At 46.5% G+C, this 283,963-nt stretch overlaps 7 protein-coding genes, 2 long non-coding RNA genes, 2 other non-coding genes and 1 pseudogene across 34 annotated transcripts; 8 read left to right on the forward strand and 4 right to left on the reverse strand.

Annotated features, from left to right (window-relative positions):
* The first annotated feature begins 8,144 nt into the window (after positions 1-8,144).
* Positions 8,145-31,392, forward strand: IFNLR1 (interferon lambda receptor 1). 7 transcript variants are annotated; one of them, XM_027109726.1, is made up of 8 exons: positions 8,145-8,241; positions 11,881-12,004; positions 19,997-20,181; positions 24,508-24,650; positions 26,373-26,532; positions 26,835-26,968; positions 27,967-28,674; positions 28,720-31,392. In XM_027109726.1, exons 1-8 carry the CDS (start codon positions 8,184-8,186, stop codon positions 28,756-28,758), a joined length of 1,551 nt encoding a protein of 516 aa, XP_026965527.1. In that variant the 5' UTR covers positions 8,145-8,183; the 3' UTR covers positions 28,759-31,392. The 7 variants fall into 7 exon arrangements, with proteins under 7 accessions (XP_026965527.1, XP_026965534.1, XP_026965529.1 ...); XM_027109728.1 differs by lacking the exon at positions 8,145-8,241 and adding an exon at positions 10,343-10,812; XM_027109727.1 differs by lacking the exons at positions 8,145-8,241; positions 11,881-12,004 and adding an exon at positions 10,343-10,812.
* LOC113622046 (uncharacterized) lies at positions 29,957-36,144 on the reverse strand. The gene is made up of 2 exons (XR_003433394.1): positions 35,242-36,144; positions 29,957-31,981 (listed from the first exon to the last, which is right to left on the reverse strand). It is a non-coding gene; the product is annotated as an uncharacterized LOC113622046 (long non-coding RNA).
* Positions 36,145-38,242: 2,098 nt separating this feature from the next.
* IL22RA1 (interleukin 22 receptor subunit alpha 1) lies at positions 38,243-57,558 on the forward strand. 6 transcript variants are annotated; one of them, XM_027109736.1, is made up of 9 exons: positions 38,295-38,362; positions 39,664-39,803; positions 42,470-42,602; positions 43,493-43,671; positions 45,363-45,538; positions 50,494-50,632; positions 54,515-54,636; positions 54,730-54,849; positions 55,578-57,558. In XM_027109736.1, exons 4-9 carry the CDS (start codon positions 43,563-43,565, stop codon positions 56,529-56,531), a joined length of 1,620 nt encoding a protein of 539 aa, XP_026965537.1. In that variant the 5' UTR covers positions 38,295-38,362; positions 39,664-39,803; positions 42,470-42,602; positions 43,493-43,562; the 3' UTR covers positions 56,532-57,558. The 6 variants fall into 6 exon arrangements, with proteins under 6 accessions (XP_026965535.1, XP_026965536.1, XP_026965537.1 ...); XM_027109737.1 differs by having other exon boundaries at positions 38,306-38,362; positions 39,676-39,803; XM_027109734.1 differs by lacking the exon at positions 39,664-39,803 and having other exon boundaries at positions 38,243-38,362.
* An 8,662-nt stretch (positions 57,559-66,220) lies between these two features.
* Positions 66,221-111,139, forward strand: MYOM3 (myomesin 3). The gene is made up of 36 exons (XM_027109740.1): positions 66,221-66,393; positions 66,677-66,757; positions 67,480-67,639; positions 68,349-68,506; positions 72,134-72,229; positions 73,853-73,941; positions 75,594-75,638; positions 76,120-76,260; positions 77,753-77,914; positions 78,540-78,681; positions 79,655-79,854; positions 80,513-80,566; positions 80,953-81,080; positions 83,847-84,030; positions 86,744-86,918; positions 89,084-89,205; positions 89,603-89,790; positions 90,025-90,151; positions 91,295-91,473; positions 94,537-94,651; positions 95,565-95,721; positions 96,424-96,533; positions 98,038-98,082; positions 98,790-98,926; positions 100,270-100,414; positions 100,554-100,613; positions 101,003-101,070; positions 102,132-102,242; positions 103,992-104,079; positions 104,587-104,625; positions 104,874-104,982; positions 106,122-106,285; positions 106,510-106,546; positions 106,724-106,746; positions 108,354-108,409; positions 109,651-111,139. Exons 1-36 carry the CDS (start codon positions 66,233-66,235, stop codon positions 109,909-109,911), a joined length of 4,317 nt encoding a protein of 1,438 aa, XP_026965541.1. The 5' UTR covers positions 66,221-66,232; the 3' UTR covers positions 109,912-111,139.
* A 17,390-nt stretch (positions 111,140-128,529) lies between these two features.
* On the reverse strand, positions 128,530-128,639 carry LOC113622490 (U6 spliceosomal RNA). Its single transcript, XR_003433536.1, has one exon. It is a non-coding gene; the product is annotated as a U6 spliceosomal RNA (small nuclear RNA).
* A 4,499-nt stretch (positions 128,640-133,138) lies between these two features.
* On the reverse strand, positions 133,139-141,280 carry LOC113622049 (uncharacterized). The gene is made up of 4 exons (XR_003433396.1): positions 140,742-141,280; positions 139,701-139,755; positions 138,305-138,504; positions 133,139-135,831 (listed from the first exon to the last, which is right to left on the reverse strand). It is a non-coding gene; the product is annotated as an uncharacterized LOC113622049 (long non-coding RNA).
* Positions 141,281-154,147: 12,867 nt separating this feature from the next.
* LOC113622480 (U6 spliceosomal RNA) lies at positions 154,148-154,249 on the forward strand. The gene has a single exon (XR_003433526.1). It is a non-coding gene; the product is annotated as a U6 spliceosomal RNA (small nuclear RNA).
* A 412-nt stretch (positions 154,250-154,661) lies between these two features.
* LOC113621454 (RNA transcription, translation and transport factor protein pseudogene) lies at positions 154,662-156,155 on the forward strand (annotated as a pseudogene).
* A 17,636-nt stretch (positions 156,156-173,791) lies between these two features.
* SRSF10 (serine and arginine rich splicing factor 10) lies at positions 173,792-186,452 on the forward strand. Of its 6 annotated transcripts, XM_027109743.1 has the most exons (7): positions 173,796-173,973; positions 175,429-175,533; positions 179,099-179,202; positions 181,193-181,355; positions 181,568-181,621; positions 181,752-181,853; positions 185,155-186,452. In XM_027109743.1, exons 1-7 carry the CDS (start codon positions 173,909-173,911, stop codon positions 185,213-185,215), a joined length of 654 nt encoding a protein of 217 aa, XP_026965544.1. In that variant the 5' UTR covers positions 173,796-173,908; the 3' UTR covers positions 185,216-186,452. The 6 variants fall into 6 exon arrangements, with proteins under 6 accessions (XP_026965543.1, XP_026965546.1, XP_026965547.1 ...); XM_027109742.1 differs by lacking the exon at positions 185,155-186,452 and having other exon boundaries at positions 173,792-173,973; positions 181,571-181,621; positions 181,752-183,820; XM_027109745.1 differs by lacking the exon at positions 181,752-181,853 and having other exon boundaries at positions 173,795-173,973; positions 181,571-181,621.
* A 2,341-nt stretch (positions 186,453-188,793) lies between these two features.
* Positions 188,794-195,475, reverse strand: PNRC2 (proline rich nuclear receptor coactivator 2). 5 transcript variants are annotated; one of them, XR_003433397.1, is made up of 4 exons: positions 192,948-192,962; positions 192,275-192,435; positions 191,176-191,381; positions 188,794-190,877 (listed from the first exon to the last, which is right to left on the reverse strand). XR_003433397.1 is itself a non-coding variant. In XM_027109750.1 (3 exons), the coding sequence occupies exon 3, from the start codon at positions 190,857-190,859 to the stop codon at positions 190,440-190,442; it is 420 nt and encodes a 139-aa protein (XP_026965551.1). In that variant the 5' UTR covers positions 190,860-190,877; positions 191,176-191,381; positions 195,456-195,475; the 3' UTR covers positions 188,794-190,439. The 5 variants fall into 5 exon arrangements, 4 of the variants coding, with proteins under 4 accessions (XP_026965551.1, XP_026965549.1, XP_026965548.1 ...); XM_027109750.1 differs by lacking the exons at positions 192,275-192,435; positions 192,948-192,962 and adding an exon at positions 195,456-195,475; XM_027109748.1 differs by lacking the exon at positions 192,275-192,435 and having other exon boundaries at positions 192,948-193,079.
* Positions 195,476-227,545: 32,070 nt separating this feature from the next.
* CNR2 (cannabinoid receptor 2) lies at positions 227,546-252,551 on the forward strand. Of its 3 annotated transcripts, none has more exons than XM_027109751.1 (2): positions 227,546-227,750; positions 250,268-252,551. In XM_027109751.1, exon 2 carries the CDS (start codon positions 250,313-250,315, stop codon positions 251,393-251,395), a length of 1,083 nt encoding a protein of 360 aa, XP_026965552.1. In that variant the 5' UTR covers positions 227,546-227,750; positions 250,268-250,312; the 3' UTR covers positions 251,396-252,551. The 3 variants fall into 3 exon arrangements, with proteins under 3 accessions (XP_026965552.1, XP_026965553.1, XP_026965554.1); XM_027109752.1 differs by lacking the exon at positions 227,546-227,750 and adding an exon at positions 240,603-242,539; XM_027109753.1 differs by lacking the exon at positions 227,546-227,750 and adding an exon at positions 245,522-246,047.
* A 4,740-nt stretch (positions 252,552-257,291) lies between these two features.
* On the forward strand, positions 257,292-279,174 carry FUCA1 (alpha-L-fucosidase 1). 2 transcript variants are annotated; one of them, XM_027109754.1, is made up of 8 exons: positions 257,292-257,713; positions 262,488-262,622; positions 269,737-269,874; positions 271,566-271,671; positions 275,102-275,302; positions 276,591-276,781; positions 278,078-278,177; positions 278,402-279,168. In XM_027109754.1, the coding sequence occupies exons 1-8, from the start codon at positions 257,325-257,327 to the stop codon at positions 278,540-278,542; spliced, it is 1,401 nt and encodes a 466-aa protein (XP_026965555.1). In that variant the 5' UTR covers positions 257,292-257,324; the 3' UTR covers positions 278,543-279,168. The 2 variants fall into 2 exon arrangements, with proteins under 2 accessions (XP_026965555.1, XP_026965556.1); XM_027109755.1 differs by lacking the exon at positions 269,737-269,874 and having other exon boundaries at positions 257,296-257,713; positions 278,402-279,174.
* Positions 279,175-283,963: the final 4,789 nt, after the last annotated feature.

The following is a 283,963-nucleotide window of genomic DNA, read 5'->3' on the forward strand; positions in this document are numbered from 1 at the left end:
GTCAAGGAAGTTGGGAGAAATGGCCTTCTCTCTACCTTGGAGTGCTTCCAGAAAGCTCTCCGTCCAACACAACTTCTCACAGTCAGGGTCACTTTCTTTTAGTGTGTGGTTCCCCCTGGTGCTCACGCTTGTGAAATGCAGTTGATTTTCTAAGAAAGCTTTTGGGGGATCCAGTGCGCTTGAAGGGTGGAGGTCCTACCTGGGGCTCTTCTGACTGCCCTCTCAGAGGAGTTCCCTCCCAGATAGCCTTCTGTTCCTTAGAGACCAGAGTGTGTGTCCAAGTGGGTGAGGGCCATGCTGCTCCTTTCAAAGCTTACCCGTCCATACCTTCTCATGGGAGTCCAAATTGGTACAACTTTTCTGAAAGCAGTCGTAAAAAAAAATAAATAAATAAAATAAGATTTAAAAACAGGTTTTAAATGACATGCTCATTATATAATGCTAAGTGAAAAACTAGTACCAAAATGTGTATAAAAATACCTATCTATGTACACATAAATCAAAGATAGACACACAAATGACAGCAGTGAGTCTCTTTAGGGAATGAGATTGTGTTTTTAAAATTTTCTTTATAATTTTCTACACCTAGCGCATTTTACTTTTCTACAGTAAAATTTTACAAAAGAAAAAATAATAATAAAGCCCTTTCTGCCTGGTGTCCTGCCCCTGTTGCCTGCTGCAAGCTGGTCAGAATTCGGTGAAGAATGGGCAAGTTGAAGATTTGTCCACTGGTGGGCACATATGTGTATTCTAATGGGAACTTCTGGACACCATGCCTTATCCATGCATTTCAGAGTCCTGGCAGCGAGCAGAGAGGGAGGAAGGGGTTCCTTGGGGACCCAGAAACCTTAGGTCCCAGAAACAAAGAAACAGGGAACCCAAAAGAAAGACTATAACCAAGATTCTCAGGCAGCAAGAGAAATACAGGTTGCAGAGAGATCGTGTATACGAACATGCCCTGGATCAGAGAGGTAACTTGTATGCTCAAGGTCACACAGCAGACGTTGACAGAGTGGGTTTAGTGTTCAGGCCACCTAATTCCAATTCCTGGGTTCTTTCCCCACACCAGCAAGCCGGAACTTTCAGAAAACTCCCGTACAAATGCAAATTAGCACAACAGTAAGAAAACACTATTGGCAAAAAAAATTTAAGTTTGACGAGATCAAAGGTTGAGAAGAATGTTGGGGAGAGGAGAATCTCATGTATACTACAGATAGGAAATAGATTGGTTCAGTCCTGTGAAGAGCAATTTGCAATATCTGTTAAATTATGAAATGTACACACCCTGTGACCCAGTAGATCTACATCTCTGTTATCTACCCCAGGGAACATCTGCCCAAGCATGCATGGTGTACAAAGGTGAACGTGGAGGCTGTTTGTCATCGTGAAAAAGTAAAAACGTTCTAAATATCCATCAAATGGAGATCAGTTAAATAAAATATGGCATATCCAGACTGTGAAATACTTTGAGCAATGAAGAAAAAAAAAGGTTTCTATGTACCAATGTGGAAAGTTCTCTACGAAGTTTTGTTGAGTGAAAAATGCCAGAAGCAGGTTGTAAAATGATAGAGTAGGACAATTTATAGAAAACAATGTATATAAAAACGACGCACAAAGACACACATATATTTTCTATGGGTTCAGGAAAAATCACCCCCAAACTGATCATAGCAGTTACCTTGGGTGTGTATGGCAGGTGGGGAGCGGAGGAGAAAGGACAGAGGGTTATGTGTTAAAAGGAAAACGTATTCATCTATTGCGTGTGTAATTAAAAATTCATTATTAAAAATAAACAGATACGAGAGAAAGAAAGAATAAAAGGGAGGAAGGAGACCCCAGGAGGAGATAGCACACAGTAGGTCGGCAAGGGGGCGGATGGAAGAAGCGGGTGGGAGCCGAGGCTCCGGTGCAGAGATGTGCGGATCTGGGGCCTCAGGTGCCCACCTGGCCGCCTCCACTTTCCCAGAAGGAGGGGCGGGCCGCTGGGTCTCTGCATGCGCAGCCTCGGTCCCTGCACGCCCGCCGGCCTGCACACCTGAGAACCGCTGCTGAGTGCCTGGGGGCTTTCCCAGGCCTGTAAGGAGCGATAAAGGCAGGTTTGGAATGAGCCTGGCTGTTCTTACAGGAAAGGGACAGGGTGTTCTCGGATGAAAGCGATCCTGCCCCTTCTCCCCCACTCCCTCTGCGCCCCCGCCCGGGCCCATCGAATGGGGCAGCGCCAGACTTGGAGTCCTCTCACCTCAGGGCCAGAATGTTCCAGGGCCCCTCAGCCCGAAGCAGGAGAGGTTGAGGCCAGAAGGGAAGGAGGAGGGGCTTAGACAAAGATTAAGGGTTGAGCCAAGATGGGTAACCACGGCCTCTTTCCAGGCTGCCATGAGCTCCTTGGTTCAAATGCCAGCCCCACCTCCCTCTACCTGTGTACCCTTAGGAACGCTTACCCCCTCTTTATTTGAGATATAATCCACCTACTATGAAATTCACCCTTTTAAAGTGTACAATGTTTAATATATTCAGAAAGTCATTGCAACCATCACCAATTCCAGAACATTTTAATCACCTGAAGAAAAAACACCCATAGCCACGAGCAGCCACTCCCCCATTCTCCTGCCTCCCCCCAGCCCCTGGCAACCACTAATATACTTAATGTCTCTATAGATTTGCCTGTTCTGGACATTTCATATAAATGGGATACACAGGGACTTCCCTGGAGGCCCAGTGGTTAAAGACTTAGCCTTCCAATGCAGGGGGTGTGGGTTCAATCCCTGGTTGGGGAGCTAAGATCCCACATGCCTTGTGGCCAAAAAAACAAAAAAAACATAAAATGGAAGCAATATTGTAACAAATTCAATAAAGACTTTAAAAATGGTCCACATTTAAAAAAAACGGGATATACATGTGGAATACAACATGTGGCCTTTTGTGTCTGGCTTCTTTCACTTAGCATAATGTTTTCAAAGTTCACCCATGTTGTAGTATGTATCAATACATACTTCCTTTTATTACTGGGTAGCATTCCGTTGTATGAATATACCACATTTTGTTCATCCTTTCATCAGTTGATGGAAAGTTGGGCTGCTTCCAGTTTTGGGGCTACTATGAAGAATGCTGTTCTGAACATTCATGTACAGTTTTTGAGTGGACATGTTTTCAGTTCTCTTGGGTATGTACCTAAGAGTGGAATTGCTGAGTCATATCATAACTGTATAAGTAACCTTTTGAGAAACCACCAGAATGTGTTCTACAGCAGCTGTACCTTATTATATTCCCATTAGCTCAGTCTCTTAACCTTTCTGACCCTCAGTTTCCCATTGGCAAAGCATCAGTATTGATACTTACCTTATAGACTGTTTGTAAGAGTTAGCTGAGATAAAGTAATGAAAGTAGCACACAGCAGGTGCTCAATAAGTGGAATTATTATAATTAGAAATCCTATAGGATTCTGAGCCTGTTCCTTTTGATTCCCTTCAAATCTGACTGGCCATCTACTCCACATTATCCCCATTTATTTACCTACTTCTTGAATTTCCCTTCAATTAACTTTACTGTGGAGCAAAGTTCCTGCTGCCTGCGCTCTCTGTTTCTCTCTCTCTCTCTCTCTCTCTCTCTCTCTCTCTCTCTCTCTCTCTCTCCCTCTCTCTCTCATACACACACACACACACACACACACACACACACACACACCATTTAATAAAGGACTAAGCCAAGCTAAGTGGAAAAGTAAAAATTCTCCCACCCTGCAACTTGTATGTTAGAGCTGGAATCAATTACTATGGTGGTTCTCAAAGTGTGGAACCCAGACTGGCAGCACCTGGGAACTTGTTAAAATGCAAATCCTCAGGCCCCACCTCAGAAACACTGAATCAGGGACTCTAGGGATGAGCCCCAGCAATCTGTGGTTTAACAAACCCTCCAGGTGATTCTAATGCACACTGAAGTTCCCAAATTACAGATGAGAAAACTGAGACCCAGAGAAAGGATGTAACTTGCTTAAGGCCATAGAGTGATAAAGACTGGAAGCTTTGGAATCATGTGGTCCTGGCTGCAAATTCCAGCTTTCCCATTTCCAATTGTGTGACCTTGGGCATGTCCTTTAGCCTCCCTTTACTTCAGTATCTGTCTTAGTCACTTCAGGCTGCTATAACAAAATACCATAGATTGGATGGCTTAAACAACATTTATTTCTCACAGCTCTGGAGGCTGGGAAATCCAAGATCAAGTGTCAGCCAATTCTATTCCTGCTGAGAGCGCTTTTCGTGGTTTGCAGATGGCAGAAGTCTTCTCCTCATATCCCCATATGGCCGAGAGAAAAATGATCTCTCTTGTATCTTTTCTTCTTAGGGTGCTAATCCCATTCATGAGGGCTCCACCTTCATGACCTTATTACCTCCCAAAGGCACCATCTCAAAATTCCACCACTTTGGGGGTTAGGATTTCAAATATGAATTTTGGGTATAATCATCTGTAAAATGGGAACAGCATACACCTGCTCCCAGGGTGGCCACTATTCTGCATGAAAGGTAGAATGAGGGCTGGAGCTCAGGCCTCCAGATTTCCAGGCTGCTGCTTTTACCCCAAGGAAACTGGCTGTCAGCCCGGCACCATCCAATAAGAATGTTCCAGAGACCTTAACATTTGAAATGTTGCCATGGAAAGGAAGGCTTTGTTTTATTTTGGGAGGCCTCAAAAGGAAGAGTCAGATGACTGGCGAAAATTACAAGGAGCTAGATCAATTTAAGGGAGAATTTCCCAACTGGAACTGTTCAGAAACAGAATTGACAGCCCCGAAAGGTAGTGAGGGTCCATCACTGGAGGATTCCAAGCAGCGTCTGGATGCCTGTCTTTCCAGGGTAGGAAGTTGGTGTGGGTGATCTCTGAGGTCTCCTCATATGTAACCCTCTGTAGTGGCTATGGCCTGTTTGTCTCCTCTGCATCCATTCTTTGGGGAGTTGCCCATCTTCCACTCCACATGGTTGGAGGTGCTGTAAGTCAGGGTATTCCATTCATCCCTCGCACCCCAGGGCACAATACCTAGACTAGCCAGTTAGACTAGTCTATCCTCCCCGACCGCATTGATTGGTTCAGGGAATGGCATGTGACCCAAGCCAAGCCAATCAGAATCTTTTTCTGCGAGAGCCATCCCAAAGCCACATCCATTCTTGAATTTCCCAATCTGGTGAGCCTGCAGAATTCCTTTTTGGTTTAAGCCATTTTGGGGTTTTTGTCCCTACCACGGATAAAGTCTTCAGTAATACTACCATATAAAAATGGGCTTTCCTGTTCTCGTTTTGAGGCCTGCCTCCCCCCAACCCCCGACAGCATTGCGTTAAAACAAGAGCAAGGAAAACAGCAGTCAAAACAACAGTAGTTTCAACCCATTTAAAATCTTTAGTCTCTTAAAAAAAAAAATGCCAAAACATATTCCAGTCCTAACACAGAACAAAAAGTTTTAAACATTTTCTCCATCTCTCTCTTCATCTCATAGTCATGGTAGCTGTCTACTAAACTTGCTTCCTTCTTCTCCAAACACCTAAGCCCCAGTCGGCTCTTAGCTTTTTCCCCCTCACCTACCTTTTCCAATGTCCACTGATCCAACATTCCTGGACCCTTTGCTGGCCCAGGAAGGAAAGAGGGAAGCTGTAACTCATCATACAGTAATGTTTTACACATTTTTCTCGGGGTCAATGGAAGAGATGTGATTGTAAATTCCCATCTATGGAGGGAGGTATGACTGTGAAATCATACTTTCAGAAGAGATACTGATGTCTTTCAATTATCAGTCATATGCCAAGTTCAGCTTAGTAAATACTTACAGAGTGATTACCATATGCCAGCTAAGAGCCAGGAGTGGGGCTGAGTTGTCTTGGGCATCTGGAAATGTGTTAACTAAGCCCCAGACATTAAAAGTCTATTACTCACTCGTCATTGAATACCTACTATGTGCCAGGCCTTGAGGATATATCCAGGAGGAGAGATATTAAAGGCAGAAAAATGATTTCTATGAAATGGTGATTAAGTACTGCCAAAGGAGACATATATAGGGATTGGGAACAAATCAGTGTCAGGGGTTAAGGAAGGTTCCCTGAGAAAGTGACTCATGAGCTGAGACAGGAAGCAAGAATAGGAGTTGGCTAAACGTCTAGAAGACTAGGGGAAAGATAAGCCTGGGAAGGGAATCCCGGAAACCGTGTTTGAAAGATGAGAGAGAGAGAGAGAGAGAACGAGAGTGAGACAGAGAGAGAGTGAGAGTGAGAGAGAGAGCGAGAGTGAGACAGAGAGAGACGCCAGGAGGACTCTCTGTGTGGGTGCAGCACAGAGAACTGGAGGGAGGTTCAAAAGGTAGGTGGAGGCCCCGTTGTAAAAACCTTTGACTGCCACGTAAGAGATTATGAGTCTCACGCTATGGACCAGAGACTTCAATACGAGCCCCATGTGCCACTCAGGGCTTGGGATGTGGTTTGTTCTAAACATGGAAGAGCTCAGGTCTGGTTCTTCCACTCTGTGCTGTGTTGAAGCAGGCTCCTGCAGACTCAGGAGAGCCCATTGTGTGCACTTCTTCCCAACTTTGTGTTTAGGGCCTCAAATTGAAATTGACCTTGGTGGAGATATCTATACCACAGAAACTGGCAAACGCTACCAAGCAGGGCCTCCCCCTGCCCCACAAGACCCAGGCATTAAACATTTACCAGCACCACTGCTTCCACCAAAGAGGAAGCTGGCACTGCAGCACTGGTGAGAGTTTAATGCTATGATCTTTGCAAATCAGGAAGGGATCAAGACTGGGACATTTTATTTTTGTCTGCCCTTAACCATCAGAAGGCTGAGTAGCAGAAGTTTTATACCCACAGGCTTTGAGGACAGCCAGACTGAGGACCAAATCCCAGCCCTGTCACTAACTAGCTGGGTGACCTTGGGCAAGCAATGTTACCTCTCAGAGTTTCACCTGTTAAAAAAGATATTAATAGCCGGGCTGGGTCACAACTGACCAACGGTCACCAGGCCCGTCACTGAGACCCAGAGAATGAACAGAGCATTTACCCAGAGGCAGTGTGGCCTTGGAGTCAGACGGGCCTGGGTCTGAATCCAGAATCCACCACCTGCATGAGCTCTCTGGGGTCTCAGAATGGCAGTTTCCTCATCTGAAACGAGGAAGCAATACCTCCTTTGAGAGTTGTGGAAGAACAGAAAATAACATATTTAATAAAGAAGAGCTATGATGATTTATAGAATAAAGTGACTTTTCTTATTGGAAAAGCAAGACATATTAATTAGAAACTAACTTGACTAATTTAGTTTAGGATTACTTACTTAAATTTGAAATTAAACATGAACAAAAAGAAGAAATCCTTTTAAAAATACCCTCATCACCGAGAGATAACAACCACTGACATATTGATGTATATCCTTCCAAAACGATCCACACCTATAGGCACACATTTCTTTAATGGGCCCATATTTCGGTACTTGCTTTTCTGCTGCTGAGTGTATTATAAACATCCCTGAGTCACTACATATGCCTTGGCAACATCGTTTTTAATGGCTGTAGACTATCCTGTGGGGCGGCTGGTTCCACTATTTGAAAGCGATTACTGTTCAGGTGACTGGTAACAAACACACCACAGGCTTTGGCACCAGAGGGACCAGCTTTCCCGGGAGCAAGCCCGTGAAGCTCTGGAGGCTGTCACTCCCTGCGTGAAGGATGTAGAGAATAACACGACAGACCCACCAGATTCTCGCGGGGGTTAAAGTAGATAATACGGGAAAGTGCTTGGCCTAGAACCTGGAACTTAGAACGTTCTCGGATACAGCCAATGGTGCCTGAGACTACGTTCTTAAACTGGCCCTGAACTCGACTGTCCTGTTAAAAGTCTCGTATTGGAATTCCTAACTGTGATTATTAATAATAAACAGTTTCCCTCTTCTCCCCTCCCTCCACACACGGATTTACTGATACCCCCTCACCTCCCACCCCCGGGATCGGGCAGAACAAAATGAAGTAGAGGCCCTGGGAGCTACCGGAGGGTTTGAGCCCGGCAGCCGCAAGGGAAGCCCCGGGAGCTTCCCAGTCCTGGCCCCGAAGGGGCGGGCCCGCGGCCCGGCCTCTCATTGGCTGTCAGTCGCGTCACCTGCCTTGGATGGGCCTGGAGGAGGGACCTGGTCCTACCCTGGGCCACAGGAAGACCGGCATGACCGGGGCCCCGCGGTGGGCCTCGTTGCTCCTGTGCCTGCTGCAGTCCACTTCAGGTAAGGGCACGGGGCCGCGGGGTGGGCGTGGGGCCGCGGGGTGCCCCATCCGGTCCGCACCCACCTTCCGACCCAGAGCTCCGGGGAGGGAGTGCCTTGGGCATCAGTCTGTGCGCCGCAACCCGTGCGAATTAGCAGAGCCCACCCAGCACCAGTTTTCTTTTTCCGAGGACTAAACAGACCCGGGTCTTTGAAATTCCTTTCCGGGAAGGAACTGATCCAGCTTCCTAATGCCAGTTCAGCCTTAGACGAACAGAAAAAAAGATAGTGGCCGTTCAAAAGTCAGCTGCATTTGTTTATAAAGTGGTTTTTAAGGTTTCCTAAAAGCCCTATCCGCTGCATTAATATCACAGACCCTGACTAGTAGGGGAAATTAAGCAGAAGAGCCCTGCCGTCGCCAGGGGTCCCCTCCCCTTCCTCCCGACTCGGGGTGTCAGAAGTTCCACCCAGGCCTGAGGGGAAGGAGTGCCAGCTTAGCCCGTGCTGTGCTGTCATTCTAACAAGCCACCTTTTTTTCTGAGCTCTCACTGGTAAATAAGGTGACAGGATACAAAATACCTTGGGATAGGAACCAACCACCAAACCCCAACCAATCCAGGGAGAAGGACACCAAAATGCCCCCAGGATATGTCCCTAGTCTTAGACTAATAATTTAAGAGCTAGAAGGGCCCTTGGACATCATCTAATGCTAAGGTTAAACACCAGCATTTGTTTGAGCAACTTCTTGGGCTTCTAGTTTAGCATCACAACCCAACTGTCCTAGAAGATAGGTATTATTTCCTCCCGTTTCAGAGGGGGAAACTGAGGCTCAGAGCAATTAAGGGGAATTACCCAAGAAGGAAGGCATTGGTGAGACACACAGAACAGAGAAGACAAGCTGAAGTGAGCATGGCCAACTTTGGCCGTGGGATGGGCAGCTGGCACAGGGCGGTCCACCCACCCAGGTCAGCTCAGGGATGCCCCAGCCCCTGGAGCCTCCGCAGCAGTGTTACTGCAGCTGATGAGGGACAGTGGACTTATGCAGGGAGGAGAGGAGGGGTTCCTCTGTACCCCTTTTTCACCCTCAAACTCAATAGTTTTGCTGTCTAGACCTAGCTATCCTTACACCCGAGGAATATTTAGTGTACACAACACAAACTATGGTGTGAAGGTTTGGGGTGAAGCGCAGCGGGATCCAGGTTCTAATCCTGGCTCGCACACATACTGGCTGTGTAGTCTCAGGCAAATTACTCACCATCTGTATCCGAGCCTAGTGCCTTCCGTGGAAGGGAAGGACACCTACCCCACAGGGTGGTTTGTCCTGAGGATTGAATGAGGTTTTGTGTATAAAGTTTCACACCGATGCCCGGCACCCTTCGAAGGCTCATTAGGAGGTAACTACTCTAGCTGCTATTTCTCCACTGTGGCCAAGCTCAGAATTGAGGCCTGTCCTCAAATAAGACGATTGTAGACAGATTTTGGCCTCATGCCAGCCACCTGCTAGGAAGTCCAGAAGCTGGGGCAATGTCAGCATTGGCATCCTGGTGACGCAGTTCCAGCTAGAGGACACGGGGTGGGGTGGTCTGAAAGGCCAGGGGTGTGGAGCCGAGCTGAGCGCCACCAGCAGAAAGGGCCCTCCCTCCCTGAGGCCATTCTATGACCTGTATGGATTTCCATCATGACCCATGTGACACTTCAAGGCGCTGCCTTCTCCATGGGACCATGAGCTCCTAAAGGGGAGGAGTGGAGCTGTAGTCCTCTCTGAACCCTCTGGCACGCAGTGATCAATAGATGTCTTTGACCAATAATGATCCATAGATGTTGGAAGAAAAGGCTGAACAGGCCCCACGAGAACCCAGGGGAGGAAGTGTGATCAAGAACTCAGACTTTGCAGACGTAGAGAATGGACTTGAGGGCACGGGGAGGGGGAAGGGTAAGCTGGGACAAAGTGAGAGAGTGGCGTGGAATATATACACTACCAAACGTAAAATAGATAGCTAGTGGGAAGCAGCCGCATAGCACAGGGAGATGAGCTCGGCGCTTTGTGTCCGCCTAGGGGATGGGAGGGAGACGCAAGAGGGAGGAGATGTGGGGATATAGGTATATGTATAGCTGATTCACTTTGTTATAAAGCAGAAACTAACACACCACTGTAAAGCAATTATACTCCAATAAAGATGTTAAAAAAAACCCAAAAAACTCAGACTTTGGGGGTGGCTAGGCCTGGATTTGAATTCTGTTTCTACAACTTATTAGCTAAGGGGGCCTCAGTTTCCTCATCTGTAATGTGATGATCCTAATTAGTACCTACCTCCTAGGGATGTGGGGCAGATTGAAGGAGGAAGTGCAGGTAATGTGCTTTGCGTGGTGCCTGGCACGTAGTTAGGGCACATTAGCTGCTGTTATTATCATCTGCAGCATCACCACCACTTCTGAAAGATGTCAGGAGGTGACGTTTGAATCAAGTCTTTAAAAGATTCGATGGTGAATACCACGCTGTCAAAGACACCTGGGTTCAAAGACACACAGAAGAATGAGGTGGTTTGAGAAGGGCGAGAAAGAAGACTGGCTGCAGCCTGGTGACGTATGTAGGTGAGCTGTCAGGAAGAGGTCAACGAGATGGCCCAGCCAGGCCAAGCTGGGCAGGGCTTCACGTATCCTGATAAGGAGCATAGACTTTATTCTGAGGACAAGGGAAGGGCAGAAACGGGGCAGCTGTGTAATCAGATGCATATTTCAGAAGATGAGGGTTAGCAGGGAGGAGGTGCCAAGGAGGGAAGTAGGGGCCAGTGAGAGGTGGTCAGGGAAAGAATCACTGAGACAATGACATCTGAGTAAAGATGGGAAGGAAGCAGAGGAGTGAGCCAGATGGACAGCCGTGGGGAGAACAGTCTAGGCGGAGGGAACAGCTCGTGAAAAGGCCTAGAGGTGGGAGTGTGCCGGCATGCTCTAGGAACAGGAAAGGGCCAGAATGGCTGGAGAGGAGCCAGCAAGGGGAGTCATGGGTTGGATAGGGTAGGGTCTTGAGGGTGATTGTAAAGACTTTGGATTTTACCTTGAATGAAACAGAAGCCACTGGAGGTTTAAAGCAAAAGAGTGACGTGATGTGACTTTCATTTTAACCCTTGCTGCTATATGGAGAATGGATTGTGGGCACAAGGTTGGAAGCAGGGAGACCAGTTAGGAGACCTTAGGAATAATCCAAGTCATCACAGTATTCATTCATTCACTCAACAGATTTTTATTGTGTACCTACTATGTGCCAGGGACCATTGCAGGCAGGCTCTGGGGACATGGCTGAGAACAAGACAGAGCCTCTGCTCCTTGAGACCCTCAGGGCCGTTCCCTCCTGGAGTCCAGGAATCTATTAGATGGTCCTGTACTGTGCTGTTTTGCCGGAACCCTCAGGTGCCAGGGTGGGCTTCCCATCATGTCACAGATGGGCTGCTGAGGTCTAAGGAGGGGAAGGGGCTGCAGTACAGCCAGTCGGTGGCATGGATGTGACTGGAATCCCACACCCCAGGTTCCCAGCCTACATCACATCCCCTGTACTTAAGCCACCCGAGATAACTCCTGGTTCTTAAACTCGGTGAGCACCCGACTGCCCGCCCGCACTGCTCTGAATGGCTCCAGACTTCATGGCCTCTTTCTCCACCACAGGGAGGCCCCTTCTGGCCCCTCCCCAGAACGTGACGCTGCTCTCCTGGGACTTCAGTGTGTACCTGACGTGGCTCCCAGGACCTGGCAACCCCCAGAACATGACCTATTTTGTGGCCTATCAAAGGTGGAGGGGCGCCTCCGGGCTGGTGGGATGATAGGGGGAGACCGAGGAGGTGGGCAGGGGCTGGACGGGCTTGGTTCTCTGTGTCCACGGGTGACGGCCTGCAGCAGGTATTGGGAGAGGGCGTTTGATAAAGCTCTGGAGGTGGGGATGATGCTTAATGGAGAACAGCGCCCAGGTGAAAGACCTGCCGGGGGTGGGGGAGGTCTTTGAGAAAAGTCAGAGCAGAGCTTGGATGGAGCTGTGAGGACCCAGTGAGGGAATTCTTGAGGGCCTGGATGAGGTGCTTGGCATTCCAGCAGATAAGGGAGGCAGGTGTATCTCTTGCAGAGCCGTGTTAGGCATCGCTAGATGATTACCCTTTTCCCCACGGAGCCTGCACGGAGTCTTGGAGTCCTTCTCAACTTGGCAGCCCAGGCAGCCACTGCTGATGCAGAGGAGTTTGCAGATGAAAGCTGATTTGCCATCTTTGCACATAGATGGAAATCATCTGAAGTTCTTTAGTAAGAGAGTAAGCTAATGAAAGCAGATACTCAGGAGGATTAATCTAGAATTGGTGAGAAGGAGGAAGCAGAAAGGAGAAGAAACTGCCACGTACTCAGGACCCACCCTGTGCCAGGCTGAGTGCTAGGAGCCTTGCATGAGCATTTCCCTTCTTCCTCCCAGCATCACCAGGCAGACCCTGCATTTCCCCTGTTCTAGAGGCGAGGAAACAACTCAGGTGCTGTGACCTGCCCAAGGAAGCCAGTGATGGAACCAGAAGAAAAACTCAAGTCTGTCTGACCCCAAAGCTTGTGCTCTTCCTGTTCTATTACTGTCCCTCCATCTGTAGCATCCAGATGTGAGTGATGGGGGCCTGGCTTGGGAAAGGACAGGCTGTGAGAGAGCTTTAAAAAGAAAGAATGGTATAGAACTGTATCAGGAGGCAGAAAATACCAATACCTAACATGGCCTGTGTGTTTGCTCTGTGTCTGCACTGTGTCCATACATGAAATGTATTTAATCTCACACCGCCCTACGAGGAAGGATTCAGTGACTCTGCTCTACAGTGGAGGTAACTGAAGCACTGAGAGTGTATTTTGCTCAAAGCCACACAGCTGGGCATAGCGGAGGTGGGATAAATTGATGAAAGAATTGAAAGCCTAACCTCTGGACCTATATGATATTTTCCTTTCCTTTTACGCTTTTGAAACACCTGCGAGGATTCCAAAACCATGATATTCTAATGGTATTTTTTCATTTATTAGCTGGAAGGAATTTTACAAAGAGATGCTTCCTCTCATGTAGTGTTTGATATTCAGTGGTACTATTCGTGTAGGCAAGACAGAATAAATGCTTGAATTGTTTTCCTTTAATTTACCAGTTTTCAAGATAACGAACTGGTTCCCTATCATGTCCCAAAGGTGATTGCCTTGTTTTTTTATTATCATTACGAACTCAAGTAGTTAAACATATGTGATGGTTTCAATTCGTTGCAATTTATTCTACTCATTGAAGCTTGAATGGTCTCATCTTTAGTCCATGAATGTCTCTTCAGGTTGGCTCCTGAGTCCTTTGAATTTGACCCTAGTAATTCATGATATCTTTATTGCTATCTGTTGCGAAAAGATGTTCCAGACTCACTTGCACAATTCCTGACCTAAAACCTGAAATCAGCCACGTCTCCATTTGGTAAGAAATGGTTTTAAAGAACACAGTCTGTGTAGCCGTCTGATCACTACTGAACTATTGCTCTGAGATCTTTTCAGTGAACAGAATTAGGGTGATTCACGTAATAATCCCATCCCTATCCCTGGCTTCTACTGAGGTGGCTGATTAAATCCGTGAGTTGCACCCACGATCTCCTTATCAAATGATTTTCCAGCCACCACGTTGGTGTTCTCTCCAGAACACGCTTTCTCCTTTTTTGCAATATGCATAGGCTGAGAATTTTCCAAATCTTCAATTTCTGGTTCCTTTTTGCTTAACAATTCCTTCTATCTCTCTCTCTCTCCTCTCTCATTTTACTATAAGCAGTAAGGAGAAACCAGGTCACATCTTCAACACTTTGCTTAGAAATCTCCTCAGCTAAGTATCCAAGTTCATCACTTTCCACTTCTGATTTTCCATAAAACACTAGGACGTAATTCAGTCAAGTTCTTTGCCACTTAATAACAAGGATGAATTTTCTTCCAGTTTCCAGTAAGACATTCCTCCTTTCCAACTGGGATGACCCCAGAATCACCTTTAACATCTATATTCTGATGAACAGTCTTTTCAAGGCAATTTAGGCTTTTTCTCACATGAACCTCAAAACTCTTTCAGCCTCTGTTACCCAGCTGCAAAGCTACTAACACAATTTTAGATATTGGTTACATTGGCACCTCACTTATGGTACCAAAATCTGTGTTCATTAACTAGGGCTGCCATAACAAAATATCACAGACTGGGGACTTAAACAAGAGAAGTTTTTCTCTCACAGTTCTGAAGGCTGGAAGTCCAAGATCAAGGTGTCAGCAGGTTTGCTCTCTCCTGAGGCCTCTCTCAGGAGATGGTCACCTTCTGTGTCCTCACCTGGCCTTTTCTCTGTGGGAGAACAGCCCTGGTGTCCCTTCCTCTTCTCATAAAGGCACTAGTCCTATTGGATAAGGGCCTCACCCTTAGGACCACATTTAATCTTAATTACCTCTTTAAAGGGCCCATCTCCAAATACAGTCACATGGGTGTTAGGGCTTCAACATATGAATTGGGTGGGGGATGTGTGTGCACAATTTAGTCAATAATGCTGATTAGCTGGATTTCACCAAATTTAAAATTTTGTTCTTTAAAAGAAAAAAAAAAGCCCAAAGAAAATGAAAAAGCCAGCCACTGAGAAAAATATATTCATAGTATAAACGCTGACAAAGAACTTATATCCAAAATAAAGAACTCCTACATCTCAAAAATAAGAAGACAAATCACCCCCCAAATATTTGAATAGTCACTTCACAAAAGAAGATATATAAGTGGCCAATAAGCACATGAAAAGATGTTCAACATCATTAGTCATTAGAGAAGTACAGATTAAAGCTACAAGGAAATACTACTTCACACTCACTAGAATGGTTAAAGTTAAAAGGTCTGATGACGCTAAGCATAGACAAACATGTGGAGTAACTCATGGAGATGGCCCTCCATGTTCTGGGGTTTTGCAGCCACAGATTCAACCAACCATGGATCAAAAATATTTTTTAAAAAAATCCAGGGGCTTCCCTGGTGGCGCAGTGGTTGAGAGTCCACCTGCCGATGCAGGGGACACGGGTTCGTGCCCCGGTCCGGGAAGATCCCACGTGCCGCGGAGCGGCTGGGCCCGTGAGCCATGGCCGCTGGGCCTGCGCGTCCGGAGCCTGTGCTCCGCAACGGGAGAGGCCACAACAGTGAGAGGCCCGCGTACCGCAAAAAAAAAAAAAAAAAAAAAATCCAGAAAGAAAAATAAATCCGTAAAGTGCCAAAAGCTAAACTTGAATTTGCCATACACTAGCAGCTATTTACATAGCATTTGCATTGTATTTACAACTATTTACATATCATTTACATTGTATTAAGTATCATAAGTAATCTAGAGATGATTTAAAGTACATGGGAGGATGTGCATACATTATATGCACATACGAGACCATTTTATATAAGGGACCTTAACATCCACAGGTTTCTGTATCTCCCAGGGGGCCTAGAACCAATCCCCTGTGGACACTGACTGTATATTGTTGATGGGAAATACAGTGGTACGATCACTTTGGAAGAAAGCTTGACAGTCTCTTGTAAAGTTACACATTCAGTAACCGAGTTTCCCAGATTCTACTCCTAGATCTTTATCCATGAGACATGAAAACATATGTCCAAACAAAGACTTGTATACAAACTTTCATAGCAGCTTAATTCATAATTCCCTGTTATGGACTGAATTGTGTTCCCCCCCTTAGTCACTCATATGTTAAAGCCCTAACACCCATGTGACTGTATTTGGAGATGGGGCCTTTAAAGAGGTAATTAAGATTAAATGTGGTCCTAAGGGTGAGGCCCTAATCCAATAGAACTAGTGCCTTTATGAGAAGAGGGACAGCAGGGCTGCTCACACACAGAGAAAAGGCCAGGTGAGGACACAGAGAGAAGGTAACCATCTCCTGAGAGAGGTCTCAGGAGAGAGCAAACCTGCAGACACCTTGATCTTGGACTTCCAGCCTCCAGAACTGTGAGAGAGACATTTCTGTGGTTTAAGCCCCCAAGCCTGGCATTTTGTCACTGCAGCCCTGGCAGACTAACACATCAGGTTTCTTTTCTCCCAGTGTCCTAAGAAATGTTTGCTTGACTCAAGGTCACAAAGATCCTCTTCTGTGCTTTCTTCTAGAAGTTTTCAAACTTTAGCATTTACACTTCAGTTCTCTTTTATTTTTATTTATTTATTTATTTGCGGTACGCGGGCCTCTCACTGTTGTGGCCTCTCCCGTTGCAGAGCACAGGCTCCGGACGTGCAGGCTCAGCGGCCATGGCTCACGGGCCTAGCTGCTCCACGGCATGTGGGATCTTCCCAGACCGGGGCACAAACTCGTGTCCCCTGCATCGGCAGGGGGACTCTCAACCACTGCGCCACCAGGGAAGCCCCCAGTTCTCTTTTATTTTTTGAAACTTCCTCTCTTTTCACTTTCTGTTTCTTTTAAGGCATTATCTGCTGTATTAATTTGCTCTTATTGTTCTTCTAATTTATTCTTCGTTTATGAAATGTGGTTGTTATTGTTTCTTATCTGACTCCTGTGTTCTGTTATCTCCTTTCTGAGTTTCTCTGATTCTGTTTTGTGTTGTTCTTCCATATCTTATATCATTTTAAAATGTCTTTTATAATCCATTTTGAAGTAGTAGTTTACAGTTTCAATCTGTTCATAGATATGTTCTTAGCCTGCGTTTTCTGACTCATTCAGTTGATCGCTTAGCTTATTAATTTCTATCGTTCCTTATTTTCTGTTATAAATATTTAAAGCTATATGCTTAACTACATCTCATAAATTTTTATTTGTGTTATATTTTTGATCATTCAGTTTTAGAGATTTACTAACTTCCATCATAATTCTTTCTTTGATCCATGAGTCATTTTATTTTATTTTCCAATATGTGATTTTTGAGTCTCCTGTCTTTTTGTTTGAAGTATAGTTGATTTACAATGATGTGTTAGTTTCAAGTGTACAGCACAGTGGTTCAGTTATATATATATATATTCCTTTTCAGATTCTTTTCCATTATAGGTTATTACAAGATATTGAATATAGTTCTCTATGCTATACAGTAGGACCTTACTGTTTATCTATTTTATATATGGTAGTGTGTATGTATTAATCCCAGACTCCTAATTTATCCCTCCCCAGTCCCCTTTCCCCTTTGGTAACCATAAATTTATTTTCTGTGCCTGTGAGTCTATTTCTGTTTTGTAAATAAGTTTGTATCATTTTTTTAAGATTCCACATATAAATGATATCATATGATATTTGTCTTTGTCTGACTTAATTCACTTAGTATGATAATCTCTAGGTCCATCCATGTTGCTGCAGATGGCATTATTTCATTCTTTTTTATGGCTGAGTAGTATTCCCGTATATATGTATACACACACGTACATACATACATACGATTCATCTGTTGATGGACATCAGGTTGCTTCCATGTCTTGGCTATTGTCAGTAGTTCTGCTATGAACACTGGGGTGCATGTATCTTTTCAAATTAGAGTTTTGGGCTTTTTCAGATATATGCCCAGGAGTGGGCTTACTGGATCATATGGAACTCTATTTTTAGTTTTTTAAGGAACCTCCATACTGTTCTCCATAGTGATTGTACCAATTTACATTCCTACCAACAGTATAGGAGGGTCCCCTTTTCTCCACACCCTCTCCAGCATTTATTATTTGTAGACTTTTTGATGATGGCCATTCTGACTGGTGTGAGATGATACCTTGTTGTAGTTTTGATTTGCATCTCTCAATAATTAGAGATGTTGAGCGTCTTTTCATGTGCCTGTTGACCATCTGTATGTCTTCTTTGGAGAAATGTCTATTTTGGTCTTCTGCCCATTTTTGATTGTGTCATTTGTCTTTTTGATTGAGTTGTATAAGCTGTTTGTATATTTTGGAAATTAATCCCTTGTTGGTTGCATCATTTGCAAATATTTGATCCATGAGTCATTTTAAAACATTTTAAAATATTCAAACTTCCTTTAGTTCTCTTTTTGTTAATGATTTTTAACTGGATTATTTGCAGTCAGAGGAAATAGTTTGAGAGATACCTATTCTTTGAAATTTGAGAGTTGCTTTATTTTTGTTAATATTTTTGATAATATTTTGTTTAGGGTTCGTATGTGGCTCAACCAGTTTCTTGTTTGTTCTGTGTATGTTCATTAGACGAACTTTGATAATTATGTTGTTCATTTTTTTAACATATGTACTAATAATTTTTCTTTATTCAACTGTTGATTACTGAGTGAGATATATTAAAAATTTCCCATCGTAATTGTGGATTTTCTTTTTCTTCCTGTAGTTTTATCTATTTGTGCTGAATATAGTTTGAAGCTATTTAATAGGCACATATAAGTTAGAATTTGTATATCTTCCTGGCAAGTGGAATCATTCACTACTGTGTAGTGGTCCTTTTCACCTTTACTAACGCTTTGGACTTTGAAGTTTCTGTTTTGTCTCATATTAATATGCCTACACCAGTTCCTTTTTTCGTTGATGTTTACCTAGTATAACTTCACCAAAAAACGAAACAGGGGAATTCTTCCCCCAGATCTGTTCTCTTTGCCTACCTGTATCTCAGCCTTTTCTGGTCACCTGTTGCTCAGTCTCCAAACCCAGGAAGAGTCCTCAATTCTCCTTTCCCTCACATTCCACATCCAATCCATGAGCAAGTCTCATCGGCTTTACCTCCAAAACGCATCCTACATCCAACCTTTTCTTGCCATCTCACCCATCATTCTCTCTTGGACCACTGCTGCAGCCTCCTAGCTAGTTTATCAGAGTGATATTTTAAAAACATAAATTAGATGACCTCAGTTCCTCTCTTCAGAACCTTCTGATAGCTTCCTCTGACACTTGGAATAAAATCCGAGCCCCTTGCCAAGATGGCAAGACCCTGCCTGCTCTGCCCACCCCCCTCCACCCACGTCCAGTCTGTCCGCCCTCTCCCGGCCTTGTCCACTGGGCTTTGGCTGCCCTGGCCTTGTTTTTGTCTGGACAGATCAAGTCCCTTCCCGTTGCAAGGCTTTTGCTTTTGCGTTTCCTTCCTCCAGGCCTTCTCTTGGCTCCCTTCTCAGCATCCCGGCCTCAGCTTCAGCACTGTCTTCCTGGCCTTTCCTGAGCCGCCTTCAGAGAGCAGTCACCCCCGCACTACCCTATGACCACTGCATTTACCAGCTCCTGGATTTCTCTTGTTGATGTGATGGTCTCTCATCCCCTCCCTCCACAGTGTAAGTTCCTGAGAGCAGGACCTATCTGTCATGAATTGCCGATTGCCCAAGAATAATGTCCAGCACGCAGGTCCCTCCTTTGGACCTCAGCGTTCTCAGGAGGTCATAGTCATGGACCTGTGTGTTCTCCTCTGACATCCGCATAGCGCCTGGCACCGGGCCTGGTACACGGCAGGGGGTCCATAAATGCCTGAATGAATAAACGCGGGGAAAATGGTTACTAGCACGACGACCCTGTGGGGGAGCCATGACAGATGGGGACACTGAGGCTTAGGGACAGTGACCTGCGTTAAGGTCCCAGAGCTAGTGAGGGGCAGAGCCAGGGTTCCCCCCCTTGTCTATCATTCCAGAGCCCAAGCTCTTGACTAGACTGTTCTCATTCTGTCTCAGCCGATGGCTGGCTGGCTGGACAGATGGATGGATGGATGATCAGGTGGGATGGAGGGACGAGTGATCGCATGTTCTCTAAGTTTTCTCACCCCCAAGAGGCTGAATCCATGACCCACACCCTCCTGTCTCCTCCCTCAGCTCTGCAACCCCCAAACAGTGGCGGAGAGTAAAAATGTGTGCAGGAACCAAAGAGCTACAGTGTTCTCTGATGTGCCTGGAGAAACAAGACCTGTGCAATAAGTTCAAGGGGCGTGTGCGAGCGGTTTCTCCCAGAGCCAGGTCACCCTGGGTGGAGTCCAAGTCCATGGATTACTTTTTTGAAGGTAAGTGAAGGACCTGTGGGAGGCCGTCTGCTCAGGAGCCTGGCTCAGAGGCACTGCTATCCTGGCCATCTGTCTCCCACTTCCCCAAAGCAGTGGGCAGCTCTCTGGGGCCACCTGCCACGGGCCCTGGCCCATGTCCAAGTAGCCTGACTTCGTGGCAGGGAGTTAGGGGAGTTCACCAGCCCCAGCAGTTCAGTTTGTACCTCCTCCTAATGAGGTTCATGATCTTCTTTTGAGCACAACCTTGGTCATGAACTACACAAGGCACTTTATATATTTATTCCTACTTTTTTAATGTTCAATCTCTCTCTTTAAGAAACAATTTTTTAAAATTCTGGTTGCAATAGTAATTTCTGTACACGGTAGAAATTTGGGGGGGAAAGGAGATGAAAATAGAGAGGAAAACATTCCCCATGCTTACAGCCTTCATAAATCACCAGTGTTAACGTTGAGTGAGGAGAGTGCTTTTCTTCCCCCAATGTATTTTATTTCTAATCCTCATAACAGACCTGTGGGGTTCATTTTCATCACCCCATTTTTTAAAAATAAATAAAGCAAGACTCACAGAAGTTAAGGAACTTGCCAGCTAGTAAGTGATGGACACGGGATGTGAAATGGCTCTTTCTGATCTGGGACAAGGTGCTCGATCAGGTCAGGAGTAAGGAGGGGAGGATAAATACTCAGACAATAGCCTCATGGAGCTGAGATCTGTAACTTATCACCCAGGCTTCTCAAAATGTTTGAGGACAAAATAGGGCTTGAAGGGGGATGAGGAAGGGATTTAATGAAGGATGGCAGGAGAAAATGGCAGAGAAGGAAGAAGAGATGATTTGGATGGGAGGAAGCTGGCTGGTTGGATGGACGAAAGGAGGAAAAGGATGGATGGGTAAGAAGAAAAGAAGTGTGGAGAGGATGGGGAAGAAGTGACGGATGAGTGGGAAGGAGGAGGCTAGATGGATGAGTAAATGCTTACCATGAAGAAGCCAGTATGGATGGAGAAGTGGAGGATAGGAACGAAAGGCAGACAGATGGATCAGTGGGTAGTGAGTACAGAAGGAAGCTGGCTGCCTGGGAAGGGAAGGAAGGGTAAAAGGGAAGGAGAGGCAAAGGAGAAAGGAAAAACAGGAAGGAAAGATGTATGGAAAGAAAAGAATGGATGGATAGGAAGGATGGAGGAGTAGAAAAGTAGGCTGATTGGCTAGATACAAGGAAGGAAGAAAGTATAAATGAACAGGAAGACAGGGTGGATAGGAAGGAAGAAATGTCAATTGGAAAGAAAGGAAGACAGGATGCTTAGGAAGAAGGAAGGATGGTTGAGAAGGACGCGTGGATGGGAAGGAAAAGAAGCATAGTTGGGAAGGATGGATAGAAAGGAAAAGAAAGATGGGAAGGCAGGCAGAAAGGCTGTCTGGCTAGAAGAATGATGGATGAACCACTGCAGAGGCTGGATGAATAGGAATAAGAATTAGAACAACAGAGGGAAAGATGCAGAAAGGAGGCTACTTTTTTTTGCCTCCTCCCCCCTGAAGAATATTCTGATTCTCCTGCAACACACCTCAAGCTTGAGTGACCCTTCCTTCCTATTTCTGCCCTCAGCTGTGGTGACCCTGGTCACTCTCACTCTTGAGTTTTGGTAGTTTATGTATTTCATTTCCCCCTAAATTCTTCCAACTCCTTGAGGTCAAGATTTATGGAGGCCTCATCTCCCCACTCCCCTCAGCTCCCTGCCCAGGGCTTAATACATATCAGTGTCCCGTGGATATTTCCTGAACACATAAGTAGTGGCACCTTGTGGAAGCCACACATTTTCCCTGAGCACAAACACAGGACAGGGATGACCAGTGTGGCCAGAGCTCCTGCTGGCTGGTACTCAGGGAGGGCTGCATGGAAGAAGTGGCATTTCAGCTGGATCTTGAACAATGGTGTATTAATTTTCTCTTGCCACTTTATTTCAACTCACTGCCCCCACCATCTTCAAACCATCAGTCAAACCTAGATGACCTTGAACAGACTGTCATTAGAAATGGACATTAAAGACTCTGCCAGTGAGAGCTCAGAAGCAAGCGAGGAGCATCATAGAGAAAATCTAAATCTCCTTCAAGAGTTCTTAAATCATCACGAACAGACTGTTAGTAGAAGTCTGGATGCTAAAAGCACTGCCTCACAGAAGGAAGTGAGGAATATGTTATTGAAAATTTCAGGAAGGGGGAATGCCTCTTATATACTGGCAAAAAGATTAGCAAAATTGTGTCCTGTCGGTATGTGGAAAGCAGAACTTGTAAATGATGAATCTGGACATTTATCAAGGAGATTTGATAAATGTTGTGTTGAAGGCATGGCCTGGTTTATTCCTGGTAATCATAGCAAAATGCAAGGAGGAGAGAGAGAAATTGAGGAAAGAGCATAAATGAAAAGGAACCAGGACTTGAAGATTTGGGAAATTCTTAACCTATACAGATGGCAAAAGATACTAAAGAAATTGCTTCCAAGAGTGTGACATAGAGAAACAGCCAAGTGTGCGGCTGTGCGATCATTTCCTAAAACCTCAGAAAGATCAAAGTGTTTAATCAAGAAAAAGACTCTTTGAAGAGATTTAAGGGTCTGACACACAGTTCAGTTCCCCTCAGTCAAATCAAAGGGCCTCTAGAAAGCTGAAGTGTTATCCCTCAGCCAGCTCCACTAAAGCCAAAAATAGAGAAGGGCTTATCTCAAAAAGATTTGTGGAACTGACTTCTGTCTAATGGAGTGGGTCCCCATGACATCCACAGGAGACCCATAAAATTCTTGAGAATTTTATATCAGCAGAAACACTGCCAGCTTGAACGGAAAGGGACAGAGAGGACAAGAAAAGAAAGAAGGCTACTGGTCCCCCAATTTCTACTGGAAGGAAGCAGACTGGTAAAACTACTTAGCTGCAAATACCTGCTACCTTTCATGAAAAGGAAGGATGATTCAGAGGGTGGAACCAAGAGCCCAGAGAGCAGTGCTGAAAGCCAAGGAGAAGTAGTTCCCAAGCCTTAAAACCTAGTACAGTTTGTGTAGCTGGATTTCAAAACTGCTTCAGCCCAGTGACTCCTTTTTACCTCCTATTTCTCCCTGTTTGAACCAAAATGTCTATAACTATTATCCAGTGCCTATCCTACCACCTTATATCGGGAGCAGATAACTTGTACTTTATTTTCACTGGTCCACAAATGGACAGGAATTGTGTCCCAGGAGTTGTACTGAATGGATTGTACCCAAAGTCTCACCTGAACCTGATTTAGATACTTTAGATGATGAGATTTTAGAACTTGAGTTGATGCTGTAATGGGATGAGACCCTGGGGTACCTTGGGATGGGGAGAATGTATGTTGCATTGGAGAGGGACATGATTTTCAAGGAGTCAGAGGGAGGACCATGATAGACATAATGACTCCCCCAAAGATATTCATGCTCTAATCCCTGAACTTCTGAATATGTTAGATGTTACTATTAAATGGCAAAAGGGATTTTAATTAAGTTTATGGGTGTTAAAGTAGTGAGATTATCTTGGATTATCCAAATGGGCTCAATCTAATCCCATGAACTCTTAAAAGCAGAGAACTTTCTCCAGCTGGAGGCAGAAGAGGTGTAGAAGAAGGGAAAATCAGAGAGAGTTGAGGTGTGAGAAGGATTCAACATGGTGTTTCTGCTTTGAAGATGAAGGGGCAACGTGGTTAGAAATGCAGGTGGCAGGACTTCCCTGGCAGTCCAATAAAGACTCTGTGCTTCAACTGCAGGGGGTTCGGGTTCAATCCCTGGTCAGGGAACTAAGATCCCACATGCTGTGCAGCGCGGCCAAAATTTAAAAAAAAAAAAAAAATGCAGGTGCCCTCAGGAGCTGAGAGAGGGTCCCAGCTAACAACAGCATAGAAATAAACCTCAGCCTCACAACCACAAGGAACTGAATTCTGCTGACAGCATGAATGAGCATGGAAGTGAATTCTCCCCCAAAATTCCAGATAAGAGCCCAGGCCATCTGACATCTTGATTTCCACCCAGAGTTGAGGACCCCATCAAGCCCACCCAGACTCTGACCTACAGAACTGAGAGATAATAAATCTGTGTTGATTTAAGCCACTAAGTTCATGGTCATATGTTATGGCAGCAGCAAAAACTAATACAAATGCACAGGATGCGACAGACCAGTGACATGTGAAGGGCACCCAAGTGGAAGGGATGACATGAGTAAAGGGAGGTTAACTGTTTCTGGGCTGGGTGAGGAACAGGCCTGCCTGGAGGCTGGGGGATGGATGCCCTGTGGCCCCCAGAAGGTCCTGATGGGTCCTGTTCTGTTTCTGCCAGTGGAGCCAGCCCCACCTGTCCTGGTATTCACCCGGACAGACGAGATCCTGAGTGTCAATGCCACGTACCAGCTGCCCCACTGCATGCCCCAACCAGATCTGAGCTATGAGGTGTATTTCTGGAAAGAGGGGACCGGGAATGAGGTGAGAAACCCCTTTCATGCCCCCAGGCTGGGTCCCCTTCCTCATTCTCCCACCAAACCCCAGTGCTCTTCACCCTCCAAGCCCTGAAAGCCTCCTCCAGGAAGCCTTCCCTGCATACCCCTCACTCCTGGCAGTCACCCCTTGACTCTGCACAGTGTGAGTGGCTGTGGCCCACCTCTGCCCCCCTCCCCCTAAGAGGCCAAGTTCAGGACATCCTTCCCCTGCACATTACAGGTAATAAACAGCAGTTTTCTACCTAATTTTTTTTTAATTATGAAACCTTTTTTTTTTTTTAAATCTGACTGAAGTATGACAGGCTCCAAGAACCTACTTAGCCTACTTGTTAAGCCACCAGATTCATTAGAAAAAAAACCTAGAAAATACAGATAAATTCTAGGAAGAAAACCAACAGTACACAGAGATGATCGCAAATAACTATGTGGTATATATCCAATTTCAGACTTGTTTCTGTGTATGCGTGTGCATATGTCTGTATATATTTATTTATGGCAGGGGTTGGCAAACTTTTTCTGTAATTGGCCAGATAGTAAATACTTTTGGCTTTGCAGGCCTTATCGTCTGTCACCTCTATTCAACTCCATCTGTAACACAAAAGGAGCCATAAGTAAATAGGTACATGAACAGGCATAGCTGTGTTCCAGGAAAACTCTATTTAAAACAAAAGATGGGGGCTTCCCTGGTGGCGCAGTGGTTGGGAGTCCGCCTGCCGGTGCAGGGGACACGGGTTCGTGCCCCGGTCCGGGAAGATCCCACATGCCGCGGAGTGGCTGAGCCCGTGAGCCATGGCTGCTGAGCCTGCGCGTCCGGAGCCTGTGCTGCGCGACGGGAGAGGCCGCGGCGGTGAGAGGCCCGCGTACCACAAAAAAAAAAAAAAAAAGATGGGGCTGTAGTCTACGGACCCCCATTCTTGTCCATTCTGTCTTTTACCGAACCAACGCTCCCACTCCTAACCTCCTGCACACTCTGGATCCCAGAGACACATTGATAGATCTTCATCCGATGTGGTCCTCACCTTCAAGAACCTCACAGATATTCTCAACCAGCACTGTCCAGTAGAAACATAATGCAAGCCACATCGTGTCATTTAAGCGTTCCACATTAAATTAAGTAAAAAGAAACAAGTGAATTTATTTTCATAGTAGGTTTTATTTCATCCAATAGAATGTTATCTTCTCAACATGTAGTTAATATAAAAATTACTGAGATGTTTTATGTTCTTTTTTCGTGAAAGCCAGTGTGTATTTTACACTTAGAGCACATCTCGGTTGGTACCAGCCACACTTCAAGGGCTCAAGCGCCACCTGTGGCCAGTGGCTACTGTGTTAGACAGGCAGCCCTAGAGTTTTCTGTGTCTGTAATGGCTGAGTGACCACCGCCCCCGCCCTAATTGATTGACACGCCCTGAGGGCAGGAAGGCTGAGGCATCTGTCCCTGAAAGTGAGGGCCTGTGGGCCCTGGTGGGGTGTGCATGGGAGTGACCCTGAGTGGCAGGGCTGCTTTTGAACCCAGACCATCTCTACCTCGAAACTCCATGGAAGAGAAACCAGAGAGTGTGGGGACGTGCTCCCTGAATGCTTAAGCCTTAATGCAAGAAAAGGTGTAGGAGTCACCGCTGTGTCCTGCCAACCCCACCCTGTTCTGGCTGCATGGAGCCAGCGCCCCCCAGCAGGTCCACCCGCCTCTGCTTCTCTCTCCAAACAGGCCAGTTTTCCAGCCACTCCCCATGGCCAGCCAGTCCAGATTTCTCTCCAACCAGACACCAGCGGACACCACTGCCTCAGCGCCAGAACTATATACACCTTTGGCTCCCCTAAATACAGCAAGTTCTCTGAGCCCACCTGCTTCTTCCTGGAGGCCCCAGGTGTGTGCAAAGTGGTACAGAAGTGGGAACTTTTCCGCTAGGCGTTAGGATCTTCATAATATGGTGGTTAAGAGCACAAGTCTAGAGACAGACTCACCTCGATTAAAATCCCAGCTCCACCCCACTCACTGTATCTTTGGGCAGCTTACATAACCTCTCTGAACACTGCTTTCCACACCCTGTAGGACGGGTTTACTCTGATGAGGATTAAATAGGATAATGTACGTGAAGCCCACGGCACAGATGCCATTGATAGACAGGAGCCCCTGCTTCTCTAGTTGTTATTATGTTTTTCTTCCTAGGATCCAACTGGGCACTCCTGGTACTGCTACCCCTTCTGCTGCCACTGTTGTTGGTCGTTGCCACGGGGCCTGTGATCTGGAAGAGCTTCAGGGGGAACCCCTGGTTTCATCAGGCAAAGATGCCACAGGCCCTGGTATGGCAAATCTGGGGGTGTGCGACAGAGAGGGAGCGTTGTCGAAGAGCAAGGAAGTGGAGCTAGACTTAGAGATAGTTCAGCTAGAATATCAAGATGGCCCAGACTGCGAAACATCTATCTTCCTGTCTAAATTTTCACCATTAGTAATTCATTCCTTTGGCACTAAATTAAAATAGCAAATATGCTTCAGGAGAGATGCCCAGAGGGGAGGCGGGAGGGTGGCACCTAAAGGGGACATCTTAAAAGGGTCCCAGCACTTCATTCACAATCTAACCAAGGGTCAGTCTTGCCCAGGCAGACGCTGGAATTTCCCCACCTGTCTGCCAGCTCGCTTGCTTAGAACCTGGGGCCAGCTGGGACAGGGGAAACCTGGAGAGGTCAGACTTGTTCAGATGAAGGCCTGGAAAGTGAGGCTGTGGTAGATGAGGCTCAGTGGGCACTCGGGTCCGGTGGGGGCTTTGAGGATGGATTCTGAGAGTCCCTGCCACACGGGAGTGTTTCAACGTTCCTGGATAGGGGACCTGCAGGGAATTCCCACTAACTGAAGGACAACCTCTGTGTTAGATGGGTCTGCACCTTGCCCTATCCCTCTGCCTTCCCATTATGTGGTAAGTTACCCGCTCCACCTCCTGCAGCTGGCACCTGAAACCTGGAGGCTTTCTCTGGCCTCCGGTGTCCGCTCTGCCCGTGCACATCACCAGCTGCATGTGGCAGAGAATTCACACCGCCACCACCCCTCCATGCCTCACCCGATGGTGCTCTGAGGCCTATGTCCCCGGCGGGGCTAAGTTCCAGCTGCCCTCGGGGTAACTTGCCTGATAACACCCCGCTATCGGCTGCTAGGCCTTGCTGACGCTTCCTGGGATCACTTCCCAAAGAAACTACTTACGTTTGAATCCTTGTCTCAGAGTCTATTTCCAGGGGAACCCAAATTAGAACAGTCACTCTTCCAGAAAGGCTGAATCTTCTGTTCTTCTCCCCCTTCCCCCAATCAGGACCTCTCTGGACACAGACACCCCGGGGCAACCTTTCAACCCAGTGGCCCAGAGTGCCTGCATGTCTTGATCCTCTGTCCCCAAAAGGAACGGACCAGAAGGGTCAGGCTGACCCCTAGAGTCAGGGCCCCAGCCACCGTCCAGGCAGGATCAGAGGACAGTGCTGAGGAGGAGGAGGCCGACGAGGAGAGCTCGGACGATGGTGTCAGCTTCCAGCCCTACACCGAACCACCCCCCTTCCTGGGGCAGGAACACCAGAGCCCGGGGCAGGCGGAGGCAGGAGGGCCTTGGACTCCTCTGGTCCGGGTCGAAGGCTCCTCTGCTTGCGATTCTTCAGACAGAAGCTGGGCCAGTACTGCGGGCTCCTCCACCTGGGACGAGGCTGGATCATCTGGCTACTTGGCCAAGAAGAGGCCAGGCCGAGGACCGGGTGGGAAGGAGCTCCAGAAGCCTCTCCCACCACCCGAATTCTCCGAGGACTCGAGTTCCCTGGAAGAGCCCCCAGAAGACAACCCGTCCTCCTGGGTCAGCTGGGGCTTGCCGTCCCCAGGGCTGATTCTGGTTCCCAGGGAGCCCCCAGTTTCTCTTCAGACACTGACCTTCTGCTGGGACAGCAGCCCCGAGGAAGAAGAAGAGGGTGGGGGGGAATCAGAAAGTGAGGACAGCAGTGACGGCAGCTGCGGGGCTAAGAGCCTCCAGAGGATCGAGGTCAGAGGTAGGACACTGGGGCACTACTTGGCCAGGTGAGCTGAGGTCAGAGGTAGGACACTGGGGCACTACTTGGCCAGGTGAGCTGTCCCTCCCAGTCTGGTGCTCCTGAGCTTTCTGGGGACCCAGCATGCCACCAAGACTTGAAATCCTGAGAGCATCATCGCCGGGGCAGCAGCGGGTTCTTACGGCACCTCGGGGAACCCGGCTAGAGGTGTCCGCCAGGTTGAGCAGTCAGAAGCCACCCCGTCCTATGACCTGCGAGCTTTGGGCCGAGAGCCAAGAGGGGTGGAGACAGGGATGGGCGGAGGTCAGAGGTTGGTTGGGTGTCAGACCACACCACTGTCCCTGGGGTGACAGGCCAGTTGGAAAAGTCATCCCTGCACAACATGAAACAGGCGAGGTCAGGTCACAGGGGACATTGAAGGCTGACGGCACAAGGGCTCATCTGGATTTGGAGAGGGAAGAAATCCGGAGGCACACCAAGTGTAGCAGGACTCAACGCCTCTCTCCAGCACCCGCTGGGCTCCCTCCTCCCCGAGGCTCGACATCCTGATTTATGGGTCCCCTAGGGTGGGCCCCAGTGAAGAAAAATCCAGTTGGCTGAGGGTGTTGGAGAGGAAGAGGAAAGGCATGTCCTTCAAATCCCAGTCTCTGGGTCAGGCATTGCACTGTTTCCATTATCAAAGAGGCCTGGGTCCAAATCCCAGCTCTGCCATTTCCCAGTTGTGTGGCCTTAGGGGAGATACCTTCCTTCTCTGTACCCGAGTCTCCTTTCTACAGCTACCACCTGGGGCACGGTGAGGGTTCCGACAGAGACGTGTGATGCCTGCCACACCATTGGCACTCACCACGTGGTGGCTGGTAGGATTCTCCATCCACCCAGGCTCTGAGGGGACCGCTGGGCATCTCCCACCTGTGACCCTAAACTCAGAGTGACTGGAGTTCCCACCTTTAGTCTTTCTCCTGCCTCCTGCCCTCACTGACCCCTGCCTCCTGGTCAGGAAACAGTTCTCAGAAGCTGGAGCCCAGCCAAGGGTCCCTCTCCCTTTTCCCAGCAAAGAAAATACCAAATGGCCCACCTTCTAGGGGGTCTGATTAATTGGTGGTGGGGTAGCAACCCAGCAGGGAGTTGGACCCCTGGGCCCGTGATCCCCAACTTAGCACTTCAGACCCTTTAGGTGACCATTGTGGTTGTAAAGACATCCCATTTCCTCTTCCAGTTTTGAGAAACCACTGTCTTCTGGAAACAGGTGACTGTCCTTACCTGAGGGTAATGATGGATGTTCTCAAACGACCGCTTTATTAACCTACACCCACCAGTATATGGACGAGCAGAGCTGAGTCTTCACCCATTAGACCAAGGTTTTGTCAGTTTTGTGGCCCTGCAGGGACCACAGGAATCAGAACAATCCTTGGCTCTGCCGTTTCACCCGCCAGGACTTAAGTTCCTCCATTTGTGTAAAAAGCATCTTCATAAGCATTTTATCCACGGGGCTGTGTTGTTTTGAAGCCAACGCAAGGGTAGAACATTAATGGAAGATCTGGAAAAGCTTCTCGAAGGCATCTGGTCCAGGGGTTCTCAAATTGTGTTCCCAAAAGGCCTTGGGCTTCACAGGAGGCGTCTCAATCTCAGGGGGAGCCGTGGGCTGTAGGATCCCCGCAACGCAACCAGAGCAGCCTCCCTGGGCCCTGATTTTCTCCAGTGGCCCTCTACGTAAGATTGTGCTTAGGAGTTTCAACTGCTAAAGAAAACGTTAGCAAACCCCTTTTTAAATTGAACACCTGTCTTTTGTTTCAAACGAGGAAGCTAAAATGTTGACTTACTGTGTACGTCTCTGAGGGTGAGAATGTCGGTCTCTGGCCAGCTGGGCCAAGCCCCGTCCCCTTGGCCATGTAAACAGTACTGAGGTCTCGGCAAGGGTTTCCAAGGGGCACGAGGCCGGCAGGAGGCCTTCACCACTGCTGGGACTCACACACATACATGCATTTCTGCAGGGGTTTCCCTGCAATGAGGCTTGTCTACGTCCATGATTGAGCACAGAAGAGGAAGAACAAACTGGAACCATGGAGCTGGGGAAGGCTGTGGCTCACGGCCAGTTCCTAGGAGAACACCCAGACCAAGCCCAGTGTCCTTTCTGGAACCAGCCGAGCTGCTTCATGGAAGTAAATTCCAAATAACTAAAAGCTATCCTCACTATTGTCTTAGGCTTGTGTGAAGAAACCGCTTTCTCTGTTCTGAAAGCTTGTGTGTTTTTTAAGCATTTTTTTAAAGTTTAATTTCTGACAGACGCTGAGCTTTCTATTAATTCTAAACTCCAGCTCCTTTATGGTCATTAAGTCATAAACAAAAAACTGGGCAGCTTTAGGAAAGAGCATGCTATTCAATATTATCATTTGTCAGGTGTGCTCAGCACTGAACTGTTTACAAAGCCCTTTCGTGTCCCCAGCAGGCAGGAACTGCATAGTGGGAACTCCAGGGCCACGCATGAAAGATGTCAGGGGCAGAGCGGGTGATGCCCGGGTGAAAGCAACATTCCCATTCTTTAGGGTAGTGAGGAGATTATATATTGTTCTAAGATATTTGTAGTTATTTCTAATTTTATTTTATGTTTATGTCATATTTAGATAATTTCCTAATGTTTGTTGGGGCCTACCCTAAACTGTTTTAAATAAAGAGCTCTATTTTTAGAGAAAAGGGCAAAATTGAATGGAAAAGCGTGTGCTCTCATTTCTCAAAGTTTCCTCACCACTCTTCTCGCCGTTAAGACTACAGGGTCTTGGGTTGGGTGCCCAGCAGCAGACCCAGAGGCGAAGATTGGGGGGTATAAAGCAGTGTGGCGATTCCAGAAAGCATCAATAAGGGAGTGGGAAGAGAGGGAGGGGAGGTAGCCAGTCCAGATGCATAATCAAACAGGTCATGGCTCTGGGCAACTAGGGTTCAGTCCTCCTAGGGAGCTTTGGGAGTTCAGTGTTGGACCCTCCAGATTTGTTCCCCTGCCAGGGACAGGAGCTGGGAGGCTTATCCACCAACTCCCATCAGTCCTGTGTAGAGAGCCACTCCCTCCCAGGGAGCTGCAGGTACTTGCAGTTGGAATCCATCAAGCTGAGGACATGAGAAGGGTGCTACAACGAAGCCAGAGGTGTACCTACCACCTGGCAGCTCACCCTATTGCAACAATGGTCCATGGAAGGATACAGAAAATCCTATGTGGCAGCCTTGCAACCCAAACTCATTCCAGTAGATCTCTACTGGGGAGGGTCTCCCAGGTCCCACCAATTCTCCCACAAGGTAACAGCTGAAGACCTAAAAAAAATAAAACAGCCTGTTATTTTACCAGCAAAACGGGTTTATTCAGGAACAGCAAAGAATTGCAATTTGGGACACGCAATCTATGGTGAACCACATGCAAGTCCAGAGAACAAGGAGAGGAATGTTCCTTTATAGGGGAAAAGAGGTTAGTTGGGAGGGGCCATTATAAACACAGAGTCTATTGGAGGAAACTGGGAGTTTGAAGTGTACTGCATTTCATTGGCTGAGTTACTACAGTCTCTTATTGGCTAGGCTGTTGCCAGGCAAAGAGAAATTCCTCCTCCTGCTGGGTAGTAAAATAGTAACCCTCCTCCTGTTGGAGATGCAAAGGTATGTCTCTTTCTGTTGAGTCTGCAGTTGACAGCGAGAGCTTGAGAGTTCTCCCTTCAGTCCTCCCAACTCCATCTTAAATGAGGTTTCTGTTCATTTTCACACTGCCCAGAACTGTGCTTGCGGACTGTCATCATTTACTAATGCCAGGGCAGGCTCTAGACCCAAGATGAGCTAATCCAACAAGTCCCTTTCCCTGGCATTCAGATGTCTTCTTGGCTGGCTTGGCCTGGAACAATTAAGTTCCAACCGGCTCTGACACTATTTCCCACTCCAAAGAACAGGAAAGCTCAGGGTACAAAGACGACAATGGGACCTCCACATGAGCCTCCAGGATGAGAAATGGACTGGATCCAGTCCATTCCTGAGGCCCAGCTGCAGCCCTGTCCTCGGCTTCCCTGCATCCTAGTTTTTTGTATTTTGGTTTTTTTGTTTGTTTGTTTGTTTTGGCGGTACGCGGGCCTCTCACTGTTGTGGCCTCTCCCGTTGCGGACCACAGGCTCCGGAAGCGCAGGCTCAGCGGCCATGGCTCACGGGCCCAGCCGCTCCGCGGCATGTGGGATCTTCCTGGACCGGGGCACGAACCCGTGTCCCCTGCATCGGCAGGTGGACTCTCAACCACTGCGCCAGCAGGGAAGCCCCCTGCATCCTAGTTTTAAGCCAACTTTCAGAGCCTTCTATTACTCATAACCAAATATCCTTGCCAATTCACATTTCATGCATATTGCGGCTTGTAGTCAGGTTGGGGCATCTGCCCCCTTGAATGGGTGTGCAGTAGGTCCTTTCCAGAAACCAGGGCAGAACTTCCTCTCCAGGTGATCCCCAAGGGCCTCCACCCTGCCCGCCTCACCTTTTGAGCTCCTCTTTGCCTGTTTGCTGCCACCTTCTGGACAGTGGTGGGATGGCAGGGCTGCCAATTGCACAGGTTCTTACAAGCACGGTGCTCGGAGCCGCTGAGAATGGGCAGCGTTGGGGTAATGGATGCTACATCCTGAGAACTCCTTTAGGGAAGGGACTGTTTTCTTCCCGGTGCCAGCATCTGGCACAGGGTGGAAACTTGATATTAAATAAGTGAACGAAGGAATGAATGAGTGAACTGGTATATGAATTGGAGTCAGTAAGGGGCTGGCTGTGGCTGACTTACATATAAAGCAGCCAGAGACCTTGCATTAGATTCTATCCCAGATCCCAGATCCTGTCACATGTGGATGACTGTCCTCCCTCAACCCAGCGTCTGCTCCAAGGGGGTATCAGTGCTGTTCAGTGAGTGAAATGGTGAGGGAGGGGGCAGAAGTGGGAGACTCATTCCTGTGTGCACAAAATTAGGCTAAAGCGATGGGAGTTTGAGTGGGTTAAAAAAAACACTAGAAGTTATACTTTATCTAAATGAGTGAGTCAGTTCCATGAATCAATTACTCAAGAGATACTGGTTGGCGCCAGGACCCATTCCAGCCCAGGGTACCCCACCCCTTGGCTTATGATGATATAGGATGCAGGCGTGTGACTGCAATTTATAAATTATCAACAGTCTGTTTTTCCCCTTACTGCCTCTTTAAGTGGGTTAGGAGAAGAAGGTGGGGATCCCAAGGCAAGAATACCTCAGAGTACACTCTCCTGGTGGGAAAAACCATCAGCAAGGGGTGGGAGGCCCCTCTCCAGGAGCCGATCCCTCCAGGGTGAGTCCCATCCATTCTTGGGTGCTACTAGACACATCCCACCCCACTCCAAGCCTTGGCTTCTCTGGACACTAAATGGATGTCATGGAAGCCAGATTCCAACAGGGGCTCAGAATCCCCCACTCCAAATCCCATCTTTGAGTTCCAGGCCCTTTCATGGGACATGCCTCCTCTAAATAGCTCTAATCCAGCCTCAAAGCCTAAACTGCAGGATGCAATGCCCTTACTTCCCCCATCCTTGGAATTTGGCCTCAGAAACTACCACCAACTCAAACTTCTAAGGAGACATTTATGACCATAAATGAGGTTATCTAGGGAACATCTACCACTGGTCACAGTTTCTCACTGAATACCCCCCACAACCAAGAGCAGCCTATCCTAAAGGCAGCCACACCTTCGTAGGGAGAGCTATTTCCTTAAATCAAAAGAAATTTGTGGGACTTCCCTGGCGGTCAAGTGGTTAAGACTTCACCTTCCAATGCAGGGGGTGCGGGTTTGATCCTTGGTCAGGGAGTTAGGTTCCCACATGCCTTGCAGCCAAAAAACCAAATCATAAAACAGAACCTGTATTGTAACAAATTCAATAAAGACTTTAAAAATGGTCCACATCAAAAAATCTTTGAAAAAAAGAAAAGAAATTTGCCTCCTTAATATGTCCTCTTACTACCCACCCTGGTTTTCCTGTTTAGGGGTAGCTACACAAAAATGGGCTCGACCCTTCTCCATGCGGCAGCCCCTCCGATACTTGCAGATGGTGCTGGCGCCTCACATCGCCCCCACCCAAGTCTCTTCTTTCCAGTCATAAATGTGAGCATAACTGAAGAAAAATATTGGACGATGCCAAGTGCACAGCAGACCAGAGCTCTAGAAGGATTTTTTAAATATTTTTTATATTGGGATATAGTTAATTTACAATGCTGTGTTATTTTCAGGTGTACAGCAAACTGATTTAGCTATACACATACATATATCTATTCTTTTTCAGATTCCCCTCCCATACAGGTCACTACGGAGTATTGAATAGCATTCCCTGTGCTATACAGTAGGTCCCTGGTGATCATCTATTTTATATATAGTAGGGTGTATATGCCAGTCCCAACCTCCTAATCTATCCCTACCCCAACCTTTCCCCTTTTGTAACCATAAGTTTGTTTTCGAAGTCTGTGAGTCTGTTTTGTAAATAACATTATTTTTTTAGATTCCACATATAAGTGATATCATATATTTGTCTTTGTCTGTCTGACTTACTTCACTTAGTATGATGATGTCTAGATCCATCCGTGTTGCTGCAAATGGCATTATTTCATTCATTTTTATAGCTGAGTAATATTCCATTGTATATATATACCACATCTTCTAGAAGGATATTTTGAGTGAATCTGTGGTGGGCTGGAGTTGTCACGAGCATCTTGCAGGAGGAGAAATCATCCCAGCTGGCTTTGAAGAAGAGGGACTCTGGCTGAGGGAGAAGAAATGGCGTCCCCAGAGACGGGTCCAGCCCAGATAAAGGCACTCCTTCAGTCTACTTGTCTTGTGTAGTCACCTTACTATTCCTTAGTATAAAATAATACATTTCCTGTAAGAACTTTAGAAAATGCAGATGAGCAAAGGAAGGAAAATAAAAATACCTTTAATTCTACTACCACCCAGAGATAATTCCATGAATATTTTCACATATATCCTTCAGACTTTTTTCTCTACGTGTGTATGTGTTTTAACGAGCCTGTACTGTACATAGTTTGTTCCATGCTTCTTAGTTCCCCGACCAGTTCCCTTAGCGGTGAAAGCGCGGGGTCCTAACCACTGCTGGACTGCCAGGGAATTCCCCATGCTTCTTTTCATTTAACAAACTATGGTGACTCTTTACCAGGCCACGAAACAGTTTTCTCCAGGGTTATTTTGAAGGCTGCGTTCGCCTTGCATTGGATGGACTTACCATTATGCATTTAGCCAAACCCCTACTGTCAGACACAGATGCTGTTCTCTTCTACTTTTATTCTTTTTACTATTAGAAATGATGTCTGGATGTTCCCAAGTTCTTTAATAATCCAGGTGTCAGGGGCTTCCCTGGTGGCGCAGTGGTTAAGAATCCGTCTGCCGATGCAGGGGACACAGGTTCAAGCCCTGGTCCAGGAAGATCCCACATGCTGCGGAGCAACTAAGCCCGTGTGCCACAACTACTGAGCCTGCGTGCCACAACTACTGAAGCCCGCGCGCCTAGAGCCCATGCTCCAAAACAAGAGAAGCCACCGCAATGAGAAGCCCGCTCACTGCAACAAAGAGTAGCCCCCACTCGCCACAACTAGAGAAACCCTGCGCGCAGCTACAAAGACCCAATGCAGCCTAAATAAATAAATAAATAAAAATAATCCAGGTGTCTTCCTTGTCATTAATAGTCCCACAATCATAGTTCCTCATGACTATGGGGGGCCTAGTTCTTTCATAGGTTCCTTCCTCCAGGTGCTTCTGAGAGTCCCCAAGGAAGACCTCATGTTCCACAGACCCAGACAAGCTGGCTTGCAGCTTGTCCTCTCGGCCAGCCAGCCCAGCTTGCTCCAGCGAGTGCACCTCTCCCAACGGGCCCTTCTTGGCATTTTGTAACCTCTTTCTCTGGCCATGATCTCCCCACACCCCTTTGTCCCAAAAGTCATCAAAGGCCCCCCATCCATCATAGTCCATTCAGGAACACAGAAACCCACTGAGTCTTTCAAACCAAGAGACTTTCACAAAGGGGAACTGGTTATCCAGGTGATGGTAGAGCTGAGAATCCAATCCTGGATGGGAAGCAGCCCAGAAAGTCACCGCAGCAGGAAGCTGCTCTGTCCTTTGAGCTAAAGGGGAAAATAGGAAGAGATGTTGTTATCAGAGCCCAGGCCTGACGGAGAAGTGGTGGCAGCTGCAGCTCCCGAGGAGACACAGCCATTGTAGGGGATGCCACTCAGAGCTGAGGAAGAAGGGGAGAAATACCCTGACTTCCCTCCTCCAGCTCCCGGCTGTCCTCCAGTGCCTCCCATTGGCTGGACCTAACAGGAAACCATTGACAAAGGAGCCTGGGAAATGTAGTTTCCTGCAATTAATAGGAAAGGACTGGCACAATATCGTACCTTAATTCCCCCAAAGCACAGCTCAAATGTGGCCGTGCTGTCTAACTTTGCCAAAGACTCAGAGATGACAGAAAACAATTACGACACAGAAAAGAAAAACGTAAATACAGATCCCTGGATATCACGGCCTACTACACCCTAAAGCCAAGCCCTCTAGAGCCTCCCTTAGGGTCTGGCTGTCCTGCTATAGGACTCAGCCTGCTGTTGTGTGGCTGGGGCCGGCCAGACTCTCCCCAGAGGCAGAGATCTCTGATCATGTCTACCCTAACCAGAGTCCAGGCCCCTTCAGTCTTCTCTTGAGGCCCAGCAAAAAGAGGAAAATCATTTCCTAAACACCCATCCCAGTGGATTTCATGTTATCCCTGTAGATACACCTTCACATGGTAGAACAGCTTGGGCGAGCAGTTTGAGCCTTCATTGTCACAAACCGAAGGCCCTTTCCTGAATGTTGCCCCCATCTCTAGCACAGTAGAAAGAGTCACTGAAATCTCTGTTCCATTTTTTCCTAACGTTTTGCAGTTCCCAGACCCCAAAGGTTCAGTGTAGGAGTGCCTGGACTTCTCACCCTCAGCAGCCTCTCTAGGAGGAGTGCCATCCCCCTTGACCCTCAAGCATCCAGCATGGCGGACCTGCTTTAATACGCGGCATAAGCAGGGGCAGCAGACACCCTATATCTCCTCCTGCCAGAACGAAGCCGAGGAGTCTAGCTTTTCCTCTGCCACCAGGAACATTCCGGAACATATTTTCTGCTCCTTCATCTGCTCCAGTTGTTTTCCTCGGGGTGAATTCCTGAGGATGGAGTCAGTGAGGCAAAAGGTATTTGTAAGTTGCAGGCTTCTGATACCCAGTGCCAAGCTGCTCTCTGATAAGGCTGTATGTCGTGGATTATTTTTACGTTTTCTGCCTCTCAGTTCTCTAATAAGGACTGAAGAATCTTGGGATGAATCAGCCACCAGACCAGATAAACAAGCCAGTCTGTCACTGTTGCTGTTTTCTGCAACTAAGAAGGCAACTCCCTTGGATCCCGCCCAGAACCTGGAATTCCGAAGCAATGGGCCAGGTACCTTTGTACCCAGCTCTGCGTGGCTCAGGTCCCACCTCCCCCTCCTTCCCCCGCCCTCATGCCTGGGTGGAGCCAGCTGCCAGGGCGCCAAAGCTTCCCAGCCCTCCCTCTGTGCTCAGTCCAGAGTGGAGACCAAAAGAGGGCTGTGTGCCGGGTCCAATGAGGATGCTGCTGGTCATCCTGGCGGCGGGATCCCTAGTCGGTGAGTGCCGGTCACCCTGTGGTCAGACCTGACCCCCATCCAGGAGCCAATGATCAGAGTCGTCTCCCCCAGGACTGCATCCAGCCCCAGCACGACCAGTTTCAATTTCTTCTCTGCTGGGCTGACCTGGGTGCCGAGTTTCCCTGGAGAAGTAGATGCCAGCTCAGGTTACTGGGAAGGGTGAGAGGGTCCCTCAGACCCTGGGTTCTTCAGAGACTCAGCTGACCCTCAAGACTCTGGGGATACAGCCACGTGTCTGAACTGGGGGTGTGGATCACCCCCCCCCCACTCCAGTGGATGGAGAATTAGCTTAAGGGAGTTAGACATCCCTGGATCCCTCAGATCTTTCTGGTAGAAACTGTACCTCTGTTCCTCTGCTTCTGGCTGGCACTGGCCTCACATGGGGAGGTGAGGGGGCGTCAGGAAGGACAAAGCTTGAGTCCAGCCATTGCCTCCTTCCACGCCCCTGAGGGGACCTCTTCCAGCCCCTCACGCCAGACCTGAAAGAGCATTTTCTCCCAGAGGGCCCAGGTCTGCTGCGTTAATAGGTCTTAAAAGACCAGAGCTCTTATGAAAACAGGACGAAAGGGCACAGTTTTCAAATCCAATAAAGTGGATTGTTTTGATGTATCATTATGGAGAACTTCCAGACCAATGCATGAGATCCTAGTTGTCTCTCTGCTCCCTGAGATGTTTAAAAAATTCAGGGAAATTTCTGAGGAAGTGAACGCATAGTCCTGACTGAAGAACGGAGAGGGCTGGCCTCTGCAAGGCCCCTTCTACCTTAAGTGCAGGATGGAGGCCATAAAGGGCCACAGCTGTGCCCTGCAGGTGCTGACCAGGTCCACAGCGCTTCCAGCTGCCACCCGGGCTCTCCAGTCCGTCCTCCCCCTGGCATCAAACGGAACATTCACAGCACACTGGACTCATTGTGACCTAGGGAGACTTGATACATCTCCCAAGAGACCTCAGACATGTCCTTCCAGACCCTCACCCATTCCGGTTGGAAGACTTAGAGGCTCTTGGCCCTTTACGATGGGGGACACAGGGGAAGCAGCCCTTAGGAGGTTGTTAGGAGTCAGTAAGGTCACTCTAGAGCCCCAGGTGCCTTCACCCCCGGCATTCTTAGGCTGATTCCAGAACATGTTTGAACTGATTTTGTTTGTTTGTTTGTCCTTAGCTTCCCACCTAGTTGACATAGACTTGTTTTTTTCAAGCAAATGAGAAAACTTCCTTTGATCACATCTCCCAGGCTGTCAGTTTCTAGACAATACATATCTCCCCACGATTTCACAATGTAGACTTTCACCCAGGAAGTGCAGAACCGACGTGGGCTGAGGAACCGGTGACGGATTTGAGGAGGAAAAGGAATGAGTGGGCGAGAGGAGACAGAAGATCTTGTTAGCCCTCAACGCCTCCTCAAAGAGAGGGGCCAGCCAAGGTCCACCCACACAACTTCAGGAAGCCAACTTGAGTTCCCTCCTGAAACGTGGCGCCCACTTCCACCCAACCTGGGCCCTTCACCACCCGAGCATGTCCCAGCCTCAGCCACTCACGTCCTGCAAACCCACATGCGCCCCCAGGACACTGACCCTAACCAGCAACCCTCCCACTGCAGACCCTAGCCAAGCCCACCCCCAGACACACCCTGGCCTTCTCTCAAATCCCACCCTCTCTCTTGCCTGCCCTTGACCTCACCACCTCGCCCAAAGCCACCATTGAGCTCGGACTTCAAGTGCACTCCCTCCCTCAACTTAAGACCCAGCCCTGAACCCATGCCCCTCCCTCCAGAACAGACCCCAATTCTGCCCGGACTCGGGTCCAAACAAGGTACCAGCCACAACTTGAGTCTCGGCAGCACATCCATCATGTTGGCTAGAGGCAGAAGGAACTCCCTGGTGCCCTAGGCCCCGTTCTGGGGGCTCCAGGAAGCCTGGAACACAAAGAGTTCTGCAGCTGCTGGGCCTGGTCAACCCAGATTGAAAGAGGAATGTGGCCTTAGGTTTAACATGTGGATGCACAGCAGGGTTGGACTGTCCTAATATACTTCCCTTCCCCACAAATGCCTCCCTTACAGAAATACTGTATGTAGACTTGGGGTGGAGGGGTGAATAACCCTCCACTCCCTCACACTCTGGACCTGCTGGTGCACACGGTCACGGGGGAGTGGGGGAAGGGAGGTACACACACATCATACCAAAGACACGTGTACCCTCAGACCTCAAGGCCTTGACTCAACCGGATCTGCACCTGTTTATTTCCCACCCCAGTCAACCTCTGAGCACGCGCAGAGCCAGCTGCCGACTCTGGCCGCCATTTTCGTGCGCTCTCTTCCTTTCCACAGACCGTGCTAGGAGGCCTGAGGGAACAGATCTGTAAATCAAGGGCTCTCGTTTACAGTGAAGATTGCTTCGGGGGCAATGCCCCCTCCCGGCTCCTCTTCTTGGGGCGCTGGCCTTTGCTGCCCCTTCCTTGCCCCACTGTATCCACCCCACAAGCAGCCTAACAGTGTGATGGGCATTGCAGGCCGCCTCTCTGAGCCTCAGTTTTTCTCATCCATTAAATGGGCAGAATGATAGTACCTGCCTCATCAGGTTGTCAGGAGGATTTGTTAAGGAGACTTAGCCCAGTGCCCGGCACTTTACGTGCATTTCAGACATGTCAGCTGCTGCTGTGGTCATTATTGTTTATCTTTAGGTAAGTCCAATTATTCTCATTTTAGAGCTGAAGAAATTGAAGTTCTAGCTGCTTAAACAGCTTCCCCAAGGTCATGCTGCCCATATGTAGCCTCAGTCAGAATCCACCTCCTACGAAATCCGTGTGGCTGGGGAAGGTGCCTTTGCCCTCCTCAGAAGGAATGTGGAGGGTGGACAGGGATTGGTTCAAGCAGCAGAGAGGCAGGAATTCACAGACATCTTCTTCACCGTTGTCTGAAATTACTGACTCTGGGCAAGTTACTTCTTCGACAGTCAACATTTAGTTGAATACCTCTAAAATATTCCATTGGATGGGCTTCCCTGGTGGCGCAGTGGTTGAGAGTCCGCCTGCCGATGCAGGGGACACGGGTTCGTGCCCCGGTCCGGGAAGATCCCACATGCCGCGGAGCGGCTGGGCCTGTGAGCCATGGTCGCTGAGCCTGTGCGTCCGGAGCCTGTGCCCCGCAACGGGAGAGACCACAGCAGCGAGAGGCCCGCGTATCGCAAAAAAAAAAAAAAAAAAAAAAAAAATTCCATTGGTGAGGACGCTAACTTCAGACGGTGTTGAGAAATGAATGAACACAACAGCATGTGTTGGCAAGGCTATGGAATCATTGCACCACTTAAACTTTGCTGGTGGGAATAGGAGATGGTGCAGCTGCCGCTTTGGAAAACAGTTTGGCAGGTCTTCAAAAAGTTCAGCATACGATCACCGTACGACCCAGAAATCCCACTCCTAGCTGTATACCCAAGAGGACTGAAAACATGTGTCCACTTAAAAACTTGTGCACAAACGTTCACAGCAGCATTATTCAAAATAGCCAAAAGGTGGAAACAACCCAAATGTCCATCGACTGATGAGAAGATAAACAGAATGTGGTCTATCCACGCAGTGGAACATGATTCAGCCAGAGAAGGAAATAAGTACCCAATTCATGCTGTAATGTGGATGAACCTTGAAAACATGATGTTCAGTGAAAGAAGCCAGACACACAAGGCCGCATACTGGAGGCCTCTTTACAGGAAATGTCCACACAGGCAAATCCACCGAGGAAGCAGATTATTGGCTGCTGAGGCTGGGAGGAGGGGAGGGGTGGGAGTACTGCTCACGGATACAAGGTTTCTTTGTGGGCGATGAACACATTCTGGGACTAGATTAGCCGCAACAGTTGCACAATTTTGTGAATATATTAGGAAACCACAGAATTGTATGCTCTAAAGTGGTGCATTTCATGGAATGAGAATCATAGCTCAGTACCAAGGAAAAAAGAAGTGAAGGGGAGCGGGGCTGGTCAGTTAGCACATTCTCCGCTGAGTGAGTGCTGGCTCGCCCCTCAGGGCGGGCAGCTTGCTACAGGGCTGGGGCAGAGTCTTTGTGCCCTTCTGCTCACCCTTCTCTCACTTTCTGCAGCTCACTTCGCTGAGGACACCTCAGATCTTCTTCAGCACGTGAAATTCCAGTCCAGCAACTTCGAAAACATCCTGACGTGGGACAGCAGGCCGGAGAGTGCCCCAGACACCGTCTACAGTGTGCAGTATAAGACGTAGGCGTCCCTCCAACACAAGCCCTTTTGACTCTGCTCTGGAACCAACCCCTCCAAGAAAACCCTTCCTTCTTCCTATGTCCCCACGTCCCCCGCCCGGACTGGTGTCACGCAGCGACCCTCCCCCAGACATAGCTTTGCTCCTTTATGTTTCTTCTGCGGGGGGAGGTTAGGATAATGGTTACAAGTACGGGCTCTGAGGACAGACGCCAGCTCTCTCCCTATAACTCCGGGCAGTTGGGTAACCTCACCAAGCCTCCATTGCCTCATCCATGAAGTAAAGTTAGCAATAGTACCTTCCTCATAGGGTTGTTAGGTGGGTTCCATGAGACATTCATCAGCACGTGTGCCTGGCAAACAACAAGCTCCCAATCATTGCTTTATACTGGGTTAGACTGGGTCAACGAAAAGTCGTGCCCACCCCCTCCCGGGCCCCCACCCCGCCCCGTTTCCGCTCATCTCCTCTCCCAGGCAGGAGAGGAGGGTACATGGGCTCAGGAGTCTGCAAACCTGGGTTCCATTCCTGGTCCTGCCACTTCATCCTGTGGCATGGCACTTGCCCTCTCCAAGGCCCAGGTCCCTCATCTGTCGATGGGGCTAACAGTGCGCAGAAGGTGAACTCAGGCTGGCTGGGTTCACATCCTGGTTCCCTGCATGCATGCCTCAAACGCCTGGGCAAATTTTACTTCCTTAACCCCCAGCTCCCCTACTTGAAAAGGAGGGAGAATAATGCATGAACCTCACAGCACCGTAGTGAGGATCACCCGCATAAAGGGCCTGGGTACACGTGCTAAGTGAATATTCAATATCGTTATCATTATTAATAAACGACAGGCTTGGTTCCAAGCCTGTTCACGAAAGGTGTGCTCTGGCCCTTCCCTTGCCCACAGTTATGGAGAGACAGAGTGGCAGGCAAAGGAGGGCTGCCAGCGGATCACCCGGAAATCCTGCAACCTTACCATGGAGACAGGCAACCTTACGGATTTCTACTACGCCCGGGTCACCGCCATCGACGCGGGAGGCCAGTCCGCCACTAAGATGACCGACCGGTTCAGCTCACTGCAGCACAGTGAGTGCCAGCCCCTCATTGCAACGGGTGCGGGACGGGAAAAGGATGGCCTCTTAGGGCCCAGAAGGGCTCTGCCTCCCAGGGCCAGTTAGGGATGTGGCTTTTTAGGGAAGGCGCCCTCAACTGGACAGCATCCCCAGTGTGGTCTTTCATCTTTCTCCATCTCCATCCCCACCTCCCTAGTTCAGACCACCTTAATCTTGCCACTTGAGTGCAACCAAGGCCCCCCTAACTCGGTCCTCCTACTCCTGCCTTGACTCTTTTCCGATCCTTGGTCTTGGTCTCGGCTTCAACATCACCTCCTACGTGAGCATCCCCACCGCCAGCCTCAACAACCCCGTTTCGCTAGGTCATCGTCTGCTATTCTCCGTCGCCATGAACTGTTCGCTGGCTTCAGAGCTCAGATCACAGTCTGCAGTTACTGGGTTTGCTGGCATTTACATCATCTGCCTCCCTTACTGAAAGGGAGCTCCATGAGGGCGTGTGTGGCAGCGGAACCCCCTGTGTTCCCAGCCCTTAGCATAGCACCTGGCACGTAGGAGATGCTCAATACGCAGTTGATGAAGGATTGAGTGGATGGATGGATGAGTTGCCAAACTCCTCACACATGTTAAGTAGGTGATGTTCACTGACTGATTTAAAAGCCACAGGGTTTCTTAAGAAAATAAAAAATAAAGTTAAACAAGTTATTTTATATTGTTTCTTGGCTTGTTCAGTTAATGCATACTTATTGTAGAAAATTTGGAAAATATAGAAATACACAAAGAAAAATAAAAGTAGGCCCAACTAATCTGAACACTTAAACATAACCGCAGCTACTAGCAACTGTATCTACTCTTTTGTGATCTGGTTGGTTGGTTAGTTGTTTTTTATATGATGGTATCGTGAACATTTGCCCATGTCATTAAATATTTCTCCACAACACGATAGTTCACGGCTGCAAACATGATCCATTCTATGGAGGTACTCTAATTGACTTCCCTAATTCCTTTTTGGAGGACCCTTAACTCAGTTTTATAAACAACACTGAAACGAACATTCTTCCAGCTCAGATCTTTTTAATCCTGGAGGTCAATGGACTCTTGGGGACTTTCTATAAATTAGCTTCGGGGGAGTGAGGTTCATGGAACCCTGAAACTGAGTGCAAGATTTTTGTATATGTACACTTTGGGGGAGAAAAGAACCATAGCATTCAAATTCCCAAAGGGGTCTATAAACCAGTCAAGGTCGTTTGGTTATTTGGAAATTCCATCTTGAGAGAGGTTGAAGTTTAGGCCTGGCCTTTGAGGCTGAATCAGTAATATTGGGCACTGCAAACGTTGTTTGGATATGTAGTTGAACCATCAGTCCCCAAAGCTGTCATTGACAGTAGACTAGGGGGCAGGTGCTCCTGGAAGACTCAGGTAGGGATGTGTGGAGGCTGGGACAAGGGTATGGTCAGCCTAGGGGTCCAGGGCCCCTCTCCCTGGGCTCTTCCCACTCACCCTTGGTCACCCCTTCGCCAGCCTTACACCCAAACACCAGTTGCTTCTCTTCTCACCTGTTCATTTCGCTGATGCTTTCAGAAGCATGGCTGGGGTTGGGGTGGGAGGGGGTGGACAGCAGTCATTTCCCAAGGTCCAAGGCAGCCTCTCAGACACCCCTGGCTGATTCTAACTTTTCATTTCTTTTTTCTCTCTCCCTTTTTCCAGCTATCATCAAACCACCTGATGTGACTTGTATCCCCAAGGTGAGATCCATCCAGTTGATTGTCCATCCCACCTACACGCCCATCCACACAGGGAATGGCCACCGGCTAACCCTGGAGGATATCTTCCAGGACCTGTTCTATCACTTAGATCTGCACATCAACCACACCTACCAAATGGTAAATGAAGGGTAAATATATGTGCCACCTTGGTCCTTCCCTGCCTCAGAAACCCATTTTCCTCTCTGCATTGCTTCAAGTAGAAAGGAGATGTGTTCTATAAATCAGCGTTTCCCAAAACACGTCTACAGCCTACCTCTTGTAGATTCACACACACAATAGCACGCTAAAGCCTCTGACAAGTACTGCAAAGTCAAGACTCCAGTTTCAATTCGCTTAATACAACTTCTCTCGCATGTATTTGATCAGAGAAACTCCTTTTATTTTGCATTACATGTATTTTTTTCTTGCCTAATGCCTTCTAACATCCAGGGGAACAACTTCTATTAACATCCTCAGGTGTCCACCTTGGAAAATGCTGGAATCAATTTCTACTGCTGCAGTTCTTTCCGCTGGTTCTCCACCTTCCGTGGGAACTGGATACAGACAGTGTCTTAAGATCAGTAATACTGAAAGGTGGAAGGCAAAGGCATAAATTGTCAAATGTTATACATTTCTTTTTGTATTCAAAAAATAAAATATGTAGTGTTTCCCCTGGCAGTGTGTGCCACTAATTCATAATTACATTGAATGACTATTCCTGCACTCAAGGAGCTTATAATCTAATGGGTGGGGAGAGAGTTAAAACAAGAATTCAAATTCAGCTATAGGTAGAGGGAAATAAGAGTGTTGTGTGGGACAGAATGGAGGCTGGGAGGGGAGAGAGGAGATGTCAGCTCAGAGAGATCTGGAAAGACCTCTAGAACAGAAAACTTTCTGGTGCTGATATCAATTTCTGAGGTGTACCGGGTAATATATGCTTATTGTGTCATTTAATCTTCGTCACAAAACCTATGAGGTAGTTGCTCTTATCTCCATTTTCTGAATGAGAAAACAGAGGTTCAGAGAGGTTAAGTCACTTCCTCAAGATTGTTCAGCAAATAATAGCATAGTCAAGATTCAAATCCAGCTTTGTTCCAAGCCCACATTCCTCCCCTCCCTGCTCCACTGGCCTACACTGTCCCACAGTGATCAGAGAGAGAAGCAGGAACGCTTAGGATATTGTTGGAAAGCACAAAACTGCCCATTTGGGCTGAAGCGTAGGGACATGTAGAATAGTTTCTCAAAACATGGTCCCAAACCAATGGCATCAGAATCTCCTGCAGCCTTTGTTTAAAATGCAGGTTCTTGGGGACTTCCCTGGCGGTCCAGTGGTTAAGACTTCGCCTTCCAATGCAGGGGGTGCGAGTTCGATTCCTGGTTGGGGAGCTAAGATCCCACATGCCTCACGGCCAAAAAACAAACAAACTAAAAAACCCATAAAATTCATGTTCTTAGGCCCCCTTATAATCCGCTTCATCAAATTCTAGCGTTGCACCCCTGGGATCTGAATTTTAGTGAGCAACCCAGTGCTTCTTACTCACTCTGAAGTTTGAGAAACACTGATGGAGAGGAACAATCCTAACCCTAAGAAGACAGGCTGGGACCGTGCCATAGAGGTCGGGAGGGCGGATGGGGGAATCTGTATTTATTTCAGTAGCCGGGGAGCGATTAGAGATTACAGAGCAGGGAGAGTCTTTATCACAACTAATTTTTGGCAAATATTTGAATATTTGAATTATTTGAATATTTGAAATATTTGAATATTTTATTGTTATTGATTTATCACTTAATTCAGTTTGTGATCAGAGAACATATTCCGTATGATTTCAGTCCTTTATGGAGACTTGTTTTATGGCCCAGCATATGGGCTATCGTGGTGAATGTTCCACGTGCACTTGAAAAGAATATGTATTTTGCGGGTGTCTGGTGGAGTACTCTATAAATATCCATGAGATAAAGGCGGCTAATAGTATTATTCATATCTTCTATGTCTTTCCTGATTTGGGGGAGGTCTGTTATTCTCTTAATTGCCGAGAGTATTACAATCTCCAGCTCTGATTGTGGATTTGTCTGTTTTCCCTTTTAATTCTGTGCATATCTGAAGGTTTATTATCAGACACATACACCTTTATGATTGTTATCGCCTCCTGGTGAATTGACCCTTTTATCATTAGGAAATGTCCCTTTTTATCACTACTAATACTTTTTTCTATTGAACTCTACCTTATCTGCTGTTAATATAGTTACTCTAGCCTTCTCATATTTATAATTTTCATTGTATATCTTTTTACATCCATCTATTTTCAACCTACCTGTGCCTTTATATTTAAAGTGTATCTCTTGTAGACAGCATTCTGACAGTCTTTCCCTTTTTAAAATTTGAGATATAATTCACATACCACAAACTTCACCCCTTTAAAGTGTAGGATTCAGTGGTTTTTAGTATATTGAAGAAGTTGTCCAACCGTCACCACCATTTAACTCTCTCTATTCTATTTTCAGGTTCTCTGACTCTTCTGTCATCTCCAATCTGTTGTTAAAACCATTCAGTGGGAATTTTTACTTTAGATATTGTATTTTCAGTTCTAACTTCTCTAATTTTTATAGTTTCTAGTTTTTATAGTCTCTAGTATTTATAGTTTATGCTACTGAAAATTCCTAGTCATTCTGTCATTATGAGCACGTTTTCCTTCACTTCCTGAGCATAGTTATACTAGCCACTTTAACACTGTCTGATAATTCAAACATTTTGGTCATCTTGGGATAGGTCACCATTAACTGTCTTTTCTCCTGAATATGGATTACATTTTCTCTTTCTCTACATGTCTAAAAATTTTGGAACGCATCCTGGACATTGTGAATGATACGTTGAAAGGACTCTGGATTCTGTCATATTCCTCCAAAGAGTATTGATTTTTGTTTGTTTCTTGTCTTAGTAGGCAGTGAATTTGGCTGAACTTCAAACTCCAAAATCTCAGTTCAGTAAAGTTCAGTGGAAACTTTAGCTGGGCTGCTTGGAGTCTACCCTGCTCATGCATACTTCAGGCACCAGCCAGGGATTTGGGCAAAGTTTATACACAGAATTCAGGCTCTCTCTCTATGAACCTCTCCTATCTGTGATTTCTCCCTAACTTTCCAACTTTTGTGATTGCCCTGAACTCTGTCTTCTGGTTACTCAAACCAGTAAGATTACAGGGTTTTTAATCTAGGTGTCACCCACTCCACATGGTATAAATGGGGGCCTGCCTCCAGGCTACAGGACATTAAAAAAGAGAGAGAAACTCATTCAGTGCCATTCCCTTCCTCCTTTCTCTGGTATCTGCCTGCTTTTACTTACTTTCCAATGCCTATAGGTAGTTTTTATTTTGGCCAGAGTTTATAGCTGTTATTTTATGGAAGGTTGGTCCAATAGAAGCTATAAATTACTGGGAGCAGGAAGAGGAGAGATCAAATGTAAAAATGAAAGAGTGATCAGGGTGGGAAGTCAGGGGAGCTATTGCAATGGTACTAGGCTGGAAACGAGAAGGGCCTGAACCAGGCGGGCGGCAGTGAACACCCGGGGAAGGAGGACTCTTGGGGCCTTGACAACTCTACTGGGGTTAATTTCAACCATATGAGTTCCACAAAACAATAAGCTGTTAAATCCATTCATGCACTTCTTCACCCACTTTCACCCCCTTCAAAAGAAAAAACAACAAATAACCCTAAACCTTGGCCGCCACGTGCCCGGAAAAGAGAAGGCATAGCTGAAACGCAAAGGACCAAAAAGAAAATTCTTAGCTTTTAAGCTCCCAAGAACATAGCTCCTGGCCCTTTAAAGAAAAGTTTATGGATTATTTCAGGGTAATCAGATACAAAGGATTTGAGAGAGGTTTGTCAAGAATGGTTTTAAGGTTTGAGCCTTGGACATTAGAACAAGAGAGACATTATGACAGAATTAGGGAATCAAACACAGGTGCGGGTTTGGGGTTGGAGATGGGGCAGGACCCAGAGAGAGGAGATCAGGATGTTTGGACATGTGAAGTTAGAGATGCCCACGGACTGCTGTCCAGCAGGACGCTGGCGGTGTGTGCCAGGAACTCCATAGCTCTTACTGAGGTCAGTTTGGGGGTTATCCGCACGTTGGTGATCACCAGAGCCACGGGTCCAGAAAAGATCACTAAGTGAGAAAATATGTGGAAAGAGAAGAACGAACGGGTGAAGAGTGAAATTTGCAGAACAACACCGAGGGGCTGAAACCAGTAAAAGAACAACTGGAGAGGTAGGAGGAGAACCAGAATGATGGAATGAGGCAGCCGAGGGAAGAGTTCAAGGCCAGAGAGGTTCGAGACATACAAGAGGGCAAGAACTGAGAAGAAGCTCTAGCGGAAGGATGGGCAGATGCAAAGGAGCAAGGGCTTACTTCAGAAGCAGAGTGTTTGCAGGAGCGAAGGGCATTCAACATCACCAGAGCCTAAAGGACCAAGCGGGCTCTAGGGAGGGAAGAGTGTACAAAGGGAGCAAGGACCTGTAATATGACCCGGGCCATCAAAGGATTTTCAACAGAGGAGCTTTGTAGTTATGTTAATTGTTTAGAAAGATCACTGTGGCGCCAGGATAAATTTGGAAGTAGACAGGGACAAAACCAGAGACTGGTGACCAGTAAGGAGGCCACTGCAAGAGTCCAGGCCAAAGATATTGAGGCCCGGTTAAGGCAGAAGCAATGAGGAGACAAGAGAGGGATGGATATTCAAAGCGTTTTTGATATTTTATTTTGAAAAAGGGGGGGAAAGAGGAGAACTGGAAGAAGGAAGAATGGTGGGGTGTTGATGATGGTGGTGATAATAACCGCAGCTAGTATTTAGAGAGCGCATGCTGTGTGCCAGACACTGTCCAAGGGAAAGTGCGCGAAGCTTGCATCTGATTGGATTTAGGGAGAAAGCAGAAGGTAGGGGAATGGAAATGGAGCACTGCAGACTGACCTACCGGTTTATGGTTTGGGCAGCTGGTGGTGCCATTTTACTAAGTGCAGTAACCCAAGCAGAGGTGTAAGCAGGTTCCACATAGAGGTTGGTGTGTAAGAGATGTTGTTCTGTGTTCTCTGTCAAATTCAGCACCTTGGAGGCAAGCAGAGAGAATTTGAGTTCTTTGGCCTGACCCCTGACACGGAGTTCCTTGGGACCATCGTGAGTTTAGTTCCAACCTGGTCCAAGAAGAGCATCCCCTACATGTACCGAGCGAAGACGCTGCCAGGTAAGTTCAGCTGAAGCCAGAGGGAACTGGGACTCCTGAATTCAAACCTTGACTCTGTGCTTTCCCCCCTGTAACCAAGGTGAGGCTTGACAGTGCTCTAGAAAACCACAGAAGGATTACTAGTGTATTATTAAAGTCAATCTTTGTTTATTCGTAAACGAGTTAGCTGTTGGGTTGTCGTAGCAAATGTTTAATCTACACCCTCCAGCCTATGTCTGAATTTCCTGTCTCTGGCAAGCTGCGTGTGTATCCTGGCAAAGCAAATTCACCTTGATGTTAACTCAAGTGAGAGATCCCAGGAAATAATCTGCAGATGGGAGAGCAGAGAAGATAACAAAGATCCCTCAGTACCTTCTAAAGTCAAATAAAAATAACAATGATTATAATAGCATTTCTGCAGTGCCAACCAGGGACCAGACACTACGAAACACAGTTCTCGTGCTTCTGTGAAGCATCTTTGTTCCATTGAGGAAACTGAGGTTCAGAGAGGTTAAGTAACTTGCCCAAGATTGCACAGCTGGTGAGGAATGGAACTAGGCCTAATTCCAGAGAACACGTTCTCACCACTGCACTGCCATAGAAAGAGTTTTGAGTCATTGGCTCAGCGGGATGGTGTCCCATCCCACTCGACTCTAGCATATTGAAACTCGACTCTCGTCGTAAGCATCATGATGTTTTCATTAGTGCTTATTTTCATAGAGATAGAAATGTAATGCTCCAAGTTTAGAGGATGAAAAAAGCGATCGCATTGGACTGGATGGATTTGGAAAACAGTCTCCCCCTTAGTCATCTTGTTTAGATTAATGATGTCAGTAGGTGATTTCTGTTCTGATGAATAGAAGCGAGGCAGCTGCTAGAGGCTGGGCCCGAGGGTATAACTGCAGCTTGGTAGAAACATCATAGGGTAGGTTCTGGTTCTCAGCTTTGATCAGAAACTCAGCTCATCAGTTTCCCCAAAAGCCCACAAGAGACTGAGTTCTCCACCTGAGTCCCAGTGCATTTGTTTTCATGGGAAGATATGCCTGGCGGAAGAACAGCCAGCACTGACCTCTTGCACGGGGCATGCCCTTCCCAGGGAAAGGGCCACATGAAGACCAGAATAGAACTTGGCAATAAGAGAACTAGAAAAAGGAAACCAACTTCACAGGCACTGAGTTGGGAGCGTGTATGTGATTTGTGACTCTCCCCTGGACCTTCTAGATAACTGTCATTCATTCCTGATCCGCCCCTGCCCTCCTGCTTATTGACAACATGTGGGCCACTCCACCCATATCCTTCTGTTGGTTTGTCCTTACGTGATCTAGCTCATGATATATCATTTTTCTCTAAGACTGTAGCTGCTTTTAAATGAATCATACTTCATGGTGGCTATTTCTTGGTGACATATAGAAAGCACCTTATCCTTTATAATCAAGTATATTAATAACAATTCCTACCATTTATTAAGTACCTACTCTATTGCCAAACACTGTGTTAAATTCTTTCCATATATTATCCCATTGAACCCTTATAACAATCCCGCAAGTTGTATAGCATTATCCCCCTTTTACAGAGGAGGAGCTCTGGCTCAGACAGGTTAAGCAACTTGCCGGTGACCACACAGCTGGTCAGTGAACCTAGTTAAGTTCATCTGATCCTGAAGCCTGGGCTCTAATCACCACTTTGCAATTTTGTTTAGAGCCTATGCCCTCTACTGCACATTCATTCCTCTTACTTCCGTATCATAATGAAACGTCCTGCCCTTGACCGTGTATCCAGGGGTCTGTCTTATCCCCAGAGCCCAGAAGCCCTCCTTTATCTACCTCTCAGAATGTGTTGGACCATCATCCCAGCATCTTTTTTTTTTTTTTTTTTTTTTTGGGCGCGCGGGCCTCTCCCTGCTGCGGCCTCTCCCATCGTGGAGCACAGGCTCCGGACGCGCAGGCTCAGCGGCCATGGCTCACGGACCCAGCCGCTCTGCGGCATGTGGGGTCTTCCCGGACCGGGGCACGAACCCATGTCCCCTGCATCGGCAGGCGGACTCCCAACCACTGCGCCACCAAGGAAGCCCCATCCCAGCATCTTGATGCTGGAAAGGGCTCTATGTGTTGGCCCACCCCATATCTTAATTTTACAGAGAGGAAACGGAGTCATCATTGTGTAGTGGCTGTGAGAATGAGCTTTGGAATTATACATGTCAATCCTGGCTTCTCCACTGAGTAGCTGTGTGACCTTGTTCAAGTCATTTAACCTCTCTGAGACTCAGCTTCATTATCTGTAAGGAGTGAGCACCCATGGCCATCTGTTTGGTGGGATAACATCGGTAGAGCACCCCACACAGTGCATGGCATGTAGAAAGAGTTCAATCATCGCTGGCTACTGTTATTAATAAATGGAGGCCAGAGAGGATCGTGCAGAAGATGAGGGTCTCATCAGTGGCTGGGCCAGACCTCTAACGCCCCACATTCCAGTGTTGCTTCCATTATTTCTTCCTACTTCCCTGTGAGTGAAATGGCAGAAATGTTCCAAGTCCCTGTCCTGTCCTGGTACAGGGAGCAACAGTTTTCCAGTTACATTAGGCATGTCATGTAGAGACATTTGGGTCCTGTCTTCTCCCTGGTGGAAGTACATGTGACAGGGGAAGAGGGAAGCTGAAGTGGGAAGCTGACGAGAGAGGCCCAAGCCACAGGGGCTGGGGGAGGAGCGAGGAGTGGGCTAGAAGTAAAGGCTCCAGCAATTCCCAGGGTTCACAGTCATTGCCAAGGTCACTGGCAACTGATGATCAACTCCCCATGCTGAAGCCACACAGGAGCCAGGAACAGAAGGAGGGTGACTTGGAGAGTCAAGACCCCCAGGTAATACAAACCTCCAGTTTTAACAAAAACTCCAGCTACCTCTTCCTTACCAAGCCACTCACCAGTCCCACTTGAATTGGTGACAGGAAGTGTGTCATGCCAAGACCTGGCTGCACACACCCATCCCAAAGATGCAGGGCCATAGGGAAGAGGCTCAGCATAGAGCCCTTAGCCATCCTCTCCTTCCGTTTTCAAAAAGGTGGTGCCTCCCCAGGCTCCCTCCTGAGTGAGGTCTTCCCAGCTCAGATCTTGGTAGACAGGTGGGGAGGACAGACCCCTCCCATTGTCACATCTCCCCTCCCTTTGCCTCTTTCCCCTGCCCCCACCAGGAAGGCAGCACTGTCCTTAGACCCAGGCAAGATGGACCCTTTTCTGAGCCCCGCACTTTACAGGGCCCCGCTCCAGCCCTGCTCTGGCCATGGCCCTCCCTGCAAGATGAAGGGTCCTTAGGTCCACATGGGCATATCCCCATGGAACCTGTGAGCTCCGAAATTCCCTATACAGATGGCCAGAGCCTGTGTCCAGTCTCGGCAGATCTCCTCCTTGGGTCTTTTTTCCAGAGGGCAGACACTCTGTTGATGTTTAGGCCCTCGGCCCAAAGGGTGGCCAGCGGGTGGGTATTTGTAGGCGGCGTGGATGAGCTTGGCCATGAGCCCATATCCTTGGGCGTGAGGCCCCTGGCAGTGTGGGCGGGAGCCAGGCTGGGCCTGCGGGAGCTTCCCCCTGCACCTCCACCTTTCCGCACAGCACCCCGAGGCATCCAAGAATCAAAAGTCAAGCCTTCCGGGTTGTTATGAAAAGTATATCTGTCAAGGTGGGAGCACAGAACGTATTTTATTTAACAATGTAAAAACATGATGAAATTCCGAATATTTAGACGTATGGTGTGTGGCCCTCCATTTGCGCCCTCGCCCCGGGCCCTGTAAGTACTGGGGATAGGAGAGGCCTTCCCAAGCCTGGCCCGAGAGGCAGGGGAGGAAAAGGCCCAAGTTGGCAGTACCCACAATGGCAGCCTCACCCTTCCTGTTCTGACCTCTTACTCACCTAGATCAGACGTGGACCTACTCCTTTTCCGGCGCCTTCCTGTTCTCCATGGGCTTCCTGGTCGCAGGGCTCTGCTACCTGAGCTACAGATACATCACCAAGCCGCCTCCGCCTCCCAACTCCCTGGTGAGCAGGGGCCCCGGGGAGGATGGAGAGGCCGAGGGGAGGGCACGGGCCCCGGGACCCCGGCTCTCCCTCATTTCTCCCTCCAACCTAAAGATGTGGCTGGCAACTCCCCCGGTGTGCGGAAGAGATCTAGGGAGAAGGAAGACAAGGCATGGAATAGAAAACCCACGTGGCTTCAAGGGGGCGCACACCCTGTCTGAACCAGCAGCCCAGGTACTGCCACCTGGGATCGCAGGCCCACTGTTGCCACATCTTCACATTTTCTCCAGCGAAGTCAGAATTTCAGATTGTCATGTGAAATCTCCCATGTTTCAAATCTTGGCAACTAATTTTTTTAAACTAAACCCCTGCAAACCATACACGTCACATCGGCAGCCCAAGTCTGGCCACCAGAGCTGCATCTGCGTTAAAGCAGCATGCCCGCTGCAGAGCCTGCACAGTCTGGGGCTCGCAGAGACGGCTCACGCGCATCCGCCCCTCCAAGTCAAAGACCAGATGAGCCATTTCCTGTAGAACTCTCCGGGCCTCCCCTGTCCCCCATTCTTCCCCACCTTTCTCCCCGCGTGAGGCCCTTAGGGACCCAGAGCTCAGGAGCAGTTGAGCCAGCACCTGGAGAGCATTCCCCAAGGGCACCCCAAACCCGAGCCAGCTGCTTCCAGAGTGCCCGCCTCCTAGAGAAACCACAGCCTACCCGCTCTCCCTAGACAACCAGACTCTGGAAGCAGCCCTCAGCTAACAGGCCGGGAGCCCTGTCCCTTCACAGAGGCTCCAGCACTTAGAGGAATCCCTGGGAAGGGATACAGGGCTCACACATCGTGGAAAAGCCCCCCGGTGGTCTACCCCTTCCCCTCCACTCCCAGCCCTGCGGAGGACCGCGGCACGCACGGCACCCTCGGGGAGCTTGAACACACCCTAATGGGCACACTGTTCTCCCTGCACAGGATGTCCAGCACGTACTGACCTTCCAGCCTCTGCAGTTCATCCAGGAGCACATCTTAAGCCCCGTCTTTGACCTCAGTGGCCCGAGCGGCCTGGCGCAGCCTGTCCAGTATTCCCAAGTCAAGGTCTCCGGGCCCATCGAACCTCCAGGAGCCCCACCGCGACACAGCCTGTCTGAGGTCGCCTACCTTGGGCAGCCGGACCTCTCCATCCTCCGGCCCTCTGGCGGGCCACCTCTCCAGACACTCCCCCCACTGCCCTATGCCCCCCAGGCTGCCCCTGAGGGCGGGCCCCTGTCCTATGCACCTCAGGTAACCCCCCAAACTAAACCCCCCTCCTACACTCCCCAGGCCATCTCGGAGGCCCAGCCTCCTTCCTACACCCCTCAGGCCACTCCGGACAGCTGGCCTCCTTCCTACGGGATATGCGGGGAAGGCTCTGGTAGAGACCCCCCACCTATGACACTCTCTGGTCCCAAACACCTCGGAACCAAAGGTCAGCTCCAGAAAGAGGCACCAGCTGGAAGCTGCAGCCCAGGTGGCCTTTCTCTGCAGCAGGTGACCTCCTTAACTATGGAGGACCCCCAAGAAGTAAAATCCTTCCACCAGCATCTGGGGGTTCACACGGACAGAGAACCTGACTCTGATGTCGTACGCAGAGGAGAGCCAAGGACACGAAGCTATGTAAAGGGCCAGCTGCCCCTCCTCTCCTCTGTCCAGATCGAGGGTCACCCCGTGTCCCTCCCTTTGCAGACTGCTTCCCGCCCATGTTCCCCCACAGACAAGGGTCCGAGTCCCTGGGGCTTGCTGGAGTCCCTCGTGTGTCCCAGTGATGAGGGTCCAACAACCGATACTGAGGCCCAGAGCCCAGGCCCTCGGGCCCCAGACCTGGAGTCGCCCATGGAGCTGGACTCTCTGTTCAGAGGCCTGGCCCTGACGGTGCAGTGGGAGACCTGAGCGGGAACAGGGTGGGCCTGGGGCTTCTTCCTGCCCCCACCCTCACCTCGCATCCTTGGCCGTCACTCCCGCACCCAGCGGCGCTGCGCACTCTGCAGCCCAGCCCCGGGTGAATGCCCTTGAGGAACCAGCAGAAGGAGGGTGCCGGACCCCTGCCGTGGCTGAGCTCCCTTTGGAGAAAAAGGCATGAGAAGGGCTCCAGCCAGAGAAGTTACAGAAGTGCCTCATATACAAACGAGCGAGTGCAAATGAGCATGTGCTCGCCAAGTTCTGCAGGACAGGACGGGCAGTCAGAGTGCAGGAGCTAACATGGGGAACCTCCCGGAGATCCAGGGCCCATGATCCTAATACGCTGGACGCAAAGTTCTCCATGAGCCTACCTCTCTTCATTCCCGGCCACTTTCATAATCTAGTTCAGCAGCGTGAGGCCTCTGCCTCCTCTGTGGTTCCCCAAAGGTGAGAAAAGGAGCCTGAAAAAGGACACCTCATAGCAGACTGGGCAGAACCAGAACAACCTGCACTTCTGCCAAGTCCAGAGGCAGCCTGATGGCAAGATTCCAGGGAGGGGTGCGGCCTGCGGCTCATCCCCAACCGAGGCTGCTGCCTGGAATTGCACCATTTCAGTTTCATTCCTCTGCTAGAGGCTTTATCCCAAGTGAAATGCAGGTCCACCAGGGAGGGAGAACACAGAAGCCTCTTCTGTTGGCAGGAGTTTCAGACCCTATCCTGGCAGCGGGGTTTGAAAGGAACATGGGGCCATGGGGCAACTGAAGGAGACACAACTACAAACTGTACCTACTTCACAACTTTGGAAACTCAGCCTTGGATTCAGCCCACCTGGGTTCAAATTCCGGACTTTGTACTTAAAAGCCATGTGACTTCAAGCAAATGAATCACGCAAAATCTCAGTTTCCTCATCTGTGTCATGGGGATAATAACACTGACCTCACAGGGTTGTGGTGAGGATGAAATTAAATAATGCCGGCAAAGTGTTTCATAGCGCCTGGCTCATGGGCAGTGCCCAATACACCGTAGTATTTCTTGTTGTGATTTTTAAAAGATAGGACAGTACAGGAGTGACCCACTCCCCCAATTCAGCTTGATTTTGAATCAGGCATTTTCTCATGGGCTTAAATTATCCTGATTTCCTCAGGATTGCTCCAGGCCAAGCTGAAGGAGCTGGACTGTCTAGGAGGGGGCGAGGGAAGGGATTGCAGGAAACAGGGTCCAGGGACACATGGAACCTTCTCCTTGAGTTCATAGGTGGAAGCCGTTTTGGGCGTGGCAGCAGCATTCTCAGAGGACCTTCTTCCCCGACACCCCACCAGAGGCAGCACAGGGCTGCCCTGTCCTCCTGCCCTGGCACAGGGTCCTTGTCCGAGCTTTCAGCACGCCGTCACATCCTTTGTATCATTGCATCTCACGTGACCCCTAGGACGAGGAAACTGAGGCCCAGAGAGGAGAAGGGGCTCCCCCGCACAGGCCCCCACTGAGGCCGTGACACAGCTGGAGCTCAAACCTAGCGATTTTTGTCTTCATCAAGAGAAGGAACTTTCCACACCAGTCTGGATTCTTGTAGGATGAGACTCCTGGGGCATCAGGAGGGGAGGCCCCCCATGGGGTCCCCGAGGGGCAAGCGCCCCCAACCCCATCCTGTCCCAAAGCCCTGTCTGAACATTTCTGAGAAACAGCACTAAAGTCCAGTTGCCCCGGTGAGACCCTTTCCGGAGCCTGCAATGCCTCCCTCCTCTGTACCCAGTACGTGCCCCCTCCTCTTCACCCCTCCCCTCCCTGCGACACAGCACCCGGGAGCACTGTCCTTATCTGTTTGTAATTAATATTTAACATCTCTTCAGGGTCACTGGTTTAGACCCAATATCTCCATAGCAGAGGGAGGGACCGCCCTCTCCAACACCCCCAGCCCTTTCTCCTCCCGGCAGCTTCTACGTTGGCCCTAATGACTGCTCCCTTCCCCCAAACTACAAACAAGCCGGCTTCCTGTCACTCAGGGTGAACTTGGCCAAAGGTTGACTGTCTCACCTTGTTTAGTCGTGGAAAACAGCTTAACAGTTGGACTGTTCTCACCAGGTGAGAGGGCCAGGGTGTCAGAGGATTTTTTACTAAAAGTCATAAACACCTCTTCCAACTCACAAGCCACAAAGCTCTCTAAGCTCCTTGGGGTGACAGTCGTTCCTACAGTCCATGACTCTCTGGGTCCTGTGACCCTCCTCAGGCTGGCCCTGTCCCCACCAGGCTGCACACCCGCTCAGGTCTCTGGCCTCCCAGGCAGGCAGCTCAGGCTACCAGCTAGGGGACAGAGTGTCCAAGGCCCCAGAGCTGGGTGGGGACGCTGGCATTCCTGAGTGTCCTAGGCTTTGACTCCACCACCAGGACTCTCCACAGCCTTGCCCCGCGCAGTCCAGAGAAAGGTGAGTCTGTGAGGTATCACCTGCCTCCAAGGCAGGCAGAACCCAGCCCAGGAGCAAACGAATAGCAGTCCAGCAGTGGCTGCACGAGAAGAAGTCAGAGGAGGAGGAACTCGACCCCGCTGCTGGGAGGTTCCTGTCCTCGCTGCCTCGTTCTTCCATTCACCTGCCCTAATAGGCCGAATTACAGATATTTTACAGAGGAGGAAAATGTGGCGCAGAGGGGCTTCTTGCCCAAGATGGTTTCCTAAACTTGCCTCACCATGAGAATCCCCTGAGGAGCTTACTAAAAATTCAGCTTCTTCAGCCCTAGCCCAGACCTGCTGAATCCATAGCGACTGGGGAATCCGGATTCTCAGTAAACTCCTTTGACGATTCCTCTTAGGCAAGTGGAGGGAACCATGCTCTTATACCATAGTTTTCCTATCTTGTGGCCTCAAATCATCCCCCTAGAGCCACCCCCATCTCCTCCCCTGTATGGGAGCTGGGGAGCTGCAACAAGGGGTGGTATTTCACCCTGGGATGGCTACAGATCCCTGGCCTCCCAACCCCCCAGCCCCAAGAACACACAGGGGTTGCCTGAATTTCCACCCAGAGAATAGGGCTGTCGGGGACGAGGGCTCCTCCAGAGTCCTGGAGGGCAAGGCCGGATCCCTCTGTGCCCATCCGCAGTCTGAGTGTCAGCCTGGACAGAGGGACACAGCTCTGAGACCCCATCCCCACACCCTCAGGCCCTCAGCTGATCTTCCCTTCCCACTCTAAGGAGGAAGGGGCATAAGGAATATGCGTTTTGACCTGCTAGTGTGAGAAGAACAGTAACTGGAATTAACTGAAGTGTGAGAACAGCAGAGGGAGGGAAGGGAGACTAAAGCAGGGAGAAAGGAGGTAGTGGGAGAACGCATTGGACCAGACAGTTCTCCACTTGACCACCAGGTGGGGCCATCAGCCAAAAACAGTTTGGTTGCTGTCAGACAATGGTGTGGAGGTTCAGGGTGGTTGGCAGGTGGAATAGGGTTCAAATGATTGTCCGTAATATTCATAAGTCCAGGGAGGGCAACGAAAGGGAAAAGGAGGGGAGAAAGAATGAAATATTTAAGAAGTACTAGCCATGAGTTAAATACTATACCAGGCATTTCACGCATTTTAACCTCATTTGAATATCATAAACATTCTGCAAGATAGGTATTCATTCGTTCATTTTTGACAAGCATACACGGAGAATTCCCTGGCGGCCCAGTGGTTAGGACTCCGCACTTCCACTGCAGGGGGCACACACGGGTTCCATCCCTGGTCGGGGCACTAAGATCCCACATGGCGTGACCAAAAAAAAAGAAAGAAAGAAAGAAAGGAAAAAAGCATATATCAAGGACCCAGTTGTATGCCAGGCACTGTTCCTGGGGCTAGGGATACAGTGAACAAGACAGGCAGGCAAGTTCCCTGTTGTCTTAGAGCTTGCATACAATTTGCAGATAAAGAAACGGCCCAGAAAGGAGGCCAAGATCCCCCCATTAGTACAGGTGCCAGAGGTGGGGATTTTTTTTTTTTTAATATTTATTTATCTGGCTACGCTAGGTCTTAATTGCAGCACGTGGGATCTTCGTTGCAGCATTCAGGCTCTTGGTTGTGACATGCGGGATCTAGTTCTCTGACCAGGGATCGAACCCAGGCCCCCTGCATTGGGTGCGCAGATTCTTAACCACTGGACCACCAGGGAAGTCCTGAGGTTGGGATTTAAACCAAGGTTCCTATACCTCCAAGTCTGACCTCTGCTCAGCCTCATGGCCTGAGGGCTAGCTGTGCTCACATTAAGGCACATCAGGAGGAGGGAGGCCATCATTGGGTTAGGGTACATGGAGTACATGGGAATCCCACACCCAGAAGGAGGGGCAGAGAAAGCTCTCAGCACGCCTAGAGTCGTGCAGTTATTGGTGGAGCTCTCACTTAGCAAATGTTGCTGGGTGCCAGACATTGCACCACAGGCTCCACATTCCCTATTTGAATCTTTGCAATCAGACTGCAAAGCAGGCATCATTGAGCCCACTGCACAGGTGATAAAACCAAAATGGCTAAGTGACTTGCCCAAGGTCATAGAGCTAGTAGGCGGGGGCACCTCCATCAGGCTGCTTTGGGGGGAAGGGGTTATAGAAGCAGTTTAAATGTCTGTCTCGTGCTGGGTTGGAAGCCCACACCTCTTGGCTGTAAAACAGATTCACACTCACTCCTCACGATGAATGTATAAATGTGGGTCTTGGAAATCCCTTCCTATGTTGGGTCAGTATAAAATGGGAGAGAGGGCTTCCCTGGTGGCGCAGTGGTTACGAATCCGCCTGCCAATGCAGGGGACACGGGTTCAAGCCCTGGTCCAGGAAGATCCCACATGCCACGGAACAACTAAGCCCGTGCGCCACAACTACTGAGCCTGCGCTCTAGAGTCCGTGAGCCACAACTACTGAGCCCGTGTGCCACAACTACTGCAGCCCGCGTGCCTAGAGCCCGTGCTCCGCAACAAGAGAAACCACTGCAGTGAGAAGCCTGCGTACCACAACGAAGAGTAGCACCCCACTCGCCGCAACTAGAGAAAAGCCCGCGTGCAACAACGAAGACCCAATGCAGCCAAAAATAAATAAATTTATAAATTAAAAAAAAAAATGGGAGAGAGCCATCAAATGGTCTCCACCCAAAGATGCTCTTAATGCTGCATCCAGGAAGGAAGGGAGATGCGTAGGAAGGGGGTTTCAAATAGGGCAGGAGACTGAGAATTTTTTTTTTAATTATTATTATTATTATTTTTTATTTTTTGCGGTACACGGGCCTCTCACTGTTGTGGCCTCTCCCGTTGCGGAGCACAGGCTCCAGACGCGCAGGCTCAGCGGCCATGGCTCAAGGGCCTAGCCGCTCCGCGGCATGTGGGATCTTCCCGGACCAGGGCACGAACCCGTGTCCCCTGCAACGGCAGGCGGACTCTCAACCACTGCGCCACCAGGGAGGCCCTATTTTAATATTTTTTATTGAAGTATATTTGATGTACAATATTACATAAGTTTCAGGTGTACAATATAGTGATTCACAACTTTAGAGGTTATAGTCCATTTATAGTTATTATAAAATATTGCATATTCCCTGTGTTATACAGGGAATATATCTTTGTAGCTTATTTATTTTATACACAGTATTTTTTACCTCTTAATCCCCTACCTTTATCTTCCCCCTCCCCCCTTCTCTCTCCCCACTGGTAACCACTAGTTTGTTCTCTATATGTGTGAGTCTGTTTCTTTTTTGTTATATTCACTAGTTCGTTTTATTTTTTAGATTCCACATATAAGTGATATCATACATTATTTGTCTTTCTCTGTCTGACTTATTTCACTTAGCATAATGCCCTCCAAGTCCATCCGTGTTGCTGCAAATGGCAACATTTCATTCTTTGTTATGGCTCAGTAGTATTCCATTGTATACATACACCACATCTTCTTTATCCTGTCATCTGTTGATGGACACTTAGGTTGCTCCCATATCTTGGCAATTGTAAATAATGCTGCCATGAACACTGGGGTGCATGTATCTTTTCGAATTAATGTTTTCATTTTTTAAATATATTCCCAGGAGTGGAATTGCTAGATCATATGGTAGTTCTATCGAATTTTTCAAGGAACCTCCATACAGTTTTCCATAGTGGCTGCACCAATTTGCATTCTTACCAGTAGTGCGTGAGGGTTCCCTTTTAGGAGACTGAGATTCTGTCTGAAGAGCTCACTTGTGTATTCTCTCCCCAACACCCTCTCCTGAGGGGTCCCCAAGGCACTAGGAAGAATGACAGGCACAGTGCTGCTGGGCCCCCCCGAGGTCCCAGGAGGAGGCCAGGAGGGAAGCTGTGTCTCTGCACTGGGGCGCAGCCTCCCCCAAACCTGCTCATCCCCCGAGACCTGGCTCAGGTGTATCTTCGTCATCACGTCCTGTTGTAACTGCCTGTGTCCGCGTCTAGATTAGGGCTTATTTCCTAACGTCAGGCATCTTATCTTTTCCCTTCTGCATCCTCAGTGCCCACCAGGCCTAGGTATGAATGAACATGAGGGGAAAAAATTGAGATGGGAGCAGGGCGAGCAAAGGTGGGGAAGAAAGTTCCCACAGTGGCCACTCGGGACGCCTGAGAACTTTGGACAGTGAAGGAGGAAAAGGCTTCCCCTCCTGTCCTGCCTGTGCCACACCCCTGCACACACCCTCGCACATACCCCAGTGTGGCCGGGCGGGGCTGGTCAGCAGCTGCTGGAGGGGGCTGTGTAGAGAGATGAGAAGAAACCCACTTCCATTTTCGCCAGTGATAACTTATGAGCACTGAAGACTCATTTTTAGGTCACATCCCCTCCATGTCTTCACAAAGTCTGGGGGCCCAGCCTCACTATCTCCATTTTCAGAAGGGGAATCAGATGAGAGAAGCTGAGGGTCTTCCCCAAAGCACCTGTCACGGTGGTGGGCAGGGCGGGGGGAGGTGGAATTCAGATCAGAGCTCCCAGCAGCTGAGAAAACCTCCCCTGATCTGTTTTCCATACAACCAGGCCTGAGCTATGAGCTCCTTTCCACTGCAGTGGGGATGGAGCCGAGGGGAGGAGCTGTCTTTGGGTGGGGGTGGGGGTGGGGACAGCTCCACCTGTTGCTGCCGTCTTGGCAATGCTGGACCCAGGGAACGGCCCCTCCCTCTGTCGGCACCCCCCCCCCCCCATAGTTCTCATCCATTATCATCACACTGCTTCAGCGCTGCTATATTTAAGGCCCGTGCAGGCTCCAAGATCACATTCTTCTCCCGGTCCCCGCTGAGTCCAGGGCAAGAAGAAATCAAGGACCCTCTCATCCTCTGGAATCTTCTCCCCAGAGACACTAAGCGGGCACGGCTGCTTCTGTGAGTCACCTCCAGGGATCAGGGGTGGGGAGGGAGACCTCCAGATAATGAGACCCTCAGCTTTCCTTTGGCAAGTGGAGTGTGTGTGTGTGTGTGTGTGTGTGCGTGTGCGTGTGTGTGTGTGTGTGTGTGTGTGTGTTGGGAAAGGATCCTGGGAGATTTGGAAAGCAAAAGTATACATGTGCTTGGGTATCATCCCAAGTGGAAATGAGAGGGGATTCTAGAAAAAATCTCTGCCCCATCACACTGTTCTGTGTGGCCCTGGGTCTTCTGAGCTGAGCCTTCTGTGATGTGAAAGCTACAAAACACACACACACGCGCACACACATCACTTGGGGATGCCCTGAGAAGTGGAGGCTTTCCTGTAGGAAGCAGGCATCAGCAGGGACCGAGGTGGACCGGCAGGTCCAGCAAACCTAGAGCAGTCCTGGCGGAGCCCTGCTTGGCCGGCCCGGCAGGCAGGGGATGAGCGCAAGCCCGGAGGGCCCGCACGGCAAGGCGGGGAGGGCATTCATCCAGCCTGGGCTCACTGGTATGAAACCGAGGCCAGCACTCCAGCCTCGGAAGCTGGTGGGAGCATTAAGAGCACATCCCAGGCTGGGCAGGCTGTGTCTCCGCTCCCGCCCACAGGACCCAGCTTTCTGCCATCAGGGCTCTGAGTCACTGTGGCTTGGTGCGCGTCTCTTCCACTCCTGAGGAATAGGAGAGGCCTCCTTGCCCCCTCTCACTGAGGGATGCTGTCAGGGGACCGGGCGGGGCAGGGCTGGTGGGCAGCAGACAGACCGAGGCTTGGGAGGAAAGTGGAGTGGGTGGGGAAAGTCACACAGCAGGACCCCTGGCCCGCGGCTTTGCACCCTCCGGGGCGGGCATGGGGGACGATTTCCCTTTCTGGCCGACCACACCCTGCTGACCCCTCCGCAGCAGGCACACGGCACTCTGGGGGCAGGACTGGGAAGCTGCGATCTCCTCCTTGCTGCCTAATCCTTAGCCTCAGTCATCGCTTTAAAAAGAATCGATGGCTCATCCACTAAAGCCAGGGGTCTGGTTGCAGGCGGCCCTGGAGTTCAGGGATGAGCGCCAGGCCTGCCCTGCTGCGCCAATCAGGAACAGAGCATCCGGGGAAGGGAGCCAGCAGCCGATGCCAGGGAACGTTAACCCTCAGCTGCTGGGGCCGGGGCCATGTGTCCCAGGAAAGCCGGGGGCCTGCCTCCGCAGGGTGGTACCCAGCGGCTCTCTCCTTGGCTGTGAGGAGGAAGGGACAGAAAGGGCAGGCCAGTCATTCTCTGGGTGCAGGCAGACCCTCCTTCTCAGGAGGAAGCGGATGGGAAGCCCAAGGGGTGCCTGTGCCGTTGTGTTCAGCTGAGGTCGCTGTAGGAGGCCAGAAGCCTCACGGGCAGCCCTTGGTCTCGGCGAACACTCCGCAGCAACCCAGTCTGCCTTGGGTGTCCTTTGTGGATGCCCAAAGTGAGCAAACTTTTAGGAACCGGAAGGATCAAATCCCAATAAAATTGACCCTTGGCAGCCTGAGCCCCCTGACACCTCAGAACAGGCCCTTTTAGGCCAAGGATCTCTGATGAGGTCAGCGGGCCCACCTACCACATCATGGACTTAGAGAAATGGTCCCCCACGGGCAAGTTCACACCCAGGTCAGAACACAGTCCCGCACGCACACTCCGCCATAGCCAGCAGGCCCCGAGGGAGAGGCACGGACAGGGCAGAGCCGGACCTCGTGGAAGCAGACAGGAGAGGGCTGAGGGGGTGGGCCCCCCTTCTTCCTCCGCCTTCACGGCCAGGGTCTACCTCAGGGCCTCCCAGGTCAGAGGCCTGGCCCCAAATTCCCACCTGGAGAAGGACTGGAAGCCACTCCAGGGCGTCCACCAGGCATCCTAGAGCTTCAACGCCAGAGGGCCCTCAGAGGCCTGGTGGTGACACCGCACCCCAGTTCTGGGAAGGAATTTAGTGCAAAGAACCCAGAGCTAGCTAGCTGGGGGTCCCCCACTCTCCTCGCCTGCCTCTCCACGGCCTGGACATCAGAGTGCTCAATCCCTCACTGTCTGGGAAGCTGAGAGCCGGAGAAGGGAGGGCCTTGCCCAGGTCATGTGGCGGGGGGTGGGGGATGGGGGCAGGTGCCGCTGGAAGCCGGGAGCCACTGGGGCAGCACATGGAGTGGTGGACAAGCCAGGCTGAGAGTGCAAAGCCTGCCTCTGTCACCTGGGCGGGTCCCCCCACATCGGGCCTGAGCTCCCCTGTCTGCCCACGGGAGAGAGAACCCCTACCGGCAAACCTCCAGAGATGCTGGCGGACCCCACGGGGAAGGGGCGGGTGGACGCCTGGTGGAGTGACCGTGTACCTTGGCTCGGCAGGTCGTCGCTCTTGCAGCCATGACTCTGCCTCAGAGCCCGGGAGGTACGGGGGAGCCCCGGGCACCCCAGGCCGTGGCGATGCACAGGCTGGAGCACCGCCACGAGGAAGAGCAGAAATCTGAGCAGCAGCACAGCCTGCGGATGGGCTCCTCCACGCGGAAACGCACCTTCCGCAGCAGGTGGGAGCCTCGGGGACCCAGCCCAGCCCCTGCGCTTCCCCCAGGGCCCTTGGCCCGCCGGGGAGGCGCAGCTCTGCTCTCTGGAGGCCCCGGTCTGCGGGGGGAGGCGTAGCCCTGACCTCTGTGTACTTGAGTTTGAGGAGACAGGCACAGCCCTGCTTTCTGAGAGCCCGGTGTGAGGAACGAGGGTGCCTGCTAGTACCCCGAGGTAGGAGGATGGATCCCCCAGCCAGACCCCCAGCCAAACCTGCAGGAGCCATGACCTCTCTTTTCCCGGGGGCAGCGAGGAAGAGTATCAGTTCAGCGCGGCAGACTACGCCCTCGCAGCAGCCCTGGCTCTGACGGCCTCCTCAGAGACGTCGTGGTAAGTCAGGTGACCTTGCCAGAGAGCCCTGGGCCGGGAAGAGGTCGTCCTGTCCAGTCCTCTGCCTCCCCACTGGGCTCCCACACTCAGCTTAAAGAACCTGCCCGAAGTTACACATCTAGAGTAAGCGGCTAGTCAGAGGTTTAAGCCCGGGGCTGACTGACCACAAGGTCCTCTGCACCACCCTCTGGATGAGCCCTCAGGCAGTAGTGAGGGAGCGTCCCCAGGGGAGAGGCTGTTGGGGGTCTGTACTTCACCACCCGGCTTCCGTGGCGGGGAAGGAGGCGGGGATGGGGAGAGGAGGAACAAGGAAAGCAGCCCACGTTTTGGACACGAGGCCCGAGATGGGAAGGCCTCTGAGCCTGAGAGCATCAGGAGGCCTGGGTCCTGGTCCTGGCTGGCCTGGAGCAGGTTACCCAGCCTCAGGTCCCTACCCTGTAGAACGGGGAGACTAAGACCTGTCCACCTGCTTGCAGTGAAAACGAGAGGAACGATGGCTTGTGAAAGAGCCTCGTGACCTGGATCAATCATATTCATTACGCACCTTCTAAAAGCCGGACCCACGCAGGGCATTCTGGAGGCAAGAGAGGATTAAAAGTTGCCCTTGTCCTCAAGAAGCTTTAAGTGTGGCCGGCAGTGCTGGGCGTGGGGAAGGCAGGGCCAGGGCGTCCCCACGTCACCACCCCCAGGGTCTCCACCCCTGATGGCCTCCGTCACCGCAGGGAGGCCCAGCTGAGGCGCCAGACCAGCACCGTGCAGCTGGAGGAGAGAGGGCAGAAGCGGGTGGGCTTCGGCAATGAGTGGGAGAGGACGGAGATCGCCTTCCTACGGACCCAGTGGCTGCTGCGCCAGAGGCGAGACCGGAAGGCGCTGAGATGGCGGGTGAGAGGGATGGGCTGGGGCCTCCAGGGCCCTGAAAACTGAGACCCATCACACGCCAGCCAACTCAACCTACCCCCTTCTCAAGAAGAGCTGGACATCCCAGTGCCCCTACCCTCTAGCTGCGTGACCTTGGTCAAGCAATAATTCTAACTGAGCCTCGGTTTTCTCATTTGTAAAATGGGTGTATGTGGTACCGATGCTTGGTGTCGAGGTGGGAAGTAAATGAGATCAAGCTGGTAAAGTCACTTTCCCAGTGCCTAGAACACAGAAGGCCCTCAGGGAATGCTACTCCTAACAAACGTCAGGGATCTGAAGCCACTTCCATACCCCCTCCCTGGGCAGGACAACAATAGCTGTAATACTTACATGGGTGTTATCAGTGCCTACGTTTTTCACATATTAACTCATTTAATCCTCACTGCAACCCCACAGGAGGGTGGGGGAATATTATTATCATCCCCATTTTACAGATAAGGAAATGGAGGACTGGCCTATGGTCTCACAGCTAGTAAGTAGCAGCGTTTGGCCTTGACCCCACGCCCTGCCCTCTGTGGCACGCTGCCTCTCAGCCGCTGGTTGGGGGGGTGCGCGGCTCCAGCCCACGTGGGCCCGACTCCAGAGCCTGGGTGTCGGGGGAAAGGTAACAGCAAAGACTGGGGAGAGGTGGTACCCCGGCTCATAGAAGTCACAGGCCCCCTCCCACCTCCAGACAGAGAAGAAGGTCCGGGAGGCCAAGGAGCTGAGGGATCTGTGTTCCGGACGCGGGCCCTGGTTCTGGATCCCGCTGCGCTCCCACGCCGTCTGGGAGCACACCACGGTCCTACTGACCTGCACCGTCCAGGCCTCGCCTCCACCCCAGGTCACCTGGTAAGCCCCCGGGGGGCAGGAGAGAAGGGGTCCTTGCCCTGCCCCCATGCTCTGGGCCTCTTGGGGTTCCCTGAGTGTGAGTTCCTTACACCCAACACCTCCCTTCCAGGGACCCGGCCCCTCCCCTAGAAGTTCCTGCCGCCTTAGAAAAGCTGCAGACCCACAGACCCTGAGCTCTGCCCTCCCCAAACAGAGCAGCAGCTGCTGGGGAGGCTCAAGAGGGGTTATTCTTAGCTGCCTCCCAGCCAGCCTGGGGCTAGAAGTCTGGGCTGCCTGGGGAGCCAGCGCTTGTAAAAATATGGTTCTGGTGGCATGTGAAGGCAGCTGCTCTGAGCTGGACATCCCTGGGGCTGCAGGAAGATGGGGGGAGGCAGGGAGGGCGGGGGCCCTGCAGTGAGAAGGAGCTCAGGCCTCGCTCTCTCTCTGCCAATTTGGTGTGTGGTCTCAACTACGGCTCTTAACCTCTCTGGTCCTGCCTCCATTTCTTGTTCTGTAAAATGCGTTGAAGACCTCCTGTCCGGCTTGCACGTGCTGAGGATTTAATGCCACGACAACGTGGAAGCCCTCAGAACTTGAAAGGTGCTGGGAAAGCAGGAGGTGCCGTTCCTGGGAGTGAACCCGTGACAGAACCACAGAGTCGAAGCCTTGCTGGCGGAGGCGGGCAGAGGCAGGAGCCTCCTGAATGGGCCTGGTGGAGGTGGGGGTGGAGAGTAGGAAAGTGATCATTCCAGTTGGCTTTTCTTTTTTTTTTTTTTTCCTTAAAGCATATATAATGCCTCAGAAGTCCGAGAAAGAAAAAGAGCTTAGGCCAAGAGCAATCAAGAAGAGTGTTCTGAGGGAGGTGGCCTTGGGGCTGGTCATTGCCAGGTGGCATTCATTCAAATTCCTTGGGAACCAAGGCAGTCCGATAGGAGGACTGCTCCCAACAGCCAGCCTGGGCTAAGTGGGGGTCAGCTGCTCAGCTGGCCTGGCCTGGCAGCTAAGCCCTGCCCTGCCCTGCCCTGGCACTGAGGCCCACATCTAAGCCATGCCATGGGAACCTCTTGGGAAGGAGTCTTGTTTCCACCCTTGCCAGCAAGGTTGCCACAACAAGGAGCTGAGCATTCTTTGTAAGTGGCAGAGGCCAAGGCCAGGCCCACCTCCAGCCAGAGGGACTCAGGTGGCCCCCGGGGCTCCTGGCTTTGGGATCTGGTTTCCCATCATCAGTTACCTCCGGCAGGGCCACACATCATCCTGGGATTGGCCTCCAGAGCTCTGCCCGGGCCCTGGTAGAGACCCAGCCCCCCGGTCAGCAGGAAGATACTGGCTGCCCAGGCTTGTCAGGCGAGTCCATTCATTCACCAATTATTGAGCACTTCCTGAATGCAGGGGCAACTTCAGGCGAGTTAGGCAAGGCCCAGGCTGGCTATGTTTATACTGCAGAAGTGGGCCCTGGCCACAATTGATTAATGTCAGAATCACTCTCCCAGGCCAAGCCGCCTTCAAAAGTAAAATCTCACACCAAAATATGGGGAATTCCTGGCTGGCCAGTGGTAGGACTCGGCGCTTTCACTGCCAGGGGCATAGGTTCGATCCCTGGTGGGGGAACTAAGATCCCACAAGCCGCATGGCCAAAAACTTAAAAATTAAAAAAATAAAGGGGGGGGGGGGAAACACACCAGAATATGTAGGGGAAAAATAAACCTAGAAAAATAATAGAAATCTCACTCTTTTATGTGGGCCTCTCTGAGCCAGGCTCTGGGCTGGGTGCCTCGCCTTAGCTGTCTCACTTAATGCTGTTTTATGATTGGCTGCCATTCAGCCTCATCCTTCAAAGGCCTGCTGTACAGGCAGGAGACTGAAGCCCAGAGGGGGACAAAATGAGACCTCAGGTCTCTGGCTGCCCAGGTTGTGCCCAGAGCTGCAGCTGCTGCTTTTTCTGGGAAAGGCAGAAAGCTGGCCAGGCTGAGTTGTCTGGAATGTTCCTGACAGCTGGCGGGTGGGGGCGCTGACCTTGGCCCCCAGGCCTGGGAGATGTGGAAAGATTGGGCATGCAGATTAGGCACCATCCTCCCCACAGGAGACTTAGTTGGGTTCCTTTCAGAAGAGGTCACAGCCTGGGGGCTGTGTAGTGGGGCGTGGGCACAGCACTGTTTGGTTGCCATGGAGACAAACGGGGGGGGGGGGTGCTGTCCAAGGAAGGTGATGTACTGAGGTTGGGGCGCCCTCTCTTGGCCAAGGCCTCCTCTTTGAACTCAACCACCACTGGGGCTGATTTTTCATGCAAAGTTCTCATGGACACAGAGGCCCAGAGAGGGGGACTGATTTGCCCAAGGTCACACAGCAAGCTAATTTTCACAGACATTCACTTGCCAACCCCGACTCCTCAGGCTTCCAGAACATACCCCAGTGGGCTGTGGACAGACACAAGGCCACCTCATTGTTCAGTGCCTGTGGCAGATAAAACCAGACCCCAGAGTTCACAGAAAACAAAAGGAAGTATCCAGGGTAGAGCGGGGCAGGGCGATCTGCAGGGCCATGCTCGGGAATCACCTGGGAAATTTAAAAAATTACTGATACCTAGTTCCCATGCCCAGAAACTCTGATTTCATTGATCTGGGCTTGAGACTGGGCATGGAGATTTTTTTAAGGCTTAAATAAGATAGATCTTTTTTTTCTTTCATGTAAATGTCTGATGTAGACAGGGCAGGGCTGCTGTGGCAACTCTACCACAGATTCCTCAGGGACGCAGCCCTGTTCCCTCACACTGCTTCAGGGCACAGGCCTTCCTGGTTCGAGATGCAGCCCTCATGGCCATATTCTTGCCGCAGAATGGAGGGAAAGATGCTGGGAAAAGGGGCAAAGGATGTCATCAGAAGCTTGTACTTACTTTCTGCTGACAAGACTTAGTTTAGTCACATGGCCACACTTAGCAGAAAGAGAGGCTAAGAAACATGTCATATTTAATTTAGAATAAGAGGGCGAATGGCTACGGGAGACCAATGAGCAGTTTCTGGAGCAAATTCTCAAAGGCTTACGTTCAGACTCTGAGCATGGAGATTGTTAAAGCTTCCTCTAGTGATTTTAACAAGAACTGAGATCAAGAACTGCTGTCCTTGGGGTTGACAAGAAGGTAGGGATGGGGAACTTTCCTTGGTACCCCCTTCAGAGAGGAAGGAAAAGCTGGGGCCTGGTCTTTGGGAGATACCATTGGTAGGGGGAGGGGCAGATACCCCTAATGACAGCTCCCTCTTCTCGCCCTCCAGAAGAGAATGAACCCTTGAGCATCTACAGCAGGGATTCCCGACCCCTGAACCATCCCCCTCCCCACCCCTCCCGGTCTGTGGAAAAATTGTCTTCCACGAAACCAGTCCCTGGTGCCAAAAAGGTTGGGGACCAGTGATATGTATAGTCTTCAAGCTTTACATATCTTATCCCATTTAATCATCACAACAACCCTACAAGGTCAGTGCAATTATTATTCCCATTTCACAGATGAGGAAAACTGAGGTTCAGAGCAGCGAAAGTGCTGCCCTGGGTCACACAGGTAAGCAGCACAAAGCCGAGGTTGGAATCCAGGTCTGAGAGGCTCGGGATCCTTCCCACACAGAATCACACTGCCTTCCACACACCACTGTGTCTCTACAGGTACAAAAATGACATGCGAATTGATCTCCGCCTCTTCCCTGCCGGAAAGTACCGAATCACCAATAACTATGGACTGCTGACACTGGAGATTAGGAGGTAGGACCATGAGCCCTAGAGACCCGCGGCCCCCAGTCCTAGCACTACCACGGCCAGAGCGATGAATCCAAACCCTTCCTCGGAGCTATGAACCAAGTCAGCCTCATCTTCAGAAGTATCTGGGGTGCTTGTTAAAATACTGATTTGTGGGATGTACCCTCCTTTTGCCCTCAGAGAGTCAGATTAACTAGTTCTGAAGTGCGGCCCAGGCATTTGTATTTAACAAACACCCCCATATGATTCTAAAGCCTTGGGATACACGGTGAAAAATTTGGACTCAGAGGCTAGCAGCAAGGACTGAATGAATGCTGAGCTAGGCATGCAGGGAGAGCTCCTTGCTGGAGGAGAGAAAACACACGTACACACACACACACACACACACACGTGCAAGGGGGAGCAGCTGGAAGGAGAGAGTTAGGCAGGCGTTTTAGGAGGTGGTGAGTCTTGAGCATGGTTTTAAAAGAAGAGGCAGGACGTATGGAGGGAGAATTGGAGCACAGTCGGCCCCGAAGTGTGCATTATGCGTACGAGCTGCCAGGGGTTGAATTCCTCCGGGTGCTAAGCCCTGCGCTCGCTGCTTTACACATAATGCCCACCACCATTCTCCACAATGCAGGGAAGGGTTGTTCTGTCCGTCTTACAGGTGAGAAAACGGAGGCTCTGAAAGATTAAGTGTCTTGCGCAGCCTGTACAGGGCAGGGCCTGGGTTTGAGTCAGTTCTCTCCATCTGGGTTCTTTCCAATACACCAAACCCTCCACCTCAAGCAACTCGGGCTTCAGAGACACAAATATGAACAGGACCCTCGAGAAGCAAAGTGAGGCTACATGGACATAAATACCTGACCATCCAAGGCTGCAAAGGGAGGCGCCCCGTGGGCTGCACAGTCGGGGAGAGCATGCAGGGCTGGGCAGCCTGGAGGGACACATGGAACCGGCCCTTGAAACGAGAGGGATTCCTGCCCCGAGCAGCGAGGGGAGGGGAGGGGGCACCGAGGGGCCTCTCTGCTTGCTGATGGGGTTGGATATGTGACTTGTGTCCTACCATCTACCCTCTTTGCCACCGTGGTGCCCTGGGGTGGAGCTGGCCCAAGCCTCCACTGGGAACAAGACAAGGCTGGCCTGGCTGGTGGTGAAAACCAGGCCTGCGGTTGAGAACCCCTAGGCATCCAGCCCAGTTCTGGCACAGACTGGCAGTGTACCTGGGGCAGCTCCAGCTCCAGGGTTCTGCTCTGGAGGTGTTGATAGGGCCAGAGGCCGTGCCTGGGGGAGGGCTCGTCCCCTCGAAGCTCGGTTGAATTCCAGTTGCTCTGGGACTCTGGACAAGTCACTTAGCTTAAGTGTTCTGATAACAATCATATTTTCAAAGCACTTTCACCTGAGGTGGTTTAGGCTGCTGTTACATCCCGAGATTTTCAAAGGAGGACCTGGAGGCCTGGAGAGGGACAGTGGCAGCCCAAAGACCCCCAGCTTCTCAGAGGCAGGCCCTGACCTAGAGCCTGAAGTCCTCCCCCAGGCCTTCCTGTTAACCCCCCCCCTTCCCCCCACACCCCACCTGCACGGGGACTTGAGTTTCCCGTGGAGCCCAGCCGTCCCGGGGGGAACATCTCCCTCCCTGCTTTTCAGATGCACCATTGAGGACGCAGGCACCTACACAGTGATGGTCAAGAACGCCTACGGCCAGGCCTCCTCCTTCGCCAAAGTCCTTGTCCGCAGTGAGTCCTGCCATCACCAACAGGCCAGAAAGCCCACAGCAAACCCCAGATGAGCAGATGAGGACATGAGTCTGCGCCAGACTCGGGGAGGGACCCCCAGCCCAGGGGTATTTGGTCTGGGATCAGGTGACCAGGGCAGCCACCGGGATTCCTGCTCCCCAGGGCCTTCAGAGCAAGTGAGATCCTCCGCCCTCAGACTGTACAACCTACATCCCTGTTCAAGGGGACCCCACCTGCCTGTCCCCAAAGAGCATGCTCATCCCATCGAGCTGGGCTTGGGTCCAGATCCAGCTCAGGGCCTCTGGGAGGGCGGCCTGGCTACCAGCGGTCCTCAGGGGCAAAGGTCGATTCCTACCAAGTCCCCTCCTGACCCCCACTGCCCCTTTTGGCTTCTGGTGCATATTCCCCAGTGGGCTCAGGTCCCTCCTGGAGGTTAATCACAGCAGGAGGCAGAGGAGACACTCAGGACTCCTTCAGGCCCCCGTCCACCTGCTGCCTCTGGCGCTGACCGGCCGTGTGAGCCTGGGTGCCGTCTCACTTACCTGACCTCCCCACCTGCAAAGGGGGCATCCTACCGCCTCCCTCAGATACTCCTGTGGATTAAATGAGATGGTTTAGGTAAAACTTGGCTGGATCAGGGCCGAGCCCAGCCCAGAAGGCCACACCTTTGAGCCCAAGGCTTTGCCCTCAGGGCCCTGAGAGAAGCTGCACACACACACAAACACACAAACACACACACACACACACACACACACACACACACACACTGAGCAGCAGACAGTCCCCAGCCTCTCATCGGACCTTCTTAAACTGTCCTTCACAGCCTCTCCACCCCTCTGCCTTGTTCCCCAAATCGCTCTTGGTAGGCAGCTGTCCCCGCTGCCAGGCCAGGCTCTCTGGGTGGAATCTGAGCCGTTCCTATAGGCAGTGCCCAGAGTCGATTGCAAGGTCAGGCATCAGGCCCTTGTGCCCTGCCTTCCTCTGTCCGCCCCTCCATGATTTCATCCACATATCCCCATCCCTCCTCCATCAAGGCCATCCCAGGGACCAGTGTCATGTCCTGGCTTCAGGCTGCTGGGGTGCTCGCTAGGTGATTATGCCTCAGTTTCCTCATTTGTATGAGAGGATAATAATGACAACAACAGACAAGGCTGCTGTGGATTAAACGAGTTAATAAGCGCACATGGTACCCGCTATGTGAATAAAAATGTTCTCACTATCCCCTGGTGGTCCGTGTCCACACCACCTTGGACTTCACCCTGAAGCCTCCAGGAGGCTCTCTTAGCACTGCCCTGGACCCACCAGAAATCCCAGTCTGACCAGGCTCCACCTGTAGGACTGTGATTCTGGCGGTGGACTTGGGTAAAGGAAGGAAACCACCATTTATTGAGCACTGACTGTATGCCAGGTTCCTGCTGAGGGCTTTGTTCATGTGAACTCATGTATTCAGAACCCCCCCCCCCCGCCACCACCATCAGGGAGGAGTCAATAAGGAACTGAGGCACAGAAAGGCTAGGGAACTTTCCCCAAGCTGAAGGGGGGAGCCACTGCCAGATCAGGATTCAAACCCATGACCAAAGGCCATGCCTCCAAAATCCAGTAGGAACGTGGGCTCTGAGCCTTCTCCAACTCCATTTGCTCTGGGTTTTCAGCTTACCTGGGGAAGGATGCTGGCTTCGATTCGGAGATCTTTAAAAGTAAGGAGGCTTGGGGAGGGACGGGCCCTCAGGGAGGAGGGTGTCTGGGGCTCCTCGTCAGGGCCCCCAACAGTCCCCTTTAGAATATCGCCATCCACTGCCCACAAAGGGATGTCCACGTGTGGTTTGCCTATAAACTGTTCATACCTGTAGACTGGTTTCTGGGGTCCCTAGGCACCCCGGAGCCGCCTCCAGCTGCTGCACTCTCAGTGGCCAAGACTGAATGAGAAAAAGGCAAATCCAAAAAGACAAACCAGTATTTGCCGTTTCAGCTCATCTGGTCCCACCCAGAGAAATCTCTCCCCCACCCCCGGCCCCCAGGATCAGGCCCCCTCTTCTCTTTGTTAACACCACCTGCAAAACTGTGAATCCTGACCCAGAGGAGCGGGGACACCCCAGAAGGGTCCTCACTCGCATCTAAGCCCCAGGCTGAGCTGGCAGCCTTAGAAGACTTCTGCCCTAAATCTCTGTTCCCACTCAGGACTGATGTTTGGCTCCAACGTGGAATTCACATCGGTGCTGAAACCAGTCTTCGCCCGTGAGAAGGAACCCTTCTCCCTGTCCTGCCTATTTTCTGAAGATGTATTAGACGCCGAGCAGAACATCCAGTGGTTCCGGGATGGTGAGGACCCCTAGTCCTGGCCCCTTGCCTGCAGAGGCAGAGGTGGAAGCCAGAGAGGGACTAGAGCCCTGGCTCCATTCCCACCCCTGGGACCCCCGGTGGAGAGAGGAACTCAGCTATGCCTGCCCCCTAACTGGTACAAGCTGGGCGATGGGTGCCGATGAGGTAGAGGGAAGCAGAGCACAGCCAGGTGGGTTCAGATCAAGTCACCCTGCAAAGTGTCACCGAGCACCTGTGGTGCCAGGCCCTGTGCTGGGTGCCGGGGCAGGGTTAGGAACAGACATGCGTAAGCTCAAGGGGCTGTCCATCCGGGAGGAAGCAGGAAGCCAGAACACAATTGCACACTGCCCGTTGAGAGCCTGTGGTTGGCCAGGCACCAGCCCAGCCCTTTACATCTATGGGCTCGACATCAGCGCCCTAGGGGTAGGTAATGACATTTGAAGCAACAAGAACAGAGGCTAAGGCCAGGAGCAGGTCAGCCTGAGGAAGGTCAGGGCAGGTTGTGACAATTGCCTCGGGCTTTTCAGAGTCAGGGTTGTAGGTGCAGGTACATAACTGCTACTCGTGAGCTGGAAGGTTCACGGGGGGTCATGGGCCAGGGCTGGGGAAGGCCGGTCAGCCAGGGAGGAGAGGAACAGCTGGGCTTCCTGCCCCATTCGTGACCAGACCTGCAGCCAAAGGGCCAGGAGCACAGCCCCCTGACACCCCAGAGCTTGAGCCTGGGGAAGCTGCCCCTGCTGGGGGCTGGAGTGGAGGAGTGGGAAAGTCACGAGCCCTGAGAAACAGCTGCGACAACAGGCAAAGAGCTTTCCCAAACCCGCAGGTCTTCCAGAACAGAGGTGCTGGCAGGAGGGAGGGGCCTTCACGTGGCACAAAGAGCAGGGTGGGGCAACAGCAGGACCGCGGGGAGAGGCCTAGAGCCCCAGAGCCCCTTCCCCCTCCCCTCACTGAGGTCCCGCCTGCCCAGTCCCCACCCGCCTCACTGGTACCCCGACTCTTTCAGTAAGTCCCCTATCCCTTTCCTGAGTCCCCACCCCCCTCAACAGGCCCCCCTCCCTCCATTAAGCTCACACCCCCTGCCCACCGAGCCCCACCTCCTTTCTCCAGCCCCCAGCGTCCCAATGAGCCCCTGACCCTCACACAGGCCCCATCTCTCTTGGTCCCACTTCTTCACAGGACCTCCGACTCCTTACCGAGCCACTCACCCAGCCGCTGACCACTTCCCTGAACCCTCATTACCTCACTGAAGCCCCAGCCCCTTCCCTGGGCCCGGCCCTGCCACCCCCTGCCCGCCTCAAGCCTTCTGCAGAGGAGAGTTCAGAGACCACGTTGGCAGAGTCCTGGAGGTCACCACCCCCTCCCCAACTGCCCAGCAGAGCCTCAGGCTCTAGCCAGGCCAAACTCCCCTCTGCCTAGACCCCCAGAGCATCTGTGGGTTCCCAGGTGAGGCCCAGATCCCCCACGGGCTCACCCTGGACCCCTCCCTCTGCAGGGAGGCTGCTGAAGTCCTCCAGCTGCCGGCAGATCCTCTACGCAGACCGCCAGGCGTCCCTGAAGGTGTCCTGTGCCTACAAGGAGGACGAGGGTCTCTACACGGTTCAGGTGCCCTCGCCCTTTGGGCTCCGGGAGCAGAGCGCCTATGTGTTTGTGAGAGGTGAGGGGGCGGTGGGGGACCGGGGCTCTGCCTTGACTGATTTGCTGTGGGACATTTGGGCGAGTCCCTGCTCCTTGAGGCCTCGGTTTCCATGCTATATATTGGGGGTGCTAGGGTAGAGTCTCTCTAAGAATCCCTATGCATCCCATGACCCTCCAAAGGGACACAGCCTGAGAGTCTGAGACGCGGAGCCAGCTGGAGAGGGAGGGCTGATCGTGGGCTGGGACCATTCTAGTCCTGGTTGATTTCTGTCTCCTGGCTTTGCCACTTCACTAGCTGGGTGATTTGGGGAAATTCACTTCTCCTCTATGACACTCAGTTTTCCCACCTGCAAGATGGGGGGTTGCGCCGGGACTCAGAGATTAATTATGCCAATTGTGCAGGTGTGTGGCGTAGAATGGGCCCCTAATAAACGGTACTCCTACCCCTACCCCCAGATGCTGTTGTTTGAAAGGAAGAGGCTGTTATTCAGGTCGTTCTCCTCGAGATCCAACTGAGCCCCTGGGGGGTGGTGAATGAGAAGAGGATGAGGGGTGAGAATGGGAGGGGGTCTGTCGCCAAGTGGACATTGACAGGAAGAGCCTCCCCCCACTCTCTTCCCAACCCCGCCCACCCCGGGCTTCAGATGCTGCAGCCGAGAAGCCCGGGGCTCCAGGATCCCCCCTGAATGTCCGATGCCTGAACGTGAACAGGGACTGCCTCATCCTGACGTGGACCCCGCCCAGTGACACACGTGGCAACCCCATCACCAGCTACTCCATTGAGCTGTGAGTCGGTCTCTTCAGTGGCAGAGCCCATGGGGTAGATGGCTCTGTGAGGATAAGCGTGGGGGCCACGGGAAAGAGGGACCCCCGTGCCTGTCCTTGGAATAGGGCAGGAGGTAAATGTGTTATGTAGGGGCAATAGAAGGGTGTCTGCCCCTGGAGTCAGCCGCTGCCCTCTAGACCCTTTACAGCAGGAGCTGCCGCTGGGAGGGGCAAACATCAGTGCTTGAAACCTGAGCACGTGTGGATGCTGTCCTCCCTGAGTGCCGGAGACAGAGTAGCACTGACGCGGGAGGGAGGAGGCACACCAGGAAAGGGGAGGTCTAGAACACCCCACCTCCTTCACCTGCCGCCGGCTCCGGGGCCCTAGCTGGAGGTAAGCTAAACCAGCCACTCGAATCCTTCCAACAATCCCTATCTAAGGGGGCAGGGGGACTCTCTAGTGCCCCATTCTACAGATGAGGAAACTGAGGTACATGGCCCCATCCAGCCAGTACTGAGGACAGTGGCACCCAGGGGGGCACAGAGACCCCAGACTCCGAGGGTCACTCTGGAAGGCTCTCCAACAGGGAGTGGACAGCCCTCTGGGGAAAGGCTAACTCGCCCACTCACAAGCCATGTGACCTCGGGCAAGTCATCTCACTCTCTAAACGCGGATCCCGTTGGTAGAGTGAAGGTAATCACACCTAACCGCGAGGACCGTCAGGATTAAACGCGATAACAGGTGCGGAGGGACACAGCATGGCTCCAGACGCGCAGGAAAGCTCATGGGAGGCACTAGCTATTTTGATTAGCATCGCGCTTGGTGGAGGATGGTGAGAAGGCATCCTGGGGCCCGAGGTTGGAGCCGGGCTTCTAAATGGAGAGAGATGAGCTGGGCCGGCAGCCCAGGGCGGGGGAAGGGCCCTGGAAGAGGCTCACCCTGGGAAGATGTGAGTCACGGGCAGGGGCTGCAGCCGAGGCCTCTCTCCCACAGGTGCCAGGGCGAGTCCGAACAATGGGTGCCCTGCCACCAGGCCCCCGGCGGGACCTGTCGGTGCCCAGTCCAAGGCCTCGTCGAAGGCCAGAGCTATCGGTTCCGGGTGAGAGCCATCAGCAGAGCGGGCAGCAGCATCCCCTCCAAGGCTTCCGAACCGGTTGCCATGGGCGACCCTGAGGAAGCCCGGAGGAAGACAGGTGGGCACAGAGGCCCTGCGGGGACATTCCAGAGCATCCGTCAGGGCATGCTCAGGACTGCCTCACGCAGGAGACAGGCGCACAGCCCCCATGCCAAGCCCTGATCCAGGAGGGGAGACACAGCCCAGCCCTCAGGAACCCCTAATCTGATGGAGGAGACAGTGCTGTCCTTAGCAACCCCTAGCTGGAGGGGGAAGGTACAGCGCGTCTGATGGAAGAAACACAAACCTGTCCACACAAGATGCTAATCTGGGGTAAAACCACAGCACCCTCCTCGGATGCCCTTCATCTGAAGGAGGAAAACCGTCCTGCCTCAGAAGCCCCCAGCCTGCACGGCGGGGGGAACACAGCCCTCTCAGCTCTGAGGAGTCAGCCTGATTTGGGTTTGCCGTGCCCTAGGGATCTGACCCCATCACTTCTCTCTGTCCCGAGAGGACAGAGCATCTTTGGGGTCCAAGAGCAGCAGTGCCGCACTTTGGACACCTGAGATCGCTGCTTGAGGACACACAGTGAGGGGCCGGAAGGCCAGGACCAGGAGCGGGGGAGGAATCAGCACCCAGAGTGGGGCAGGCCCTTCCCTGTGGCCTGCTGAGCCCGCCCACCACACACACCCTGCACCCCTTAGCTCTCCCCTAACATGTTCCCTTCTCCCCACTAGAGATCCCCTTTGATACAGGAAAAACGATCACGGTCAGCACAGATGATTCTGAAGGTACGTGTGAACCTCCTGACACTTTGTCTCAAGACTCCAGCCCCCTTTGCGGTTCTGGAAACTCTGGGCCACAAACTGAACCCAGAGGCAGAAGCTGTCGTGTGCAGGGTGCGGGGAGGCGAGCGCGGGCAGGATCCAGGCTGAGGGGCCAGGCTCTCTGGTGGGCGACTGCGCCCCTCGCGGAGGAAGTAGACGTCAGGGAAAGTCCCGGCAGGACGTGGGGAGACCTGGGTTCTGGCCCTGGCCCTGCCCGGCCTTGCTGGGTGACTGGAGCAAGTTCCTGCCCCTCTCTGGGCCCCAGTTCCCTCCTCAATGAAGTGAGGGGCTGAGATCTGGGGTCTCCGACGGCCCACACATCTCCTCCCCCCCGATGGCTCTGATTCCAGACTTCGTGACCATCCCCTCGCCCCCGACCAATGTCCACGCCAGCGAGATCCACGAGGCCTATGTGGTTCTGGGCTGGGAGAAGCCAAGACCCCGGGGCAAAGCCCCACTGACGTACTTCCTGGAGAAGGTACGGAGACCCCAAGGGCCCCAGCCCCAGGCCGGCCTGAGAAACAGACGCGCTGTGTTACCAGGACGTGGGGGGGTGTTCAGGGAGGCGCTGGGAGACCCCGACAGTGTCCCCTGGGAGGCCTGAAGAGAAGAGAATTTCCTGCCTGGAAGACTTGAGCATAGCCCTGCACAGAGGCAGGCGGGTAGATTAAATGACCTTTCGAGGTTACCTCCAGCCCTGAGAGGTCAGTTACTGATGGCAGTTCCGGAAGCTGTTCACGGAAATGCACAAAATCAAGAGACACAGACAATGGCAACAGTAGGTCCGCCATGTCCTGCGTACACCCGCACCCCAAGTCTGTCCGGCACCTGGTCACACATCGGGTCGAACACCCAACCTCCGCCAGGGCCAGGGTGGGAGGGAAGCCAGGATGGTGCCCACCTGCCAGGGTCATTGGCAGACAGCACATACAGGGCATGGGGGGTGGAGGTGGGTAGCACCAGGAGGCGGTTCTCCCTGGGGGCAGAGTAGGGGCAGGAGACTGGGGAGGGGGGCAGCTCATGTGAAATGGATTTCACAGTGGAGGGGAGGCACTGTGGCAGAGTAAAAAACAGCATGGTGTTAAGATCCATTTCATTCCTGACTTCTGCTGTGTGAGCTCCTTTGCTAAGTTCTCTGAGCCTCAGTTTCCTCCAGCATAGAATGGACACCCTACCCTGTGAGGGTGAAATAAAAGCAGCACATAGCCAGGGCCCGCAGCCCTGGGACTGTAAACCCTTCCCAAGGAGATGCTCTTGCCTCTGATCCCCCTAACGGAAGACACCAGGTTTACCTTCTCATTACTCGCTGGGTCCAGCACGGTGCCTGGCACATGGCAGGTGGACGGTACAGGTTTAGTGAATCAAGGAATAAAAAGGTTCCAGGGAAGAGTCTGTGGCTCTCGTTGTCCAGATGGGCCTCTCTGCACATTCACAGGTGATCCTATTTCTCTGACATGGGAAAGCTATGGATAATGGAGGATTTGTTTTGTGAGGCTATAGCGTATAATGGTTAAGACCTTGGAGTCAGACTGCCTGGGCTCTAATCTTGTCTCTGCTACTTACTAGCTGTGTGACCTTGGGCAAGAAATTTAACCTCTCTGTGCCTCAGTTTCTTCTTCCATGAAATAGACATAATAATTGTACATCTTATAGGGTTGATGTGAGAATCAAATTAACTAAAGCACGTCAAGACTTAGAACAGAACTTGGCACGCAGTGGGTGCTCAGCCGTGTTCCTTGGTTTCTGTAGTGATTTCTCAGCCTACCTGGGTTCTAGGCTACTGACAGCCAGGTGGGCCTTGGGAGGGAAAAGCACAGAGAGGGCAGGGTCAGTGGGTCCCCCCAGGGCTTCTAGGTTTTAACTCTCACACCCAGACTCGGCAGAAGTGGCCTCTGGGTGTCTTTTAACCTGCATCACCCTCGGCTCTTCACCCTCTATCTACCCAGAGACACAGGATTTATGGCTGCCTTTGGGGCCCCTGATGCTGTGTAGAATGAGCAGGTTTGGGGGTACCCACAGCTGAGCTTAAATACCAAATATGCCAGCTATTAGATGCGTGACTTTTGGCCAAGTTACCAAAACTTCCTGAACCTGAATTTCCTCATTGGTGGGGAAATTAACCCTTACTTTGCAGAGTTATTGTGAGAATTCATCCATTTACTCATGTATTCATCCCACAAACATAGACTGAGCACCTCTCATGCGTCAGTACTGTTCTCAGTGGTGGATAAAACAGACAAACTCCTGCCTCCAGAGCTGAGATTGGAGTAGGGGGTGGGGGATGGATGACAAAGAAGATGAATCCGAAAAGTATTTGGCACATTTGCTAATGGTAGGAGCTTAGGAGAAAGACAGACAGCATGGAGGGGATTTGAAGTGTTGAGGGAGGGGCTGCTGACCTTTCATATGGGGGGGCGGTGCTGGGGAGGCCACCCTGAGAAGGTGAGTTTTGAGTAAAGACCCAAAGGAAGTGAGGGGCAAACCAGAGATTTCTGGGGGAAGAACATTCCAAGAAAAGGGACCAGCAAGTGCAAAGGCCCAGAGGCAGGGATTGGGCCTGGCACCATCAAGGAACAGCAGGGGGACACAGAGCCTGGTGAGTGGGCAAAGGGGGGCATGGAATGTGGCCAGACAGGTGGCAGGAGTCAAGCCATGGAGAATTTCACTCTGAGGGAGATGCAGGGCTTGGGAGGGTTCTGGGCAGACACGGATGTGATCTGACTTGTGTTGTAAAAGGATGCCTCTGCCTGTCATTTGGAGAAAAGACTGAAGGTAGTTAAAGGTAGAAACAGGCAGACCAGTTAGGAGGCTATTGAGGTAACTCAGGTGAGAGACGATGGTGGCTTGGATCAAGGCTGTGGAGGGGAGCATGAGGCTGAAAAGCCATGGTTGGACTCTGGATAAATTTCGAAGGTAGAGCCAACTGGGTTTGTTGACAGAGCATCTTCGGGGGATGAGAAATGAGAGAAAGAGTCCAGGATGGCTCCCAGGGTTCTGGCCTGAACAGCTGAAAGGACGGGTGCCACTAACTCGATGTGGGCTGCATTGGCAGGGGGGCAAGTTCCAGGGTCAGTTCTGTTGAATGTGAGATGCTCGATGGGCATCCAGGTAGAGACGTCACGGAGGCAGGTGGATCCAGAGTTCAGGTGTTGAGGGGCAGCCTGGGCCAAGGATAGAAGTTAGTGAGAGCACATGTGGGAAGGCAACCACTTAACCAAAGGCAAGTTTCTCTCCCTTGTCACAGTCGGTCATAGGTAGCGGCACCTGGGAGGCCATCAACTCAGAAACGCCTGTGAAATCCCCGAGATTCGCCCTTTTGGATCTGGAGAAAGGGAAGTCGTACGTCTTCAGAGTGCGAGCGATAAACCAGTACGGCATGAGCGATCCCTCGGAGCCCAGCGAGCCCATCGCCTTGAGGGGGAAGCCAGGTACCTGTGTGATGCAGGAGGTGGGGCCAGGCCAGGCCAGACCAGGCTGTCAGCATCCGGGGCTCGGGACCCCATGGCTGCAGGGACGCAGCCGTGCCCGTTTCTCTGTCCTTGACCACTTCTACCTATCACGAAGCTGAAAAGCAACATGATCACAGGCCTGTAAAACTTTAGACCATCAAGAATTATTGATACATTTCTCTGGGCAAGAGGCTCTTGAAAGTATAGACATTTTTTTCTAGATCAACAATTCACAGGTTGCAGAATCCAGCCAGGTCCAGCACAGAATCTGAGTGTGACCAAGTGGTCCCTCAGTTCTAAACGTCTCCAACCAGGGCCTGAACCCACCTTGTGCAGCCAGGAGTGAGCCCCAGGGCAGGCCTCCGGCCCTCTCCCTGGTCCCCCCCCAATCCGCCTCACCAGGTGGGACCCCTCTCATCTGCAGCACGGCGTGGGCCTGGGCAGGTCATTTCTGAGCTGCGCACCTCGGTGTCCTCACCTGCCAAACCCGCTGTTCTGAAGGCCTGGTTATCGCCCCCACCTGTGGCTCCTTCCCGAGTCTCCCAGCGGCAGCTCCATCCTGGTCCTGACTTCCCGGGGTTCCCTCTCTCCTCTCAGGCCTCTGGATTCTGATAAGATCAGAAGGTTCCCTGCCATCACCAGCTAGTCCTTTAAGGAACCAGCTGTAGCGCTGCCCATCTGAAAAGAGCCTGATACGCTGCAAGGCCTGTTTGGGAAGATTCCAAAGTCCTAGATTTGTACTGTTTCAATAATGTAGAAAAATAGATATAGATATAGATATAGATATAGATATAGATATATATTCATAGTAAGTATAAATAGGTTGGTGGGCAAATGGAGTTTTTCTTTAATTCTGGTCTGGTTAACATTTAGTCTTGACTCAGGGGCCTGGCCAGTGACTGGTTTGTGATTGGATGTGGGCAGTCTCTGGACCACAAGGCAGCCTTAGGGCAAGGTTCTGGTACAGTTCGGAGAAGGAAAGGAGAGGAAAAGAAGAGAGAGGAGGGGAGGAGAGGAAAAAAGAAAAGACATTTACTTGTATTACGAAAGTGAAGTTATTGTACAAAAATGGGAAAATACAAAAGAAGCGAGAGAGAGAGAGAGAGAGAGGGGAAGGGAGGGAGGGAGGGAGGGAGGGAGGGAGGATCCCGCTGACCAAGGGTAACCACTGTGAACATCTAGGCGCTTGGGCCTCTGGTCTCTGACGCATGCACGCCAATGCATCTTTCTGAAAGTCCAATCAAACCACGTGTAGAGCTTTGCATTCTACCTCTTACAATTAACATTATACCACAAACATATCCTCAGGTCTTGAAATCATGATGTTGGTGCGTGAGTACTACTCCCTACATGGATGTCCTCAGCTCAAGTTCTTGCCTACGGGTAGAATCAGGTCTCTTGGACACATGGGGCCCCTGAGTGCCCTCCTTCTACCCTCTCCCACCACCCAGCCTTCATCCACTGTCACCCTGTCTTCAACCTGAGAGGCTGAAGTTGCTGACAGGACCTTCCTGAGCCCAGGACCCCAAGTCTGTTTCTCAGTACTTCCCCTGGGCCAGATGCAGAGCCTGGCTCAGAGCAGGCACTCAGTAGTTACAGGATTTATGTTGGATTGATGCTGAGTTCAGCCTCTGCCTGTTGACTTTGAGGCACCACCAGAACACAAGGAGAGGCGTCCAGGGAAAAATGGAAGATGAGGCTCTAGAATTCAGGAGAGAGAGCAGGCCTGGAGGTAAAGCCTGGGGAGTCGCCTGCAGAGAGGTGAGGGCTGAAGACATGGGAATAGGTGGACACTTGAGATGAGAAAAGAGGAGAAAAATGGAGCAAGTCAAGGAGCAGACACTTGGAGGAGTCGCACATGTGGTGACAAAAGAAAGAGGGGGAGGGCTTCCCTGGGGGTGCAGTGGTTGAGGGTCCGCCTGCCGATGCAGGGGACACGGGTTCGTGCCCCGGTCCGGGAAGATCCCACATGCTGCGGAGCGGCTGGGCCCATGAGCCACGGCCGCTGAGCCTGCGCGTCCGGAGCCTGTGCTCCGCAACAGGAGAGGCCACAGCAGTGAGAGTCCCGCGTACCGCAAAAAAAAAAAACAAGAAAGAGGGGGAGCCACAAAAGGATGTGTAAGGAGTTTGAGAAGGAAAAGGAGAACTAGGAAGGTCCTGTATCTGACATCCATCCATCCATCCGTCTATCCATCTATTCATCCACCTGTCCATCCATTAGTCTATTGATCCATTCATCCATCCATCCGTCCATCCGTCCGTCCATCCAGATCTGTCCATTTAACACATCATGGCAAACCCTACCTCAAGGAGCGTAGTCTCAGGGAGCCATGAAAGTTAAAGTTTCAAGGGAAATAAAAGGAAGCTTCCTAGAGATCAAAGATAAGGCTGAGGAAATTGTCAGATCTGGTGACTTCTAAGAGAGAGCGAGCGATAGTAGGGTTCATGAATGGGGATTTTAGTGAGGAAGCGGAGATGTTTGGAGGTAAGATGAGAGAAGACTTTCAGAACACAAGAGTCTGGAGGACACCTCTGGGACTAGGGAGGAGCTGCCCAAAGCCCCAGGGCATGTCTGCAACGCACGTGCCCCCCTTGATTGCCATGTGCGCACCTCCCCGCCTCTCCCACACACCTCCCCCTCCCCAGCCGTGTAACTCAGCATCTTCACTCAGTCCACACTTCTGATTTTTAGCCACTCTCCCTCCTCCAACTCAAGTTCAAGCTTTCCGAGACACGCAGACCTCTGTCTCCCTGACCTGGGATCCTGTGAAAGACAGCCCAGAGCTCCTGGGTTATTACATCTACTCCCGGGAGGCAGGATCATCTGAGTGGAAAACAGTTAACAACAAACCCATCCAGGGCAGCAGGTGAGTTTGCCCCCACCCCCTTCCTGCCCTAGGGCAGGGCCGGAATAATAATGAAGCCTCTGCCGTTCACTGTACGGTTGGGCATTGGGCACTGTTCTAAGTTCTTTTCATATATTAGGTCATTCAGTTCTAGCTGCAATCCTCTGAACTTAGGACTATTACTTCTATTATCATTGTACAGATGAAGAAACCGAGGCACAGAGCAGTTACGGAGTTTGCCAAAGCTCACCTAGCTAGTAAGTGCACTTGGTCCAGACGGCCTCTTTTGCGGCAACACTCACTAGGAGCGTGCTGTTTGCAGGTAGTGGTGACTGCCGAGGCCTTGTCTTTCCAGGAGCTTAGAGACAGAGAGGCAGAGAGTGCAGCCTGGGCGGCTGGGGTTCAGGCTCCACACCCACCCCTCACTCGCCGGGCACCCCTGCACAGAGACTCGCCCTCTCTGAACCTCGGCCCAGACTCCTGTGCTCTTGCCTATGCCACTCCCACTCCCCTCAGAGTCTCCCTCCTCACTCGGTGGCCCCGGTCCTCGCAGGCAGAACCCTCGAGGCTTCTGGACTCATGACTTCTCTCCGTTTTGAGGCTTTGTGGGGGCAGGGGCTCAGGTGGTGACACCCCCCCCTTCCCTTTCCATCAGACGACCGGCTGGGCCCTGAGCACACCTGTGGGCTCCCCTCACCCTGGGCTGCGAGCCCCAAGATTATCTCACCCAGAAAAGGGGACAGGACCTGGTGCCCCTCTGGCACACGGTGCCTCACGGTCACTCATGCTTTGTCACTGCTAAAGTTCTCCAGTTGGAGAATAATTAATTGGGTTTTGGACAAATGAGCTCGGAGTCCAGGTTATCCCTAGGATGACATCACTCCCCTGACTTGCATTCAGATGTCCGTCCCTGAAGGGGAGGACAGGGGCTGAGGGAGAGTCACGTGTTGAAAGTGGCATGTCGGAAGAACGTGCCACACGTGGGGCGTGGCGTGACCCTCTGGTACATCCAGAGACCTCGTCACACACGTGCATGTCATCGGTTACATGTGTCAGGGCTGGAAAGAGGCTAAACACTGCTGCCCAGCAGTGCTGCCTGGTGTGATGGTGTGAAGGGAGCTCAGCTGGGAGGTAGGGTCTGTTCCACCACTGTTCCATGAGCTCCTCAGAACCTGGCTCACAAGAGATGCTCAAAAAATACCTGAATGAATGAATACTGAACAGGCAGGCGCTGCGCTGGGATTCGGGAGACCGGGCTCGGTCCAGGTTGTTCCTAACTGGCTGTGTGCTCTTGGCTCACCCCATTCCTTCTGGGGAAGCCCTTCCCTACCTGTGAAATGAAGAAACTGAATGGTTTGATCCATAAAGGCCCCTCTGACATTCCAACATTCAACTCCTCGGGGTCAACTGGCCGAGGGAAGCTCCCTGTAGAACAAGATTTGCTACAGGAAAATGTTGATAAGTGAAAAAGGAAAAAAGAGGTTCAGAGTTTGGATCTTATCAAGAAGAGACAGGGGCTTCCCTGGTGGCACAGTGGTTGAGAGTCCGCCTGCCGATGCAGGGGACACGGGTTCGTGCCCCGGTCCGGGAAGATCGCACATGCCGTGGAGCGGCTGGGCCCGTGAGCCATGGCCGCTGAGCCTGCGCGTCCGGAGCCTGTGCTCTGCGACGGGAGAGGCCACAACAGTGAGAGGCCCGCGTACTGCAAAAAAAAAAAAAAGAAGAGACAGGATGGGAGGACATTTTTCTGTAAGCAGAGTGTCCTTGTACGTCTCTGGCTGGTAATTCAGGGGTCTTTAAAAGGACTCTGTGCTGTAGTCACAGCATCCGTACGGATCAGAAGAGCCATTTGTTGTGTTTCCAGGACGAGGCCCAAAGTCCTAGAGATGTACCAGTTGCTCAGTTTAGGGGTTGGCTACCTGGGCCTTCAACTGGTAACTTTCCCAGCGTATTTGCACCTTACTGATGGGCTCTGGAAACTACATCCTTTAAAACCTTAAGGACCTCATCCTCCAGGGGGCAGGCATCACTCTGGGGGCAGGGGCAAGGTCTTTAGGCAAGAACTGAGGCCTCAACTCCTACCACGCTGGTGGCCACTTATCCCCACAAGGTTGTTCTAGAAAGTTCAGGAATGTCTCCCTGCTGCTGGTTTGGCCTTTCCTGAAGGCTGTACATTTCTCTCCCAGGTTTACAGTTCCCGGGCTGAGGACAGGGAAGGAGTATGAGTTTTGTATCAGGTCAGTCAGCGAGGCTGGAGTTGGGGAGAGCTCAGCCGCCACCGAACCCGTCAAGGTCAAGCAGGCTCTGGGTAAGTCCACGGGGCAGGTGCAGCCTGCACACCTCTGGGGACAGACCTGGGCTGAGCAGAGAGCAGGGGGCTTATCCACCACCTCTTGGAGGGTCCAACTCCAGAGGCCATGGGGCAGAAGCCTTCTCAGGGGATCTGGTGCTGACCCCCACCACCCCTTCCTTTGGGGAGGAAGTAGCAACGGCCTGAGGCCATGGGGTGAAGTCTGACCAGCTCGGAGGCCCAGGTGCCCTGCACGCAGCTGAGTCAGCATTACCAGTGGACGCTACTGGCTAAGTCCGTGCCCCAGAGCAGGGTGGGCACCCACTGGGGGAGGCTCACTGCCTCCCTCGGGCCCCACCGCCCAGTCCGGCCGCCCCTCGGGAGCAGTGGCCCTCACCCCCTTGCCTCCCCGTAGCTGCACCATCTGCTCCATATGACTTCGCCCTCCTGAACTGTGGGGAAAATTATATGGTCATTGGGTGGAAACCCCCTAAGCGGCGTGGAGGGGGCAAGATCCTGGGCTACTTCCTGGACCAACACGACTCAGAGCAACTGGACTGGCACTCGGTCAACCAGCAGCCCATCCCCACCCAGATGTGCAAGGTGAGGCTGGAATGCGGCCACTGGCCTGGTGTCCTGATTTGTGTGGGTAGAGAGTGGGGGTCAGGGTTGGAGGTCCTGAGGCTGAGAGAGGCCTCAGGTTTGGTGCCTCGACAATCCAGCTGATTGTCAAGTGCAGACCAGTCTTACGTGAAGCTCCTATAGACCTCCTGCTGTGAACCTCGTCCCCTGCCTCCCCAGCCTCAGCCTTCACGGTCTGTGCTTTTGCTCTTCAAGGTCAGTGACCTTCATGTAGGCCACTTCTATGAGTTCCGTGCCCGGGCAGTAAACTGGGCTGGTGTTGGAGAGCTGTCGGCACCCAGCAGCCTGTTTGAGTGCAAAAAGTGGACGATGCCTCAGCCAGGTGAGCAGCTGGGAGGCGCCAAAGCCCAGCCCCTGCCCTCCCCTCCCCTCTCCCAAACAAGATGACCGCTACCGCCGGGCTCGCTGTGCATTCCAGCTTGCTCTGTTGGTCCCAAACACCAGACCCCTGCCCCCTGTAACCTCTGACACAGTCTTAACTCTGCCAAGTCAAGAGCCCTGACCTTGGCCATTGACTGGCCCTGTACCCCCATCCAAACTATCCTCTAGCTCAACACCCCATCTGAGCTCCGATTCTCAACACAGACCAATCTCAAACCCCAAAGGCACACTGCTAGGTGACCAACTCGTCCCAGTTTGCCCAGGGCTTTCCCAGTGTTACCACCGCAGTATTACCATCCCAGTATTACCAGCTGTGTCCCAATCCTGGACAAACAGGGCAGGTTGGTCCCCCTCTGCACCGCTCCCGCAGCACCATCAGCCTTCTCACAAACTAGCCCTTCATCTCCCCCTTAGGAAGGAAGGATAACAACCTTCCATCATTCTGTTCAGCTCAGTTCTGTTTTCTGCACAAAACCTTTACCTGAATGGCAGATAATCACTACGCGGGATGCTTTAGACAATGACAGTTATAGACAACTGCTATTTGTTGGGTACTTACTATGTACTGACACTTTGCATAAGTTATGTCATTAATGCTCACGACAGCACTATTTTATAAGAACTAGTATTAGCCCCATTTTACCGATGAGGAGACAGGAACATAGAGGCTAAGTAACTTGCCCAGAGTCCCCATAGCCTGAAAAAGGGTGTTCACTGGGACATGAACCCCAGTGATCTGACTCTGGAGTCCACACCCTGAGCTTCTACATTAAACACTGAAATGGCAAAGAGATTAGAAAGATTAAATAATGCTGTCTGGGACAGGGATGGGGAGGGTCAAGGATGTTTCCCAGAGGAAGTGATACTGAGCACAGTTTGAAGAGTTAACTCTAGTTCAGACACAGACCAAGCTTTGCCATGAAGCCAAGGCCGGCCAGGTCCCCACCATGTCCAGAGCAGGCACTTCCAGGCCTGGCTGGGACTGAAAGATTGACAAGCTTGCTGACTCGCCACCCGCCCACTGCCCGACTGGCTGGCCGGCCACTTGGATATCCATCTCCTTCTCTACCCTGTCTTCCCACAGGACCCCCGCATGACGTGCGGGCGTTTGAAGTGCGGGCCACCTCCCTGATGCTGACGTGGGAGCCCCCACTGTACCAAGGGGCCGGACCAGTCACAGGCTACTGCTTGAGCGTCCAGGAGGAAGGCTCTGAGCAATGGAAGCCAGTCACTCCAGACCCCATCTCTGGCACCCACCTGAGGGTGAGTCCCTGCCCCTTCCTCCTCTGATGAAGGATGGGCCCGCCCTAAGCCTTCCCTGCCACAGGATATGGCAGGACTACAGAACACCAAAGCTGGAACGACCCTCAGAGATCACTGCCCTCACTTAATGGCAGCAGAGGACCAGAGAGGGCGAGTGGCTTAGCCAGGGTCACACAGCGAGTTGGTAGTAGGTCTGGCCGGTGGTTGGTCTTAACCTGCTCCATGCTGTGCAGACTCCTCCCTAAAACCTCACTTATAATCAGCAAGGTATATTAGCATTTGGATATGCACATCCCTTGAGCTAGGAATTCTGCTTCTAGGATTGAACTGTAGAGAAATAATTAGTCAAGTGTGCAAAGACCTAAGGACAGTGATGCTTGTTGTAGCGTTGTTTATAAAGGCAAAATTTGGAAACAACTTAAATGTCCATCAGTAGGGGGTTTGCTTAAATAAATCACAGTGTATCCTTAATGTGGACTCAGTGTCAGTGAGTGTAAAGGCTACAGTAGCTGAAGGAGTGGCAATAATATAAAGAATGAGGTAGAGCTAAAAAAATTATAAATTTAAAAATTAAAAAGAAAAGAATGAGGTAGAGCTACGTGTATGTTGTGACATGAAAACATATCCACCATATGTGGCTAAGAAAAAAAAAGCACAATACAGAGCAGGATATTTATATGTTAGATAACATTTAGAACATGTATATCATGCTGTATATTAATGAACATAGAGGCATATATGCGTTTCTTCATTTAAATGAGAAGGAAACTCTAAACTCTTTGGATAAATAAGAAATCTAGCAGAATCATCAGTTTTATTCACCTGTGGTGGTTGTTTTCACTTGCACTCGTGTAGAAGGGAAAGCGCAAACAGTGCTCTCCTGGCATAACAAAGGCAACTCACACATATTTGTTGTGTCAGAAAACAAAGGTGTCCATTGAAGCATTCTTAGCAGACGCAAATTACTAACAGACAATCCATCAGGACCACAGACTTCACAGCATCCATCTCTGAAGCCAGCATGTCTCACAGGCCTTCTTTGTTTAAGGAAAGTTTGTAAGGAAAGTTCTGTGATGTGTATTAGGTTTTATCTTCTGCAGCTCTAGGGAGAGAGGGAGTATTTTCTCCACCTCATTTTCCTGAGGCATCTTTCACCAGCAGGCAGGAGGGTGTGTGGGTTTCAAGACCACACGTTAGCACTCTGTTAGCACCAAGAGGAAAGAAAGCAGGCTTGAGAGGCCCAAAACAACATGGAAAGAAGATACTAACAAGCAGAATACGGCACATGTCACGTTTCTGCATGGTTTACGTGCATTTGCAAGTCTAAATGGATTTTTACAAAATTGTCAATTCTGGTCATCTCTGGGAATGGGGCTGCCAGGAGAGCCTTACCCCTTCATTTTATATTCTTTTCTGTTGCTTTAATATTTCCTCCAACAAACATGAATTTCTTTCATAATCAGAAAAAAATAAAAGTATTTCCTTTTGAAACAATAACATTAAGGCTATCTAAGACCAAATGAAGAAGGGCTTTCCTGGTGGCGCAGTGGTTGAGAGTCCGCCTGGCAATGCAGGGGACACGGGCTCGAGCCCTGGTCCGGGAAGATCCCACATGCCGCAGAGCAACTAGGCCTGTGAGCCACAACTACTGAGCCTGCGCGTCTGGAGCCTGTGCTCCGCAACAAGAGAGGCCACGACAGTGAGAGGCCCGTGCACTGCGATGAAGAGTGGCCCCTGCTCGCTGCAACTAGAGAAAGCCCTCGCACAGAAACGAAGACCCAACACAGCAAAAATAAATAAATAAATTTTAAAAAAGACCAAATGAAGAAGGGCAAGCTTCAGCCCATGGAATGCTCTGAGATGTGCAGTTTCCACCACCACAGGGCTCGGCTCCCTACAGTAGAGTCGGCCAGTGCTGGACAGCTGGCCTGAGAGAGCCACGCAAGATGGATGGTCCCTCTGCTCCCCAGGCAGGCTGGCCCAGGGCTGGGGAGCCTCGGTGACTTGGCACCGTTTCTGCATGTGGGTGGTTGGCCAGCATTCACTCACTCAGTCATTCACTCAACACTTCTGGACACCTACTTAGTGCCAGATCTGGAACTAGATTGTAGATGTAAAAAGCTACAGTCACAGTCCTTAGGGAACAGGCAGTTACAATACTGTGTGCCGTACTATCAAGGAGGGTCCGAGGGATTCTGGGAGCTCCAAGGAGGAAGGTAAGAGGCCCCTCCTGGCCTCATCCCATCTGGCCAAGCTGAGTGGCCAAGGGTGAGCTGTTGTTGCTAGACCAAGAGAAGGGGAGGGCGTTCCAGGCAGAGGGCTCAGCAAGGGCAAAGGCAGGGAGGCGTGAGGCGACGTGATGCGTGGGGGACCCTGAGGAGTCAGGGAGTGAAGGGGGCGCGGAGAAGAGGACAGAAGGCTGAGGATGGACGGATGAGGAAGGCTTTAGGTACCAAGCCTCGAAATCTGAACTTTACCCTGAAGGCCACTGAAAGAGCTAAGTGTACTCAGACTGCCATCTTGGAAACATTGGCAGAGGGAAAGATAAACCGGGAAGAAGGGTCTAGAGGCAGAGGCGCCATTTAGGAAACTGTTGGACTAATCCAGGAGAGAAGAAATAAAGCTGCAGTCAAAGGCGTGGCTGGGACACAGACAGGCCACGTTCAAGAAACGTTAGGGAAATAAAATGGGAACTTCGGTGATTAGATGTGTGGGGCTCAAGAAAAAGATGTCAAAGACGATGATCACCAAGCTCCTTTCTAGGGAGACAGATGGAGGAGAGGCAGGGGCCGCAGGAAGAGAAAGGGTTTTCTTGTTGAGAGGCTGATGATGCGTTAAGTTCCGAGCAGGTGGAGTTCCAGGCATCACAAGCGTGGGAGGTAATCTCAGGGGAGAGGCTCACCTGAAGCTGGAACTCAGGACAGCAATGTGCCCCTAGCCTGCCCCCCACCCCCAGGGCAGCCTGGCCCTCCTGGGGGTCCCCTGCAGCCCGTGGCCAGGGCTACAGGAAGGGTGGGTCTTTGCCATCCTCGGTGCTCACTCTTGCCCCCTCCCTTCCCCCAGGTTTCTGACTTACAGCCAGGGAAGACCTACGTGTTCCATGTACAGGCTGTGAATTCAGCGGGCCCAGGGCAGCCGTCCATGCCCACCGACCCCATACTCCTGGAGGACAAGCCAGGTAGGGGCAGGGGGAGGACGCTTGTCTGCAGCAGGAGGACAGAACCTGCTGGGCCCTCACCCCGCCACACCTTCCTGCCCCTCATTCCTTCCTGCCTGTTTCTCTCCCGTCCACACTCTCGTTTATTTCTGTGGGATCCCAAGATTTGAACATATGGTTTCCTTCCATGTGATGGGTCTTCCATCCTTTACGTGCCACATTCTTAAACTCATACAACTCTCCGTGGATATCTAAAAGAACAGCCAACTTTATTTCAGATATGCCGTGTGGCTTTGCCTGCCTTGCAGTCACGGCTCCCGAGGTCCGCTCCTACCACATACACCAGATGCTGCGCTGGGTCCTTACACTGTCTGGCTCTCCCAATAAGCCCCTGAGGGAGCCGTCACTGTCCCCACTTTAGAACTGATTTCATTGCAGCTCAGAGAAGTTAAATGACCAGGTCACGCAGCTAGTATCCGATGGAATCACTCAGCTCTCCTCACTATAAAGTGTGTTCTTTTCCATTCTTTTAATTATTCATTCATTCAGCAAGTATTTGGTGACACCCACACTGCACTGGGGACGTGGCAGTGATGAGAAAGCAAGGTCCCTGTGCTGGTGGGGGGAGGGGCAGGACGAATGGACAGTAAACAAGTAAATGATGAAAAAGCCAGTGATAAGTGCTATAAAGGAAGGGCAACAGGGTGATAGGGCGGGGTGGGCTTTACGCTAGCCTCAGTGGTCTGAGGAGGTGACGTTTGAGCTGAGAAGGAGCCTGATTATACGAGGCCTTGGAGGCCACAGCAAGGAGTCTGGGGTTTCTTATTTTATTCAAGAGCAATGGGCAGCCACTGGAGGGGTTAAGCAGGGGAGGGCGCTGACCCGGTTTATTGTTTCTCAATGCCTGTTGCCCTCCACTGGATCCCGCCCTCAGATGCTCGGGAGATCGAGGTTGGTGTGGATGATGAGGGCTTTATCTACATGGCTTTCGAAGCCCCCGAGGCCCCCGACTCCTCGGAGTTTCAGTGGTCCAAGGACTACAAGGGCCCGCCGGACCCACAGAGGGTCAAGGTCGAGGAGGAAGTTAACAAGTAAGTGAAGGGAGGGGCAGCACGACTCGTCCACAGGTCCCAGACGTTGTCGGGTGAGTCGGGCAGAAGCTCGTGGGTGAGACCATCCGGCAGGACCCCCAGATAACGAGCTTGAGAGGACTGCTTGGTCTCTCCTGAGGGATGCTGACTGCCACCCGGGGAGAAGTGAGGGAGAGTGCCTTGGAGAGGCTGAAACGGTGCCGTTCATTTGCAGACCCTTTTCTGTAAGGAATGTGTGTGCCTCCGAGGAGACGCTCAGGACTGGGTTTCTAGCCTGAGTGCCAGCGACTCGCTCTTGCAAGTTCTCTGGGTTCAGCTTCCTCATCAGTAAAAGAGGGGTTAGGATGTCAAGGGCCCCCAGGTCTCCCTCCTCCACCCCCAGCAGCTCTGGCCTTGGCCCTGTCCAGCAGGAGACAAAGCTGATGGCTTGAGACCTGTGGAGAGAGGCAGGCCTGGGGGATGTGGCCAGCACGAAGACCGTTCCAGAGAGCCTGGCTAGTGAGGACCACTGAAGGTGGCAGGCCAGACGTGCCCTGGGCGGGGGACCCCAAAGAGGTGTAAGGAGGCTGCCACCCCTGCTTACTGGCTTGGCCGGGGTCTGGGCTGGGGTACAGGGCTTGCAAAGCCGACCGAGACTCCCCAGCTCCCAGGCCTCCAGGGCACACGGCCCCTCTCAGAGCCTCTGCCCTCCTGTCTCTGCAGGTCCAAGATCATCCTGAAAGAACCTGGCCTCGAGGATTTGGGCACCTACTCGGTGGTGGTCACCGATGCTGACGAAGATATCTCAGCAAGCCACACGCTGACGGAGGAAGGTGATGCCCCTGTTCCACAGCCACCTCCCCAGAGAGACGACCCAGACACGGGGTCCCAAGCACAGATACCCCAGAGGCCAGCAAGAAGCAATAAAAATGAGTAAAGCAGAGATTTCCAGGGAAGTAGGCCCTCACCCACCCATTCAGTCAGTCAGCCAGTGAATAAGTATCTGCTGAGCACCGACCATATGCCAGAGACTGTCCTAGGCACTGAATTACATCAGTGAACTCAACAGGCAGAAATCCCTGCCTGATGGAGTTCACGCTCTTCTTGTCTCTCTCTTTACTTTATCTACTTTTGATAAAAAGCAAAGGTACCAGTGAATTATTTCACTTCCTTCCGTAGCCTAAGAAAAACGACAGCATAAGCAGAATGATAAACTGCAAATGGCAGTCAGTCTGAGGAATGAGGATGGCAAAAGGGAGCAGTGGGGACTGTGGTAAACCAGAGAGGGGATGCCGGGCCTCAGCGGTCATCTGTGAGACTCACCCTCTGCTGTCTCCATAGCAACTGGGACAGCCCATTGTCCTCCCTGATGATTGCACTGGAGGCCATTTGATTTTGTTAAGAGGCAGAAGCCAGGCAGGTCCAGAGTGAAATTCCAGTTCCACGATTTCCTAGCTGCTTGACCTTGGATAAGTCATGACACCTCTCTGGGCCTCAGTTTCCTCATCTGTAAAGGGGGATTATAATCCCTGCTGTCCTAAGTGAAACAATGTTGTTATGCAGATATACTTAGATGATTCCATGCAAACTAAAGCCATCCACAAAAGTAATGGGGTTTGCTTTTTTTTTTGGACTGGATGCTTGCCATGTGTCCAGACTCATCATGCTAAGGACTCTGGAGCTTATAAGAGGAAATGAGATATGAGCCCTGCCCCTGCCAATTCATTCATGCAGCACGTATTTATTGAGCACATACTGTGTGCCAGATACCATGCAGGTCCAGAGCTCAGCTTAGCAGAAGAGACAAACCTAACACAAAGAAGCAGTTAGCAGTGAGACAGCACTCTGCTGACCTGCCCTAGACACATGCAGACTGAAATGCTCAGTGGGGAGAGCAGACCCTCAGATACTAGGACAGTATGGCTCAGTGGGGGAGAACAGACCCTCAGATGCTGGGACAGTATGGCTCAGTGGGTTAACAAGGGGCCTCAGGAGACAGACAGTAATGCTCACCCCACAGCATGGTGTGAGGACGGCTGAGATCACGCAGAGCCTGGCACACAGTAGGCGCTTCTCTGGGGAGGTGGCACTTGATCAGGTCTTGAAGGACAGGAGAATAAGCAACCTCAGGGTGGCCTGCGGCAGTCCCCGCAGCCCCCTCAGTGCCCCAGAGCCAAGGCCCACGGTGGTCATCATCAACCCCTCAGTAGCCAAATGACCCCAAGCCGAGTCTCTCGGGACTTTCACCCAGTGTGGACGCTAGGACGGCTTCCATGGGCCCCACTGGCCCGGGTATGTCATTCTCTTTGGTTTCTTCCTTGCTCCTCCCTGTCCCAGAGCTGAACAGGCTGAAGAAGCTGAGCCATGAGATTAGAAACCCAGGTAAGTGGTCCAAGCCAGCAGCCTTGGGCAGTCCCGCCAGGCCCACCGGGGTGTTCTGAGCAGGGCTGAGTCAGCCAAGAGCCAGAAACTAGCCGGGGGAGGGGGGGGGGGGGGGGGGGGGCAAAGGATGGGGACGTCTTGGGGCTGGAAGGTCAGAGACCCAGGGAGTCCTCAGTCCATGAAGGGAACAGAGCGGCCAGCAGAGAGCACATGGGATGCAAGGGAGGGCAGAGTGGCTGGTTTTTTCTTCTTGGATTGTGGGTCATCTAAACCCCTGCTTCCCTCCATTGGCCAGGAGTAGCTTTTGCAGGCCCTGGCGCAGGGGTCGCAAATTTGGGTGCATATTGGAATCACCCTTGGAGCTTTTCAAAATCCCAATGCCCAGGCCACACCCCAAACAAATCAGAACCTCTGGGTCTGGAGCCAGACACTGGTGTTTTTGAAAGCCCTTGGGGATCCAGTGTCCAGCCAGGGTGAGAAGCATGACCTCAAAGCTGTGGGAAGAGGATGAATTCCCTGAGATGAATTCAATCTAGGGGGACTGAATGTGGGAAACCCTCCCCAGCCCCTCATCCCCAGTCGTGTCTGCGTCAGACTCTGAAACATTTTGCACATTAAATGCCCACAGTGTGCTCAAGGTGGGGCTGTCGGGAGGGGGGAGGGGAGAAGGGTTCCCTGCCCACCCTTTCCTGTCCTCTGCCTCCCAGTGATCAAGCTGATCTCCGGCTGGAACGTTGACATCCTCGAGCAAGGAGAGGTGCGGCTTTGGCTGGAAGTAGAAAAGTTGTCTCCAGCAGCTGAGCTGCATCTAATCTTCAACGAGCAGGAAATCTTCAGCTCACCGGTAATTGGGGGCTCAGAATCCCTAAGTGAGGTTCCTGGCCCAGGAGGTGGTCTCACAGGCAGTGGTCTCCACTGGCTGCACCTCCCCCGAGCAGACTTTTCAGAAAGGGCCACCAGCTTTGGCTGTCACAGTGATAGGGTGGGGGGTGAGGACACCTGGATTTTAGTACCTGGGGGGGTGGGTGGTAGGGATGCTAGACACTTGCCAACGCAAGGAACACTCCCACAAAGAACTTCCCATGCCTCCCACAATTGTTCACTGTCCTGTCAAACATTTGTAAGGTGAAAAACCTACATTCATGCTTATAATTATCCAAGCCTAGACCCTAACTCTGAGATATAGACACAAAGAATTTTTTTTGCAGTGTTAACATACACTGAATAGAGAGTTTTTATTCTATTAGCCACATTACCTATGCTCTTTCATTCGTTTTCCTGTTCTTCTTGCACTCATGAAGATGTACATGAGTAAAACCTCTCATGAGAGATTCAATCATGAGAAGATCTTATTTGTGAATTTCATCTCCAAATGACCATCAAAAAATGTGTGTTATAAAGAGGAGCTGGTTCTGACAGAGGAGGAAGAGCTCAGGGCTAGATGTCAGAAGACTCATATTCATCTCCTGTGGGTTGTGTGCCCTTGGGCAGGTCTCTTCACCTCTCTGTGCCTCAGTTTCTGCATCGGTACAATGGGGTTGGTTGCCCCAGAATCAGGAGGAGCAATTGGAAAAAAAATAGATCTGAAAGTTCTGCACAGAGATTAAGCATGACCTTGGCTCATGGTAGAGGCAGGGTAACAAAGTCTGGACTCTTGGTACACAGCGCTGATACTAGCAGGTGCCGCTATAGAGAAATCAAATTAGACGTTTCTCTCAAATCACACATACACCCTAAATGTGGAAAATAAAACGTTTGAAAGCTGTTAGAATGTGACAAAATGTAAATAAGTGCTAATTCTGGGCAGCAGGTTCCCAGGCTTTTTTATATTATCCTTTACAGTTTTATGGGGGATTTTTTTTATATTAAATTGCAAAAGAAGTAGAAAATAACCCAAAAACATGGCACAGTAGGAGGTTGGGGATTATTATTAATTGCAACTGATACAAGCACACAAGACTCTTTCCAGTGTCTGCCGGGCCCAGGGTGTTCTCAGGGGCCGGGTGTGAGAAAAGCCCAGTCTATACACAGGAGAGGGGTACCTTGGGCCCCCTCCCCAGTCTCTGAAGACTTCTAACTCTGCATTTATTACCCCCAAGTCCAACCACACCCCGATTTGCACCCCACAGCACAAATTCCCTGGGATTGGAAAAGGGCAGAAAGACTTTCGGGTTTTGTTCTCCCCAGAACCGCAAAATCAATTTTGACCGAGAGAAGGGCCTGGTGGAAGTTATCATCCAAAACTTGACTGAGGACGACAAAGGGTCGTATACTGCTCAGCTCCAAGACGGAAAAGCCAAGAACCAGATCACCCTGGCTCTGGTGGATGACGGTCAGCTGTGCCCTGACCCCGGCCCTGCCCCACGCACCCGGCCTCAGCTCTCAGCCTGGGCGTCTCTATCCATCCTGACGCCCTCCTCTGGACCTGCGCTATTTCTGGTTCACACCCGTTCCCCCCTCTGTGTTCACAGAGTTCGACAAACTTCTGAGGGAGGCAGATGCTAAGAGAAGAGACTGGAAGAGAAAGCAGGGTAAGAACTGCTGGGGCGAAGTTCAAACACCTCGGCCAGCAGGCCAGCAGACAGCGCAGGGGAACCGCTGGGCAAGTGGATTAATAGATCCCTCCGCCCTGCTGGACCCCCCTGAGGGAGGGCCACTGCCATTTGATCTAGTGCTGTCCCTGTGCCAGAACGAAACAGCACTTGCCCAGCCCCGAGAGCGCGCGCCCTAAACTTTGCACCCTAGATGCCTCCCAGATACCTCACCCCAGTCCCCTCCCTCGTGGGGGCGGAATCCCAAAATCCGAGGGGCCAGTAGTCATTAGGTGCCTCTCCCCAGCTGCCTTCCCCTATCTCGCCACCAGGTGGCGCCCGGGCCGAGCCCGGCGCTCTGACCGCTGGGCGTGCTGTTTTGCCCTCAGGTCCGTATTTCGAGGAGCCTTTGCAGTGGAAGGTCACCGAGGACTGCCAAGTGCTGCTGATGTGCAAGGCAAAGCGCCGCCCCCGCCTCCAGCCCTGCCCCCAGGCCCCGTGGGGCAAGACCTGTGGTTGTCCCCAAGCCCCGTGGCTGTCTTTTGCCCCACTCCCTGCAACTCCACACCCTGTGCTGGTGTGATCCCAAGCAGAGGAAGTAGCCCCAGGGATTTTGCATTTAACTGGAAAACAAAAACCCAGGGAGCAGAGTTAGTGTGAATTAGTGCGCTGAGTCAGCCTTGAGTTAGATCTCCCAGCTGCTCCGGGAGGGGTTCTGGGGGTCACGGGTCTGGGAGCAAGTGAGGGCTCTATACGTTGAGTGGTAGTCCCTGTGTCTGTCAGTAGCCCTGCCAGACACTGTTCTCAGCACTTCAGAGCATTATTTTATTTCATCTGCCTCACAATCATGTGTGAGAGAGGTGTTACAATCCCCACTGTAGGATGAAAAACCAAGTGGGGAACTAGCTGAAGGCTACATGGTAACAGGCCGAGTCCAGAGCCCAGGTTTTAACCGGATGTGCCTGACTGTTTCTCAGCACCCTGCAGCCTTTTAGATACCTGGGGGAGGGCAGGGGAGGGGAGGGCGCACTCCCAGAAGCCTATCCATTCAGCAAACCTAAGTACCTACTCTGTGTAACACACTCTGCAAGCACTGGGCATACAAGGGTGAAGAAGTGGTCTCCTTAGGCCTGTAAGATCCCACAGTCCAAAGCAAGATCGTGGCGAAAACAGCATAGCTCCTGCTGTGATGGAGACATGCAGGAAATTGATCACTCACGATGGGGCACACTCTGGGGTGCATAAAGGAAGGCTTCCTGGAGGAGGTGACACAGGCATTTACAAGAAAAAGTAGGGTAGGAAAGGGATCAAGAAGCAGAGGGAATAGCATTAGCACAAGTCCTGAGTCCAGAAACCATCAGAGGAGACATATGGTGTGAGGAAGGGGTTGGCTGAGATTTAGCCTGGGGGTGGGGGGGGAGTCATGTTTGTAAAAAAAAAAAAAAAGGTTCTGATGATCTGAGTCTTCACTTAAAAGAGAAAGCCTGAAGGAGTCTCCTCACTCCCCACCTTCCTCAGGTGACCAACACCAAGAAAGAAACCCGCTTCCAGTGGTTCTTCCAGAAGAAAGAGTTCCCAGATGGTCAGTATGACCCGCAGACTGGAGCAGGGCTTCTCTGCATGGAAGAGGTAAGTGCAGCTCTGACTCCAGGGCTCACAGCCTCCAGGCAGTGCCAGGAGCACTGGGCAGGGAGTCAGGACCAGGGTGAGGCAAGTGAGGCACTGACCTCACGCACAAACTCTCAGGAAGCACTGAAAGGCCCAGTACTCAAGATAAATAGTATTTCACGCAGTATTTTTAAGGATCAAAATTCATGCCCCCAAAAAAAGACCACGAGGGAAAACAATACCAAAACTTTAAATAAAAACAGGCTCAGTAATACTGACTTTTCCTTTTAGTTGGATTCCAGTCCTGGCCCTGCCGCTGACTGCATGGCCCTGGGCTAGTCACTGTCCCTCTCTGACCTCCGTTTTCACCTGTTACACGAGCAGGTCAGAGGGATGCTCTCTCAGAGATTCCTTCCTGCCCCCGCAGCCTGAGATTCAGGACAGGAAGACGGTCTCCGTGTGAGGCAGGTCTGGGCAGAGCAAAACAGGGCCTGGAGCTCACTTCTCCCACCCACGACCTCCCCATGGCCCTTGGAGGAGTGTGACCTGGTTAAGGTAGAAATGCAAGACTTATTCTTAAATATTCAATGTTTTTCTGCCTTGTCCCTGATTTCTGTGGCCCCACCGTGTGCCAAGGAGGACTGTGACAGATGCAGGTTTGCAGACTAGGAAGGAAATAATGATTTCAGGGTCCTCTCCCAAATCCCGGCCAAGACGATGGCAAGTTGGCCTTTGTCATCACAGTGCAAACTCTTCACACAGGGCTTGGCATCAAGTAGGTGCTTTATAGCTGCTGAGTCTTGTCATAATCATCCAGCCTATTGGTGCAGAACTTTCTGGCTTCCGAAGTTATCTCCCTTGATCTTCACAGCAACTATAGTACGTAGCTAGGGCAAGGATTATGCCACCATTTTACAGATGAGTAAACTGAGGCTCAGAGGGTTTAAATACCAAGATACAAAGCTTGAGAGCGGGGCCGGAAGTTTCTCCAATCACTGTCACTGGAATTTGGCTGGGACTTCGGAGCCTTCACTGAGGGAGGGGGCAGGGGACATGGGAGAAGACTGTTGGGGTTTTCAGCCCTTTGATACCCCAGTTAAGAGATGCTTCTGCCTTGAATCCTGCCTCAAAGCACACTATGTAGAGATGGTTGGGGTGAGAGGGGCCCTTTGAGGGGACAGGGAGGCAGATATCACGCTCCCACCCCCGCAGCCCCTGGAGGAGACGCTGTGTAATGAGAGGGCACAGCGGACTTCTGACCTTGCTTTCAAAGCATGACCCAAGTTCTTGCTTTGCTGAGTGTTGACCCGGGCTTCACTTGGGGTTGACAAGCATGTGCCAGTAAGGACCCCCTCGTCCTGAGCAAAAGAAAGCACACTTCCTTCTGAGAGATGCAGAGAGGTCCCTCTATCCAGGGCCCCTGGGAAGCAGGGCAGCGCTGGTGGAGGGTGCGCCCTGCTCGGCCCAGCTCTGCTAGGAGGGCTCGCTTTGCTCTGCTCAGAGCAGCTGCCTGAGAATCACATGCGGGGCGTCTGTTTCTGCCCTCAGTTCCCCCTCTTGCCCCACCTCCAGGCCCAGACAAGCCCTGGGCTTGGGATCAAAGGGCTCTGGAGCTGGAAGGAGCCTCAGAGATCACCCATTGCAGGGGGGTAAACTGAGGCCCAGGGAGGAGAGTTAGGGGCAGGCCTAGAGCCCAGGCCTCCTGACTTGCTGTCCATCGCTCCTTCTGGAACTCATGCTGACACCGCCTTCTCACATCCTTCTTTCCAGCTTTCCAAAGAGGACAAGGGCATTTACAGAGCAGAGGTTTCCGATGAGCGAGGGGAGGACGACACCATCCTGGACCTCACGGGTGAAGGTAGGAGCCGGCGACATCAGAGACGGGCCAGGAGGGCCTCACACTGAACCAAGAGATGCAGTGTGACCTGTGGGGAAACTGTCTGGGATCCTCACTAGGGACAACTGAGGCCCAGGGGAGTTAAGTGACCTGCCCATGGCTGCACAGCTGGTCAGTGGCAGGGCCTGGTCTGTGTGACGCTGGTGCCCATGTTCACTGCACTATCCCACAGCGAGCCCAGGCTTCCAGACCCGGAGCCTGAGTTCTCTGCTCTGCCCCCCGCCCCCACCCCCAGCGGGCCCCAGGCTCCTCACCAGGCTGGTCGTCTCAGCCTGCAGGAAGACTGTCGTGTCGGCCCATTCGTCCTCCATCTGTGTTGCCCCCCTGCCCCATCAGTCACGCAGTGCCCCAGATCCCCTCCCCACCCCTAAGCCTGTGTTCTGAGAGCTGCTCATAAGGTCCACCAGCCTTTTCCAAGGACGGCCCCACCTGGTGCATCAGCTGACCATTCCCTCTGTCTCCCTCCAGCCCTGGATGCCATCTTCACTGAGCTGGGCAGGATTGGTGGTAAGCAAGCCCCCTCCTTGCTCAGCGCTGCCGTGATGCCACAGAGCCTCCGGGGGACCTCTAGCCATCCTTGGCTGCTGGGGGTGGGGTTAGTTTCCAGCCTCAAAGACTGGGGGGAGATGCTCCTGCCTCTTCACCACACTGTGTTCCCCCCACCATGCCCCAAAGCAGGGGCGAGCTGGCTGCCCCCCAGATGTGCTGCCCAAAGGGCCTTGGGGAAGACTCACCCTGCTCCCATGCCTCCCCAGCCCTCTCTGCGACCCCACTGAAAATCCAGGGGACCGAGGAGGGGATCCGGCTCTTCAGCAGAGTCAAGTACTACAACGCGAGCTACATGAAAACCACCTGGTTCCACAAGTAGGTTGGCCTTACCCTGGAGCCCTAGCCAGGCTGGAGGGGGCCCAGCACCCGCCTCAGAGCCCAGTCCCAAGGGCTTGGCAGAGACAGGGTCTCTCACCGGTCCTGCTGTCCACAGAGGGAGTCTGGGACAGGGAACAGCTGTTAGAGGCACAGAAGGGAGGCTCCCCAGGAAAGGTGGGAACCCTGGCGCTAAGATCACTTTCCCAGAATATCCATGGCAGAGAAGGACCATTGTCTTAGAGCACCATCTGGGAGCTGGGGGAGAGAAGGATGCAGGAACGATGGGGAACCAGATGATCAAGTGCCCTTGTGGGTCTCTGCAGCCTTAGCAAACTCAGGCAGCCAGGCTGAGGGGAGAGGTGCAGGCAGAGGGACCTGGGGGGCTGACGACTAACTGAGGGCCAGGCCCTGAAGGCAGGATCAGGTATCAGAGACTCCGCCAGGAGCTAAGTGACCCCAGAGAGTTTGGGAGCAGAATTTTCCCAGTGCTTCTTACTTGCAAACCTCAGCCTTGTGGAGCAGACATTACTGCACCCATTCTATGGAGAAGGCTAGACGGACTTAGTCAAATTGGTCACGTGAGTGAGACCAAGGCCAGGCTGAATTTCAGAACAGTGAAGCTCCTTCTCTAGAGTTTCTGAGCCCCATGACGAAGCCCAGAGGTGTCACTTCTGTGACAAAACACTGACATGGGCCAGGTGTCTTTAGGAATGAAATTTAAGTAAAGGAAAGGAGTTTATATAGTTTATAAGAATTACGTAAGAGTGATTGTGGGAAGAAATGCTCGGAGGTTTTACGATGAGGAAAAGGATGAAGTGAGGAAGCGGCTCCCACTGGTGGGGTGTGGGGAGGTGGTCACTGACCCTGGAGCACCATTTCCTCAAAGTCCCAGCCTGCAGGACATGTCACAAATATAGACTCAGCGCGGCCACAAGGTTTGATGAATGAATGAATGATGAGGGGATGAGTGGATAGATATATATCAAATATCTCATGCATGGTCACCACTTTCAGCTCACACATCTGGGAACAAAACCCCGGGAGAGGAGTTTGGGGCAGGGGTTCCTGTAGATGGGCGGGCGGACAGCCCGTCCCGGACTGAGCTGTGTTAACCATTTCTTCACCCTCACGTTCAGAGAGAAGCGCCTGGAGAGTGGTGATCGGGTGAGGGCTGGTACCACCCTGGATGACATCTGGCTCCACATCCTGGACCCCAAAGACTCAGACAAGGGCAAATACACCCTAGAGATAGCGGCCGGGAAGGAAGTCCGGCAGCTCTCAGCTGATCTCTCGGGGCAAGGTGAGCGCTCCGCCTGTCTGTCCTCAGTGAAACCTGTTTAGAAAACCCCATGGTCTTTTGGGGGGGCTCCCATCTCCCCACCCAATCCTAGCACTGCCCCCAAGAGAATGCTGGAACAGAGTGAAGGAACAGTCAGTGCTGAGCTCTATACCTGTGGGTTGCAGGAAGGGGGGAGATTGGGGGTAGATGCCCTGACGCACCTTTTCCCCTTTTCCTTCTTGTAGCTTTTGAGGACGCCCTGGCTGAGCACCAGAGACTGAAGTAAGTGTCCTCGACGTTTCTCAGTGTGATCAAGGGCCCTGGGGTGCACGAGCACAGGACCCTTCCTGGGAGGCGGGACAGCTCCACCTTTCCCCCGTCACCCCCTCCCCCCTACCCGGGCAGGACTGTCCTTTAACAAATGAAACACCAAGGCTTTTTCCCATTTCCGTTTTTCAGAGCCTTGGCCATCATCGAGAAGAGTAAGTCCAGCCATATTTCTGTTGTTTCCACTTCTGAGTTTGGGGCGGCTTCCCAGCTGCTCACGCGTCCTGGCAGGTAGCTGGAGTCCCAGTTTCCCATGGGGTCTGTGTGGCTCTGGGCCGTCACAGAGCTGCCGGGAGACCCGGATGGTGGCAGCGTGAAGACAGGTGGATGAGGAGTCCGAGGATACCTGAGACCGTGGATGTGGACGTGCCTGGTGCGGGCCTGGTGGCGAGTAGGCACACGGCCGATGTCGGTGGGACTCCAAAGGCCGGGGCAGACAGGACCGAGGCCCTGTCTTCCAAGCGAGGCCCGGGAGGGGACGACTGCAAAGCTAAAGCTGGTTCTGGCTGTGGGGCCCTAGGGCCTCATCTAATCAGGACACAGCCTCTGAGTTGCCCAGGGGGACCACCAGGTCCACGCACTGGAGCTTCTCCGAGTCCCCGCAACCAGTTCTAAAGCACCCAGTTCAGGAGGCTGGCTTTCTGGTCTCAGTGAGCCAGCCGGTCAGTGTAGGACCTTCCATGAGGGGAAGCCTCCTGGCAGCAGAGCAGAGCAGCCCCGTTCGACCTGACAGTGAGGAGGGAAACTGCCCGTTTGGGGCCATTGGTAGGAGGGGGCATGAGCCCTAAGTGGCGTCTTGTCCCTGAGTGTCCGCACTTGGCGGGAAGTGCAGGCCGTTCATAACTGCTATCTGGGAGGGGGCCATCTGGGGTCCAAGAGCAGTGAGGAGCCCTCGCAGCGGGCGGCCACCTCAGTGGGCGGAGCGCAGCCTGCAGACCCAACTCAGCCCGTCACACCTCCTAATCACCTGCCCCCCCCATCCTGGAATGCCGAGTCTCTGCACAGGACACCCCTCCAGGACCCTAACACAGGGGCCTAAGCTCACCACCTGTGCTTGCTAGGGCTGGCCGAGTTGAGAGTCAGGGGAAGTGGATTGTTTCGCCCGCCACGATGGGCCTGGTGAACGTTCCTCCCACAACAGTGTCCATCTCTGGGGCCGTCCTTCCCCTCCCCCTTCAACCCTGATTCAGGCTCCTCCTCCCCTACCTCTGTTGCACAGACACCAGCCACTTCAGGCTCTTGGCACATCCCTGATCGTGGTCTAGGGTCCGTTCCCACAGCCTCGACTGCAACATGCTGGCTTTCTGCTCAGTGATTTACAACCACAGTCTCTTCCTGCCCAGCCGCCATGGCCACCAGGTCCCCTCCCTTGACCAGAGTCAGTGTCCCGGAAGCTCCCTTCCTATTCACTCCCTGAGCTGGTTCGTCACACCTGTTGTGTGCATTTTGCCAGTTTAAGGCTCAGAGCAACCTTATCACCTTCTCTCCCAGTCCTCAGGGGAGGGGCACCTCACTGTCACCTCCAGGTACTACCAGCCATAATAATAACCTCAGGTCAACGACAGAAACACATTACGTCCCTATCTTGTGTTTATAAAGGCAAGGAAGTAACGTAACACAAGTTTAAGGATGTCCACCCAAAATGATGCAAAAAGAAAAAGAAGCATTGCTTCAAAATAAACCTCAACTTCATGGAACCTGCTGCTGGGAAGCAGCTGGCAGGAAAACATTCATCACTGGGGGTCTCGTTTTTCCCTTCCAGATCGTGCCAAAGTGGTGAGGGGCCTGCCGGACGTGGCCACGATCATGGAAGATAAGGTACTGACTGTTCCCCAGCCCACAGCCGGCAGTCCCACCCTGGGTTCCCTCCTGTATCCATCAAAGAGCACGAAGCAACGCAGCACCGTGGATTCCAGAGCCGAAGGGGCTGGATGCACCAGAGTCTGGCCGAGTGACCACACCTCATTGGTCACATGTAGTATAAAGGAAAGACACTGAGCCTGGTGTCAGGCCCATGGCGGGGGGGGGCGGGGGGCGGTGACAGGCCTGTGCTCACCCCAGTTCTACCCCATCTCTCCAGGTGGCCCTGGGTGTCACGGACTTCTCTGTGTGAACTTCAGTTTCCACAGGAGTTTGACTAGATGATACCTAAAAAGCCCTTTGAGGACTGAAGTTTTTCAAGTCTAATGTTCTAGAAAATGATGGCTAACGTTTTCATGTTGCTTACTTTGTGCCAGGCACTATTCCATTATTTAACCAACAAGGCAACCCCATGAAATAGTGTGTTATTACTAGTCATACTTTATAGCTGAGGAAACTGAGGCCCAGAAAGGTTAAGAGACTTACCTAAGGTCATACAGCTTAAAGGAGCCGAGCTGAGATTCACAGCCTGGCAGCCCAGCTCCAGACGGCCATTACACTAGAGTGCCTCTGCAGTGAGAATTGCTCTGTTGAGAATTTTCAAACTCAATTCTTAAATCTTTATGTTAAAGCAGTCTAGCCGGGCTTCCCTGGAGGCGCAGTGGTTGAGAGTCCACCTGCCGATGCAGGGGACACGGGTTTGTGCCCCGGTCCACGAAGATCCCACATGCCGCGGAGCGGCTGGGCCCGTGAGCCATGGCCGCTGAGCCTGTGCGTCCGGAGCCTGTGCTCCACAACGGGAGAGGCCACAACAGTGAGAGGCCCGCGTATCGCAAAAAAAAAGCAATCTAGCCTTATTTGCATGGTAAAATCATAATGAAATATACAATAAAAGCATTAAAGCAAAGTCCAGGCCATTCTGGGGCAGGTAATTGCTAAAGTAATAATGGCCCAACAGTCTAAATAGTTAAGTGTTCCCGTAGAAATGTTGAGAATGGAGGATGTGGGGTTAGAGTAAAACATCTCCCTTTACTGTTATTACTTTATGGGTCACAATAAAACACACATAATGAACTTACCACAAGGAGCAGCTTATACTGGGAGCTCCCTGGGAGTGTGAAGGTTTATAACCTTCACACTTCACCAAGGGTTATTCCAAGCATGTGGACTGAGCGTTCCCTTCCTGTCCTTTCAAACAGACCCTGTGCCTGACCTGCGTCATCTCAGGAGATCCTATCCCTGAAGTCTCTTGGCTGAAGAATGACCAGCCTGTCACCTTCCTTGACCGCTACCACATGGAGGTGAAGGGGTCGGAGGTCACCATCACCATCGAGAGGGTCAACAGTGAGGACAGTGGGCGCTACGGTGTCTTCGTCAAGAACAAATATGGCTCCGAGAAGGGCCAGGTCACCATCAGCGTGTTCAAGCACGGGGAGGAGGACAAGGTGCTGAAGATGTGACGGTCGGATTCAGGCACAGCCTGAGGTCTGGTCTGCATGGACTACAAGGGTCAACCAGTGGCTCACAGCCTGGCACAAGCCACGGAGGCGGGGCGGGGGGATTGGACATTGTGGGACCCGGGACATGGGAGGGGAGTAGCTACACCAAAGTGGAGAAGCATAGACCTTGCTGGGGTTCTGGGAGGCCTCCAGGCCTCAGCACTGGACTTGGAATGGGAGACCTACGTGCAAAACTATTTCAACTCTAAACTCTCCATGAGCCTTGCCTTTCTCATCTATCAAATGGGGATTCCTACTCCTAGGGATTGTTTATGAAAACCCTTGAAACCGTACACCGGTGATACTCAACAGGAGGCAGTTGCGTCCCCCAGGGCACATTTGGCGGTGTCCAAATTCTGGGTTGTCACAACTGGCGTCTAGTAGGTAGCAGCCAGGGATGCCGCTAAACACAACAGCTCCTCACCGCATAGAATTCAACCCTAAATGACAGTAGTGCCGAGGTCGATGTACCCCCATAAACGGATTTATCACAATACCCCCTTTTGGATACTGTATTTTCAATTCACTTAAGTTCAACGAACATTCATTTGAAGTCTAGCCTGTGCCAGGCTGCGGATGGCATTGGGAGCACCGAGATACATGATATGCAGGCCCCGCCCCCAAGGACACCTCAGCCCAGGAGAGTCAGACCTGGGTGCAAGTGACTCCAGGACAAGTCAGATGATCAGGATTATAAAACAGGTCCACGTAAAGTTCCACGGGTGGTCAGAGGAGGGAGAGAGGTGTTCATCCCAACTAGGGAAGGTGAGCTTTAAAACACCTTCATGGAACTAGCAGAATTGGTTGTTGGGCCCTGAAAAAATAAATTGGATTTGGTGATGGTCATGGGAAGAGATTTCAGGAGCAGGGGATGGTGAGAGCCAAGGTGAGGCGTAGGGGTGATGCTGCCTGGGTGGCCTTGGATGCCAGGCTAGAGAGTTGGATGACCTTCAGTACTTCCAGCTCAGGGCCTCTGCCTGGCGGGACAGATACTGGTTGGCCTTGCTTACTGGACCTCTGTACGGAGCTGGGCATTTCACCACCCTCCAGTTTCCTTCTTTTTTAAAATCAGATTGGGAGGGGTGGGGTTTATAAGGTTAGAGATGTTTGTTGTGAAATTTTGGAAAACCTTAAACATGTTGAAGGAGAAAATAAAACTCATCTGTACTCCCAACATCAAAACATAACACCCACCTCTGATTTCTGAAATGATTTCTGAGTTTAAAGGTAGAATGAATCACTCCTACATTTACCACCTACACGCGCATCAAGGCATGATGGGTAACTTATACCCCCAGCAGCTACAGGTGCAGTCAGGCCAGGTGTTCAGTGAGGGGGGCGAGGGGGCCAGGTGTCCTGCCGCGCCCTGGCTGGGAAGGAGTATGGAGGATTTTGCAGGTCTTGGAGGCAAACACACCCAGGCTTGAAGCCAAGCACTCACTGTGTGATCTTGGGCATTTTTTTTTTTTCTTTGTCTGGGCCTCAATTTCCCATCTATAAAGCAAGAAGTCTAAAAGGTCATTTTTGAGGGTCCTTTCAGCTGACACTACCTCCTACCTAGGAAGACTGTGGACAGGGCAGGTCCAGGGTGGGGCAGTGGGGATGGAGGTCCGCTGTTCTCTGTCTTAGCTCCTCCCATTTAATCCCAAGTAAACCCCAAGTGCCACTCAGGTGGAAGGAAGGACCTTGCTAAAGGACATTGTGATAAAATGAAAAAATTTTATATCTGGTCTTTGCTCTTGGTCTGGGACACACAGCTCCTAAAACCCTTCGGATCTCCAGGGTGAAAAGAGCGTCTTTTGTATACTAATAAGATGGCGTGACTAGGGGCCCTTAGATAGCTTCAGGATGGGAGCTGGTCACCAGAAAGGCCAAGGCAGGACTAGAGGGTTGGAACTTTTTGCCCCCAGCCACCTCCACTTCCCTCTGGAGAGGGGAGAGAGACTAGAGGTTGAGTTAATCACCAATGGCCAATGATTTAAAGAATCATGCCTAAGTACTGAAGGCTCCATTAAAAACTGCTAAGCAACAGGATTCCCAGGGCTTCTGGGTTTGTGGACACATCAAGGTGCTGGGAGCGTGGAGCGCTTAGAGAGGATCTCCCTCCACACTCCCCGACTCCTTGCCCTGTGGACCTATTCATCTGACTGTCCATTTGTACCCTTCATAATAAACCAGAAACTGTAAGTAAAATGTTTCCCTGAGTTTTGTGAGCCATTCCAGCAAATTATCGACTGAGGAGGGAGTCATGGGAACCCTCGACTTATTGCCGGTTGGTCAGAAGTACAGGTGACAGCCTTGTGGAGCCTGACTCTACCTGTGGGTGGTTAGTGTCAAAATTGAATTGAAGGGCTTCCCTGGTGGCGCAGTGGTTGAGAGTCCGCCTGCCGATGCAGGGGACACGGGTTCGTGCCCCGGTCCGGGAAGGTCCCACATGCCGCGGAGCGGCTGGGCCCGTGAGCCATGGCCGCCAAGACTGCGCGTCCGGAGCCTGTGCTCCGCAACGGGAGAGGCCACAGCAGTGAGAGGCCCGCGTACTGCAAAAGAAAAAAAAAAAAAAAATTGAATTGAATTGTAGGACACCCAGTTGGTATCTGGATATTTGGAGAACTGGTTGTTGGTGTTAAAATTACCCACGCATTTGGTGTCCGAAGTGTTGTGAGCCAAACCAGCTAGAGTTATGAATCAACCACCTCCCCAGGGGTCTTTCCCATCTTCATCTATTCTATATTTCCTGAGCCCAGGGTAGGTAGCGGGGGCACACCATCATCCAACAAAGCCAGACTCCACATCTTCACATCTTTCACTGGCCTTGACTTTATTCTCCTCTCCTTAGCCTGTTCCCAGTGGCCTCCACTCCTGCCCCTGGCCTGGGCCACTTCCAGCATCCCCATTTCTGGACCCCTCTGATTCTTCCATATTTACAATTCCCACTTGCTCCTTGTGTTATTCTTTACTGGCTCATCCTGGGAAGCATCTCAGCTGGTCCAGCCTGATCCCTGGTACCCTGCATGGGACTCAGAAAGTCAGAAACTTTGTCTCTTATCTCGTGAAACCCATCAGCGAACACATGGTCCTGGCATTCTCCAGGAACCCTCCGTGGATCTCCTGGCACGCTGGACTTCCAGGGAGCCAGGCAGGGCGTGCAGGCTGAAGGAAGGCCAGCCAGCCAGTGTGTTCCCCCTTTATCATACCTGCCGCCCCTCTCCACACCTGTTCTACCACCTTTCACATACCAACCCCAGTGCCATCCTTGGCCTAAAGAATTGAGAGCCGTAAACAGGAAGAGCATGAGGAATAAGAACCCCGATGGGAAACGCCTGGCCTGTGTAATAATTAACCTCTACCCACTTGGCCTCCGCCACTTCTCATCAGATGCTTTCAATACCTCAAAACTTCCAAATCACTTCCAGCAGCTTGGGGTGACATTTTCATGCCAAAAATAGTTTCAGAAGCATCACTTCCCAGATGTCTCTAGCTAGAGGAAGCCAGATAGTTTATTTTCAGCATTTGAGAAAAGTTTCAATTCTGAGGCAGGAGGAGTTTCAGCCAAGAAGTGCCCTGGGTTGAGAGCAAAACAAATTGCACAGCCCGTGAGGAATGCGCCCCTCCTCTCCTGGGCCTCCCAGAAACCCTTGTGCCCCTGGGCTGACTTTTATATCACCGCTTCCTGTGCTATAGCAGATCTAAAGAAAGAGAAACGCGGGGCCACACAAAAGCCTTTTCATTCCAATTATAGAAATGTTCATGGCGAAATGAGACTTTGGGTTTGCTTGAAAATACTCCAGTTTAAAAAAAGAAGAAAAAAAAAAGTAAGAGGAAGAGAAATAAATGAAATAAAGAGAAATAAATGAAAAAGTTAGCAAAACATTGATGATTCTTGAAGCTGGTGATGGGTACATGGGTACCATGCTCTCTACTTTCGTATATGTTTGGAATTTTTTTCATGATAAAAATACTTAAAGACTCCATTGCCAAGGGAGACAAACCCTTGGCAGTCTTTTCATCTGGAGTCATATGAGTTACTTATCCAGCAATTAGTCAAGGACATTAGTTACAGGCGAGTGAGCACAGGGTTCCTCTCTGGCAGGCAATGTATACAGCCAGCTATTTTTCAATCACACTAATTAAAATTAATGGTACCAGAGATGTTCTACAAGAAATAATTATCAAGTCGCGGCTGTAGTTTAAAAAAAAACGTTATACATCCAATTGATTCGCTGACTGCATTCATTCAGCACAAGTTTCCCGAGCTTACTATGTGGCAGGAATATACAGAATTAAAGCTTGGTGCTATCATCTGAGATCCAGCTTTGCTTTACTTGATATGTGCCTTAATTAAGTAATTTAAAGTTTCTGTGTCTCGTCTGTAAAGGAGGGCTGCTGTGAGAATTAAATGAGGGGACGCTTGCCGAGTAGCTAGCGTGGTGCCTGAGAGGATCGAAATAAATGACAGATTTCCCCACCCACCCATTCCCCGTAGTCTCAGTTGCTGGGGAAGATAGATGGACTAATCCAGCTCCCACAGAATTCAACAGTTCCTTCTGCACTTTTCTGACTGATGACAGTACAGACACTTCCAGAGACAGGAGTCCACAACCTCACAAGGGATTTTTAAAGTAGCATCTGTTGTATTCTTCCAATGATAGAAATGATAAATGGCTGCTGTAGAAAAATTGGACGAGACAGAAGAGAACCAAGAAGAAAAGTAAAAATATTCATAAACTGAACAGACTTGTGGTTGCCAGGGAGGGGAGGGAAGGATTGGGAGTTTGGGATTAGCAGACAGAAACCATTATATATAGGATGGATAAACAACAAGGTCCTGCTGTATAGCACAGGGAACTATATTCAATATCCTGTGATAAACCATCATGGAAAAGAATGTGAAAAATAATGTCTATACGTATAACTGAATCACTTTTCTGTACAGCAGAAATTAACATTGTAAGTCAACTATACTTCAATAAAATTTTTTAAAAATATATCCATAAGCCCTCCAACCAGAAATAAATACAATGGAAGACACCGTTTATTAACTAGCCTAACAGATATTTCCAACCCTTCCCCATTGCCACCTCCACTCTCAAGACTGGAAAACGAGATATTCACTTTCCCGGGCTCCCTTGTAGCTGGGGGCAGCCACAGGACACAGTTCTGGTCAAAGAGACATAAACAGAAATCTGCTGGGGCTCTTTGGTAGGCTTACGTTCTCAATAGAAGGGACAGACACTGCAAGCCCCAGACAACCCCCCTTCCTCCTTCCTGCCTCAAATGTGGACACGGTGCCTGAAGCTGGGCGGCCATCTTGTGATTATAAAAAGCAGATTGCAGAGATGCCAGCCCAACATCACCATGCTGCTGATGCCAGGCCTTCAGACCCCCAGACAACTTATGAGAGAAAAATAAATCCCTCTATGCCTAAGGCACCGTAAGTCAGGTTTTCCCATCCTGTGAGCTAAAAGCATTCCCAATTCACACACCACTTGTTAACATTTTTTTGGATGTATTTCCTACCAGTCTTAACAGAATTGAGAAGTCTTACATATAATTTTACATTCTGAGTTTTTTTCCTGTGATATGATGTCATAAAAATTTTCTCACATCACCAGAAAGCATTCCAGTGTTTATCTATCATGTAACTTGTATCATTTCCATGTTCCCAGAAATAGTTTCCAATTTTTCACTAGTCAATGAGACTGGGATGAACATCCTCATATATAAATCTTTGCTTGCATCTCTGAAAAATTCTCTTGTGTAGATTCTAGAAGAGGAATTACTGAGTCAAAGGACATGAATTACTAGGTCAAAAGCAGACTAGCTACATGGCAGGAGTGGAAGGGAACTAACTGATAGTACCCTGGCCTTCCCCTCAGGGACACAAATCAGAAGTTAGTCAATCATCCAACACATATTTATTGAGTAGCTATTTCACTCCAGGCACTATGCTAGATGCTGGCGATACAATGATGACTGAAACAGACATGGGCCCTGCCCACAGGGGAAATACCATTTCTCAGATGGCCACCCAGAAAGATGGTGACTGGTTTTTATTGAACCATGGCCAACTGATGAAAGGAGCGGCTCATCATAAAGCTAAAAAGCAAAAACCAAATGAGAAAAATATTTGTGATCTCTATGGAAAATATAAGGCTAATATGCTTAATATACAATTACGATCCAATCATATCATGACTGGTATGCTATCATCAAAAATGATGCAAAAAAATATTTAGAGGCATGAAAAGATATTCAGGATAGGTTTTAAAAATCAAAAGGCAGGGCTTCCCTGGTGGCGCAGTGGTTAAGAATCCACCTGCAAACGCAGGGGATGTGGGCTCGAGCCGTGGTCTGGGAAGATCCCACATGCCGCAGAGCAACTAAGCCTGTGTGCTACAACTACTGAGCCTGCACTCTAGAGCCCATGAGCCACAACTACTGAAGCCCATGTGCCACAACTACTGAAGCCCGCCCGCCTACAGCCCGTGCTCTGCAACAAGAGAAGCCACCACAATGAGAAGCCCAAGAACCGCAACAAAGAGAGCCCCCGCTCGCCTCAACTAGAGAAAGCCTGTGGGCAGCAACGAAGACTCAAAGCAGCCAAAAATAAATAAATTAAATTAAATTAATTTTTTTAAAAATCAAAAGGCAGATTTCAAACAGTATATAAAGTGTAAACTTATTTAATGAAAATTAAAATTGTATATATTTTAGAAGACTAGAAGGTAAACATCAAAATATTGACAGTGAATTCTCTAGTGGTGGGATTATAATTGATGTTTATTTTCTCATCTGCATTTTCAAAATCTGTATAAACTTGCATTATATTTTAAACAGAAGAGAGAAAAATTTTTTTTGAATGTTTTAAAAGCTACCACAGATACACACTCTGTCTCTGCCAAACTAGCCTCTCCTTATTCTCTGTTTTCCTGGTTCAAAGATCCTGTTTATTTCGCTTTTGTAATTCACTCATCAATGTTACCTAACACCCTCACTTCATGATCCTTTGAGACTTAAGCCTACCCAATGTCTTTTTAAATTTCAGATATTGAATTTTACAGTTTTGGAATTTCCATTTGGTTCTTTTTTTATAGTTTCTATTTCTCTATCAAGCTTTTCCTATCTTTTCTTTCATTATGAGCATACTTTCCTTTACAGCAAAAAGCACAGCTATAATAGCTACTTTAAAATCATTAACCAGTCACCTCAGGGTCAGTCTCTTTTGACTATCTTTTCTCTTGAAAAAGGATCACATCTTCCTTTTCTTTGTATGTCAAGTAACTCTGGATTTCGTTTTGAATATTATGTTATGAAGACCCTGGATTATGTTATATTTCCACTACAGAGTGTTGATTTTTGTGCTCGTTTTGTCAGGTAATTAACTTGGTTGGACTAAAAATACAAACATTGTCTTTTGGCAAGCTGCTCAAACGTCAGTTCACTTCTTTTATCCTTAGCTGATCTGCTTGTAGTCTGTCCTATGTATGTGTAATTTAGAGGTTGCCCAGAGATTTGTACAGAGTTTATAAAGAAGTCTTCCCTCTGACTCTCACCTTTCCAAGATTTCCGCCTCACTTTCCAGTGGCTATGATTGCCCTCAACTCTGTCCTCTGAGTTTTCAGGCCAGAAATACTGCAGGTGTTCTACTCAACACCTCAAATTGGTGCTGACTGCAGTATAATGAAAGGCATTTAAAAAATGAGAAACTCATCCTGTGCCATTCCCTTCCTCCAGGTGTTGACTCTTCTCTGGAATCTGTCTGCCTTTGTTTATTCTCCAGTGCTTCAGATAAGATCTTTAGGGTTTTTTTGTTTGGTTTTTTTTTTTTGCAGTACGCGGGCCTCTCACTGTTGTGGCCCCTCCCGTTGCGGAGCACAGGCTCCAGACACGCAGGCTCAGCGGACGTGGCTCACGGGCCTAGCCACTCCGCGGCATGTGGGATCTTCCCGGACTGGGGCACAAACCCGTGTCCCCTGCATCGGCAGGTGGACTCTCAACCACTGTGCCACCAGGGAAGCCCTAGTTTATTTTTTATTAAAAAAATTTTTTTTATCTTTTTATTTTTTGTCCAGAGGTTAATAGCTGCAGTCTGCAGGAGGATCAGTCTAGCTGGAGCTTACTTGGGCATACTGTAAGTGGAACTCATTGTGACTTACTCTCCTGGTTTCAATATATTCAGTAGCCCCTTCTAGGTGAGGAGTCCCCATGGCCAAGAGGATGTGCTGCTCAGAGCATCCCTTCCTCCTGGGAAATGCCTCAGCGATTTCTGGCATCTGCCTCTGATCAGATTTTGGATAGGGTTGGGCACCCTTTGCCTTGGCACTCCAGAGGCTGTCCGGCAGGTTTGACCCTTAAGTGGTCGCCCACAACCGGACAGTCAGAACTCAAGTTACATTTTTCTGAATCATCTCAGTGGTAGCAAATCACTGAGCTTTGAGGATGAGTTTACTTTGAAAAGCTGTTAAAAGCCACCTGGAGGGACTTCCCTGGTGGCACAGTAGTTAAGAATCCACCTGCCAATGCAGGGGAATGGGTTCAATCCCTGGTCCAGGAAGATCCCACATGGTATGGAGCAACTAAGCCCGTGTGCCACAACAAGAGAAGCCACTGCAATGAGAAGCCCGAGCACCGCAACGAAGAGTAGCCGCCAATCACCGCAACTAGAGAAAGCCCGAGCACAGCAACAAAGACCCAACACAGCCAAACATAAATAAATAAATAAAATAAAACAAAAACCACTTGGAGAAAACAGTATTGGCCTTAGACCCAGGCCAGAGGGTCTTCTCTGGGCCCCATGTTTTAGGGGGCACTGTGACCCTCTGCTGGCTGCACCACTCTCCATGGGCCAAGGAGTCTTTGGAACCAAGGGAACATGGTAACACAGTCTGTGACATCTCCCCTTTCCAAACTATGCATGCGATACCCAGCACCCAGAACTCTCTGACCAAATGGTCCCAACTCACTTCCAGGACCTGCACGGACCTCTTCCACAGATGTGGAAGGCAAAATAATGGCCCTTCAAACATGCCCATTTAAAATAAACGTTAATAGTTGGACAAGAAAGACGTGGTCAAAGTGTAAAGAAACAGGGCTTCCCTGGTGGCGCAGTGGTTGAGAGTCCACCTGCCGATGCAGGGGGCGCGGGTTCGTGCCCCGGTCCGGGAAGATTCCACATGCCGCGGAGCGGCTGGGCCCGTGAGCCATGGCCACTGAGCCTGCGCGTCTGGAGCCTGTGCTCCGCAGTGGGAGAGGCCACAACAGTGAGAGGCCCGCGTACCGCAAAAAAAAAAAAATTTAAAGAAACAGATCTAAATTAGAACAGGGGAGCAATACACAGAGTGAGTAGGGAGCTAGAATGGATTAGGAATGTGGTGAAGATGACTCACGTCCCTTTTGAGAAGAGTACAGTAGTTAAGCATGTGGACATGGGCACCAGGCAGAGTCTGCATTAAACCCCAGCTCCACCACCTAACCTCTCTGTGGTTCAATTTCCTCGTCCATTAAATGGGGATACTCTTGTACTTTCCTCTTTGGGTAGCTGTAAGGATTAAATTAATTATTATGTGTAAAGCACTCTGTAATGTGCCCAGCGTGTGGCAGTTGCTCAAAAAAGATTAGCAATTTTTATTAGCTTCTCCCAACTTTGAGGCTCAGAAATGTCAGGGGAGGGGGAGGAATTGTATGGGAAAGACATAATCCAAAAATAAAATATGTCATGATTTTAAACAATCAGTGATGTGTATTAAAGAAGAATCCATTTGAAATTGACTCTGTGGACATTTTCCTTGAATGGCATTGAACGAGCAGAGGAGAAAATGCCATCCTAGCACATTACTTGTTTCTATTTACATACTGATAAATATGTAAACTCTGTTTCTTGGAGATCAAAAGATAACTGTGGAAAGTTGACAGAAAAGAAAAGATGTTTATGAAGCTCAAATGCACATAACGTATCCAAACTTTGTTATACAGCAGAAACTAACACAACATTGTAAAGCAATTATACTCCAATAAAGATGTTAAAAAAAAAAATGAGAACAGGAAGAGGTTGGAGGTTGTATAACCCACAATGAGAAGTCAGTAGAAATGTCTAAAATCAATGCATTGAGAAGTAACCACACAAATCTATCTTTAGAGGTGTAGGGTGACCATCAGAAGAACTAAAAACAGAACCACTTCAAGTGGTAGATGCCAGATTGCTTGCCGAAGATGGGAAGGCAATTAACAGCATTTAGTTTACGTGGTATTTTTCCAATAACAATCTCTAGTCCCTAAAGCAGCCTCAGGGGGCAGGCTATGTGGGTTCAAATCTCAGCTCACTTATCTTGGTCCAATCACTTCACCTTTCCAGAATTCAGTTTTTTCATCTGCTAAGCGATGAAAACAAGTGCGCCTACCTACCCGGGTGATTGTGAGCCTCTCCCTTCTCAAAGGATTGGTTTGAGCTGGGTTTTGAGGCAATTCAGCTTCCAGCAGAGCCTTTGCCTATTTAATTCTGAATCCGAAATTGAAGTGAATATGTTAACAGAGCAGATTACAAAAGCATGCAGCTTGCTGGCCAAAGAGCTCAGATCTCTCCAGCGGCTGTCAGCTGGGGTTGGGCCCCATGGGCAAAGGGACTGGCGGCTCAGCAAGATTTGCTCCTCCTGACTTTGACCAGATGAGCTGGCTTTCCCAGCTCTAACATCCTGTGACATCCTTAGTGGCTTCCCACTTGCTTTTGTACCAATCTCACAGGATACTAAACATGCTTAATAAAGTTGTCTCACCCATCTGGTGCTCAGCACATGACAATATTTCCAAATCATTTGTATTCTCAGGAAATAAAAATAATACTTTGAGTACCAGATGCTATACGAGCAAATCATTTTCATACATACATACATGTACATATATACATCCATATATATTTACATATAATTCATAAATATTTTTATATATTCTGCTCAACTGATCTCTACAACTGCCCTTTGGTAGATGTAAACCAAAGGAAGATCAAGGAGGTTAGCTGATTCGCCAGAAACTACACAGTTAGCAAATGGTTGAACCAAGATTCAAAGTCCAGGCTGCCAACTCTAAGACTCTTTTGACTGTAAACCATGATGTCTGTATGACACCTTTAACATTCTTCAAGATTTCCCCTGAAAATCTGGCACATAAATCATTCAATTCAAAGAGCTAGCTGGCCCTGGTCAATACAGCAGCCACCAACCACATGTGACCAGTGAACCCTTGAAATGTGGCCGGTCCAAATTGAAATGTGCTGAAGTATAAAATATACACCAATTTCTAAGACTTAGTACAATGAGAAAAATATGAAATAGCTCATTAATAATTTTTATATTGACTACATGGTGAAGTCATAATATTCCAGATATACGGAGTTGAATGCAATGTTGTTAGAATTAATTTCACCTGTTTCTTTTTGTTTTTTTCAGTGTGACTATTAGAAATATTTTAATTCTATATATGGTTCACGTTACAGAATTTTATCTATTGGACAGAGCCAAGCTAGACTGTTCAATTAACAGAGACATCTGTGGATCAACAGAAAAAACACTGGTGGAGAAGTCAGGAAACCTGAGTTCAGGTCCTAGCTTTGACATCGTCTAGCTGTGTGGTCTTAAGCAAACCCCTCACCCTCTCTGAGCCTCAGTTTCTCCTCTCTAAAATGAGGGACTAGATCAGATTATTTCAATGAGCCCTTCCACCCTGACAGTCTAAGTTTGGACCAGCAAATCTCTCAGCTCTCAGCACTTACTAACATCTTTGTCTTGTGGGAATTTCTCAGCCAGGAGTTCTATCTGTCCCATCTTTGTCATAAACTCCTTGAGGATAGAACAGCAGTAAATTATCACCTCTCTGTCCCCCAGCCCCAGTCTCACTGCACTGTAGCAAGCACACAGTAGGCACTTAATCATAACTTGTTGGTTTGAAACTTATTTAAAGTCTATTATTAACAGTCCCTGCTTCCTTTTCCTTCATCTCTCCATTCCCCCTCCCCCTGCCACCCAGGATTTCCCCAAAGAGTCACATATTACAATTCCAAGGAGCGTGAAATAAGAGCGTAGTTTGGCAAAAGTTTAAGCAACTTCTTGTCACCCTATATGCGTCGGCAAAGTGTAAAGCTGAAGGGTGGGTGTCACCTTCCAGCCCAGGGCTTGGGATCCTACTAGGATCATCAGAGGTTGCAGAATACAAACAGTGGACAACTTTTTGTTCTGAGTCTGTTTTCACCCATGTTGAATAGGCCTCCCAAGTCACACTGTTAATTATGAAACTAATTTGATTAACATTAAAACGCAAGTGAATTCACTTCCTGAGCAGTTCCTCTAGTTTCTGCTTTTAAGACTATGTTCTGAATTTAGTTAGATTGTGAATTGCCTGAGAACAGGTGCAGGGCCTTGAGCATCTTGGTATTTGGTGCCCTCATGGCACTGGGCAAATTGGAGAATGTCAAAAAAAAAAAAAATCTTTTTGGCAACAGAGAGTTAAATAGAAGCCGTCATCAACTTCAGGAACTTGGGCTGAGTGAAGTCTTCATTTAGAGCTAATGTAAACTGAACTGTGACCAAATGCTAGCACCCCGGGCTAGGACATGTGGCATTTAATCCTCTTAACCATGACGCAGGTTACTATTATAATGCCCTGTTCAGTTTACCTGGGAAGTTCGTTCATTTCAAAAAACTGTGTTTTGAGCTCCTACTGTGAGTCAGACACTTCTAGGCATTGGGGTCTGTAGTCTAATGAAAGGGAAATAATAAACAAATGAACAAAAAACCAATATCAATTCCACTCCTAGATATATACCCAGAGCAAGAGAAAACAAGGGCCCAAACAGAAACCGGTACACTTCACGGCAGCACTATTCACAATAGCCAAATGGTAGAAACAACTCTGAAGTGTCCATCAACCAATGAATGGATAAGCAAAACGCAGTACCTACGTACAATGGAATGTTATTTATCCTTTAAAAAGAATGAAATTCTGACACATGCTGCAACCTAAATGCATCCTGAAAGCCAGACACAAAAGGACAAATGTTATATGATTCCACTTATATGAGGAACTTAGAAATAGGCAAATTCATAGAAAGAAAAAGTGAGATAGATGGACTTCCCTGGCGGCCCAGTAGTTAAGACTCTGCGCTCCCACTGCAGAGCCCATGGGTTCAATCCCTGGTAGGGAAACTAAGATCCTGCATGCCGAATGGTGCGACCAGAAAAGAAAAGGTGGGATAGAGGTTACCCAGGGCTGAGAGGAGGAGGGAAGGGGGAGTTATTATTTAATGGGTGTAGAGTTTCTGTGTGGGATGACGAAAAGTTCTGGAAATAGATAGTGGTGACGGTTACACAACACTGTGAATGTACAATGGCACTGCATCCTACACTTAAAAGTGGTTAAAATGGTAAATTTTACATTATGCATATTTTTACCATAATAAAAAAATCAATTAAAAAACTAACAATTTCAGATAGCAGCATGTAAATGGGGTGAGGTGATAGAGATTAAGGGTGAAGATGGAGCTATTTTAGGGGGCATTATCAAGGCAAGTCTCTTTGAGAAGCTGACATTTGAACTGCGACTTGAAACGTGAGAAGGGGCCAGCCATGTAGAGAATGTCCCAGGGGAAGGATGCTGCAGGCAGAGACAACAGCCAGGGAGGGGCTCTCCAGCAGTTGAAGGAGCCCAGTGTAGCAGACTTGTTCAAAAATATTCATATCTACATGGCTCATTATAGCTAAAAACTTTGAACAACTCTGTTGTCCATCACCAGTAAGATGGATACACTAGATGTTATACGTTCACACAATGAAGTGCTATACAGCAATAAGTTAGGACTATACACAATGACATGGATGAATCTCACAAACATAAGTTAGAAAAGAACACATCCGGGGCTTCCCTGGTGGCGCAGTGGTTGGGAGTCCGCCTGCCGATGCGGGGGACGCGGGTTCGTGCCCTGGTCCGGGAGGATCCCAAGTGCCGTGGAGCGGCTGGGCCCGTGAGCCATGGCCTCTGGGGCTGTGCATCCGGAGGCTGTGCTCCCGGCGGGAGAGGCCCACGGCAGTGGGAGGCCCGTGTACAGTAAAAAAAAAAAAAAAAAAAAAAGAACACATCCAGGGAATTCCCTGGAGGTCCAGTGGTTAGGACTTGGCACTTTCACTGCCGAGGGCGCGGGTCCAATCCCCGGTTGGGAAACTAAGATTCTGTAAACCTCGCGGGGGCAGCCAAAAAAAGAACACATCCAGTAAGACTGTATTCATATAGAACTAAAAATAAACATAATTACATTGTTTAAGGATGCATACTGTTGGAGGACAAAGAGAATGAAAAGTGCCCACTGAACTGAGAGTATCTTGAGACTGAAAAACGAAGCAGGCCCTGCATACACAGTGGGTCAGTGTATCATAGGCTGACTTGCTCACAGAGCGGGATCAGGCAGATGACAATGGGAAGCATTGACGGCTGCGCTCTACAGCACAGAGGGGCCACTGGGACAGTTTTATAGTTAACCTAGCGAACGGGGGTACGTGCTTGGAAACACAGAGTGCTCTCCTGGGTCAAGATTTATGAATGAGTCACTAGTCTGCTGAGCACTGGGAGTAAGTCAGCCAAGGTCTTCATCATTGTTTGGGAACTAAGAGCATAGAGGCCACCTGGACCTAACAATCATTAAACATTATCTATTAACTACAAAGCCCTCGACAGAGAAGAGATTTGCTACATAGTGCAGCCCAAGGTAGGGTCAGTGGAAGGACAGGAGGAACCAAATGGGCCCAAGACTGTGTCAGTTATGCTAACATCCAGACACATAGAGATGTACTAAAAGTCTAAAGTAAAGCAAGGATAGTATTATTAGAAAAGCCAGGATAGGGCTTCCCTGGTGGCGCAATGGTTGAGTCCGCCTGCCGATGCAGGGGGCGCGGGTTCATGCCCCGGTCCGGGAAGATCCCACATGCCGCGGAGTGGCTGGGCCCGTGAGCCATGGCCGCTGAGCCTGCGCATCCGGAGCCTGTGCTCCACAATGGGAGAGGCCACAACAGTGAGAGACGCGCGTACCGCAAAAAAAAAAAAAGCCAGGATAGTAGTTATCTGGAGTGGGAGGAGGGGAAATGAAGATGGAATTGTGATTGGCGGTTGGGGGGGTGGGTGGGCTGGGACTTGCAGGGTGTTTACAATGTGCTACTTCTTGACCTTGGGAGGGAGGATACATAAGTGTGCCCTTTATAATTAGTTAAATTATGCATATGTGTACTTTTTAAAATTTATTTATTTAGGCTGCGCCGGGTTTTAGTCACGGCAGGCGGGATCTTTTAGTTGTGGCATGCGGACTCTTAGTTGTTGAATGCATGCAGCATCTAGTTCCCCAACCAGGGATCCAACCCAGCCCCACCCACCCCCACCCCCACCCCGCATTGGGAGCCCGGAGTGTTACCCCCTGGACCACCAAGGAAGTCCCCATATGTGTACTTTTCATATAAGTAAGAGTCTGGGGAAAGATATGTAACAAATACATAACATAGTATTAAGATTCAGATACAAAGAATTACCAAAAATCAATAAGAAAAAGACAAATGTATTAGTCAAGGTCCAGTCAGGTGACAGAAAACACACAGTAATTTGAACTGGGAAAGCATAATGTAAAGTATTGTTATCTAATAATAGAGGACTTTTAGAGTAATTAATGACTAAGGTGTAAAGAGAATGCCCAAGAATGAAGCGATAGCTGATATAGGGAACAGGCCTTACCTATAGGACTGAGGCAGAGCGCCCAAGGAAAGAACAAATCTGGAAGAGATTCAGACCTCATGAGAGAAGATGTTGCTCTACTAGATGGGGAAGAGGTTTGCTGAGATGCCATAGGCCAGGGCTGACAAGCAGAAAACTGCCCACTTGGGTGAGAACAAAACTCACTAGGGAACTACTTAATGCAGAAGAATAGCTGGGAAGCCACCCAGTGGGTGCCAACAGAACTCACCTAGAAGATGCCCACGTGGTGCCCCTGAAACTCACTGGGAAGCTGCCCACAGGGGTGACTCTAAAACTCAGTAGCATGAGCACGACTGTTTGTCCCACATACCACTGGTCACTGAACATTGCTAGCCACTACGCATCACAGAAGCACGAAAAGAACACGGAAATCCTGAAGAGAAGCCCCCTTCCTCCTGCAGTTTCCCCCAAGCATGCTCTACAGACAAGGCTGATTATCGTGCCAGCTGGCAAAGGGGACATATTTACAGGGGTCCATCTTAACTATCAAAAGCAGGGCAATGAATAGTGGCTTTAATGCTGAGACACAATAAATTGTTAACTGACACCACAAACAAATAACCCAGACTATCCTTAGAAGGATAGAAAAGAAACTAGTAAAATATCTATCTCCAGGGAGAAGTCTGACTGACAGCAAGGTAAAGGTGCGTGCTTTCCATGGGCAGACCCCAGGGGAACTGCCAGGAATGAGACACCCACAAAGAAATCTACCCCAGAGAGTCAGATGTCATCTGCCAGAGGTTGGATAAAAGGCTGGATTTCAGAGCATCAAACACAGAACTGAGATGGGGTGGCCAACCAGAGGAGGCATCCCCCACTCTGTGGAACTGCAGGGGGGTGCCCAGAGAGAGGATCGCAAAAGAAATCCACAAAATCACCTCACAGGACAGTCTTCCTTAGATTTCCACTACTTCAGTAGTAATCTGGCACCGTCAGATTAGTAGTGAAGCCACCAAAAACAATCTTTCCCTCCCCCGCCCCAGCCCTAGAGGGACCCAAAACAGGGCCCAGGGAGTGGGGATGGAGGGAAAGGAGAAAAAGAGAAGATGCAACCATGTGTCCTCCCCACTCTGCAGGCTTCTGAGCCTGGGAAAAAGGGAAACTTTAAATTGGATGAAAGTCTGAAGGTTTTACATCAGACTGGACTGGGGCTTTTTATTACCCTGTCTGCCAAACCCAGCAGTTGTTTTTTTTTTTTTTAAGTTTTTTAACTTTTGTTTTATATACAAAGAGGTAATATTGTTTCTGCGTAAGGTAGATTCCTGGATGACCCATTCAAGGAAGTTCACTTAGTCCAACTTATTCCACCATGAGGCCAGCCCATAAACATGGGGAATGATGAGGTCAGCCCTCCTGCACCTCCAAATGATGTTCATTCAGTTTCCCAAGGCTAATTTCTATCAGTCCTCTTTCATAATTAAATAAAGTGTTTTGTGGGGTTTTTTCCTGGAAGAATTAAGGCCTTCCTATGCACAAATATTGTTTCTGCCACTGTTGCTAAAAAACTCCTTTGTGATATTAATCCCCACTGGAGACCAACCCTCTCCATGTCAAACAACAGAGGTGCTCATTTCACTTGAAAGATTGTTTTTAAAAACCTCCAAATTCTTCCCAATTCAAGACAGTTTATATTGTCTCAGTGATCCCCAGAGTTCAGAAGCACTGAAACTTTTTTTCTATCAATAAAAGACAAATTTAGCTAAAATACGTGCCACTACAAACATTAAGCAGCCTGAATCGCTCCCCTTTGGCTAATAAACATTGCAGAAATTCCAACAGGTAAACTCATCTGAGCTCCTACTGTCTTGTCAGGAGAAGATGCATAAAAAAGAATCCTGATTTACCCCTATTATTGAAAAAAGAGAAAGAAAGAAAACAAGCCCGAAAAAGATCTTCAAAAGCACTCATAAAGCTGTAAGTTTCTGCCAAGCTCTTATGGGTTTTGTGAAATCTTATCATTCACAGCACCGCAAAACAAACAATTCTATGTACACTTCCCTGTTTCTGCCATCAATTTGCACCTGGGTTGGTGGATCCACTTTCAAGACCAACAAAGGAAAACTTCTTTAGATTCATGCTAGAAAAGACCTTACCTTGTTCCACTGAGCTCATAAACTGCTGGGAAGCATTGGGGTTTCTCAGTGTAGGTTCACAAGTCAGTCTCTAAGAAGATATCTACCCCATGCAAACACCCAGTGAAGCAGACTCTTTTCTTAAAGGGTTTAGTAGATATGACAGCACTAGTAATATTGATAAAATGAGTGCACCAAACCCCTCTCTATGCAATATCACTATGAGTTAAAGCTTCAGACACACACATTAACAAAGTGACAAAAATTACTCAATGATCCCATTTTCTTCACAAGAAGCCAAAACTTAAAGAAGCAACTCCATGACCCGTGCTGCAGGTAAGTAATATATTTTCAGTCTAAACTGTCCTGGAGGCCTGTGACAATGCTTATAGCTCTGTAAAAATGGACAATAAAATCTTTAAAAGAATTTTCCGAGGTCAAACTAAAAATTTAGCACTATCTAAATGGTGCTTGATGAACTAAAATTCTAGTTAAAAAAAAAAACGTTATTTTAATGAACAGTGACTTTCTGAGTCACTGGTGTCTCCAAGGTACTTTTGTGGGGGGTTTTTTGTTTTGTTTTGTTCTGGGCTTAAAGAACAAACATTCATTTCCCAAAGATCTGGAGGCTGGGAAGTCCAAGGTCAAGATGCCTGCAGATGAGGTGTCTGGTGAGAACCCACTTCCTGAGTCTCAGAGGGCTGTCTTCTGCTGTGTTTGAGTGAGGGAGCTGAAAAATATGGAACACTTCACGAATTTTCATCTCATCCTTGTGCAGGGGCCATGCTAATCTTCTCCGTTTCATTCCAGTTTTAGTACTATATGTGCTGCTGAAGTGATCACTTCAAGACACCTTTGGATCTTAATCACTCACTTGTTCTTTGATCAAATGGAAAACCACTGCATTAATTCCGTTTGGGCAAGTTGTCACTATGACCTTACTTGGTCTTGTTGCTTCTTGCTGGAGAGATTCTTCTCTACTCCTGTCTCTATAAGTCAGGGGCTTTTACCGGTGATCGTGACCTGACTGTAAAATTCTAGTTTCTAAAAAAGCAGAATGCAAGGCTATTAGTTGGTCTAGAATGAGTTTGTCTCAAAACATGTTTTGTTAAATACGTTGATTTCCTGAGCTGACCACTGACCAAAGTAATATTCTGCTGTCTCTGTCATCAGTAGCTTTAACCTGCTTTTCTATCTCCCAATCCAAGGCTGTCCCCAAAACTTCACTAGATGAACCTTAAGTCAAAATACCCAAGTTCTGAGGACTGCATCTATCTCAAAAAAGAACATGACATTCTAATTTATTTAAACCTCACTTTACAGATAATCTTGGCTCAGAATTAAACAAAAACTTAAATAGAAAACTCAATCAAACAAGTTATTCACATGAAGTCATAAACCAGCAACCATCCACCCATGCACCCACCCACTCATTCAGCCCACAAATATTATTGAGCACTTACAAAGTGCCCACGTGCAGTATTAATTGCTTGGAATGGCTCTGTGAGGAAAACAGACAAAATCCCTGCCCTTACGAAGCTCCCATTATAGTGGGGATGGAGGGAGGAGTGGGGGAACAGAGAAGGGTGCTGCTCGGCTGGTGCCAGTACCTCTAAAGGGGGTACAGTGAGGCTGCTTCTGCAGGTGTTAAAAACACTGCAAAGTGGATTCAGCTGCTGCTACAGGAAGGAACTGCCACTGCTGGGGTGAAGATCTGTAGCTGGAGAGATGTTCACCGGAACAGGAAGCAAACTGGGAGGAGCAAGTCCCTTCCTCCTCCTCCATTCTGCAATCTCCCTCAGGCATTGTCTATGCAGAGTCTAACGGGGACCAGCTGGCAAAGCAGAAATGTAGTTTGCAGAGTCCCAGCACCAGCATTGCAAAGAATATAGGAAGGTGAGTTGGAGCTAAAATAGCTTGTAACTGGCACAATAATGAAAAGATAATTTAGGTTAGAAAATGATAAGGGCTTTGGGGGGAAGAAAAGAGCAAGGTAAAGAGGATCAGGAGAGTGTTACATTTTAAATAGGTCAATCAGGGTGGGCCTCATTGAGAAGATGATTTTTGAGTTATAACTTAGAGTGATGAGATGCACCACTAATCTAACAATGGTCCTATCCAAGATGTCTTCCAGTCAGTCACTGCACTGCCAGTAATTGTCCAAGGCCAGCAAAATTCACTCCTTCAGGCCTTTCTTACCCAGATTTATATTTGAGACAGAACTCCTCCTATTTCTCACATTTCCTTTCCCAATCCTATGTAAACAGATGCTTTAAACTGAATCTCAGGAACAAAGCCCTTTCCTAAAACTGAAAAGATACCTGATCTGAGGAGGAATCACCTGGCATGACTCCATATTCCAAGAACATTCTAGAGAAAGCTTCTTCTCCGAAACACTTACCAGTTACACACACACACACACACACACACACACACACACACAGAGGCATTCTTCAGCCTATGAGACTATTGATGCCAAGGCTGGGAATAAGCAAATTTGTGAAAGTTGTCCAATCATCTAAGAAACCATTTTAGGGGGAATTCCCTAGTGGTTCAGTGGTTAGGATTCTGTGCTCTCACTGCCAAGGGCCTGGGTTCAATCCCTGGTCAGGGAACTAAGATCCCATGAGCCGTGTGGTGCAGCCAAAAAAAATTTAATAATAATAAGAGTAATGCTGCAGCTTTGAGCTTTCAGAAACCATTTTAAACATTTGCATATTCCACTATGTAAAATATAAGGGCTTTTCAGATAAAAAGTAAAAGCCTGGGTAGAGTGACCCACAGAACCAAGTAGCCTTGAAATACAGATTAAAACCATGAGGAGACATCACAACACTCCCATCAGAATGGCTGAATTAAAAAGACTGACTAATGTTCACAAGAACTTGGAGCAACTGGAATGCTCATCTCTTGCTGGTAGGAATATAAGGTGGTGCAACCTCTTTGGAAATCTGTTTAGCAGAATTTTCTAAAGCTAAATATATGGCTACCTTCTCATTCAGCAATACCAATCCTAAGTATATACCCAAGAGAAATGGTTGCACAAAAAGACATGTACAGAATGTTCCTAGTAGCTTGACTTGTAATAGCCAATGACTGGGAAAAATTCAAATTAGTCAACAGATGAATGGGTAAATAAACTGCGGCAGAGGCATATAATGGGCTGCTACTCAACAGCAATGACAACAAAACAGCCCTCTGTACACTTGTCCATGCAGGACCCTATGGGGCCTTCCTGGGACAGACCTCCCTATGTCCTGCACCTTCCTCTTGTTTGTAGAAAAATTTTAGCCTCCTAGGCCTTCCCCAAATTCCAAAGAATAAATTTAATCAGAGAAGTGAGAAAATGCAGAAGCAAAGGGAAACAGTCAAGCAAGACAAAATAATAATAGTTTAGCCGTTAAACAGAGTCAGGGACGTTTAGTTCCTCCTCAAGTGCTATAGATAATATTCTGAGCTATATCCGTTGAGCTGTTTTGCAGATACTGAAACCCCCACCAGATGGAAGAAGTTAACTGTATGCTGTCTGCAAGCATGGAGACCCCAGACCCCAGAAGGCTGATGGTGTTGACTCCCAGTTACCTCACTACCAACCAATCAGAAGTATGTCCACAAGCTAGTCATGCACTCCATAATCCCCCTCCCTTACCCTGTCTTTAAAAACCTTTCCCTGAAAGCCATCAAGGAGTTTGGGCCTTTTGAGCATTAGCTGCCTGGACTCCTTGCTTGGTGCCCTGCAATAAATGGTACATATTCCTTCACCACAACCGGTATCAGTAGATCAGCTTTACTACACGCGGGCAAGCAGACTCAAGTTTGGTTCCATAACACACTCAATAACTTCGATGAATCTCAAAAACAAAAATATTGTGCAAAAGGAGCCACACACAAGAGCACATACCGTATGTGCAAGAACAGGCAAAACTGATGATAATAGAAGTCAGAACTGTGGTTACCTCCAGTAGCGGCGTGGTATGGACTGGGAAGTTTTGAGGAAGCTAGCTGGGTTGCTGAAAGCATTCTCCACCTTGATCTGGGTGGTGGTCATGTGGATATGTACATGTGTGAAAATCCATCAAGCATTTAGGATTAGCCTGGCTATGAACTTTGTAATCTGTGTGTTATCCCTCAATAGATAAAAGAAAAAGAGAGGAAGAGAGGGAGGCAAGCATCTTTCCTTAGGGAAGCATGGTAAGAAATCAAATAGTCTATAATCGTCAGCTGACTGCTCAAAGAGAAGTATGTGCTCAAATCTATCAAATATGATGCAGCTTCATCAATCAAGAGAAACACATCAGAACAAGCCAATTATAAACAAAATTCAAGCTGCTGTAAAATCTTTGAAGGTTATTCTAGTCAGCTCCACAAACTGGACAAGTACCCTTAAAAAACCCTTTAAAATACTAAAAAGTTTGTCCTGTGTTTCCTCTTATATGACAAATAGTGATGCCTTAAATCTTCCTATGGACAAATTAAAGCAAGTCCTAATCAAAAAGGCACTTAACCAAATATATACATTAATCAAAAAAGGAAACAAATAGTTCTGATATCATTTGATCAGTATTCTTTAGACTAGTAGAGGAGAGTGTGGAATTTGGCTGGCGCTCAGTGTTTGAACAAACAGTTCAAAAATTATGCTTCTCTGTCTCCACAATAAAATACAAATATCTGAAACCACCTAACCAAGTGGATGTCATAAGCCAGTTCATTAATTGCAAGATATTTTTCAGACAGCTGGTCAGCTACACAAGTCCCCCACCCCTACCCCTACTGAAGGACAGTTCAGGAGATATAAAAAAATATTTGATTAGTAAAGAAACAACACAATGTCCAACATCAAGGGCTATGTAAGTAGTGATAAAGCCATATCGTGTAATATTGTGTAGCACTTAAAAATCATGGAGTAGAAGTCTACTTATTGACATGGCCAATAAACACATAAAAAGATGCTCAGCTTCAATGAAAATCAAAGAAAAGTACATTTAAACCTAAAGAAATGTATTTTACAAGATTATCTGTAGTAAAAAAAAAAAATCTAGGAACAAGCTAAATGTCCATCCACAGGGGGATTTTGTAATAAGTTATAGTGTACCTATACTGTGGAATACTACACAGAGCAAAGAGAATGAAATGCACTGACAAGGAAACACAACTATTGTATATAATGAATTATTTTGAAATTTTATTTTATTGAAGTAGAATTGATTTACAATGTTGTTAATTTCTGCTGTACAGCAAAGTGCCTCAGTTATACATATATATATATACATTCGTTTTCATATTCTTTTCCATTATGGTATCACAGGATATTGAATATAGTTCCATATGCTATACAGTAGGACCTTGTTGTTTATCTGTTCTATATATAATAGTTTGCATCTGCTAATCCCAAACTCCCAATCCATCCCTCCTCCACCCCCCTATAATGAATTACTTTTAAAGCCACAGAAGAATCTGTATAAAGAAGCTTTTCCACTTAAATTTCAATGTCTATAGATGCACAAAAAGAAAAACTCCAGAAAAAAGAATGTCAACACTTCCCTCCACCAACAGATGGCACCGACTATAGTGAAAGGTCATTTGAGACCTGCCATGGTGAACAATACAGTCCATGACTCAACTGTGTTGACATCCTTGTGCCCAAGTAATTGTTCACACGTTGTCAACTCCATAATAACCAATAAGCATAACACCCGTGAGAATCTTGAAAGCACTAATAAGAGGCAAAATTACAAAAGTAACCAATGTAGAAATAACATTTACTTTGAAAGTGGTGAGAAAATGAGGAATGGAAAGTTACAGGTGCATCTGGAAGGAATTGTCACCGTGAGAACAGTTTTAAAGCACAAAAAAATAAAGCATGCAATAAGGAAAAGAGCTGTGTCTATTCAACCCAAACTAAGCAGAAAAGAAAAAAAAGAAAAGTGAGACTGATGAAATGGAAAAAGTTTCAATCTGTGGCTAAATGATCAGGATCAAATCAGCTATTGATCAACTAATTTGTCTGGAAGTAAGAAGTGGAAAGAGTTAAAGGTTAAGCCCAAATTGACATCAGCTCTTATGAACTTAAGGAGAGGGAAGGGGATGAGCCCCAGGGCTGGGAGCACCCCCTACCCCAGTTAACCCCAGGTGACAGAGGATGGCTCCTGGTGCCGGCCTCCCCCCACCAAGCAGCTCCACTGCTCTTGGTTTCCCCTCAACTGCCTAGAGAGAAGCAACCTTGAGAGGCGGCAGTCTCCCTAAATTGATTCCCCAGCCCTGAAGATTGGAGAAAGAGGGAAGAGTAAATCATGTTTCTGTTTGCATCCTAACCCTTTTAGGGCTTTTTGAATGGCCAACATCACCCCACATGAGACAGGAGGGATTCGACAAAAACTGGTTAGAACCTACTAGGCCCAAGATGGCGGAAGATTCGACTTCCAGTAGACCTCGAGCCTCATTATACGCTCATTGTAATACATTAGCATAAGCTAAGTGACACAGGCACAGGTGCCATGACAGTTCTGAGGTTTACCTAAAAGGCCAAAAGGGGGGGGTGGCCCAATTCCTGGAAATCCCTGCCCCTTCTCCAAAATAGTTGGAATAATCCTCCCACTCATCAGCCTATGAAATTACCCAGCCCATAAAAACTAACATATTTCAGGGCGCTATCACTTTCCAAAACGACCCTATGCCCTGGGACCAGTCTCCCTTCTCAGAAGGACAGCATTCTGTCTATGGAATGTGTACCTCTCTAAATAAACTTGCTTTCACTTTACTATGGCTCGGTCTTGAATTCTTACTTGTGCAAAGCCAAGGACCCTCACTTGGCAGCCTATCCCATCCCTATCGGTCACTTGCCCGAGACCTGGGACGTGACCATCCTCTCGTGCCCCATTTTCCTGCAACACATAGACACCTGCCCTGGAGGAAGGTGAAGATTTGTTCTAAGACACTGGAGGGGTGTGGGGGTGGGCAGGGAAGCAAGGCAGACCCATAAACCAAACCAAACGAGCCCTAGTCGAACAGGCAGTTATCCAAGTATATATACAAATCCATAAACGGAAGCAAAATCATTTTTCTCCAGACCCACTCCCACCCCCTCCGCAGGCCTCACTTCGCACGTGCCCCCCTCCACTTAGCTCAGAAAAATACCTGGAACAACAGTGATTCATCTTAACACACAAATATAGAAGGAAACATAATTAACTGCAAATACTATGGCAAATATTAAGCCCACATATAAAAATTGAATATCACTCGAAATTTAGGCTTGAAATTATCACCCTTGGTCACCCATGGGGCAGGCAGGAAGCCTTTGGGTCCTGGGTTTTCGGCTTTGTGCCCTGTTTCCACCTCTCTTCCCCCACCCCGCCTCCGTGGGGCTTCCTTAATTTCCCAAAAGTCTGACCTCATCCTGAGAGCCCATTCACTTACCTATCACATACAAGAGGGCCCTTCCACATCATTTTCCATTTACTAGAATTTTCTTTTCACCATTTTTTCCCCCTCAGGAGGAACTTTTCCCTCCTTCTGGGAAAAAAGGGAAAAATTCCTTTCAATCAAGAGGTCAGTGACCATGACGTCCAGAAATGGTCCCCAATAAAGAGATTCATGGGTGAACAGGAATCTCCAAGAATTGCCACAATAACACACAGGGGTTTCCTTCTAAGGTTTGTGTGCACAAATGTGGTCCCATCAACAGAGAGACTGTGGTCCAACACTGACACGTGTGAAGGAGAAGGATGCCAGCTGCCTCCTTTCTGGGGTTCCTGGCCCCCTCTTGTATCTCTTCCAGGGCTGCCAGGAGGTGGCGTCTCCCATGTTCTCTGCCGACAGCCAACCACTCCGGACTGCACATCTTGTTGCCCCTCTTGGACCAAAGCCCCCCGTCTGCAGCCCCCACCGTGTCCTCAAAGGCCGCCCAAACCAATGCTGTCCAAGGCACTGGTCCATCGGTCCCTGTCACACTGGCCTGGACACCAGCACACCTGTGACTCGCCACTCATCCATCCGTAGCTTTGAGTTTCCCAGGCCATTGCCAATTCCTTAGCAACTGTCAAAGATAAACAAAGCTGGACATGAGTTAAAACGGCAAAAACAGATTTTATTCAGTAACTACCGACAGTAGGAGTATTGCTGAGCTCCACGCACTTTGCGCAGAGGTGACTAGGGCATTTTAAAGGGAGAATGAGGGAGTAGGGAGGGGAGAGACTGGGAGACTGGAGGCCCTATCCTTCCTGATGAGTGCCTTTCAAAGGGATGACTCTCAGGTCCTTGGAAAAGACACTCCTGAGTTGTAGGAGTTACATATACATCTCAAAGGGACAGAAGGAGAATAAGCCTTCAGAGACCTAGGTCAGGCATTGGCTAAAACAAACAGTAAATTCTTTTGACAGCCCTGAGCTTTTCCAGACAGGAAGGAACTCAAAAGCGGGTTCTGAGGTCTCTGGGACACAGCCTTAGGCTGCTAGAAGCCATGCTAGGGTTGGTCGCGTCGCTTAGTGTAGGGGTTTGGATGCAGTCATCGTGTGTCAAGAGTTCTTGCATTTCTCCTTACCTATCACCCAGATCCACACCCTTGGGCTCCTGACCTTGCTGTTGCTACCTGCCCGCCTGCCACCCACCTCAATTCTTGTCCACAAGCTGCCAACAGCACCACCCCAAATGCCACTTGGACATCTGACTCTGCAGCCTGCTTATCAGCTGCTGGCAGGGGAAGGACTCAACTTTCTCTTTGCTTGGGTTTCTGGTGCCGCAACTCTCAGCTTTTACACCAGGAGCTTTTTCCTTCCCCAGTGTAACCATGAGCCACTGGCAAGAGTTCCAGCTACTGCCTCACCCTGTGTGGAGGAGCCACCGCCCACACCTGTCCAAGGCCCCATAGCCGAGCCTGGCATGGCCACATTCCTTCTTCCCTATTGTCGCCTGTCCCGGGGAACACAATTCCACCTACAAGTGAGCTGATGTGATCCATTAACCCCCCCCACCCAGTCTACTCCCACCCCAACACCAAACATGCCCAGGTAAATTCAACCCCCAAGTGAGAGCAAAGTTCAAATTATTTTCCCTGGTGCACCTAGGCCTATGTAAATAAACAGCTCTAACCATGCAGGAGGGTAGAGTTTTACAGTGTTATCCAGTGTGGTTTTTGTTCCTGAATCCTTCCCCTCATCAAGAAGCAGCTAGAGCATTTGAAGCTTACCCTCCAGGAAGTCATGGAGAATGCAGCAAAACAGAAAGTCAATTCTTAGCTTTTTTAGTTTCAAAATAGACCTTTGAAATTTATGGCCAAGGTCATATTTGAAAAAAAGAGGGTGGGGGTGGGGAGGGGAAAAGGCTGTTGAATTTTAAAACCTAAGTCATGAAAGATTCAAAGCACAATATTTATGTCTCAATAAATTCAGAAGAACGTGCAAGAAAGTAAAAGCAGTTTTTCCAGCTGCAGGATTGAGAGGAGAGAGATGAGTTGGGGAGGAGAGCAGGGAAGCTTAAGTGTTAGTGTGTCACTGAGAAGGGGCCCTGCTCCCTGCCATCTTCAATCCCTGGCCCATTCCCAAGAATAGAATTGACAGTGGAATCCCGTAAAGGCTCACAGGGGACCCAAGAGCAGAGAATCACCCTTGCTGAGGCCCCAACCAACGCAACAGTTGACTGCAGTTGTATGAGCAGTCCCAGCCAAGACCAGCAGAAATGCCGCCCAGCGCAGCCCAAATAGCTGACCCACAGAAACCTGAGCAAATAATATGATTGTTGTTATAAGTCACTGAGCTTGAGAATGGTTAATTACACAGAAATAGATAAGTGAATTTGGACAAAATCGCTTTATTTGTTTACATTTGTACTGGGAAAAAGAAATAAGCAACAATCATTTCTATAGCAAGAGGGTTACGTTTTTAAAGATGGGTAAACCTATGTATGCTTTCTATATGCAGAGAAAATGTCTGGAAGGTCACAAAAGAGACTGAATGATGGCTGGGGAGAGGAGCTGTGGGAGAGGGAAGCATACTTTCCACATGTTTGAGAGTTTATAAATGTGCATTACATTTATAATAAAAGGAAATTCATTGAGTACTTGGCTATATACCAGGCACTGTGCTAGGCATTAGGATCAAAAAATTGAGCTAGACATTGTCCCTGCCCTCAGAAAGCTCCCGGCCTAACGGTGACAGCCATGCAAACAGACCACTGACAGCAAAGAGAGGAAAGGCATAAAGAAGCAAATGGACAATTTTATGGGGCAGGGCGGGGAATGAGCACACTGGGACAGACTGAGAAAGTTCACAGAGGAGGCTTAAAAATAAGTCAATGCTGGTGGCATAGATGGGGGAGGACCTGAGAGGAGGGGTGGAGGGGGGAGGCACTTCCCACCTCTGGGCTTCAGACCTTCCCTCATTCTAAAATGAGGGAATCAGGCTAAGTTATCTTGGACACCACTTCCAGTTCCGAAGCCCTAGGCCTTCCTTCACCTTCTCTCCCTCTGTTCAGGTAGCATATTCATCACACAGTGAGAATAAGAAAACTAATACCATATGTAGGCGAAGCTCAACATGCGGACAGAGCTGTAAACTGGGACTCAGGGATGTGAGTTTCTTAATCAGACTTCTGCAGGCAGATACTGTTTTGTCTTCTGTGATTCAAACACCACATGTGTGAATTTCAGAGGTCCAGTGTAGGGGAGGAAAAATATTTCCTCTACCTATCTTAATTAAGTTCCTCAGTTGGGGCTCTGTAACAAAAGACAGATTAACAAGAGAAAACAAACAGAATTTTGTCAACATGTATATTTCATATAAACATGGGAGAAACTCAGAGATGAGTAATTTAAGGAGATAACTTAGAACTCAGGCTTAGGTAGCTTATGTAGCATCTTCAACAAAGAACAATAGATTTGTAGAGCAATGGCAGGTCAAAAGAAAGAAGTTTTAGGCTTCAAAGGGCAACAAACTGTGTGAAAGTAAATACATGGGGGAAAATTAATGGTTGGTTTGTTTGTCTGTTTGTTTACAGTAACGTTTGTCTCTGGGCTGATAAGAGTCCAGAGTCTTATAGTAAAGGAAAATTTATATCCTGCCTTTAAGCAGAAATGGGGAAGGTATAGAGAGCTTTTCCTGCATTTGCTATTTCTTAATTGCCTTCAGCTCAAAATAATTCTTACATTAAAAAGGGATATTTTGACATATTCTCGTTTACTTCACAAGTTATGTAGACCAGCCATCCATCTGTAGATGGAATCACTGAAAAAAAATGGGGAATTACAAAACAGAGGACAGTGTCTTATCTTGGCACCCAAGGCAAGTTCCTAGAACCTCAGCAAACGGTGCAGTGGGTTGGGAAAGAACACTGGAGTCAGGAAACTGAGTTCAAATGTGGATCCAGCTGTGTGACCTCGGGCAAATTACTCACTCAAGGATTCTGTTTCTCCATTTACATGTTATTTACAAGTAACTGAGCCTCTATGAACTCACTCAAGACTTAAAATCAATTTCAAACATAATCACATTAAAACACACACACACCTCTGAAGGCAAAAATAAGTAATGAGTATTTTTCCTGGAATTATAGTACACATCACATAGCAAAACTTCCCCAAAATCTTGACTTTGTAGGGGAGGAAAAATAATTTTCCTTTTACACTTATGAGTTCTTAGCTGAGACCCTTGTAATAAAAAATAGAGAAAAGCATAAAAGAGAAAAGCAAACAGAAGTTTATTAACATGTATAGCTCATGTATACATGGGAGATACCCAGGAAAAATGAGCACCCCAAAGAGGTGGCTTTAGAATTCAGGATTAAATACTATTGTTAATAGGGAAAGAGGTAAGGGGATGTAGGCCTCTTAGGGGAGAGTATGTAATTTTGCGGAAAGATGAATGGGCTCTTAGAAGAATATGTGGGAGATAAGATAGTTTGTGACAAAGTTACCTGGGTGTGGTATTGACGTCCAGTCTCCTCTCCTATGATAAGAATGAATCTTCCCCTGTTAACGAAATTCCCAGGGAGGGGATTTATGACATCTGAGTTCCTCTGGGAGGATTTATCTTTAGGCAGATAGGGGAGTTCAGAGAAAGCCTGTCCATGCATTTGTTGTTTTTCAAATGCCTACAGTTCAAAATAATAGATATATCAAAGCAGCATACTTTGGGGCGTGGCATGGCCTAAACGCCTACAGTCATATTTTGTGGTGGCATACTCTACAGCCTTCAGCTCTTTCTTCAAATTCCTCTCCCTTTAGCAGCTGCCACAGTTGTCCCTCTCTCTGTCTCTCACACTTATATCTTCCAGCCCCTCTTCACCCTCTTAGCTGCTGATGCCCCTCCAGCCTCACCCCCCAGGTCCAGCTATTCCTTTCTTATGAAGAGCAGTGACTCCACCTAGCACCCTCCTTAGATGATTATCTACAACTATTCATTAAAATACTTTTGGTCTCCAAGACTGGATGAAGAACACAGACCTTGCCAAGTGTTTGGGAGGATTAAATAAGAAAAGTATGTCTAGTGCTGAGACAGAGAGAGCAGATACAGCAGATATGTGTTCCTCTTTTTGCCTTCCTTTCTCCTGGACAGTAGTGGATATTCAGAAGTGGAAAATGGGGCAGAAAAGCAAGCTGCCTTAAGGAGAACTGTCAACCACTGAAAACCAGACTTTGTACTGAGATTTTGGGGTGTGTGATTGAGTCCCCTCCCCACTATACACACATCTTTCTAAAGTACCCCCAATCCCCCTTCACCCAGTCACACTACTGCCCTTAAACATTCTTCCTTGTGGCCACTTCACTACCTGACTCTCTCCCCACCTGTTCTTAGCTACCTACCAGTAGGTATCCATGGAAACGTCCCTAAATAGGCAGGCAAGTTACTCACTGATAAAGGACCCTGCTCTCCCTTCTTGCTACCTTGAAATCCTTGCTCTACCCTTCTCACAAGGTATTGGTAGTGTCACCAAACCAAACATGGGTCCACTCACCCAATGTACAGCAAAGTCAATCTACTGACAACAGGTTGCAGTAAAGGAGAGTGCAGCTTTTATTGCAGGACACCAAGCAAGGAGAATGGGCAGCTCATGCTCAAAAGACCTAAACTCCCTGATGGTGTTCAGGGGAGGGTTTTTAAAGGCCACATTTGGGGTGAGGGTTGCAGCTCACAGACTTTCTTCTGATTGGTTTGTGATGAGGTAACAGGATGGTGTTTCAGGAATCTTAATCATCAACCTTCTGGTGGCAACCAGTCTAGGATCTACATGATTGTGGTCAGCAAGTAGTCACCATCCTCCATCTGAGTATGTGTGTGTGTGTGTGGGGGGGGTCTCAGTATCTGAAGAACAACTCAAAAATATGCATCAGATAGTTATGTATATCCCTTGAGGAAGAACTAGGACTCTGTTTTATCCATTGAACTATTGTTTCTAGACTGCTTTTCCTTTTTTTCTGCATTCCCTCACCTCCCTAATTAGTAATTGCTTGATTCTGTTCTTTGGAACTCAGGGAAGTCCTAGGAGACTAAAGCCTTTTTCTACAATCAAGAAACAGGGGACACAGAGGGGCTTTTGCACCTGGGAAGGCCCCACAGAATCCTGCTCAGTTTCAATCCCTGCTTTTCTTTGCTACTCCTCAATCCTGAGGGGAAGGGGGTGGGATAATAAAGGGAATACAGTTTTGAACTGAGAGGTTAATCATGAACCCAGCATGGGAACTCAGTTTTAGGGGAGCTCAGTTTCATTAGTTCTAGTCCCTGTGAGCAAAAACCAGTTGCACCCGGTCAGTGCTACCTCAAAACATGCTCTGTGGTAGTTTCTTCTAAAGTTAAACAGTATTTACCACATGACCCAGCCATTCCACTCCCGGTGTTACCCAGAAGAGGTTAAAGCACATGTTCACACAAGACTTATACACAAACGTACATAACAACTTTATTTGCAATAACTAAACACGGAAAACAACACAGATGTCTATCCGCAAGAGAATGGACGAGCTGTGGTCACGTTACGGAGTCCAAGCTTGTACTGCCCACCACACAACAGGCCAGCAAGTCAAGGGACGAGTTGTTGAACAAGGAAGAGTGAATTTACTCAGAAAGCCAGGAGACCAAGAAGTGTAGTGTCCCGAAGAACCAGCTTACCCAAGTTAGAATTCAGGCTTCTTTTATACTAAAAGGGGAGGGTGGGCTGGGGGGGTGGAGGGGGGAGAAGGAGGTAGCTGGTTGCTGTGAACTTCTTGGTGCTGGAACCCTTTGCTCCTGCAGCTGTCCCTGTAGGTCAGGTCACCGTGTTCCTATAAACCTCCCACAAGACAAATGTTATTCTCTGTTCTGCAACTTTTCATGTCTATACCAATGGAAAAGTGTTACACATTTAAAGGTCAGAGCCTTGAGGATGGGCTATCTTGTATATTTCAGGCTACAGGCAACATTCTTTCACAAAGGTGCAGAGTCAGCATGACTCAGCACAGGCAACAGAGCTCAAGGGTTAGCGCTAAAGGACTAGATCCAATATGGAGTCAGGCTTGTTCTCTGTTACAGTCACTCCATACAATAGCACCAGCAATAAAAAGGCATAAACAGGCAACCACACAGATGAATCTCAAAAACGTTATGCTGAACAAAAGACACATGCCACAAAAGTGCACATACTAGATGGTTCTATTTACATGAACTTCTAGAAAAGGCAAAATGAATCCATGGTGACAGCAGATCAGTGGCTGCCTGGGCCCAGAGGTTGGGGAGGTGGAAGGATAACTGCAAAGCAGCAGGAAGAAACTTTGGGGGGTGGTGGAAAAGTTTTATATCTTAATTGTAGTGGTCATTACCCAAGTGTATATACATTGTCAAATCTCATTGAACTGTGCACTTAAAATGGGTGCATTTTATTGGATGCAGATTCATCAGTAAAGTTGAGCTTTTAAAAAACTGTTCTGTTTCTGCAGGTCTCAGAGGCAGGCTCTGAATACAGCACCTGGTATGTAACAACTGATAGTAGTTATTCCAGTAGCCCAAGGAAAACCATTCCCAATCCCAAATCTGGGGTGCCCTGGAGAACAACCCCCAGAAGTCTTTCTCACCCAGGGTTGGGTTTGTGCACGTTCAAAAGCTGATTGAAAGGGGTTTCCTAACTCAGCTCTTCCTGCTGCGCCGGAGAGCAGGCCTGAACTATTTCAGGCCCAAAGGCAACATCCTTGAGAAGTTCTATCTGGAAGGAGTGGGAGATCGCCATGGCAACCTGTCCCAGGCCCAGCCCTGGCCAGCCTCCAAGGCACACAAATAAAGCCATTGGAATGTGGTGCAGGGCAAAGGGTGGGGTGGGGGGAGAAAGTTGCCAAGTTTCCATGAAAACCAATAATGTGAGGCCTGAGGCCCTGGGAGCTGTCAGGGAAGCTTGGGCCCCCACACGATCAGCTCCAGGGAAATATAACAGGTTCACAGACAGACAGACAGACAGACTTGTACACACACTCTGCTTGGAGAACAGCAGCGCTGCTTTTTGAAAAAAGAGGCCTGATGAAATGAGAGCCCTGGCTTTAGAGCCTGACAAACAGCCCTTCCAGTGCCCAGTGATACTTCCTAGTAACCTCAGGCAAGTTTCTGAGCCAGTTATCTACTTGGCCCACTCCCTCCCCTCTTTGCGCGGAGGTCACCTTCTCCCTGAGACCTTTCCTGGTAACCTTACATCAAACTGCAGCCTCCCCTGCCCCAAACGCCTGCTCTGCTTTATTTCTCTTCAGGGCACTTAGCACCACCTGACATATGAGACATTTCACTTATTCATCTCGTTTGTTGTCTTGTTCATGTCAGTTCCACAAGGGCGGGGATTTTCGTCTGTCCATGCTCTCTCACCAATGCCTAGAACAGTGCCTGGCACATAGTAGAAGTACACAAGGAACATGATGGAGCATGGACTTCTCTGTACATCAGCTTTCTCATCAGCAAAATGGGGATAATTCTACCACTGTGGGGTTAATGGGAGGGTTAAAGGAGTGGGTTTAAGGCTGTGAGGTAGGTGCCCAGCCCTTAGTGGGGTTCCACTACGGCAGCTCACAGTTAGAGTCTTCATTTAGTGAGGCTTAATCGTGAGCAGGTTCCTCATTACTGCCCTTCTGCACTTTGGTCCACATTTAAAAACAACTTTCCTGGGTTCTTACTTGCTACCCTGACCCGAGTCCAAGAACTTACCTGTGTCCATGTTCTGCAAAATCACTAGATATTAAAGACAATGTAATCAGAGATTTGATGCACAGAGGCATTTCTCTCTCTCTAAATATTTGTTAGGAGACTGAGCAAATGAACTAATTAATTCACAGGAAAACAAGGTCTTAAAAATGTACAGACGGGGACTTCCCTGGTGGTGCATTGGTTAAGAATTCATCTGCTAATGCAGGGGACACGGACTCGAGCCCTGGTCTGGGAAGATCCCACATGCTGCAGAGTAACTAAGCCCATATGCCACAACTACTGAGCCTGCACTCTAGGCCCGCAAGCCACAACTACGAGCCCCTGTGTCACAACTACCGAAGCCCGTGCACCTAGAGCCCGTGCTCTGCAACAAGAGAAGCCACCGCAGTGAGAAGCCCGTGAACCGCAACGAATAGTAGCCCCTACTCACCGCAGCTAGAGGAAGCCCTGAACACGCACAGCAACGAACACCCAACGCAGCCAAAAAACTAAAATTAATTAATTAATTAAAAAAAATTTTTTTTTAATGTACAGACGGTTTGTACAGGCAGGAAATGTTTAACCTGTCAAAGGAGAGAACAGGTATTTCTTGCCTTCTTAGACTGTGCCAGGTGGCGTGTTAGGCACCTGACATGTCTTATATTGTTTCATCCTGTGTCAGCCTTACAAGGAATGTATCCAAGAATGAACAAACTGAGGTCAGGACACTGGCCTGAGGCCGCAGAGCATTAAGTAGTGGGACAGGAGTTGAACCCAGAGCTGACAAGCCCCACAGCCTGTGTTCCTCCTGCCGCCCCACCCCACCTCCTTTGAAAATTCATTTGGTAAAAGGCCTCTTTGCCAAGCTAGGGACTTTGGATACATTCTGTTGGCAATTCTTAAAAAAAAAAAAGCAACTGATTATAAATATATGGGAACTACTAAGGAAGGAGGAATTATTTCTGCCTGAGATAAATCAGAAAAGCTACTGAGGGGAGATGGGACTGTTTCGGGACTTGTATTTCTATTTCATTTAACTCGTGTTTGCAGAGGTTATCACAGGCTTTTGGTTCCAACACATGACAATGAACAGCACCTTCTATTCATATGAGTTTTCCATCTTGTCATATTTTCAGCAGGTCATTCCTTTGGGATCCGGTACTTTTATCTATAGCCGTTTACATCACTTCATTGCCAGCATTTATCATGTTCTGGCAACGGCCACTTTCCGAGGGGCTGAAGCCTCCAACTACAAACCTTTAAGAAAGCAGAGAGTGTGGAGTTTGGAGCCTGCTTGAACCAATTCTCCTGTTCAGTGACTTCACAGAGGTGGCTTGAAATTAGCCAAGATGAGAGCATTTACTCAGCAGAAACCGACAAATGCTTTAAACCCAGGCTCTTTTTTGTTTCCCCTAGAGAGTCGGTTGTTAAACATTGCACCAACACACAATTGGCTTAGCTATTGTGAAAGAGCAGAGAGAATCCTGGATACAAGTCAGAAAACTTGAGTCTTAACCTCTTGATGTTACTAACTCACTTCAACCTCAGGCAAGTCATCTCACCTCTGGGGCCTCAGTTCCCTTTTCTATTAAATGGAGGGAGATTGACTAGATTCAAAAACCAGTACTGCGACCCAGCAATCCCACTACTGGGCATATACCCTGAGAAAACCATAATTCAAAAAGAGTCATGTACCAAAATGTTCATTGCAGCTCTATTTACAATAGCCAGGAGATGGAAGCAATCTAAGTGTCCATCAACAGATGAATGGATAAAGAAGATGTGGCACATATATACAAGGGAATATTACTCAGCCATAAAAAGAAACGAAATTGAGTTATTTGTACTGAGGTGGATAGACCTAGAGTCTGTCACAGAGAGTGAAGTAAGTCAGAAAGAGAAAAACAAATACCGTATGTTAACACATATATATGGAATCTAAGAAAAAAAAAAAAAGGTCATGAAGTACCTAAGGGTAAGACGGGGAATAAAGACACAGACCTACTAGAGCATGGACTTGAAGATATGGGGAGGGGGAAGGGTAAGCTGTGACAAAGTGAGAGAGTGGCATGGACATATATACACTACCAAATGTAAAATAGATAGCAAGTGGGAAGCAGCCACATAGCACAGGGAGATCAGCTAGGTGGTTTGTGACCACCTAGAGGGGTGGGATAGGGAGGGTGGGAGGGAGGGAGACGCAAGAGGGAAGAGATATGGGAACATATGTATATGTATAACTGATTCACTTTGTTATAAAGCAGAAACTAACACACCATTGTAAAGCAATTATACTCCAATAAAGATGTTAAAAAAAAAACAGTATTGTTAGGCTCCCAAGTTATTCCTCAAAAAGAAAACAGTTTAGAAGTTCTTCAGGCAATCTTCAATATTAAAAAGAATGAAAGAAAGAAAAGAAAACCATGCATGAATCCCCTGATAAGACCCAATAGGTTAACTTAAGGAATAAATTGTGTTTACTGGTTAAAATCTTTCAAAATCTGAAACTCAGGGGAAAGACAATAAAAGCAGGCAGCCCTCTGCTCCCCTCAATCCAATATATTGAGCACCGGAAATGGAGCAGTCACTGCTGGTCACTGAAGCTATCGTGCTGGGGAAGACACAGTCCCTGCTCCCGGGAGTTTGCAGACTAGGGAGGTAGATAGACAAGCAGGCGAGCATCGTAACAAATGGGATCCACGCTCTGATGCAGGAAGAACCAGGCTTTAAGGGAGCACAGAGCAGGGGCACTATCAGTGTTGGGAGAGTAGAGGATGGCTTCTCGGGAGAAGAGACATCTAATGGGAATTAAAGCCCAGAGGTCAAACAGGGTAGGAACACTGGGGGAATTTTGCAGGCATGGGAAGTAGCTGAAAAGCATGGGACTAGCTGATGATGGAAAGGCACACAGGGCCTTTTGTATCAGGTAAGGGAGTTCAGAATTTATCTTTAGAGTACCGGGAAACCATTGAAACGTGTGTAAACAGGTGAGTAATTTGAACATTACAGAGCTCATTCAGGCTGTTATGTTGGGCAGGAATGGAAAGGAAGCAACACTGGAAGCTGGGGGACCAGTTCCGAGGCTCTTGCAGCAAAACAAGAGTCTGGTGACTTGGTAGAGTGTGAATGCATTAGGGCGTGTGTAAGTACCCTGAGGCTGCTGTAACAAAGTACTGTTACGAACAGGGTTCTTGGCCTTCCCCAAGCAATAGAAATTGACTAGAGGCCAGACCAGAAATTCAGGCATGGTTTTATTGGCTCCTCTGCTGCAGCAGGGAGGAGTGAGAACAAAAACAGGTTCCCTTGCTTGCTCCGTCACCAACCGTCACCGAGGGGGTGGAGAGCTTGTTTCTTACATGGGGTGAGGGTAGGGATGCGTCCAGAGGTCGGGCCAGAGGGGTGCCTTAGGTGGTGGTGTGTGCAGGGGGCATGCACTGCTTTTGCTCCCGACACCCTGTTTTTTCTCCAGGCTCTTCAAAAGTGGCATTTGGGTTTTTCGGTCTCTTTGTATCTTTGGGGTCCAGAATTTGTCCCAACTGCCCACGCAGGCAGTTATTTTTAATCCCATATAGTTTCTTTGTATTTTGTTGCTCAAGGAGAGGTGTGTCAGGTGCAAGCATTGCAGCACAGCAGCAAAAGTATCCCAGGTCCCAGCAAAGGGTCCCAGGTCCCAGCCTGTGTCAGTACCACAAATTTGGCGGCTTAAATAACAGAAATGTATTCTCTCACAGTTCTGGAAGCTAGAAGTCTAAAATCATGGTGTCAGCAGGGATGAGCTCCCTCGGAGACTCTGGGTAGAGTCCTCCTTCCTTCGCCCTAGCGTCTGGTGGGGCCATCAATCCTTGTGTTCCTTGGCTTGCAGCTCTATCTCTCCAATTTCTGCCTCTGTGTTCTCCCTGTGGGTCTTTGTCTCTTCACATCGTATTCTATAGACACCAGTTGTATTGGATTAAGGATCTACCCTGCTTCAGCATGATCTCATCTTAACTAATTGCATATGCAACAACCTTATTTCCAAATAAGGTCCCATTCTGAGGTTCTGGGGACTAGGAGTTTTGTGGGGGGTTTTTTGCGGTACGCAGGCCTCTCACTGCTGTGGCCTCTCCCGTTGCGGAGCACAGGCTCCGGGCGTGCAGGCTCAGCGGCCATGGCTCACAGGCCCAGACGCTTCGTGGCATGTGGGATCTTCCCGGACCGGGGCACGAACCCATGTCCCCTGCATCGGCAGGCAGACTCTCAACCGCTGCGCCACCAGGACTAGGAGTTTAACACAGCTTTTAGGGGGACACAATTCAACTTGTAATAGGGAGAGATTTAAAAATTGAATCAATAAAACTAATAAATTTATTAGGTATTGGGGGAGGGGCAAATAAAGGTTAGAAGTCAAGGGTTGCATGTTGATTTCTGAGTAGATGGTGGTCAAGGGAACCAAGTAGGGAACACAGGAAGGGAAGTGGATTTCAGGGAGAAAGTGATGAGTTTCATTTTGGATGTGTATCAATTTAAAAATGTGTTCCCCAGCAAAAAAACAAAAACCCAAGGCTATGGGGGTTTCCTTTTCCCATATAACAAGACCAGAGGTACGCAGTCCAGAGCTGGTACAGTTGCACCCCATTGCCATCAGGAAGCCATGCTCCTTCTGTCTTTCCAGTTGCCAACATTACCATGTAGGGCTTCACCCTCCTGCCTGTGTGTCCTGGTCACCTACAGGCTATTCCAACTCCAGCAGCTACATTCCAGACAAGCAGAAGACGAAGGAGGTGAAAACACGAGGAAACTGTTAGAAAAGCAAAAACATCCCAGAAACCCTAAGTCTGTGTGTCATCTGGCCACCTCTGCCTGCAACGGAGACTGAAGCAGACAGTACTTTTAGCTGGCACATTGCCACCCTGAACAAAATCAGGGCTCTGTTAAAAAGAGATAAAGAGAGAGTAGATTTGAGGTAGAAAACCAGCAGTTTCTGCCACAGTCCACCCCTTTGGCTAGCCAACATTCAAACACATCCTTCTTCCCATAAATAAAAAGCACTTACCCCTCCCCAAGAAATACAGCTGCAAAGTTCCATCTCGTCACCGACTCCAGTGAGAAGTCCAGGATCCTTAGAGGCTTAGAGTCAAGATGTGGCTTCCCTTGAGCAAGGATCCATAAGCTTAAAGCTGAAAGACTAGTTTCTCTCCCCAACAGTAGTGAGTTATAAATACAGTTACCGATGTAGATATAGATATAAATAGAGATAGGTATAACTTAAGTGATCACTTATACAAGTGATTGATTGATCACATTTTCAAACCTCTTTGGGAAGAGGGGAGCATGGCAAACACCCAGCTGCCACTGGTCCATGGTGCTCATACAGTCCCACTGTGCAGGAACAGTGAGCATTCACTGTCCTGGCAGTGGAACTCCTTGGTTAGCTCCTTAGCAGCCCTCGTTCTGGCCTCTGGAAGGATTTTCCTTGTTTGCTATTCCGTACTGAAACCATATAGCACTTTTCAGATGGCGCTTGAACCCAGTCAAAACTCAGATTGGGACTTGAACCCATGATCCCTGACTTAAGAGGGAGCTTGAACCCACTGTCTTTTTTTTTTTTAATACATTTATTTATTTACTTATCTTTGGCTGTGTTGGGTCTTGGTTGCTGTGCACCGGCTTTCTCTAGTTGCGCAAGCGGAAGCTACTCTTTGTTGCGGTGCGCGGGCTTCTCATCGCGGTGGCTTCTCTTTGTTGCAGAGCACGGGCTCTAGGCGTGTGGGCTTCAGTAGCTGTGTCACGCGGGCTCAGTAGTTGTGGCGCATGGGCTTAGTTGCTCCACGGCACATGGGATCTTCCTGAACCAGGGCTCGAACCTGTGTCCCCTGAATTGGCAGGCGGATTCTTAACCACTGCGCCACCAGGGAAGTCCCCCCACTGTCTTTTACTTGAAACCACTCACCTGGTGTCTGGACTTACTGAAGCTCAGGTTCTTTGTCTCAGAGCAGAAAGAATTCAGCAGAAGGCAAAGCAGCAGGCAAAGAGTAAGTTTATTAGCACGAGACGCTTGTGAGAGATACAAGCGGGCAGGCGAGAAGGCTCTACCCCGAGGACTGAGAGGACTTTATTTATTTATTTATTTTTTTTTTTTACAGGACTTTATTTTTATAAGCAAAAGAAAAGTGGGGAGGGAGAGAAGACCACCTTCCTCCTCATTTGGGTGTAGATATCAAGGCTTATGTCATTAGTTCCTCCTTAAACCCTGTATGTTCTAACCGGGACTGCCATGGCGCCATTTAAATCACATGTATATTAGCGGAAGGGTGGTAACATATACTAAAATCTGGTAATTCATCTCAGGTTTCAGTATAATGTCTCCTTTCACTTAGTTTTTTTCCCCTTTCACCTCTATTCCTATGTTGGCTACAGGCAGAAATGCTACTCTTCAAGGACCATTAACTTCCTGACTTCATGTAACAAGATTCAGACCCCATATCTATTGTCCTGTGTTTCAGGTTTGTGGCTTGAGTGTGCCTGGCGCTTGAATGTGCCTGGTCTTCCTTCGAGGTAGCATAGATTGTTACTAGGTTACTGGATTCTTTTCTTGAGTGGTAATTAGCCTACAACAGTCTCCCAAACTCCCTTAAATTTCCCTCTCTGTCTTTAGTCCCCTAAGTGGAATTTTTTGTTAAAATACATTTATTTATCCTACTCTATCCCTATCCCTGTGACTGCACCTGATTCGGGCACTGGGAAGAATACCCTTCCTGGAGGCTGTCAAGCTTCAGCAGACACTGCTGCTCACATAGATCAGGTCCCATCAATGCCTTAGGGGTTTCACAGGCTGTACTGAACAGCCTGGGGGATTCTTTGATAATCCAAACCTTCAAGATCTTAGCAGGCTTCCTCTATTTGTTTCAGTTCTATGAATAACCCTCATCAAAAAATCTTGCCCAGCTCTTTTCCAGAGCTGAAAATTGGCAGAATATGCCAACCCCAAATATGCTACTTTGCCATAAGGATTATTTTGAGCTAAAGACATTTGAAAAGCAGCAGGTACAGGAAGGACACTCTGACCACCTGTGCCTACCCCCTACCCATTGCACTTTTCTTCCTGAAAGCAGGAGATAAATAACTCCCTAGTGCAAGATGCCAGGAGGAAAGACACATTCTTACCACCAGAGATGGGGGGTGGAAGCAGGAGAAATCTATACAAACAGACCTTTTTAAAACAACTCATCCTACCTTGGTCTCCCCATATGTTTTACTTTTCCACAGTTGTTCCTCTTTGTTCAACTAAGTTTATAAACTTAGATGGGGGGGTCAAGGGGGCGGAGGTCAAGGGGGGGGTGTCTTCATTTTCCTATGGGAAATGTCCACACAAAAATCCATGTGCTTTTCTCCTATTAATCTTAGTCAATTTAATTCTCAGGCCCAGCCAGAGACCCTGCGAGAATAGAGATACAGTTCTGCCTCCCCTACAGATTTAAGTCTGAAGACCTGATTTTTTACCTCTGTATTCTGCCAACCTACTTCTCACTTAAAGGTCTTTGTCTTGAGACAATCCAAAATGAAAGATGGGGGAGGGCTGGAGTGGGGGAGGAAATGCTCGATGCCCTCTTTGCTGGTAGACCTACTCCCTTGAACTGGCACATAATCCTTAATGGAAAATGTCTTTTGGAGGACTTTGCCAAAAGGGGCAGGAAATCAGTACATAGCAACCTTCTAAATGTTTTCTACCATTTCCTCTAGCCCTGATTGGCATGGCTCTGTCCCAACATGTAGCAAAAAACAGTTTGATCGAATGCCACTGTATAACAAAGCTCACCAGCTTTCCAGGCTGCAGCCGTGGGGACCTCATTAACTACCATTCTCCTCCACTCAGTCAATCCCACAGATTAGGGCCTGTGACTTCCAGAAATCACCTTAAAATACGAAAGTCTACATGCATCAGGGTTCTTAATTGTAAGCAACAGAAGCTGATCCTGGCTGATTACAGAGAAAATAAATGTATTCAAAACAATCTCAACAGCCCACAGAATCTGTGTGAAACTGAAGAAACCGGCTCAAGATTAAGCTTCCAAGAAATGGATCGAAAACCGAAAACCTGGCCTGATGAAGAAACTGCTGCTTCTGCTACTGCAGTTGCCGCCATGATGTGCTGATGCCGCCATCTGCATTTCGACCAGAATCTCCATTTTATTATAATCACCGCTACACCGGTAATGCTATCACTTGTGCATCAAGAGCTCAGCTCAACTTGAAAATGCTGTGTCCCTGAAAACAATTCACCTCTGCCACTGCCAGGAAAATGGTTTCCACGCCAAGCCTCCTTCCTCAAATTGTGCCATTCTGAATCAAAGTTTCATATGGGCGAGTCCCATTGGTGGAGAATAGCTCACAGGCCTAAGCCTGACCACAAAAGAGACTGGGAAACACCTTTCTGAGGAAAAGGGACTGATGAGGCTGGAAATTCCCCCAAACAGAGCAAAAAGTACTGAGAATCCAGAAAACATAGCTATGTGGGGCATTCAAGTGGAGCGATCTGGTAGATGATGACTACGCCTATCTGTAGTTTGGGAGAGCTACCTGGGCTTGGGAGCATACAGGTGGTATTACGGTTTGAACTGTGTCTCACCAAAATTTATATGTTGATATCCTCCTCTCCATTACCTCAGAATGTGCCTTTACTTGGAGATAGGGTCTTTCCACAGGTAAACAAGGTAAAAAGAGATCATGAGAATTGGCCCTAATCCAACATGACTGGTGTCCCTCTAAAACGGGGAAATTCGGACACAGAGAGAATGCCATGTAAAGATAAAGGCAGCAAGCCAAGGAACATCAAAGATTGCCAGCAAACCATTAGAAGCTAGGAGAGACGGAGGGAACAGGTTTTTTCCTCACAGGCCTCAGAAGGAACCAACACCACCACACCCTGATCTAGGACTTCCAGACAGCGGGGAGCGGTCCCAAAGAGAGATATTAGTTCCCTGCCCAGGAATTGAACCTGGGTAGCCTGGATGAAAACCAGGAATCTTAACCAGTAGACCACCAGGGGCTAGAGGCTGGAAGTAAAGTGGCCCTGGCTCTTGCCGGGTTTGAAAGCAAGAATGTTTCAAGGAGGCAGAAACTGTACAAAGGAGTACAACGTTTATTATTGGAGACACAGCACAACAAGTGGGAGAGCACACAGAGAAAGTGTTTGACTGAAGCAAGGCTGAAATACACATGCAGAGAGAAAGGGTGTGGGCATCCTTCCTAATGAGGAGCACAGTAAAGAGGTGATTTAAATCACTTGTACAGGGCAGGCCTTCTGGGTCTTTGTTTACCTTTGGCCAATTATCTTGTTTCTTTTTTCACACCTGACTGGGCCTAGGATCCTCCCCAGCATGTGTGCTCAACTTTTCGCTAAGACGGATCCCACAGCAGAGGCCTGTGACGGTATGTCCACCCTTATTATGGGGTGGCGCCCCCTCCTTTTTGACCCCCAAGGAGTCTTTCTGCTCCTCTGCAGTCGGGGAAGTTTCCCTGACCTCAGCAGTGGTCATCTTCCTTCTTTATTCCAGCAGAGCTCAGCTTCTGCCGCTAGCTTTGTCCTTGGAGTGTCTGGGGGAAAACAAAGCTTCAGTTTTAGTTCACTTGACAAACACGAGCTCTCCAGCCCAGGAGCCCGTCTACCTCCTACCTCAGAAGGGCAAGGAAAGGGAGCGAGGGCTAATACCTGGGGACATATTAAAGGGAAGGCATCTCTTCCTCCATGAGAAGAGGAAAAGCCAGATGCAGGTGAGATGAGGATTCCTGGGCAATGACCTACTTGAGGAAGCATTCTCAGGAATGACCTGAAGGGGAGCGGGAAAAGAAAGCAGGAAGGGAAGGGGGCCGAGCACGAATGCCATGACAGCAAAGTGCCATGAAGAGCACCCAGACTTGGGTGCATCCCCCCGGGGAGCTCTCACAGCTCAGTCATCCCAGTCATCGGGCAAGTTTGCGGGGGTATTTATACTCCCGATTCAGGCAGCCTGAGGGCAGTCCTCAGACAAGAGACACAGGTGCTGGCTGTGGGGAGTGAAGGCACATGGGGGTGCTGGTGTGCCCCCAGACAGCGAAGGAATCCAAGGGGACATGGGCAGAGCTCGGGCAGCCTCTGCTATACAGCTGTGGGTTGGCAGGACAAGAGAGTGACACATGAAAAATTCTATATCCCCTTCTATTCTATAGGGAAGACATTTGAGGAGAATGAAGAAGGTTTAAAGTATGAAAGAGGTGCTCAGCAGCACATATACTAAAATTGGAACGATACAGAGAAGATTAGCATGGCCCCTGTGCAAGGATGACACGCAAATTCATGAAGCGTTCCATATTTTTGGGGAAGCAGATTCGTGAAGCATTCCATATTTGGGGGAAGCAGCCGTATAGCACAGGGAGATCAGCTCGGTGCTTAGTGACCACCTAGAGGGGTGGGATAGGGAGGGTGGGATAGGATGGTGGGAGGGAGACGCAAGAGGGAGGAGATATGGGGATATATGTACATGTATAGCTGATTCCCTTTGTTATAAAGCAGAAACTAACACACCCTTGTAAAGCAATTATACTCCAATAAAGATGTTAAAAATAAGTAAATAAAAAATTAAGTATGAAAGAGAAAGCTGATCAGGAAGGTACAGAAAGATTGCCAGGCAACAGTGAAGTCCCAGTTGAGAGAGAGACCAGGACCTTGTTATGGCACAAACACCAACAGTATCCAGGTATAACAGGACGGTGGGGCAAAAGAGGAGTGATGGGCAAAGACGTGGTAAAGGCATTCGGTCTTTCCTGAGCAGGAGAGGAACTTAGAACCTTAGAAATGAATAGAAAGGGAGACAACGGAGAGGCCAGGGGCTTGGCAGTTTTAACAAATTTGAAGAACAGGTATTGTGGGAGCAACTGGGTTAAAAAAATGTGAAAGGTTGAGAGAGTGTGGTCACAGATTTAAGAAACGATGATGCAAGGTCCAGGCCGTGGCCATTACGGTGGGTACCTAAGGTGGAACGGAGGGGAAGGTCACTGGAGTTGAGGAGGTCAAAGAACCAACAGGCTGCTCTCACCACGTTGCTGGTGCCTGAGTCACCCACTCCTCTTCCCCTCTCCTCTCCTGGCTGAAGCCTGGGGGACCACAGCCAGAAGCTGGGACCACCGCAATCCTGCCAACTACAGTGCAAAGATGAAACAGAATTTAGACACAATTGTTTGGCTCGAAGACCAGAAAACCAGACACTATGAGATTAAAGACAGAAATAATTTAAGAAACGTTCACAGCAGTGACTGACCCAAGTTCTCTGAAAGGTATCTCAGCGCCATGAACTGGTTTTTCAAGATCGCCAAGTAGCAATTGGCTGGCTTCTTGATTTACCTGTTGACTATGGAGGTAATGCTGAAAAATACAAAGACTGGGGACCTGATGGTGCAAAACATGCAGACAGTGCAACTAAAAATGCAGAGCCATTGATCAGTTTGGATGTAAATAATCCTGCTAGGAAGGCTGGGGTAAAGGCTTTGCTAACCTCCTTTGGGTTCAGCGTCACAGTGATTACCTGGTAACAAGGTAACAAGGTAAAAAAAGGCAATTCTCATTATGGTCCAGGACCTCCTGAACAGGATGTAGCTGCTGGAGGAAATCGAACAAAAGAAGGCTTGCCTGTTGCTTTAGACAAGCATATTCTTGGTTTGGACGCAGGAAATGCAGTTCTCCATGAAGCTACTCAAGTTCTGTTGCATATAGAAGAGCTCAGAGAGCTGCAGACAAAAGTGAATGCAGCCAGAGTGGCTGTTCGGGCGATTCTTGCTGATCCAAAGACAGACCACAGGCTGGGGAAAGTTGGAGGACGAACCTTGTAGGATTTCAGCTTCTCACCTGCTTAGTACAATTGGGAACCATGTACGCTCTGGCGTATGTTTGGAAATCAAATGTCACATTTTCAAAGGAGAAACCCCAGAAAATGGATGATGGTCTAGAGATTTACCATCATTGCTTTTTCTTTAATAAAGTTCTAGGAAGTGGGGAAAAGAAAAGAGAACTAGCAGGATGGGTGTGGAACGGGTCATGTACATGGACACCGAAAACTCACAGGAAGCCTCAGAGCCAGGCGCTGACTAGAGCAATGCTAACGGTAATACTCATCACTGACACATGCTGAGTGCTTCCACCTGCTTTATCTCATGTCATCCTTCTCTTCCTTCAGGTCTTAGCTTAAATGGCACCTCATTCCCTAACTCCCTTCCCATCATGGTTCTCCTTCATTCTGTCTCAAACTCTTCATAGAACATATATCAATTTATAATTATTTTCTTCTGTTCACTTTTTTTTTTTTTTTTTTTTGCGGTATGCGGGCCTCTCACTGCTGTGGCCTCTCCCGTTGCGGAGCACAGGCTCCGGACGCGCAGGCCCAGCGGCCATGGCTCACGGGCCCAGCCGCTCCGCGGCATGTGGGATCTTCCCGGACCGGGGCACGAACCCGTGTCCCCTGCATCGGCAGGCGGACTCTCAACCGCTGTGCCACCAGGAAAGCCCACATTCTTAATGATAACACCTCCAAAAAATTTTCAGTGACTGAGAGGAGATGAAGGAAGTGGGGAGAGAGCAGGGCAGAGATGGGTGTACTGCCCTGCTCCCAGGTTATACGGTAGTTGTAGGACCAAGGACCTTCATACTAGAAATAGTTCAGAAGTAGCCCTGGGAAGGAAGGAGGGCTCCTAACCTACCTTCTGACCCCAGGTGTTCGAGATGTGGGCAATGCATAGTATCCTTTTGAGAGAGCTGCAGAGAAATCTCTCGGAGGAGCTCTGGGTTTCTATTAGCCAAGAGGTAGAGGGAAATTTCCATGAAGAGCTCACACTCCTTGGTAGGGTTTGCTTAGCATAGAATGAGGCTCCAGGGGGTGCAGTGGGAGGCTTTAGGGGAGCAAAGCAGTAGGAAAAGGCAACACAGAGCAGAATGCAGACGAGGGTGTGAAAGAAGATATATAATGGGGAGGCTTATATTTCGAGCATTAAACCAAGGATCAGAGGGCTGTGGGGAAGGTCAGATTCAGTTGGCCACATATTTGCAAAGAATCATCCTTACCAGTCTTCTGATGGGCAGGAGAAATTCAGAGCATTCTGGAAGAAGTCAGTCTTGTCCTAAGTTGGTTGGGTTTTGAAGACAGTCTCATCTCACTCTCATCTCACTGACCCATGAGAGTTCTATTTAGTTCCCAGGACTCTATCAGCAGTTGAACACAGCAGAGGGAGTGGACATGATTCAGGTCTCCAGGAATGTGTCAGGGATGGCCTGTACTGATTTGCTTCAGACAGAATCAGACAGCACAACAGGGTAAGCCTGCAAGTTCCTGGGCAAAAACCGTTTACTCAGCTCTGTAACTCCAGAATGTAACAGATGCCCACCTCACATACCAGAAAGAGGCTCGCTAAATGCTTGTTGATTGAATGATTGTGGGTTTATACGCTTTGTGATGGAATTCAGCACAGCCATCTAGTAATATGGAGTATTATAGAGACATTTAAGTTCAAGATTAGATTTGAGTAAAGATTGAATCAGTAGGGCTCCCCCACAAAATCCTCGAAATATAGCAAAATGGAGACTATTTTTTTGTGTGTAGTGAAAAAGCCTAACATAAGATTTTCCATCTTAACCATTTTTAAGTGTACGGTTCAGTCGTATTAAGTATATTCACATTGTTGTGAAACAGATCTCCAGAACTTTTTCAGCTTGTAAATCTGAAGCTCTATACTCATTAAACAACCCCCCTTTTCCCCCCGCCCACCAGCCCCTGGTACCCACCATTCCACTTTCTGTCTCTATGAATTGGACTACTTTACATACGTCATGTAAGTGGAATCATACAGTATTTACCTTTTTGTGATTGGCTTATTTTGTTCAGCATAACATTCTCAAGTTTCATCCATGTTGTAGCGTGTGACAGGATTTCTTTTCTTTTTAAGGCTAAATAATATTCCATTGTATGCATGTACTATATTTTGTTTATTCATCTGTTGATAGACATTTGGGTTGCTCCTACCTCTTGGCAGTTGTGAATAATGCTACTCTATATGTGGTTGAACAAATAACTCTTTGAGACCCTCCTTTCAATTCTCTAGGATATATATTCAGAAATAGAATTGCTGGATCACATGGTAGTATTATTCTTAGTTCTTTGAGGATCTTCCATACTGTTTTCCATAGTGGTCGCACCATTGCACAATCTTGACAACAGTACACAAGGGTTCCCATTTTACCACATCCTCACCAACCCTTCTTATTTATTTTTTTTATAGCCTTTCTAATGGGTGTGAGGTGATATGTCATTGTGGTTTTGATTTACGTTTCTCTGATGATTAGTGATGTCGAGCATCTTTTCACATGCTTGTTGGCCACTTGTATTCATCTTTGGAGAAATGTTTATTCAAGTCTTTTGTCTATTTTTTGGTTGGGGTATTTGGGGTTTTTGTTTGTTTGTTTTAGGAATTCTTTATTTATTCTAGATATTAACCCCTTATCAGACATATGATTTGCAAATAATTTCTCCCATTCCATAGGTTGCCTTTTCTCTCTGTTGATTGTGTCCTTTCATGCACAAAAGTTTTTAAGTTTGATGTGGTCAAAATGTAGAAGATTTTTTAACCACAGTGAAGTAGCTAAGAGATCATGGACTAATACTTCTAATGTTGGCAAGAAAATCTTGCTTACATGATTAGGAAGATATTCAAGGTAAACTGACATTTGCACTAAAACATCTCTTTATTTGAAGTGTTGGCTTTGGAACTGAGCCTGCAATTACTCTAGGCTGTATTCCTCAAGGGGCTCAGTGCAACACTGGACCTGCTTAATACAATAAAACTGATGTTATAAAACTTGGTGCGATAAGACGACAACAACAAAAACTAAAAAAACTAAAAAATAAAATGAAATGATCACTAAGGAAAGGTATTAAGCAAAACCAGTAATATTAGTGGTTTAAAAGTTGCCACCTGGATTATGCAGCCATTACTTTTTTTTTTTTTGGCTGTACCACGCAGCATGCAGGATCTTAGCTCCCCCACTGGGGATCAAACCATTGCCACCTGCAGCGGAAGCGTGGAGTCTTAACCACTGGACCGCCAGGGAAGTCCCACAAATGTGAATAAAACCCTTAAAGGACGTGATAGAATGCTTTGAAAGTAATATTAAGAAAAAAAAGTTAGATATAAAATTGTAGAATTCATTTTCATAATTTTAACAAAACACATGCAAGACCATAAGGCTGAAAATTCCAACGGAACATTGCCAAGACAAATTAAAGAAGGCCTAATTAAACAGAGAGGTGTACGCCGTGTTTATAGATTGTAACACTCAATATTGCTGAGATACTTCAGTTATCTTAAAACCACTAATGCCCATCAGCAGTAATTCATTATTTTAAATGGTGGTTTACGTTTTATATTGCTAACATCTGAAAAGTGTAAGTATTTTACTGGGATACTTTATATTGTCGAATTTGATAGATTTCAGGGTGGGCTCAACAAAAAAGTAGTTTCTGAACCTGCAAAGGAGATGACCAGTGCTGGGACTGTGGGTTTTTTACTGGGGACAATCCTATTTTTTACTGAGTGAGCAAATCCCTTTTGACTCCTCTTCAGCTATAATAATCTGGGATTAGCCTCAGCTTCAGAGGTAGAAGCAACATGTGGCATCACCTCTCAAGATGGTATGAATAAAATAGTCCCTAGGGCAAGAAATCTTAAATTTCCCCATCAATAAAAAGAAAGTATTCCCGCGCTCCTGGGTGATGGAGCTGTATTCAGATAAGGTTAAGGCTTTAGATCACTGGAAAATTAACTATTCACGTGGAAGTCATTAACCGTTCTCATGCCCTAGGGCACTCCAATATGAAGAGTCAAGTTGAAGAGGGAGAATCAGCCAGCAAGGGAGATTGAAAGTGTCTACTAGGATTGGGCGGGGAACCCTGTGTGGTGCCGTAGAAACCAAGTGAAGAGAGTATACTACGTACTGTATGAATCAGGCTCCAATCAAAGGAAAGCAAACCAGTTCTAGGTATTTCAGACAGAAGAATTTAATAAAGGAACTGGCTACAAGAGTATTAGAAAAGATGGAGGAGCAGAAGAGGAGAGGGGCGATTACTCAAAGATTATTAACTTCAGGAAACCATCACCACTCTGGGCTAGAAGTGCAAAAATGTTACCTGAAGCCCGGGGCACAGTATCCCTAAGGTTCCTGTTGGTTGTTGGAGCCCAGTTATCTGAGCAGGAGCCCGGGAGCCTGCACTTACAGGTTGTTGCTCCTGTGTCCACAGGCACCACCCAGATCCACTGCTGCCATTGTCACTAGAGCCAATGCTGTCACCACCACCAACGCCGTACTACTCAGTGGTACTGCTGTCACTGATGCCAAAGACACCACAAGAAACCAGAGTCAGAAAGGGAGGCAATTCTCTCTTCCTTTCATCTTCCAGTGCCTTTCGTTGACAAAACCTAAACAGAAACCGGCTAGCTCGGGAGTCTGGAAAGTATCATTTGTCTCTCTCTGATACATACCAGAGCACAGAAAGGCAGATAAGGGCCGAGAGCAATAGGCAAATGACCAGCATAATCTACCCTTTTGGTCATTCAGCATCCCTTCTTATTCTTCTACCTATATTTAGGTCAAAGACTCAAAGACTAAATTGAAGTTACTTACCAATGCTGCCTACATCTTAGAAACCTTTCATAGCTCTCCATTACCTTCAGAGTAAAGTCAAAACGCCACAGCTTGGAGGTTAAGAACCTACCAAGCTAGACCAAGCTTCCTTTCGTAACTTCTCACTATTCCAACTAGATTGATCCATATTTCGTTTCCCAAACACATCTGGTATATTTCTCCCTCTAAGCCTTTGAGCTTGTCATTTCTCCCACCTAAAATGCATTCCCCTTCTCATCTTTTCTACCTCCTCTGCTCCAAACCTACCCAATGATCACAGCATGGCTCAGGTTCAATTCCTCCACACAGTCCCCTCCCAAAGGCGTCAGCCCTCAGCACTCTTCCACTCTCTGAATTCCTCAAGTCTATGCCACTGATAGAGACCAACTAGCCTTCCTGGCAACCCCATGGCACCTAGTGGCATATTGCCTCCAACCTATCCATTTACTGGCTGATTTCTGGCGGTGGAGGATAGGGAAAATGAATTGGCAATACATAGCCGACTATTAATTGGAAGCCCAAGGCACTTACTGCCCGATATCAGCTTCCTGCTGTCTCCCATAGGCCCCACTAAGGCTCTGCCTGTTTAATTCTGAATTATAATTTGGAGCAGTTCATCAATTCTCCATAGCAACCTTCAGAGGAGCTCAGCAGGCCTCCAGAGACATTGTTCTCAGATTACTACCAAGCTAGCAACCTGGTTGAGGGTATTACTAAACCACACAGCTTGCCAGCTAATATCAAGTCAAAGCAGAAGCAAACAAAATGTTTTCAAGGGTGTTGCTCAACAGGAATCCTGTGACCTGAGAAAACTTGCAAAGACTCAGAGCTAAACAAATTTCTGCTTAGCTATCCTGAGTCTGCTCCTGACAAAGATTAAAAGAAGCAAAGCAGCTATAAATCCTCCTTCTCTACGGAAGTTTAAGATGTGGTTCAGGGCTTCCCTGGTGGCGCAGGGGTTAAGAATCCACCTGCCAATGCAGGAGGCACGGGTTCAAGCCCCAGTCTGGGAAGATCCCACATGCTGTGGAGCAACTAAGCCCATGCGCCACAGCTACTGAGCCTATGCTCTAGAGCCCGCGAGCCAAAACTACTGAGCCCGTGTGCCAAAACTACCAAAGCCCGCGCACCTAGAGCCCGTGCTCCACAACAAGAGAAGCCACCGCAATGAGAAGCCCGTGCACCTCAATCAACAGTAGCCCCCGCTCGCTGCAACTAGAGAAAGCCTGTGCGCAGCAACGAAGACCCAACACAGCCAAAAATAAATATATTTTTAAAAAAGATGTAGTTCAGAATACTAACTCCTACCAACAAAGAAAGTTGTTCATCAACACGAACGGCAATCAGCAAAGAACCAAAGACGTGGTTCTTGTCCCAGTTCTGCCCTGCATGAGGCATGTCCCTTTCCCTCTCTGGAGCTCAGTTTCCTCACCTGAAAAATTAGGAATTTGAGCTAGATAATCCCCAAGGGCCCTTGCAACCACCAAATCCAAAGACATCTTTAATTGCTTTCTGGTCTCCTTTTACAAAACATCCAATTATTCATTGAAGACTATTAATCATCTATTATCTTGAAAGCCACCACATATGACTGTTCAGATTGTACTGAACAAATCCAGAGGGCACCATCTACATTGGGTTTGTGTGAACTGTACCCCTGTGTTGAGTGGTAAACAACCTGAACATCCAAACATAGCAGCCTTGATTACGCTCTTCAATTTGGACAATATTTAAGTTTTCACCTTTTATTTTCTTAATACCCATTGTTTCCTGACCTTGGGTCCCTACCAGCAGAGATGAAACTACATTAATATCTGGTACTGAGTTAAGTACTCTCTTATTGATTAACTTTTAATCATGGACAAGAAATGAGAATAATAACATTAATACACTATTGACCACATATGTGCAAGATACTTTACATATATTAACATTTAATCCTTATGAAATCCTAGCAGGGATAAATATTTCATCCTTATCTTTGGATGGGAAAGTCGAGGCTCAGGGGGACTAAGTAAACTACCCCAGGGTTCCTAGCCAGAGCTAGAAAGTGGCTGAGATGAGGATTCAAAGCCACGTCTGACTCCAAAGCTCATCCTCTTTCCACTCCACCACCCACGACACCTTCTGTACGCTCCATACTCTGCCAACAAGCTTGACATTTTTCTGATATCAGTGAACACGTACAAGTAATTGGAACATTCAGTTAACCAGAAACAGCAGTCACGTTGCATAATCACACCAGAGAGAAGTCAACACTCACCCATTTCCATCCTGATGTTGCTGCTAACTAGAGATGTGCTTACCTCTCTGTGGGCCTGTGCTCTCACTTCAAATAGGAGTGCTGTCTTGGGACCTTTTTAGGTAAGTTAAGTACCAGCAATTCCTATAGCAACGAGCATTTAATTATTTGCATTCTCTGAGTTTTTGTTAGTCTTTTTGGCTCCAGCTAAACAGTTGGGCCACTCTTGTGACCACTTCAGCCACCAAGGAGAGTTCTTCGTGGTCCTTGCTTCTTTATGCCTCCCTCGGGGCACTCCTGTACTTCTTCCCCCTCAGCCTCAAGATCCCAGGTCTGAGAACTTATTCCATGTAGATTTGCAGGCTTTGAGACACTAGCCTGTTATCAGCAGCCCTTGTTTCCTTCCCTCTCGTGTCTCCAGCTCTTTCAGAATTTCCCAGGGAATCGAGCATTGCATTCCTAAAGAGGGCTGATGTCAGAGTTGTGGTCAAATAGGAGGTGAAATGGAAGGACAGATGCTGGCTGCTCCTTCACAGACCCTGTCTTTCAACTCAGCATCAGTCAACAGAACTAGAGGATGTCCTAATGAGCAGCCACAACATTTTCAGATCCAGACCAGGTTTTCCTTCTCAGTATGAATAGTCAATCATCATGCCTACGATTATGAGGGTAGGGGAAAAAGGAGATCTAAATAAAATTAAAACGTGAATTATTTCCCAAGTGCAGCTGTTTTCTGCTCCATAACACCTGGATACAAGATATAATATTTTCTTTATTTGTCTACGTCATACTATATCTGGCTCTGAACGCTTATCTATGTGTATGGGAAAAAAATATAATCTTCGTTATATGTAGAGGCCCACAACCTTCCCCTTCTCCCAGAATTGTACTTGGGTATCAGGGCACTTAGGCAATGCCGAAATTTGTGGGAAAGTTCTCTGATCCTCAGCGTGTCGAGGTTGACACTAAGAGGCTCATTACCCAAAACTATATGGCCCATTAAAAGATGACAGTTCAGGGCTTCCCTGGTGGCGCAGTGGTTGAGGGTCCGCCTGCCGATGCAGGGGATACGGGTTCGTGCCCCGGTCCGGGAAGATCCCACATGCCGCGGAGCGGCTGGGCCCGTGAGCCATGGCCGCTGAGCCTGCGCGTCCGGAGCCTGTGCTCCGCAACAGGAGACGCCACAACGGTGAGAGGCCTGCGTACTGCAACAACAACAACAAAAAGGATGACAGTTCATAGCCCAGTTCATAGTGAGTGGGGACCTCACTCACTCCCAAGATTCCCATGATGCTGAGGGTTTAAACCCCAGGTTCCACGCATCACTTCCAACAGAGGAGCAGCCCCTCTTGGAATGCTGCGTGGTGGCTGGGCACTGGTCTCCGCCACTCTTGTGACCACCACTGCCACCAGGGAGAGTTCTCTGTGGTCCCTGCTCCTGTGTGGCTCCAGCCTGCTGTCTAACTCTGGACAAGGGGCGTGTGATTGGTGAAGCTTAGATCACAGGTCCATACCTTTGCTACAAGGGAGGCTGGGAAAACAAGCATCTATACTGTGAGGCAGGCTCTGCCTCTTACCAAGACATGGAAAGCAAGGGATTCCCCAAACAAGTCATGGGCAGGAACAAAGAAGGACAATGTCTGTACTGCTTTAACCTGTGGATCTTGGCAAAACCCCTTGTCTTCTCTTGGGCTCAGCTTCCTCAACTGAAAATAGAGATAATGACACTGACTTCACAGCATAAAAGCCCAGGAGACAAAGGCATACCTGGGCGACCCAGCCTCCCTGTCTTCGGGGTGTGGCAGGATGGGGCAAAGGGAGATGAAATCCCAGGAGAGGGATGAGATGTAGGGAGCATGCCTGGAGGTGATATGTTCTGACCGTCAAGTCAAGGACCTGAGCTGAAGTGCCCTCTAAAAGTGGGAATCATCTAGAAGTCATTCCTCTCCAACAGGTAACACTGAGCCAAGAGCATTCTAGAAGGAGTCAGACTTCAGGAAAGGAAAAAGAGAAAGAAGAAGGTGCTTTAAAATGGGACACTGTGTGCACGTGGAGCCAGGAGAGGGAGGAAAGTCAAAACGTAGGGCAGTGCTAGAACAGAGGTCATCTTGCCCTAAATCAGGATTGGGTAACTGAGGCAGCTTCTCACAGAGGGCTCCAAGTCTTCTGATCTTCCCACATGCCTGCGGGCTGCCTGTTAACCAAGTCACATAGTTTCCAGTACAGCAGCAGTGAGGCTAAACAATTAAATCTCTGCCTCTTTGCTTTTCGTGCGGAAGGTCTCTCCATGTGAAAAAATCTAATGTGATTTTTTTCCCCCATAACTGTGTGCCTCCTCTGATGTTCCAGACAGGAAAACAAATAACAATTGATTATGAAATATGGTTCCAAAAAGAATGTTGAAGACTTGTTTACTGGTGTTTTTAATGTCTACAGTAGTTTGAGCTCAAAAATAATAATAAAAACACTATGACTACATATAGTGAAAGATATATACATATTTTTAGAACACCCTGCACAATTCTATAGTTACTCTATATTTATACACCATATATATGTGTGTGCATACGTATAGAGAGAATTTGTCTATATATGTATACACATATGATCACTGAATTGTACACTTCAAATTTTACTGAAAGCTTTACTAAAAATTATTGAATTGTACACTTACAGTGGGCATATTTTATGGTATGTAAATTATACCTCAATAAAGCTGTCTTTAAAAACCACCCTACACAAGATTTGAAAACAAACTACAAACTAGCAGAATATATTTGCCATGAAAATAACTGTAACAGAGGTATCCTTACTGTATAAAGAACTCTTCAACATCCTGAGAAAAATGTTTACATCCAAATTGAAAAATGGGCTGAGGGAGAAACAGAAATGGTCAGTAAACATGAAAAAAATCTTTATTTCACCAACAATCAAATAAACGTAGTTTTAAGAAGTAAAAGTTTTAATCTATAAAATTCTTAAAAATTGCAACTTCTTTTTTAAGATGATGTCCAGAATTGGTGAGAGTAGCTGACCCAGGCTGGGAAAACTCCTAGATATCATCTCCCTTCTTAACCCAGAGGGAATTAAGTCCTCCTTCTTTGTTTCAGTGTCACCCTAAACTTCCATCTCTTATCCCTTATTGTTACTGGCTACTTACATGACTCTATCACCCAGTTAAATTTCAACCCCCTGAGAACTGTGGCTTATTCTTCAGTGTACTCCCAGTTCTAGCTGAGAATATAAACTCTACACGTTTATTCTATGTTTATTGAATGAATAAGAAGAGTGAAATTGGTACAGATTTCCAAAGGGCATTTTGATCATGTCTATCAAGTCCTTAAATTCTTTAATATTCTTTGACTCAGTGATTCAAAACTGAGAAGTCTGTCCTAACCAAAATGTACAAAGATATTTATCTCGGGGTTAGTTTTAAATGTGGAAACAATGCAAATGTCAAACATTCAGTGATAGATTTAATTTTTTTTATTTTTATGTCCTTTTTCACTGTGGTAAAATGCACATAACATACTATTTATTATTTTAACCGTTTTAAAATGTGAAATTCAGTGACATTTAATACATTCACAATGTTGTGCAACCATCACTACTACCTTGTTCCAGCACATTTTCTTCACCCCAAAAGGGAACCTCATACCCATTGAGCAGGCTCTCCCCATTCCCCCTTCCCCCAGAAGGGGGAACCACAATCTGCTTTCTGTCTCTATAGATTTACCTATTCTGCATATCTCTTATAAATGGAATCATGCAGTACTGTATGTGGTCTTTTGTGTCTGGCTTGTTTCATCTAGCATAATGTTTCCAAGATTCAAACATGTGGTAGTAATTCATTCCTTTTTATGGCTGAATACTATACCATTGTATGAATATACCATATTTTATTTATCCATTAATCAGCTAATGAACATTTGGGTTGTTTCCACCTTTGGCTGTTGTGAATAGTACCGCTATAAACATTCATGTCCAAATTTTTGTTCAAACACTGTTTTCAGTTCTTTGGAGTATATACACCAGGAGTGGAATTGCTGGGTATTTCTATGTTTATGTTCTATAATAATTCTATGTTAAATTTATTGAGGAAGGGCCAAACTGTTTTCCACAGTGGCTGCACCATTTTACATTCCCACCAACAATGCACAAGGGTTCCATAGATTCACATTTTATTATGTGCTTTTGCGATGTGAGATGGTTCTGGCATGAATAAAACAGACAAGTCCCTGCTTTTAAGAAGCTGACATTCAGGGACTTCCCTGGTGGTCCAGTGGTTAAGACTCCATCCTCCCAATGCAGGGGACGTGGGTTCAATCCCTGGTGGGGGAACTAGATCCCACATGCATGCCGCAACTAAAGATCCCGCATGCCACAACTAAGACACGGTGCAGCCAAAATAAATAAATAATAAAATAAATAGGTAAATATAAATAAAAATAAACACATTCAGCAGAGGGAGTCAGGTAATAAACAAGTAAATAAACATAAACCTTCTTTTGATTTTTTTTCAACTATTTGAAAACGTTAACACCCATTCTTAGTACGTGGGCCGTGCAAAAACAAGCTGCAAGCCAGACTTGGCCCGAGGGCTGTAGTTTTCTGACGCCTGATGTACATTCCCACTTACCAAGACTGACCTACCTAGCTGCTGCCAACCTGCCGCCAACCTGCCAGGTACAAAGATCAATGCTGAGCCCGGGATACGATGCCTCACGACTGCCAACCAACCCCTTCAGCAGGAAGAGATAGTGTTACTGTGATACCACAGGGGTTGAGAGGAATGCGTGTAGAACCCAGGTGGTCCTGGGACTTCCCTGGTGGTCCAGTGGTTAAGACTCCAAGCTCCCAATGCAGGGGGCATGGGTTCAATCCCTGGTTGGGCAACTAAGATCCTGTATGCCGCATGGCACAGCCAAGAAAGAAGAACCAGGTGATCTAGTCAGGTCTCTCTTCATATCACTTACTTGACAATTGTACTGCAGATGGACAAGTGCTGCAACCCTGACCTGAGAAGGACATGGTGACAAGGGGCTCAGACCACTACGGGTGAGCCATCAAGATTTGAAGAAGTGACATGAGCGTGAGGATAGCGGAGGTGGGACAAGATGGGTGTCAGCTGTGGCCCAAGAGCAGCTGCAGCTACGGAGCTGTAGTTCATCCCAAGAGCCTCCCTCTTCCAATTTTTCCCCTTAGTAGGAAAGACCCATGGGACCCATGAAGGAGATGCTCCCCAATAATGTCAGAATAAGGGGATCTGCATGAAGCAAGGCATGGACTTTAGCCATCATGTAAGTGTAACTGAGCAGGACCCTATGGGGCCTTCCTGGGACAGACCCCTCCCCCATATCCTCTGCTGTAGCTCCTCTCTGAAGTACCCAGGTAATAGTATCTCATGCATATTTCCTGAGTTTTTCAGATGCTAAAAACCACCACCAAATGCAAGAAATTAACAACCTGATGATCATGTGCATGTAGGCCTATCTAAGGATCAATCACCATCAACCAATCAGAGAATTGTGCATGAGCTGATGACGTACCCTGTGACCACCCTCTCCCTCACGTGGCCTTTAGAAATGATTTGCTGAAGCCCTTCGGGGAGTTCAGGTTTTGAGGGACACAAGCCACACATTCTCCTTTCATGGCTCAGCAATAAACCTTTCTCTTCTGCAAAGTCCAACGTTTCGGTTTGTTTGGCCTCACTGTGTGTCAGGCACATGAACTCGGAACGTGAGTTCAGTAACAGAAGTGTGCCCGCTTAGGTCTCCCTTTCAAGAGTGACCTTCCCCCACCACGTGTGTTGTTAGCTAATAGCCTCAGCCACAGCGCCTTCAGGATCCAGTCCGAGAGCAGAAGACCAACGTCCCAGTTCAATCAGCTAGGCAGGTGAAGCTCCCTCTTACACAGCCTCTTTCAGACGTCCCATTCAGGTCTTGCATTGATTGGATGAAGGCTGCCCACGTTAGGGAGGACAACCTGCTTTACTCAGTCTACCTGTTCAAACGTTAATCTCATCCCAAAACATCTCCACAGACACACACAGAATGATGTTTGACTGAATGTCTGGCACCCCAAAGCTTAGTCAAGTTAACTATGTTTGTCTATTTGTGTGTTGTGCTTCAAACAGTCTCTGACTATAGGCTCAGTGACACTCATAAAAGGTATAGATACCTGTAAGCAAGTTTTTTTACTTGGCCTATTGTTACTCTCTGGGACTGGATAGTAATTGATGGGCATCTTGGATGATATAAAACTAATCTGATTAAAATTAAGATAACTCAATTATGAACCATGTAAAACTAACCTAAAACTCAATTTTACAAATACTGTGTACCTCACTAGCTTAAGAGCTCCTTGAAAACACAGGAACTGTCTTAAATTACCTTTTATTCCCTCAGCCTTATATACTGTCAGAAAGCCTTATAATGTCTCAAAGGTTCAGTCTCTTCATCTGTAGAATGGGGATTAAATGATTAAATGAGATAGTGCAGATAAGATGATAAATACAGTATCTGGCATGTAGTTAGTTCTTATTCAGTGTTAGCTTTTATCATCATCATCATCATCATCATCACTGTTTCTACATAAATCAATTATGCTACAACCATGTAATGAAATGTACCCTTTTAATGTATCCACAACATCTTTCCTTTCCCTCTTCTTCCTTACAAACAGAATTCTACTTTTGTTGAGAATAAGAGTGGTTAGCCTCCCTTGATGATAGAGTTGGCTACAAGACTCAGTTCTGGCTAATTAAGTATAAGTGGGTATTGCTGTCTCCAACTTAATAAGTTCCTTGAGTGTGGGGGGTGGGTGGTGATTCAGCTAGCATATGCCTTTTGAACTTTGTCCTACTCTTTTTTTTTTTGGACTGTAGACATGATGCCTGCAGCTCCAGCAGCCATCTTGTGACCATGAGGCAATTTGAGTCTAGAAGCCAGCACTAGGGATAACAGAGAAGAAAGAATGAAGGAGGAGCCTGGATATCCTGAAGCTGCCATACCAGTCCTGGACTCCCTATTCCTGACTTCTCATTATACAAAAAATAAATAAATAAGTAAGTAAATAAAATAAATAAATAAATAAAATAAATAAGAAACTCTAAATTGTTTTGACCACTCTGTATACCTGTTTCCTCATCTATAAAATGGAAAGAATAATAGTAACCTAGCTCATAGGTTTGGAGTGAGAATTAAATGGGTTAATATATGTGACTTAAAATAACTGAAAACTATGAGCAGAATGACCTCTGAAAGTTGTAACATTCTGCTACTTCTTGAGCCATTTCCCTTGCTCTTTTGTGAGAAAAATGCCTGGCATTTAAGTGCTCAGTAATAAGTGTAAGCTAACATGATCAACATTATTATTATTTCAAGTTTTTGTTACAGGCAGTTGAACCCAATTCATAACTGATACAGCAGTGATTAAAAACTATACCTATTGGGCTTCCCTGGTGGCGCAGTGGTTGAGAGTCCGCCTGCCGATGCAGGGGACACGGGTTCGTGCCCTGGTCCGCGAAGATCCCACATGCTGCGGAGCGGCTGGGCCCGTGAGCCATGGCCGCTGAGCCTGCGCGTCCGGAGCCTGTGCTCCGCAACGGGAGAGGCCACAACCGTGAGAGGCCCGCGTACCGCAAAAAACAAACAAAAACTCTACCTATTAAAACTATCTAATGGCCAGGGAAGATAATTCTTTTTTTTTAATTTATTATTTATTTTATTTATTTAGTTTTGGCTGCATTGGGTCTTTGTAGCTGCACGCAGGCTTTCTCTAGTTGCGGTGAGCAGGGGCTACTCTTCCTTGCAGTGCGCGGGCTTCCCCTTGCAGTCGCTTCTCTTGCTGCCAAGCAGGGGCTCTAGGCACGCAGGCTCAGTAGTTGTGGCATGTGGGCTCTAGAGTGCAGGCTCAGTAGTTGTGGCACATGGGCTTAGTTGCTCCATGGCATGTGGGATCTTCCCAGACCAGGGCTCGAACCTGTGTCCCCTGCATTGGCAGGGAGATTCTTAACCACTGTGCCACCAGGGAAGCCCCAGAAGATAAGTCTTTATAAAATGTTTAGTGAGGAAGAAAACACATTATAAAACTGTATATATAGTATGACCCCAATTTAAACAATTATAGAAATGCTCAGAAATTCAGAAAAGTCTTAGAAGTAATTAGTTCTGAGTGGTATGATCACAGGTAATGTTTGCTGTCTTTATAGTTCATTTCCAAAATGTTAACAATAAACACAGGACATTTATAACTGGGGAAAATGTTATTTTAAGACATTAAAAAGTAGGCTAAGATATAACAAGTGATTTTTACCTTAAGCATATTCAAGGTAGCAATCCACGTGCTAGAATAGATCATCTAAGGAATAAGATAAACAAGTATGTGCCGTAGTGGTGAATTCACCCACAGAGCAGAACTAGTGGGAGCCTGAGGTTAAAAGAAGAGTCTGTACATAGGTAAATTGATAATGTGTTTATGTATGTGCCTCAAAGTTTCTGACCCACAAGTAAGGAATGTCTAAAAGGGAATACTGTCAGTCTCACTGAGTCCTCAGTCTGGGGAACCTGGCTTGCTGCCTACCCATTAGAGTGAGAAGGCATCTAGGAAACACCAGGCATGTCTTATTAAACGCATTTAAAGAGCAGGCTTCTAATTGATTGTTTGTTCATGGAGACAGAGGCAGTGTCGAGCACCATCCATGGCAATTGTCTGAATCAAACAGTTTTAGCAATAAAATTAAGCTTGATGTACTGACTCAAGGTTTTGGTTTTGTCTATGGAGACGGGCTCATACTTCCATGGCTTTAACACACAGAATTTGTCCCTGTGAGTCTCCCTCTAGCTAGCAGCACGGCCCTCTCAGGTGTGATGTTTGTACTATCGCCCACAAATCAGGAAAGAGCTGTTTTAGGATCAAGGAAATTCATAGGTATATATTTTACACTCGGGTCTTACTTGTGCAATTCTGAGAACAGTACGCAAGGAAAGTGGTTTTCTGACATAAATCCCAATAAAACATAATTTCTTCAAGAAGAGGTGCAGTGCCAACAGACCATTTTCAGAGATTAACATTTGGCTTTCAAAAAAATTACCAACCTTGGTATTGTGCTCGGAATGAAATACGGTGCTCTTAACCCCACATGGCAGAACTTTTGTGAGGAAGTGTTTTACTTCCAAAATTCCTTGGTGTACCTCCCTCCCCACCTGCCTCACGCGCTCCCACTACCACCTGCAGCAGATTTAGAGTTTGGTAAACTGCCCAGCTCAAGCCCCAGCTGAGCGGTGCTTACTTTCTCTACTTTTCCCAGTATCATCTTTTTCAAGACTGGGATACTAAAGCACAAAAGATAAAGGGGCACTTGGTATGTGAGGCAGAAAGTGATTCCAGTGAGTAAATATTTGTACCTCACTTGCTCTTATTATTTCTCAAGGCATTATGAGTAATAATAATAATTGCTAACATTCTGGGCAGGCTTCAATGGCCGTGCCACCTGTGTAGTTGCACGGGACCCCACTCTCGGAACAACCCTGCACTTGGCTTAGTGCTCTGCTATTGTCATCTTAATTTTTGAACGTCTTCATTTTGCACTGAGCCCCACAGATTATGTAGCCAGTCTGATTAACATTTATAGGGCACTCGCTATGCATCAGACTCTGCTCTAAACATTTATCCATATTAAAGTTGGGTGGAGTACCACCAAACTGAATTCATTTCCTCATTACTGAGGGTAATTTACAGGAGTCTGTTTTCTAGCCACTAAAAAGTGCTTAAATTAATTTGGGAGGGGGGAGTAAGGAAACACTTGTTCAGCAACTCTTCGTTTTAAAACAAAAGTTGTTTTTTTTTTTAAACTGTCACATTACTGTCTCTTTCATATCACAGATCTGCAATTACTTGTTGACCAGCTTGTTTCCTACGGAATCATAAGCTCCATGTTTTTCACCACTGAATTTACAAAATCTAACGTAATGTCTGACACATAATAGGTAATCGATAAATGTTTTAACAAACCAAGTGTCCAAAGCATCTTGGAAAATATAAACGTAGAAAAACAATGTCTCTCCTAAAGAGCACAACAGATTATCAAATCACTTAATTGCTACGGATGCGGATTGATGCAAAAATAATGCTTTTTTGTCGTTTTGTAAAATAAAAGTTAATTTAAACAGTTCTTGAGTCCCTGCTATCTGCTTGGCAATGTGCTACATGCCAGAAGCATTCTAATAGATGGAGAAACACTGCAATACATGAACAATGCACACTCAGGAAGCCGTTAGCAACAAAGACAGTGTAGATGACAATGGAGACTAAGATGTGAGGTTTGCGTCCCATTTTGGTAGGGAACAGCCTTTAATGGGGAGAAAACCCCGTGGATGGGTGAAGGAAACAACCAAGAAAGGTGTACGCGAGGGGCGACCTGGGCAAAGGCGCTCAGGGAGTGAGTCCACCGCGTGCAGAAAGCACTGGGGAGGCAGGCCTATCTCTGCAAGGACACACACCTCCTTCCCTTTCACACTAACACGAGAGGCCGTAAATTCTTCTCTTGCCGATGTGAGATCTGATAAAAGCCAGGTTATAACATGGACCAGACAGGGGAAAGCCTGTCCCTCCGGATTATAATATTTAAAACTCAGTATAGCTTGTAAAAACTGTACAGTGTGGTGTACAGGTTAAAACATCTGCTTCCTGACTTGCGGGGGGGCGGTCAGGAGGGGAGAACGCGGTGCACGGGAGAAAAGGGCGGCAAAATAAAGCACTTAAGAAAGAAAGAGCGGGCTAGCGGGAGAAGGGGAGGCAGCTCAAGAAGCCAATGAATGAGATCTAGGCTGCAGCACGTACTCCCGCCGCCCGCATGCGCAGGCGCACGCCGCGTGATCTCGCGGGAAGGAACCATTGCAGGTCCCGGCGTTGCACTCAGGTAGGAGGTGGGGGGAGGCGGGAGTGAACTCTCGCGAGAAGAGGCGGTTGCTGTAGCGGAGCTCTCTGGCTGTGTGTCTCGAGGATCTGGCGCCGGAGCTGCGGACGGTTTGCTGAGCCCGTTAGTGTCCTTGCTGAGACCCACGCCGCCGTCATGTCCCGGTACCTGCGTCCCCCCAACACGTCTCTCTTCGTAAGAAACGTGGCGGACGATACCAGGTATGTACAGGGGAGGCACTCCGGGCCCAAGAGGGGAGGCCGCGGGCGCTCTGAGAGGACCGGTGTGGCGGCGGCGGCGCGCTGGGCCTGCGCCGGGGGAGGGGAAGGGGTGAAGATGGCGGGTCCCGCGCCGGCTTTCTGGCCCGAACTAGGCCGCGCAGCCGGCATAACCGCCGCGTGGGAGCGAGGGCGGCGCCGCTGGTCCTCCCGGGCAGCCGCGGGAGAGCGGGCCGCGTGGCGGCGTTTCGGTCCCCTCCCCCTCCGCAGATGGGGGCCCCTTCCTTCCCGCTTCCTCTCCGGGCGTTCAGCCTCTGCCTCCACCGAACATCAGCTCCCCCCATTGATTTGAAGTTCACGTTCTTTGGGGTGCACGCCCCCTTGGCCCAGAATTTTTTTTTTTTCTAGTTAAAAAAGAATAACTGCTCTGCAGTAAAATAACGGATCGGGGGAGGGGAGTGTGGCGAAGCATTTGCTACCCTTTTTGTTGTGTTTTATTTGCGATTTTTTTTTTTTTTTTTGGTGTTGTAGATGTTTGGATAAAGGGAATGTTGAGATTAAAGATATAAAATTCTTCCTCTTAAATGGTACGAACTAGTTCTTCCCATTTCCGGGAAATACTGGCCACCCTTTGAAAACGGAGGTTTAGGAAGCCTCTACCATTAGGACGTTGATAGCTAAATTGGATTAACCTGGACCGTCCCTTTGTTCTCGCCAGTTCCCTTAATTGCTTGGAGTTGCCGTCAGACTTTTTTGAAGAGATCTTATCACAAGATGAGATTTACTGTTTAACAAATAATCACTCTACACACACAAATCAAAAAAAAAATTAGGTAGCCTCGTATGATTTATATTTTTCTGTCTTTAAGTAGGGCAAGTAAGCAATAGTACTTACTGTAGCGTCTAGGAAACTTTCCCCTTTATGTCATATTGACATTTATTGAGGAATTATATATATTTGTGACTTTTATTTTTCAAACCGTATCTACCATTAAGTGTGTAACCCTGTCGCTAAAATTTGGAGGTAAAATAAGTGCTTTGTATTTTTCAGAATACTAGAGTTGCTTTGATACTGTTTAAAAAAAAACATAGCAGTAGTTAAGTACAACTTAATGCTACTATACTATTTATGAAAAATGAAGGCTGTGGATAAAAGCAATAGAGATAAGTTGTAGTCAAGTTTCCAATGTCTTTTCCTGTTGTTAAGGTTTTATTATAAACTGCGTTATTTTTCAGAATCTTGCATTCTGGCTTTTCTTTTTCAAAAAGACATTGTTGTATATTCTTACCGTTGGCTCTTGATGTTGAGATTTAGAAAGCTTGTTTGTTTCAGGTCACCCAGGAACATAGCACAGTCTCTTTCATTAATTGAGATATTACGGAAAGAAACCTATTTCTTACAAAGTAACTTTTAAAGGAGTGGACTTAAAAATTTGGCCTCTTTTTATGATGTTTTAGGTCTGAAGATTTACGACGCGAATTCGGTCGTTATGGTCCTATAGTTGATGTGTATGTTCCACTTGATTTCTACACTCGCCGTCCAAGAGGATTTGCATATGTTCAATATCCTTTCTTCAGATGGCTGATTAGTGAGGGGTGTTGAAGTTTGAAATTCAAGTTTTTGTAAGAGGTAACATCTAAAAAGTAGTTGTTTTTTTTTGTCTTCTAATAAATGTTTTGTCTTCAATTTTTTCTAAGTTAATTCTGACTCACACATTGCTCTTACTATTTCTTAAAGTTGATCCAAAAACAGTAAAATATTTAAATTCCCATTCATGCTGCTGAAACTCAAATCAGTGATTATGTGATTTAAATCTGAATACACTCTGGTTGCTACCACCTTTAATGTAACTCAAAAGTTAATATGTTCTTGTGCTTAGCAATTAAAGTTTGGTATTCTTGTTTGTTAACTTGAATCACTTGATCAAAAACAAATTGTATAACAATGAGGTAAACTTCTTTAATATTGTCCCCTAATTTGCTGTCCTCTGTTGTTACCTCAGAGAATGTAAAGCTGTACAGTTATGGCGACCCCAAAGAGAAAGCATGAAAGAACCTTTAGAGTAGAGTTCAACACTTAAGGCAAGTAGACAAGCCAAAGACCTCTTAAGGATCAGGCTTGAAGAGAAGGGAGAGTTTGGGAAAAGAAAATATAAAGAAAAGCTGGAAGAAGGACAAGCCTAATGGGAGACAAAGCCTCGCTTTATCTACAAAAGGGGGAAAAGGTTGTTTTTCAAAGTTAAAGATAAAGCCATCTGTCATATTTGGCCAAGCATCTCATGACAAGTCCTTCTGACAAGCACTTAAAGAGTTAAAGGTCAAGATGAAGTTGAATGATGGCCAAGATTAAAGGAGTCATACCTGATGTATCCTACAGAATAACTATTTTCCTTTTTTTTTTTTCTCCTCATGTTTTGTAAGCAGTTAATTTTCAAAATTATTCTGGTTTGGTCTAGTGACAAAACCTGTAACTTGATCTACATGGGCCTTTTTGATGTTGTGATGTGGTCTTGTATAAATGCACTCTCTCTTAGCTTGTGAAGTTAAAGTGTACCAGGATGTAATGTTGTTAAGCTTAAACTCAGCATATTTCTGTTTTGGACCAAGTGGTCCGGTGCCATAGCGTAGCAGGCAGTGCTCTTTGGAGTAGCATGAAGTTCTGGAGTCAGGCCGACTCCATAGAGCCATGCTTAGAGGGCACACAGGTGCATGCACTGGGGACTACTTAGAAATGGCTCTGGTGGTTTTCTAAGGTCAGATCCACTAGAGATACTGTCTGTTTATAGATTTTTTAAAAGGGCTGTTAGGGGCATGCACGTAGTCCTAACATCTGAAACTTAGCTCTGTGAAACCTGCTGGCCCTGACTGCTTTAGCACATGTGATCAGTTGGCCCAGAATGGGTTGCAGAAGGGGCCTTATCTTTGGTATGGGTACATAATCAGGATCTATGGGAAATTGTTCCTTGGCCCAGAGTTTCAGGTGACATTACTTCCTTCAGTGAGATCATCTCCTTGTGGCAACAAAGGTTTGGGCTGTGGACTTCAGGCTAGGAAAAATTCTTACTGCTTAAATTCAGTGGATCTCTTGAAACTTAGCAGAGTTCTAATGAGACTTAGGCGAAATGCCAAAAGCTGCTACTCCTGCAGGCCCAGTCATCAAGGACAGTTGTGGGAATTGGTTGCAAAGCTCTGTTACAGAGAGGATAAGAGGTATATCTGGCTTGGTTTAAAAAAAAAAAAAAAAAAAGTAATGGTACATTCTGGCTTACAATGTGTTGGCCTGATTTTACCTGGTTTGGGGGTGGCCTGGGAACCAGGATCAGCAGTTTGAAGAGTATGTGATACTTGAGCCAGGAAAGAGTTAACCAAAGGAGCCTCAAGGTGAATTATAGCTATTTTTATACACAAAGTCTGTCTGTGGTCTTCAAGTAGTTAAAAAGAAATAGGTATCAGGATTTCGCAAAGACCCTGAGTACAGATTTATCCGTAACTGGCATCAGAATGATATTTGACTGTCCCTGCTGTGGTCCTCTCTTCTATCTGACCCCATTCCCAGCTAGCTTTCTCTTAACAGGTCTGGTAGAACCTTGCCATGGTTCATCCAATCCCGGATTCTGTTTTTGAGGGTAGCCCCAGAGGATGATAGGCTCTCATAAATAATTTTTATACTTCTTGGTCTGAATCCTTCAAGAAGTTATTCTGTCTCTCAAAGTATCAAAGTAGTATACCCTTTAAATGAACTTGTTCTTTTCAGTTATTTTAGAGCCCAACTGCATTAACCTGGAGGGGTGGTTGATTATAGCGTTCAAGGTTCTAAACTCCCCGTCAACCTTTTTCTTTTCATGATGAAAACTTCGTGATTTAGGACTTGAGAAAAGCTCTCGTTCATTACACATAATAGCCTCAGAGAGAGAGAACTGGGACCCTGTTGTGTTCTTTAAGTCCTTCCAGAACAAAAAATAGGAAATCTAGTGAGGCAGACCTTTTAGTCTCTGGAGTAAAAGAATATTAATATCAGTCTTGAAGAGAGTATATCGCTTCAGGGATTTTTTTAATCAGCACTCAAGATCTGCACTCCTCTCAAATTTAAGAAATAGAAATGGACAAGTTAGAATAGTGAATTTTAGTACAGAATGAAAATCCACAGCCAAACCTAGCCTAGCTCCCCTTCAGAAGCTTTTATGTCAAACACTGCTCTGAATATGTGCTTGGCTTCTGTTAGAATGGTGGTTTTAGGAAAGGAACTAAATTTGGTCAGAATAACTTTGTTTGGGGAGAACAAGGCAACAGCCTCTCAGATCAAAAATGGGTACCAGCGGTTCCTGCTTTAGGCTTATAAATACTATCTTGAAATTTCTCAAATTGAAAACCAGTCCCAAACGCACTTCAATTCGGGAAGCTTTATGTTCGGTGTCATGGTTAGGGCTTTCCAGTCCAGGAATCTTTAGAAATGGTCTGTTATTTCTTGGCAGCATGCTTTTATGGTCTGTGCATGGATATAATATGTCTTAAGTATTGCTTGACACTCTCTTGATATCTACAAGTGGCTGGTGTACCAGTCTTCCCAGTAAGGTGTAATAAGGAAGACAGCTAAGTGAAATAATAATGTTAGATATGTCTGAGAAAAATAGGAAGATTAATTTGAGGTTGATGCTTTCGTTTCTTGTAAGGTATATTCCGCTTGCTTACACAAGAACTATTGGCATTTTCTTTTTTTCATTTGAAACAAAAACAGAAAAACAGTTTTGGTTTTATTTTAAGCAATTTTTGCTTTAGCATACAAAATAAAATTGACATTTGTTTTTCTTTTTTGTCTTGTTTTGTAAAATTCTTAAAACTCAGGAAAATCTTCTGATGGGATTACTTGGTAGTTCAGCTGTAACAGGCCTTATTTCAGTAATAACTTCATAATATGTATTCATAAGTGTTTTCAAACTCATGCCTTACGGAGTCACAAGTGCTTTAATACTCTAAAGTGTTTATAGCTGAATCAACCAACCAGTTAGTGGGGTCTGGTTGATTTTCTAGAATAATATCGAGAGATTGTGAATTGTTCCAGACTTACCAACTGAACTTTCATTCATTATCAAAGTTTGCAAAACTTCCCAAGCCCCTTAACATTTAGCACATTTGAGGATGTTCGTGATGCAGAAGATGCTTTACATAATTTGGACAGAAAATGGATTTGTGGACGCCAAATTGAAATACAGTTTGCACAGGGGGATCGAAAGAGTAAGTACCTTTATGCCTATATGTAAAATGCATCATTTCTTTTTTTTTTCTGTATATATATATATTTTTTTTACTTGGATTATAATTGCTTTACAAAGGTGTGTTGGTTTCTGCTGTATAACAGAGTGAATCAGCTATGTGTATGCATCTATCCCCTCCCTCTTGGGCCTCCCCCACCACCACCACCCCCATCCTACCCATCTAGGTCATCACAGAGCATTGAGCTGAGCTACCTGTGCTATACCACAAGTTCCCACTAGAGATGTGGATGGACCTAGAGTCTGTCATACAGAGTAAAGTAAGTCAGAAAGAGAAACACATGTATGTGGAACCTAGAAAAATCGTACAGATGAACCTGTTTGCAGGGCAGGAATAGGGATGCAAACGTAGAGAATGGACGTGTGGACACAAGAGGGGAAAGGGTGGAGGGTGGGATGAATTGGGAGGTTAGGTTTGACATAAATACAGATTTTTTTAATTTTATTTTTTAATTTTATTTTTTCAGCCGATTTATTTATTTTTGGCTGCTTTGGGTCTTTGTTGCTGCGCGTGGGCTTTCTCTAGTTGCGGTGAGCAGGGGCTACTCTTTGTTGCAGTGCGTGGGTTTCTCATTGCGGTGGCTTCTCTTGCGGAGCACGGGCTCTGGGCACACCGGCTTCAGTAGTTGTGGCACGCGGAAATACATCATATTTATACAAATTGTTCTGAGAGTGCTTCTTGGAAGTATTGTGCAATATGTCTCTCTGTTCAAAACCCAGAAAGATAGTTTTTGGGAAGATAGAGTATCTTGAATACTTTGCAGAATTTCAGAGTAGACAAACGACTTAGAATGCAGCGATCAGAATGCCTGAGATATGTTTGGACTCTTTAAGAAGGTAGATCAGTACCATCAGCTGTGGCATGTTTAATATACTAAGAGTGGAATTGAAAAGAATAAACTTTGGAAAGTTTTGGTTCTCTTGAGCCATTTCCCTTCTGCATAAAGATCATCAAGGTGTAATTGGGTAATTATGTAGGTGCCTGGCTGTAGAAATGAAAAGATAGACTGGGAAAGACTATATAGATTAAATTTAGAAAAGATTTTCTATTAGTACTTGGTTTTTATTAATAATGCAGGCATACACCAGGTGTTGGCTGCATGCTAATGAGGCATAAGTACAGGCTTTGGGGTCAGATACACCTGGGTTTGAATTCTGGCTCAACTGTTACGTTTCCTTAGGCAAGATATTAAAAGATAGAGATTAAAATAACTGCTGGAAGAAAAAAAAGCTGCTAAAGAGAGAGGGAGTACTTAGGTAGACACAAGTGGTTGGTGATTCTCTAGTTCTTGGGTTGAATGATAGGTTCCTGGGTAGTCAGTGTTATTTATACATTCATACACATATGCATAAAGTATCTGCTTCATAGGATTGAATGAGATAACATAAGGATTGAGGACTGTCCGGGGTGTGGGTATGTCTAAGGCATTCGACAAGTGTTAGTTTTCTTCTGCTTTTCTTTGTCACGGTTTCTCAGAACTGTATGACTATATTATTGCGTTTTGACATTACATATCATTCGTAGGCCACCATTAAGTATTTTGTCATTGTTAATTTTGTTCCTACTGAATGGAAACCATGGTAGGATAATTCCAAATTAGCATATGGTTCAAAAGTCATTTGTATTTTAATTTGGAATTTTAAAAATACTTTCATGGTATATTTTCCTAATGTCCAAGTAGTTGGCATATTTTTGGACAACAAACTAGATGTGAGAGGTCTTTGAAAAAACAAAATAGTTGGGGAGATATTTGAGGGTATCATTTTTAACATAAAACAGTCTTCTGATAGACTTGCTTGAAAGTAAATACCTTTTCCAAGATTAACATTCACAAGTAGCCACAGATTTGGAAACATAAAGGAAGGAGATGCAGGAATTTTTCCTATAATTTGGAGGCTTAAATACTACGTTTTTAATGTTTGTAAATATTTCTGTTCTATGTATTTCATAGCTCCAAATCAGATGAAAGCCAAGGAAGGGAGGAATGTGTATAGTTCTTCACGCTATGATGACTATGACAGATACAGACGTTCTAGAAGCCGAAGTTATGAAAGAAGGAGATCAAGAAGTCGTTCCTTTGATTACAACTATAGAAGATCTTATAGCCCTAGAAAGTAAGTGATGTGTACCACAGAAAAGATTTAGTTTGTTGGCCTTTAATTTTTTAAAATCTTCTTGTATACTTTTAATTATGTATATTTCATGCTTCATTGAAACTAAAAATATTTTTAGTGCTTTATTTTAAAAGTTTTATGGTTCATTTTTTAAATTAGAAACCTGTAAATAGACATGTGTCACTGTTTGCTTTTTCTGATGTACTTTTTAGCAGTAGACCGACTGGAAGACCACGGCGTAGCAGAAGCCATTCCGACAATGATAGGTAAATAACTTTGCTTTGAAAAAGACTATACATATCAATTTCAGAGTGAACTTTTGCTCTAAAAATAACAAATTTGATTAATATAGAATCTAATTTTTACTCTAATTGTATCTCTCCTCTGTTTTGAAAGATTCAAACACCGAAATCGATCTTTTTCAAGATCTAAATCCAATTCAAGATCACGGTCCAAGTCCCAGCCCAAGAAAGAAATGAAGGCTAAATCACGTTCTAGGTCTGCATCTCACACCAAAACTAGAGGCACCTCTAAAACAGATTCCAAAACACATTATAAGTCTGGCTCAAGATATGAAAAGGAATCAAGGAAAAAAGAACCACCTAGATCCAAATCTCAGTCAAGATCACAGTCTAGGTCTAGGTCAAAATCTAGATCAAGGTCTTGGACTAGTCCTAAGTCCAGTGGCCACTGATAGTATAAACCATGATATTTTTAGGCATGTATCATTCATTTACTCTCATAGTTTGGTTTACTTAAATTATCAGGAATACAATGTTGCAATGATGCTTAAAAAAACACTTGTCAGTTTTCCCTGTACCAGGCAATGGTTATTATTAAAATGATATGCTGTTGAGAAGCCACTCTTAAGAGTCCAGTTTGTTTAATGTTATGGGCAGCTACCAATTTGTGGTGTCTCTGTATATTTTTGTAAAGATTCTCATTTTTTAATGCTTGAGGTATTGGTGAAAAGATGTTGGTTGACCATAATTTGCAACATTGTCTTATTAAAAATAAACTTTCATATCCATATTTGGTAGAACTGTTAACCTAGAAATGTAGCTTGCTAATCAGGTAGAATGATACAAAAGTGAAGTTGTAGCCACCGTACAACACTGACCCGACTAGACACATTTAGGTTCAGGGTGGACCTTTTTGTCTTGTCAAGGTGTCGAGACCCACGATGACAATTTATGGCACAGTGTGGAATAGTTCTTTTGTTAACCCCACTGTCTCGGGGAATGACGCCAACTGGGTTAAGTAGCATTTTCAGGGAGATGGCGTTTTTGATTGAAACACGGAGCCTTCACTTTTCTGGTTTCTGTGAAGATTTGGAACCATACAAACATCGGAAAAACCCACCTTAAAATTTGGGCAGGTTGATGATGGCAGAAATAATTTTAAGGGGAAAAGAATGCTCTTATGCAGTTACTCTAAACTTTAAGGAGCATTGTTGACCATAATATTGCTTAGTTTTCTCACTGCTGTTAAAAGCAAGTAAAGTGTTTTCAAAGTAGGTTTTGTTTGTGTGTGCGCATAGTGTAAAAGGACTGAATTTTGATACTTAAAGCACTTGGTGTGTGCATTTGTATCAAAATTTGCCCATATCTTTATGAAGGAGGCTTGTTCTTCACGCCTCAGTTTATTTAATGTGAGGCAAGTAAAAAGACAACACTCCCATTCTACGTGATTCTGTGGTGCCATGAGATTTTAAATAATTCTGGAAAAAACTAATTTTAAGGAAGTCACATCTCTTGAGGTTTTGACTGATTATCCATGTAGTACCTGATGAAAATAATACCCTAACTCTTTATAATTTCTAACATCTCTCTGCGAGACCATTTGGGGGCAATAAAAAGTGACTTGACGTGTCCAATCTCATTTCAGAATAAAAGCTGGCATCCTTAAAATTTTTAGATTGCTTGCTTACAGGCATAATAAGTAAGAAATATTTTAGGGAAACCATTCCTTTTAGAGGATTACTTTTTTCAATTTTGGTTTTAGTAATCTAGGCCTTGCCTGTAAAGAACAAAAGGTGGTTTTTAAATACTGTTTGTGGAATGTGTTTAAAGGATTGATTCTAGAACCTTTGTATATTTGATAGTATTTCTAACTTTCATTTCTTTACTGTTTGCAGTTAATGTTCATGTTCTGCTATGCAATCATTTATATGCACGTTTCTTTAATTTTTTTAGATTTTCCTGGATGTATAGTTTAAACTACAAAAAGTCTATTTAAAACTGTAGCAGTAGTTTGCAGTTCTAGCAAAGAGGAAAGTTGTGGGGTTAAACTTTGTATTTTCTTTCTTATAGAAGCTTCTAAAAAGGTATTTTTATATGTTCTTTTTAACAAATATTGTGTACAACCTTTAAAACATCAATGTTTGGATCAAAACAAGACCCAGCTTATTTTCTGCTTGCTGTAAATTAAGCAAACATGCTATAATAAAAACAAAATGAAGGAAATAATGATTAACTGGAATTATTATAGTTTTGAATGAGATTATACAATAACAACGGATTTAGGAATATTTTAAATCAGTGTTGCACTAGGCACAGGTTTTACTTTGGAAATGATAGAACCTGCCAGAAAGGTACATCTTTTACGTAGTACTTAAAAATTCCTTATGTAATGTCAGAGTTGTTTCATTATTGCTTATTAAACCCCTTGGGTTAAATAACAGAGGTTATTGGTAGTGTTAAGATACGCATTAAAATGAAATTTGAGTTAGCTAATTTTAAGTTTATATTTTCATTATTAGATGGACCAATAATTCTGCTCTTCCCCATCCTAAACAAGATGGATTGGGCCTTATGTTTATGGCGTGATTTGAAATATTTTTGCATTGAATGTTCGTGAGCACTTAATATTAAGTGATAATCACTGTGGGGAACTGGTTTAGGTGTTTTGTGGTTTGAGTTCAAGCTGCTTTATAATGACAAGTATAGCTGATATTTATTGAGTATTTATGATGTGCCAGACACTGTTCTGAAAGCTTTATGTGTTAACTCATTTACTCATCAGGAGACCCTATGAGAAAGATACTTTTATTTTCTCGTGTAACAGATGATAAGGAAATGGAGGCACAAAGAAAAAGCAGTAAAAGGCAGATCCAGGATTTGAGCTCAGCCGGATCCTTAGATGTTTTTTTTTTTAAATGGACTGTAATTAGAGTAGATTGGGGAAGTAGCCCGTTTAATTTTTCTGTCTGTATAGAATTAGAAGTAGTGGTTTCGTTTTTATTTTTTACTTGTGTCACTTATTTTTAGACTCATGCTGTTTTCTTGAGAACCTTATATGTTATTTCTAAAGTGACATACCTAAATAACATAGCTTCAAAGGGACTATTTTATAGTTGAACCCATGATAGATAGGATCCTACTGATACTTAAGGATCCTTATACAGGGCTTTAATATTGGGTTACATAGTTGAGTTCCATAATTATTGAGTATCTACTGTGTGTCTGGCACGGCTCAGTATTGGAGTAGAACATATCAAGACTCAAGTGAGAGCTGACACTTCACCTCTCTTTGCTTAAGATCTCTGCATTTTTTTTTTTTTGAAGCCAAGTAAGCAAGAAGAATAATGACAGATAATGCTTCAGTGAGAAAGGAAAGGTGCTACATAGAGTATGAGCTGTTAAGTTACAACCCAGGGAAAAGACCTGGGAACTATTATACTATTCTCTTGAAAATTTGGCCCTGTAAGCTGCTACATCCAGTTCAACTAACAAAATCCTGTATACCACAGAGAAGAATAAAGAAAACCAAACTGACAAACATCCTTCTTTTATTTAAGACCAAACTGCAGCTGGAATACCCAGTACAGTTCTGCTTACTACACTTCAAGAAAGATCTGAGAAAGCGGAAAAAGAACCAAAGAAGGGCAGTTCAAGCGACCAAAGGGTGGGTGGAAGGTGCTGCAGTATGAATACTGTACGAATATTTTGACTCTGGTCTGAAAAGATAAAAGAATGTTATCGAAACTACATGGAATAATTGAAGTCCCTTCAAGTTTGAAAGTAAGCCTTTTAGGACAAATAAAAGGAAATTCAACTTTGTACTTGTGGAAACTAATCCCTAAATCTGAATAGGTTTATATTGATTCATGGGTAACAGGTCCATGTTAAATTGGAAACTAGGATGTTTGAATATCAAGGAAGACAGCCATAGTCTCTTACAGTGCCTCTATTGGTCTGTCTCAAACTGAATTGGGTGAGAAAAGGTATGGTCCAATATAAACTTGCTTATCTCTTAAAGTCAGTTCTGTTTTTGCTATTGGCAAATCTTGCCTTTGTTTATTCCAGTGCCAGTGTTTTCTGCTTAATGGTTTGCTTTGTTGGCATCTGAGTTTCCTTACTTGTATGCCACATGCGGTTTACATCTTCCTTAAACACTCTCCCACATAAATTCCAATTATACTTGACATCCAGCTAAGAGGGTCCATCTCTTCTCACCTCTTTCCTAGTCAGTATATTCAGCAAACATTTACTGAGCCCTTACTGTGGGCAAAAATTGTACTGGGTAATTGGGGAGAAAAATAGATAAAATTCACTTATTCAATAAATGTCTACTGAGCACAATCTAGTGAATCATTACAGTGTGGCCTCACTGTTTTGTTTGAGGTGTATTATTCCTAACTATTTTACACCATTTATATCCTATGTAATTATAAAACCCAATATACTATCAAATATAAGTAATTTTGTGGTTATTTGCCATTTAAAAGTATCCAGTATTTGTTTTCATCCCATTAATACAAATAATGAAAAAATGATATGTTTTAATCTGTAATAAACTGATTTATTGTGCAGTGACTGTAATATACTAGAGTTATATATAATTGTTAACTCTGCCTCCTCAAACACGTTAGGAAACAATCCCCAAAAATATTTAACTTTGCATCAGATGTAAAGGAGACTCTGGGTGCTATAATTAGATTATTTTGAGGCAGATAGCTGTTATTCCCAACTGATTTAGTATGTTCTGTAATTGAGAAAATGTTCACCAAATATACTTTCTAGCGATTTACATGTACATTTTATAGGGGACATGTTCTGTGTATAGTGAATAAATAACTTTTATAGTATCACAAAATGTTTTGGATTCCTTAGTTCCTTATTAGGATATGAAGTTTATCTATACATTGATTTCATCACTTGCATATTTGGTTTTTGTCTTTATTTCTGCCACATTTAAAACTTTGTGTAAAGTTACTCATCTAAAAATACAGAAGTGTTTAAGCCTTTAATTTATAAAGATTTTGAAAATATAGCAGAATATACCTAAGGGAGATATGAAACGGAGGTATTTTTACCCGTTTTAATTTTTCAAACTTGCCCGAGATCACACAGCAAGTAAGTGGCAGATACTAGATAAGTGTCCAAGGTTTTTCATTTGGTTCATTTTTTTTTTCTTTTTTACAAATGGGGAAATTTTATAACAATACAATTAATATAATGGAATCTAGAGTTCACTTAGAAGGAAGATTTAATAGATTTATGAAAATTATTTAATTACAAAAAGTATTTATAACTTTCTTGGATGGAAAAGGGGTTAAATGTAATCTAAGATCTCAACAGCTGTTGACTCACTTTCCAGCCTGGCTTTCCAAATTTCAATCTCGTGTTGCATTTTGACCATACTCCTGTTTACAAAATCCTGAGATAATTTTGAAGTGGGGAGGCTGTGACAGGAATAAAATAAGTGTTCAACTAGGCGGTCTGTCAGAGCTTTTAGGAGTCCCAGGAGTGAATTGTCCTCACTGATGAAAGAAGTCAGCAACCTTTTCATCTTCAACTACTGACATCTATAAGACATAGCTAGCTGCTATGGAAAAGGATCTTTTTTGGGGGGTTTTCCCTTTGTCCCTTCCTCCAGCAGTGTCAGTTATGTTTATTGTGTTGCTTCTATGTATTCCTAACAGTTGTTTCACCCTTATGTTAAAGATGGGGGATTCCTTTTTTATTTGGAGTACAAAGCAAGGCATGTAAATTCATTTTGTTGATAATTGACAGAGTAGTTTGTAAAGAAGTAAAAGGCCTCTTTGTGTCGTTTGTTGTAGAGCACATCTCTGAATGCTAGATAATTAAATAAACTGGTCTAGGATCCAAAAAATCTTGGATTTTTTTTTTTTTTTTAGGTTTAGCTCTGCCTGACAGATTTGTGGCTCAGTAGGCTTTCCTCATTTGTGTAAGAGGTTTGAGATGTACTCTATCCCACTTGGTTTACGAAGTAATTGCCTATGAGACAATTAAACACTAGAAAACTAGTGTTTTCCTTCAGTTATTTTCCACCTTGTGCTTCTGGGATGAAGAGAATTTACCAGAACTGAAATGTAAAGATAGGTTATGGGCTCAAGATTCCATTGTACTATATACGCTGCCATCAAAAAGGTATGACAAGTTTAAATTGTAACACTGACAAGGCTCATGCTATGGCTGACTGCAGCCCTACAGGGTAGATGAGCTCTAACAACTTTGGTTCTTACAAGTACGATTTGAGAAATTCATGTCAACCATACTTCCTGTACGCTAACCATAACTTTATTAGTATCTTTCTAAGGTATGAGATATAAAATACGATTATTAACTTTTTAAGTTAACCGTAGCTATTAAAACTTTTTGTAGTTAAAGCCAATGTGCTCTTAATTCTCTGAACACTTTTACCACTGGAGTCAGTCCCAAACCAGAAATCTAGTATATACTATACTTACATGTATACATCAAAACCTAACATAAAGATGCTTGGGATGAAAATTGTTGAATCAAGCGGGATTCCAGTGCAGTACTGCAAAGAACTGGGCAATTCTTGCCACTGTTAATAGAAATTACACTGGGAATAAACAGGAAAAAAAGACTCATTATTTCTGCCAAATCAATTTCTTCCGACAGTTTGCATGAGAAAATACAACCTGGCTCTGGGATTCACTGCTTGTTTAGTGTAGAAATTAGAAGATTTTTCTTGAACTAGTTTGAGTTATCCTATCATTTGGAACGTATTTTAGAAAGCCAGTTTAGTTCTTGTGTCTTTTCTCTCCTCCAAGGTCCCCTTGTGAAAATTGTTTATAGAAAAAAAAATTTGCAGAATTTCTCAAATTGACAAGAACTCTTGTGTTTACCGAAGTCATCTTAAAATGTAGAAGAGGGAGACAGGCGATTAAACCTGCTTTACTCAATTTGGTAAGAGATGAATTCAGAAGCTTTATGTAAATTTCCAAAGTAATATTCTGTGGCCTTTTACTGTTAGCCCTGCTGGGAGGAGGAAGCCACAGTTGCTTTTTTAACGGTATAGCTGGCTAATCCAAATATCTATTATCAGTTAGCAAATTGGTTGCCTCTTAAAACCAACGGTCCTACTGTTATTTCAGTAGAATTAATTATGTGCATTCTAAGACTATTACATGGTCGTAACAATTTTTTATACAATAAAAACAAGACACGGGAAAAAGCAATTTTATTTTTTAATTTCATGCTTCAAATTCCTGTATGTACATTAAGTACTATTATATAAACTTGTCTTTTATCATTATTTGATATGGGCAATATCATCTCACCTGAATTTGGAGAAATACAACTTACCCATTCTGCTTAAAAGTATCAAAAAAGCTGCCAAATGAGAGAAGAGGGCACCTACACTCATTCTAAATAGACCCCCCACACACACACTTTCCTTTTAGTTTACTACTGAGTTGGCTGTTACAATTAGCGCTTATCTTTAAGGTAAGCAAAACATGTTATCATGGTATTAGGCAAGAAATTGCATCTTTTGCAATGAGTGGTCCCCTGGGTTGTACCTGTTGACCAAAAAAAAACCCCACTGGCATTGTACACTATACTCATAGGTTACACAAATTGTTGAAAGCCAAAATTAATCTTTTAAGGTAAGAGGAACCCCTTAATAGTTAATCTTTGGGCTTAAGAAATTAAAATAATCCCATACTGCATTTCACATATCTCAAAAATAGGAAGTGTTTTAGCAGCTTAAAACCTACCTTTTCAGTTATATAAAACTTCTTACACTAGGATTTACTTTGAAATATAGTTTACAGCAAGATCAATTATAGTATACATACAGTGGCACTTTAGCACAAGGGCAAACTTTAAAAACAAGGTTCTTTTGGACCTTTAAAATTAGGCCATAGTATAAAAAGAGTCCATGTCTTACATTCAGCAAATTCATACTAAAATATTCTATTTTTGTAGGATAAACGCCAACAAAACTTTACATATGCTACAAGTTTATTACATATATTTACATGGCTCTTTCCTAGGTACGTAAAACTTTCACATTATATAGCTCCCAACTTTAAACAAGCTTTGCAGGGATGATTTGAAGCCAGATCACTGTAAGAATAGCTTGTGCAGTGCCATAATACTAAAATGTATTCTGAAAGCTACTCGGTGAACACCGAATACTATTTCTATATAAAATGGTTTCGGTGCATTTGTTGGCAGACACCTATCCACTGCATGTCAGTTACAGGGACAATGGGGTACACTGTTTCATTCTAAATAGCCCCTAGTGCCCTTTCCGCATTCCCAACCATACAGTTCACTAAAATACAACTATACTCTAAAAAAAATTCACATTTTCTTTTGGCAGTGCATCAGATTGTTGGCATATTACTGGTTTAGGACATTAAACTTTCAAATATTCAGCTAGTTTTCAACCCCTGTATGTCTTAACTGGATGCTTACAATCATATTTGCCAGATCTCAACAAGTCACTCTGCTGATCCGTGAATGATAATCTTAAATTACTATTTTCCCCCAACAGGCAATAGAAAAAGTTGATTCCTTTACCATTCCCCAAATCTAAACTTGACTGGTTTCACTTGAATGGTTACTCAATTGAGAACACTTAGTATTGATATGAAGTACAATTATCAATAATTTAGTTATTTTAACTTGCACTGATTCTACCATCACAGTGCACATAACACACAAAACAGTTAAGTCTGATTATATTTTCTACATTAATTAGCAGTTTTACAGATTAAATTCCCTAGTGAATTTGGTCTGAGACAATTGCCAATTATCCTTAAATATGACTAAATTTAAACACATAATACTTTATCTCATTTTACACCTGTACTTTAAGTAACGTTTTAAGTTGAAATGTCATTATTTCTTTATCAGAAGGATTAAAGGAAACAGGAACCCAGTGGCTTGGTGGTTTAGGAAGAACACTTGGTGATGGCGGCTCACTAAATTTGGCTCCAGCATAGTTCTGATTAGTTTGAGACTTAAAAAGTAAGGTGGGACTTGATAAGCTAGAGTTCCAGTTTTGATTATTTGGAAAATTTTTGTTCTTCCCCCCACTTTGCATGGCCTGCCATGCAGCTGCTGATGAATTATAAGTATGTCCTCTTTCCTTTTTCTTATGAACAATCTTCATCTGGGAATTCTGATCCTTGGTCTTCTGTCTACTAAGCTGTTGTTGGTTCTTACTAACATTTCTAGACTGAGGGGCTGGAATGTTATACCTCTCTCCACCACCCATCTTCAGCTTCTTTGTCACCTGTAAGTGAATGTAAACAGAATATTGAGTAGAATTCCACTTCAAATAGTTCAAAACTTTAAGAAACTTCAGTAGCTCCAATTTGTAACTCCAGAAATCTTGGGCAAGACCCAAATATGTGCTATTCGGCTGCTTCAACTTCACTATACTGTTCACACTTCATTACATGCACTTTATTATACCTTCCTAAGAACAGTGAGCTTATCCACAATTCTGAATAATCCTCTATTTAAAAATAAAAACAGTTTAGGATGAGTCCATCATAAAATGCCCCATTACAACGGGAAGGTTTTGATACCTTTCAGTCTGCTTTTCAGATTGCAGGATTTCCACCACCTGTCCTCTTCCTTGCTGCCACGCCCAGGATAATAGATGTTGCTTTCTGATAGATCCTTTCCTTTGTCTCAATACAGAAGTTTTCATGGGCCGATCTGCTGAGTTCAGCCTAGGAGCTGAGGCCAACATCTGAGTCTCCTCAGCACACAAGTTTGAGAGAAGTCTTAGCTAGAAAAGCAAATATTTCATTATTTCAATTCAAAAACACAGGAGAAAGTGATCCTTTATATTTACTACATAAATAGTGACTACTTCCTGAACTAAAAGGCAGAAAATAAAGTCTCTAAAGATGGCTTTGACCTTGTAACTGTCATCATTTAAAAACCCTCGAGATCCAGGAAACCCTGAGGAATCTGGGGAGTGGTGTCCGCCAAATCCCGCAACAAGTTGCATCTTTTTCCTAGGAACCTTTCAGATTCTCTCACGGATTTTGTGACCAAAATGTTAAACCACGGAAGCATTAACTTTTACAGCCATGCCAAGAAATGGGCTTAAAATCTTTCCTAAAGACCATGTTTTGAAAGTCCCACAGAATTTCCCAGTCTTTGGACACATCACATATCTGTTTTCACAAAACCTCCTCTCCCAACGTGTCTACGTCATGCAGCTCTTCCTTTGGATATGAACTCTTGACTCCTCCCCGTCTTAAAATAAGTTTCACAAGCCGTAACAAGCGAAGTCAGTTCTTAAATACAAAAAAATGCCTCCTTATCGTGAATATTAAACATTCGAGATTTCATTTGATATTCCAAGAAACCAAGTTACCGAACAAATAAGAAGCCCTCTTCTTTTCGAAAAGGTGAGCGGCCCTTCCAGACTATGTTAACAGCCCTAAAGAAATTAGTTCCCGGATCGTGAGTCATTCCCAACGCAAGCCCGGAAAGTTCGGTTCTGCCGACGGCGCTGGGCTTCCGAGCGGCTCAGCGTTCCTCGAGCCCGGCCCGGGAACCCGCTCCTCCGGGCCGCTAGCGCCCGCCCGGCCTCGGATCTCGCCTCCTTCCCCCAACAATGGGGAGCGCGGCCGCCAACATGGCCGCACCCGCCGCGCCGCCGCCACTCACCGACTTCGAACCCGGGACTACGGCGGCGGCGGCTCCTGCTCGGCGTCGAAGCCCCCTCCCCTTCCAGGGAGCGACGAGGCACGGAACGAGCGAAGCCCACGAGCACCGATGAGACAGCTGCAGGCCACCTCAGCGTCCCGACCGACCTTCCCCTTCTGCCTCTACCGACAAAATGGAGGCGGCGGTGAGCGCTAGAGCGGGGCCGGGGGCCGCGGCGGCCAATCAAAACACGCCTTTGCGCGGCCCGGCCAATGATACGTGGGCCACCGCCTGTTGCTGAGGCCCGACGGGGCCGGGGGAGGGGAGGTGGTTGCGGCCGAGGGTTTGAAATCCTCCCCGAGAAGAGCATGTCGGGAACAACTGCCGCGGCACCGGCTGCCGTTCCTCCGCCGGCTACCGGGTGACACCGGCCTCTCCCGGAGGTGCCCGCCCGGCCTCGCCCGGCACTTACAGAACACGGCCAACGCCACCCCCTCGTGGCGACTCCGGGGCCCGAGCCCGGCGCGCCGGGGAAGGGGCGTCAGCCGCACGCCCGGGCAGCGGCTTTCACCCGGGCTGCCCGGCTCGCGGGGCCCGCGGCCCTTGGAACCCGATGTTCCCCGCCGTGGGGAGTCAGCGAAGGGGCTTTGAGTTCCCGAGTTAAGTTCACCGAGTCGTGTACTCGATCTCTTACTGATGGAAGGTACTCCAGCAAGTTGATTTCTGAAGCTGGCCCCTGGCCACTTAGTCCTGACACTCCTGTCACTATGTTCCCCGGCCACGGGGACTTCTTTGCAGCTCTCCAGCTTGCGGTTCCTCTGCGGTTCCCTCTTGTCCTCCCTGCCCGCAGCCTCGAAATTCTTGAGTAGTTGCCTCCCTTGTGAAGGCGTTTCCGACACAGGTGCGGATCAAGTTAATCAGTTCCTCTTTTGTGTCCCACTGGCCCTGAACTTCAGTCACACGGTGTGGCGGCTACGTGTCTGCCCACCCCCCCACACACACACCTCTTTCTCCGAGCGCAGAGCACACTGTAAGCGCACAAGAAAAATCTGTTGCGAGAATGGGGCTCCCTTATTTCCCTTTCTGCCCAGTTTGTAAGTGAAAGCGGGGAGAAAAGGTAGAGTTCAGTTGATTATGCGACCAAGGTGCAGGGAAGAGGAAAAGGGCAACTTCTTTGGAGTAAATGGATAGCAACCCAGAGTTTGTGTTTTAAAGAACACCAATTTCTATGAACATGTACGCATTTTTGTTACAGGATTTATATGTACTTTTTATAAGTCCCACATAATTCGTTTTTTAATCTTCAGTTTTTCTGCTACCATCATCCCCCACCCCTATGTTCTTGTAGCCATGGACCTTAATTAAGTTTCTTAAGAAAACCAATTTAAAAGAGGAGTTTGTTAATCAAATTAGTTTGGTGAAATGTGTAGAATAGAAAAGATATTTTTGAGCATGGGTCTTTCAGCTGCTAATCATTATAGTCAAGTAAGATGTACATAGTAAGCGACCTTACTGAAAGTGTAATCTATTTCCTAAAAATTCAAGAAGCTAGACATCCAACCAGATTACAGCCAGGCTGTATTTAATGGATTCAAGACTTTGACTTAAGAAAAGACCCTTACAATATATTTTTTAATATAGTGATTTGTAAAATGAACAGTCTGGTTTCAGTCCGAGCACTTCTCTTTTCTAATTCTTTTTTATTATCATCATCCAAATATCTTTCAAATTCATCCCTCCTATACTCCTATCTCACCCTCCTTTCTACCCTCATGGATCTGATTGTGTTACTTTAAAACAACAACAACGACAAACACTGCATTGGCCCCAAATTGTATTACAAAATTAAATCACCCTCCGGATCTTACCTGTATAAACATACGGGTAATGTATTGGATGCTTGCAAACACACACACGGTGTACTGTATTGGATACTTACTCTGCCTCCCTCTGCCCTGTGCTAAATAGTTTTGCTTATATCATTTCATTTAATTTTCACAAATTGTGGAGTAGGTGCTATTTTGATCTCCACTGTACAGATCCAAACTCTGAGGCCAGTTTAAAGCTGAAAGCCACACACTAAGGCTCCAGAGCCCACCCTGTGTTCCCTGCAGCATCCGTGTCACCCCTGTGTCCTCCTCAGGGCCCCAAATGTGCTTTGCCCAGAGCAGACACTGACTGGCTGCTGACTGGGGTGCTGGGGAAGCTTGGGCAGGGTGAAGCCTCCATCTTGCCGTCTGGCTGAGCCAGCTTCTCTGCCAGAAGGTCAGAGTCAGGCTGCCCGCCAAAGACTGCCGTTAAAGCCTTTACCATGTCCCAGACTCCCAGGAGCCTCCCACTATAGCTCCAGCCTCATCCTTCATTAATATTTACCAAGTGCCCACAACAGCTTAGAACTGGAGAGCAGGAGTTAAAAATCACATCCTTTTCAGGACATCTGATACAGCCTCTGCCTGTCCCAGGCTGGGCTTTAAAGTCGGTTCCACCAACATGATCCAATTAGGGATTCTCAGATCAAATAGGAAAATGTTGATATAAACAAACAGCTCTCAGGATGTCGATCAGCCACCAATACTGGGCACCAAATGCATAATAAATACGTGTGTTTAATACCAAGCATTTATTTAACAAAGATTTACCTGGTGCCTTCTTTGAGGCAGGCACTCCGCCAAGCCCTGGGAATACAGCAGTGAATGAGGCTCCATCGCAGCCCTAAACATCTCAGAAAGCTTTTCCCTTTACCACTTTTCCGAGAGGGAAGCTGGTGTCTGAGGAGATTCATTTCCTCAGTTCTTCCCCAGAGAGTCAAGGACAGGCAGTGCCAGTTGTATGCAAACACAAAAATCAACCTGCTAACACTGCGAAGGAGTGCAGGTTCCAGACCTTGGGCTCAGACCCTGTAGAATGGAAGGTAAAAGGAGAGGATTTCCACACTCGCTGAAATCCTTTTCCCCGAGAATCTGTTTTGAATTATGTATCTGTGGGAGCTAAAAATCAACATTACCTACCTAATCTGTAAGTAGAAGTGAGGCAAAAGACATTTCTGAAAGTCCAGCTTTGGAGAACTGGCAAGTTGCAGGCTGATGCTTATTCAATTTAGATCCCACGAGGGGGAGAGCAAGTGAGACAAACACCCGAGTTTGCCAAATATTTGGAACAAGTCTCTAGTTGAACTGACTGGCTTTCGGGCTGGATCACTTACCCCGCCAGGGTGTCTATCTCAAAACAAGCCGGTTTGGTTCTGTTTCTTCCTCAAGCTCATCTATGAATTCAGAGGACAGCTTTGAAGGCTTGCAGGTCTGTCAGCTGACGGCTTATTTCATTTAGGGCAAGCAAGTTCTTGGCATCTGCCAAGAGGAAAGTGGACGGACAACCTGCCTGATGTTTTGATGTGCGTTAGGACTCTTATCTTGTTGCCAAACTGGTATCAAAACACGCGCACAGTGGTTTTGTTTCCTGGGGAAGCAGCTGCTGCACGCTCCCCAGTTGCTCACACATTCCAGAGCGGTTGCAAATCAGTCCTCAGCCATTACAGCCATTTCGGTCTAATTACTAAATGGGGCACAGGAAGTCAATGTGAAACTCCCACACTTCCTCTGACTCTGACCCAGCGATTCTCAATCTTCAGTATCTTTAAAGGGTTCTGCTGCCTGGAACCCCAGCCCAGGATCAGAATCTTTGAGGATGGGTGCTTGGGTGTTCCAGTTCCAGCTGAAGGCTGGCAGAATATGCCACTCCTAAATATGCCACTTTGGCATAATGATTATTTTGAGCTAAAGGCACTTGGAAAACAGCAGGTGCAGGAAGGGTGCTGTGACCCTCCTCCCCTTTTCTTCCTGAAAGCAGGAGAAAACGCCCTTGTGAAAGATGCCCTTCCTGGGCTTCCCTGGTGGTGCAGTGGTTAAGAATCCACCTGCCAATGCAGGGGACACAGGTTCAGTCCCTGGTCTGGGAAGATCCCACATGCCGTGGAGCAACTACGCCCGTGGGCCACAACTACTGAGCCTGAGCTCTAGAGCCTGCGAGCCACAACTACTGGAGCCCACGCGCCTAGAGCCCGTGCTCCACAGCAAGAGAAGCCACTGCAATGAGAAGCCCGCGCACTGCAACGAAGAATAGTCCCCGCTCACCGCAACTAGAGAAAGCCCACATGCAGCAACAAAGACCCAACACAGCCAGAAAAAAAAAAAAAAAGATACCCTTCCTATACCAAGAGGAAAGAAATGTTTTTATCACCAGAGACGGGTGGTGGGGGCTGGGGAGGGTGTCAAGGCCAAGAGAATTCTGTGCAAACAGACCTTGTCAGAGTAAGTCTGGAATCAAGCAGACCCCTGTGGGCCACCCCCCACCCCTCCCCAAGTATTGATACAAATGCCCATTCACATCTCCTGCCTCTTGTTTATAGAAAAGTTGAAGTCTCCCAGGCCTCCCTGAGTCACAAAAGAGCAGGCTCAAGCAGCTAATGATTAGGACAATAGAGTCACAGACTCAGTGTCTGATGCACCTTCCTGAGTTGTTTTACAGATACTGAAACTGCCACCAGAGGGAAAAAGCTAACTGCATGATGACCAGTTAGCTCCATCTTGAGCAGTACTGAAACTATGGCTAGCACAGCTCCAAGAACTGGCCTTAAGAGAATGGGATTAACACTACTGCTCATAATAATCTATATCTTTGTGGGCATCAAAATAATTGTAGCTTGTTCTGCCCATGTATGTAAAGGGGCGAGGCAACTGTCAGCAGGGAGATGCTACATACCCGTGTCGACATCTTCCACTCTAAGGATACAGTGTGCTATGTCAGCATGAAGAAGTTACAGAAGACGGACTTTCACCCATGATCCCATAGAGGGGGAACAATGTTCTGACAAGGGGGATTTCTGACAAGTGAGCAGCTTTTGGCAGATAAAAAGCTCTTTGCAGGAAAGAGCTCTTTATCTTTACACTAATCTTAAACCAGGCATCCCCATGCTCTACTCATCTCCGGCCCTAGTACCCCTTTTAAATCTTTTGATCACACAATAATTTGCCTAGCTTGTTGGTTCTTTCCCTAGATGAGTGAAGTAGACATGAAGAGTAAGTAATTAACAGATGACCGGATCTCTTTCCTAGCTTCCCCTTCAGTAATCTCTTGAACAAACCATGTGAACAAAATAGCATCTAAATAAAGATCATGAGTCCCCAAGGACTTATTTTACTTAAAATTCATTTGGCCTTTGGCTTATTTCTAAATAAAGAAAGAAAGATCAGGAGGAGTCGACAAGCCTGCACAGGGGGGTATGGGGACGGCTCTGGCCCCCGATCTCAATGGTTAACTAACATTACTTCCCTGTTTCCTTTTAAAAACTTTCATGGCCGAGCAGAAACTTCAGATGTGGTTTTGGAGGATGCTGAGTCCACCTTCTCCCCAGATTGCCGGCATTCAGTTTAAAGGCAACTTTCCTTTCTATCAACACTGATAGAGTATTGATTTTGCAGGCAGTGAAGAGTGGGACCAAATTCAGTAACAACTCTTATCTTCTTTTAGGCGCTCCATATATTTTAGTTACTTTTCCACAGTTGCCTGCCTTTGTTCAATCTAGTAGAAAAGCATTTAGGATTTACCACTTCTTGGGGTCTTCATTTTCCCATGAAGGCTCCGCATCACATAAAACATATTAAATAGACTTGAATGTTTCTACCTTGTTAGTCTGCTTTACATCAATTTAATTCTCAGGTCCAGCTGAAGAGCTTACGAAAGTGGAAGTCAAGTTTTGCCTACCGTGCATCTGATTCCAGTGTCTCACTCTGGTTGACAGCTCCTGCTCTAAGTTTTTCTGAGGGCAGTCCCCTAGCATGGGGATGTATGTGTGAAGGGGACCCCCTTTGTCCTCCATAATCCTCAAAGGTGGTGATCACACAAACAACTGGAAAAAGTGAGAAACTAGCTCCTGAACACCCAGAGGTACTTAGATTAACTTCATAAAGTGTTTGTCTCACAAGTGGACTCCAGGCTCTACCAGCAAGCTCCCTGCTAGTCCCTTGAGCCAAGCTGTCCATTCCTTGGCCCACTGCAGGGGCTGAGCTCCCAGTCCTTCAGGTCAGAAGCTGTGTGAACAGTGAGATGGGAAGCAATGTTTAGAAGAACAACGAAAACAGGCTCAGACGGGCAACTGGATTGATAATAAGAGGAAATCTGGGACGCTCACCGAAAAAGAATAGTGGGAGATGAGAGCCATCTACTTACATTGGGTTAGCCAAAAAGTTCGCTCAGGTTTTTCCGTAACAACTTACGGAATATATAAGATCATGACAATACCTGTCTCCCAACTAGTCACGCCCAGGGCATGAGGAAGAGGCACACAATCCTCAGCTCAGAAGTCGCTGGAGTCGCTAAAGAGAATCGGATGAGATACGAGCCCCCTCAAACTTTCACACCATGTCTGCTCAGCTTGACAATCTCTGAATTCCTGCAGACATCTTGCCTTGTCACTTTCTACTTTGTGTTGCTTTGTACTGTAGCACCTACCACTTTTTTTTTTTTAATTTTTTAAATTTTTGTCTGTGTTGGGTCTTCATTGCTGCGTGCGGGCTTTCTCTAGTTGCGGCGAGCGGGGGCTACTCTTCGTTGTGGTGCATGGGCTTCTCATTGTGGTGGCTTCTCTTGTTGCAGAGCATGGGCTCTAGGCACGTGGGCTTCAGTAGTTGTGGCACGCGGGCTCAGTAGTTGTGGCTCACGGGCTCTAGAGCACAGGCTCAGTAGTTGTGGCGCACGGGCTTAGTTGCTCTGTGGCATGTGGGATCTTCCTGGACCAGGGATGGAACCCGTGTCCCCTGCATTGGCAGGCAGATTCTCAACCACTGTGCCACCAGGGAAGCCCCATGTAGCACTTTTAACACATTCCAAATCTACACTATCAGAGTGCTTTCACAAGCATTATTACAATCTTGGCATTAGCTCTAAAGGAGAGGTGTTATTACCATTCTACAGATGAAGAAACTAAGGCTCAGAGAGACTTTTTCAAGTCAGCAACAAAGATCTTCTCTCTTAAACATTTTTATTGGAGTTTATCTTGTTACATAAGTAACGTGAGTTAACTGTAGAAAAGGCGGATAAACAAATAAAATAAAATAAAATAAAATAAAACATCTTGCCTCCCAGATAAGCACAGAGATAAGGCTTTCAGAGGATGTCCTTCCAGCCTTTTTTCTATACTGAGAAGCAGTATGGAGTGGTAAGAGCACAGACTCCAAAGCCTGTCCAGAGTCAAATCTCAGCTCTGTGACTTACTGGCATATGACCTTGGCAGGATTTTTAACCTCTCTGTGCTTTAATTTCCTCATCTGTAAAATGGGGATAATACAATACCTAATAGTTAGTGTAGGGAATTAACTAAGTCAACATCCTTGAAGTACTTAGAACAATGCCTGGCACATAGAAAGTCCTTGTTATTGAGCTTTTTTTTTTTCTTGTTATAAGAGTGGTAATAAATGGCATATGTTCTTTTGTTATCTGACTTTTTTTTCACTTCTTAAACTCAATATATTGTGAACGTGTTTCTGTGTATATATACATGCCTACATGGTTGTTAACAGTGTTTATGTTGTGATCATCTGTCGTTAATTTCACCAACCCCCCCCCCCACTGTTGCTTGCAATCTTTTGCTATTAGGTGCTGAGTTGAATATCCTTATAGATAAATCTTCACTTCCTTAAATAAATTTTCTTTAAAATAAATTCCCTTTAAATAAATTCCTAGAGGTGAAATTACTAGAGTAAATATATAGGTAAGACTTTTAATGTATGCCCCCAACATCAGGGTAAAAGTGAAGTCTCAGGCTTCCAGCTTTGAGATACTATTCTCCCTCCTTGTTATTTTTATTTTTTATTTTTTTAAATTTATGGCTGCATTGGGTCTCCGTTGCTGCATGCAGATTTTCTCTAGTTGTGGCGAGCGGGGGCTACTCTTCGTTGTGGTGCTCAGGCTTTGCATCGCGGTGGCTTCTCTTGTTGCGGAGCCTGGGCTCTAGGCACAGGGCCTTCAGTAGTTGTGGCACATGGGCTCAGTAGTTGTGGCTAGCGGGTTCTAGAGCGCAGGCTCAGTAGTTATGGCGCACGGGCTTAGTTGCTCCACGGCATGTGGGATCTTCCCGGACCAGGGCTCGAACCCGTGTCCCCTGCATTGGCAGGCGGATTCTTAACCACTGTGCCACCAGGGAAGTCCTCCCTCCTTGTTATTTATGGCTGCTTCCGTGACATTGGGTCTGTAAGAGGAATTAGTGAATTTACACAGAAGGGAAGTAGTCTAAAGAATCTGAAAAGGTTTTTTAAAGATGGCATGTTATATGTGGTCCCTTTAAGAAATATGCCTGTGAGACGGTTCTTTCTTCAGGGAACATGATGCTAATAAGGTCTACTTACTCAGCACAGTTGACAGCCTCCATAGTCATCGATTTGGCAGTTAATGAGCTACAAACATCTGGAATTTTCCACTGACTCACGTGGCTGATGTTCTCTGGCTGATTGCATAGGTTTGGGAAGAGACTGAGCTTCAAGCTTCCATGGCCCAAGAGCTTGTGTTTTGCCACAGCACAAAAGACATAGCGACATAGCTTTAATAGACGATTAACACTTTGGCCTAGTTGACACCATGGTGTGACTATACAGGCACCGAGGAATCTCTACAGCTTCTAATGCATGGGGAAGTGAAACATCTTCCCCAAGGACAGTCTGATCTCTTGACTCCAGGTCACCATGGCTGAATTTTTATACCGTCTCCTTGCCTTTAATTGATAGATCTTTATTTTATTTTGTTATAAGTGTTACCTTGTGCAATTCAAAGTTATGTCCTTTTGCATATTCCAAATGTACCCCTCATTAGATAATAAGGGGTAAGTATTGACCACTTTACAATGAGCAAGACAGTGTACTAAGCAATTTATATGCATTATCTTATTTAATTCTCAACAGAATCCCCCTAAGGTAAGTAATATTATTATCCCCATTTAACAGATGAGAAAATTGAGATTCAGAGAGATAGGTTAAATGATTTTCTCAAAATCACATGCAGAGAACTCACACCTGGGTCAATGAGATACCAAAACCTCTGCTTTTAGCCTGCTACACTGACCTAGTTAGTCTTCAGGGTCTGTACTTCTAGAAAATGCTCAGAATACAGCTTGCTCTGGAATGGAAGGTAGCCACCCTTCTGAGTCCAGGCTATCATCAGCCTAGTAAACTTGCACATATATTCTTAACGCCAATTAGAAAGGAAGCAAAGAAAAACTAGACTATAAATATAGTCTCCCATAGGTGGGGTTATTTTCAGAGGGATCCTGCCCACAAGGGTTTTCCTGCAGTGAAAGTGTACTGCTAAGAGGCAGCAGCTGAGGGAGCCTCTGCAGGAGCCAGCCTAAGGAGGAGCACAGCCCACTGCAAAGAAATTACAGCCAGGTGAACTCACGAACAGGAGTTCCTGAAGGACCCCCAAAAGTGCCCAAGAGCAAAAGAGGCAGCTTTTGATATTCATCAAGCCAGGAAAACATGAAGCCATCTGACAAGAGCTCTGATCCAGAAGGAACTTTCCTGCTCTCCTTTACACTTCCTCCTCTCTGACTGAAATCTCAGAGATGTCAAAAGCTATATAGTTAGCAAGTTGCAGAAGGAGAAATAAGGAAGAAGAGAGCATCAACTCTCAACCAAGTTCAGAGTTCTGATTATAACCGGGACTGACCAGTTTTAATTACTGAGTTAAAACTGAGTTTAGGATCGCGCTGCCGGCGTGCAAGATGGCGGTGAAGAAAGACAAGAAGCCTAAGAAGTCAACCTGGAAGTTTAATTTGGACCTTACTCATCCAGTGGAAGATGGAACTTTTGATTCTGGAAATTTTGGTACCTTCCCTAGTGAATATCTAGGGTTTTCTTCCCTAGTGTGGCATTTTTTCTGTTTTAAAATAGGAACAGTTTCTACGGGAGAAGGTTAAAGTGAATGGAAAAACTGGAAATCTTGGGAATGTCGTTCACATTGAACGCTTCAAGAATAAAATCACAGTTGTTTCTGAGAAAGTTCTCTAAAAGGTATTTGAAATACCTTACCAAGAAATACCTTCAAAAGAACAGTCTTCGTGATTGGCTCCGTGTGGTTGCATCTGACAAGGAGACTTGTGAACTTCGTTACTTCCAGATTAGTCAAGATGAAGATGGATCCTAGTCTGAGGACTAGATGAAGCCGTCCCTTTCAGGGCTTTGCTTGCTAACAAAACAAATGAAGTATACAAGAGAACATCTTGAAGTGGACCCTTAGTTTATCCGTGAATAAAAAAAATTACTCTGTATGTTAAGCATTCATCTCTTTGATTTAAGTGTACGCTGTTTATATGGTGCTGACTTTCCTTTAATACTTTAAAAAAAATTTTTGTTGGAATGTAGTTTATTTACAATGTTTTGTTGGTTTCGGGTATACAGCAAGGTGAATCAGTTATACACATGCACTCCTTTTCTTTTTTAAGATTCTTTTCCCATATAGGCCATTACAGAGTATTGAGTAGAGTTCCCTGTGCGATACAGCAGGTTCTTATTAGTTATCTGTTTTATGTATAGTAGGATGTACATGTCAGTCCCAATCTCCCAGTTTATCCCCCCCCCCCACCGCCCTTATCCCCTGGTAACCATAAGTTTGTTTTCTACATCTGTTACTCTACTTCTGTTTTGTAAATAAGTTCATTTGTACTCCTCTGTTGTTGTTTTTTTTTTAATACTTTCTGTAAGCAGTATTTAAATAGCCTATAGCTAGTGGAATTTCTTCCAGGATTTCTGAAGTGTACTACTTTTACAAATGTCCTTGAGTTAAAGTATATAGTGAAAAAATGAAGCACAATTTTGGGTATAACTTTATATAATAAAATATTTAAATTCTCTTGACAGTCTCAAAAAAAATATTGAGTTTAAAATTTAAAGTGACCACAGAATTCTATTACCCAAAAGAAAGGATGGTAATATAAAATAACAACTGGTGTAGCACAGACAACATCCAATCAGACATTTGACCAATCAAAATTAGACAGCCAGTAGGGCCATTGGCTAAATGTCAGTCCTGCCTACGAGTAAGCAAAAAGGTCACTTCCCCATGAAAATGGGTGTTTTGACTGGAAAAGAACTATCAACCTGAACAGATTTAAAAGAATAAGTTTATGTACCTAATAACAGACAATCAAATGTATGAAGCAAAAATTGATAGAACTGAAGGGAGAAATAGATATTTCTACAACAATAGTTGGAGACTTCAATATGTCATTCTCATTAAAAGATAGAACAACCAGATGGATTATAAGTAAATAAATAGAGGACTTGAACAACACAATAAACCAACCAGATCTAACACATATACAGGACACTCTACCCAAGAAGAACAGCACACACATTCTTCTCAAATGCACATGGGACATTCTCCAGTATAAACCATATTTTAGGTCACAAATTAGGTCTAAATATATTTTAAAATATGGATATCATTTAAAGTATCTTCTCTGACCACAACAGGATGAAGTCAGAAGTCAATAACAGAAGGAAAACTGGAAAAATCACAAAATTGTGGAAATTAAACAACACCCTCTTAAACAATCAGTGGGTCAAATATGTCACAAGGGAAATTAGAAACTACTTAAAACCAAATGAAAATGAGAGCACAACGTCCCGAAACTTTTGCAATGCAGCAAAAACAGTGCTAAGGGAGAAATGTGTACGTATAAACACTAAAAACAAGAAATATCTCAAATCAACAATCTAGCTTTACTACTTAAGGAACTAGGAAAAGAACAAACTAAGCTCAAAGGTAGCAGAAGAAAGGCAATAATGAAGATTCAAACAGAGATAAATAAAATAGAGAATAGAAAAACAACAGAGAAAATCAACAAAAGTTGGTTCTTTAAAAAGAAATTCAACAAAATTGACAAATTAGCGATATTGACTAAGAAAAAAAGAGAGGATTCAAATTACTCAAAATCCGCAATGAAAGTTGAGACATTACTACCAATTCTACAAAAATAAAAAGATTATGAGAGTACTATGAACAACTGTACTCCAACAAATTGGATAACCTAGATGAAATGGAAGCATTTCTAGAAACATATAACCTACCAAGACTGAGTCAAAAAGCAATGGAAAATCTGACTGGACCTATAATTAGTAAGGAGATTAAATCAGTAATCAAAATCTGACAGAGAAAAAGCTTTGGCCTAATGGCTTCACTGGTGGATTCCACCAACATTTAAGAAGAACTAACACCAATCCTTCTCAAAATTTTCCCAAAAATTGAAGAGGAGGGAACATTTCCTAACTCATTTTATAACACTCTGCTACCAAAGCCAACAAAGACACGACAAGAAAAGAAAACTACAGGGCTTCCCTGCTGGCGCAGTGGTTGAGACTCCGCCTGCCGATGCAGGGGATGCGGGTTCATACCCCGGTCCGGGAAGATCCCACATGCCACGGAGTGGCTAGGCCCGTGAGCCATGGCCACTGGGCCTGCATGTCCAGAGCCTGTGCTCCGCAACGGGAGAGGCCACAACAGTGAGAGGCCCGTGTACCGCAAAGAAAAAAAAAGAAAAAGAAAACTACAGACCAATATCCCTTATGAATATTAATACAAAAACTCTCAACAAAATACTATCAAACTGAATTCAACAGCATAGTAAAGGGATTATACACCATGACCAAATGGAATTCATTCCTGATATGCAAGAATGGTTCAACATACAGAAAAGTGATCAATGTAATACACCACTTAAATAGAATGAAGGTAAAAACCACATGATCATTTCAACTAATGCAGAAAAAGCATTTGACAAAATAAAACACTCAAAAAACTAGGAATAGAAAGAAACTACCTCAACATAATAAAAGTCATGTATGAAAAACCCACAGCAGACATCATGCTCAATGGTGAAAGAGTGAAAGCTTTTCCTCTAAGAACAGGAACAAGGCAAGGATGCTCAGTTTTGCCATTTCTATTAAACATAGTCCCGGAGTCCTATACAGTGCAATTAAGCAAGAAAAAGAAATAAAAGTCATCCATATTGGAAAAGAAGTAAAATTATCTGTTTGCAGATGATATGATTTTATATGTAGAAAACCCTAAAATTCCACCAAAATCAATTAGAACTAATAAACAAATTTGACAAAGTAGCATAATAAAAAGTCAACACCCCCAAATCAGTTGCATTTCTATAAACTAACAATGAACAATATGAAAAGGAAATTAAGAAAACAACTCCATTTATAATAGTATCAAAAAGAATAAAATACTTAGTAATTAATTTAACCAAGGAGGTGAAAGTCTTGTTCAATGAAAACTAAAATAAAAAATTTTTAAATGCTAGAAGAAATTAAAGAAGACATAAATAAGTGGAAAGTCACCAATGTTCATGGATTGGAAGACTTAATATTGTTAAGATGTCAATACTACTCAGTGATCTATACACTCAATGCAATCCCTATCAGTAACCCAATGACATTTGTTTTCAGATAGAAAAATCCATCCTAAAATTCATATGGGTCCCAAGGGACCCTGAATAGCCAAAAGAAGCTTGAAAACAGAAGAAGAAAGTTGGAGTCTCACACTTTCTGATCTCAATACTTACTGCAAAGCTACAGTAATCAAAACAATGGGAAACTGGCATAAACATAGACACACAGATCCATGGAATAGAATAAAGAGCCTAGAAATAAACCCTCACATATATGGTCACGTGATTTCCAACAAGGGTGCCAAGACCATTCAGTGGAGAGAGGACAGTCTTTTCAACAAATGTGCTAGGAAAACTGAATATCCACAAGCAAAAGTATGAAGTTGGACTCTCATTTTTTTTTTTAAAGAATCCCACTCTTTCTTTCTTTTTTTTTAAATATCCTCAAGGTATTTATTTATTTATTTTTGACTGAGTTGGGTCTTCTTTGCTGTGCATTGGCTTTCTCTAGTTGCAGTAAGCGGGGCCACTCTTCGTTGCAGTGCATGGGCTTCTCATTGTGGTGCCTTCTCTTCTCTTGTTGCAGAGTCCCGGCTCTAGGTGCGCAGGCTTCAGCAGTTGTGGCTCAGGGCCTCTAGAGCACAGGCTCAGTAGTTGTGGCACACAGGCTTAGTTGCTCCGCGGCATGTGGGATCTTCCCGGACCAGGGCTCGAACCTGTGTCCTCTTCATTGGCAGGAGGATTCTTAACCACTGTGCCACCAGGGAAGTCCCTGGACTCTCATTTTATCCCATATACAAAAAAATAACCCCAGGGCTTCCCTGGTGGCACAGTGGTTGAGGGTCCGCCTGCCGATGCAGGGGACGCAGGTTCGTGCCCCGGTCCAGGAAGATCCCACATGCCACGGAGCGGCAGGGCCCGTGAGCCCTGGCCGCTGAGCCTGCATGTCCGGAGCCTGTGCTCCGCAACGGGAGAGGCCACAACAGTGAGAGGCCCGCGTACCGCTAAAAGAAAAAAAAAAAACAAAACCCAAATGCATCAAAGACCTAAACATAAGAGCTAAAACTCTTAAGGAAACATGACACAAGATTTAGATTTGTCAGTGATGTGCTGGATTATGACACCAAAGACACAGACAACAAAAGAAAAGCTGAGCAAATTGGACTTCACGAAAACTAAAACTTTTGTGCCTCAAAGGACACTATCAACAGAGTGAAATGGCAACCTATTGAATGGGAGAAAATATTTGTACATCATATATCTGATAAGAGATTAATATCCAGAATATACAAAAAACTCCTAAAAACCAACAACGACAAAATGACCCAATTCAAAAATGGGCAAAGAAGTTGGATAGATATTTCTCCAGAGAAGATATACAGATTGCCAATAAGTATATGAAAAAGATGGTCTACATCACAGATCATTAGGGAATTGCAATACAAAACCACAATGAGATACCTCTTCACAACCATTAGGATGGCTATTATAAAAACAAAAACAGAAAAGCAAAAAATAATAAGTGTTGGTGAGGATGCAGAGATATTGAAACCCTTGTGCATTGCTGGTAGGAATGCAAATTGGCATGGCCACTGTGGAAAAGAGTATGATGGCTCCTAAAATAATTAAAAATATAATTACCATACGGTTCATCAATTCCACTTCTGGGTACATACCCAAAAGAATTTAAAGTGGGGTCTCAGGAACTTCCCTGGCGGTCCAGTGGTTAAAACTCCTCGCTTCCACTGCACCGGGTGCAGGTTCGATCCCTGGTCAGGGAGCTAAGATCCCGCATGCCTGCGGCATGGCCAAAAAACAGATTATTTTTTACACCCCTGTTCACAGCAACATTATTCAAAATAGCTAAAACATGGAAGCAACTCACGTGTCTATTGATGTGTGAATGGGTAAGCAAAATGTGGCATATACATACGATAACACTATTCCACCTTAAAAGGGCAGGAAATTTTGACAGATGCCACAACATGGTTGAAACTTGAAGATATTATGCTAAGTGAAATAAGCTAATCACCGAAAGATAAATACTGTATGATTCCACTTATATGAAGTTCCTTGAGTAGTCAAACTCATAGAGACAGAAAGTATAATGGTGCTTACCAGGGGCTGGGAAGAGGGAGAATGGGGAATTATTGCTTAATGAGTATAGAGTTTCACATGATCTTGTGAACTATACTTCAATAAAAACAAACAAACAAAAAGTGCATATAGAGTTTCAGTTTTGCAAGATGAAAATGTGCTGGAGATGCTGATGGTAGCACAACAATATGAATGGACTTAATCACTGAACTACACACCTAAAAATGGTTAAGTTGGTAAATTTTAAGGTATGTGAATTTTACCACAGTAAAAAAAAAAAAAAAAGAAGAAGCAGAAAAAAAGTAAAATAAAGATACTTCTTTATAGCATGGATCTTCTTTTTCAACATACTATGATACTGAGACCCTGACATATGGGGTCTGGGGCAAGGGTGCAGACGGAGACCCACATATCGTTTGTGTAATTATTTAAATGGGACAAACTAAAAATCATTTAAATAAAAGATGTCCTATCTTAGTACCTTGTCAAATTTACATTCGTAACGACAAAATCAACCACAGACCTTCATGTCATTTGGATGCGATTGCCCTATGTTTCAAGATCACGGGGCAAGAGATGTGGAAAGCATTTCCCTGGGGCCTGAACGGTGTTAATCATTAAGAGTGGATGTTGAGGGTTGTCTTGTACCAGCACTGGATGCCGGAAGTGCCCATGTGTTCTTGCCATGCAAAGCAACCTGTATGAGCAGACAGTCCTGGAACTCCGATGACTGGCAAAATTAGGTTTATTTAGATAGTCCGGTTTTCATTCCTGTGTTCATTCATTTTGAGATAGGATGATAATCACCTGTTCATGTATTTCATTCTTAACAATTCTTTTTGTAATTTGATTTTGAGCTTTCATTTTTTTCTCTTATTCAATAAATAAGAAAGAAGCTCAGGGTCTTCCCATGATCCGCGATAAGGAGTCAGCCCGTCATTTCAATGCTGGATGTGGGGAAGGATCCACTTCCAAAGTCACTCACCTGGCTGTCCACAGGCCTCAGGTTCTTCCTGGCTGTTGGCTGAAAACTTCGTTTCCTTGCCACGGGAGCTTCTCCGCAGGACAGCACACCGTACGGCAATATTTTCCTTCAGGGTGAGTTGAAGTGGGAGAGCAAGCAAGATGGAAGTCACAGTCTTTTTCAACCTAATCTCAGAAGTAACATCCCACCGCTGTTTTCGTATTGTGGTAAAATATACACAACATAAAATTGACCAACTTAACCACTTTTAGGTGTACAGTTCAGTGGCATTAAGTGCATTCACACTGGTGTGAAACCATCACCACTACCCATCTACAGAACTTTTTCATCTTCCCGAACTGAAACTCTGTTCTCATTAATCACTAACTCCCCATGTTCCCCTCCCCGCAGCCCCTGATAACCGCCATTCAGGTTTCTGTCTCTATGATTTTGACGACTCTCGGTACCTCATTGAAGTGGAATCATATATTTTCCCTCTGTGTCCAGCTTATTCCACTTAGCATAACATCATCAAGGTTCATCCATGTGGTAATATGTATTAGAATTTCCATTCTTTTTTAAGACAGTAATATTCCACTGGTAAGGATAAACCACATTTTCTCTATCCATTCACCTGTAGATGGACATTTGGGTTATTTCTACCTTTTGGCTATTGTGAATAATGCTACTATGAGCATGGGTGTAACAACTATCTGTTCAAGTCCCTGCTTGCAACTATTGTTTTGTAGCCACAAGTGGAATTGATGAACCGTATGGTAATTATATTTAAAGAATTTTCAGGAACCACTATTCTGTTTTCCATAGCAGCTGCACAGTTTTATACTCTCATCAGCACTACACAAGTGTGGTTTTTTGTTTTTGTTTTATATTAACCATCCTAATGGTTGTGAAAGGGTATCTCATTGTGGTTTTGTCTTGCAATTCCCTAGTGATCTGTGATGTAGACCATCTTTTTCATATACTTATTGGCAATCTGTATATCTTCTCTGGAGAAATATCTATTCAACTTCTTTGCCCATTTTTGAATTGGGTCATTGTGTCATTGTTGATTTTTAGGAGTTCTTTATATATTCTGGATATTAATCTCTTGTCAGATATATGATGTGCAAATATTTTCTCCCATTCGATAGGTTGCCATTTCACTCTGTTGATAGTGTCCTTTGAGGCACAAAATTTTTAGTTTTCATGAAGTCCAGTTTGCTTATTTTTTCTTCTGTTGTCTGTGTCTTTGGCGTCATAATCCAACACGTCTTTGCCAAATCTGACATGGTGAAGCTGTTGTTGCATGTTTCCTTAAGAGTTTTAGCTCTTATGTTTAGGTCTTTGATGCATTTTGGGGTTATTTTATGTATATGGTATAAAATGAGAGTCCAACTTCATACTTTTGCTTGTGGATATTCAGTTTTCCTAGCACATTTGTTGAAAAGACTGTCCTCTCTCCACTGAATGGTCTTGGCACCCTTGTTGGAAATCATGTGACCATATATGTGAGGGTTTATTTCTAGTCTCTCTATTCTATTCCATGGATCTGTGTGTCTATGTTTATGCCAGTTTCCCATTGTTTTGATTACTGTAGCTTTGTAGTAAGTATTGAAATCAGAAAGTGTGAGATATCCAACTTTGTTCTTCCATTTTCAGGATTGTTTTGGCTACTCAGGGTCCCTAACATCTCACCACTTTTGCTATATTCTGTTTATTGGAAGCTAGTCACTGAGTCCAGCCCACAGTCAAGAGGAGGAAAGGATGTAAATACAGTTGTCTCTCAGTATATGCAGGGGTTTGGTCCCAGGACCCCCTCAGATACCAAAATCTGTGGATGTTCAACTTCCTTGTATAAAATGGCATAGTAGTTGCTTATAACCGAGGCACACCCTCCCATATACTTTAAATCACCTCTAGATTACTTATAACACCTAATACAATGTAAATATTATGTAAATAGTTGTAAACACAATGTAAATGCTATGTAAATAGTTGCCTGCTTGTGGCAAATTTAAGTTTTCCTTTTTGAAACTTTCTGGAATTTCTTCCCCTGGAATATTTTCAATCTGTGGTTGACTGAATCTAGGGATGCAGAACCCATGGATACAAAGGGCTGACTGTACCAGGATGCAGGGGTTACTGGGAGCCATTTTAGGGGCTGCCTACCAGAAGAGCTAACATTTACTGAGGATTTAATATACTAAGCCACGTATATGTACATATACTCATTTAATCCTGACAATAACCCTGGAAATCTTTAACTATGATTAGACCTAGTTTGTACCGGAAGGCATTGAGGTTTAAACAGATTAAACTGTTTACCTATGGCCCCACAGCTACAAAATGATGGGGTTGAGATTCAAACCCAGCCTGTCTGATTCCAAAGCTGTTGTTTTCAGCTGTTGTACTATCCATGCACACTTGGCTGTTTCAATAGCTCAGGTGAATGTCAAATGTTATCGGTTATAATTTAGAGCTTAAAATTGCCAAAAGTCTCAGATGACTGTTCATGAGCAGAAGAATGAGCTCTTTCACCTGCGTTTAGCACTCGTCAAATGAATCCTATTTTGGTTCAATGTCAGCTTGTTAAGGAAGTTCGCTACTCACTGTGGAAAATGAGTGACAAGCCCACTAACACAAACATGTTGAAGAATTTCCCTTCTTGCTACACTGGAAATGGTATAGGCTCTCCAGACTTCTTCTTTTCTTTTCTTTTTTTTTTTTTAGCTTTTTTTAAAAATTATTTTTTATTTATTTTTTTGGCTGCGTTGGGTCTTCGTTGCTGCACACGGGCTTTCTCTAGTTGTGGCGAGCAGGGACCACTCTTCGTTGCCGTGCACGGGCCTATTGTGGTGGCTTCTCTTGTTGCAGAGCACAGACTCTAGGCACGCGGGCTCAGTAGTTGTGGCTCGCGGGCTCTCTAGCACAGCCTCAGCAGTTGTGGCACACGGGCTTAGTTGCTCTGCGGCATGTGGGATCTTCCCGGACCAGGGCTCGAACCCATGTCCCTTGCATTGGCAGGCGGATTCTTAACCACTGAGCCACCAGGGAAGCCCTCTTTTTTTTTTTTCTAATATTTATTTATTTGGTTGCACCACATCTTAGTTGCAGAAGGCAGGCTCCTTAGTTGTGGCATGGGAACTCTTAGTTGCGGCATGGGAACTCTTAGTTGCGGCATGCATGTGGGATCTAGTTCCCTGACCAGGGATCGAACCAGGCCCCCCTGCATTGAGAGCGCAGAGTCTTATCCACTGCGCCACTGGGGAAGTCCCAGTTCTCACGACTTCTATAAGAAGAACCTCAGCTTGAGGGAAGCTTTTGGACCTAACTTCATGGGCAGCTCATAACATCAAATCTCTTGAACTTCCCCAGAGTTTCTGGATCAGGTCACACACAAGAGAACTTTGAAAAAACAGGTTTCCACAGAACCTCTGGGCCTGAGAGAGTTCTGCGTTCAAATAACTTCTCCCCCACCTCCTCCCCAGTCAGATTCTGCTGCTTGTGAACAGAAGGTCCTCTTCCTACCCTGAGGAATGTGTCCGGGAAAGTCTGCTGGAGCCATAAAGACTCTCTGCTTCTCTTTCTTCCCCTTCTGTTGAGACCGCATCTGCAAACTCGAGAAAATGATACGTTGAGTTTTAAAGCCCAGGATAGAAAGTGTGGTTTAGAAGTGTTTCAGGAACACTGAGATTTTTTTTATGTGTTTTTGTGTGTTTTTATGTGTTTTTGTGTGTTTTTATGTGTTTTGTGTGTTTTTGTGTTATGTTTATGTGTTTTTGAAAGGTGTTCTTGTTTTCATTACACTGTAATGAGCAGATATAATTGCTTTAGCCCTTCAGCTTAAACAAGGAATCCACTCCCTCCATCCACTCTTTTTTCCTGAGCTCCAATTCGGTCCTTGGAGCTGGATTGGATCCTTTGCGGGTGCAGCGATGAATGAGACATGGATCTTGCCTTTAAGGCATTTTGACAACAAGAGTCAGAAATGAGAGCAACTGTGTACACTGTACAGCAGAGCAAGCCAAGTGTTCCGAGGGAGCTACAAAGAACTATAAATAAGTTTCTTCACGTTTTGCATACAGCACTACTTTCCCTTACTCAGAGAAGCACTTTCCCTTACTTTCACAAGCTCTCCTTGAGAAGCACTTTCCCTTACTTTCACAAGCTCTCCTTGAGTTCCGCCCCACCCCACTGGGTCAACACAATGTTAAGAGCCCAAGCTCTGGAGTTGGACAGCCTGGTTTTGAATCCCAGCCCTGCCACTCAGATGATGCACAGCCTTGGGCAAGTATCTTAATGTCTCTGGGTCAGGTTCCTCACTGGGAAAATGGAGATGATAATCTGTATCTCACTGGGTGGTTGTGAGGATTAAGGGAAGTGGTGTGTTTAAAGGGCTCAAAGCCCAGGAGGTACAGAGCATTTAATAACATTAGCAGTTACAGCATTTCCCTTCCATAAATGAGGAGCCTGAGGTTTAGCTGACTTGGGCAAACTGACTTGCCCAGAATCATTCAGCTAGTAGCCAGTGGACCAGGGCTTGAACCCAAGAATTCTCACACCAAGTCCAATGCTCTTTCTGTTGTTCAGCAGCCTAAAAGCTATGGGAGTTCAGAACTTGACCCCAGGTCTGGGAAAAGGGGTTGGGGGTGGTGGCAATGGAAATTCAGGGAGGTTTCCTAAGACAGCATGGAATGGAGATCGTCCTTGAGTTCCCGTATCAGAAAACCTTCATCTAAAGATAAATTCGGTAAGATACATGCACCCCAATGTTCACATCAGCACTATTTACAATAACCAAGACATGGAAGCAACCTAAATGTCCATCGAGAGATGAATGGATAAAGAAGATGTGGTACATATATGCAATGGAATACTACTGAGTCATTAAAAATAGTGAAATAATGCCATTTGTGGCAACATGGATGGACCTAGAGATTATCATACTAAGTGAAGTAAGCCAGACAGAGAAAGACAACTATCATATGATATCACTTACATGTGGAATCTAAAAAAAAAAAAAAAAAAAATACAAATGAACTTATTTACAAAACAGAAATAGACCCACAGACATAGAAAACAAATTTATGGCTACCAAAGGGGAAAGGGGTGGAGGAGGGATCAATTAGGAGGTTGGAATTAACATATACACACCACTATAAATAAAATAGATAACCAACAAGGACCTACTCTATAGCACAGGGAACTGTACTCAATATTTTGTAATCGCCTATAAGGGAAAAGAATCTGTAAAAGAATATATGTATATCTATATCTATCATCTATCTATCTATCTATCTATCTATCTATCTATCTATCTATCTATCTATATACATAACTGAATCACTTGGCTGTACACCTGAAACTAACACAACATTGTAAACCAACTATACTTCAATAAAATAAAAAATAAAGTAAAGATTTCTTCCAACAACAACTCAGTTTGACAGTGTATCCTCTTAGATGTATTAGTGTAATTTCTTTCTTCATGACGTACATTCAATTACTTTTCATGGCTCCCTCCTCTGTGTTTTCAAACACACAGTGCACACTTCTATTATAGCACTCATTGGAGAGTATTTGGGTTACTTGTGGTTCTAGTTACTATTGTTGCCTAATAAGTCACCCCAAAGCTTAATGGTTTAAAGCAACAGCAATGGTTTTATTATCTCTCCAAGTTTCTGTGGGTCCAGCATACAAGAAGGATCGGCCGGGCAGACTGACTTCGGTCTCTCATGTGGTTGCTGGTGGCAGATGGTGGATGAAGCCGACTGGGCATCTCTCTGTCTTCATGGTCTCTCACAGCCTCTCCTTGTGGTCTCTTCACATGGGTGAGTTTGGGCTTCCACACAGCACGGCAACCGCAGGGCTGTCAGATCCTTTACATGGTAACTGAAGTCTTCAAGAGCGAGGGTTCCCAGCCTTGAAAGTCACATAGCATCACTTCTGGCATACTCTTTCAGTTAAAATAATCATGAAAGTCTTCCTAATTTCAAGAGGAGGTGACATAAACCTCACCTCTCAATGGGAGAAGTCGTACAGATGGCAGGCTTTGTTTAGGTCGTCTCTGGATAATGCAGTCTGCCAGTCTTGCATTTGTGTCCACCTTCCATGCTAGAACACTTGTGCATTCATTCGCTCATGCAGTCATTTGTTTACTCATCAAACATTTGTTGAGTGCCTACTATGTGTCAAGCACTAAGCCGGTCCCTTTATATAGATTATTTCATCTAATCTTCATGTCAGCCCTTTGAAGCCAGTGCATTATCCCATTTAACAAGTGAGGAAACTAAAGCTCAGAATGGTGCAGTGATTTGCCTGAGGCCACACAAATAATGGAGAAGCAGTGATTTTAACCCAGAGCTGCCTATTCCAGAGCCTATGCCCATTCCTCACACCAGGCTACACTCCCAGCTTCAACATAACCTGGTCACCTGTAGGGCCTTTCGATCTGATCTGCACCTTGGTGAGTCTCCTTGCCCTCCATTCCCCCAGGGTAGGTCACTGGCTGGGAAAAGGAATGAGGAAGACACTGCCTGGGACCAGTGGGAAGAAACCCCAAGCCCTGGGCCAGCCATGGGCCTTGCATTTGTGGTTCCAGAGGTTCTGGCTGCACAGTGCATGACTGGGATTCATGCCCTTATTGATTCACCTATTCACACATGGCAAATAAGGTTTATTTCAGTGCCAACTCCAGTGGACAGTGGCAGCCTGTAGTGCTGCATTGTGGAGGATTGTGTGTAGCACTGGGCTCAGCAGGAATAAGGGCCTCTATCAACTAGTCATGTCTACCATGGACATGCAACTGGGAGTTGCAACTCAACTCTCGGCCCTTGCATCCACCTTCCCAATATTATAAAGTTACATCTCTTTTCTTATGGGAGGATACTAGGATGCAAGCACCACGAGGGCAAGGACTTCGTTTTGTTTACTGCTGTGATCCCAGCACCTAGAACAGGGCCCAATGGGAATTAGGATCTCTATAAACATTCATTGAATAAAAGAGATAGTTATGACATAGAAGTTAAATGGGTTGATTCCATGGATTTGAATTTCAGCTCTGCCCCTTGCTGGCTGGATAACATTGGGTAAGTCATTTTATTTAACCTTTCTGAGGTTCAGCTACTTCATTCACTCATTTGTTCATTCAATAAATATTAGTTGAACACCTAGTATGTACCAAACACTGTTCTAGGCATTGGGGATGTAGAAGTGACCAAAATAGACATAGATCCCTGCCCTCGTGGAGTTTATATTTTAGGGAAGAGAAACAGACAAATGAACAAATAAGTGAAATATAGAGATTTATAGAAAGGACCTTTGGATAAATACAAGTTTCTGGCTTTCAGACCATAATGCTGAACTGGATTAAAATGCAAAGAAAAAAAGCAAGTCAGAGTATCCAAGAACAATGAGAGAATATCAAAAGTTATAAGATATGCTTACTTGGACTACCAGAAGGAGAAGAAAGAAAGAATGGAGTAGAAGAAATATTTGAAATATTAATGGCTGGTAACTTTCCAAAATTAATAACAAGCACTGAACCACAGATCCAAGAAGCACAGAAATCTTATCCAATGAGGTAAATACACCCAAATGCACAGCTAGACATATCATATTCAAAATGCAGAAAACCAAAGACAAAGAGAAAATCTTGAAAGGTGTCAGGAAGTTGGGGATAGTGTGATAGAAAGAATACCTTATCTATAGAGGAACAAAGATAATAATTACACCAGACCTCTCATCCAAAACCAGGAAAGTAAGAAGAGAGTGGAGTGAATAATTTAGTGTGTTGAGAGAAAAAAGCCCATGAACCTAGAATTCTATCCAGCAAAATTATCCTTCGAAAGTAAATGAGAAATGAAGACTCTCAGACAAACAAGAACTGAGGGAATTAATTGCTAGCAGATTTTCTCTGCAAGAAATTTTGAAAGAAGTTATTCAAAAAGAAGTAAAATATAGGTCAGAAACTTGGATGCACATAAAGAAGAGCAAGGTAGAAGGAATGAATGAAGAACTCTTCGAGAACTGAGTAGGCATTCAATTCACTTTGAACGTTGGAATAAATGAATGAGTGAGTAATAGTAAATGTCAGCCTTTTAAATAAAGTGTTTGGTGATATTTCAAAAACTATATAGTGGGTGTCAGATGATAAGTGTTTGTTTGTTTTGGCTGTGTTGGGTCTTTGTTGCTGCACGTGGGCTTTCTCTAGTTGCAGCAAGTGGGGGCTACTCTTCGTTGCGGTGTGCGGGCTTCTCATTGCGGTGGCTTCCCTTGTTGCGGAGCATGGGCTCTAGGTGCTCGGGTTTCGGTAGTTGCAGCACACTGGCTCAGTGGTTGCGGCACACAAGGCCTAGGGTTTGCAGGCTCAGTAGCTGTGGCACACGGGCTTAGTTGCTCTGCAGCATGTGGGATCTTCCCGGACCAGGGATCGAACCCATGTCCCCTGCATTGGCAGACAGATTCTTAGCCAATGCGCCACCAGGGAAGTCCTTGATCAGTGCTTTGAAGAAACATAAATCGAAGCAGGAGGACAGGAAATCATGAAGTAAAGTAGAAGATTTGCCTCCTGGCCTATAAGACCCTTTGAAGATTTTAATCCAGGGCACAAAGGATGGTAGACCTCAACTCAGCCAAATCACTTGGACCTCCTTCTAACTCCTTCCTAGGAAAGACTATGTTATATTTCCATATGTAATGTAATATAGATATATGATCTTTATTGCTAAGACTTGTGAAGATTTTCTCACAAATGAAAAAGTGTTTGTTGAAAAGTTTAGTTCTATGCCTTGACTCCTTCCAGGCCTACCCAAATCCTTTCCCCTATAGATCTTCCCTGCTAGGTCACAAGTCCCGCTTCTCAATCTGTTGGGTTTTTTTTTTTTTTTTAATTTATTTATGTATTGGCTGCATTGGGTCTTGGTTGCTGTGCGCGGGCTTTCTCTAGTTGCAGTGAGCGGGGGCTACTCTTTGTTGCAGTGCACGGGCTTCTCATTGCGGTGGCTTCTCTTGTTGTGGAGCACAGGCTCTAGGCGTGTGGGCTTCAGCAGTTGTGGCACGGGAGCTCAGTAGTTGTGGCTCGTCAGCTCTAGAGCGCAGGCTCAGTAGTTGTGGCGCACGGGCTTAGTTGCTCCGCGGCATGTGGGCTCTTCCCGGACCAGGGCTCGAACCCGTGTCCCCTGCATTGGCAGGTGGATTCTTAATCACTGCACCACCAGGCAAGTCCCCTCAATCTGTTTTTGTTTTTGTTTTCTTGAATGGTTATATCTGTCAATTAGCTGGTAGATATTTATTTGTCTGCTTATGTGTCTAGAACTGTGCACGGTGAGGGTTCAATACCTGGGGGTTGTTTTTATTTTCCTTTCATTTATCCAATGCATGTTTACTAAGTACCTACTGAAAATCAGAGCTGGGCGGTCCACCCCATCCTCTAATTTTACAGGAGAAGCATCTAAGGCTCAGACTTGTTCAAGATCACACAGCCAGGATGAGGCAGAGCTAGAACTTGAACCCCAATCCAGTCCTGCCTCCACCGTTGCTTCCTCAACCATTCAGGTATTCCCCACAACCCCTTGCTTGTGGACTGTCTCCTATGTCCTCTCATGGGTCCTGAAAGCTATTGGAAAATTATTCATGACACTTGTTAAAGATGGTAAGAAAGGCTTTATTCAAGGGCTGGGGGTAGGGGAGCATTATGATGAGTGTAGGGACCACTGCAATGGTTTTTGGCAGCGGGAGAGAGATCGGACTCAGCTCTGAATACAGCACGGGCACGTGGGGATTTCTAGCCAAGGGGCAGGGTGGGTGTGAGTGGATGGAAAATTACTAAGAGGCAACATCAGGAGTAAGGGGTGTGAGGGGTGGGTTTCTGGCTAAACTGCCCTAACAGGATTCCTGCTGAAGGCCGGCCAGGGCGATCAGACATCACCTGGGGCTGGTGGAGGCTGAGGAAGCCAATTAGATATGGAGGGAGATCAGACATGGAGGATGGGGGATTCTAACTAAACCAACCTCACAGAATTCTTGCTAAAATTGGACAGCGCAGAGATGAACATGAAAGTCCAAAAGTTGAAGCCTGATTGAAAAGTTCAGGGGAGGCTGAGTAGAATTTGGTCGAGGAGAGAATCTTTATTGCTATTCAGTCTACGATTAAAAAACGTGAAATAGTCCAGTCAACTTTCTTTTCTCGGAAGGTTCAAGATAAACCTATCGACAGCTTCTTGAGCCAACTCTGAGTCAGGAGTGTCCAGCCAGTTGGACACTTTGGAATCTGCCCAGAGTGGAAACCACCTTTGCTGACCCTAAGATTGCTTAATCACCGGGCCCAGCCAGTCAGGCATCAGGAAGGGCCTCCCTCTGACCCACTTCCCTTGACCCTGCATGGAGGCCTTGGGCGCTGCCTCCTCTTTGTTTAAAGAAGGGTCCTTCCTGCTCCTCCCCTGCCTTCGGGCTCATTTTGTCCTCAGCCTTAACTCTCTTTGCCCTCTCTGCATTTCTCTGAATTGGGAAGTGAAAAGAGGGTTCTCTGCCCTCCCCACTCCTCCAGGACATCGCCCGCTACTCAAACCGCCCCCACCCCACCAAGGCTGCGTTCTCCTGTTCCCTGTTCCCTATGTCTTGCTGATCACATGTGCCTTTTGGACTCCTCCACAGACCCAAGCACAGTTCTAGACACAGAAGTAGGCAAATAAATACCTACCAGCTATTTGACAGATGTAACCATTCAAGAAAAAAACAAAACCAAAAACAGATTGAGAAGTGGGATTTGTGACCTAGCAGGGAAGATCCATAGGGGAAAGGATTTGGTTAGGCCTGGAGGAAGGAGTCAAGATCAGACAGAGAAGCAGGAGGGAGAGGACACTACAGGCTGGGATGACAGCATAACCAAAGACGCAGAGGCAGTGATATGCAGGCAGGTCAGAATTCCAGACCCGGACAGGAGGCCCTCTAACAAGTGTTTGCAAATTTCAGTTTGTGGGTGATTAAAAATTATGTTTTTGGCTACAAATAACATTTTAAAGAATAAAACAGAGTAGATTTGAAGAGAATAAAGAGGATTATTACTGTTACATGAAATTGATGCTGTAATTTTATTCATAGCATGTAAATGTTATTATTATTATTTTTAGATAGTTGGTTATTTAAGTAATTAAATTGCTATTTAAGTACAATTTTCCTTTTTTACTAATGCTTGCCACAAAAGCTAATGGAAAACTTGGAATATCTCAAAGACTTAGATATCAAATCTCAAACTGTCCAACAAAGAAATAATGACGTTTTGACCAGCAAACTCCATCACAGAGCGTGTGAAGGAAATATTGATATGGTAATCACTTGGCTCTGTATTTCAAATAATTCAGAGAGGATGAGCACACTATGCATGTTCAACAACCTCACCTGACGTTGGCATAGCCTCAGCTCCACACAGCTCATAATTCATACGCTCTTCGCCAGAGCAGGAAGCAAAGGTCCTGAGAGAAGTGACGAGATCAATTTAAGATGGTCTTGCACAATTCACTTTTATTTCCCTTGGAAAGACCCACAAAACTAAAGGATATGGGGGAGGGGGAGGAAGGACAGCTGGGTCAATGTCGTATTGTGTCCTGGATGTTCATCTTTCTTTTTAAATTAATTTTTATCGGAGTATAGTTGATTTACAATGTTGTGTTACTTTCTGCTGTACAGCAAGGTGCATCAGTTACGCATACACATATATCCACTATTTTTTAGATTCTCTTCCCACGTAGGTCATTACAGAGTATTGTGAAGAGTTCCCTGTGCTGACAAAGTGAGAGAGTGGCATGGACATATATGCACTACCAAATGTAAGATAGATAGCTAGTGGGAAGCAGCCGCATAGCACAGGAGATCAGCTCGGTGCTTTGTGACCGCCTAGAGGGGTGGGATAGGGAGGGTGGGAGGGAGACACAAGAGGGAGGAGATATGGGGATATGTGTATACGTATAGCTGATTCACTTTGTTATACAGCAGAAACTAACACACCATTGTAAAGCAATTATACTCCAATAAAGATGTTTTTAAAAAAAGCTCAATAAATAAAAGTTATTCCATAAGAAAAAAAGAGTTCCCCGTGATGTACACTAGGTCCTTATGAGTTATCTATTTTATATATAGTAGTGTGTATATGTTGATCCCAATCTCCCAATTTATCCCTTCCCCCCCTTTCCCCCCTGGTAACCATAAGTTTGTTTTCTACATCTGTGACTCTATTTCTGTTTTGTAAATAGGTTCATCTGTAACATTTGTTTTAGATACCATATATAAACGATATCATATGATATTTGTTTTTCTCTGTCTGACTTACTTCACTCAGCATGTCATCTCTAGGACCATCCATGTTGCTGCAAATGGCATTATTTCATTCTTTTTTATGGCCGAGTATAAATGTTAGAAATGTAATGGGTCATAATGTAAAATGAATTTTTCATGGATTACGGTAAAAAAATTTTTTTTTAACTTTTACTAAACCAGCCTGTTCATTTCACAGATGAGGGGACTGGGGCTCATAGCGAGAGCTAGGGCAGCCCTGGGGACCGGACACAGATCTCTTGACCCCTGGTGCTCTTCCACAAAGCATCCCACCCCCTGAGCTAAGGGAGCAGATAGAACTCAGCTCTTAAGCACTATGCTCCCAGTATTTTTCCCTCCCTGGGGACACTCCCCATTTTTTCATTCAACACATAGTTGTTGAGCGCCCACCGTGGGTTGCGCATTTGCGCCAGGTACTGGGATAGTATGAAGTTTACGATGGGAATGTAGGATTTACTGCCCGACGATGGTTTTCTCTTGGGTTAACTTTTAAATTTTTTGTTCTGATTGGGGACATTGAAGAAAAATTATTCTGACAATTGTTAAAATGGTAAGGAAAACTTTGTTCAGAAATACTACGATAGGAATATTGCAATAGGGAAGAGAGATGGGGCTCAACTCCAAATACAGCAAAGGCAGCTGGGGATTTAAAGCCAAGGCGCAGGGTGAGGGTGCCAGTGGGTTGAAAGTTACTAAGAAGAGATATTGAGGGTAGGGGGATTCTTGCTAAAGGCAGGCCAAGGACTGAGACAGCAAAGTTGGGGGATGAGGGAACATTCCTGGTGGTCCAGTGGTTAAAACTCCGCACTTCCGCTGCAGGTCCCTGGTCAGGGAACTAAGCTGCTGCATGCCACGCGGCCAAAAAACAAAACAAAGTTGGGGGATGAGGAATTTGAAAGATATCAATGGTGGGAGGGGAGGATGACTTAGTAGCCTTCTTTGCTAAGACTGGGCTGGGCAGGCCTAAGGCAGGACAGGGACCAACATCAAGGCCTAGTTGAAAAGGGGACTCCGAGGAGCCTGTCTACAGTTTGGTCGGGGAGAGAGTCTTAGTGATGGCATCTATATCTGTCTTATTAATCTTGTGTTTACAGTTGTCCCTGATATTTATATGGTGCTTTCCATTTCTTGCATTTAGTTGCTAGGGAGTATTAGTACAAAGGAAAACTGAAGTTCAAGGAAATTAAGTAACTTGATCAAGGTCACACAGCTGTTCAGTGGCAGAACTGGGAATGGACGCCCAGGTCCATCTGCTTCAGAGCCCAGATGCTTAACCACCGTGCTGCATTGCTTCTCATGGCCAGACCCAGTTGGAAAATCCAAATCCAGTACTCTGCTACTGAAGACGCCTGCCACAGGTCCTGATCGGGAGCCCAGAGGTTATCTGCCTGCACTTGCACTGCTGTCTGAGCCCAATGGTGAGAGACGAGGCTACTATTAAACTCTCTCAGGTCCCTGAGCCTAGCAGGCTCAGATCTGCCCTCAGCCCCTGCCAACGCTGTTATTTATAGAGCTAATTGTTTCCCTGCTGGCTGGGCTCTGCCCCCCAGGGCAAAGAGCCGATGGAAAGACCCACATGCTTCGCCTGGGCACCAGAGCTCAAAGTTTGGCTCCAAATTCAGGTTCTGTTGATCCACCCTCTAATTCATCTTTTTAGCCGTCCTCTCTCCTCCGTCCCCAAGGCCCCCACAGGCATGCTGAGGCCCTCAGCACCTCTGGCCTGGACTTGCGGCAGCCGAGAGAAAAAGATCAAAAAGCTAGCAGTGGCTCTCTGGTTCCCTGCAGAGGGATCGGAGGCAGGCATTTTTGTCTTCTCCCTCACATATATTTTAAATTTCCCAAATGTCTGCAATGAGAATTATTACACCTTTAGGGGGGCCCCTTGGGTGAGTTTACTGTCTTAAGTAGCCCCCTCCAGTCTAGGGTACCCTCCTCGCAGGTAACTGATTCATTGATGTACTGAATTTCTTTTATCCCCCTTCCTCCTGCGCTCCCCTCTGCCCCCCCCTCTCCACTACAGGTAACCTCTATGCGGTACCTCTTTGGTCACCAAATAACCTTGACTTTAAATGTATCCTTGTAAAATATGTTGTATTGTTTTCTGTGTGTAGGTGTTTTCTAATCTACAAAAATAGTAGTATGCCACACGTCTTATTCTGCTTCTCTCTTTTTTTTAACTTGCACATATGTGGACATTGTCTGTGACTTCTGTTTAATTTCATAATCAGAAAAAAAGGCCCAACAAATAGCAAAGGTGGGGTCTGATGCATTTCAGAGTTAGCTGTGAGTGGATGCGGAGTCACACGTCCCCTTCTTTTGACATACAAAGGCAATACCTTGGAAAAGGGAAGAATAGGTACCCTTGGGGAGGGGATGTGCGTGCATTCATCTGTGAGAAATTACCAGCTATCCTCACTGGGAGGGCTGGAGAGGGAGAGGATGGGACAACATGGAAATGCAGAGCCAGAAGGGTCCTTAGGCAGAGGTTGCAAACTGGAGGCCCGCAGGATAGATCCGGGCTGAAGATGTGTTTTTTGTTTAATTAAACACATGTTTGATTAAAAAAATAAAGGAATTCCAGATTTGGGGTATCTCTTGAAAAGTCATATGGTTTGGCCACTTGAGCTCATTCCTTCAAGGAACAATCAGCAGAGCCAAGAGGCACAACCTCCTTTGTGTCAACCTCCTGAGACATGGCAAGGGCTCTCTCAGCTGAAGTATAGTTGATTTACAATGTTGTGTTAATTTCTGCTGTACGGCAAAGTGACTCAGTTGTGTGTGTGTATAAAGATATATACATTCTTTTTTATATTCTTTTCCACTATGGCTTATCCCAGGACATTGAATATAGTTCCCTGTGCAGTAGGACACTGTTGTCCATCCATTCTATATGTAATAGTTTGCATATACTAATCCCAAACTCCCAGTCCATCCCTCCCCACCCTCCCTCCCCCTTGGCAACCACAAGTCTGTTCTCTATGTCTGTGAGTCTGTTTCTGCTTTGTAGATAGGTTCATTTGTGTCATATTTTAGATTCTATATATAAGTGATATCATTCGGTATTTGTCTTTTTCTTTCTGACTTACTTCACTTAGTATGATAATCTCTAGTTGCATCCACGTTGCTGCAAATGGCATTATTTTGTTCTTTTTTATGGCTGAGTAGTATTCCACTGTATCTATGTACCACATCTTCTTTATCCATTCCTCTGTTGATGGGCATTTAGGTTGTTTCCGTGTCTTGGCTACTGTCAATAGTGCTGCTATGAACATAGGGGTACATGTATCTTTTTTAATTATAGTTTTGTCCAGATATATGCCCAGGAGTGGGATTGCTGGATTATATGGTAACTCTATTTTTAGTTTTTGAGGAACCTCCTTACTGTTTTCCCTAATGGCTGCTCCAACTTACATTCCCACCAACAGTGTAGGAGGGTTCCCTTTTCTCCACACCATCTCCAGCATTTGTTATTTGTAAACTTCTTAATGATGGCCATTCTGACAGGTGTGAGGTGGTACCTCATTGCAGTTTTGATTTGCATTTCTCTAATAATTAGCAATGATGAGCATCTTTCATGTGCCTATTGGCCATCTGTACAGCATCTCTGTACTTTAATAAGTTCTCCTGGAGAGTCTGATGAAGTTAAAGTTTGAGAAACATTGACCGGGACCTGGTTCCTCATTCCTGGTTGAAAAAACAGAGACCAAAAAAAAGAAAGTGCTTTGACTGAGCAACTGTAGATTCTCCCCAAACCAGAATGTAAACCTAAGGCTAGCCCAATTCCAGAGACTGCACTCAAACCACCCACCACACTGGAGAACCTAGTTCCACTTACTTTCAGCTTATATTCCCACTAAATGTACAAGAGTGTCTCATCACAGGCTTTCCATCATTGCTATTGTTTTTTTTGCCCAATTTGGTAAGTGAATAACCATGACTTAAGCATGCATTATGCAACCACCTAAAAGGGTGCTAGTAGTAAAAACTTGCAAAGATACACAAATCCTTTTCCGTGTAAGTATCACCACCAATATCTGCATTTAGTAGATTAAGATAATTGTACGTCAGGCTTTTTTAAGCAGAAAATAGCAACAGTTTGGTGAAAATGTTATTCCACAAGCTTGCCAGAGCATTTTATTTTTATTTTCCCAGGTTAATTCAGGTGCCCTGTATACTGGAAGCTGAGTCCTCTGAAAGAGTCAGATGGCCTAGAAGTTACCAAGGCGTTTTCCCTGAAGCCTGGTAGGAAAGACACGACCCAGGAATGTTCCTCCTTCAATCAGGCCCCAAATATGGCAGTGCTCTGGGCCCAACTATGGGCAGATGCGTCCAGTAGATGGCAGTGTCTCACAGAACAAGGGCCGGGGGAAGCTGTCCACCAGGAACTGAAAAAACCGACTCCTGGACCCTCCCCTGCAGGTGCACCTAGCCCTCCCTGGGGAAAAGCAGAACAGACTTCCTGCGTGGGCCCCCTCAGCCCTGCCCATGATAGCCAGAGGACTTGGAGATCTGGACCGACCGAGCAAGACGGGCCCTTATCCATCACGTTGTCCAGTGCTGCCCAAGGTGTGGCCAAGGACCAGCAGCATCACCTGGGAACTTGTTAGGAATTCAGATTCCCAGGCGACACCCCAGAATACTTTAGTCAGAAACTTGGGGTGGGGTGAGCCAGCAATCTGTGTTTTAACAAGCCCTTCGGGTGATTCTGATACACGCGCAAGTTATAGAAGCACCTATCATTTTAGAAGTGGGGAAATCGAGGCCAGACAAAGGAAGTAACACAGCCAGGCAGCGGCAGAACCACACTAGAACCCAGATTCCCAGTGTTCTTTCCACCTTAGCCTTTAAGTAGCTTCCTTCTTTTCTTCATTCATTCATTCATTTATTCCTCATTCATGCATTCAGCCTGCCATTCCACTCTCTGGGCTGCGATGGAGAGCAGGCTTTGGGGTCAACCTCCCCTTTCTTCTTCATGATGGGGTTTCCTCAAAACCAGGGGTCTGGGAGTCAGTGTCATGGAAGCCTCTGCTGGATCTTTGCCAGCTCAACCTTGGTGTTCTCCAATTCCGGTCCAGACAGAAGTCTGATGTAGGTTGCAGGTGGCCCCCACACCCCAGCTACCTCCTGTCTCCTTTTTCCTCTTTCTCAGCATCCCAGGGTCTCTTCCCATCCTTACTGTCAATTACTTGCTCTTAGGAAAAGCACAAGAGGGCTCCCCAAAAGACTTGTCATCAAATGAAAGGCCTCCCAGAGTGGGGTTTGCTCAGAAGGGACCTGGGCTGGTTCTAGAGCCATTTCTCCACCTCCGTGTTATGGACATTGTGAGCTGAATAATTCCTGTGTCCTGTGCACGGTAGGATGTTTGGTGGCGTTCTTGGCTTCCGCCCACTAGATGTCAGTAGGATCCCCTCCCGGTGTGACATCTTCAGATATTGCCAGAGGTCCCCTCTGGGTGGAGTTGCTAGATAAAATATAGAATGGCCAGCTAAATATCAATTTCAGATAAACAACAAATAATTTTTAGTATATGTATGTCTCAAATGTTACCATCCTAGATTTTTACTCGCTGAATCTAGTAACTCCACCTCGGGGGCAAAATCTCCCTTCTTGAGAATTACTGGCCCAGATCTATCCCTTGGGGTCTGGGGTGTGTGTGTATGGGGGTGGGGGGCATTAGGTGAAAAGATCTGATGACATAATTAAAGGCCATTAGCCTAGGGGCTGAGAACTTTATTGTACTCAGCTTTGTATCCCTAAGGAGAAGTAGATTCTCATCAAATATTCTAGCTCATAGCAGGTGTGAGAATAGTTTGAACTGTATCAGGTGTCGGACTGGGCACTGGCTACACACTCCCTGCCCTCCGGGATCCCACGGTCCAGTAAACATAAACTGAAAATGGTGTTTGATTTGACCCACTTACCATTTTTAGAAGATTTGACTTTGTGGTCAACATTCTAAAATTGGAAGCCACTACATAAAAGTCAGGTTTTCTAGTATCTGTTGAAAAATGTGGTACATCTTCCAAATGCTTGGAACATCTAGCAATTGGGACTGCACTCCCAAGTAGCAAGGCTTGCCTGGAGCTGAGAGATGTGTTCCCCGTTTCCCCTGCAGTCCCCACCACTCCTTATTGCCCCCTACCAGCATCCTTCACCCATTTATGTTATCTGCCTGGTGCCTGCAGGCATTTGGATTTCAAAGCTCTAGTCTGGTGGGGAAGAGCATTAGAATGGAATGTCCTTTTAGGTGATCTGTGTAAAAAAAAAAAAAAATGGGTGCATTATCCCCATTTTACAGATGAAGAAACTAAGGTTTAGGGAGGTTGAGTGAATTGCTCAAGATCATAACAGCTAGGCTGGGTTGGATCCCAAATCCCATGACTCCAGGGCCTATGCCCTGGCCAGAGAGCCCCATGAGAAACAATTCAACTGTAAGGGCAAGGACGTTGTGACACTGGGTACCCAGAGGGGAAGTGGTGACAGGGACGGAAGGCCAGAGCTGCCCACACTCACTCATCTGTGAGAAAGCAAAAGCACGAGAACGCTGGTTTGAGGGCAGCAGCCCCACAGGAGCTCTGACTGGGACCCAGGGCTGGGCCTTAGACACACAACTGCCAGGACCCCTCAACATCCAGCTGGGTCAGGGAGCTCAGCCAGGGACAACCGTGAGTAGCTTTTTCTGTTGTCTTATTTTGGGCTTCTTCCTCATTCCAGAAAACCTGTGTTCTTACCTTACCCCTTCCCTCCAGGGTTGTAGGAAGCTGGGTGCGACTGCCTGGGGCCAGGGGATTGATGTTGTAGAGGACTCCTGAGGTTTTTGAGGACCAACCCCTGGAAGGTTCAGGGCTGGTGCCGTCCTCACCCTTGGACAGGACGAGAATCAGCTCTCAGCATTCGTGTCCGCCGAAGTCAGGACACAAGGTGACGATCACAGCCCGCAGAGGGCCTCGCTGTGTGCCAGGTGCTGCGCTAAGGGCCTTTCATGTTTATTTAATCCTCACGACGGTCTAAATCATTCCCCACTTTACAGACGGGGGCTCGGCGACTTACCTGAAGTCATATGGGCGTTAAATGAGAGCTCTGGTCTGAAACTTAGGCATTCTGTCTCCATGGCGCACTCTTCAACCACTAGGCCCTCCTGCCTTACAAGGTACAGGCCTAAACAGCAGATGGTGGGCCAGGAAAAAACCCCAAAAGACTAAGGCTGGAAAAGACCATCTGGTGAGTCCCAGCCTTTGTTTTACAGGTGGGGAAACTGAGGCACAGAGAGATGCAGCTTGCCCGGTTGAGGCAGCTTGGTAACGTAGTGTAGTCTAGTCCACACTAGACCCAGGAGGCTAGGGGTCCACTTCCCTGGAGGTTCCACTCAGCGAACAGTAGTGTTGACAAGTGTGTTCTGGGGTCAGTGCCCAGGTGCGAACCCCAGCGCAGCCTCTAGTAGCCCTATGGCCTCAGGCAAATCACTCCACTTCTCTCCCACTCAGCTTCCTCTTCTGAGAAATTTGGGCCCGGGACCATCAGTCACAGGCTCGTGGGAGTGTCGATGGGATGATGCCGGCGCTAGGATGGGTACCTGTGCTGGGCTCAGCAGGTGGCTGAGGTGGAGATTCTGATCTTGACTCCACCTGCTCTGGCCCTGGATTAGAGATGAGGATAAATGAGGCTGCGCGCTGTTTTTCCCTGGAATGGGTGGCATGTAGACACCTTCAGGGCATAAAGACCAGGACTGAGGTGGGGGAGGGGCTGGGGAGGAATCTGGGGAGGCCTGGGAGGTGGCACCCGACGACTCTGGCCCCAGCTCAGCATCCGCCTTCTGGCTCACCTCGAGACGGCCCCTAACCTGCCCTGGGGCCAAGCATCAATTTCTATCAATGAAGCATGTCCTTCATCCTTTGGCTTGTTAAGGTCGGGTTAAAGTGGGAAAATGGCAGCCCGGCTCAGCTGAGCAGAGCCCTCAGCGCCAGTCTCTTTTCTTCCTTCCTCATCTTGTTGCATCTATTAATCTTACCTCACGCTCTCAGATATGCATAAAATGTTCTTTGATTCGTTCTTTCTTTTTTTTTTTTTTGGCTGCGTTGGGTCTTCCTTGCTGCACGCAGGCTTTCTCTAGTTGCGTTGAGCCGGGGCTACTCTTGGTTGCGGTGCGTGGGCTTCTCGTTGCGGTGGCTTCTCTTGTTGTGGAGCATGGGCTCTAGGCACGCGGCTTTCAGTAGTTGTGGCACATGGGTCTAGTTTAGTTGCTCCGTGGCATGTGGGATCTTCCCGGACCAGGGCTCGAACCCGTGTTCCCTGCGTTGGCAGGCGGGTTCTTAACCACTGCACCACCAAGGAAGTCCCTATTCATTCTTATTAAAGCACATTCAATAAGACTCTGAGCCCCCATCCTCCTGAACTGGTCAGTAACTGAACCTCAGTGTGTACGGAGCTTCCCCTGCCCCCACCCCCGCCTTCAAGCATCACACATCAACTCTTAGGGTCACCTGCAGAGCACAGAGTGAGAGAAGCCACCCAGGCTCCTCCTTTGGTGAATGCCCCTTGTCCAAATGGGTTGGATCCTCTGAAGTCCAGCCTGGAGCCCGGATTCTTTGCCAAGGCTCGAATCCCCTGTGTCTTGGGTTCACCCTCAGGGTATGCCACCTGGCAACTTTCCCCAGAGGTCCCACCGTCTCCCCAAGGCACTTCCAGGCCAGAGCCCAGGTCCCCAACACTCAAGGACCCATGACCTCTGGTCCCCTCCCTGTGTGGGGCCATCTCTCCTCTCTCCTCGGCTTTCGATCACACATGCTGGCTCTTCTCTCCCCACCCACCTGGGACACCAGCTTAACCTGCTTAGGTTTTTCACAAAGGACAGGAAGAAGGGCTGTCTTCCAACAGCTTCTGCTTTCCACCCCACCCCTGCGCAAAGTCTCTGAGCCGGGAGACACCAAGGGCACTCTGAAGGGAGACAGGCTGTCCTACCCTACAGAGGAGGAAAACCAAGGCTCAAAGGCAATGGGTACTCGCTCAAGGTCACATGGCCGACGAAGAGAGGAGCCAGCGTTGGGTCCTGCTCTGCGGGTTCCAAAGCTTGTGCTGTCCATCACCGAATCCTGTGGAAGACCCAAGTCTCCCTCACCAATTAGTCAGGAGGCCCTGGCTGAGCCACATCACCTTTCTCAACCTCAGTCTCTTCAACTCTAAATATGAAGCTATGGTAGCATTACCTACCTGTCTCAAAGGGGTGCTTGTTTATTTTCTGAAGTTAACATTTACTGAGCTTTCTAGCACCATATGCTGGAGCTCTGCTAGCCCTGCAGACTTACCTCTTTCAATCCTCACAGCAGCCTGTGGGAGAGATGCTGTCACTACCCACATTTAAGAGGTGAGAAACTGAAGCTGACACGGGCTTAAGACCCTGCTCAAGTTCACACAGCTGGTCACATGGCAAAGCCAAGACCCAAACCCAGGTGTGTCTGAATCCAGAACCACGGTACATTGTGGTGAGAAGCAAACAGGAAAACAGTTGTGGGAAGTGCCTCGTAAGCAGTAAGGTGCAATGCAGGCTCCAGGGTCAGCCCTCTTCCAGCAGAAAAGGACAAGACCATTATTCCCTATTCCCACCATATCCTGGAGAGATAGGGTCCACAGAGCATGGGGTGTGTCCTGCCCCCACCCCCATGCAGCAAAGACCCCAAAGGAAAGAAAATAGCAGACCAGGGCAGATCAGTGGGGTAGGTCAGGTGGGGAGGATCCTCCCCAGTGTCATTAGACCCAGGCGTGGGAAGGAGAGCTGTGGGTATCCCATCCAAATGGGGAGGATGTTTGTGGGATCTCGGGCAGAAGAGACAACATGGGTGGGTTGGGCGTCCTGTGGGTTTTGCTGCTTCTCTTCTCCTCCCCCACCTGCTCCCACCTGCACAGGGGAGGCCCCTTATCTGCTTACCCAGTGAGTCAGAAGCAGTCCCTCCCACCAAAGCCCCCCTGCCTTCCTCTCTGGGGGTTGCGGCCACTCCAGAGTTCCTCTTTGAGAATCACAGCTGCATTCACAGTGTTGCCTCTGTCAGAGTTCAATGAGTCCATCTTTTATGTGTCTCCATGTATCTGCCTGGATCCTGGGGAATCTGATGGAGCCAAAAGCAGGAGATGGGAGCCTGCTGAGGACCAGGGGGGAGTGAGGTGCTTCATGGACCATCTCTAAGTTGTCACGTAATACTTATTGGACAGATGAGGCCACCAAGGCTCAGACACAGCAGGTAAATGGCAAAGACAAGAGTCAAGCCGGGGTCTGTCTTTCCACTACTTTCCACCAGCTCTTCCCAACAGGGAAGAAGGTGTTCCAGAAGGTTCACATTATTAGAATGTTTTCATTTTTTGAAAAATTAGTGAATAATTATTTTGCCATTTAAAAGATATTTTTCTCAGGGTGAGAGCTTCTTAAGATACACGGGAATCAGGAATTTCCTGGTGGTCCAGTGGTTAAGACTTGGCACTCTCACTGCCAGCGTCCTGGGTTCGATCCCTGGTTGGGGAACTAAGATCCTGCAAGCCACATGGCACAGCCAAAAAAATTTTTTTAAATAAAATAAAATAAATGGAAGAATCAAAAGCAGCAGTTAGTAGTGATCAAACAAACAATAACCTCATGACCCCCAACCAGGCTGTTCATCATTTGGCCACTGGAGTGGCTTTGGCTGATGCAAGGTTTTACCTTGGTCTTATTCTTAATCTTGTATTGTTTAATTTATACCTCTTATGAACCAATGATTAAATAAAGGAATCAAAGTGAACACTGAGGTCGAATACACAAGGAAATAGGAGAAGGAAGATGATGACTCCTCCGCAGATAAGTCTTAAGATTTATCATTTGCATTTATCTGATCAAATTCCTTATATACCTTGTCATAAAAATTCTTGTGAGTTACAAAATGTTAAAAAGAGAAAATAGGGCTTCCCTGGTGGCGCAGTGGTTGAGAGTCCACCTGCCGATGCAGGGGACATGGGTTCGTTCCCCGGTCCGGGAGGATCCCACGTGCTGCAGAGCAGCTGGGCCCAGGAGCCTGCGCGTCCGGAGCCTGTGCTCCGCAGCGGGAGAGGCCACAACAGTGAGAGGCCCGCATACCGCAAAAAAGAAAAAGAGAAAGAGAAAATAATATGTACTCTTTCTTTCCCTGTGTTGGGCATAAAGGTAATCTATACCTGCAAGGCATATGCAGAGAGGTGCTTGCAAATATGGACCTGAGAGCTATTTTATCTTACCATACAACAAACATAACATTCTCTTTTAAAGTACAAATCAGATTTTTTTAAAATTTGTTTATTTATGGCTGTGTTGGGTCTTCATTGCTGCGCGCGGGCTTTCTCTAGTTGAGGCGAGCAGGGGCTACCCTTCATTGTGGTGCATGGGCTTCTTATTGTGGTAGCTTCTCTTTGTTGCAGATCACAGACTCTAGGCGCACAGGCTTCAGTAGTCGTGGCACGTGGGCTCAGTAGTTGTGGTGCACGGGCTTTGTTGCTCCGCGGCATGTGGAATCTTCCCAGACCAGGGCTCAAACCCGCATCCCCTGCATTGGCAGGTGGATTCTTAACCACTGTGCCACCAGGGAAGCCCTACAAATCAGACTTTTAAGCATCAAATGCAAGAATGCCAACCCCCAACTCATGACAGTGATCTCGCAGGGCTTGCGGGATCTTAGTTCCCCAGCCAGCGATTGAACCTGGACCCCTGGCAGTGAGAGCGCTGAGTCCTACCCACTGGACCACCAGGGAATTCCCCATTTCATTCTATTTTAATGTCTATTTGGCCCCCCCATAAAACATCACTTTAAAATTTGTTCAGCAACCATGCATTTTCTTCTGTCATGAATTTAAAGCAAATCAAGCACATATGCCACTGTAAAGTGGGGAGAAGTCAAAATTTGTTTTTATATATTATGCATATAATTTAAATAAAATAAATGTTAGGGAAATTTTGGAAATAATACACTTATTAAAAATAGTACATTTGATTTAGGGGGCTTCCCTGGTGGCACAGTGGTTAAGAATCTGCCTACCAATGCAGAGGACACAGGTTCATGCCCTGGTCTGGGAAGATCCCACATGCCACGGAACGACTCAGCCTGTGAGCCACAACTACTGAGCCCACGCACCTACAGCCTGTGCTCCGCAACGAGAAAAGCCACAGCAACAAGAAGCCCGTGTAACCCAACGCAGAGTAGCCCCCGCTCGCCACAAAAAAGACCCAACCCAGCCAAAAATAAATTAATTAATTAATTTTAAAAAAATAGTACATTTGACTTAAAAACACTTCCTTTTTCATGGACCATAGAAAATTATGATATAGCCCAAATAATTCTCATGGGGGTTTGTAAAATTATATTTTACTGTGAAATAGTTCCTGAGTCAGGAGAGATGAGAGATGGTCTAGTCCAACCATCTCATTCTATTTTATTTTACTCTTTAAATTTTGGATATGATCCTTAAGTAATCTGGCAGAGAAAAATGCACACAAAAACAATAAACGTAATAGCTAACGTTTATGAGGATCTGTTAAGTGCCAGCCAGGCACTGTGTTATGCGTTTTCTACCTGCCGCCCGCCCCATTCACCCCTCGCAAGCGCCCTGAGGGGAGATAATTTCATTAACCCCATTTTACAGATGAGGACACTGAGGCTCAGGATAGTGAGGTAATTTGCCCAAAAGCCCACAGATTTAATAAGGAGGCAGAATCAGAACTCACAACTGTGACTCAAGGCTGCCTCTTAAACCTCTAACTATTCCCTTCTTATTCTGAGCTGATCCTTACCTGTTCACCACCTCTCCTCACAGAAGCAGGAGATAGAAATCCAGGTTACCCTGCAAGTGGGTATACTGAAGGAATCAGTATTGCTGGATCTGATCCAAATCCTAGGCCAGAAATGATAATGTGCTTTCCTCTTCACCGCCACAGAGGCCAGAAGCCAGACAGATCCCCAAACACACGTGAATTCATTCTATCACAAAAGCCTATCGTGGAACTTGCATGAGGGTCAGCTCCACAGATGTCTGGCCTCTCCTTATCTGTCCATGGCCTGAGTGCCCACACTAGGTTTCATTTAGCATCCGCCGCTGTCCAGCTGTCCCTGTGACCCTCCAGCCACTCTGTCACCACTCACATCTTAGCGGCCTGCAGCCCTACGACTCAGCCTCTTTACTGATGCCAGTTCCCTCAATTATACAATGGGAGTCATACCACTTCCCTCATTGGCTTGTCGTGTGGAATATATGAGTTCATGTGTAAAGGGCGTAGCATGGAGTCTGGCCCACAGTATACAGTAAGTGCTCATTCAGTGTCACCTTCTGTCTTTGTCATGAGCACTGGTGTGTTTCAAGAGCTGAGCCTCCAGGGCTCTGCGCGTCATCACCCCACCACTCCCGCCTCTGCTGGGGGACCAGCCCAAATTGGAACCGCCACCCCCACTGCTGCAACCCTAGAAACAACCAGAATCAAGATTAGGGAGGGACCACACCCTTTGGGATCTGGCCAAGCCAGGAAGAGGCAGAGCAGCCTGAAAGGAAACCACAAGGGATTCAGAATACCCACCATGCGGTTAACCTTTTCCTACTCTCTGCTATACAGAGGAGCCACCATGAAAAGTCCTCAGCATCCACTAATGGCGTCTCTGCCCCCCCTCCCCCTACCCCATTACAGCTTTGCTTGTCCTACAGAGAGCACTTCATGGGCGGAGGGGGCTGACCAGCCACTTCTAGGTGTAATTTTAACAGTTTTAACAATGCTCCTAAACCCACCTGCTCCCCCCGCCATGCTTCCCATTGACTCCTGACCAAGCTTCCACCAGCAGCAAGTACCCCCAGGGTGAGGGGAAGCCAGAGACTCTTATCGGGCATTTACACTTTAATGATTGAGTTCCTAAAATTTTCTGTAATAGGTTTTCTTTGAAAGAGGAGGATAGGGACTTCCCTGGTGGCGCAGTGGTTAAGAATCCGCCTGCCAGTGCAGGGGATGAGGGTTTGATCCCTGGTCTGGGAAGATCCCACATGCCATGGAGCAGCTAAGCCCGTGCACCACAACTACTGAGCCCGCATGCTGCAACTACTGAAGCCCACGCACCTAGAGCCCGTGCTCCACAACAAGAGAAGCCACCGCAATGAGAAACCTGTGCACCGCAACAAAGAGTAGCCCCCGCTCGCCTCAACTAGAGAAAGCCTGCTCACAGCAACGAAGACCCAACGCAGCCAAAAATAAAAAAATTTATTAAAAAAACAAAAAAGAAAGAGGAAGATAGGCCTTTAGTTCCTATTATCAAGATGAAGATAACCAGCACAGAATCAGAGTGAAGCCCTGAATCGTAGAGATGCTCCCTGCAGGGGCAGAACTAAGACACATGTCTTCAGACAGCATGTCAAGGTGCCCATCCTGAGACTCTGAACCCTGGGATCTGCTAAAGCAGGAAAGAGGGAAGCCTATGTACTTACAGTATTTCAAGAACCGTCCCCCCGCAAAGGATAGAGGTCCCCAGGAGAAAGCTTCAGGATCTGACTGAGGGTGATGGGCCTGGGCCTGGGTTCAAATTGGGCTTTACCCTCTGTACAACCTTGGGCAAGTCACTTCATTCCCCTGTGCTTCTATCTCCTCGTCTGTAAAAGAGGGACGTGGGACTAGCACCACCTTCCCCTCCTCGTTGTGAGGAGTAACTGAGTTTACACGCAAAGCCCAGTGCTTGGCACACAGCAAGCCACTGTCATTAAGGTACAGTCCCCCCTACCCTGCGATCCCCCGCTCGCCCACATATTCAAGGCGGGCTGGTCAGGCTCTAAAAGGCTTTCCCTATGTCCTCTTGCCACAGAAGCTTTGAGAGTCACTTTTGAAATGTTAAGCCAGGCGTGCCCTTCCTGCTGATGTATATTCTATCAGTCCGTCTTTTCCCCCATAAATCGAGCAGTTGTGTCTACTTTGCGAATCTTGAAGAAGGTAGCCCTCCCTCAGGATTTTCACAAGTGTCACAGAACTCCTTCAATCAATTCACTGGACCAGGCAGCGTTCTGGGCCCTGAGATGCAGCAGGGAACAAAACAGACAGTGAACCCCGGATCCCTTGGAGCTGACCTGTCAATGCCCTGGCAGCTAATGGTGGTGCTGGAGGCCCTGGTTAGAGGAAACGGTCCAAGGAGGAAAGGAGGAAAAGGAGACCAGGGAAGAGACTGTTGCCCAGAGTGTGAGAAAGACCCCCGTCCCCCTCCATCCAGGCTGGCCTGCCTTCCATGGATTGGGTCTGGCACCAGCCGTAGCAGAGCAGCCTGGCTTTGGGTTCTGATCCTGCCACCTACAAGCTGTGAGACACTGGGCAAATCCATTCAGCTGAACCTCACTTTCCTGATCTCTAAGATAGTGAGAATAAAGCATTTCTATCTGCAAGGGCAGTTTGCAGGATAAAGGAGAGAGTGCAGGTAAAATGCCTCCTGTAGTGCCTGCCACAAAGGAAGCACGGGAGACAGTGAAAAATTCATTTTCCTCATACGCTTTAACCACAACGACACATTATAACAGACTGAATGCAGAAGCAGATGAGAATCCAGCTGCCTGGCAATAAAGACATCTGCCCCCCAAAATTATTTTCATTAAAAACATGTTATTTCTATTAACACGTAACAGCTTTATTAAATATTGTTTCTAAGTTGTCAGTTTTGGTTTCTACCCAGTAGGTGTTGAAAGATGTAACCTGCAAGGAAAGCCCTTTAGGATCTGGGTAACTTTTGAGATGGTAAAGAGGTGCTGAGCCCACGGAGTTTGAGAACTGCTGCTCCAGGCGTTCTCGCTGTTAGCTCTTTTCCCACCTGACGAATCCCCGCACCCACTCCCCGCCTCTGCCTGGCCCCGGCCCCCCCCCCGCCCGCCCCAGTTGTGTGCAGTTGATTGCACAACTCACAAAATGGAAGAACGAGGTTGGAAGGGTTTTGAGATCTCATCTGGTGCAGATGGACATTCTGAGAAGGGGACTGTTTTGCCTGAGGTTCTCAGGCATCAGTTCCACCCAAAATTGGAACTGGAATCCAGACTCCTATCTCCTTGGCCCAGGGCTCTCCTCAGGACTGCAGGCTGTCGGGTACGGACTTCTTTACCGCAGCCTGGTTAATAATCCGTCAAGCTCCCAGACATACTGTCAGCTTCCTGCTCACTCAGCTCCAAAAGTCCTGACCGGAAACAGGATCTTCTCCCTCTGCTCACCCCCTCTCTCCTGCCTTTTGCCTTCCTCCTTGACCACGCCCCTGCCCTCACACCAGCCCAAGGGCATAGCAGACATGGCATTGTCACTCTCATTTGTTGCCAACTAACAAAGAACTTGAGAAGTGAGGAGAGGGACTTCCCTGGCAGCCCAGTGGTTAAGACTCTGCGCTTCCACTGCAGAGGGAGCGGGTTCCATCCCCGGTCAGGGAAACAAGATCCTGCATGCCACGTGGCATAGCAAAAAAAAAAAAAAAAATTTTTTTTTGAGGAGAAAGCTACAATATGTGTACATATTATATATACATATATAATCTGCCGTCAGTGGCGGGCTAACTGTGTACCAGGCACTATACTAAGCATGATGCTATCCCAACTAGTCCTCGTGCTTCACCACCGATGAAATGTGTACTATATGTTATTCCCATTTTACAGATGAGGAAACTGAGGAGAAGAAGTGAATGAAGTAATTGACTTTATCCAAGGGCACAAAGCTAATAATTGGCTGAGCCAGGACTGGAAATCAGCCTGACTGGCAAATCCATGCAGATCAGGACTTCACCAGGCTGATGGGGACAGGACTAAAATCCACGCCAGCTAATAGTAGCAAAGGAGGCATGACTGAGTGCAGCTGGTCAGAGAGGAAAAAGACAAAAAGAGAAAAGAGATGTGATTTGACCCTGGGACTAAAGACAAAAGATTGCCTGTGTCTGGCGTCACCTGGGCAATGTCATGCATTAGATCCTGTCCCTTTATCAACTTGACTTTGTCATAACATAAAGGCTCAAGTCTGGCTTGGCCTGCCACTGGCTGTGAACTGGGGGCAAGTGACTTGCGTTCTCTAAACCCATTTGCTCAAGGAATGCTACCTGCTTCATATAATAGCCATGAGCCCTTCCCTGCTGTGCAAACTGTCAAGTATGATCTGAATGTGGGCCTTATGAGTCTGTTCTCTGAAAGGGAAGTTGCTAGAGTATAAGGTAGTTGAAAAGAAGAAGAAGATATTTGAAAAGACTCAACAAAACTGTCCTGTGGGCAGATTTCAGGTCTGTTAATTTACCGTGTAATGGCTTGGAGGTAAAGAGTGTAAAGCAATAGGATGGGACCCTGGGTCTTCAGAGGAATGAACAAGAGCACAGGTTCCTGACGCCCCCAGCCAGTCTCTTAGCAACTCTGTACCCCAATTTCCTCATTTATGAAATATTGAAAATAATAATATCAGGTTTAAATGACATACTGAAGAGAAAGTGCTAGTGCAATGCCAAGTGCCCATCACCACTATCCTCCAATCTTCTTTTCAGATGGCAGTATGGAGGCAACAGAGAGTAAGTGACTTCTGCATAGAATTAACCAGTGCCAGAGCCAGGTTCAAACCCTGAGTATCTGCTTCCTAACTTGGGACGTTTTTCTTTCTACTACATTGCACACAGGCTCTGTCGTTCAATTAGGCGGCCAAGCTACTGCTTGTTTTAAATAATTATTTCATCTGCACATCAAGAATGCTGGTTTTACAGGGAAAATATTTTTGCAACTCAGAAGTAAACTTGTGAACAGTTAAAAAAAAAAAAAAGAATTCAGGTATTAATTTCCCCAGTTACAGATGAAGAAACTGAGGCTCAGAGAGTTTGAGTAACTTGCCCCTAGGTCACACAGCCCATCAGTGGCAGAGCTGGGATTTGAACCCTGCAATGCTTCATTCCGAAGATGTGGCCTTTAACCTTCGCTACAGTGGAAAGAGGATTCAGGCATCATTTAGCTCAATTCCTCCTGGGAGAGAGGCTGGAGATGATACAGATTAATGAAGAAGGAAGGTCCAGGGAGAATGAGTGTCCAGACAGCAGGTGGTGACCCCACAGACCCCTGGGCAGGAATGATGAATGGTGAGTAGACAGCAGACTTGGGACAAAATCCTTCAGCCCCACAAGGCAGATTCATGGGGACTGGGTTTCTTTGACGACCAACAGACATTTGAGAAAGGAATTGTAGAGGAGACCTCAATGATGATCTTTTGCCCCAATTCTTTAAAATACAAATGCTTTCCTAAAAGGACTGGAGGTGGCCTATGTTATGAATTAGGGCAGTGGAAATAAAAGTGAAGCACTAGCGAGACTTCTCTGGTGGTCCAGTGGCTAAGACTGCACGCTCCCAATGCAGGGGGCCCGTGTTCGATTCCTTGTCAGGGAACTAGACCCCACATGCCGCAACTAAAGATTCCACATGCCGCAAGCCACAACGAGATCCCGAGTGCCAAAACTAAGATCCGAAACAGCCAAATACATACATACATATATATATATATATATATGTGTGTGTATATATATATATATATATATATATATATTTAATTTAAAAAAAAGAAAAACACTAGAAACTACTAAAAGGAGCAATAAGTGAATGAGGAACCAACCTTGAATGACCCAGCACTGCTGGCTTGTACTGCGTTTAGCTCTGAGCTTCCTGGCAGCTGAGGGAAAAGGAAACAGGAAAGTTTGTCTGAAGAAACCTGCTTTTTTCCTAATTGACATTTGTTCATTCATTTATTCAGTAAGTTGATTTGAAGATATTTAAGAGCCTACTTTTTGCCAGGCCCTGTGCCCAAGGGCTGGAAATCCAGGAGGAAAGTACTAGAGAAATCAGCTTGGGAAATAACCCCTTTGGCAGCCCTTTGCATCTCTCCTCTAAGGCAATTTCTATACTCTGCCTTGCATCGATAACCTTCTCCTGCGACTCATATCACTGGAGAAATTTTAAGTTCCTTCTTCCACATGCTGGCCCACCTCCCCTGGCAAATTCATTTTAGGAATGACTATCCTGGTGCTCTGTTTATAAGGTTAAGGATCCTGGACGGCTGCCAACCTTCTAGTTAACTCTCTGCTTTCAACCTGTTGCTTGTGTTCCCGCCTCTTTCCGGAAGTCTGGATCTGTGGGCCAGGGGAAGCCTCACAGTGAGGCTTAGGGTGCGGGAGGACTGGGACAGATGGACAATGTCTGCCATGACTTGGGAATGGGGAGTGGTGGCTTGGGGGCCATCAAATTGCCTTGCTTATGTGGGCTGAGTTCCATCTCCATAGGGCTGCTTAGCCTAGCTTGGGTCCTTCATCAAAAGATCTCCACCAAGAGTCTACTGTGGGCTCTTTTTGGTGTGAGGGCGAGTAGAACACAAAGATGCCACCAATCCTTGACCCAGATTCTCAAAATTAGAAGCTCACAGTCCAGGGAGCAATATGAGGAAAAGACACAAATAATGGAAGGTAGACAGTGATCCATGCATTAGGACTCAATGAGTTTCATCCTCGTAGACAGGTAAGGAGAAACCAGAGAATGCTTCCTGGAGGAGGTGGCTTTTGATATAGGGCCTGAAAAACTAAATAAGATTTGGGCAAAGGAATATAGCCCACAGCCCAAAACTCCAGAAAACTTTCTTGCAACTGCAACCAAGTGCTACCAAGCACGGAGGGGAACTAGGGGAAGAAAGATGGAAGGAAGGCCCCATGACACCCTTCCTATGGCTGAACACAGCACCAAGAGCCCTGCCGGGAAGCAAGTCAAGAGCCTCAACTTGGTCTATTACTAATGGATCATTCATGCAGGTCAAACAGGTTTTTTTTGGTTTTGTTTTTTTAATGTGATGGTCTGGACTTCATGGTAGTAAAGTGTCCACTGAGGATGAGTGAAAAGCTTTCTATATGCCTAAGTTCTCAGATGACAGTTGGACAAGACCAGCACAGAATCCTGTAAGAATCCTATAAACTAATTCTACTGAGTATGTCCTGCCGTTCATTAGACACATACTGGAAGCCACCATTCATTTCATAAATTTCTATCACTTGATTGTACAACAGGGTGATATGGGTAGTATTCCTCCTAGTTTACAGATGAACGAAACAGAGGCTCAGATAGGTGAAGTAACTTGCCCAAGATCACACAGCCCACAAGGTACAGAGCTGGATTTGAATCCAGGGCTGGTTGAATCCAAGGAGGTTTGGTTGCCAAGCCTGTGACATTGTGATCCAACATTGCGAGTTTCCCAGAGGAGACCTAAGAAGTGACCTAAGCAACCCACTTGCTTTAAAGATGAGAAAAGAAAGACCCAGACAGGAGAAAGGACCTGCCCAAAGTCACTCAGTGGCAGAACAGGGACTGGAACCCAGGCCTCCCCACTCCCAGTAAGAAATAAATATGTTGGCTCCTGGACTCCAGTCTCAGCTTCTCACTGCACTTGTAGCAGCCACAATCAAAGGGCCAGCTCCTTCTCACTCACACATGGTCCCCAGTGCCTTTGGGCTTTCAACACAGCAGTACAGAGGGGCCAGCTGTGACAATGGCATGCTTTCACTTCACACTTTCAGTTCAGGTCAGTAAAACCCCCAGGCGCACCTTTTCCTGAGCAGCTTCCAGGCGCTCAATGTGCGCTTCGCAGACACTCAGCAGGGGTCAGGGCTCCAGGTCCTGGACACCCACTGCAGCATGGGCATGCTCTCTGGGGAAAGAGTGTCATGTAGCTTGGGGGTTTGGCATTTTTCTTAGGTGGGAAAAGCACTTGGTTGTTTGCTTCTCTTTTAATACTACATTTGTACGATGTCAGGTCACAAAATGTTTTCACACGCATCAGTGGTTCCTAATATTTGAAACTCCACTGACATGCTGATCAAAAAAAAAAAAAAATGAACTCTTTCCTCCTAACAAACGCACTGACATGAAGTCTTACCTACACTTTGAAAGGAGTGGTACCCCATCACAGCCTCCCCATGGACCTGGTTAAAGAGCCATGGAGGAGATTGCCAGCCAATTTGGTTTTCCCAAGGAGAATCGGACAGGTCTTGTCATTGTCATTTCACAATGAGAAGAGGGGCGCAGAAAGCTGAAGGGACTTGCCCAAAGTCAAGTGACAAGCCATGCAGAGGTGGAACTGGAACAGTTGTGTAGCACAGCAAGCACTGAGTCTCTCTCTGTGCCAGGCGTTCAGACCAGTCCTTGCCCGGGAGGAAGGTTCATCTACAAGCCAGAAGCTCTGACTCCAAAAGGGATTTCTATCTGCTCAGAGGGAAGGCAGACAGGGAGCTGGGTTTCCTGTTGCTCTGTGCATCCTGTTGTCGGATGTTTTCTTGTTAGGATCTCCATCCAAATGCCTGCATTTCCTGGCCTTACTTAATTTGCACAATAACCATAGGTTGGTGGCCACGCCAGGCCTGGGTGAGGCACAAATACCAGCCACCACCACCCCGGCATCCCTCTTCTAGGCTGGACTCTGCGTGGGGTAAGCCATTCTCTGATGGTGGGGGGCTGTTTTCTAAGGGAAATATGGCAAGAGAGTTGGAGGGGGATGGGACTGGGGCTGCGGGGGTGCAGGGAGGAAGCTTCCAGAAGTGGGAGGGTGGATATGGGAGCTGAGAAAGGCTTACACTGTCTCTTATTCATGTCCAGGGCTGAGAACTCGGCTAGCACCATTTCCTGTCTCACTCTGGGGTGGCCTTGGCAACATTCGGCAAAGGGCATCCATCTCAGGGAAACATTCCTTTTCAGCTTTTCGAAATCGGGTCACTTCTATGCTTACAGCACGAGGGTTTTGATTGTGGTTTGGGGGATGTGTTCCAGCTCTGCTGCTGATTTGTTGGGTGATCTTAGAAAATTGCATCCCCACCCTTAGACTGTTTCCTTGATGGTAAAATGACAGAGGTGGATTAGAAGAGAGGTTTTCAATCTGTTCCTTGGAGCTGAGGGCTCCACAGAGGAATCTGGGCTGCCTGGAAGAGAGGACAATAGGTGACATGAATTCAGATTTTTACCTGATTTATGAATAGGTGTTCCATTGATGGTAAAAAGCATTCTGCTCTCTTAAAATTTAAAAAACACTGGATTATAAGAGCTGCCACTTATTAAGCTCATATAATGCTCCAGGCACATTACTGTCAACAACCTCACTAAGCAGGTTGAATTATCCCCTTTGAAGATGCTCCTAATAATAATAACAATAATAAGCACTTCCATATGTTATATTAATTTACTGAAATCCTCACAAAAACCCATTTTACAGATGAGAAATGGGAAAACAGAGGCATTAAGTATCTTGAACAAGGTCACCAGGCTAGGATTTGAACCTACCCTATGTGCTCCCCTCCCCCTAACACTCTTACTTGGGATCTACACATTGGCAACAGCTGCTTTCCATCCAAATGGGTTTCATTCATTAAGCAGTTTTTGTTTGTTTGTTTGTTTTGGCCCCACTGCGGCTTGTGGGATCTTAGTTCCCCAACCAGGGATCGAACCTGAGCCCTCAGTAGTGAAAACGCAGAGTCCTAACCACTGGAATTCCCCATTAAGCAGTTTTTTAGCACCGACTAGGTAGCAGGCATTGTGCAAGGCACAGAAGACCCAGAAATAATGAAGGCTCAGTTCCTGACCTTGACGAGCTGTGCATCCTCCTCCAAGTAGTTTAACGTCTCTGAGCTTCCATTATCTATGAAATAACAATAATCACAATTCCTATATCAGAGATTGTGTGGATTACTTTAGATTATGGCTGAGAAAAAATATTTTGTAGAAGTTAAATTGCATACAAATGTTGGTTGGTGCAGTTATCAACCTGGTTGGAGAAAAGACTAATCAGAACTGGTTATAATATATACAGAGTAAGTCTAGGAACTTGGTGTGTGACTGTCGTGGAAGCTTTCACTGGGCGAAAGACAAGTCCAGAAAAAAGATGAGCCAGGGAGAGGAACCCCTGGGGCAAAGGTGCAATAAAGCAGAACTATCTGAGGAATGGTGAGGCAACCAGTTGAGCCCAACTGGGGCTGCCTACAGCAGCTGCAAAGGAATACTTCTGACCTTGCCTTGCTGTCACCAGACAGTACAGCACGTTGGGGTGGGCTAGCGCTCTCCCATGAGCCCCTTGTCATTTAAAATGTTCTAGTACCCACAATAAAAAATAAATAAATAGTGGGATAGGGAGGGTTGGAGGGAGACGGAAGAGGGAGGAGATATGGGGATGTATGTATATGTATAGCTGATTCACTTTGTTATAAAGCAGAAACTAACACACCATTGTAAAGCAATTATACCCCAATAAAGATGTTAAAATAAATAAGTAAATAAATAAATAAAAAGAAACACCCCCCCAAAAAAAGAAACGGGTGAAATAAATGTTTTTATTTAGCCCAATATATCATTTCGACTGGTAATTAATATAAAAACATTACTAATGAGCTATGTTACCTTCTTTTTTCCATACTGTCTTTGAAATCTGGTGTGTATTTTACACTCAAAGCATATCTCCGTTCAGACTAACCACATTCATGGTGCAGGTATAGACAGAACTGGAGTTGAACCCCAGTTCTCAACTCTTAAATAACTAGGTCATCCTGAGCAGGTTCTAAATTAAGAATAGTTCAGTGAAGTGTCGAGCTCTCTTCTAAATGTATTTTATGTATTAATTCACTTAATCCTTATAACGTGAATTATCTATAATGGTGGGTTACCATCATTATTCCCATTTTATAGATAAGGAAATTGAGTGAGTACAGGGAGCCCAAACAGCTTATCATTCCTAAACCTTCTTCCGCTCTAAAATGAGCATAAGCACACCCACCCTGGAGGTTACTGTGAGGGGAGGTTTGAAAATGCAGCGAAGGTCTTCTCACCCAGACACACCAGGAAACCACTGCTTGGGAACCACAGACGTCGCTTGTCCCAACTCCCACTCCCTAATAACCTCTAGCAAGACCAGAAGTAGGGTGAGGAGAGCGAGGCCCTCACCATGGGCACAAAATTTAAATGGGTGCCAAAAAATTATAATAAATTCTGTTTTGAGTGTAAATAATATATTTAAATCTTATAAAATGCTGTTGTGAGTTTTAATGACCTACTTTTCCATTTTTCAAAAGTAACTACTTTTTAGTGTTTAATGTTTTGAGGGGGGGAAAAAAGCCAGTAAAGAATACAGGGAGGGACTTCCCTGGTTGGCGCAGTGGTTGAGAGTCCGCCTGCCGATGCAGGGGACACAGGTTCAAGCCCCAGTCCGGGAGGATCCCACATGCCGCGGAGCGGCTAGGCCCGTGAGCCATGACCGCTGAGCCTGCGCGTCCGGAGCCTGTGCTCTGCAACGGGAGAGGCCACAACAGTGAGAGGCACGCGTACCGAAAAAAAAAAAAAAGAATACAGGGAAATGTCTACATAGAGGAACACATTTTTTCCCTTTGCCTCAGGCAAGACATTGCTTTCTAGTCTAGTCTGGGGAAAAAACCTGCACTCGCTCCTGCTTCTCTAGTTCCTCTGCCACTGTCCGCGAGTTCTCTTCTCTTTATCTACTCTATAAATCCTCTACATTCTCCTAAGGGACTGGACTTTTGGCTCAATGGTGTGATGTTAACATTTATCCTTGTTGACACATATAGTTCTAGTTCATTTTTTACTGTTTCATTTATTTCTGTGTGTGGATGTACTATAATTTATCTATGCATTTTGCAATTGATGGACTTTTGTTGGTGGTGGTGATGGTGGTTTTCTTTTGCTATTTCAAAAATGCTGATTGTACGTGTCTCCTTGGGCACATTTTCAGGAGCGGAATTGGTGCATCTCAGGGCAGTGGCTCATCTTCAACTTCACTAGATTTTGCCAAACTGCTCTCCACAGTGTTTGCCCCAACTTACACCCCCGTCACAGTGCTGACCGTTCGCACTCCACATCCTCTCCAGTACTCGATATTGTCAGATTCATCTTTTTGCTGATCTGATGGGAGTGAAACTTGCCGTTCTGTGGATGCTATCGAGGTTAAACATCTTTTTAAAGGATTATTGACCATTTCTCTGTCATGCCTGATATTTTTCTTATTTGTAGGTTCTCTCCTTCATCTTAAGTAATCTTGCCTGAGGTTTGTCTGTTTTATGATCTTTTCAAAGAACTAGTTTCGGTCTTTGTCAGGGCTTCTTATTCTCTGTTGTTTTACCATGTCATCAATTTCTGCTCTTATTATTTCTGCCTTCTGCCTTCTTTGTATTTTTGCTGTTGCTCTTTTTCTAATTTCATGAGTTGGATGTTTAGCTCATGAGTCTTTTTTCTTTTCTAATATGAGCACGTAGGCCTATAAATTTCCCTTTCAGTACTACTCAGATGCATCCCACTCATTTTAATATGTTATAATTCTAAGAATTTTCTCATTTCCTTTATGATTTTTTGGCTCAGGAATTATTCAGGAGCTTCAAACCTGTGAAGTTTGTTAGTTACATTTTTTAAGTTCTTGATTTCTAAATAAATTGCACTGTGGTCAGAGAACATGGTTTGTATGTTACAGATTATTTAAAGTTTGTTGCAATTTACTTTTCACCTAAGACAAGACCAGTTTTGGTAAATGTCCACATTTGCTTGAAAACAATGAGTATTCTTTAATTATTGGGTGCTGAGTTCCATATATGACTATCAGATCAAACTTATTAATTGCATGTTCAAATCTTATATATCATATTAATTAGTATATTGTCTGCTTAATTTGTTAACTTCTGAGAGAGGGATGCTAAAAATCACTGACTATTCAATTTCACTTCAATTTCACAAATATTTGTTGAGTATCTACTATGTACCAAAAACTATTCTAAACCCTTATATCAGTGAACAAAAGAGTCAGTTCCTTGACCTTATGGAACTTAAATTCTAGTGGAACAGATAATAAACAATAAAGATTATGTAGGGTAAATTATATGTTAGAAGGTGATTAGTGATATGGAAAAAATAAAATATAGAGCAGAGTAAGGGGGACCAGATGAGCAGGAGGGTGGGGTGAGCTACAGTTTTAAATACGATGATAGGGTAGATGTCTTTGAAAAGGCAAAATTTGAGCCACAACTTAAAGAAGGTGAGATTGACCCATGCATAGAAAAGAGTGTTCTGGAAGAGGGAACAACTACTGCAAAGGCCCCGTTGGGGGGCGGGGGGGAGTACCCATTGGTAAGCCAGTATGGCTAGAGCTCGTTGACCAAGGGAAGCATGGTTAGTAGGGAGGTCAGAGAGTCAATGGGGCCAGAACACACACAGCCTTCTAGGCCACTGTTAGTACTTCAGCTTTTACACTGAATGGAATGGGTGCTGTGTGGGGTTTGGGACAGAGGAGTGACATATTTGAAAAGGATCTGACATATTTTAAAAGGATCACCTTGGCTGTTGTACTGAAATTAGACAGGCCTGGTTAAAAGCAGGGAGTCAGTTAGGAAGCTATTGTAGTAAACCAAGTAAGAGATTATGCCTGATTTTTAAAATCCTAAATTAGATCAATACCTTTACTCACTTCCTAAATAAAGCTTCAACTCTATTCATCTCTCTTGCCTTGTGTTACTGTCATTCACAATTTTACTTCCACTTTGTTTTTATACCCTCCAAATCAGTCTCAGTCATTATTATTATTATTATTGTTGCTTTATACATATTTTTTTATTTACTCATACATTTATCAATTTATTTGTTCACAATTCCTGCTTGCCTTTCTGTTCTTCCCTCTGTGAAGAATTTCCTTCTTCTAATGGCATATGCTTTAGAGTTCCTTCAGTGAGAGTCTGTTAGTGGACAATTCTACTTGTATTTCTTTATTTTGAGTGATAGTGTAGCTTTTTTCCCTCTATCTTTTGGCTATTATTACTGTTATTGGAAAATCTGCTTTTAAATTTAATTGTGATTCCTTTGCCTTTTCTCTCTGATTGTTTTAAATTTTTTCTTTGTCTTTGGTATTCTGAAGTTGTATTATGCTATATGTGAATGTGGAATTCTTTTTCTGTTTGTTTGGTTTTTGCTGGTTGGTTGGTTTTGTTTTTGGCCCTGCTGTGTGGCTTGTGGGATCTTTGCTCCCCGACCAGGGATCGAACTCCGGCCCTGGCAGTGCAAGCGCCAAGTCCTAACCACTGGACAACCAGGGAATTCCCATTGGTTTGTTTTTAAAATTCTGTTCAACACACGACTATATATAAAATAGATAAACAACAAAGTCCTACTGTATAGCACAGGGAACTATATTCGATATCTTGTAATAACCTATAATGGAAAAGAATCTGAAAAAGTATATATATATATATACATATATATACATATATATGTATATATATATATATATAAACTGAATCACTTTGCTATACACCTGAAACTAACACAACATTGTAAATCAACTATACTTCAGTTTAAAAAAAAAATTATGCTCGAAGTTCACTGTGATTTCTGAGTCTGAAGAGTCATGTCCAGGAGAATTCTGGGCAATTCTCCACTAGCATCTCTTTGAATATGGCCTCCTCAATGCCCACCACCAATTTTATTCTTCCCTTCTGAAACTCCAGTTAGATATATTTTAAACCTTCTCTTTCAATCCTTCCTGTCTCTTAACCTCTCTTTCATATTTCGCATCTATCTCCTTGTGCTGCATTTTGAGAAGTTTCTTCAGGTCCACCTTCTAGATCAAAGCTTTTCAGCTAGTCTCTTCTGCTCTTTAACCTACCCTTAAGGGTTACTGTTTTCAATGACTTCATTTTTCACTTCCAGAAACTCTACTTGATTCTTTTTCAATTCTGCCTAGTCTCTCATTAGGTAATCATGGTTTTGATACCTTATTGTTTAATCATATTAAACATATTCGGACTTCCCTGGCGGTCCAGTGGTTAAGGCTCTGTGCTTCCAATGCAGGGGGCGGGGGTGGGTTCAATCCCTGGTCAGAACTAAGATTCCACATGCCGTGCAGCCAAAACAAAAAAACAAACAAAAGCTTATAAACATATTCTATAACATAAACCCAAGAATTGTATGAATTCTTGGAAGTCTAATTCTACTGTCTGACATTTCTGCTAACTCTTGTTCATGTTTCCTTGTGCACTTTGTAAGTTTGCATTGTGAGCTCACATTCCATGGGCCCTTATATGTGGAAATCTTGTGTGACCTGGATACGAGAGTATATCCCTCTAGAGAAACTCAGAGTTTGCTTTCTAATAATGTCCCATACAGTATTTGGGCGCCCTGTTTGTTTTTCTCAATATTTAGGACATTCTTATACTGAGAATGATTCATTATCTGACATTCAAATTTATCAGGACTCCTATAGTTTATCTGGCAAATCTACTGGTGTGAAACCCAAGTCTTGTCTCCCATCCCTAAACAGTTGTTAAAACGTCAGCATCTTACTTACCAAAACTGGCAAACAAAACAAAATAAAACATCAATGCAAAAAACCCTCCACCAGATCCCTCTGGATTCCATTTCTTCTTGGTTTTGATTTCCTCTCGGTTTTTGACCCTTGGAGGTTTCCTTACTTTCAAAGGGAAGTCTTAGGTGTAGTTTTCCGGTTTTTTAAAAAAAGACCAAAAAAGGCAGTCACTTTTATTTTATTTCTTATTTTATTTTATTGAGGTATAATTGACATGTAACATTATACTAGTTTCAGGTATACAACATAATGCTTTGATATTTGTATACACTGTGAAATGATCACCACAGTAAGTCATTAACATTCGTTACCACACATAGCTGCAAATTTATTTTCTTATGATGAGAACTTTTAAGATCTGTTCTCTTAGCAACTTTCAGATACAATATTAGTAACCACAGTCACCATGTTGTACGTACATTCCCAAGACTTACTTATTTTATAATTGGAAGCTTGTACCTTTGACTACCTTTACCCATGTCACCCCCCGACCCCAACCCCTGCATCTGGCAACCACAAATCTCTTCTCTGTATCTATGAATTAGTTGGGTTTTTTTCAGTTCCACATGTAAGTGAGATCATATGGTTTGCAGGTCACTTCTGCTTCTTGAATTCCCACATGCCTCTCCTAAGGCAACCAGTACAGACCTAGCACCCCACTAGGATGAAGAAAGAGTAAAATAGAGAGAAACCAATATAAATCGCTGTTTCAACATATGATCCATCGCACAGGTAAAGTGTTTGGTTAGAGTCAGTGATTGTATGAGGTCATTGTTGCGCTGATTGAAAAAGAACTCATTTCTTCTTCTCATTGTACTACAGCAAAGCCTTCTTGGTAAGCCCGGCAGAAGCCGAGGGACCCAACCCATGGAGATATGCTGGAAGATACAGGCAGGCAATGGCTCCACTGATGGCTTGGATTTCAACCCCATGAAGGATTACATGATCCTGAGCAGTTCCCAAAAGATAGCTATCGCGGTGCTGTGCACCTCTCTGGGCATACTAAGCGCCCTGGAGAATCTGGTGGTGCTCTACCTGATCCTGTCCTCACACCGGCTCCGCAGGAAGCCCTCGTACCTGTTCATTGGCAGCTTGGCTGGGGCTGACTTTCTGGCCAGTGCGGTCTTTGCCTTCAACTTTGTAAATTTCCACGTCTTCCATGGCTTTGATTCCAAAGCTGTCTTCCTGCTGAAGATTGGCAGCGTGACTATGACCTTCACGGCCTCCGTAGGCAGCCTGCTGCTGACCGCCATTGACCGCTACCTCTGTCTGCACTACCCACCTACATACAAAGCCCTACTCACCCGTGGGAGGGCACTGGTGACCCTGGGCATCATGTGGGTCCTCTCAGCATTGGTTTCCTCTCTGCCTCTCATGGGATGGACTTGCTGTCCCAGGCCCTGCTCCGAGCTTTTCCCCCTGATCCCCAATGACTATCTGCTGGGCTGGCTCCTGTTCATTGCTGTCCTCTTCTCTGGCATCATCTATACCTACGCACATGTCCTCTGGAAGGCCCGTCAGCATGTAACCAGCTTGGCTGAGCACCGGGACAGGCAAGTGCTCGGAATGGCCCGGATGAGGCTGGATGTGTGGTTGGCCAAGACCTTGGGGGTGCTGCTGGCTGTGCTCTTAATATGCTGGGTCCCGGTACTGACCCTCATGGTCTACAGCCTGGCCACCACTCTAAGCAAACAGGTCAAGGAGGTCTTTGCCTTCTGCTCCTTGCTCTGCCTTGTCAACTCCATGGTCAACCCCATCATCTACGCCCTGCGGAGTGGGGAGATCCGCTCCTCTGCCCGCCACCGCTTGGCCCACTGGAGGAAGTGCCTGAGGGGCCTCGGGCCTGAAGGAAAAGAAGAGTTCCCGAGGTCCTCAGTCACTGAGACAGAGGCTGATGTGAAAATCACCCCAGGGCCAGATTCCAGAGAGCTGTACTGCTCTAATCACTAATGAGGTCACTTTCACAATTTTAAATAAGCCAAGTCAGAAATCATTTCAATCCCTGGAGGAGAGTGTCTTTGATCCTCTCATCTTACTTGAACCAGCCCCAAAGGCCTGGACACTTACCCCTTTTCACTGAGTGTTGGCACTGACCCCTGGAGGGTAACCTGGCCACGCCTGTCTGCACACAGTCTGTTGGGTAGCCAGGCCCTGTGAGGGGCGGCAAGGTGGGCAGGAGGCAGGAGGCCTGGGACAGGCTCATTGCAGGTCAGGACAACCTTCCCAACAAGACGGCTTCGTGCCTGCATTCTCTAGAGACCACGGGAGCCAAGCGGAGCCTTCAGGCTCAGCAGTAAAGAGCCTGGAGGAAATCTGGGAAGAATGGATCACTCTCCTGGGATCTCAGGATGGCTGGCCAGCCCTTCTTCCTGTTTAACTGTTGGGTCCACCTTGGTTCTAGAGCTATGAAAGGCCCTACCTGCAGGTCACCCTTTCCCACAGAGGACCAAGAACTGCAATGCAATGAGGACCTAGGATGTGGATCCACCTCTTGCAGAGATAACTGACAAGCCTCCAGTTCAGGGCATCTTATCATTATGGTACCGGCCCTCTCTGACACCCTGGTAATCCCCACTCACAACCATTGTGTCCTCCTAGGTATGTGGCGAATACAGAGGAGACTGGGATCGCGAGATGCAGATTGGTTTTGTGAAGACCTATTTGATGGTACCACTGGAAGCAGGCAGTGTCCCAGGCTACCCCAACTCCAAAAAAAAGGAAGATATTCACAGGGATTTTATAAATCCCCGAATTGTTCCCGGTCATCCCTCAATTCAGCCCCTTTGTCTCCTCCACCCCCATGCCCTATAATGAATAATAAGCAGAGCAAGTGGGAGGAGGGGGAAATTCCCTTACCATGTGCCAGGTGTGGTTCTGACATCCCACAGTCCATCATCTCCAGCAAGGATTCAGCCCCATACTTGTGGAGGTCCCAGGACACCCATATCTTAATATCAGGGAGGCTAGGTTCCTACCAAAGGGGCTTAAAGCAGTAGGCAAGAGAAACTGTTGATGGTGCGGAGGACTGCAGAGGAATCCTAATGCAATTATTTGGAGCTACAGATGGAATAAAAGGAACGATATTGATTAAATGTGTCTTCATTTACTTACAAGACGAGGCGTTCACTGTTCATTCATTCATCCACCCATCTCACAAATATGTGCCAGGCTCTGTGCTAGGTCCTGGGTGTCCAGCCATAAATGAGACTCTGCCCCTGTCTGATGGGGCTCACGTTCTACATTCTGGTGGGAAGAGAACCAATAAAAAAAGAAAAAAGATGATTACTGGTGGCACAATGAAGGAATTCGTCAGGGTCGTGGGATAGAGATTAACTGAGGTAACATTAGGTAAGGTATAACTACTGTGTGCTCTGGTCATAAGAGTCAACTGGCTTTTACTGAGGTTTTACTATGTGCCAGGCTCTGGGCTATGTGGTTTTAAATGAGGGATCTCACTTAGTCTTCACAGTAACCTGATGAAGAGGGTTTGGTATCCTTATTTTACAGATGAGGAAATCTCTGAGAGGCAAAATCACTTGCCTGAGGTCACACTGCTAACATGTACCCAAAGCTGGGGTTTTCAACCCAGTTCTGTTTGACTCCTAAGCCTCTTTACCACTAACCTCTTGGCCTAGTTCAGTCAAATTCTGCTCGATTAGGATAGTAATAATAAATAAGTCTATAAATAATAATGACTTCAATAATAATAAGTCTAAGTGAGAAATATGTATAAAGTATAAGTGATAATATGACTTAATAGGTCCAATAATAATATTAGACTTTTGTAACATCAGATTGCTGCAAACTTAAGATAATAACTCATCGTTATTTCTCAACATACTTCATTTTATGCCCTGTATTAAACTTCCTGCAACAGTTTTCCACAAACTGAGTGGCTTATAACAACAGAAGTTTATTCTTTCACAGGTCTGGACTCTAGAAAATCAAGGTGTCAGCAAGGCCATGCTCTCTCCAAAGTTGCATGGGGAGGATCCTTCCTTGCTTTTTCCAACTTCTGGCAGCTCCTGGTGTTCCTTGGCTTGTGGCAACATAACTCCTACCTCTGCCTCTGTCTTCACATGCCCTTTCCCCATCCTTTATCTCCAGGTGTCTTTCTTTTTTTTTAATTGAGGTATAGCTGAGTTACAATGTTGTATTAGTTTCAGGTATAAAACATAGTGATTTGGGCTTCCCTGGTGGCGCAGTGGTTGAGGGTCTGCCTGCCGATGCAGGGGACACGGGTTCGTGCCCGGGTCTGGGAAGATCCCACATGCTGCAGAGCGGCTGGGCCCGTGAGCCACGGCCGCTGAGCCTGCGCGTCCGGAGTCTGTGCTCCGCAACGGGAGAGGCCACAACAGTGAGAGGCCCGTGTACCGCAAAAAACCAACAACAACAACATAGTGATTCAACATTTTTATAGATTACACTCCATTTACTTATTATAAATATTGGCTATATTCCCTGTGCTGTACAATATATCCTTGTAGCTTATTTATTTTATGCATGGTAGTTTGTACCTCTTAACACCCACCCCTATCTTGCCCCTCCCCCCTTCTCTCTCCCCACCGGTAACCACTAGTTTGTTCTCTATATCTGTGAGTCTGTTTTTGTTTTGTTATGTTCATTCATTTGTTTTATTTTTTTAGAGTCCACATATAAATGATAACATACACTATTTGTGTTTTCTCTGTCTGACTTATTTCACTTAGCATAATACCCTCCAGGTCCATCCATATTGTTGTACATGGCAGGAATTTATTCTTTTTTAATGACTGAGTAGTATTCCATTTCATATATATATATATATATATATATATATGTATGTATGTATGTATATCACATCCTCTTTATCCATTCATCCCTTGATGGGCACTTACATTGCTTCCATCTCTTGGCTGTTATAAGTAATGCTGCTATGAACATTGGGATTCATGTATCTTTTCGAATTAGTGTTTTCATTTTCTTTGGATATATGCCCAGGAGTGGAGTTGCTGTATCATATGGTAGCTCTATTTTTAGTTTTCTGAGGAACCTCCATACTGTTTTCCATAGTGGCTGCACCAATTTACATTCCCACCATCAGCGTACAAGGGTTCCTTTCTCTCCACATCCTTTGCCAACATTTGCTGTTTGTGTTCTCTTTGATGATCGTCATCCTGACTGGTGTGAGGTGATATCTCATTGTGGTTTTGATTTGCATTTCTCTAATAAGCAGCAATGTTGAGCATCTTTTCATGTGCCTGATGGCCATATGTATGTCTTCTCTGGAAAAATGTCTATTCAGGTCTTCTGACCATTTTTAATCAGGTTGTTTTCCTTTTTTTATATTGAGTTGTATGAGCTATTTATATATTTTGGATATTAACCCCTTATCAGTCATATCATTTGTAAATATTTTCTCCCATTCAGTAGGTTTTCTTTTCATTTTGTTGATGGTTTCCTTTGCTGTGCAAAAGCTTTTAAGTTTAATTAGATCCCATTTATTTTTGCTTTTATTTCCTTTGCCTTAGGAGACAAATTCAAAAAAATATTGCTACGATTTAGGTCAGAGAGTGTTCTGCCTATGTTTTCTTATAGGAGTTTTATGGTTTTCCATCTTACATTTAGGTCTTTTCTCTTGGTGTCTTCTTTTAAGGACACCAATCATTGGATTAAGGCACACTGTAATCCAGTATGACCTCATCTTAATTTAACAAATTACATCTCCAAAGACTCTACTTCCAAAGAAGGTAACATACACAGGATTCAAGCAGACATGAAGTTTTGGGGGACATGCTTCAACCCAGTACAGCCCCCAAGGACAAATTTCAACCCTCTCTTACAGCACATCTCATGGACTGTGTTAAGTGGGAGTCACTGGCTTTTCTTCCCCCACAAGATGAGCTCCATGTTTATCTCTCAGTTCCCAGTGTTACGTGAAGACCCAGCATAGAGTCTTAAAGGGGCTGATCAACATCTGTGGCACTGAGCTGCTTCTGAAAAGCTTTAGATTATATTGTGGAAAATCGAATTTTATTTGAACCCAAATTTTTGTAAGGCAAAGAAATTGGATGATTTTTTAAAGGTGGATATGTGGCTCCTTAAATTTGGGGCATGCCTTTCTTTATTCATTGGTGGGGTCCTATCTCATTTCAGCAAAGAAAATGCCCAAGTGCCTGGCATAAATTGATACTCAGTAAACATCTGTTTAATGAATAAAACTAGAGTTTTAAACTAGAGTTTAAAAATCATTGAATTAAATGCACTTCCACACTTTCTTCCTCTCTCCTTTCACAATCACACTCTATTTCTGCTTAGAGTTTATGGAGGGGGAGAGCAAGGGAGAAAGGGGACCTCAGGTATCACAGAGAACTGCTCTCATTGTTTAGATGAGGAAATGGGACCAGAGAGTGGACAAGACTTGCCCAAGGAGACCCAACAAGGTGGTGTCCAATGCAAGAAACCTAGGTTTCCCAACTTCCAGTTTTTCCACCCTATTGCAATGCCTCTCACCTGCCCCTACAGATTTACATTTTGATTTTGAGGCTAAGGAGAAATGAAGGTCATGGTGTCCTATTTTATCTCCCCCAAGATGAGTTCTGTAACATCAAAGACCATTACCCTGATCACTACAAGATGTGTACAAATGCTTTTTGTTGTTGTTGTTTTGTTTGTTTGCTTGTGTTAGGTGTCTGGGCTTGCTGTTGTGGACAATATTACAATATAATCTTGCAGAGGAAGTAACGGAAAATAAAGAAAATGACTGTTCATTCAGCAACAGCCACTGTGTTTCTTTATCACTCCTAGAATGAGGAAGTGCTTGCTTCTGTCGACACAGCTTTTGTCAGGTTCTCTTGCACCTCCTGGGGTGCAAGAGAGAAGCAGCATTTGAGAGACATAGATTCTGCATCTGGATACCTGGGTTCTGGTCCCACCTCTGATTCAAACTAGTTGCATGATCTTGGGCAACTCCAATCCCCTCTCTGGGTCTCAGTTTCCTCTTCCATAAAATGGTAAGGGTAAAGAAGGGGATAGTGTCGAGGGTCTCCAAAGTTCCTTCCAACTCTTACCTGCAGCAGTTCTCACTGATATGTAGGTACCAGCTGTGCCACGGGGGAGTCATTAGACTCCCCACACCTGACAGCCTCACCGCCTGTTTGCGCAGGCACAGCCTCTACCAACTGTAGAGGAATTTGGTGACCTCCCTGCCAGACAAGGTTCACACAAGGCACTCTTTGGGCCTGAGGCTCTCGAATTTCTCACGCTGTTACTCTAAAAATATTCCTTCGTGGTAGCCTGTGCATGGGTCTTGTTTTTCCAACTAGATGTTAAGCTCTTTGAATTGCCTCAAAATTCCCAAAGCAAGTTAAAAAAATATTTATTAGACAGGCAAAATGGTCACACCTGTTCTTCCTCTTTCAGCGCCCACTTTCCTCCCACCTCTCCCCTTATAATGCTCCTTCCCATCGTCCTTCTGCCCCGTCATTTCTGCCAGGGCTGTTACAATGCCCGTCCATCTGGTATTCCTGCCTCCTGACTTGTTCTTCCATACTACAGCTCAAAAAGTCCCCCACAGCTGCCAACGGCAAAATGGACCAGTCCCAGTTCTCTGCACACACCGGGCCTTCCACACCCCCTCGATTTCACCGGCAGTGAATTCTAAAGTTTTCAATCATCGGTCACACCCCCATCCTCCTTGCACCTTTCTCCCTTTGAGAGCCAGTGGCTGTAGGGACCGCCCACCAGGAGGGGAAGACGCTCGGTAGCCAAGCAGCCTGGGTTGACCCACCCCTTTTCCTTCCGAGCCAATCATTAGTTAGGGTGGGCGGGGCCACGTGCCCCGCACTTGCGCGTTCAGTGGCGGCGGTGGGGCTCCAAGACTGCTGTGCCAAATACCGAGATGAAGTTGCGGGTGGTGTGCGCGAAGCTGTTGCTGCTGCTGGTGCTCGGCGCGGTGCGGGCTCCGCGCTGCACCCACCCTCCGCGCTGCACCGACCCTCCGCGTCGCTACACCGCAGACTGGCCGAGTCTGGACTCCCGGCCGCTGCCGGCCTGGTTCGACGAGGCCAAATTTGGAGTGTTTGTGCACTGGGGCGTGTTTTCGGTGCCGGCCTGGGGAAGTGAGTGGTTCTGGTGGCATTGGAAGGGCGAAAAGCTGCCACAGTACGAGAGTTTCATGAAGGAGAACTACCCGCCCAATTTCACCTATGGCGACTTCGGGCCAAGATTCACTGCGCGCTTCTTCCACCCGGACAGCTGGGCCAACCTGTTCGAGGCCGCCGGGGCGAAGTGAGTGCCGCCGCGCGGGGCGGGCGGGGCTCCCCTTCCCCGGCTAGGGCTGACCCGAGCGCCGGGAGGGGGCTTAGGCAGGTGAAAACCGAGCGGGGGAAGGCTAGGCGACTTGCCGGGTCACACAGGTGTCCGTCTGACTTAAGATACCGGGGGTACTGTGTTTTGCCTCCTGAAGGATGCAGAATTGAATATGGCACGCCTGATCCTAAGAAGGTGCGTCTGGTTGAGGATTAGAAGGAAATAAAGGTTTCCGGTTGGTGATGGACTGCAAAGCCCACAGTGTCTGCACCTGAATATTGAGAAGACTAGGCTAAGTGATACCGAATGTCCCTTCCGGGTCAACAAGGCAATCAGGATTCCAGGATTTTAAGCCGGTGGTATGGAGTCTGATCCTAGTTCAGCTGCGAACTTGAACAAGGCATTTTACCTCCCTACCGCCTCCTTCCATGGTTGTAGACAGGGATTGTGTTCCTCCTATCAGCTTTAATATGTCCCGAAGGGAAGGGAGTTCTGGCGTGCAGTGTATTTGGGCAACAATACAGATTCCCTTTCAGCTGCTCTTCTCAATGCCTTGCACATAGAGAGTGCTCAAGAAATGTCAGAATCGTTTTGAGAACTGTTGCAACTTGCTTGTGAATGGTTCAGAGAACTGAAAGTGCAGAGCACTGGGGCTGGGAAGAGAGAGGCAAGGACTCACAAGGTTGTTGAAGGCTGGGGCTAGTCCTGAAGGAATCATCCTTGAAGACAGGATGTTGCAGGTATTAAGTCAAGGAATGATGACTCTGAGGCTGCTGGGCAGGAAGTGGGTTGGAGGAGAGTAAGAATGAAGGCAGGTAGGTTTCCCGCCTCCTGGCTTAGGGCAGTCTTCCACCCTTACTTTGTCTCCTCACCTGTCTTCCAGGTTTTAGTTTCTCTTGGACTTTAAGTTCTCTTGTACTAAATAGAAATTACAACTGATATTTAGTGTTTGCAATTAAGTGTATGGGAATATAAGCCTTGAACAAACAAAGGAGGAGTTCAGTGTCTTCCAGAAGCCTTAGAAATCCATAATTTTCAAATGAAGAAGTTAAAATCTGGGAGACATCCTTTGTCCAGGACAAGATGCCCTTGCTATGGACAAGATGACTGGCCCAGACAGAAGAAGGGAACTAATGTCCTAGACTCCAAATCCCGTGACTCTAAGGTGAAGGTTCTTTCCACCACACCAGAGGTCTGCAACCATGGCCAGAGGGATTGGTCCTCTGCCCATTTTGGTGAGTTTCTTGAGATGAGAAGGATTTTTACATTTTAAGGGGTTGTTTTTAAAAAGTAGAAGAAGAGGGGCTTCCCTGGTGGCACAGTGGTTAAGAATCCGCCTGCCAATGCAGGGGACACGGGTTCGAGCCCTGGTCCGGGAAGATCCCACATGCCACAGAGCAACTAAGCCTGTGTGCCACAACTACTGAGCCTGTGCTCTAGAGCCTGCGAGCCACAACTACTGAGTCCGCATGCTACAACTACTGAAGCCCGCGCGCCTAGAGCCCATGCTCCGCAACAAGAGAAACCACCGCAATGAGAAGCCCGCGCACCACAACGAAGAGTAGCCCCCGCTCACCGCAACTAGAGAAAGCCCGCGTGCAGCAATGAAGACCCAACACAGCCAAAAATAAATTAATTAATTAATTTAAAAAAACAAAGTAGAAGAAGAGTATGCCACAGAGAGGACTATGATCCACAGAGTCTGAAATACTGTCTAGACCTTAAAGTCTTGAGCACTCCACATCGGCCAGTGATTAAATTGTCACATGTGAGCACCAGGTGTTTTTCTGCCGTAAAAGTAAATGAAATGGTGAGTGATTTGCTTGTCATTTCAACACTTGCCTTTTCTCCCCTTTTCTTTTGGCCTTTTGTCACCTCTGTGAATGAGAGGCAATTCATATGGGCTTGGTAAAACAAACAGCTTAATTTTTTTTTTTTTTTTTTTTTTTGCGGTATGCGGGCCTCTCACTGTTATGGCCTCTCCCATTGCAGAGCACAGGCTCCAGACGCGCAGGCTCAGCAGCCATAGCTCACGGGCCTAGCCGCTCTGCGGCATGTGGGATCTTCCCGGACCAGGGCACGAACCAGTGTCCCTTGCATCAGCAGGCGGACTCTCAACCACTGCGCCACCAGGGAAGCCCAGGGACTGCCTTTTAAAGTTCTTTTAATATTGGAAAATGCCCCTGGCAACCTAGAACCCCAAGAGTTCAACACCAAAAGCATCAAAGTGGTCTACTTACCCCCAGACACAGCATCTCTAATTCAACCTCTAGATCTTTGGGGGTCATAAGGACCTTTAAGGCTCATTACACATGGTACTCTATGAAACGGATTGTCAGTGCTGTGGAAGAGAACCCCAATATAGATAACATCATGAAAGTCTGGAAGGATTACAGCACTGAAGATACCATTGTTGTTATAGAAAAAGCTGTGAAAGCCGTCAAGCCCCAAACAATAAATTCCTGCTGGAGAAAACTGTGTCCAGATATTTTGCATGACCTCACGGGATTTATAACAGAGCCAGTCAAGGAAATCATGAAAGAGATGTGGATACGGCAAAAAAGATGGGGAGGGGGGAGGGCTTCCCTGGTGGCGCAGTAGTTAAGAATCCGCCTGCCAAAGCAGGGGACACGGGATCGAGCCCTGGTCTGGGAAGATCCCACATGCCGTGGAGCAACTAAGGCCACGCGCCACAACTACTGAAGCCCTCACACCTGGAGCCCGTGCTCTACAACAAGAGAAACCACCGCGATGAGAAGCCTGCGTGCCGCAACAAAGAGTAGCACCCGCTCACCGCAACTAGAGAAAGCCCGTGCGCAGCAACAGAGACCGAATGCAGCCAAAAAAAAAAAAAAGGTGCAGGGTGAAGGGTTTCAAGATGTGGATCTTGGAGAAATTCAGGAGCTAATAAACATCACACCTGAGGAATTAACAGAGGACAGCTTGATGGAGATGAGTGCTTCTGAGCAAGTGCAGAGGAAGGAGATGTAGAAGAAGCAGTGCCAGAAGACAGATTGACGTTAGACAATCTGGCAGAAGGATTCTGATTACTCAAGACAGCTTTTGACTTCTTTTACCACATGGACCCTTCTATGATATGAGCACTGAAACTAGAGCAAACAGTGAGGACTTCCCTGGTGGTCCCGTGGTTACCCCTCCAATGCAGGGAGCACAGGTTTGATCCCTGGTCTGAGAACTAAGATCCCACATGTCAAGCAGTGCAGCCAAAAAATAAAAACAAACAAACAAAAAAAGCAAATAGTGGAAGAAGGATTGGTATCATGTAGAAGTTATTTTTAGAGAAATGTAAAAACAGAAAAGGCAGACAGAAATTGCAATGTATTTCCATAACATTACACTGAATTCCTGCCTCTCCTGCCTCCCCGTCCACCTCTTCTGCCTCTGCCACCCTGAGACAGCAAGACCCACCCCTCCTCTTCCTCTTCAACCTACTCACCATGAAGACCTTTATGATGATCTCCTTCCACTTAATGAACGGTGAATAATCATTATGCCATACAGTTAATAAATGTATCTGCTGTGTGAGTGTGTGTCTTCATGTGAAAACCTAAGAACTGGATGGCAAGAACTGTATGAAACGTTTTTGTGTCATCATCATTGTCGTCATTGCCTGAGTATGCATCACGTAGAACATCATATGCAAGATTGGTATGGAAGTGAGTAGCCAATCCTTACATAAGCATATGGTAAGTGACACAATAAAAAATTACCAATGTATCAGTTTTCTTACTGTTTTAAAACTTTGCTTTCAAAGAATTACATTACCATACAGTATGCCCTCCCCTCTACCCTCTCATAATTGGATAAACTGTGTATCAGCCTATCATCACAGGCAAGTGTGTTTTTTTTAATGTAACAATGTTTCCAATACTGTGTTATGAATAGGATTATAATACCATAGGCCATAAAAATTTTATAATGATTCATTCATTAGTGTATCGGCTAGGCTATCATGAAGCAATCATATTGATTACACTAGGCTACTGAAAAGCAATCATATTACTGCTTCTTTATTATCAATGCACAAATTGTTATACCTGCAAATAAATATGAACTTCTTTTTCACATTAGCTTTTCACTTTCTATATCTAGTTTTAGTAATAATTATAACATCTGCAGTGTTTTGTATCATGTAAGATAATATTGATGTAGGTACTGACAGGTGGTTCCTCTTGTAAACAGACAATGTAAACTTATAGTATCAATAAATACGGTACTATAAATGTATTTTATGATTTTCTTAAAAACATTTTCTTTTCTCTAGCTTACATTATTGTATTAATACAGTACGTAATACATGTAACCTACAGAATGGGCGGGGTTTTTTGTTTGTTTGTTTGTTTTTGGCCACACTGCATGGCCTGCAGGATCTTAGTTCCCCGACCAGGGATCGAACCTGTGCCCCCTGCATTGGAAGCACAGAGTCTTAACCGCCGGACTGCCAGGGAAGTCCCCCAGAATGGGCATTAATCAGTCATTTATGTTATTGCTAAGGCTTCCAGTCAAGAGTAGGCTATTAGTAGTTAAGTTTTCGGGGAGTCAAAAGTTATACATGGATTTTCTTCTGCACAGGGGGTTGGCACCCCTCACCCCCACGTTGTTCAAGGTTCAACCATACATTTCCTATAGTCAAGTTCTCCCAACCATTTTGAAAGCCCCAGGCATACCGGGTAAGTTCGTGCCGGTGGCCCACTGCCCACTTCCTTTGTTCATATGGTTTCAATGTCCACAGGTACGTAGTCCTGACAACAAAGCATCATGAAGGCTTCACAAACTGGCCAAGTCCTGTGTCTTGGAACTGGAACTCTGAGGATCTGGGGCCCCATCGTGATCTGGTTGGTGAGTTGGGAACAGCCATCCGAAATAGGTGTGTGTCCACAGATGATTACTCCATCATCACTTTTGATCTAGCCATCCAATGTGCCGTGCCTTCTCTACTCTTGTGTGTTTTCTAAGTTTGCATTTAACCAGTACCTTGAAGGGCTTCTGGCCTTAGCAGTGTTTGATGCTTGGCAGTTTTCATATGACCAAAGGTGACACCATCAGAGAAGTTCACAGCCCTGTCTGCTTAGGTGAAGGATACCCAGCGTAGACCCCAATGCTTCATTTGCATTCTGCAAAGGATTTTTTCTGGAAAGGCTACCAACCCCAGGCCTTTTCCAGTATCTGATGGGGGCCACGGTTGGGCCTCTCATCTTTCTGTCCTCCTTGGCTGTCAACACAGCTTTGCAGGCATTCAGGGAAGGTTTAGATGAATAGTAGATCAAGAGAGAACTGAAAAGGGCAAAAAGTGAGATAAGGAGCCACCCTGTAGATTCTAATTAATGCTTTCTAATATTTGCCACTTAATAAAAAGTAACTTCCCAAGATCAAAATGCTGGGAAATGTCAGAGGTGGGATTTGAACCCAGGTATTTTGGTTTTGGATCCTATATTTCTGGGTATGTTTGCCTCTAAGGAGGAAAAGTGGTATTTGTGTCATGCCCAATCTCACCTCTGTTGTGATTTGGCAAACTTGATGTCCTATTTAAGGGGTAGACCAGCTGCGTGTTTGTGTAAGTAAAGTTTGACTGGAACACAGTTGTGCCCATTCATTTATGCATTGTCTCTGGCTGCTTTCAAGCTACAATTGCAGAGTTGGGATAGAGATCGCAAGGCCTGCAAAGCCTCAAATATTATCTGGTCCATTGAGAAAGCATTTGCTGACTTATGTCACCGGTTAAATATTCAGTTTCCCACTGCTGTGCTCTGCTAATAGTCCTGCTGTAAGACTCTGAGGTGTTGATTAGATCTGGACTCTAAGATCCTTGATTCTTACCTTCTTTATTTAGTCCCTGAATCACGTGATGAAATACTTAACTTCAATTGTTTCTGTCTTATCTGTGCCATTGCAATATTACATTTACTTCTTACTTGTATTATAGCATTTCCAAAACACTCACTATTCTTAACTCAAAACAAGCTTTATTGTATATGAAAATAGGTCACTTTAACCGTATTTCATTTGGGGAACGTTAAGAACTATTTTTTTTTTTTTTTAGAATTTTATTTTTTTATACGGCACGTTCTCATTAGTTATCCATTTTATACATATTAGTGTATATATGTCAATCCCAATCTCCCAATTCATCGCACTACCTACCCGCCACTTTACCCCCTTGGTGTCCATACGTTTGTTCTCTACATCTGTGTGTCTATTTCTGCCCTGCAGACCGGTTCATCTGTACCATTTTTCTAGGTTCCACATATATGCGTTAATATACGATATCTGTTTTCTCTTTCTGACATACTTCACTCTGTATGACAGTCTCTAGGTCCATCCACGTCTCTGCAAATTACCCAATTTCGTTCCTTTTTATGGCTGAGTAATATTCCACTGTATATATGTACCACACCTTCTTTATCCATTCGTCTGTCGATGGGCATTTAGGTTGCTTCCATGACCTGGGTATTGTAAATAGTGCTGCAATGAACATTAGGGTGCATGTGTCTTTTTGAATTATGGTTTTCTCTGGGTATATGCCCAGTGGTGGGATTGCTGGGTCATATGGTAATTCTATTTTTAGTTTTTTAAGGAACCTCCATACTGTTCTCCATAGTGGCTGTATCAATTTACATTCCCACCAAGAGTGCAAGAGAGTTCCCTTTTCTCCACACCCTCTCCAGCATTTGTTGTTTGTAGATTTTCTGATGATGCCCATTCTAACTGGTGTGAGGTGATACCTCATTATAGTTTTGATTTGAATTTCGCTAATAATTAGTGATGTTGAGCAGCTTTTCATGGGCTTCTTGGCCATCTCTATGTCTTCTTTGGAGAAATGTCTATGTAGGTCTTCTGCCCATTTTTGGATTGGGTTGTTTGTTTTTTTAATATTGAGCTGCGTGAGCTGTTTATGTATTTTGGAGATTAGTCCTTTGTCCGCTGATTCGTTTGCAAATATTTTCTCCCATTCTGAGGGTTGTCTTTTTGTCTTGTTTGTAGTTTCCTTTGCTTTGCAAAAGCTTTTAAGTTTCCTTAGGTCCCATTTGTTTATTTTTGTTTTTATTTCCATTACTCTAGGAGGTGGATCGAAAAAGATCTTGCTGTGATATGTGTCAAAGAGTGTTCTTCCTATGTTTTCCTTTAAGAGTTTTATAGTGTCCAGTCTTACATTTAGGTCTCTAATCCATTTTGAGTTCATTTTTGTGTATGGTGTTAGGGAGTGTTCTAATTTCATTCTTTTACATGTAGCTGTCCAGTTTTCCCAGCACCACTTATTGAAGAGACTGTCTTTTCTCCATTGTATATCCTTGCCTCCTTTGTCATAGATTAGTTGACCATAGGTGCGTGGGTTTATCCCTGGGCTTTCTATCCTGTTCCGTTGACCTATATTTCTGTTTTACGTGCCAGTACCATACTGTCTTGATTACCGTAGCTTTGTAGTATAGTCTGAAGTCAGGGAGTCTGATTCCTCCAGCTCCGTTTTTTTCCCTCAAGACCGCTTTGGCTATTTGGGGTCTTTTGTGTCTCCCTACAGATTTTAGGATTTTTTGTTCTAGTCCTGTAAAAAATGCCATTGGTAATTTGATAGGGATTGCATTGAATCTGTAGTTTGCTTTGGGCAGTATAGTCATTTTCACAATATTGATTATTCCAATCCAAGAACATGGTATATCTCTCCATCTGTTGGTATCATCTTTAATTTCTTTCAACAGTGTCTTACAGTTTTCTGCATACAGGTCTTTTGTCTCCCTAGGTAGGTTTATTCCTAGGTATTTTATTCTTTTTGTTGCAGTGGTAAATGGGAGTGTTTCCTTAATTTCTCTTTCAGATTTTTCATCATTAGTGATAAGAATGCAAGAGATTTCTGTGCATTAATTTTGTATACTACAACTTTACCAAGTTCATTGATTAGCTCTGGTAGTTTTCTGGTGGCATCTTTAGGATTCTCTATGTATAGTATCATGTCATCTGCAAACAGTGACAGTTTTACTTCTTTTCCAATTTGTATTCGTTTTTTTTTTTGTTTTTTTTTTTGCCGTACAGGGGCTTCTCACTGTTGTGGCCTCTCCTGTTGCGGAGCACAGGCTCCGGATGCGCAGGCTCAGCGGCCATGGCTCACGGGCCTAGCTGCTCCACAGCATGTGGGATCTTCCCGGACTGGGGCATGAACCCGTGTCCCCTGCATCGGCAGGTGGACTCTCAACCACTGCGCCACCAGGGAAGCCCTGTATTCCTTATACTTCTTTTTCTTCTCTGATTGTCGTGGCTAGGACTTCCAAAACTATGTTGAATAAGAGTGGCGAGAATGGGCATCCGTGTCTTGTTCCTGATCTTAGAGGAAATGCTTTCAGTTTTTCACCGTTGAGAATCATGTTTGCTGTGGGTTTGTTGTATATGGCCTTTATTATGTTGCGGTAGGTTCCCTTTATGCCCACATTCTGGAGAGTTTTTTATCATAAATGGGTGTTGAATTTTGTCAAAAGCTTTTTCTGCATCTGTTGAGATGATCATATGGTTTTTATTCTTCAGTTTGTTAATATGGTGTATCACATTGATTGATTTGCGTATATTGAAGAATGCTTGCATCCTTGGGATAAATCCCACTTGATCATGGTGTATGATCCTTTTAATGTGTTGTTGGATTCTGTTTGCTAGTATTTTGTTGAGGATTTTTGCCTCTATATTCATCAGTGATATTGGTCTGTAATTTTCTTTTTTTTTTTAGTATCTTTGTCTGCTTTTGGTATCAGGGTGATGGTGGCCTCATAGAATGAGTTTGGGAGTGTTCCTTCCTCTGCAATTTTTTGGAACAGGTTGAGAAGGATGGGTGTTAGCTCTTCTCTAAATGTTTGATAGAATTCACCTATGAACCCATCTGGTCCTGGACTTTTGTTTGTTGGAAGATTTTTTTTTTTTTTTTGCGATACGTGGGCCTCTCACTGTTGTGGCCTCTCCCGTTGTGGAGCACAGGCTCTGGACGCGCAGGCTCAGCAGCCATGGCTCACGGGCCCAGCCACTCCGCGGCATGTGGGATTTTCCCAGACCGGGGCACGAACCCGTGTCCCCTGCATCGGCAGGCGGACTCTCAACCACCGCGCCACCAGGGAAGCCCTGTTGGAAGATTTTTAATCACAGTTTCAATTTCATTACTTGTGATTGGTCTGTTCATATTTTCTATTTCTTCCTGGTTCAGTCTTGGAAGGTTATACCTTTCTAAGAATTTGTCCATTTCTTCCAGGTTGTCCATTTTATTGGCATAGAGTTGCTTGTAGTAGTCTCTTAGGATGCTTTGTATTTCTGCAATGTCTGTTGTAACTTCTACTTTTTCATTTCTAATTTTGTTGATTTGAGTCCTCTCCCTCTTTTTTCTTGATGAGTCTGACTTATGGTTTATCTTCTCAAAGAACCAGCTTTTAGTTTTATTGATCTTTGCTATTGTTTTCTTTGTTCCTATTTCATTTATTTCTGCTCTGATCTTTATGATTTCTTTCCTTCTACTAACTTTGGGTTTTGTTTGTTCTTCTTTCTCTAGTTCCTTTAGGTGTAAGTGTAGATTGTTTATTTGAGATTTTTCTTGTCTCTTGAGGTAGGCTTGTATTGCTATAAACTTCCCTCTTAGAACTGCTTTTACTGCATCCCATAGGTTTTGGATCGTCGTGTGTTCATTGTCATTTGTCTCTAGGTATTTTTTGATTTCCTCTTTGATTTCTTCAGGGATCTCTTGGTTATTTAGTAACGTATTGTTTAGCCTCCAGGTGTTTGTGTTTTTTACGTATTTTTCCCTGTAATTTATTTCTAATCTCATAGCGTTCTGGTCAGAAAAGATGATATGATTTCAATTTTCTTAAATTTACTGAGGCTTGATTTGTGACCCAAGATGTGATCTATCCTGGAGAATGTTCTGTGCGCACTTGAGAAGAAAGTGTAATCTGCTGTTTTTGGATGGAATGTCCTATAAATATCAATTAAATCTATCTGGTCTATTGTGTCATTTAAAGCTTGTGTTTCCTTATTAATTTTCTGTTTGGATGATCTGTCCATTGATGTAAGTGAGGTATTAAAGTCCCCCACTATTATTGTATTACTGTCGATTTCCTCTTTTATAGCTGTTAGCAGTTGCCTTATGTATTGAGGTGCTCCTATGTTGGGTGCATATATAGTTATAATTGTTATATCTTCTTCTTGGATTGATCCCTTGATCATTATGTAGTGTCCTTCCTTGTCTCCTGTAACATTCTTAAAGTTTATTTTATCTTATATGAGTATTGCTACTCTGGCTTTCTTTTGATTTCCATTTGCATGGAATATCTTTTTCCATCCCCTCACTTTCAGTCTGTATGTGTCCCTAGGTCTGAAGTGGGTCTCTTGTAGACAGTATATATATGGGTTTTGGTTTTGTATCCATTCAGCAAGCCTGTGTCTTTTGGTTGGAGCATTTAATCCATTCACGTTTAAGTTAATTATCAATATGTATGTACCTATGACCATTTTCTTAATTGTTTTGGGTTTATTTTTGTAGGTCCTTTTCTTCTCTCGTGTTTCCCACTTAGAGAAGTTCCTTTAGCATTTGTTGTAGAGCAGGTTTGGTGGTGCTGAATTCTCTCAGCTTTTGCTTGTCTGTAAAGCTTTTGATTTCTCCATAGAGTCTGAATGAGATCCTTGCTGGGTAGAGTAATCTTGGTTGTAGATTCTTCCCTTTCATCACTTTAAATGTATCATGCCACTCCCTTCTGGCTTGTAGAGTTTCTGCTGAGAAATCAGCTGTTAACCTTCTGGGAGTTCCCTTGTATGTTGTTTATCGTTTTTCCCTTATTGCTTTCAATAATTTTTCTTTGTCTTTAATTTTTGTCAGTTTGATTACTATGTGTCTCCACGTGTTTCTCCTTGGGTTTATCCTGCCTGGGACTCTGCGCTTCCTGTACTTGGGTGGGTATTTCCTTTCCCATGTTAGGGAAGTTTTCGACTGTAATCTCTTGAAATATTTTCTCAGGTCCTTTCTCTCTCTCTTCTCCTTCTGGGACCCCTATAATGCGAATGTTGTTGCATTTAATGTTGGCCCAGAGGTCTCTTAGGCTGTCTTCATTTCTTTTCATCCTCTTTTCTTTATTCTGTTCTGCGGCATTGAATTCCACCACTCTGTCTTCCAGGTCACTTATCCATTCTTCTGCCTCAGTTATTCTGCTATTGATTCCTTCTAGTGTATTTTTCATTTCAGTTATTGTATTGTTCATCTCTGTTTGTTCTTTAATTCTTCTAGGTCTTTATTAAACATTTCTTCCATCTTCTTAATCTTTGCCTCCATTCCTTTTCTGAGGTCCTGGATCATTTCACTGTCATTATTCTGAATCTTTTTCTGGAAGGTTTCCTATCTCCACTTCATTTAGTTGTTTTTCTGGGATTTTATCCTGTTCGTTCATCTGGTACCTAGCCCTCTGCCTTTTCATCTTGTCTGTCTCTTGAATGTGGTTTTTGTTCCACAGGCTGCAGGATTGTAGTTCTTCTTGCTTCTGCTCACGTTAAGAACTATTAATAAATCTTATATGAAACAATAAACCTATATTAATTAATTCAGCTACACAGAAAATGTTACTAATGATTATTTAAGTGATAAGATTTTAGTTATTCTTTATACTTGTCTCTATTTTCTAGTATCTCTTCCATATGTGTTCTTACGATTGACAGAAAACATTTTTTAATAGGACTACATGTTATTGAGATAATTGACTTAAAAGACAAAAGATGGTTTAAATGACATTTGGTGTTAAGATATTTATGTATGAAAATAATTTGTTATGTGTATTATCAAAAGCATAGTAAGCCCAATCATTTTGCTTAAGTGAATGATGAGATAATTTAAGGAAATGGTTGTGGATCCTGCCCCTCTGCATGCCCTATGGATAAGTTTCACTGAGATGTAAAAATGCTGCAACTGATATTTCTTAAAATAAATTATTTTTTCTTTGCTTAATGACAGTTGCTGTCCTGTTTTTCTGTTTAAGGAACATACGCTATGGACTCTATCACTCACTGTTAGAATGGTTCCATCCTCTCTACCTACGTGATAAGAAAAATGGCTTCAAAACACAGCATTTTGTCCGTGCAAAAACAATGCCAGAGCTATATGACCTTGTTAGCAGGTACAAAACAGAAAATTTTTTGGCCTTATGACCTTCAGCAATGACACCTGAGCTTCTTATAGGATACTGTTAAGTTGAGGGGAAGGGGGAAAAGGGGTAGGACATCAAAATAGTAAAAGTAATGGGTGTGTTAAGACAAAATATATTTTTTCTTCCTACTTTTCAGAACTTTCATAGTATGGTCATATTGCCTCTATAAATTGAAACAAACAAAACTGAGGATGGTAGTAAGTCAAAACTTCAGTTCCCTCCTTACATGCTATTTTCTTTGTCTGGACCTTGAAGAAGGGCAACATGGTCTAACGGAACCTGAAGAGGATTTGGCATCTGGCAGATTTGTATTTGAATCCTGGCTCTAGTTACTTACAGGCCTTAAACAGGTCACCCTTCTGAGCCTCAGATTCTTACTCTGTGAAGTGGGGATAATAATGTCTTCTGTGTAGGGCTCAGCATAGTATGTGAAAAGTATTTGTCACTATGCCTGGTACAGAATAATGGTGTTGTTATTGCCATTATTCTTAAAATGATGACTTTCACTTTGGCATTTGTCCCTAGTCTTCACCACGTTTTATTCTGAGTTTGCCCTTCTTGCTTCTGGGGCCTCCTAGAGGATGGTGGACCTTTAAAGATTAAGAGGCAGCCATCTCTGCCTGGACTCCCATTGTAGACCAGAAGACAAAAAAAACTCCTTGCATCCAGATGACTTCTCTAAGGAAATAGTACAGTTGTAAGAGATCAGCATAGGCTTTAAGTCAGAAATCTAGTTCTTTTTTCTTACTGACTGTATAGCCTTGAAAAAACGACTTCATCTTTCTAGAACTCAGTTTCTTTATCTGTTTATACATCACAGGGTTGTCGTGAGAATGAATGAGGTAATGAGTATAAAGTGCCTAGTACAGTTTCTCGTACACAGTGGAACACAGACCAGCAGTGCTTCTCTCACCTCTCAGACAGGCAGTCATTTTCCTGGAACCAAGCTGCTATCCTAAGTAGTTACGGAGTACAGCACACGATTAGGCATCAGGCAGACTTGCATGTGGGTTCCAGCTCCTGTTACTTACCAGCTTTGTCACCTAAAGCAAAGTACCCTACTGAGCATTAGGTTCCAGCTTTCTAAAGTGGGAATAATAATGCTTACCTTATAGTTATAAATACACACACACACTCACACCTCATAGGGCTCAGAGTAATAATATGTGAAAGATGCAACTGTGGCTCAAGTGAATTCAATAGATTTTTATAGTCAAAGTTTTGGGTAGTTGTCCCCAGAAATGCATTTGGCGGAACAGTTCAAGCTCTAATACATCTTAAAAGCAGAAACATTGATCCTATAGTTCTGGACCACCACTCTTTTCACTGGAATTAGTTGCCGGAAGGAAACCAAATTGTATACACACTGATTACAGCTCTACTTTTTAAGTTAAGACATTAAAAAGAAAAAGATTAGGAAGAAATACACCAAAGTGCTGTGTATTAAACAGTGGTTGTGTTAGCTAAGGGGTTTGTGTGTGTGTCTGTGTTGTCATTTTTGTCTCTTTAGTTTTCCACCTTGTCTGCATTGCGGTAGTCTTTTGGTACTTTCCAAATAGGAGAAAATTAATTTTTAAATATTTGTTGCAAAGATAGATCCGTAAGACTTTACTATGAATGAATTCAGAGAGTAAACATTGTTCTCATTGCTTGTCTCTCAGGTACAAACCTGACTTGATTTGGTCTGATGGAGAGTGGGAGTGTCCTGATACTTACTGGAACTCTACAAATTTTCTTGCTTGGCTCTACAATGATAGCCCAGTTAAGGTACATGATTATATGACTTATCTCTTATTTTTCTGTTATGATAAAAAAAAATGTGAGGAACCGAGATCCGGAGTAATAACAATAATGACCACAGCAACAATAGTAAATAGTAATATCAACGTGGGCGTGGTAGGGATCGGGGAACTTAGTGGATGTTAAAGGTTTCTCCATTAATTCTTTTTTGGCCCCTTACTTGGAGTATAATCTTTCTTCTTCTCCTTTTTTTTTTTTTTTTTTTTTTGCGGTACGCGAGCCTCTCACTGCTGTGGCCTCTCCCGTTGCCGAGCACAGGCTCCGGACGCGCAGGCTCAGCGGCCATGGCTCACGGGCCCAGCCGCTCCGCGGCACGCGGGATCCTCCCGGACCGGGGCACGAACCCGCGTCCCCCGCATCGGCAGGCGGACTCCCAACCACTACGCCACCGGGGAAGCCCTCTTCTTCTCCTTTAATTCTTGATTTTTACAAGATAGTTTTAAATCTTCTTAAATTTAAGTAGGCTAGAAATAGTATGGAGAAGTCCCAGACCACCATAGAGAAAATAAACTATTAAGTAAACAGACATTATAAATAAGAAAACCACCCCAAAAATTAATATAAAAAACATGTAAAATTAAACGATAAGAATAAAATGTGAATATCTATGACTTCACCTACTCTTATGTTGATTATGTAGTTTAACTCTTAAGGGGAAATTTCATTTCCCTTATATTCCAAATTCTTTTTTTTTAAAATTAATTAACTTATTTTATTTTTTTGGCTGTGTTGGGTCTTCATTGCCAACCCCAGCTTTCTCTAATTGAGGCAAGCAGGGGCTACTCTTGGTTGCGGTGCATGGGCTTCTCATTGCGGTGGCTTCTCTTGTTGTGGAGCACGGGCTCTAGGCGTGTGGGCTTCAGTAGTTGTGGCACACGGGCTCAGTAGCTGTGGCTCACGGGCTCAGTAGTTGTGGCTCACGGGCTCTAGAACACAGGCTCTGTAGTTGTGGCGCACGGCCTTAGTTGCCGTGGATGGCATGTGGAATTTTCCCGGGCCAGGGCTCGAACCTGTGTCCCCTGCATTGGCAGGCGGATTCTTAACCACTGTGCCACCAGGGGAGTCCCTCCAAATTCCTGAGGGAACTTTGCCTACCTTGTCCTCTCCCCCATAATCAACACTATTACGCTGCACGATAGCTACCCATTTAAAGTTTGTATTTCAATACACTTACAAAGCAGCAGACATCTTAATCTTCACTATAGCAAATTTCAAAAATTTTACATATTCTAGATTTGTTGTGGATTTTAAAGAAAAATCTAAGTGTAAGACCAGTTTGAACTGAGCTTTCTTGGTAGATTCATAAACCTCTAAGGATCTCATTGGGTAAATATTACTAAATTCAGAAAATGGAGAGAAAGAAAAAAGGAAAGATCCTATGTGACAAATTGAAGCAAATTCAGATTGGTTTTCTGGGACTTGCAAGATGTGTGGGGACCTCTAGTGGCACAGTGTTGTGCTTCTTCCCCGATGGTCCTCGGGCTGGGGTGGCTCCATTGTGGATCCTTGGGTGGGACACCACAGACCCTGTTCTACCCACTCTTGTTCTGAATGCTTTCTCACGCATTGGGAAAGAGGGTGGTTTTGGAGATACACTCATGTTAGGAAAGTACTTTTAGGAGAAATAGTCCCTTCTCCTTATTCTCCATTCTCTCTAGTTCCCATGTGGCTCACTCCTGAGCTCTCTGCAGGTCTTCCCTGGGAGGTCACCTTCCCCGTCACCCTATCTAAAATTGCAGCATGCCCCTGTCACACTGTATGTCTTTCTTTGCTTTATCTTTCTCTTACCACTAAGATATTGATATTGGCCTAACATATTTCAGATATCATTTGCCTCTTTACTATCTGTCTCCCTCACTGAAGTGTCAGCTTTGTGAGGGCAAGCATTTGGGTCTGTTCACTGTTGTGTCCCCAACCCCACGAACAGTACTTGGCCCAGTTAGGCGCATAGTAACTATTGGTGCAATGTAAACTAAATCTGCCTCCTGGCAATTTATATTCTTTCCTGGAAGAAGCAAGAAACACTCCTGGATCGGTGTTCCCTGTTTATGTTCATCCCTAACTCTGCTGTGATGTCACATTATAATTTTTCACATATCTGTCTCTTCAGCTAGTCTCTGCTGGATTTCTGAGGGCAAGAACTGTGTTTTTTTTACCCTAGATAACCCAGTATGAGCCTCATAGTAGTATTTTTTAAAAAACACTTATTTATTTATTTATTTGGCTGCATCAGGTCTTGGTTGTGGTGCATGGGCTCAGTAGTTGTGGCACGTGGGCTCTCTAGTTGTGGCGCGCGAGCTCTAGGGCACACGGGCTTAGTTGACCCACAGCATGTGGGACTTAGTTCCCCGACCAGGGATCGAATCTGCATCCCCTGCATTGGAAGGTGGCTTGTTAATCACTGGATGGCCAGGGAAGTCCCTTATAGTAGTAGTAAATATTTACATTAGGTTATTCCATGTAAGGATTTCTCAAAGTTCAGCAAAACCTTGAGGGAAGGGAAAAGAATGTTTGATTTTTTCTTACCTAAGTAAAGAAAGTCAGGGTTGTATAGTGGAAAGCATCCTGGGCTGGGTTTAAATACCTGATTCACAGGCCCAGCTTTCTGAAACTCTGCCTGGGGATGTGACCTCGGGCAAGTCTCCTCTCCATTTCTCCTCTGATAGAATAAGTGGTTTACTAGATTATTTAAACAGGCCATTCCAGCTCTGACATTACACATTGCTGGGCCAGGGTTTCTCAGCCTCGGTACTATTGACATTCCGGGCTGGATATTTCTTTGTTGTGAGGGGACTATCCTGTATGTTGTAAGATGTTTAGAAGCATCCCTGGTCTCCACCCACTAGGTGGCAGTAGCACCCCCCCACCCCCGCCCCAGTTGTGACAACCAAAAAAACTGTCTCTAGATTTTGCTAAAAGTCTTGTCCAGGGCAAAATGACCCCCAGTTAAGAAACACTGCTCTTGGGCTTCCCTGGTGGCACAGTGGTTAAGAATCTGCCTGCCAATGCAGGGGACACGGTTTGATCCCTGGCCCGGGCGGATCTCACATGCCGCAGAGCAACTAAGCCGGTGCGCCACAACTATTGAGCCTGTGCTCTAGAGCCCGTGAGCCACAACTACTGAACCTGCGTGCCACAGCTACTGAATCCCGCACACCTAGAGCCTGCACACCACAGTGAAGAGTAACCCCCGCTCTCCGCGACTAGAGAAACCCCGCGCACAGCAATGAAGATCCAACACAGCCAAAAGTAAAATAAAATTTAAAAAAAAAGAAACACTGCTCTCAACTAAGTCTGCTTCTTGCTTCCAAGTAAGCACCTAATACATCAAACTGTGTTACGTAAGGAACCTAAGTGATTTTACCCCCGATGACCCCGGTACTCCTTCCTCCTTTAGGATGTTGTCGTAGTAAATGACCGATGGGGTCAGAACTGTTCCTGTCGCCATGGAGGATACTACAACTGTCAAGACAAATTCAAGCCAGAGACCTTGCCAGATCACAAGTGGGAGATGTGCACCTCAGTAGACAAGCTGTCCTGGGGCTATCGTCGCAACATGGCAATGGCTGACATCGCAAGTGAATCTCAAATCATTTCGGTAAGAGTACCTGTGAGGTAGTGATTTGTTAACTACCTTCTGACTAAGAGTGGTGGAAGCACTGTGGATGGAAGTGCAGGCTGATAGATCCCTTTAGGGTTATTGAACACACTCATAACACCTGTCCTAAGGAACTAGGTATAATTAAGAAGAGTTCCGTACAGAGATGTTCTTCCCAGGATTATTTTCAGTTTGACATTTGGGTTGTTTCAATTTCTTGCAACCATAAAGGAGTAATTACATAGATTTAGGGATTTTCCTTAACTATTAAAATGTTTCTGAATGTAACATGGATTAATGCTTAGAGGGTTGGTGTAGTATCACAACTATATAGAATTAACTGCATAGGAAAAGCACCAAAAGGAACCATCAAAAGTTAATGGTGTGGGGCTTCCCTGGTGGCGCAGTGGTTGAGAGTCCGCCTGCCGATGCAGGGGACACGGGTTCGTGCCCTGGTCCGGGAAGATCCCACATGCCGCGGAGCAGCTGGGCCCGTGGGCCACGGCCGCTGAGCCTGCGCGTTCGGAGCCAGTGCTCCACAACGGGAGAGGCCACAACAGTGAGAGGCCCACGTACCACCAAAAAAAAAAAAAATTAATGGTGTGGTGTCTTTGGGGTACTGTAACAAAACCTCCTTTTTAAAGTATTCTGTATGTAGCCTTAATTTTTCTGGGCTGCCTTGAAGTGCTACCGTTTGAGGTCACACTAAACACACACGCATCTCCCTCCAAAAATCTTAAAGAATATATCTCTTTACAGCATGTTTTCCTGAAGGGGCAACATACACACTTATATAGCCCACCACATACAAAGTGTCCTGAAATTCATCAGATCTTTTCTACCTCCCCAGAGTCTCCACAGCACCTGCTCTAAATCTGTCCTCTCTGATCCCTGTTTTCTCTCTGGATGGCTCCATGGGATTCCTTCATGGCCAAGTGCTTTGTTTTCAGTTCCCTGCTCACAGTCTGTGCTTCTGACACACGACCCTTCCCGCTGCACACGGCACCACAGCAGGTGCCGGTTCACAGGGAAGTGCCTGTGATACTCCCTGGAATTCGAGTTAATATATTTCTCCACCTTGTGGCAGGATTTTAAAATTTTCTCACATAAGCCTATCCTGCTTTTATAATGACAAAAATATATAGTATTTTCCAAAGGGTAAAGGCTATTCACAAAACAGAGGGAGAATGTAGCCTAGATTCTTTTTCTTCCCTTCATCTGTGTGTTATAAGCATTTCTCCAGTCTTGACATTCAGAGCTGGGATTTCCTTGTTTCTTTTCTCTCCAGGAACTGATTCAGACAGTAAGTTTGGGAGGCAACTATCTTCTCAACGTTGGACCAACTAAAGATGGACTGATTGTTCCCATCTTCCAAGAAAGGCTTCTTGCTGTTGGGAAGTGGCTGAGCATCAATGGGGAGGCTATCTATGCCTCCAAACCATGGAGGGTACAATTGGAAAAAAACACGACCTCTGTGTGGTGAGTCTAGTCTTCTGTTACGTGCAGGAATGGGATGTGGCCCCACCCTGAGCTGGCATCTCCTTGGGTCCACAGTGGTACAAGCCAGGCTGGGAGTCATCTTGAGGAAATGCAAAAGCGGTCCTTTTGCTATTAAATTTGTGCCCAGGTTTATGTTTTAGGCCCCAGGGTATCTTTGACTAGTAAGGGAGGCCGAAGGCTTGGTGAAAAAAGAAAGAGCTACAAAGTGTCAGTCAATTTGCCTGACAATGTTACCCCACCTCCTAAAAATACTAATAGCTGCTATTTGCACGACATTCACAATATGCAGGCTTTGCTCTAAATTCTTTCCCCTAATTTCATCCCCTCAACCATCCCACCAAGTTGATACTATCATTATCAGGTTACAAGTGAGAAAGCCGACTCAGGGCAGGAATATCACTTGCCTAGAATTACAGAGCTGCTAAATGGAGAAGTCATGATTCATGCTTGGATTGTGGATCTAGTTATTTGATCTTGCGCTTCAGTGTTTTTCAACGGCAAGATGGGGTGATGATACGTAACTTCCTAGAGTGTGAGGGTTAAATGAGATAACATATGTAAAGTATCATCAGAGTGCCAGGCACAAACTAACTGCTCAGCGAAAGATCTCTGTAAATGTTATACCAGACAGCAGGGGTCTCTGGGTCAGGGGAAACACATTCATCCTTCTGTTCTGGATGAGTTTCTATGTAGTGATTTTCACCCTCTTCTTTAAGCATGGTGAAATCTCAGAACAACAAGCTTGTCTTGGGAATTCCCTGGCGGTCCAGTGGTTAGGACTCTGCGCTTTCACTGCCATGAGCCAGGGTTCGATCCCTGGTCGGGGAACTAAGATCCCGCAAGCTGTGTTGGGTGGCCAAAAATTAAAAAATAAAAAAAAATTTTTTAATTAAAAACAAAAACCCAAATTTGTCTTCGTTGCACACCTTGCCCTTGTTATATCCTTGACTTTTCATATGGATTTGGAGTCAAAGAATGATTTGAATGATGAGGCAAATGGCTTCAGTGTGAGGTAACTAGTATAAGAGTTACACATTTTTTAAAGAAAACTTAGAACCCTGGAGAGAGAGAAAATGGAAGATATCACCAGAAAGAATCTTCCAGGGCTGCTTTCTTCCCACAGACCTTAATTGGTATCGAGTTATTAGTGCTTCCTTGTAGCAGTGACAGACTGAATGTCTTGGAATTGGTGGATAATTGAAAGGGGAACGTATAAGGTCATGTGGCAGGGTAATAAGCCAGGTATCTTTGACAGTGATGTTTCTTTTTTCCCAGGTATACCTCAAAAGGATCAGCTGTTTATGCCATTTTCCTACACTGGCCAGAAGATGGAATCTTAAGCCTTAAATCCCCCATAACTACTTCGACTACAGAGGTAAAGAGCCTCAGTCAGTCTTGTCAGAGATGTAACTTTTTGTAAAGGAATTGGCAAGTCTTCTCTAATTCTTCCTTCCTTCCCCAGGTTTCTCCCATATTTATTCCCCTTTTGGACTGTCTTCCCTGCCATGGCCCAGCATAGTTGTTTCTCACCATGTTCAGGCCACATTCTGTGCCCATCAGTGCATTAATGTTTTTTCCATTCCCTTTTGCTTTCTGCAGGTAACAATGCTGGGAATCGAAAAGTATCTGAAGTGGTCCCGAAATCCAGGTACAGGTCTCCTCGTGTACCTGCCCCAGTTACCACCCTCTGCTCTTCCGACTGAGTTTGCTTGGACTGTAAAGCTGACAGGAGTGGAGTGATCATTGGAGTTCAACCAGAAAGGGACACTGCCTACACTTTGACTTTCCTCTTACAGTACCATCACTGTAATAAACTACTCTTGTCTACTCACACATCTCTTTGCCAACGCATTTTAATAAAAGGAAGGAATTACGTTACGCTGATGTCTCACAGGATCAAAGATCTGAGATCGATTGCTAGCATCTCTCTCTCTGATCAGCAGAAGGGATTGAGCAGTTAAGCTCATCCTAACTTTGGGAACTATCTACGATGGAAACTTCACTCCATTCTGTGTTTCATAACCTGCTTGTTTACTCAAATGACTTCAGATCAAGAATAAGCCAAGTCATCCCGTTGCCTATGGGAGGAGCTGAAAAGGATTTGGCAAAATCCACCACGTGCTATTTATTTAGCATCAAATGTGACCAGGTACTCCCACCTACCCCCAGGAGCAGGAGATCCTGGAGGGGAAGGAAAGTGCTTCCTAGGCTGCTAATAATCAGCTTTTTAGAAGTTTCCAAAGCAAACTAAGAGCTCTGAAATTCAGTCTGTTTACAGTGATACTATGAAGAAAATGAATGTGATTCTGCCCTGCTTTCTTTAATACAATCAAATAAATAAATTTGTACATCAAATTATTTTCTACCAAAAAGCATGTTGTAGCTTTCTTCTTCCAGTTTCTATATGGATTGCTTATAGCCTTATGTTTTATAAAAAAATAGAAGGGGGATAACTTGCCAAGTCTCTTTAATGCAGAGCAAAGAAAGTAATTCCTTTGGTTCTTCTACTCCTCACTTCTAGTACCATTCTTTTGAGGTGACAAAAAAAAAAAAAAAAACCTCAGCAAAAATGGGCAAAGGACTTGAATAGACATTTTTCCAAAGAAGATATACAAATGGCCAATAAGACATGAAAGATATTCAAAATTACTAAGCACTAGGGCAATGCAAATTAAAACCACAGTGAGATACCACTTCATAATCATTAGGATGGCTATTATCAAAAAACAAAAGCCAGAAAATAACAAGTGTTGGCAAAAATATGGAGAAATTGGAACTGTTGTGCGTTACTGGTGGGAGTGTAAAATGATGCAACTGGTTGCAGAAAACGGTATAGCAGTTTCTGAAAAAATTAAACACAAAACTACCACATGGTCCAGCAATTCCACTTTTTGGATATATACCCAAAAGCACTGAAAACAGAATCTCAAAGAGATTATTTGTAGACCCATGTTCATAGCAGCATTATTCACAATAGCTAAAACATGGAAGTGTATATATATGTAGCTGATTCTTGAACAATATGGGTTTGAACTGTGCAAGTCCATTTATATGCAAATTTTTAAAATAAATACTACAGTACTAACCCAATCAAAAATGGGCAGAAGACCTAAATAGACATTTCTCCAAAGAAGACATACAGATGACCAAAAGGCACATGAAAAGATGCTCATCGTTGCTAATTATTAGAGAAATGCAAATCAAAACTACAATGAGGTACCACCTCACACCGGTCAGAATGGCCATCTCATTAAAGTCTACAAATAACAAATGCTGGAGATGGTGTGGAGAAAAAGGAACCCTCCTACAGTGTTGGTGGGAATGTAAACTGGCACAGCCACTATGGAAGACAGTATGGAGGTTCCTCAAAAAACTAAAAATAGAGCTGCCATATGATGCAGCAATCCTACTCCTGGGCATGTATCTGGAAAAAAACTATAAAAAGATACATGCACCCCTGTGTTCATAGCAGCACTATTTACAATAGCCAAGACACAGAAACAGCCTGAATGTCCGTCGACAGATGAATGGATGAAGAAGATGTGGTGTGTATAGTTGGGAATTCCCTGGTGGTCCAGTGGTTAGGACTCTGCCCTGTCACTGCCAAGGGCCTGGGTTCGATCCCTGTTTGAGCCAAAAAATAAAAAAAGATGTGAGATATATATATATATATATATATATATATGTATAGATACATGTATCTATATCTATATCCACAATGGACTACTACTCAGCCATAAAAAGAATGAAATAATGCCATTTGCAGCAACATGGATGGACCTAGAGATTATCATACTAAGTGAAGTGAGTCAGACAGAGAAAGACAAATACCATATGACATCACTTATATGTAGAATCTAAAATATGACACAAATGAACTTATCTACAAAACAGAAACAGACTCACAGACATATAGAACAGACTTGTGGTTGCCAAGAGGGAGGGACGGTGGGGAGGGATGGGCTGGGAGTTTGGGATTAGCAGATGCAAACTATTATATATAGAATGGATGAACGACAAGGTCCTGCTGTATAGCACAGGGAACTATATCAGTATCCTGTAATAAACCATAATGGAAAAGAATATGGGGCAGAAGGGTGGCCATTGGGGCCGTTGAGGCAGCGGCAGCTCCGGGCACCGTGGCTCCAGAAGGGAGCAGTGCCGCGTCCCGGGCTGGGGCTTTGCTGCGAGCCTGGCGGGGGGCTGGACAGGAACCACAGCTTCGTGCACCACATCCGACGGAGCCAGCTCGCCCTGTCATGCTCTGCCCCGCGCACCGCCACTGCCCCCAGCCTGGCCTGCCCATCCATGACTCCTGCTCAGCTCCCCGCAGGGATGGCTACAACAGGAGGGTGAAGCAGGCGGCCGGGGAGAAGGCGAGGAGGCAGCACAGGCCTGTGCCCAGTCGGCCTCGAGAGCCTGACCTGCAGGTGTATCTGCCACTGTAATGGGGGCGGACGGCTGCGTAACTGTTGGCAAGCGCCCACTGGCGCACGACCATTAGCGCGAGACCGTTGTTGTGCAGCAGTTGGAGATTCTGCTCCGCCAACGGTCAGCCTGGCACTGATCACGGTAGAGAGCGCAGGGAGAGGAGGATCGGCCTTCTCCCTCCAGGCCTCAGGCTGGCGGGTGAGCTGGGAGGCCCGGAGGGCTGGCTGAGGGCTGCGTCCTGCAGAACTCCAGAGCCCTTGCCACGCGGCCCACTGGCTGGGCCCAGCCCTTGACCTAATGGTGGCAGCAGGCTCCATGGGTTGCAGTCCATGGAGGCCTCAGCAACCGAAGTATACGGACACTGCCATTAAAGTGACAGCTTCACCAGCTTCGGTCTCTCCGTTCAAGTTTCTGATTGGTATTTGCTAACGTTTGTTTTAGTGGAGGTTTATAGGAACATCGTGACCTGACCTCAAGAACAAAGGATCTGACCCCAGAAGTTTGCAACAGCTAACCACGCCCCTCCCTCACCTTTCCCATAAAAGGGCTTTTCTGAAAGCTTTCCTCGGGAGTTCAGGGTTTTTAAGGCATGAGCCAGCCGTCTCCTTGGATGGCCCTGCAATAAACCTTTCTCTGTTCCAAACTCTGATGTTTAGGTATTGTTTGGCCTCACTGTGCATCGGGCACACGACTTGCTTTTGGTAACACTAACAATCTACAGCAAACATAATACTTAAAGACATGATGTTTAGAAAAAAGCTCTTCCAACCAGAAGCGAGATGGGGCGCCAAGCCTCACTGTTACTATTCAATGTTGTTTGGGAGGTCCTAATCAAGGCAGTAAAACAAGCAAAAAAATCAGGGGCGTAAGCATCAGAAAGGATGAAACCACGCAGTCATTGTTCTTGGACGATGGGATTATTCACATAGAAAACTTCAAAGAATATATACAAATAAAGTATTAGAATTAGGGGAATTCCCTGGTGGTCTAGTTGTTAGGACTCGGGGCTTTCGCTGCCGGGGCCTGGCTCAATCCCTGGTCGGGGAACTGAGATCCAGCAAGCCTCAGGGCATAGCCAAAAAAAAGTTATTAGAATTAATAAGATACGTTAGCAGGTTTTTGGATCCATCAATAAAAAGCAATTGCATACCTACAGTCCAGAAACTAGAAAACGATGAAACGATTCCATTTACTTTAACAAAAGATATGAAATACCTAAAACAAAATTAGCAAAAGTTGTGCAAGAGACTCAACAGCCGAAGTTCCAACTTCTCTAAGTTTCCAACCGCCATTTCCCACCGGAAGGAGATGACGGGGCAACAAGATGGCTCCAGGCAGCATCTCAGACCTTTTGGACGCTTTGGCACCCCAGTCTCCCTGATTGTATGGAAGTTTCCCAGTAAATCCTGTTGGGTGGATCCTCAAATAGGTCCAACTCCTGGCAAAATCACGGCCCCAGGTGTGTCCTCAACTCGTAAATTTTCCAGTAGATACGGAACGTCTGGAATGCTTCGGGGCTTGATTCCAGGATGATTCTAATGAGAAGAGTAGATCCAAATCCTTATAAATTTCATCCCAAAGAATGGTCCCAACTCTGTCTTCAGGACTGCATGCAATGTGTTGAGTAAATCCGCGCTGTTGGGCTTGATTCCAGGATAGTTCCATTGGAGACAGGGAGATCCAACTCCTTACAAACTCAAGTCCCAGAATATGTCTCCAACTCTAAGACTTCTAGATTGCATCTTAAAGTCTGGAGTAAATCCACACTGTAGGACAGGATTCCAGATTCCAGAATGGTCACAATGGAGATGAGTAGATCTGACTTCTCACAAAATCGAGATCTGAGGTGTGTTGTTTCTTTCAGTGGAATAGCTCAGTGGAGGGTCACAGGCCAGGATGGTTTGCTGTGCAACCACGTGGATGGACCCCCTTACAAAATGGAAGCTCGAGGTGTGTCCCCAACTCTTAAACTTTCTAGATTATATCAAATATCCTTAGTAAGTCTACTATGGAGGATTTATCTCAGTGGAGAGGAGTAAGTTGAACTCCTTGGGTTTGCCTTCAATTCAAATGTCTCAAATAATTCAGTGCTGGGATTACCAGGCCAGGACTGGATAGTTTGCAGTGAAGAGTGGATTGAACCCCTTACAAAATTGTGGCCCAAGGCATGCCTGGACTTTTCAGCCGGGGACTTTGGGAGGCCACGTCCTCCCATCTGCCATCAAAGTATTTTTTCACTGTGCTTATCTTAGAAAACTGATAAAAGTGACTCCCATAGTCTGCTAATGGGCTGAGAATTTTCTGAAGGTAGGCAATCCTGCCACAGTGACCACCAGGGGACGTGTGGTGCAGCTGAGGAGACCTTTTCCAGGCCCAAGACACCACACTTGGGGGGACTTTCTTGGACCATAGACCCAGCCGGTCAACCTCGAGCAGGTGGAAAGGTGGGACTGGGCCTCTGAGGCCCAATGGACTCTACCATCAGTCATCTCAGGGACTTTCCCTCAATTTATTTATTAATTATGTTTTTGCCATGTAAAAAACAGCTTTATTGAGATATAATTCACATTATACAATTCACTCATTTAAAATGTACAATTCAGTGGCTTTTAGTATATTCACAGTGTTGTCAATCATTGACACAATCCATTTTAGAATATTTTTATCATCCCCAAAAGAAACCCCGTACCTTTTAGCAGTCACTCTCATCTCCCCTCAACACCCTCCCAG

This window comes from Aethalodelphis obliquidens, unplaced genomic scaffold, assembly GCF_003676395.1.
Source record: "Aethalodelphis obliquidens isolate GAN/ISIS:26980383/991018 unplaced genomic scaffold, ASM367639v1 scaffold9, whole genome shotgun sequence".
Taxonomy (NCBI): domain Eukaryota; kingdom Metazoa; phylum Chordata; class Mammalia; order Artiodactyla; family Delphinidae; genus Aethalodelphis; species Aethalodelphis obliquidens.

Excerpts from the sequence above, each read along its gene's own strand:
- IFNLR1 (XM_027109726.1), top strand. The coding sequence starts at position 8,184 with ATGACCGGGGCCCCGCGGTGGGCCTCGTTGCTCCTGTGCCTGCTGCAG. Across the intron at positions 24,651-26,372 it reads AAGAGGGGACCGGGAATGAG|GCCAGTTTTCCAGCCACTCC; the intron begins GTGAGAAACCCC and ends CTCTCCAAACAG. Across the intron at positions 28,675-28,719 it reads AGAGCCTCCAGAGGATCGAG|GTCAGAGGTAGGACACTGGG; the intron begins GTCAGAGGTAGG and ends AGGTGAGCTGAG.
- IL22RA1 (XM_027109734.1), top strand. The coding sequence starts at position 38,320 with ATGAGGATGCTGCTGGTCATCCTGGCGGCGGGATCCCTAGTCG. Across the intron at positions 43,672-45,362 it reads GTTCAGCTCACTGCAGCACA|CTATCATCAAACCACCTGAT; the intron begins GTGAGTGCCAGC and ends CCCTTTTTCCAG. Across the intron at positions 54,850-55,577 it reads TGTCTGAACCAGCAGCCCAG|GATGTCCAGCACGTACTGAC; the intron begins GTACTGCCACCT and ends CTCCCTGCACAG.
- MYOM3 (XM_027109740.1), top strand. The coding sequence starts at position 66,233 with ATGACTCTGCCTCAGAGCCCGGGAGGTACGGGGGAGCCCCGGGCACCC. Across the intron at positions 66,394-66,676 it reads AAACGCACCTTCCGCAGCAG|CGAGGAAGAGTATCAGTTCA; the intron begins GTGGGAGCCTCG and ends TCCCGGGGGCAG. Across the intron at positions 104,080-104,586 it reads CCTGGACCTCACGGGTGAAG|CCCTGGATGCCATCTTCACT; the intron begins GTAGGAGCCGGC and ends GTCTCCCTCCAG.
- SRSF10 (XM_027109741.1), top strand. The coding sequence starts at position 173,909 with ATGTCCCGGTACCTGCGTCCCCCCAACACGTCTCTCTTCGTAAGAAAC. Across the intron at positions 173,974-175,428 it reads AACGTGGCGGACGATACCAG|GTCTGAAGATTTACGACGCG; the intron begins GTATGTACAGGG and ends ATGATGTTTTAG. Across the intron at positions 181,356-181,567 it reads AGATCTTATAGCCCTAGAAA|CAGTAGACCGACTGGAAGAC; the intron begins GTAAGTGATGTG and ends TGTACTTTTTAG.
- PNRC2 (XM_027109750.1), bottom strand. The coding sequence starts at position 190,859 with ATGGGTGGTGGAGAGAGGTATAACATTCCAGCCCCTCAGTCTAGAAAT.
- CNR2 (XM_027109751.1), top strand. The coding sequence starts at position 250,313 with ATGGAGATATGCTGGAAGATACAGGCAGGCAATGGCTCCACTGATGGC.
- FUCA1 (XM_027109754.1), top strand. The coding sequence starts at position 257,325 with ATGAAGTTGCGGGTGGTGTGCGCGAAGCTGTTGCTGCTGCTGGTGCTC. Across the intron at positions 269,875-271,565 it reads CTATATGACCTTGTTAGCAG|GTACAAACCTGACTTGATTT; the intron begins GTACAAAACAGA and ends CTTGTCTCTCAG. Across the intron at positions 275,303-276,590 it reads GTGAATCTCAAATCATTTCG|GAACTGATTCAGACAGTAAG; the intron begins GTAAGAGTACCT and ends TTTTCTCTCCAG.